The sequence below is a fragment of the Cyprinus carpio genome, chromosome A11 (assembly GCF_018340385.1).
Source record: "Cyprinus carpio isolate SPL01 chromosome A11, ASM1834038v1, whole genome shotgun sequence".
Lineage (NCBI taxonomy): Eukaryota > Metazoa > Chordata > Actinopteri > Cypriniformes > Cyprinidae > Cyprinus > Cyprinus carpio.
The window spans coordinates 16,208,500-16,462,261 of NC_056582.1; the positions used below are offsets into that span (position 1 = coordinate 16,208,500).

Here is a 253,762-nt window from a genome sequence, read left to right on the forward strand (position 1 = left end):
CGAGGCGGTGCCCGATGCCGAGGCGGTGCCCGAGGCGGTGCCCGAGGCTGTGTCCGATGCCGAGGCGGTGCCCGATGCCGAGGCGGTGCCCGAGGCCGAGGCGGTGCCCGATGCGGTGCCCGATGCGGTGCCCGAGGCGGTGGTCGAGGCGGTGGTCGAGGCGGTGCCCGAGGCGGTGCCCGAGGCCGAGGCGGTGCCCGATGCCGTGCCAGAGACGGTGCCAGAGACGGTTCCCGATGTAATGCCCGAGACCGAGGCGGTTCCGGAGGTCGAGGCGGTGCCCGATGTTGTTCCCGATGCTGAGGCGGTGCCCGATGTTGTTTCCGATGCCGAGGCTGTGCCCGAGGCCGAGGCGGTGACCGATGCCGTTCCGGAGGTCGAGGCAGTGACCGATGCTGTTCCGCAGGTCGAGGCGGTGCCCGAGGCGGTGCCCGATGCCGAGGCTGTGCCCGATGCCGAGGCCGTTTCCGAGGCGGCGTGCCCGATGCCGAGCCCGAGGCCGTTCCCGAGGCGGTGCCCGAGGCCGAGCCGAGGCCGTTCCCGAGGCGGTGTCCTTGTCCAATGCCGTTCCTGAGGCCATTCCTGAGGCCGTTCCTGAGACCGTTCCCGAGGCGGTGCCCGATGCCAAGGTCGTTCCCGAGGCGGTGTCCTTGTCCAATGCCGTTCCCGAGGCCGTTCCCGAGGCGGTGCCCGATGCCGAGGCCGTTCCCAAGGCGGTGCCCGATGCCGAGGCCGTTCCCGAGACCGTTCCCGAGGCGGTGCCCGATGCCGAGGTCGTTCCCGAGGCGGTGTCCTTGTCCAAAGCCGTTCCCGAGGCCGTTCCCGAGACCGTTCCCGAGGCGGTGCCCGATGCCGAGGTCGTTCCCGAGGCGGTGTCCTTGTCCGATGCCGTTCCTGAGGCCATTCCCGAGGCGGTGCCCAAAGCTGTTCCGGAGGCCGATGCGGGGCCCGAGATGGTTCCGGAGGCGATACCCGTGTCCAAGGCCGTTCCCGAGGCGGTGCCCGTGTCTGAGGCCGTTCCCGATGCCGTTCCCAATGCCGTGACCTGGCCATCACCACAGCCTGCTCCTTACTGGCTCCCCGATTGGCAGGTTCCGTTCGGGCCACTCAAATGGCGAATTCCTCCCTGGCCGTCTGCACAACGAGAATGGACTGATCCACCGTGGCCACCTGAACGGCCTGGTCCCTCGTGGTCCCCTGAACTTTCGGGTCCACCGTGGCCACCTGAACTGCCTGGTCCCTCGTGGTCCCCTGAACTTTCGGGCCCACCATGGCCCCCTGATCTGACCGAGCCAACTGGGCTACCAGGGGAGCCATCGCTGCCGGTCCCAGTTCCCCTACACGGGCCTGGCCCGCCATCCCTCCCCCTGTTCTGCCTCCACCAGTCCACCTCCCTCCTGGTCTCTTTGTTTTTTTTTGGTTATTTTGTTCTGGGGAGCATCTGGAAGCTGCTCCTTAGAGGGGGGGGGTAGTGTCACGGTGTCTGTTCTGTGTCTCCCTGGGTGGCCACTAGAGGTCCCACTTCCCCCTTATCGTCACCCCACCTTAGAACTGCATTTCCCATAGTCTTGTCTGTTTCATCACTGCTCATTGCACTCAGCTGTCCGTGGTTACTAATCATTGCACTCAGCCAATTCCCCGTTAGCATTGTCATTTCTCTGTGTATAAATACCCCGGTTGTTCTGTCATTGTCACGGAGTCCTTGTTGAATGTCACCCTGTGTTTTCCTGGTTCCCTGGTTTCTCGTGTTCTCTGGATGTTGTCTATGTTTCTTGTTTTGGACGGATTACCTGGATTTTGACCTTTGCCTGGATGTCTTCTGATTTTGGATCACCCCAATAAACATACTGCTTTTGGATCTACCTGTCTGTGTGCGTGTCGTGACACCTCTAAAACAGCACTCTGCATTAATGGTATTTGTATACCAGCTGCAACGGCAATGCTTTTGCAAATTAAACAATCTTTTTTATGGTCACCAAACCAGATGTTGGCCATATCCAGTGTGAATGATGAATCTGAAATCCAGCCACCACTCCACATCTCCCCTCTCACTTAAAAAGCGGTTATGTCTTATTGCTCCCCGTACTCAGGGGAATTACGCTATGCATTATTAATGACTCTCTCTTTGAAAGATTAATTGTCAAGAGCTCAGAATTTTACTATCAATCAGAATGTAGCATGGCTTAGAAAAGCTTCTTGAGTCTGTCAAATGATTTTTGCTCCATGAAGGTGAGTGATTAAATCACAATTCGCTATTGGGTCCATGTGCACATTTTTCTGGCTTTTATTTTAAATTAACAATGTCATGAATATATGCAAGCTTTGCAGTGTGACATCATCAAAGCATTTGTGTCCTCCCTTTACACCAGCTACCTGATTATGCAAAGTGATCTCAGTAGTATTCGTAAGTATTAATTCATTAAGTGATGTTTTTTTGGATAGACACTGATGCATACAACATAAGCATTCTAAAAACATCAATACTTTTATGAATGTACAACTTAAAGCTGGAAAAATGTTTACAAATACACAGAACATTGAATTCATGGGTCGATTTTATTGTAAATTAAGATTTAGAGATTACTTCAAGTTTAATGCTATTAAATTTATTATTTTTAGGTTATTATTTGCATTTACATTTGATTTCAATCTTTTTATTTTATGAACAATTTACTATTAAAAAAATATCACTTGGATACATTTTCTCAATCTCTTACTGATAATTTAAGTACTTTGAAAAAGATTCTGTCAATTTTAATATTGAAATGTATTCAAAGTATTCATAAAGTTTTGTACATAGCTAAATTTTTATTGATAAAAGTGTTTACAATTTAGATGTCAATACACTGATTCTATGTTGTATATTCAAATGCACTAAAATGTATGCACAGGTACCTTTGAATATGAATGTGAAAACCTTCACTTTTGGCACATATTTCATATATGGAGCAGAACAGAAAACAGTTTATTAGCATTAGCTAAACTACTAACTTTACTGGAACTATAACAATGCCACTGTGATCACTTTCCACCAAAGTTGCATACTTACGGGGGTCCTGCACCAGCTAAGCAATTGCCTCCTCGTTTTTTGCATGTTCTGATGTCCTTCTGTATTGTTGCTCTGCTGGGGGTGACACAACTAACGTCCCATGAAGCAATGACCTACAACAAGAATAACACAAGGTCTGAGACACATCAGATCAAATTCAGTTATTAATATGAGGCAAATAAACAGGGCTAAAGTTATCTATTAACAGAGCACAGCTTCAGTTCAGTTAATTACAAGCCTCATTAATCTAGGCAACAAAGTCAATTGGAAGTCTGCTTCTTTTAATAACAGTGTTGAAGGACAGTTTTTCACCTTTTTTCCCTTTACAAAAATAAATAAATAAATAAATAAATAAATAAATAAATAAAAACAAGGATCATGGCCAGTTTCTTCAAAGATTTTCTTCTGATTTTCACTGTATTGCAACAACAGCGGGAATAGAATACATCAAGTCAATAATTAAATGGTGCTTAAGGGTAATTTTAATGGAAAGAAAATACAGGGCTGTGAACCACAGGATAGTCTAACCTTGGCAAGATATAACCTGTATTGAATGCAAGTATATTATCATTTAACATATGAATCATTCAGTATTGATCTCTGTCACCTTTCTGAACAATAAAAATAACTTATTTCATTGCTGCAAAACCCACATCTTTCACTTTCCTCTCTCATACTAAAGGAAAGTGAAAATTCAAAAATGAGAATTCTGTTATCAGTTATTCACTCTAATGTCGTTCTGAATCTGTATGAATGTTTGTTTTTTCATCTCAATAAACATAGCACCGCGCTTTTAAGCTCAAAGACACAAAAGACCATAAAACCATGAAAAATGTACATTTACTGTTCTTTTGATCTGAATGTTCAATGTCAATGCTCTTCAAAAAAAGAGATTCACACAGGGTCGGAGTGACATGAGGATGAGACAGCAGGTTTTCATTTTTAGGTGAACTAAACCTTTAATTAGATCACCAAGAATCAGTGTAAAGTATCTGTCTGTCTCATGCTGCAAAGTGCAGATATCTGATGTACATTTCCTATCATTATGTGAAATCCAACACGGACTGGTAGGATCCAGACGGAAATGTATCTAATGGCCACTTTGCACAATTAAATTTGTTGGTGCAATACGAATAGTCCATCAAGTCTAACTGTTATTGACTACTGGTGAGATGTTTTCCACAGCCTGAGAGATTGCAGATGCAAAGTCCAGACAAATTGTACAGTCTGCGTGGCATGAAGGGGATGAGCGAACGCTGTTGTAGATAGTCAGATTAATGAACTCGATCGCTCCTTTTAATTTAGAGAAGCCATACGTCAGGATCAGTATAACAGCAGGGCACCGCAAGGGGATCAGCATTCTCTATCCATTAAAATATCCTCCAGGGTCACTGTTGATTGAGACTGCATAAGTGTGTGTGTGTGTGTGTGTGTGTGTGTGTGTGTGTGTGTGTGTGTGTGTGTGTGTGTGTGTGTGTGTGTGTGTGTGTGTGTGTTGAGGGACATCAGTATTCATAGGATGTGGCTAGAGCCCGGGTGAGCTCATCATGGGACAGAGTGCATCAGTGGCATGAATCATGCTGTATCTATGCAGGCATGTGGATGGAATTTGGATAAGCTCAAGTCAATTCGATATAAGCCTTTAAATTGGATTAATTTAAAGTGGGCACAGAGAGATGCCAAATTAACACTGGAATGAGAATCCTCCCACCTAGCCCTGCATATTGTTTCTCCTCTGGCCCCTAGTGCACACTTCAGCAAGTAGATAAGCATGTGCAGAAATGTTTGCAAAAGCATTCCTGAGTCATCCATTTTCTCTCCAAAACAATTATTTGCTTGTAGGCAGTGCTTTTGTAGCCTTTAGTTAAGGGCCATTTAAAAGTCATTACCTCTGTTCAAACTATTTTTGAAACTACAATGCCAGACACTATTTGTTTTGTTAGCCACTCTACATTGAGAAAGCCATTTATCTTCAACTGCTTGACCAACAAAGAGATAAACTGTATTGCACAACTTGCCATTAGTCTGTTTCCACATTAAACATATGGTCTATGGTCTGTTTGACTTTTATTAATCTTAAAATATCTTATGCATCCTATAAAATCCTATAAAATATCCTTTCTATTCTTGTGGACAACTGTGGTAAACATACGTATGTACATTAGACTTGATGCATGTCAGTTTGTGTTGAAGAAACTGTCTCTTGCGATTCTATGATTGTATTCCTGAATATCTACGGATCCCCTGTAGGCTCACTATTAAAGTCATGAATCTCTTATGGCTGTTCAACAACCAGAACCAACGATTCCCCAGAAAATAATTATTTGGTTATTCTTTTCAATGAATCAATAAATCACATCTAAACAGTGAAACAGACCTGTAATAAATACTTTCACTGACTGAATATTTGAGCAATAAAGTCGTGTATACATGTATTCTTTCAGCAGTTTAAAATCAGAATGATTTGTAATTTATGAATTATATAATCATTCTTCTGAGACTTTTTTCCATTGAATCTGTCAAACAAGTCAGAAAAACTGCCTGAACTCAAACAGATAAACATTTCCTTCCTTCATTTTCCGTGGGCTGTTTAAAAATTAGAACCTTTCGAAAGAATGAAGCACTCTTTTGAAAAGGTTCTTTTAGAATAAATCAGTTAAATGGGTTATGAAAACTTAACCGGTTCACTATTCCATCTGAATCATTCAGACTTATACTCTGAATCATTTGCGGTGGATTCTTATTCTATAAACATTCAAAGGTAAACAGAACACAAAGAACAAAAGTAAGCTAGATGAACTTTCAATAAATAAAATTCAACCTGCAAATACATCCTATCGCCATTCGGTGATGAAGAAAGCCATTATTGTGTCCAACCCCTGCACTTGTGCTTGTGAACGTCTCTGTACTGAAAGTAACTGCATATCAGAACAAATAGCAAAACACGATCAGTACATGAATGTACTTGAATTTTGTTGTGTTGCACATGTGTGCAGATTGGATTGCCATGTACTGTAAATACCATGGTTCGTGAATATTATACTCATTCAGTACCATGCTTCCAAACTGTGGCCACTGAGGCTTGCCTATGATGGATGTCACATATCTAGACTGACCTTTCCTGCTAGCAGCTGAAATATTTAACAGAGGAATGCTGGGTCATTTATGCAATGGGGGTTTGGGCCTTCAGAGTGATTCTGAGTCTGTCACAGTGGGTTCTCTGAGTGGCAGGGTCACAACTTGTCAAAATTGTTCAACTATGATGTCTTCAAGCTGTTCCGTAAGAATCAATGACAGTAAAACCAATCCATTTTTTGTGCACTTTATCTAGTTTACTCTGAAGGGGAAAACAAACAGTTGTAATAGTATGAAATTAGGTATTTTATGTAACAGAATTTGAAATAATGGCATACTAAAGCTAATGTTTATATTATTTTAATTATTTTGTTTTTTTACAGTATTATCTATTATTTTTATATTATTATTATTATTATTATTATTATTATTATTATTATTATTTGCCTTTTAAACAGGTAACAAATGTGTTTTGGAAAGCTGATATGACATGCTGTAGTCCATTTTAATCTATTTTATTCTACATTTTACTAATTCTTTCATAATGCAAGCAGCTTTCATGTCCTCATATTATTTGAGAGACTTATACAATATTTTTTAACAATAAAAAAATATTAGTCATACATTTCTGAACCAACGCTTTTCTCTTTTTTTTCTCCTTCGCCTTATATGGGACTGCATCTTGTCACATCTTAAGATATTCAATGCAACAGTATTCTTGCTCATGTGATACATATATATATACAGTATATACACACACACACACACGCACACACATATACACACACCTACAGTATATTGGCTTTATATCAAAATATCCATATCAGTTGACCACTAGTTACAGTACATAAAAAGAAACAGACTAATTTGCACTGAGAGATAAGTATACCTTATTGATATTCTGTGCCTGGTTGAGTGCCAGGATGTTACCTTTAAATAATATGTTTGCCATCTAAAGTCAAAGCTCATCTCTGGTGGCCCGATTGTTTAATAGCTGGGACAGAGTTATGTGTACAGAGTAAAGTGGCACATGCCAGGACTCAGAGATCCATGCAGCTTGACGTCGGTAACCTGGGTTTAATGTGATAAGAGCAGTGATCGATGGGTGCAGAAGCCTGCTGCTGCCATGCCCAGAGGAAATGATTAAGTGCCAACTTTAACCCAGGATGCTTTAATATAAAGTTGAAAGGAAAAGAGCCAGCAGGGGTTACTGTGTCTTAAAACTTGCAGAATGAGGCTGCGGAAGTGTCAGTGGCCCTGCTTTGTCCTAGTGTGGGTTAAAAGGCGTTAAGGTCTCCATCTACAGTCACTGTGGAGGCAGGGGTTATTTGCAGACTCCAGTAGCTCATACTAGCCTTAGCATGTGGCCTTTGACATTCACACAAAAGAGAGGCTTTAGTGAGCCGGTTATCTCAGAGGCCAGAGACAGTTCTCGAACAGTTTGTTCCAGGAGGTATAAAGGAGAGAGCACCATGTCCATCTGTTTGCGTACTGTTGCGGCGAGCCAGACTAGATTGAGACATTTCAGGGGGGGGGGGGGGCTTTTCAAGGAGGTCTTCGAATGTACTCTCCACTAAAAGTGAAAATTGGCTTATTTTTTGATCACATCAAACTGTGCATTTGCCTGAAAAGTGTTTACATTTTTACTTATTCCCACTGCAAGTCATTTTTCTGCATGGTAACTACTGACACTCTTGCTTTCCATCACCCTGCCAGATCTCTTTTGTGCTTGCCCTACTCAATCATCACAGACTGAATGCATATCCATGACTGCTTGGCAGTCCTTTTCCTCGTCCTGAACTGACCGCAAGTGGCCACTTCAAGTGACCCCTATGTTATTTCCTCATCTTGCTGTAATTGTAGCAGTACTTAAAGCCCATATTGTCTGGCAAATAGAACATCTGTCAGGATGGGGGGAAAATGGTAATTGCCCCTCAGTAATTTGTCTTAAAAAAGTTCTTGATGTTGCCTTTGAAGTTGCTATTATGATGAGAGAGGCCTACGTTTGCTTTATTAAGAATAGCCGTGGCTGCTACACTTTGCGTGTATTACATCAATCTGTCACGCTACATCAAACAGCTCTTGGCTTTTAAATTATAAAGATAATTAATCAAAAAGTCACTCCAGGCTCCTTGTTTTCTAATGTGAAACATCACGTGACCTTGCATAATGTGATTTTTTTAAGCAGCTGGACTTATTTTTAAGAGACTTATTTTAAAGGTAAGTCAAGTGTTGCAGTATGTACAGACTATATATATTCATTATTCAGATTTTTGTTTGTTTGTTTATTCATTTATTTATTTGTATACGGTAGGTCGGGATTGGATATACTGGATTGGGCAATACTGGATATCAAATTGTACGTGTTCATTTCTGCTATTTTTTTACATCAAGATTAACTTTGCTGTATTTGTATTGCTCACAATAACTTTTTGAGGAAAATTACTTAACTGATACTCAACTGTGAACAATAGCGGCAGAATATTATTAAGTATTAATAATATTATATATATTATTTATCTCAAAAAAAAGTTTTTTTTTTTTGTTTTTTTTTTTTATCAACCAAACGCTGCACATAATCAATACATCAAGCTGATTTTTAGCAAAGACTAATTACCCAAGACGTGTCACTTGTATAGTTTTGAATTGGGAAAAATGCAACGCTCAATATGGCTGCTCTATCGAATGAAGCCCCACCTTCTGAGTAAAAGAGCCAATCAAAGTAAAGTCAGTGCGTCACTGCAGTTTCTGTTAAGCAGGGGACACACTACACGACTAGCTGAAACATTCTAAGACTGACCTCAACACACTTAAAGACTGTTTCCATCAACTGGAGCAGTTTCTAGTCTTTGAGAGTCAGAGACGAGCACAAATAATGACTGAGTCGTTCCACTACACAACACACTTACGACTGGTGTGTCACAAATTCTGCCGAACCTAAATAAAATAAAAAAACAGTTTCCGATTCTACCCGTGCTCCAGCAGTCGCTCCCGTCCCACCAAAAACGACACAGCGGACAACACTGGTGCTCTTAATTACTGATTATAGCTTTCCTGATATGTAGCGGTTGCTAATAATTGCCACAGCAATGTCTTGATTTAATGTTTTATTTTTTGCATTAAGTTCTTTATGTTTCTCTTTCTTTTTTAAATTGTTGCTTGAGCAGACACATTTTGTTATGCCTTTTCAGATACCTATGTTTAATTTCCTTAATTATAACATTTCTAGTGTTATTTTTAAACGTTTAGTCAAGCAATAATATATTCATTATCCAACGTATGTCTGAAAGGGATTAAAAATGAATTGATTCTGATAAAAAAAAAAACAGTAGCCTATTTTTTTCTTACAGTTCCCGAGTTATCACTCAGAACGAAATAAAAAATTACTGCTCCATTTATTCAGAAACAAAAGTCATATAAAATGCTATTAGTGTATTTAAATTTTCAGTCTACAACAAGCGTTAATTCTCCCAATGGCGCTGTCAACACTGCACGCCGACAGCTGGCAGAAGAGCTGCAGAGAAATTAAAGCCCTTGTAATTCCCTTATACATTTGACACAAAACTACTAGGCCCTATATATAATTTTATTTTGTGTCATATTTGTGATTTTTTTTAAGTAAAATTTGTTTTGAACAATAGTTAATTGCAATGTTCATATAAGCTATTCGTTATGAAAAAAATATTAAGAATAGCTTTGTTATGAAGTTGATTTAAAAATTCTTTATAACAAATTTGAAGAAAAAGTTAAAAGTTAAGAAAATAATAAAAAGAGAATAAAAAAGAATTCTTGATAATATCTTTAAAATGAGAGAAACATCACTCACATACTGTATTTAGGCTATTTTACTTTATTCGACTGCAGAAAAAACAAATAGTCTAAAACCATTTAACTTGCAATGTTAACTTATGAAATAAAATAAAGACAATAAAAAAAAAAATCACAACAAGATGCGTAATCAAGTAAAATATTTGACAAAATTACAAAATGAACCTTATACCTATATGTATACACATATAACCTACTGTTACTGGTTTCAGTCGCAAATATTAAAAAATGTTTTTAAAAAAAAATCTTTGCGAAAATGACTGGTAAAATCTGGATTTTGAATTCTAAGATTATAATCTTTAGACACCACACACTATGCAATTTTTCTGGCGACTGCAAACTAAGCCCAATTGGAACAGACTCAGTCCGACTGGGCACGTCATCAAGACCAAATTCCATTCATAAAAGACATGACACTCGTGTAGTTATCTTGGCTTTAGAAGTCCCAGTTTCTATAGAAATTTCAGCGTTCTGAGACATGAGCTCAGGACTGCACTTGCGCACTGGCTGGTCTAGCCTGAAAAATAAGCTTTTTTAATGCTATTGGAGCAAAAGAAACAACATTTATGAGGCAGTTATTGTCAGATTTCATTGGTGATTTCAAATATGAAATTTAATCTTAACCTTGGTGAACAGTTTTGGAGAATTTGATATTTCCCCATTCAAAAAGCTGCACTTGCATGCCTGAGAGGCGTTTCAAAGTCAAGTGAAGTTTTCAAGTGACATGACTTGCCTTAAAGGGATTTTGCCTTTAGCCAAACTAACATTCTGTGGCAGTTAATTCAGTTGAGAACATCATGGACCTCTCTGAGGTTGATGCAATTTTCAAAAATGAAGAGGAGCTGGAGATAATATATCCAGCAGAAGTTAAATCTGACAAAGACAAGAAAAAGATGAAATGAACCTGAGAGAGAAACCAGAGACGAAGCTATCTGGCTACAGTGGACCAGAAGACAACAGAGTACAGTGTAACCTGCTCTTCTTTACTGAACACTCATCAGGCTGGCACACCATTCTCAGCTCTGCCATGCCATGAATGAGAAAAGGAGGCATCAGCAAAGGTAGACAACACAAAGCTGATTGTGAACCTTTATGACAATGGCACAGTTATGGTCCAGGCACCAGAAATCAGCCTTAATGAATTCCAAAGGAACTTTATAAAACTTAAAGGGGAGGTTCAGAAAATTAAGTAAGATCCTGAAGTGAAGAGAAAGGCAGAAGATTCACCAAGCACCACATCAGGTACCATCACTGACCCCATCTCAAGAAGTCCTCTAACACACTGACACACCAGCACTCCTGCATCTCCCAAGATAAAGGTCTTGAGAGATAACATCTCTGAGCTGGAGCAAAACTTCTTGCTATTAAAAGAGTAAACTAGCAACAACATTCATTAGCTCCTGAACCTGACCAGCCACAACAGTATACAACAACTTCAACAGCTCTGCTCTGCCGTCAGACACCTGGAGGAGGCCAGTCAGGAGCTGCTACAGGAGCTGAGGAGGGTGAGAGAGGAACTAGTCCGAAGAGAACAACACAGCCACACACTGAAGAGACTGCTGGAAGTGACCAGAAACCAGCTATACACAATACAACAGCAGCAGTGTGTCAGCACACAAACCCACAGCAGCCCCACTCCTGAATGTTCCACAACATAGGAGATTAGTGAAGAAGTTCTGGTGTGCTACTTCTCACTCTGTTTTAAGACTGCTGCATTGGGTTACCTGTCACACATCGTTATTCACATCAGAACAAACGACTGAAGTAACAGAAGGGTGGACGTCACTAAAGCCCTGTCCAATGTGGTGAAAACAGCTAGCAACGTCTACCCCAGAGCCAAAGTCATCATCAAAACCCTTCTACCTCACAGAGACGTACCACAAAGGATCATCAACACAATCAACGTGGAGATAGCTAATGTCTGTGCTCCAATAACGAATGTTCACATGCCAACCACAAGAATATCACACACAAGCATCTATTCGACCATATCTACATTCACTGAGAGGGCATGAGACTGTTTGCACAAATCATCAAGGCATCGAACCTGAAAAGCCCTCAGAAAACACATCCAGACTGTAACGAGAGGGTTGGGCAGCTTCTCAGCAATCAGACAGACAGCTATACCACTGTAGTGGCACGAAGAAGTAGAACAGATACTAGTGACCTTATCCAAATAAATAACATGCTGAAAATTATGTTACAATCTATTAGCTTAACATCCCGATAGCAATCGTTATGTAAGTGGACTAAATGTATATATATGCATTTATATATTCTGTGGAAGACGTAGGACAAAGAAATGTTTGTCAACATGTTTTTGCATACATCTGCCCACCCGGTTCATGCAGACAGGATACGTCATCAGCGCAATCACGTACAATATGCAGACAGAGTGAGAATGGCAGGCAAACATCAACAACCTTATCTTCCTTCCTGTTATTGGAGTACTTTTATTAACTGTACTATAAAGTTTTCTCACCGGTGAATGACATGTGATGTTTAGTAATGTTGTCTCTGGTTGTCTGATCTGTTCGTGTTCATGCGTTCAGGAGGTGTGGCTTTGGACGGCGATTTGCAGGGAGGGTGGGATGTTTGCTTTCAGTGCTATCAGGCTAAAGTTAGCATTTTCTGAGATCTCATACTGCACCTTTAAGTACACAATGTGTCTATAGTCAAGAATGATCATTATTTCCCAATGACCTGTTATTTGTTGATTTACTTATTTTATTTAATTATTTATTAAAATTTAACATTTGTAAAATTGAACCACTCACTGTATGCAAATAAATTGCTAAAGCTGGTCGGTTTGATGAAAAATGCCAAAGAGTAAGAAAAGAATTACGATCAAATAAAAAAAAATTAGATACCCTGCAAACCAACAAACATGAGCCACATATCAACAAACTATACAAGTCACTGCTAATACCGGAAAAAAAGAAAAATAAATAAATAAAAAAGCTGATCACTTGAAAATAAAGCTCAACAAGATGGAGGCAGTCGATCAAAATTCTTTTTGGGAATTATGGAATAATTTAGATAATTCCAAAGAAGCCAAACACATTCCCATCTATGACCCAAACATCTGGACTGAACATTTTGGAAAACTCTATTCACAAAATTAACCAGCCCTTAATCACCTGAAAAACACCTGACCTCCCAATTACATAGCCTAGAATTCACTACAAAAGACCAACTAAACTATTTAGACTAGCCCATATCATTAAATGAACTATGAAATCTCTAATATATACAATATATATAATATTGGTTGGATGTAATATCTAATTAGATGCTGAAACATAGCAGCCTCAAATTGAATTTTCTGAAATTATTCAATCTCTTATTAAATTCAGGACACTTTCCTGAGAAAAATCTAAAATCGAAAGAAAAATCTGATATCTATCTATCTATATCTATCTATATATATATATAGGTATAACTCCAATTTTTTTAAGAGGTGAAAAGTACGACCCAAACAATTACAGGGACATCACAGTGAGCAGTAACCTCAGAAATATATTGTTATATTGTTAATGATAGATTAATTCAATTCTTTCACGAACACAAGATTGTAAACAACTGTCAAATTGAATTTATGCCTAAACAGAGAATATCAGATCACATTTACACACTCCACACACTCATACAAAAATATGTTCAGCAAACAAAACAAGGAAAAATATTTGGCTGCTTCATTGATTTCAATAAAGCCTTTCAATACAGTGCCTTGGGAAAGTATTCATACACCTTCATTTTTTTCCACATTTTATTATGTTGCTGCCTTATGATAAACTTCTTTAAATTACTTTTATTTTCCCACATCAATCTACACTCCTTACACCATACTGACAAAGCAAAAACAGAATTGTCACAAATTCGGAAATGTATTAAAAATACAAAACTGAAATAAGTACATTGCATAAGTATATACATAACTAAATATTTAGCTGAAGCACCTTTACAGTCTCAAGTCTTTTTTGTTTGATGCGACAAGCTTTGCTCATCAGCATTTGGCAATTATCTTCCATTCTTCTCGTCACCTGTTCACCTCTCATGCTCTGTCAGGTTGGATGGGGGCAGACGCACATTTTGAGGTTTAAAAACAAAAACTTAATTCAACATAACCCCACACACAAAACAACAACAACAACAACAAAACACTCAGTGACCCCCATGCTCTATTTAGTAGAAAAACTTCAACGTAATTCAACAGTTCGCTTCAGACATTCAAAAGTTAAAGAAAGAAAAAATAACCCAAGAAGAATACATCCATTATTGGCAGTACAAAATAACTCAATTAAAGAAATGAACATATTTTCATAGTATAAAGTCTGGTTATAAATTGGCACCATACCTGACCATAATTAGAGACTTTCGTCAGAGAAAGCTGCTGACGAAGTACCACATGAGTGAGCACAGTCTGTGTGTAGAGATTGGCCAATGAAAGCAGACTCATAGAGGACAAGCTGCACTTCCTCACAGAATGCAACAAAATAAAAACATTAGAGACCCCTATTTCCCACAAATAGCTCAAGTTTTTGCCAATCTGGTCAAATACTGTGCTGAAAACAACATTAGCAGCTTTAACATTTCAATGCTGGCAAATGACCATGGTATAAGCGGGATAATGCATGACTAGGTGTACATTAAATGATTTTAATGCACTCTGCTTAATGCACTATATCTATATATATTATATATATATATATATATATACACACACACACACACACACACACCACGCACTCAAACGTTTGCCTTTTTTTATGCTTTTGAAAGAAGTCTCTTAAGGTCACCAAGACTGCGTTTATATATATATATATATATATATATATATATATATATTATATATATATATATATATATATATATATATATATATATATGCAGTAAAAAACGGTAATACTGTGAAAACAGTGAATGCATGATCCTTCAGTGTACTAAGCAAAAAAAAATAAAAAAATTAATAAATAAATAAACCCAGAAATATGCCTAAATTCACTTGTAGCGTTGAAACCAACTGATTTTCAGTGGTTTATCCTTAGTTTTCAGCAGTGTTGAATTATTCTATTATGCCATTACTTGATAACAATTATTGGCTATCAGTATCATACAGCATTTTAACTGTCTTTGCTAAGTTCTACATCATTTGCCCTTTAAGGTGACCATGATGCTGTGGAGGTCTCCATAGGTCCTTGTGAGCATACTGGTTTCCTGTGGTGTTCCGTATCAGAGAGATGATAATGTCAGCCTTGTCAGGATTAATCTGGGACAAGTAAGAGCAGAGATTAAGCCAGATCGTGACAACTGCCAAAACCCACTCATATAGGTCAAGTCTCTAATACCACTAACAATTCAGTCTAGGAGGGCCCTGTATGTAATTTGGAAGTATCACACTTACAGTTAATCCACTACCAGCTGCATCATTTCGGTATGTACAAGATCCGTGGAGATAATGCATGATGCACCCATTACTGTACCCAATTCTGCCTCTTAATGATCACAAATGTACCAGTAATGGAACTGCATACATTAACTGGTAGATTGGAAATCCAGTGCATAAATCATTTTAGCAAAAGTGAAATTTCAAATAATTAGAAGATAGTGGAATCAGCATGAAATTATTCCAGCAGCCCAGTTTTCAAATTGCATGCAATACGAAAAGTCAATTTTCTATTAGTATAAAACACCTAGCAGTATGACTTTTCAAACTGTCAGAAACTGGTTAACATGTATGACATCTTTATACTGTACTTTTCTGAATGCAATATATATATTGCAGGATTTTTCTCATGCACAGTGATGTAATTAACTAGCTAACTAGCCAAACTTCGACCCCCTGGCAAACACACATATTCTCAATTCCCCTCTCTCTTTCTCCTCCCCTTTGTCAGTCTCTATTCAATTTGCTTTCCTTTTCTTCCTGTGTCTGGTGGAGGGAGATAGAGAATCAAGGCAGAGAATTTATCAGGTAATTTTCATTGCTACAACATTTTCTTCCTTCTGGACCAATGTAAACAAATGAGAAATTTTAATGCAAGGCAAAGAGAAACACCAATTATCTAACGCTTATTGAAGAAAACACTGTCTATTTGCAACTCCATTAACTAGACTTGAAACTTAAAACAAAATACATTCTCTTTTATCCAGATTAACCAGTGTACGTAAAATGAGAAGCCACCTGAGATGTATAATTAATGCTGGGAAACGTACGTGTAGTATAACAGTGCTGTACTGTGTAATTGAAAATGTATTGAAATAAAGTTTCACACTAATAGACAAAAGTTGAGGAAGAAACTATTTTCTCTTTCCTATCCTTTGAAACACTGAGACCTTCAAATTGCAGGAACATGTTTGACAGAAGTTTAGTTCAGGAATAATTGGCCACAAAGTTCCAAAGTTCCATGAACTTAATAAGGGGTAAACCATTATTTCTTAGATATGTCTGATCTGGAATGTTTAAATTGCCTGTCAGATTTGTCAGCCATATATACAATAGTGGTCTTGGTGTACCTGTTATTCTGGGAACTTCAGAGTGCTAATTATGGTGAGATCAGGTAGGGTTCTGACTTGACGAAATAAGATTTGAACTCATTAAAAGTTTTAATAATGACACAACTTTGATTAAGATATTCAGAGTGTGTATTTTCATCTTTTTCAAAATGAACAAAGCAAACAGTAGTGGTGTTTCACGGGAGAAAGCAGTATTATGGATATATATGGATATAGAGGACTCATAATTTAGCCAGAAACAATGGTTTGAAGTAAAAAAAAAACTCTTAATGTTGAATTTGATTATTACAAACAGAGCTTTTCACTTCACAAGATATTAATAATGGACTGGAGTGGTGTGGAATACTTGTGGATTATTGTGATGTTTTTATCAGTTGTTTGGTCATTCCGATGGCACCCATTCACTGCAGAGTATCTGTTGGTGAGCAAGTGATGGAATGCTAAAATTCTCTAAATCTGTTCTAGTGAAGAAACCAACTCATCTACAGGCCATGAATGTGAGTAAAAATATTCAGCAAATTTTCATTTTTGGGGTGAACTATTCCTTTTACACAGGCATCCGATACAGTATGTAATTATGGCAGGAAGAGACAGCTGGATCTTACACCAGATGTTGATTCCAGCCATAAAAGATTAGCAACCATGACACTGCTGTTGCTGTATTAATGTTGTAAATGTAAAAAAAAGGGTTTAAATTAGGATTTAATTAAATTTATTATTTAATTATCCATCTAATTGATTATACATTAAATATTTTCATTATATTTGATATAATTGTACTTTTGTAGTTAATTATGTCATTAATCCAACATTGTTTTGTATAGAACACCTGTTAAATTTATCTATGATGTGTTTGCATTAAAAGCTTTGTCATTTAGTAGTGCATAGCCATAGTATCTGACTGTAAAACACCAAAAATTGTGCAGTCACAAACCCAAAAGTGCAGTCTGTTTCAGCTGACAGGGTTAGCAAATTGATTTCTTCTTTTAGTAACCTTTTCTAAGATGTTGTTGTTTTATATCATCAGTACAACTCTTCACAGACATGTTCTGACTGATGACAGAAATAATGCATTCATGTGCACTGCCTGTTGACCAATGAAGACAATGAAGCTTACTGTTTTTGTAGTGGTGTGTAGCACTGGAGCAAACTGAGTGTTTTACTGGCAACCTTTTTTAGGGCATATTGCTAGTAGAAAAATTGATGAATTAAAACAACTTGTATCATCCTGAGCATTCTCTCACTTTGTTTATTTCAAAGGCTGGGAATCAAAGTTCAATTCAGTGTGCTGAGAGAGAGAACTGTTGTATGTTCCTCCCTCGAGTGAAAGACTGCTGGTTGAGAAAAAGTATTTGCGAGATGTTTTTTTTTTTTTTTTTTATCTCTTGCACAAAGGATCTGCCACTTGCACAGAAAGTGTAAGCTTTAGAAAAATAACTAAATAACTTTAGCTTTAGCTTAGTAACTTATACACAGTGGTCCCCAAGAGTATTTCAAAACTTATTCCACACAGGGAAATTATGAAAGTCATTGATATAGATATAGAGAATATCAAACTAAGTGTAATTTATTTTAAAGAAAACTAAACGCTTTAACCTAAACATTTCACATTGCTTAAAATAAACACAATAAATGTACTATCCACAGTGAAGAAGAATAGTATTCTGACACTTTTTATTTGTCAAACTCGACTGGGTCTGAAATATGGTGGTAGAATGGTGTCAATGCACGTACAAATACAATATTTTCATAAAATTGTATCATATAAGTTGCCTTCACCTAAAGGTGCCATTGGTTTTTTAATGGTATCACTGATATGGCATCTCAAAATCTTGTGTGTGGCTTGGTAGTTGGTGGGGCAAATAAAATAGTGTCTGATAAAGCTGTTTTAAATTTAAATTTTGTTATATATATATATATATATATATATATATATATATAGTATATATATATATATATATTATTATTAATTTTTTATATAAATAAATATATATTATAATTAAAAATTTAAAAAAAATTTTTTACAACATGATTCTATCAACAACAATAAAAAAAAAATTAAAAAAAATTACAAAAAAGCATTTTAGTCATAAATATTCATTTGGTTATGTGTAAATTCAAAATTTGTTTTTGGTTTATGGATTTGACATTATGTCTGTTTTCTTAGGAGGCACCTTCATCCACCAAAATCACCTTGGGACCAATTTGTTAAACTTAATTGCAAATGTGGATTCAAAAGTGTGGCTCTGATAACTTTGCCAATGATCAAGGTTTATTTTTATTTTTTTTTGTGCTCAAATATTTTTGGGGGTCAATTTATGACCCAGCCCCTCCACTTTGTCATGGTCCAGCGTCATACAAATGTTACCTCAGGGTCTTCTTTTTGTGATAAAAAGGACACAAGGTTTTTTTTAATCAAAAATGACATTTCAGCTATCTCTGGCATCTGTGGTGAGAGGCTAAGCCTGATGTTTATGTTTCATGTGTTTGAGTCACAGCACATTAAGTCCTATCAGAAAGCAGCATTAGAAAAAAACTTGTTTGTTTCCATGGCACAGCTACCATTAATAAGCCCATACATCACCAATGTTTGTTTTCTTGATGGGAAGCCACACTGAGAGTTTGAACAGCTGTAAAATTTCAATTGAGGTTCAGTATCAGAATACATAAAACTCATCCAATTGAAGATTATAAGTGAGCATCTCAGTCTCTTTGCAGTAGTAATATTTTGATTGTCTTAAATTAGAAGCTAATTTTATCTGTCTATTCCAACTAGTTATCTGGCAGGAACCCACTGAGCTGAGGAGACATTTGGAGAACTGTGTTTCTCACACACATCCAAACAACATCCAAAATTCAGCATTCATGATTTTTTTATTGCAATGTTGTGCCATAGAATGAGGAAAACAGACTTGTATGGCGCTGAGGCAAGAATACAATTAAGTAGACCAATAAATACAGTAGATAAATGACACGTCAGTGTGTAAAACAATGAACAGCAGCTCTGAGGAGGTCATTAGTGATTAATACTGTGAGTTAAGCGCCCTGATTGCACAGCAGCTCTTTGAGGAAAGACACTTGTAGAGTTTTCCAGAGGTAAGACGCTGAAATAACTGATGGGATGGAGAGAAGATTTTATCCGAGAGATCATTTGGTTCATCCTTAGCAAAAGTTTGAGGAAAGAAAATGTACTGAAGGAAGTTTGCATCTTGGATTTTCTGCTGAACACTCTGTTCCTGTTGTGCTAGATTCTATTATTTGAGATACTGGACCAGACAGTTATGGATGTTGTCAAGAAGACTCTCTAATTATGGCTGATTCAGTGGCCACTGTTTAACTCTGAACTTCCTTGCTCTGAGAAAGTAGTCTTTGCTTAGCTTTTTGATTATGTAGACTAGCGTCTAAAAGTTTTGGGGTCAGTAAGATTAATAATAATAATAATAATAATAATAATAATAATAATAATAATAATAATAATAATACCTTTACTTGATCAAAAGTAATACTGAAGTCATTTATAATGTAAAAAAAAAAAAAAAAAAATCAAATTGATGCAGATCTTTCTGATCCTGAAAAAAATGTATCATGGTTTCCACAATTCCTTGAGCATCATTTCAGCATATATATATAGGATCATGTGACACTGTAGACTGGATCATTTCAGCATATTAGAATGATTTCTGAAGGATCATGTGACACTGTAGACTGGAATAATGGCTGCTGAAAATCAAATTAAAACTGAACAGTTATTTTAAATCTTAGTATCACTACTGCAGTTTTACTGTATTTTGATCAAATAAATGCAACCTTCATTCAGAAACCTTATAAATTACAGACCCAAACATTCCTATCCTATCCTATTTGTTGATGTGCATTCCAAATAGTTTGAAGGAGTCTGAATATCAGTCAGTGATAATAAAATACCAGCTCTGTTTTAATGTACAACCCCATAATCATTAGCCTTGCTAGTACCAAATTTTCCCAGTATACTAATTTGTGTCAGTGAACTATAAGGAGTGGAATGAGAGACAGCCATGCATCAGGAATTTTGAGAAGGTTGCATCATAGGTGAAAAGTGAGAGGAGTGGGGAGTAGAGGACAAAACCCTGAGGCTTTCAATGTCATGGTCAGTTTGAAGGATGATTGATTAGCCATCTTGACAGTCTGCAACCTGTTCCACAGGCCACTGGTGCAAGGATGGATGGATGGATGATCATGCAAAAGAGTATGTTAAACAGTCACAGTAGATTGATTGTGTTAAAAGTGGAGCAGAAGTCGAGGAAGATGTTTTGGGCCTCAGGTGACTCCAGGGCTCTGTTCCCAAACCAAGTCTGCTGCCTACAGTTGGCAATATTTTAAGGCATCATAGATGCAATATGAAGGCTTTTCCAAAAAGTACAATATACTTTAAAAGTTTATGCTCCATAAGATTTTGCTTTTATTTTTTTCAATGAAATCTCTTATGTTCACCAAGGCTGCATTTATTTGATCAAACATACATTAAAACAGGAATATTGTAAAATAGTATTGGAAAAATTGACATTTTAAATATGTCTAATTTAATATATTTTAAATGTAATTTATTCCTATGATGGCAAAGTTGGATTTTCAGCATCATTTCTCCAGTCTTCAGTGTCACATGATCCTTCTGAAATCATTCTGATTTGCTGATCAAGAAAAAAAATCTTATTATTATGTTGTGCTGCTTAATATTTTTGTGGAAACTGTTATACATTTCTCAAAAAAATATAGTTTTATTGATAGTGTAGCTAGCATAAACTTTCTATATTCATACCAAAAGAATAAATTCAATATTATAACGTGATTTAATTCTATATGAATCTTTACAAAATATTTATCATAATTTCCATTGCAACCGACCACTATTATTATTATTATTTTTTTTTTAAGGTAATGTATTTGATTACCAAGGACAAAGAGCATGCTGAAATAAGAGAGTTATAGTATGAAGAAAACAAAGAAGAATCACAGGTTCATTGTACATCATTCCACTGAAGTTGTGAAAAAAAAAGTGTGAAATTATTTAATTGGGTGTATTTAGCATTCATAAAATGCTAACAATTAAGGTAACTAAAGCAAAACAAAGTAGTATGCCATTTTATTACAAACAGAAAAGGCAATTTTGACCACATAGTCATTGCTTGAATTGTGGAAATGACATTTGTTCTGAATCTTGAATCTTGTTTAGTAGACAAATTTACAGAATTGCTACTGTGATGCACCTGTAAAACATACATTAAAATGAACAAATTTTATTTACACTTTTAGTTTCTTCTTTCTCAGGCAGAGTAGACAAAAAAAGCAAGGAAGGTTTTCAGTGAGGACTGAAAAGGCAGCTTGAGAAGATCTGTACTCCGTTAAAACATAATTTCATCACGACAACATCATCCTAATAATTTCATCACGAGATCATCATCCCCCACTGTTCAGTATCGTATGGTGTGATCCATAGCCTGGTATATTGACCTTTTGCTCCACCACAGCCTGAGTTAAGGCCCACCTGATCTCACTGGCACAAACCTACACACTTCAGGATAAATACATTATGATCAAAACATAAGAGCTTCTGAGCAGATGGTGCTCTTGTAAGAAGCATGTAAATATATCCTTTAGTTACATCTACTAATTGCACATGAGATATTTTTCCCCTACCCTAAGCAAGTTTAAGGCATAATTTAGATACATAATGCAGTTGAACTTGTTTAGGCTACCTATACTTACAAGCACACGCTGAAGTTTGAAAAAACTGAAGATCTAAAAATAGAAAAGAGGAGAAAAAATACCTTCTGGACAGGTAATATAAAGCGCTCCCTATTTCAAGCAAGAAAAGAGGGCACAGGTTTCCACAGGCAAACAAAGCTATTCGAATCTTTTCTACGCCCTCTGGCCAGAGTTGATGAAGAAATATAGTGTAAACAGCAGGCCGTTAAACCATTTAGTTGTCACAGACTGGCCCTTCAGAATCAGGGCATCATGGAAGGCAGGGCCCAGAAGAATCCTCTTATTATGTGTTCACTTGTTAGGTGGCCCAGGGTTAACCCGGACACTCCTCAATGTTGTTCTGAGCTGACATTTAATCAAAGTTGCTGAGTTAGCAGCAGCTGAGCTAAGACTATGGATGTGCTAGACAATTTGTGGGATAGACTGGAAACTGAGGTATCATTTTATTCTTTGAGTAACTGCATAAGGGTTTCTAAGAGATTATATATATATATATATATATATATATATATATATATATATATATATAAGATATATATATATATATATAAGAATGTTTTACAAGAACATACTATTTACTATTATTTGAATCTAATTGTTTCATTTAGTTTGTTACTTGCTGTTTCTTTGTAATTAACTGTATGATAATGGTTTCTGTTTTATCGTCTAAATAATATTACAGATTATGTGCTAATTACACTGTATGAGTACATTATGTTTCTTGTGTGTTCTCATTGTCTAAATAATATTACAGATTATGCTCTAACGTGTACGTTTGCATATATTTACAGGCAGTTGTTCTTTTGCTGTCACTAACACTAATTAAACAGTGACATTATGTTTATTTGTGTGTTCTCATTGCAAAACAATACAAAAATGCTGCAAATAATAACATCCCAACTTCTGAGAAAAGAAGCCATATATTTGGTCGTTTTAATATATTGCAATATATCATATATATATATATATATATATATGCATCAAGCTTCATGAGACTGTCACAAATGTAATTAGTCCTCAAGTAAATGTTTAATGTCTTCTTTAAAAGCAATCTGACAGATAGTTTTGATGTAAAGACTTGTTATTTGTTTAGTATAGTTTTGAATTTTGTTTGCATGCTTTAACTGTGACAGACATTTAAAATTTAATGAACTTAAATCACCATGGAAATTCCAAGGAAGGAACTAAGGGAATATTTTTCAGATTTTCTGTATTTTTTTTTTTATTAATCAAAATCAAAATCAACTTTTTTCTTCGTTAATTAAATATAAATGACCCTGCAGTGTGACAAATTACATGCAGTTTCTCAATTAATATAAGGCCATAAAACTACATGCATGTTAATTATAAAAGAATTAGCTTAATGCTGTTTTAGATGTATGTTGTTAACCTCTGGCTCTAAAGTATTATTGTGTATGTGTGCATTTTTTGAATTGGCTATGGATACAGCTACAGTAAATCGATGAATGCTGTCTAAATCTGTCATCTATCATCCTGGCAAAACCGCATTTCATCTTTAATATTAATTCTGAACATGAGTAACATTTTGAGGTGTGCTGTTTTGCATGCAGAGCATCCAACTACCAGGATATGAAATCAACAAAGTTCCTTTTCTGTAATCACTGAACATAGCAATACATAATTACTTCATTTACACTTCACGTCCCTCAAGCAAATTAAGAAACAGTTTAGTCTCACGATACACAAAACAGACTTGTGACACTGGAATGATGTTGGCATGTTTTAAAAAATATATTTTGGTTACAAAACAAATATTGCATTGCAGTCTCCAATTTTAATACTATCTTGCTCATTCCTTTCAATTTATGTTTATGTATGAAAATCTCTGGTCGGTCAATCAACCTCTACCATCAAATCTCAGGGTGGCTGGTAATTTCTGCCACCCAATCGCTCATGTGCTAATTTTTGGGTTGCTCAAGGTGGTCTCAGAACAAGTTGAACGTTAATGAAATGAGCAAATCCATCTGGATTCAAACAGATTGCTCTGGATGGCAGTGAAATTCCATTAAATCTTGGCAAAAGAGACTGATATCCTGAGTCTGGCCCAAAGACAAGTGGCGCAGCGGTGGAATGTATCACAAGAAAAAATTACACCCATAACGGTTAACCCAGCAATGAGCTAGTCTCCAGTAATCCACATATTTATGATTGAGAAGAAATGGATTAGTTATGGTTTTCCCTTAGGCAAATAAGCTATCAGTGGTGCAAACCGCATGTACAGTAGGCCTGTCATGTATTCCACTGACTTTTCTCTGCTTCATATCTCCTTTTGAAAACTTACCTCATTATTATTTGTGAAAGCTCGCCTGTTCTTCGAAGTTTCAGCAGATGTGCCGTGTTGACATGCCATTGTCTCTTTGATTGAAACCGGCCCTGAGAGCCTTATTGTTTGGCATTGCGCTGTCCTCTTGACAGACGTGCTGAATAACACCTATCTACGATGGCAGATTTGAAAATATTATTGCACAGTGAAATACTGTTCAGACAGAATTGCCTTTGAGGATTGTAACAAAACTGGAAAGTATAAACTATAGTGCTGTGTTATGATATTTTTGTAGTATTCACACATAAGACCTATTAAAGTGACAGAGCTACTGTGTCCTAAGATAATGTCCGTTTTATATACCAGTGTTGTGTAAGCTTCTCAAACATATAGCTAGCTGGGCAACCAGCTTCTCTACAGAAACCATTAGCTAAGCTTAGCTGAAAGCCATTCTGTAGAGAAACTAACCATTTTCAATGGTTAACTGAAATTTAACCAATTTAACCAAAGTTTTTCAATTAGGGCTCTCATCATAGTGCGTAAAAATTAATTAATTATATACAAAAAAAAAATACAATTTACCCTCCACTTAATGTGTCGTGACAGATTTACACATCATGTTCTCACGCAGTGAAAATATAAATTTAAATATAAATTCAAACAATAAATACCGTTTTGTGGCTCTTTAATGTGTCGTGACAGATTGCTGTATTGCCTCAGTTCAAGCGGCATGTGAACCTCTCATCTTTTCATATTTACTTAAAGCGCAAGATGAACATGAATGAACATCAGAACGTGTTTTATTTTAACTGCGGAAAAAAGCCAATATACACATCTTTTCAAGTTTAAGTCCACTGAAGTTCATCTACTCTCCTAACTGATTTGCTTGTTGGACATAATGGCAGATTTGGCGTTATGATTGGTCAGATCACCTGTCAATCATGCACACGTGACAAACATGATGCAGCACAAAAACTCACTGCGTGATGTTGCCTAAAAATGCAGTTATATGCCCTTAAAATTCAAGATATTGGGGCAAAAAATGACCCCTCTATGAGTTTTTGTCTATATTTACATCATAAGCGACATCACACAAGCAGCAAGAGCAATATCAAATGAGTGGTTGTTTTTGTCCCGAAAAGCACAAGTGCAAGTGTGATTTTATAAAACAGTTCAGTTAATAAGAAGTTAATATTGTGTTATATTTTAGATAGGCTACATTATTGCCTGTTTTTCAGTTTTCCCAACAAAAACATTACCTATAATGCCACAGTTGTGCATCTCCGAGCAACACAACAGTGATACATCTCTAAATGAATCAGCATTTTGAATGAATCGGGGAGCCAATGATTCAATGTCCCATTCATAAATAGAGCCATTTACTTAATTCCTGAATGAATCAGCTGTTTGAATGAATCAGCTGTTTGAATGACTCAATGACTTACTCATAAAGATATTTACTGCCATCTCAGTTAATATTTAACTTAATTATTTTATTGGGATTGGCTCCAAATTATGATTACATTCCAGTAGGTTCCATAGAATTTTTGGAATAGGCCGGGTTAGGAAACAATAGCATTGTCGGAAAGTTTCCATATGTTATGTTTGAGCAAAGCTGTAAGCTTTTGGCTTGTACAGTATGAGGTTGACATATTGACATAATAAGGATGTTGTGAAAGTTTGAACCAATCACAAAGTTTTGAGCTGCTACAAATGCCCAAACCCATTTAGTTAGAATCAATGATGTGGAAATTCCCAAAGAAACACATTAAAACTTGACAGCAAGTATGAAAATAATCAATATCCTAGCTTACACAGGATTCTCCTATTAAAACCTCATATTCCTCCTTTGGTAACATTGCACTTGGATTATAGCAAAAATGGATGGGCAGTTTTGAAAGAAAAAATGTTAAATTATCATTGTAATGAAGCTCATTACTGACATCACTGGACATGTCAGCAGGTTTTTCTTGACGTCTCTGAACATGTCAGCAGGTGTTGCAGGGAGCATCCAGGTAGCAGAGAAACAAGGACATTGGAAACGGTATTAATGATGATTGAAAATGAAGCACTTTTTTGCCTGTAATTAAAACACAGAGGGGTTTGGAATATAATGTGCAACTGCTCATTAGGGTGTTGGCCAGTGACACATTTTATTAATGAACCAGCTCATGTCTCCAGAGATTCCTCGGCAGAAATATCCCTGGTCTCTTCAAATCAAGCTTGGAAAGAAAAATGGCTTTTGGCTCGAGCTCAATAGTTTAGTAATCCTTAGGTGTGTGTAGTCAATGAGGCAGCTAAACAGATGTTGCCGATATGCAAGAAGAGTACAAGGAATTTTGTAACCACTCGAGTTTGTCATCATTGCATAATAAATCTCACGAACAAGAGTCTGTCCCTTGGTGAAGAGGTTCCTGCTGTGTCCTCATTGGTTGAGAGGACCCATGAGAGTACGGAGGCAAATACTGACTCCAAGAGCTTGTTTAAGAAGTTTTAAATTCAGTCGGGCTGAAGTAATGGTTGCTGTGCTGTATTATATATCAGCATTTAATTCTAGTTATTTTAGTTTATTTTTGGCTGTCCTCACACATTAACATTTTATCTATTTACACAGCTGACGAAAAGAAAAGCTGCCCTCATGCCATGTCGGGTCAGACTGTTGATTGATTTTTCTATCTTTGGCAAGCATAGAAGCTTCATAAAAAGGTCTTCTGTCATGTAAAGCCAGACTCTCACCTTATCCTATCAGTTGTGGATCTGGCCAACAGATCAACAGATACTGACCATGAAGAGTTTCTTTTTAGAAACTTATTAGACTACAGGACTCGGATATCTCTTATTTGATGATTTTATTACAAATTAGACAAGTAAATATTGATCAATAATGTTAAGTCAGTAATAAATAAATGAATATCCAAAGTAAATATCTTTTTTTTTAAATTCTAATTTTTTTTTTTTTTAAATCTCAATATTAACACCTGTAACTTGATTATAAGAAAATTAACGAGGAAGTATGCCATAAAAGACATCCGTATGTTTACCTTTCAATGCCTTTTCTATCTCTTAGAAATGAATAGGCAACTATGGTAACAGGATTTGTTATCTCCTGCAGATGAGCTGTTCCTCCTTTTGCAGCAGATTCAACTGGTTCTTGCGTGTTTTGTAATGAATGCATCACACTCTTTGAATATGCGCATGAAAGCTATGATGGAGGGTAAGATTTTCACTGTTTTGCTAATCAGAAAACTAGCTGACCTGAATTGCTCTGGGTTTGAGAATCATTTTGCATTTCTAGTTTTTGATTGGCTGTAAAAGTGTGGGCCGCACCTCTGACTGTCACCTCGTCCAATATAGACACCTTTCTCAGATCACGCATTTCACAGAGATCTGTGAGGTAGTTGGGACATTTATGTGTGGGTTTCCCCCAAAAAAATGTTTGTGTGGCACTTTTCATGGTGGATTGTTTCGTGAGCCTGTAATGCCAGCCATGCAAAGAGACTGTAATTGAATCATGGGACTGTGCCAACTATAGCAAAACCGATACTACTGAGAAATTTCATATGTGAAGAGACCTTCAGCTGTCTCTTAACAGCTTGCTTTGTCATGCATCTGCAAAAAAAAAAAAAAAAAAAAAAAAAAATATTTTATATAGTGTATATTGTATTGTGTCTGAAAAGTAGTCTTCAGAGAAGTCTAAAAAAATTACAATCTGTCATATTATTGTATTGTATTATGGCAACTCTTCTACACCTGATTGTACAGTACCTGAAAACACAAAAATATCCACTTGCCAAAACGATACGAATGTTCTAACATTAACATTTGAAAGACAGTTTAGTAATATCCAGTTTTGGATAAGAAATATCTGTAATTTAGAATGCAAAAATTAGCCAGCATGAGTGCAGGTTATTCAGCTGTACTATAATGGGTTTATTTATGAACAGGAAAATACATGCATTTCAGCTGAGATGACCCATGACGATTATAAAGAGAGCTATAGATATTTGTATAAGCCATGAAATCTTGGCAAATAATATCTATTTTCAGCTTAAACCGTTTGTATGACCTCCATATGTACAATATGACTGCATTCTAATAGTCCGGTGCACACAGGGCAGTGAAAATTAAATGTTTCTGATCACCTTTACATTATTAAATTCCTAAATAAGTTTGACTTCAAGGCCAAACAGAAACCTAAAGGCACAATTTGAAATCTGAACATTGAAGATACTCACAACATTAGCAAAGTGGTTGCCACAATACAATATTTAAATAAATATTTGTGCTATTTATTGAATTAATTTGAAATAGTATATGTACAATATGTAGTTAAATAATGTTAACTAATGAAACTTATTGTAAAGTGATACCATTATTATAATAGTAAGTACATGTAACATGTAACAAGGACACCTTAATAAAGTGTTACCAACAAATGCATTGTACAACATAAAGTACCAACAAAACAGGACTGAATTCTTTATTGGTTGGTCTTGGTCTTTATTGGTTACAGCTGCTTCCCCTACCCTACGGTGCCAATGAATACATAAAACACTTCATCCACTTCATTCTCACTAAAAGCAGACATCTTGTACCAACTCCTTCATGCCGTAAAAGCACTAGTATTATTGTCGATTATATTCTAATCTTAGCCAGGAGGCATTATCTCTGGATGATCTGTATCAGTAATTACATGCCTCGCATCGTTCCCGCAAGAAAGGTACTTTAGCGGTCATGCATGTTAGTCAAAGTGAGAAAACGTTGGTATGCATGTTAGCACCTGTGTGTCATCCTAAATACTGAATCAAAGCTTGTGATGTTGGTCTTCACTCTTCACGTACACAGCAGCGCTAATGGCCCGTTATGGATCATCCCACTTTCTTTTCCAAATAGGCACAGCATTAGCTTTTCAGACCATTGTTAAGGCTGTGAGAGTTTCTTTTGTATTAGCTTTTTTTCTTCTTTCATATCAGCCACGCTTTGAAGTGCACCGTATATTTGAAAACCGTACCACCTGATGGTCAATTATATAACAATTTTTTGTGCTTGAGTAAGTACTTCATTAATGAAGAAGCAATTACAGTTGAAGCGATAATGATGAAAGAAGTCTATTTTAGGATTTCATGAAAAATACAATAGCTTCCCAAAATCGTTTTAAGGTACAAATTAGTCATTAGAATCAATTGAAAGGATGAAAATTGTATGCAATTTTTCCCCCAGTGCTGGCATTCTTTTTTACATGCCACATGTCATCAATGTACCCACCTGGTGGGCTTTCGAGAGGGGGAGAACTGGAAGTGGTGGTGACACACCCTGCGGTTTAATGGCATTTGCCTGCTGACAGCAAAGCAAGTCTGACTGTCATAAGAATAGCTCTATTCACTGTGATGACCTTTACGGTTTTCCACCCCCCACCCCCCTGCTATATTACCATAATATTGATTTCTCTTTCATGACATTGCACAACATATTTTTATAACCCCTGTGAGTTTTGTCAATGACAATGTTACAGCGATTTGAAATCTTTATAGCCAGAATAAACCTTGACTTAATATTCGTTAATAATAATGTCAATAAAATGTCCATGAAGGAACATTTTGTAAGTGTTTTTTGTCAACACTCTGGCAACCTTCCTTATTTTAAATGGGTAATCAACAGAACTGCTTGGAATGATTTGTTTGTTGGAATCAAAGTGACAGCATAAGCATGAATCATAGATACATGGAAGTGAATTCCTAATCTCCTGTTTCCTCCAGTGCTCATGATTTGAAATGATTGACTGGATTATTTTTACCTGTGAAGTTTGCAGTGATAACTTCCATCTGTTTAGAGTAAGCTAATCTAAGACATTCTCTATAATGATTCTTTTTCTAAATATGCCTGACAAGATTTGAATGGCATTCTAGTAGGTGTTTTCTGTAAATCATGGTAAAAATGTATTGTGTGTGTGTGTGTGTGTGTATGTGTGTGTATGTGTGTGTATGTGTGTGTATTCAGGTATATATTGTAGTTTCAAATGTGTACAATGACATGGGTACTACAACGAAAACATGGTTTGTGTGGACACTTCCTGTGTCCCCATAAACCAAATTGCTAAAAACAACAACAACAACAACAACAACAAAAAAACATACTAAACTGTTTTTTTCAAATTCAAAAATTGCCAGTAGTTTTCTGTAAGGGGTGGGGGTGGGGTAGGGTTAGGTTATGGTGATAGAAAATACATATGTACAATACAAAAACCATTACATATAGAGTCCCTGTAAACCACATAATGTGTGTGTATATATGTATGTTTGTGTGTAGAAAGAAATTAATTTAGTTGTTTTGTGTCTGATTTATTTATTTATATATATTTATATAGTAAACTTGAATGCTGCCTTAAAATGTTTTATGCATGTAAACAATGATTAACTGTGAATCCCAGTTATTGAGATGGTCTGTGTGTACACATTCTCAAATTGCTTATGTTCAAAACACAGACTGCCAAAATGAATACTGAACAGCGGATGTAAATGGCACAGAAAATGACAACCTTCTGTAACAGATGGCGGTCTTATTTGTCTACTTGTCTTTTGCTCTCTTCTTTGAATACAGTCATTTGAACAGCTGCTCCGTCAAATTTATTTCTGTTTAATTATGCTGTGTTCATAATGCCGATAATAAGAGAGGATCTGAGGAAATGCAGAAATTGGGATAGCTTGTGCAGGTGGTGATATATTCTTAAAAAGTTTCATCTGGAAAGGTCAGAGCATGAATAAATGTTTCTTTGAAGTAATATTTCAAAGGAACGTAATGACTGTGTTTCTCGTGGTCATTGTTGTGATAAATGCACTATGATAAATAATAAGAAGCTCTGTTAGTAGACATGCCAGTGTCATTTAAATGCTGTATGGAATGAATGGTGCTTAACCACCCAAAAAGAGAATTACATGTTGTGAACACAATGAAAGTGGCCATTCAGATATAAATTTTACCTCTCCAGGAACCTAGAGCACATGCGATGGAAAGCAATGTTCAAATCCAGCTCCACATGAAACTTCTAACCTATTAGATAGCGGATATGACAAGCCAGTCCATTTAAATGAAATTTAAAAAATCCTGTTTTCAAGTAAACATGTGCAAGGCCTCACGTGTTGGCATTTTCTGTCGGTTATGCTTGCATTGGGTGCAGTGAAGTGCAGTTAACAATACTGATGAATGCACAGAACTCTAAGCTTGTTATTTCTTCAAATCTTTGAAAAAATATGATCTATAGATGCACATTCATATTATTCTTAGAAAGATGTAATATGGATGTACATGTATAGCATCACAAGGTTGCGTTATTGGCAACTGCCCTGCTGTTGGATCTCCAGTGTGATGGGTATGCGGAGTAATCCAATTTGCCCTTCCCACCAAATGTGTATTTGAAGGACAGATAAGAGACATAAAGGCCTTGACTGGGGACTCTCTAGTCTCAGGGGTGTCTGACTGTAAATACTTACAATGCTGGTAAAACCGTCTGCTGGAGAAGTTAATGAAACGCTCTGACTGACAAGCCTCCTGGCTGAAATCTGTCCACTGCGAATAACTGTGTCAATTCTCTTTGTTGTTTTTGCTTTTAAATGTTTTGGGAAAGTGACTACCACAGAAGGAGAATACTTATTCTCGAAGAATAAAGAACCACAAATTTGGTCTCTATAGCAGCTCGATAGTTTCTCCTAGACTGCAGTAAGGTGAAATGGAAAGCAAATGGAGACTTTCCTGAGGTTAAAAAAGACCACCAAAAAAAACTTCACCCTCTAACACTAGCACTCTCTTTTCTATTTCTGTTCTACCTACTTGTTTTCTTTTTATTTATAAAAAGCTTTATCTGTACTTTTTCTATTCTATCTACTTGTTTTTTTAATTAATATAAAACATAATAACTTCACCCTCTAACTTGCTTTATTCTGTTTGATCTTTTTATTTTACTTAAAAAATATATATAATTAAAAACCCTTGCTACATGTACTGCATTGGACTAAACGGGATTTGTCATAGCACTTTGTTGCTCTTTTGTTGGTTTGACTGCTTCTATTGTCCTCATTTGTAAGTCGCTTTGTTTAAAAGTGTCTGCTAAATGATTAAATACAAATATAAATGCAGGAAAAATACAATTTTGTTATTTTGTTTTTCAGTAAATAAATAAACTATTTATTTATTTATTTATTTAAGACAAATCATTATAGAATTTAAACACTGGCCTTTTTTCAGATATCATTTTAAAACAACAATAATAATAAAAAGTTATCAGCTTACCCATATATGTGTGAGAATTTCAAGATGATTTGAAACACTTAACATCAAATTCATGACAAAATGATCTGGTCATTCTATTCGCATTCATATTTAGCTCTATACTCCTACTGATTGTCTCATTTGTTTCTATTTGTATTACTCCTGAGGTATTTTTAGGTAAACCAGTAGCAGGAAATGGAAAACCTGGAATATAGCAGAGTCGTTACAGAATGTTGAGTCAAATTAGATTTTTATATAAAACTCCAAGTCTCATGGGCTAGAGCAATCTCTGAGCAATAACGTTCCACTGGCTGTCCACAACAAATGAAGAAATACACACACACACACACACACACACACACACACACACACACACACACACACACACACACACACACACACACACACACACACTATCCTGCTGGAAGTAGCCATCAGAAGATGGGTACACTGTAGTCATAAAGGGATGGACATGGTCAGCAACAATACTCAGGTAGGCTGTGGCATTTAAATGATGCTCAATTGGTACTAAGGGCACAAAGTGTGGCAAGAAAATATCCCCCACACCATTACACCACCACCACCAGCCTGAACCGTTGAGACAAGGAAGGATGGATCAATGCTTTCATGTTCTTTACACCAAATTCTGACCCTACCATCTGAATCTCGCAGCAGAAACCGAGACTCATCAGACCAGGCAACGTTTTTCCAATCTTCTATTGTCCAATTTTGGTGAGCCTGTGCAAATTGTAGCCTCCGTTTCCTGTTCTTAGCTGACAGGAGTGGCACCCGGTGCGGTTTTCTGCTGCTGGAGCCCATCTTCTTCAGAGTTCGACGTGTTGTGTGTTCAGAGATGGCATTCTGCATACTTTGGTTGTAACGAGTGGTTATTCGAGTAACTGCTGCCTTTCTATCATCTCTAACCAGTCTGCCCGTTCTCCTCTGACCTTTGACATCAACAAGGCATTTTGTCCACACAATCCTTACTGGATAGTTTCTCTTTTTAGGACTATTCTCTGTAAACCCAAGAGATGGTTGTTTTTGAAATACTCAGACCAGCCCGTCTGGCACCAACAAACATTCCACGTTTAAAGTCAATTAAATCCCCTTTCTTCCCCATTCTGATGCTTTTATTTATAATTTTTTTATATTTTTTTATTTTTTTATTATTATTATTTTTTTAAGGGACAGTTTAGGTGAACTCGGATATCATACAGAGAGAACAACGTTTTTGATGTACGTCAAAACAAAAATCAGATTTGATGGATGTGAGATGCCTCCATGCCAGTTCCCTAAGTAAGACCCAACTCAATTACTTCCTTGAATTTAAAGATAACGCCATCAAAAAACATTTCTTAAATGCACACACTGTTCATCATGGCTAAAAATGGCCATGTCTCAATAACAACCTCTCAAAGAACAAACACCAAGCAACTAATCAGCAAGTTTCTTTCAGCATCCCCAAATGGGTACATTACGTTACCCCTGGTGAGAGTATAACAAGTTGGTATTGAGAGAATTGATTTTGAGAGTTGGTGCCGGTGAGTCAGACCTTGTGTCATGTTGCTGTTCCCTTTGGAAGCATGCAGTCATTTCAAACCTCTGAATAGTGTATGTAGCTTGTGGCTTCTAATTAACGTCAAACATGATGTGTGTTCTTTTCACAATGTTGCAGTGAGCAAATGAATAAGACATTTTATACCTAAGGGACAAAATGTAATCGACCAAATCACTTTTGTGTGTTACATATATTTTCCTTTCTCCTGCAGTTGGATTTATGAGTATCTAGCGAAAAGTATCTTATTTAAATCTACTACTTGGTGCCAAGTTTTTAACTTCAAGCCCTGTTTACAAGTGAAAACAGTCTAAACAAATGTTTTGGTGGGTTTTGATATGAAAGGACAACAGGGAACTGACTTTTTTATTAGAAGAAGTATTAGTATGGGTTATGGACTATTTTGGAAGGACAGAGAAGGTTTGGAAGTTAAAAAGCCTTTTGGAAGGAAGAGAAGGTTTGAAGTTAAAAGCCTTAATGATGAATTTGTTTATTAAAATGTTAGATGTTAACTGATGCAGTCCATTCACTGCAGAGGATCCACTGGTGAGCAAGTAATGTACAGTAATACTACACTTCTCCAAATGTGTTCCAGCAAAGAAACAAACTCATCTACATATTGGATGGCTTGAGGGTGAGTCAATTTTAAGCAAATTTTCAACAGTTAGTTTTTTTTCCTTTTCTGAACCAAAGTAAAAATTAGTTCAGTGTAAAATTATAAACAGATGATGTTCCTGATGACCATGTACATCAAATGCATGGCTGTCTGTTACTTTTTTTTATATAAAAGAGGGTGGAGAAGAACTGTTTTGATGCAGCGGTTTCACTCAACAATCAGTGACAGCTCATCTTATCAGTCTTCAAAAACGATTAGATTTCTTGTCTTATCAGAACACAAATAAAAGAAAAAAAAAAATTTAATTCAAACCAAACTAATTCAAATAATAACAATTCTGCCCCTTGAAACTCATGTGCACCACTCTTGGTTGGAACTGGGCCTGAACACACTGATGAATCAAAATAAATGAGGCGATAATTCAAGAGCACTATCAACACACTTCTGAGGAGACATGCATATATTGTGGCAAATATTTGCCTAATAGCTTAATGGTACTGTTTAAAGCAAATTTTCATCAAAATTTGCAGGAAATATATTGACAAAAAAAAAAAATTAAAAGTAAAAAAAAAATTGCAAAACCACCTTGGTTGACCAGGTTCAAATTTAAATTGATTGTTTCATTGATATAAATTATGTTCTAAACTGGTATTTTTAGATGAGATGTGCACTTCAAATCGGAGGCTGCTTCCACAACATGACAGTTCCTGTAAGCTCAGCAGTTCTTTGTTCTGTTCTTCTTCAAGCTATTATCTTCTTCCATTCTCAGCTAATATATGGCAGAGTGGACCGTTCATTTCCAGTCACAATAACCCTGCCTTACACACAGGTGCTATTTATCCCACAGGATCTAGTCAAGAACCTGAAGGAGAAATGTTCTGTAAAGTAAAAATGATTTTGTATCAGAGAGAGTGTGTGTGGTCAGTGTGCTCGTGTGTAGTGAATGCAGGCCTTCTTTAATCAAGAGTCATGTTTTTATTGGTCCAACGCCCATTCCTTACTGATGCATGAAATTAGCACTGAAATGCACTTTGATGAGGTTTTACCCAACGTCTGTGGAAAGTTATGCTTGCGTATGATGACAAAAGGTTTCTGCTGGGAATTTTGTATTGAATCTTTGTTGCAACATATATATTATAGTTTGCTTCTTTATCTTTTGCTGGTTTGCATGGCACACACACATTTGTTTAGTAAAGTAAAAAAAAAAGACTGCTTAAAGAGTTATGCGTAGGCTAATGAAAATGTGCACCTTGAATTAATTCAGTCATGTTCAGATGATTACTAAACGTTTGTCATGAAAGCTCTCTACTTGTATGATCAATTTATTTTTAGAAATTAATTTTATACTTTAGAACACTGAATGGGGCAAATAGTTGAAGCACAAATATTTTTCCATACTCTGTTCTATTTTTTTTTTTCCATACTTTTCCAGACCTGCAGAAATAGCTACTTTTTTAAACTGTGCAGGAACCGGTGAGCAAAAGGAAATCATGTTGATTTAAATAAACCTCTAATATTACAACACAGTAGCAAGTGTGTGAAGTAAATGAGTGTAAATTCTATCAATGAAATAAGCGCAAATAAAATAGCAGTGTTGCACTTGCCTTTTTCCATGCATTTCCTGGAAATTACTTAAATCAATTTCCATATTTCTAAACTGCAAAGAAACTTTACTGTTTTAATTAGATGATATTTAAATATTTATCAGATCACCAAAGGTCCCCAAAATGGGACTCGAACTTGAGTTCCCCCAAGCACAACTGCACTAGCCTATATCTCGAAACACTGCCTATGCTACAAGGGTATCGGCTTCAACTGTTAGAAGATATTTAAATAAATGTTATAATCATAAATTTTTTTTTTAGTTAAACACTGCATATTTGTTCAGTGATAAATATGAAAAAAAGAAAGGCTTTTAAACCATAAACATAACAGTCTTAGCAACTATAACTCTACGGAGTTCCAGTTCAAGCTCTACATACTTCTGGTTTAATCCGCATACAGATACAGATAATAATTTTATGATTGTTACAGATACAAATACAGATACAAATACACACCTAGTGAGCACTGTGACACACTTTGTACAAAATGTATGAAAGCCTTTGAATTATTTCTGAAAATATATGGGCAAAAACATTTGGCAATTGGACAAAGAAAAGCAATTTGTAAATACTTTATAAAAATACATTTTCAATGTTTCATTTCTTTTTTATCAATGTATTATTTATTGCTTTTATTACAGTTTTACATTTTAAACATTAATTAAATTAATTGTTTTAAATATGTCTATGTATTTGTCAATTTAAAAAAAATACTTATTAAATTGTTATTAATAAATTAGCTGATTTCTAACATTTATGCCAGTGGTTGCATACTTAACTCTTTCTAAATGTTAATTAGTATTCATTCAATTGCTGTTTATTACAAATCTTGTTTATTGAAAGCCTTGTTGCAGAATCTCTCTCCGTCATTTTTTGAAGATATCCACAACTGTTGTAAAGAGAATATAAAGAAGGCAAAAACTCGAGTCATTAAGCACACAACATCATAAAAATAAAAGTAAGCGAGTCATTAAGGACTGGATGTCAGCACAGTCTAAGTACTTTTGATTAAGTTTGACCACTTTGGTATTTTGCGTGTTTTCAGAGTTCTGTACAACTTCAGACAACAGCCTACAGAGAATAGATGCAGACCTTCAGGCATTTCCTTAACACCCATCCTGCTGTTGTTTTAACCACAGCTCATTGTGAATTCCTTTCTCTTTGTTTTGTATATATTTCAGAGTAGGAGTACTGACAATTTGAAGCTAGAAAATAAGAAAACACAACAGGGACAGTCTGTTGACCCCCTTTTAAACTAGACTTTATTGTATATGGGATTTCCAGTGTAATGTTTTAAAGAGAATCTATACTTAAACTCACAAGCCGTTTTTTTTTTTTTTTATATCCTTATTGAGTAGTTGCAATATTCTCATGGTTCCATGGGTTCCTTTTGAGAGCTTTATTAAATCACAGCTTCTAGTGTTATGAAGAAATACTTGAATGCTTCAGGTGAAAATCTCATTGTCCTGCATTTGTTGAAGCAGGTTGCATTTAAAAAGACATTGAAATGACAATCACAGTACAGTGTCTAATTTGGGAGTCTTTGCAGCTTCAGCTGAGAGCATAGCATTCACAATTGCAATACTGTTTTTGACAGGTATTTTGATTGCAGACAACCCATATAATTCCTTTCTTGTACCTTTCCAGTCATGTCCCCAGATCTCTTTGTTGCCATTGTCAGCTTTTTTTCAACCCAGCCGCAATTTCACAGTCATTTAACCTTAATTGGAACTATGCAAGGACAAATATTGAACATTTAAACATGGAGACAATTGTGTGGAAGATTTTCAAGAGGTTCGAAAGTTTACTTCAAACTTTCGACTGAAGGAAAAATGTCCTTGTTGGGAGATTTGTTGTTTAAAATGAGCCTCCATTGCTGTGTGGTTAATGTAAGACCTTATAGAAGCAATATTTCTGAAGGTCCAGCCTAACGTTACAGTCTTTCAGTGTCTAATGTTTCTTATTGCTTTTGAACTGTTAAACGGTAACAGTTTGGTGCAACTAGGCGAGATGCAACAAAATTGTACTCACAAGCCATTTTTTTTCTTTCTTCAATGAAAGCAACAACAACAACAACAACAAAAAAAAAAAAGCTGTGTGAAGCAGCAAAATGTTTCCATGATGTTGCAGTTGCCAGTATGTTTATGTTTTTTATTTATAAAATATATGTTTGTGTACTGTGAATATTTTTTTATGTATAAATACACAAACATACATGTGATTTGTTTGGGAAGACTGAGACCACTTAGTTCAGTTTGTTATATTGTTGTAGCTGTTTTTGGGGTGTTTGTAATGTAAGTACACATATATTTTGGGCTTAACTTGACTTGAAGTTTGCTAGAAAAAATATCACAACATATATCACACAACATCTCTTAAAATCACACAAAATAAAAAACATTACACCCTCTATATTTCACAGATCATCACTACAACAGTTTCAGATCCAAAATGAAAAAAAAAATGACAAAATGAATGGTTATAATAAAAGATTATAATGTAGTTCTTAATGATGGGGGGGGGGGTCTTGATTTGGTTCTGTGTGTAAATCCATTTAGTATCTCATGCTAAATAATTCATTAGACATCCCCAGCCAAAACAACAGAGGCTCTGTCAGCTCAAAACAGTGCAGACAGTTCACAAACAAGCAAGCGAGCATAAAGAGCACATCAAAACGGGTTTGTGGAGCTTGAGGGTGGAGGTGGGATGATGAAACAACAATAAAACACCTAAGCAACTCATTTATACTGACATATAAAAGGATCTGATTAATACTAATGATGCAGATTTTCCCACAGTGATGGGAAACTTCAAATAAACAGCGGTCAACATTTGCAATCATTATTTATATATTTAGAAAGAAGTTTATTTTTATACAATTGTATTAATGTGAAATTATATATAATAATATGAAAATATATTTTAAAATGTAGCTAAATTTTTAGCAGCCATTACTCCATTCTTTAGTGTCACGTGATTCTTCAAATATCATTCTGATTTGCTTCTCAGTTATAAATAATGGTTCTTCTTATTCTTAATACTTTTTCTGCTGATTGTATTTATTTATTTATTGCTTAAATCGCAATATATATTTCTTAGCATTCTTCAGTGAATAGAAATAAGAGCATTTAATAAATCTTTTGTAACATTACAAATGTATATATTGTTACTTTTGACCCATTAATCAAACAAAAATATATATTAAAATATATTTTATATAAATATAAAAACAGATCTTTTAAATTTAAATTTTATTTCACAATATTTATTTTATGTTGTATTTCTTTTTATCAAATAAATATAGCATTGGTGAACAAAAAAGACTTCTTTGTGAAAACATTAAAAATATATATATATTCCAAACCTCCGTTGTATAAATATATATTAAAATATATATTAAAATAGTAAATATCCTGGCTTTCAGCAAAGTGTGCAATCCATATATCCCATAATTTTTTGTTACAGACTAGTTAGACCTGAAACTAACAACACCAGCAATGACAAAATTGTATGTGATATGATACTGCCAAAAACAACATCTCAGAAATGACATAAGATCAGATATCATTACCACAAAACAAGGCAAAAGGCTAGAAAAGACATAGCTTGAAATACATTTATCAGATAAAGTCTTTCTAAATGGATTTAGAAAAAAAGAAAGAGAGGGAGAAAGAGTGTGTGATGGCTTTTCACCTACATGAAATTGAGATTTTATGCTTCTAACTATCCAATGTGGATAGATGAAAGCACACATACTTGAGAGACATCACTATGACAGGAGTGGATATTACTGCTCGGCAGTAAAAGCAGTCTTGCACCATGGCTGTGAAAAGACACTCCAGTGGTGGACTTTTGAAAGCCTGTCTGCCTCCACATATAATTGGAATCATTATTATATCTAAAAAAAAAAAAAAAAACCTTAAAAAGGAGAAACATCCCTGACTAACAGATATGGATGTCACTACCATTACACATTCTTAAACCTGCCGTTATGCACACACAAACTGACTAAATTGCTATAACCTCTATCTCAGTATGACACCAAAAACTAATATTTACTATGGTGTCATAAAATGACCTTTGAAAATGTCACCTTTGAATTTATATTTTTAGATAGCAGTTTTGAAAAGCATGACAAAATGTTACTTTTTTCCATAAGCCCACCTTAACAAGTTATGAGTTATATTTCAGCTTGCAAGTACACTCATTAGCAGTGATTTTCATTATTAACAGAAGAGCACCTTTGCTGCTTATACTGTTGCACATTGGATGTTAAATATGCTAGTTATTAGCTTCTAGTAGCACCTTGTTCATCCTGCCAAATGAGCTCCATATATTATATACCATACAGTCTGAAGTTGAATATCTATTTAAGCTGTAATTATAGGGTTTTCTAATTTTTTTTCTCCCCAGGAATATTTGATGAATAGAAAGTTAAAAAGAACAGCACTGAAATATACTGTAAATATTTTGGAATATTAGAAATATTTTTACTGTCCCTTTTTAAAATCAATTTAATCAGTTATTTTTGAACAAAGCTTTCAGTTTCTTTAAAACGTCTCACTGACTCCAAACTAATAATTTAATATTAATTAAACTTATTATTAAACATATTAATAACATGTTAAAAATATATTGTTTTATATATATATATATATATATATATATATATATATATATATATATATATATATATATATAGAGAGAGAGAGAGAGAGAGAGAGAGAGGAGAGAGAGAGAGAGAGAGAGAGAGAGAGAAAGAGTTTGAGACTTTAGTCTTTGCAACTTTAGGGATCTTATCTATGTACGAACAGCTTGTAACACTCCAAATTGAAAGGAAACTCGAAATCGCATCATATGACCCCTTTAAATGTATAATAGATATGTATAATAATAATGTATAATACAATTGTAAATAGAAAGCAGCTGCCTAAGTAGGCAGAACAGAGCAAGGTTTTGGATCAGAAGAACAGTGTTACTGTCTTATATGAAATGCATAAATAAAACGTTCTGTCACCAGAGTTTTAACTAGAAAATCATGGCATTCTAAAACCGGTTAGGCTATATAAACCTACTACATCCACTCTGAAAGTATTTCAAATGCCTTTGTTCAAGATAAAATTTTGGATGTATTTGACCTAGAGGTGAGCTACCAGGTTTCCTGGACCAGGACTCGAACTCTATTTTTATTATTTTGCCCCACAAAAACACATGCAAGACACATGTGGTGTAAAAGCCTGAAAGGAAATCAAAACCTTATTAAGGTCTTTTCTTTGATCCACAACCTTGGCCTTTTTTTTTTTTTTTTTTCATATCACCATAGTTTTGTATGCCTGTCTGGACAAAAATGATTTTCTCTGTCTGAGATATTTCTGTATTTACAGGGCTTTCGACTTAAACAAACTGCGACTAAATTTGCGACTAAAAATATTAATTTGCGAGTGAAGTTTTTGCTGAGGTGGCCACTGGCAACAATAGAAATTTACATGTTATGATTTAAAATTTAGCCATTAATAATTTTTTTTTTTTTTCTGATAATTTTTTTCGCACTTGCCGTCCAATAATCACAATAAGCTTTGTGCTTTGTTACATTTTAATAAACATTAACATCTTTAACATCTGAAGAACCTTTCTGTTTGATAAAAGGTTCTTTGTGGCAAAAGAAGGTTCTTCAGATTACAAAAAGGCAAGATAGAGATGGTTCTTTATATATAAATATATATTTTGGTGCCTATTTTTATTTATTTATTTATTTATTTAATAGGAGCCAATGGCTCCCTAATTGATTTTTTTTTTTTCAATTCCAGTTTATTTTTAACACTTTTTAATGTATGTTTACAAAGACAAAAATCTTAATTAGAACTCTGGCTGTTCATCAATACTTAATGAAAATTATTCTCCTCACATCTGTCTGCCATTAGCAGAAGCCGACAAGAGATTCTCAAATGAGGCGCATTTTGTTAAACTATGAAAAATTTACTTTGAAGGAGGTGTTTTTGCAAATATAGTGTTACGCTAGTTTGAGCCTTAAAACTTGAAGCGCCTCATTATTATGCTAATAACACAAAGTGCTTGACTTGGTCACAAGGCTACGGATTATAAATAACTGTATAGAAAGTGTTAAAGTGCTTTTTTCACAAATTTTCATCAAAGGCAAAGGTGAAGAGCAGTTTTCACACACTCTTGTCTTTTCAGACCTTGTTGCTTAATGTTCTCAAAAGCATTTTTTGCGATTTAGTGCTTTTAGCAAACACAGAGAAGTATCAAAATTTGGGTCATCAAGGTAGTCATTGAACAAAACTCTGTGAACTCTTAAAGAGACATTTTATCCAAAAAAATAAAAATAAATAAATAATAATAATAATAATCAAGGTTCAGTCATTATTTACTCAGTCATTCCAAACCTCTTATGGCTTTATTTCTTCTGGAACAAAAACTTGTTATTTAGTAAGTGCATGAGAAAAAGGAAAAGAAAAAAAAAAAACATTCTTCTCTTTTCTGTTCCATAGGGTAAAGAAAGCTAGCCATATGACATGATTGTAAATCTGAGGACAGAATACTTTTCAGTGAAGTTCAATGTATTCAATGTATAAATATTTTTTTTGTAATGCTGGCTGAAAGTCTCTTCACATCCCGATAGCAATCACTAAGTTAAGTGGTCTAAATGTATTTATATCTGAGGTAGGAAGGCGTTTTTCACTTTTTTTTTTTTTTACATTTGTAATAAAATTTTCATCCAATCATATTCCTCCGGCTATACAATAGGATGTCCTTCCTGCCTGTCAATGTATGTATTTGCATATGTCTTTGCACCCACATCAGCACGTTCAAGTGAGAATGGAAGGTGTTCTATAATATTATGTGCTTTGTACTGTAATGTTTTCTCACCGGTGAATGAGGCATTAGCGAATCTGACAGCGTTGCATTCAGCGCTCTACCAACGCCGTCTCTCATTGTGTGACTTGTTAGCCTCTGCTCTGCCTGTGCGTGTTCATGTGTTTTGGAGGAGGCTTGGCTTTGGAGAGTGATTTGCCGGGAGGGTGGAATCTTGCTTCCAAAGCTACCTTGCTATTGCTAACTTCTCCAAAATCGCCTACTCTACCTTTAATAGAATAAATGTATTTAAACATAATGAGAAAATGTAAAACATAGTTGCTGCATATAGGTACAGAAAATTAATCCACAATAAACATTTGAATGCTAGAGGAGCTTGTTTTGAAAGATTTTAGAAAATACTTAAACCACCTTAACTTCTACTTTGTTTTCAAAACACACAGTTTTCAAAAATCCATTTGAATTCTATACGGTGTCCAAACAACAACAGACGTGACCTATAAGGTTGTGAAATGGACACTGCACTCTGGCTGTCAAAAAGTGCAGAGGAAAACATACCGTGATGTATGAGTAATTTGAACAGAAAATCTAAACCCTATCCACATTCCATTCTTGATCTAGCAGCACACAACGCCCATTCCTGTGTGGGTTTTAAAAACCACTGTACTCATAGCCTGTCACAGACATGCTATTCAGATTTGTTCTCTGTGGCCTGTAGCTCAGTCAAGCGTCGTCTCATGTTTACTGGACTGTCACTTGCCCCGGGTTTTGAAATTAAATAATGTCTCATAGTCACGTATTCTGAACGGCATTCATCAAGTCCGTATGTCACAGGGATTTGATAAAGACACACGAATTGGCAATAACTCATGCATTTTTCAAAGGTCAAAAGTTCTAGATAGCTGTAGAGTCTACTGTCTTCCTGACGTTTGCTTGCTTCCTGTTGCTCTTCGCTGTGTTTCTTATTGTTGACACTTATGGCATTGAAATGCATAGGCAACATATTTCTCTCGAGCTCGATGTCGTCACAGCACTCAAATATCCTTTTGATAAGGCTTATGCCAGCTGCATGTTTAATTCTCTATATGATCTTATGACTCCTCACAGACAGGAAGAAAAAAAAAAAAACACCTGATGAATGCATGCTCATCTGATATATTCATTGCCATAAAAGGAAATTCATTCCAGTTTTTCATAACTGTGTTCAACATCTTTAAAATAAATCTTTATTTTAAGATGTGTATTTTTATTTATTGTTGGTAAATTTGTTTCATACTGTGTTTTGCTATATATTATTCTATATGTGCTATATCATACTTTTTACACTATATATTATTCTATACTATACTATATATTATTTCACATGTGTTCTATAAAATATGCTATTTCATATTTTATTATACTAAGGATATAGTATAGAATAATGTACAATATAATTATAGTATAGAATTTAGTACAGAATAATGTTATTTCATTACTATGTGTTAATTTGTACTACAGTATATGCTTTTTTCACACTTTATACTACATATTAATTTATATTATATTCTATTTCACACTGTATTATACAATGTTATTTTATACTATATGCTTTTTCACACTTTATTGTAATGTATATTATATATACTATACACTGTTTTATACTATATACTATTTTATTCTAAACTATATGCTATTGTATGCTATATTTTACTATATACATGGAAATTAATGACATAAGAAATAGAAAGCAATTTTGGATTGAAAGTGTTACTATTATAAAGAACAAATTTGGATTTTTGACATATTATTCTTTTTTTCTTCTTCTTTTTTCTTTTACTCATGGTGAATATGAAAGGTTTTCTTTGTTCTTCTATTTATGGAACCCTCTGCCTCCAAGGTATGATGATCAAAGATGGCTCCTATGAACAATGCTCTGGCAGACCAACCAAGCATTTTCTTATCAGTAAGATCTGCCAAAACTCTGTATCAGATGAAGAGTTGCAACTTATTCATTTCTAACTAAATGTTAAAAGTAATGTCACTATATGTGCAATGTTTTAATGGTCGATAATTTAATTTCTTTTAATGAGAAGTTTTTGGTGATGATACACTGCCATAAATTGCATTTTATTAATTTTTTTACTCTGAAATTATGGTCAAACAAAAACTTAATAAAATCTTAATTAAGTCAATGTTTGAAATTCTATATGTTTATTGCTGAAGAAAACTGTATTACTAATAAGGTGTTTCATTCAAGACTTTCTTTCAGTTGTTCCTATTTTTGGAAGTGATGATATATCCCATGGCTTGGTAGAGTTGGCACTTAGGTTGAGTTGGCTCACCGTGGTGCTTGGCATGCACTCCCCTCAGCATGGCGGCATGGGTATTCCGTTCTCTATACCGACCACTAAAGGACATAGTGTCTCGTTCCCTTCTCAGGTAACGTCTCAGGTTACGTATGTAACCATTGTTCCCTGAGAAGGGAAGGAGACACTGCATCCTCTAGATGTCTTGCCATGCTTCGCACATAAGCTTCAGACGAAGAAGCGGATGACGTGTTCTCCCAGTGACCTTTTACACTGGGGTCATGCCGATAATTACGTCATAGTAGAAGGCTAGTAGAAGTTATGAATGGCCGGTAACTTAGAAATTTAGTAGCCAAATTAGCTGGGGAGTAAAAAAGGTTATTTCAAACCCTGAGTGTGTGTGTTTGTATATATATATATATATATATATATATATACAATATATACACACACACACACACACACACACACACACACACACACACACAGGGGTGCACATAATTTTTTTTTAGCCTGGTTCTTATAAGAGAACCTGGAGATTTGGTTTGGTCCTCACACTGCATAAAAGTGACCCATTAAATCTAACTATATATATATATATATATATATATATATATATATATATATATATATATATATATATATATATATATATATATATAAATATAATAGGTATAATATTATTGCACTTTATATTATTGCAGTTTTATTTTTTTTAATACCAAACTAAAAAAAATAATGTGTGATAATATTATTAAAAATAAAAGGTAGGCCTAGTATTAAATACAAATACAACTATTTAATAGTAAACTTAAAAATAAAATGCTAATATTTACTTCTACTTTCTTTGTTTGCCTCTTTAAAAAGAATTGCTTTATGTATTCCCCAACTGTAAGTCGCTTTGGATAAAGGCGTCTAAAAATAAATAAATAAATGCATTTTCATCATTTTCAAAATTAAAATCAGAAGGCTTTTATTTTGGCGGGTTGCTGGCAAGTAAGTACTGTATACACGCTTCCGGATTAGCGCTGCTGCTGATTAAAGAGCGTCAGTGAATGAATGTCACAATTTTTTTATTGTGCTTTGAATTTTTGTTGTTGTTCTTTGGTAACAATGTAAAAGATGTTCTTGCATGCTGGAACAAACCATTGGGAAACACTGAAATTCTAATAAAAGAATGGTCTTCCTTGTACTTACAGGAAAAGGAACTTGCACAGAGACTGAAATGGCATATAAGGCAGTCTTGACAGATTGTCCACTAAACACCATGACAGCTGCCTCCTCATCCCCTGCTAGCATGCAGACTCATGAGAAACTATTGGCTGTCAATCAAATGGAATTTCTAAATAGACAGGCATAAGGGGAATATATGTGGACTATTGCAATCACTGCAAGTACAGCTGAGCTGCCAAAATGATGGAATCCATATGCACAGAGCATGAAAATCTACTACGATTTGATTCTTATGTGCAAAGAGCAAACTGGGGGATTTTTTGTCACCATGCTAAAGGCACATTGTCTGAACATGCTCAGGTAGTGTGAATGTCCTATACATTTCTGTCAATATTTCAGCAGATACTGACAGTTTTACACAGAGTTCTGTTTACTTCCCCTCACAGCACATCCACGTCTTGTGGATAAATTATGTGGATGTCCAGAAATCTGCAGTGACATGTAAACCACCTGTAGCAAAGCCTATATTTAATGCTGTCACAAACCGAGGGAATGTGGTCTGAAGAAAGATGAGGTGGGCTAACATTTGACTTTAAGGCATCTGAGAAAGTGTGCAATGACCATGACGTCAAACCATTTGTGAATGGGTAGAGACTTTGTGTTTGTTTGCATTTTGCCAAGAACCGGGCCATTGCATTATGCTGTTTTAATAGAGCTAATTAAACTGTCTTTTAATGATCATCAGCTTCTGATTTCTGCCAACAAGTGATATGCAACAGCACCTCTCCAGTCGATATGTCTGTGTGAAGTATAATTGCAAAGTGTTTGTTACACTTGACAGGAGACCCACTTTAGCAATAATCTCAGTCGGTGTTATTGATCTGCACTCGGCAGGGGCTTGTGTTCCATTGCATGAACAGTGTGTGTGGCGGGCCGCTGCCAAAAGAGTGACCCCGTCTATCACTCCAATGAGAGGAAAGCTTAGTTCACACACAACACATCTGGTGCCAACTCATTTGGCTTGTATCCCCCTGAATATGGGAGTATTTCTTCTCATAGTGATGGGTAAATGATACATAGATGGTATTAGAATAATGATGCAGGTTAATATATTACATATTTTATATATATATATATATCATTTATTTATATATATATTAGTTTAAATGTAAAACATTACTAAAAAATATGAAAAATTATATATATATCCTTAAATATAAAAAAAAAAAAGAAAAAAAAAGTCAAATTAAAGTCAAAAATTGTCAAAAATGAAAAATAGAATTTACAAATAACTTTTTTATTAATAATAACAAATAAACTTAACTTAAAATAAATACAAAATAATATTGAAATTCTTTTTTTATTATTATTACTATTAAATGTACTTTACTTTAAATTTAGACTAAATAATATTGAAATTGTTACAGAGAGACTGAGGCGAGAGGTGTGCAGATCCATTTGCAAAGCTTTATTCTTCAACATGGTCAAAACAGGCAAGGGTCAGACAATGGCACACAGGTACATAGGGGACAAGACGAGTAATCCAAAGTGGGCGTGGTCGATCGGCGGCTAACAGTATCCAGAGGGCTTGACAAGAGGGGTAATCTGACAACATGAGCAACAGTCCAGGCGAGGTGCAAACACAGTCCGAAACAGCAATGCAACTGACTAAGAACAAGTCTAAACTAGATTCAGGAATTCAGAATGGCTCCGTAAAGTGCAACGCAAGCAACACTCGGCCCGGATGAGCAAGAGAGTGAGCCTATTGTAGAGCATGTGATTGGATGTGTGTGTAATCAAGTTCAAGTTTAATTTATTTATATAGCACCATTTATATATAGCAGCAGCTGACCAATGTGCTTTACAGCATCAAAATAAAATAAACAGTAAATAGAGCATCAAAAAAATAAATAAATAAATAAATAAATAAATAAATAAATAAATAAAATCACAGCTTAAAACCAAAATTATATCCACATTTAAAATATATAACAAAATATAAGAAATAAAACCAGAATTGTCATCAAAAATCGAGTACAGAGGTGGAACATCAAGGGACATTGTAAGAGATGGAGAAGTAATGTGTTTTGAGTAGAGATTTAAAAACCTGAAAAGTAGCAGGAGATCTAACATGAACTGGTAGGCTATTCCAGAGTTTAGGGCCTACAACAGTGAAGGCACATTCACCCCTTTTCTTTAATTTAACTCTAGGAACAGTGAGCAATCTAAGATTACTAGATCTAAGATCTCAAGAGGCCTTATGAAGGGAAAGCAGTTCAAATAAATATGAGTGAGCTAAGTTGTTTAAAGACTTAAAAACAAAAACAAGGATTTTAAACTCCACTCTAAAACGCACAGGTAACCAATCCAGTGCAGAGAAGCTAAGACAGGAGTGATATGGGTAAATTTTCGTAGGCCCATTAAGAATCTTGCTGATGCATTTTGGACCAACTGGAGACGGGCCAAGGTAGTGGGATTCATTCAACAATACAGGGAGTTACAGTAATCTAAACGTGATGATATAAAAACATGAATTACTTTCTCAAAGTCTTGAAAAGGGAGGAAAGGCTTGATTTTAGAGAGAAGATGGAGATGAAAGAAACAAGATTTTAACACAGAATTTCCTTGACTATCAAGTTTCAGCTCGCTGTCAAGCAAAACACCTAAGTTTTTAACAAGGGTTTTGGCTTGGGATGTAACAAAGTGATTACTGAGATATTTTAAGGGAATGCCACTAGGGGGACCAAAAAGTATTATTTCAGTTTTCTTTTTATTAGGGTTAAGAAAATTTGATTACATCCAGATTTTGATATCCTTCATACAAGCCAACAAAGTGTCAAAGGCATTGCTATCAGAGCGTTTAAGAGGCACATAAATCTGAGTATCATCAGCCTAGAAGTAAAACGAGATTCCATGCTTCCTGAAAATAAAGCCCAAAGGGAGCATGTACAGAGAAAAAAGTGTTGGTGCAAGTATTGATCTCTGTGGGACACCCCATAGGAGGTTAGCAGCTGGTGACATGTGGGTGCCTAGTCGAACTGAGAGCCTCCGGTCCATTAAATAGGAACTAAACCAACTTAAAATGGTTCCAGTCAAACCCACATAGGACTCGAGTCGGGCAATAAGAATATTATGATCTACTGTATCATGTCAAATGCAGCAGTAAGATCTAACAGCACCAATACAATACTATCACCCTGGTCAGTTACCATATAATATCATTTAACACCTTTAATAAAGCCGACTCAGTATTATGAAAAGTTCTGAATCCTGACTGAAATGTTTCGTAGATGGAGTTTTTTTAACAGAAAAGAGTTTAATTGTAGTTGAACGACTTTTTCGAGAATTTTAGAAAGAAAAGGCAAATTAGAGATAGGCCAATAATTAGCAGGATCAACAGGGTCAAGATTTGGCTTCTTTAGAGATGGGACTACTAGTGCATGTTTGAGATCAACTGGTATGGTCCCCAAACTAAGTGATTTGTTGACAATAGCCAGAAGACTGGGTCCCAAGGTCTCAAAGAGTTGTTTAAAAATACGGGAAGGAATTATATCAAATGAGCAAACAGTAGGTTTTGTTGAGAATTTTTTTTTTGTAGAGCAGACAATGAGGAGGGTTCAAAAGCACTCCAAGTGGGAGCATGCAAAGGAGGTTTGATAATGTCACAGTATGTTTTAACAGACTGTGGTCTCTGATCTGCAATCTTTTTAAGAAAAAAGCTAAGAAAATTGTCCAATGTTAAAAAAGAGGAAACTGTATGACAATTTGCATGAGGATTGAGAACCGAGTCAATAATAGAAAAGAGAGCCTTAGGCTTATGACAATTTAGATTTATAATGTCAGAGAAATATTTTATTTTAGCAGCCTTTGCTGCTTTTTGAAAATTAGCCAATGCAGCCTGCAATACTTCATAATCAACTTGAAGCTTGGATTTCTTCCATTTTTGTTCAGCTTGTCTACAACTCCGGTGGAGAGAAAGTGTGTGGCCATTTAACCAGGGCATAGGTTTGGCTTCAATTTGTTTGGATTTCAAAGGGGCAACAGAGTCTAAAATAATGAGACAAGTGGAATTAAGGTGATCATCCATGTCTAAGTTAGTCATGGGGTTCTCTAAAAGATCAACAGCACCAAGAGGTTTATCAAACCAAGCATGGATAGGGACAGTAAAAAGAAAAGTCAAGGTCAAAAGTTAAGAAGTCATTTAGTAAAAAAGTCGATGTGAGAGGTGAGAATCAGTGAGATGCACTGTGTGAACTGTAGTCCAGGGTGATCTGTGACAGTCTGTGTAGTGCAAGAGTCAATGTTAAGCTTTGCATTTGGATCCACATGTTTCCTATTCTGTCAGCTCCGTAACAGAAATATTGAACTTAACTTAAAATATGTATCCGCTTATTGATATCAATCAAAATTTTAATTTAAAAGTTCTTAAGAATTTATTGGTTACCATTAGCCCAGTTAGCCCATGCTGGTAAATGCTGTATTATCTGAATCCTAATCCTGAGAGGTATGTCTCCCCCAGCACCTAATGTTTTCCCTTCTCCAGCCAGGCATGACCCTTGGGTCACCAGATCCTGACAAACCTGAAGGTCTTTTATGTTTGTACAACTTAGATTGTGATATTTCTTTGTTCTAGTCTGTATATACGTGAAATGGCAAGACACACAGTGTGTGTGAGTCTCTGAAGCTCTATACGCTAGAAGTCTCACATGCTGTTGTGCATCTTCCTGCTGTCAGGTATGCATTTCTTTTTGTATTAAAATGTGTAATTGTGTTAAACACATTGTGCTCATAGAACATGCATTATAGTTGTTTGTGCTACGACATGTGCACATAGACAAGTTGAGTTTATTCTTTAAAACACGATTTTTTTACTGTACGAGTTTTATTAAATAAGTACAATTTTGTAGAGGCTATGCATTCTAAGACCATGAGTCTTGTGTAAATTAAGAATAACTGTAAAACTGGAATTGTCCAACAATTTCAAGTTACATGCGTAACTGTGTGTCTTAGTGTGTACATACAATGTGTCCTCCGCCAGCTGATAAACTGCAGGTATTATAATCCTCACTGCATCAGACTCACTGTAAAGACAGATGTGATTTCATGAGACGAATAGGACAAAAGATTGATGAACCAACCATTATTAACTCATGAGTGAAAATCATTGACGTATTATGTAACATACATAGCAAAATGTGAATGACTGACAGGTTGATTGCCAGCATAGGTTTCAGTAATTAGTTCTCAAATGAGAAAATTAAGGATGCATAAAGCGTAAGTCAATCCTATCCCCTTGCGTCCTATCTGCACAATTTAATCTAAATTTAGCATGAATGAACGTGATGGGTAGATATCATGCAAATTAATGCATTTCGAGATGTTGGATAATATATCCCTGTATGTGGTATAATCAGACAGTTTTGTCAGTAAATAGCAAGTTCTACCATGCTGCGTATGAATTAAAAAAAAAAAGAAATACAAAATCAGATGTTGAAGCATTAATTTGGATTGTGGTTTAAATCGAGCGCAGCGTTAGTTCAGTCAGGCCATGTAGGCATATTGCTGCAACCAGCTGATGCGGTCAGCTGTCAAATCGCTCCAATCACTACCATTCTCCTATTAGACACGGGACATATATACGTGGCATTACTGTTTGGTAAGTATGCTCAAACTGCTCGCAACCCTCCCTCCCCATTATAAGCAAGAAGCGCCAACTGGCATGGACCTAAATCCACACAATAACCAATCCACACAACCAAGGCTTTCAAGCGCCAACTGGCATGGACCTCACTGCTGAGAGTCACTCATCCACATAACCAAGCTACAGTATAGACATCCCACTGCCACATCTACACGATAACCACTGTTCACTTTTAAAGACATAACTAAGTGTCTAATTGTCTATCTATGTTTCCCATTAAAAAAAAAAAAAAATGGTTGTTTCCATAGACATACATTACTTTTAGGCTTAAACAAAACACAAAGTCTTTAACAAGACCTTTGTCTCAAAAAAAAATTAATTATAACAGTTCCCATTTGCTACATAAATCTATGCAATTTTTACAATTATTAGACCAACTTGGAGCAGAACTGACTTTGTGTTGCTGCCTGAAATTGCATCAAAAATCAGCAGAATTTCGACATGCATAGTGAAACACGGATGTTTAGGAAGTGCTGTGTAGAGAAAAGAATATAAGTCATGCAGTCAGCACAATGTGATGAATGAATCAAGTACTCATTAGATAAGTTTTTGTCACTGTATGTATTGCTCTCATGATCATACTGAATCAGGCCCTGGGGGATCGAAAAGCTTCAATTCCAATCTGAGAAACATGCTAAACAGTCTATGGAAAGGCTAAATCGAGCCTTCTGATTAAGATTTCCCTTGTATCACATCAGTGATTGCTGATCACTAAGAGAAAACAGCATTCCCCTGATGTGCCTATATTTCCATCTTCAGTAGATGTGCCCTTGGAAACCAAACAGTGATGAGATTTTACAATTGCCATGACTTAATTTTGTCCTCTTCCTTGATGCTGTTAAATCGATCCATTTCGGTTTCAGCTGTATAGGATTTTGTTGTCTCTTCTCTTATCAACATGCACTGATTAGGCAAACCCATCAGGCCAAATGAGGTTTTTAAAGAATCTGCGGCACAAAATTAGTCTTTTCTCCACCAATGCAGATAGTATCAAAAGATGCCAAAGCATAGATGCTCCAACTCTGACTCGTCTGAGCGAAATTACTTTGCTCCATGTTGCAGGAAAGCTGCAAACACAGTCCTGTTGTAGTTAATACAAGTACAAGAAATTACTTTTGTATAAACCATTATATTTACAATTTAGCTGTTTGTCAAAGCTCAAATTTGCAGCTGTTTATTTCAAAGTCTGCAGTCTCTCAAAAGTGCCTTCAGAACCAGCTTATAAAAACACACTTGTAGGTTTTATGACCCCAATTAACTTAACAGATGCAATATTCAGATATCTGATCACCAAAACTGATAAGTGGAAATGCACTCCAAAGTACAGTCTGTTAAATGCTGGAATCTTTGTGCAATCAGGAATAAACACTTTAGCCATTAAACTCGTCATTGTCATCAAAATGATTTGACTTTTTTAAAATGAAGTGCTTGCAACCTAAATATGTTGACAATGTTTTCTATTGTTGTAGAAAGTTTATTCAGAAATAAAGAAAGATTTTGAAGAATTGGATCAGCTTATACACTATATATATATATATATACGTATATATATATATACGTATATATATATATATATATATATATATATATATATATATATATATATATGTATGTATATATATATATATATATATACACATATATATATATATATATATATATATATATATATATATATATATATATACTTATATATATATATATATATATTGACTGGGACTTTATGATTCCCTGAATGAAAAGACCTGGAAAGAATAGATAACCTTTAACTGCTGTTTGAGCATTTGCTTTTTTATCAGCAGTTACAGGTCAAGCATGACCGTTTTATTTGTCCTTTATCAATGTTCCAAATATTAACCCATTGCATGGTTACAGACCAATATAAACCATTCATTTAAGGATTTCAGTTTGCTGGTGATCTAATCGTCCTTCTTTCAGGCCAGCATACTCATCGTTATTCTGATGGGTTTTGTGTTTCGCAACGTAACATTTAACAGCACTATCATGGTTCATTGGATTTGATTCCCTGGGTTTGTCGTTTCGATGTCTTTCAAATGTTAATATGCCTCACTCCATTTAGATCCTCTTAAAAGGAGTCCCAGATTCAGAATTAAATTCAACATCTGCAGTATCTGTGGCTTGCTTGTGGTGGAGGAAGTTCTGAAAATATACAAACATTTCTCAAGTCCTACACTTTGACATATTTAATTTATAATGAGAAGTGTTGCATACTTTAAAAGAAGCATTATTGTAAGAGCCCCATTAATAATACCAAAACAACTTACAAACCCCATTCCAAAAAAATTGGGACACTGTACAAATTGTGAGTAAAAAAGGAATGGAATAATTTACAAATCTCATAAACTTATATTTTATTCACAATAGAATATAGATAACATATCAAATGTTGAAAGTGAGACATTTTGAAATGTCATGCCAAATAGGCTGCATTTACACTGCAGGTCTTGATGCCCAAATCCGATTTTCTGACTATATCCGATTTTTTTGACGACCCGCTTACATCATCTTTTAAAAGTGACCCATATCCGATTTTTTGCATTTACACTATACACTGCTGAAACTACCAAACGTAGACGTTCTGACCAGGAAAAGGAAGTAAAACAGCACGAAATACAATGGATGCAGATACAAATAAAATTATACAGTGTTTTACTTTCCACAATATTTTGAAAAGTCAACAAAAAAATCAGCAAAACATTGGTCTCGTATGGCGGAGAAAAAGCGCTTAAACCGTGCCTCCCCATATCTCGTGAAATGTCTTCAAACACGGATTTATTTCTGCAACAACCCTGCATTTTTGCCTGCACTGTCTCTTTGCCCCAAAGACTTAAAAGACATGAAACCTCCGCATTGCTCCACTGTGTGTATCTTTCGTCTTCCATCGCACCTATAATAAGTCATGTGATCTCAGTTCCACCTGAGTTGACGTCACTTTTTTAAGGCGTACGATTCACATTTACTGGGGAATATCCGATTTGTCTGCTTACATGGCACACGCAAATGCACGTATCCGATTCATATCCGATTTATTACCACATATGAATGAGGCCTGAATCCGATCTGAGAAAATCGGAATCCATGCGGGGTTTTTCCTGCTTACACGTTCACCGGTCATATCCGATCTGTGCCACATGAGAGGAAAAAATCGGAATTGAGTCACTTGAACCATGCAGTGTAAATGGGGCCATATTGGCTCATTTTGGATTTCATGAGAGCTACACATTCCAAAAAAGTTGGGACAGGTAGCAATAAGAGGCCGGAAAAGTTAAATGTACATATAAGGAACAGAAAAAGGACCAATTTGCAACTTATTAGGTCAACTGGCAACATGATTGGGTATAAAAACAGCCTCTCAGAGTGGCAGTGTCTCTCAGAAGTCAAGATGGGCAGAGGATAACCAATTACCCCAATGCTGCGTCGAAAAATAGTGGAGCAATATCAGAAAGGAGTTTCTCAGAGAAAAATTGCAAAGCGTTTGAAGTTATCATCATCTACAGTGCATAATACATCCAAAGATTCAGAGAATCTGGAACAATCTCTGTGTGTAAGGGTCAAGGCCGGAAAACCATACTGGATGCCCGTGATCTTCGGGCCCTTAGACGGCACTGCATCACATACAGGAATGCTACTGTAATAGAAATCACAACATGGGCTCAAGAATACTTCCAGAAAACATTGTTGGTGAACACAATCCACCGTGCCATTCGCCGTTGCTGGCTAAAACTCTATAGGTGAAAAAAGAAGCCATATCTAAACATGATCCAGAAGCCCAGGCGTTTTCTCTGGGCCAAGGCTCATTTAAAATGGACTGTGGCAAAGTGGAAAACTGTTCTGTGGTCAGACGAATCAAAATTTGAAGTTCTTTTTGGAAGACTGGGACGCCATGTCATCCGGACTAAAGAGGACAAGGACAACCCAAGTTGTTATCAGCGCTCAGTTCAGAATCCTGCATCTCTGATGGTATGGGGTTGCATGAGTGCGTGTGGCATGGGCAGCTTACACATCTAGAAAGGTACCATCAATGCTGAAAGGTATATCCAAGTTCTAGAACAACATATGCTCCCATCCAGACATCGTCTCTTTCAGGGAAGACCTTGCATTTTCCAACATGACACATAATACATCAATTACAACATCATGGCTGCGTAGAAGAAGGATCCGGGTACTGAAATGGCCAGCCTGCAGTCCAGATCTTTCACCCATAGAAAACATTTGGTGCATCATAAAGAGTAAGATGTGACAAAGAAGACCTAAGACCGTTGAGCAACTAGAAGCCTGTATTAGACAAGAATGGGACAACATTCCTATTCCTAAACTTGAGCAACTTGTCTCCTCAGTCCCCAGATGTTTGCAGACTGTTATAAAAAGAAGAGGCGATGCCACACAGTGGTAAACATGGCCTTGTCCCAACTTTTTTGAGATCTTATTATTCCATTAAATTTAAAATCAACTTATTTTTCCCTTAAAATTATACATTTTCTCAGTTTAAACATTTGATATGCCATCTATGTTTTATTCTGAATAAAATATTGAAATTTGAAACTTCCACATCATTGCTGTATATACACAATTTGTACAGTGTCCCAACTTTTTTGGAATCGGGTTTGTATATTTTTACAAATGTTCTTTTAAAGCATAATTTTATTTAAGAATAACCGCATCATGTGAAAATGTATGCATTTCTTTTATAGCATTTTTTTATGTAGGTTAATTTCATTTAAATGGTTCATTTTTCATTAATATGAATTTATAAAATTTGAAATGTTGAATATGTAGTAGTATATGTAGATATTAACATTACCCTAACCTCATTGTTAGTTTATGAGAGGAGGCACAGCTTTATGTCTGAGAATGTGTATATTTTTTTTTTTTTTTGTAATTTCAGTTATAATACCATAACGTGAAAGTGCCTCTTTTCTATCGCAAATGTGCCAAATCTGCTGATGTAATTACAACCGCTAAATGAGGGGAGGGGGAGGCCGGGGGAGAGCTGAGCTCTCTGCCTTCATTGGTAAAAAAAAATAAAAAATTTACCCAATCACCACTGAGTGTTCACTTTCAGCACTGAGGAGTGTTGAGAAAAGAAACCTCGCAGGGGAGGCTAGCTTTCCTTCTGGTATATTAACCAATCATCATAGAGACATAAATTATAAGATATTAGTTTGTCTCCCACTGTGCTGATAATGTACCAAGTACTTATGATGAGTAGTGATATTGAATATTTGATCGCCAACAGATTTACCAAGCTGTCATTCAAACAGTATATACTGTATATACAAATTACAAATAAAGGGAGCTAGAACAGGCCTAAGCTGGATATAGGCTACAGCATTTGGCTTAATTAAATGTGCTCTTTTTTTAACACAAGAAGGGATGGATGTTTGCTTCAAGTGATAAGACAGGTAAGTGAAGTTATATTATCTTGCTGTATGTGTGTCGTTTTCTTTACGTTTTCTGACTAAAAGCCACCAAAAAGCCATTTTAAAGTGGTTAAGCAAATAATAATAATAATAATCTGCAGGGATCCCCAGACCAATACAATTAGTGTGCCTCCTCTATTTTAAAACCCATGAGCCATCACTGCATGACACCTAATAAAATACAAATGGCACCTTACTGTAAAGTGTTACTGTGTGTGTTAAAGAGTAGACAGAATTGGAAAGGGTAAAAAATGTCAGCATTTCATTCCACCATCCTTCATTCTGGATTCACTTCCAACTGAATGCGTATTTTTATTATTATTATTTTTTTAATGCTTCTTCACCACACTAATGCAGCTGCCGGTAATTGGTTGTACCAGTTATAAGGCTCTATCACTGGTGTGTGACTCAATTTGTGCCCAAGCTGCGTCCAAAACCTTTACCAGCAGTTTACGGAGGTAGGAAGACATCCTCTCTACAAAGATGCCTTCATCTGGTTTGAAAATAATGTAACACACACAGATGTGACTTATATGTGAACTTTTTTTCTCTCTCTCAACAATGTCATGTTGACCCAGTGCGACTTATAATCAGGAAAATGCAATATCAGTTTTATTGTTCCTCTTTTATGCAAAATACTAAGTAAAATTCCACCTAGGAAATGAAAAAGAACAAAATGGACAGGAAAATAACAAAATGATTGCTCTGGAATTATTTATATCAGGTTAGGTATTAAGTGGAAAAAGGCTACAGTTTCCTTTTTTTTCTTTTTTTCTTTTTTATTCTTCATCATGTATATGGCTACATTTGCTCAGCATAAATTAAAATGATAAAGGGAGAGATTTAAAGGAAATGAATGTAAATTCAGATAAAATTACATTTCAGTTAAATGGCGATCTCACGTACATCATTTTAAATAATTGTGTGTTAAAGTCATCAGGCATAATGGCTTTTTTCTTCTACTTACTGCTGTATTCACAATGTATAGAGACTTTTATTTTTCCTTCTACTTTCTGAGAAGAAATATTTAAAAGACTCTCTCGTCACAATAGCTCTCCAGGTGACTACAGTACAACAGGACATGTTTCATCAAAGGGACAGTTTGTGATGGATGGCACTATTGTGTGTATGGCCGGGGAAGTTTAGAAACTTTACTAGCCAAGTCCCTTTTGAAGCTAAAGAAGAAGTGGGAACATTATTGTCCGTGGCACTGTGAGATGGCTACATCCCTGTAAGGCCATTAGCTGACAGTGATGGCGAGGGAGGTGGTGGGGTGATATCTGTTGGTCTATCACAAGATGAAGTTAGCTGAGCTGACTGGGGCTGCAACACCTACCTCAGCTGTTTAGTCTCCTTTGTCAGTGTCACAGGAGGTTTGTGGACTGTGACAGATGGAAACTTGCTTTTGGGCTTATAATGGTGGTATATTTTAGGTCATATGATTTCTAGAAAATCCAGAGGCTTAGAGTCAGCAGACGCTTTTTAGTCTGCAATGCAGTATATCTAAGGTTGCACTGTTAGATGTCGCTGTAGATTTAGCAGCACAGTACTGTAAAAAACCTACACACACACACACACACACACACACACATACACACATATATATATATATATATATATATGCTCTATATACAAAACCTTCATGCAAATCTTTAGCAGCTAACACACAACGTACCAGTTATGTGATTTATTGGTACTTTTCTTATATTTCACAAGTTGCATGCTCATAGTATCTTTTGCAGTTTAGTGAAATGACATACAGTGTGCCGCCACATTTGCATGTGCAATTGAAGAGTGTGTGCTATGAGCACAGTATAATGTCTGACAGGACAGGATATTTTTTAGATATCAGGCTGCCCACTAATCCGGGTGTGTGTTCACTGCTGTGTGTGCGCACTTTGGATGGGATAAATGCAGAGCACTTTTTCCGAGTATGGGTCACCATACTTGGCCACATGTCACGTCCCGTCACTTATTACTTTACCCACATAACAGTAACAAACGTGCAGTCGCCAGTCCTTTAAAACCTAGTCTCGCATATAGCCAGACCTTCAGACTGACGGCTGAAGGTCTGGAATCCGTGGCAGCTTTCATTGGCCAAGGCCTGCCCATGAGGCCATTTGACCAAAATGTCAAACAACCAGTCAATTTGTTTCATTCAGCATCTGATTTAAAAGTTTTAAAGATTCTATGCCACGGACTTTAAATATTTCACATACTTTTAAAAACCCAGCGTTTAGTTAATCCTGATAAGCGCTTGTCATCACAGTTGTAAACACTACTGCTTTCTTCTTTCGTGAGGGTGTTTGGTGGCACGGCATCTTTGTTTCCAGCCGGAACATTAAAGAATGTGACACACACGTCTCCTGGAAATCCTGTATAATTCAACCAATCCAATGATGACTTTGACACTCCTGAAGTGTTTCCATTTTTGTGTCTCATATGCATCAGACATTTAGCCAACGGTCCATGGGCCTGACATCTGAGACTATTTAAAACCTAAGAGTTTTTGGTCCCCATTTACTTCCATAGTATTTATTTTCATACTATGGAAGTCAGTGAGGACCAGCACCTATTTGTTTACCCACATTCTTCAAATTATGTTGTGCTCAGTATAAGAAAGAAACTCCTACAGGTTTGGGACAACTTGAGGGTGAGTGAATGATAACAGAATTTTTATTTTTGGATGAACTATCCCTTTAATACACCTCAAAGTTGGTGACCCAATTAAAGCAACAAGACAAACCAGTGGCACTTGATAATTTTTTTTTCACCACCGTGTGCCACGGTATTCCTAGCACAAACCGCTCTTTGATAAGATCTCTGAAGAACTAGCTGATGATGTTGGCTCTGGGCGGGCGACCATTTGTGATAATCAAGTATCAGGAAAATGTCTCATCTTCCTAAATAAGATCCTACGGCAAGGTTTGTTCATTAGTAGACTATTGTAAAAACGCTAATCTTCCAGAAAACTTGCTCTAGGTGAATGAAGAATCTAAATGAATGCAAATCATTTGAAAGTTCTGTGGCTATGATTCCATGAGGCGAAGCATGTTCTACCCCATCTGATAATTCTTCTAATGTCATTACCTCTGGCATTACAAGCAATGGAAACTAATTAGTGTCTTAATTTTCAAAGGGGAAGCAAATAGGACCCATGTGGTAAAATACAATAAACAGCAAGGGCGGGCGCGCAAGTCATTAGAGAATGAGAAAGCCAAAGCTAGGCATTAAAAGGCTTTTCATTTCCGATTTAAAGCAAGTTCTTCTGAAACAAAGTTGCTGCCATTTGCAGCGCAATAACTATGGTTTATGTTTAAAAGTGGTGCTGCTACAAAACTGTAAATGTGCATTTAATTGCAGCAGACCCTTCAGTGCCCTTCTCATACAGCATATCTTAACGTTCCTCCTCTTTGGATACGTCTAGCGATTAATTACGCGATACAGCTGCGGTTGCACTTTGCGTCAGGACAGGCTTCTATTTGTCTAATGCTGTCAGTCAGATATACATTGCAAAGCAATTACTATAAGCCATAACAGACCAGTGCCAATCAATCGTTTCCATAATTAACATCAATTCCAAAAGATAAATGTGAAAGGCATAACCTCCATTAAGTCTGCAACTGTTGGGAATTCCAACACAGGCTTTCAAGCCACAGCATATCTCGAAAAACATGAATGTTCCTCATTATGACAAATGACCTTTTAGGCGTATTGCTTCAGCAGTAAAAGCATTGCACTGACACCTGCTGCAATTACAAGTACAGTAATTATCTATACCCTTGGGCGCTTAGTAGACAGAAAGGTCGCAAAGTAGAGGTGTCGTGCTCGGAACGAAGATTGTAGGACATTATCATTCTCAGGGTGACTAAATAATTGAAATTAGATTCTCACCATGTGGGCAGAGAAACAAGACATGGGAATATGTAAAAGGAAGCAGCGGTCTGGGAATATAGCTGTTCAGTTAGCAATGCTAAAGTCTCAAAGACACTTTGTATTTTCGAGCCATGGTTCCCTCTGGAATATCCTATGGGTTTTCTGAAGCTTTTTTCAATATGTGAGTTAAATAAAGTCTCTTGTCAAAGTGTCTTTAGATATTATGAGATTTTATTGTATTTTAACTTAACTTACACAAATGATGTTTTTTTTTTTTTTTTTTTTTTTTTTTTAATAAACCACTGTGTTTTTAAAACGTAAGTTTGTTTTAAAACCAAAGTGAAAAATCTGTCATCATTTATGCACCCTCTTGTCATTTCAAACCTGTATGACTTTCTTCTGTGGAACATAAAAAAGAAGATATTTTGAAGAATGTTTCAACTGTTTTTGTCTTTGCAGTGAAAGTCAGTGGAGTCCAAAGCAACATTGGCCCCCATTAACTTGTATGGACAAAAATGCATGAGCCTGAAAATTCACTTTAAAATAAGAAAATGTATTATAGTTGTTGTTGTTGTTTTACTACCGAGATGGTTTTTTTTTTTTTTTTTTTTCATTATTATTATTGTTATTTTTATATATATATATATTTCAAAGATGAGAATATGTAACCCCTGCAGTTCAACCACAGCCTTTAGCATCAGTCACTAGTGCACCTCTTGAGATCAAGGTAGTGAGGTTTACCTGCACAGCTATTACAAACTGGCCTCCATTACACATAAAGGTTTGTAATGACATGAAGGTGAGTAAATAATGACATTATTTCCATTTCCATTTGAACTGTCACTACACTTGAACTGCTATGTTTAAATCCTCCTGGGAATTCTTTCAGTATTTTTGAGTTTGGAAAATTTTCATTATATCATTTCTGGACAATTTCATATTTCTCTCTTTCACTTCCCAGTGACAGGAAGCATGTGACATACAGTAGTATAGAGCAAAAGATGTACATTAGATGAGTGAGGTTTTTTTTACTAGGGTTTTTTTTTTTTTTTTTTTTTTTATATGCATGCTATCATTTATGTGCTGCCATGGATAATGATGGGAAATGTAGTTTAGTTGCACAATCTCTGTTGTTCATCAGTGGTGCACAAAATGAATTCAAACGAATTGTACTTTCAACATTTGCAATTAAAATATAACCTTCTGGTTTGGTCTACAATATACTGTCACTGCTGCATATATATATATATATATATATATATATATATATATAATATATATATATAAAACTGATTTGTGTCAAGACAGCCAAACACACTTGTTGTAACAGCTGATTTTACAACAAGTGTGTTTGGCTGTCTTGACACAAATCAGTTTAATTTGATTTATTGAACTTCAACATTTAAATTCATGAGGCATTGTCCTTTGGAAATATTAAAGGGTTGCAAGAATGAATTTGTATGTGGCCTCGGCAAATGTCAGTGAACAGAACATCTGTAAATCTCATTTTTAACACTTGTGAATCCATTTGTTTTTAGGCTGCATATTCATTATAGTGTCAAGTGCACTTTTATATTTAATTTCAAGGATGGTTGAAAGAAACAACAACTTATTTTTATTTATTTTTATTTTTCAAAGCTCATACACTGTATATAGAGCCATGAAACATCAGCAGCACAATTGACTATATGGCCAGCATCTATTCTATTTCCCAAGGTCAATATCTGCAGGTGAGGAGCTGCACCCATTGGCTTGGAGCAATGAGAAGGTCAGATCTGAACGGCATGACCTAAGGGACAAGCTAGTAGGTGTTTCGGGTTCCCTTAACCCAGAACATCTCTATCAGCAGTAAACTGACACAGAAGCAGATGCGTGCCATTTGTTTTGCACGATGTGTCTACCAGAAAAGGTCAGAGAGGTGCGGAAACCCATCCTGCTCTGAGCGAGCCAAACACCATTAAAGGGGTCATCAGATGCTACATGCACCTTTACAAGTTGTTGGAACTAAAATGTGTGTTGGCAGCGTGTGTATACAACCACTGTATAATGATAAAAATCCACCCAGTGTTTTTTTTTTTTTTTTTAATCTAGTAAGATCTTTACCCCTTTCTCAAATCAAGCCAATCTCAGATACCTGTCTTTGTGACATCACAAAAACAGGCCCGTCCCACGATAGTTTGATTGACAGTTGCGTTTAAGCACAGACTAGACTGGCGTCTTACCTTAGACCGGCCCTGAGTGAGCTGTCATCAGTCCGCCATTGTTTCGATGCCGGAGCAGGTGTAGACAAAAATGGCTTCTAAGCAATTGGTGTGTTCTGTTGTTGGATGTAAAACTGAACATAGCAGCCATCACGACATCTGAGTACTAAGCCACTGAAGACGCAGTGGATTACATTTGTTTCTGAAGGGAATGTGCCCCCGATCTGCCTAAATGCATCTATGTTCGCGCAAATCATTCATGGTCCAGCTTCACCTACAGAAAAAAGTCAGTATAAGGTTTTTTAAGGAATCATTGCAAATCGCCTTTCCTAATAATGTCTTAATTAGCAAGTTTCATGACGAATGCGGCTAAAGTAAACAGTCTCTCTGAGAGTGGCTCGGAATAAAGGGGTGGGGTCAGCAGAGCTCATAAACATTTAAAGGAAAATGCTACCAAACGGCTTGCTCTGAAAAGAGCTGTTTTTGACAGGGTAAAAAATGTGTTTTTTACACTAACATTGAGAAATTTTAACCAAACTATGTAACCAAGTCTATGTAGACTTTTCATTAAGACCCTAAAGAATCATATCAACTTGTGGAAAATGGGCATCCAATGACCCCTTTAAGTCCTGATGGCTGGAAAATAATCACTACCTGCTGGAGGCAATGTGTCACAGTCTCCACATCCCCGAAACACATCAATGTCCAGCTCAGATATAGATAAGTGTTACATAATGTGACACTGCAGTCCATCCTGACTGGGGATTTTAATGAGTTTCTACATTCACCCTAGGGAGGAAAAGACTAATCAACAGGGTTTAATGAGAGGTTTAAAAAAGTAAGTCATGTATGGTAAACTAATGAGGTGGAGAGGAAGGCGTCTCTGCATTGTAACACTGACACGTATTGTGGTGCACACTTCACAAGGGCAGAGGGAGCACAATAACATCACTTGTATTTCAGCCGATGTCTGTTCATTATGGTTTGCATTTATTGTATCTGAGGGAAATTCTAGTGACAGTCTCAGACTTCTTTTCAAATGTAACAATTGCTTGTTTTAATAAGAGTAATATTTCTAAAGCTTTGTTTTCCCAGATTCCTTATTTTGAGGTGGTTTAGAGGGAAAATTGGGTTTAGAGTTGACATGCGCTGTTTATTTAGGCTGGGCAACTAACATGAATTTATGTGATGTTTAGTAGTGGGTAACAGACCAACATGCTGTGCAGGGTGGATTTAGTGAATTAGGGGGCCCAGGCAAAATATAGGAAAGGGGCCCAACACATTTGAACATATTTACCTAAATCACCCTTGAGGTTCCTTTTTTCTTGTGATGCTTGCTGCTGGACAATGATGCCCTCATAGTGTCCAATGGTTCTACATTTTTCATGAACATTTTATGATGGCTTTCTTTCATGTTGTAGACCACAAAATAGCAATTGATTTACAGTTGGGATACAGGTTTTCATAAAAACAAAATAAATTATAAAATGATAAACCTCACAATTGAGCCTTTAAACCATTTTTTTTTTAAAGATAAGAAATGAGTCAGAATTATAAATTATTATATTAATTTAAAACTGGGTTATGTGGGTGGATTTTCACATTGTCACATTCTTTATAAAAGTTAACACTCATCCACGCCCCCCTAAAACGACTCGTTCTTACACGCCCCCACATCTCTACGTCAGTATGTGTGAAGAATTGCATAATGCCGCCCAGATGTTCATGCAAAGAAAGAAGGCATACCTTTTATTCTCGTTGTAGTATTGTTGTTGCCGCTGCCGCAATGTCGTATAGACGCTGTGTGTTTGACTGTGAAAATGACTTTCTTTGGCCTTCCAAAAGAGGACGATATCCACTTAGTCATGCCTGGAGCTGATCCGTGCTGGTCACTGAGGAAATACCTCAACTTTGCACTGTGGTTTGCAGAATCGGCTTTCACCCTGGACGAAGCGGCGTCCAGCCCGGGGTCGTCACATGTGGTTGCTGCAAGACCAAGGTACGCTCCTTCATAGAATCTGCCTGCCGCACCGTTCTCAAGCCGCCCGCCTCATTCAAGCTTGCCGCGGCTTATGGTTTCATGCATATGTTAATAGTGTCCTATGTGAACATGTTCTGGATTTATTTTCCCCAGGTTTTAGTGTTTTTTTTGTTTTTTCTTGAAAATCATATTTGAATGTGCAGCAACAATAGTTGGCGGTGGGCAAATATGTTGTATGCACCCCTTCAATGTCAAATTTGAATAGGAGGAGAGAATTTGGCATCTAACTCAAAATAACTGCTTTCAACAGATCAATCTTTATTCATAAACAATTTATTATGCATAAATTCGAAGAACATTTGATGCAACCCCCCCCCAAAAATAGCATCTAGCTTATAATCTCTTGAATATGAAAACACAACAAATCCATTTGTCTTAAAGTGTTGGAACATCCTGCAGAACAAAGTGAAGCCATTAAGTTGACCCAACAGGGAATTGTTTATCAATAAGTTAGATGAAAATAAATAAATAAAAATAAATAGAATTAAGTAAATGTTACATCTATATAATAAAAAGTGTATACCTGAAAGAAAATTATGCATTTAACTGTTTGGTTACCAACATTCTGCAAAATATCATCTTTTGTGCTCAACAGAACAAAGAATCTCATAGTTTTGCAACTTGAAGATGACACAATGACACAGTTTCCATTTTTTGGGTGAACTTTCCCTTATGTAAGCAATTTTAGTATAAGTAGCCTACAGGGAGTACTGCAGTGAAGGTGCAAGTAGTTTTATAAATTTACATAAACATATCTGCATACTATACTTTGTGATGTAAAATATCACATATTTTATGAATAGGCACATATTGATTAGGTCAAATGGATTAACCCTGACAAAAGTCCTTGATATTGATAAAATTAATTATATTATTTTTAAAATATATGATTATTTAAATAATTATCATGTGTAGGCTACACCCATAATTGTTTGTTTACCAAATTATGGTCTACTGTACAGTAGAGATGTCAGTTAAAGGGTTAAGTTATGTTTAAGGTGGGATATTATGAAAGCAAAAAGCAGAAAACAAGACCAATAACCAAGACCAATAGATTTATTAACCTATTAACACAGTATACCCCATTTCCCCATTATATGTACTTACAAGTCATTTGCCCACCAGCAACTATAGTTGCTGCTTGGACTTTTGACTAAGTATACAAAAAACTATAGATCTCCTGGAATATTTGATTCTAGAGACCTTCATGATTATGTAGGGAATATATATGTCAATCAAAAATATTTATTAGTAACATGAAAATTACATTTCTTTGGGAGGGTTTGCCTTCAATGCTTCCCGGAAGTAGGGGTAGGAACTTGACAGCCTCATGTAATTGAAAGGAAGTGAATTTTTTTTTTTTTCTTGAAATCCTTTATTTGGTTGTTTGCTTGCATGTCACTGAGAAATAAAACATGGATAACATTTAGAAAATACTTACAAAAGGAAAATGACAAGTATTAACTACGGCAACTTGTCGGTGGGCTTAAATGGGTTAATTGGTTAGTACACAGTGGCAGCCCTCATGTGAAAATCGACAATGTAAAGATCAGCCACTCTATCTGTGCGACTCCACTGAGCAAGGACACCGACAAGGCACTTGAGTATTGCTTTTCTCCCCCTTTCCTTACTTTTGTACAGCTTGTTCTCATATACTTGTTTCAGTCAATTGTACTCACTATGTGCTTTCAAATCTCTACTATTAGTGAAAGTGAAAGTGAAAGTGAAAGTGACATACAGGCAAGTATGCTTCCATAGGACCCATACTCGGAATTCGTGTTCTGCATTTATAAACAAAACAGACTTTATTTCATCCATTGCTACTCATTCACGTCTCAATCTCATGGCCCTCACTGAGAATTGGATCAAACCAACTCTCTTTGTTTCTAGCACAGAACAACCTTCTGGACAACAACCAGTCTGGCTTCAAAAGTGGCCACTCAACTAAGACTTCCGTGCTCTTGGTTACTGAAGCCCTGAGACTGGCAAGAGCAGCTTCCAAATCCGCAGTACTCATCATGTACAATAGGATTTTGACAAAGTTAAACACCAGATCCTACTGGCCACCCTCATGAAGATGGGGATCTCAGGAACTGCACTTCAGTGGTTTAAGTCTTATCTCTCAGATAGGTCCTTTAGGGTGTCTTGTAGGGGTGAGGTTTCTAAGTCACAAGTACTGGGGTTCTTAGGGCTCGGTGCTTGGACCACTTCTCTTCTCCATCAACATGTCATCATTAAGGATCTGTCATTCAGAAACATGACTTTTGCTATCACTGCTATACTGATGACACTCAACTCTACTTCTCATTCCAACCAGATGATCCAATGGTAGTTGTTCACATTGCAAAGAACATCACCTTCAACTCAACCTTGCTAAGACAGAACTGCTTGTGGTCTCAATCAACACAGCACTTCATCACAACTTCGAGATATGGTTTGTCAACCATAACTCCTACCAGGGCATCCAGGAACCTTGTAGTTTGCGATTGATGAAAAGTTAAGCTTCACAGACCATATTGCTACAACGGCCCAGTCCTGCAGTTTTGCCATACAGAACATAAGGAAAATTAGACCCTTTCTATCAGAGCAGGCCACACAAGTCCTTACCCAAGCTCTTATTCTCTCCAGACTGAAATATTTTAATGCTCGCTTGATGGGCAATTCAGCATGCACTATCAAGCCTCTGCAACTGATCCAGAACGAAGCAGCAAGAGTGGTCTTCAACAAGCTGAGGAAAGCCCACGTCACAACTCTCTTCATCAGCTTGCACTGGCTGCCACTAGCCCCTCACATCAAATTCAAAGTGCTGATGTTTGCCTACAAGACAACTACTGGCTCTTCTCCAATACTTAACTCATTAGTTCAATGTTTGCACCCTCCAGAAGCTTGCATTCTGCTAGTGAATGACGCCTTATGGTGCCATCCCAAAGACACACAAAATCATTCTCAATCTTTTCCTGGACTGTTTCCAGCTGGTGGAGTGACTCGCCTATTTCAGTTTGAGCACCTGAGTGTTAAGCCATTTCATTATCTAAAGGCATTTTTTGTCATCTTTTTCTAATTTAAAATAAAAATATAAATGCTATGTGTACCTTGCTAGACTGAGACTTGTCACATCACTTGTATACTGTTGCTCTCTTGTTGGTCTGATAGCTTCTATTCTTCTTCTCATTTGTAAGTTGTTTTGGATAAAAGCGGAAGTTAAATTATTAAAGGGGTCATGATACAAATCTATTGTTTATTTTATTATGTTTCCTGAGGTGTAATTATAATATTACGTTTTTATAAGTTTTTTGTTGTTGTTGTTGTTTTTTTTTTTTTTTTTTTTTTTTGGACAAAAAAATATTCAAATTTGTGTGATTTATGACCTTTTTCCACCCTGTTTCTCATCCTCTGACTGAAACAGTCGGTTTTGAGGTGTTTTCCCTTTAAGAGCTCAGTGTTCCCACCCACTTTTATGATTGGCTAACATACATTACCGTCATTACCGTTTAAAAAATAGTTTTTACATGAAATTGTTGCTTGCAGTTTGCTGCGTTATTGGTGGGTCCAGAACAGTTGGCACGGCTTGATCTTTGAGCAAAAGAATACTGCGATTTTTTTTCTCAAAACAGTCAATGGAAAAATAGAGCACAGTCGTTTGGAAATGTACTGAACACACTGGTCGTTTGCATATGACTGCCTCCTAGAGCACAGTCGTTTGCATATGACTGCCTCCAAAGCAAGACAACTATGCCTATTTTTGTATCATTGCATCGTTGTCACGCCCACATATGTTCAGTCGACATGCAGCGAGTGGGTCTGAAGGAGTAGTTTTTTACAATAAGACTGCGATGCCAGGCAGACGATGTGCCATTCCTGGTTGTGGAAAAACAACATGTTTGTAGACACTGCTGAAAAATCCGGATGTCAGAGAAAAATGGATTCAGGCAGATGATGCAAATGGAAAATGTATTTAGGCGGACGATGCAATGATGAAAAAGTAGGCATAGTTGTCTCGCTATGAAGGCAGTTATATGCTAACGATTGTGCCCAGGTGACGTCTCCTTGTCCCTCTGATCCAAAACAAGCCATTTTCTGGGTTATTACATAAATTCTTTTTTATTGATGACGAGAACATTTTTAAATTATGAAACTTGCAGGATATTTTAAGCATACAAAGACCTCTTCTATGTCAAAAGATCAAGGGAAATTTGGTTTCTCATGTCATGACCCCTTTAAATGTGAATGTAAAAAAGTAACACCATTTGTGTCCTCTCCGCTACTTGGGTCCTTCTCATAAATAGTAAGTGACATTTAAAACAATAAACATAATAAGCACTGTTGTAAATATTTAATTATAGCTTCAGATGCATGATATTTTCATTTGCTACAAGTAGGATACACAAGAAGCACGTTCAACTCAGACACGCAGACATGGTAATAACACTGTAAACAGCAACCGTTTGCGTGTCAGCACTTAATGCACATCTTAGCATTTTAGGGGCCCTTGGCTTTTGGGGGGCCCACAGCGGTCACCTAACTTTGCCTAATGAGTAAGTCTGTTCCTGATGCTGTGCAAAAATAAAGTGATAGTTTAGTGCAGTGGTTCTCAACCACATTCCTGGAGGACCCCCATCACTGCATATTTTGCATATCTCCTTAATCCAACACACCTGATTCAGGTCACCAGCTCATTAGTAGAGACTCACAAATGGGTGTGTCAGACAAAGGAGACATGCAAAATGTTCAGTGTTGTTGGTCCTCCAGGAATGTGGTTGAGAACCACTGGTTTAGTGAACATGCTGAAATATCATTTACTAGAAATTATCTTCTTCAAACTGAATTCTTTAAGGGATAGTTAATCTAAAAATGTACATTCTTTCATCATTTACTCACCCAGAGTCAAGATGAACTAGAGAGTTAGATTTAAAAATCAATTGCGCCCCATTCACATGGGGCATCGGCATCAATGCCTCTTGTTTACTTTGACGTCAAGCGTTGCCGAACTGAATTGTGGGTCCATTGCATCGCGTTGGATCCATTGTGTTTTCTACATTTCAAGTGCCAACACAGGCGTCAGCCAATCAGATGGCCTTATGCAAATAACCTGGTGCAGACGCTAGCCAATCGCCGTTGACGGTCGCGTCATCACAAAACATCTGAATGTACCAAGCTTCAGAAATGCCCTCCATCAAGCATTGACGCTGACACCATATGTGAATGTACCGTTAGAATTATTTTGTAAATCCAGAGTGAACAATGCCTCTAGTTTCTCACACAAAGCTATCGAATGACTACAGAAGACAGTCAATACATTTTTAATACATATTTTTTAAGGTTGTTCTTTGGAAAACTTCTTGAAATAATGTACTGTAAAATATATTGAATTGAGTGTGCAAACACTGAAATGTCTGTGGGGGTGGGGGAGTTATTTGATACTGTATGTCTGAAACGTCATGAAGGGACAGCTTTTAACCAGGAATGGATGAAGGATATGGATGTTAAAATGAGAGATGAAATAACTGAGAACTTCATCTTATTACAATATTTCTAAGGTGCTTATGAAGTTATTCTAAGACTATAGGCAGTCATTCACTATCAGAAAAGATTGGCCAGCATATATTTCAAAAATTAAGGTCACTAATCTTGCAAACTACAATGAGTTATATTTGCTTATTGTAACGGCATAGAACTTTGTAAATAAATGTAATAGGTTTTATTTAAGACTGGTCTGTATACAAAGCAAGAGATACAAGGCCTAAGAACATGCTGTTTACCAGTCTCCCGACATAAATACTAGATGATAGATTTAAGAAAAAATATGTTAAGAAGCAGGAATCTGTGCAATGTGAGCAGTCTTATCCTTGCTAGCCTTATTGCAGCCCTTAATGATAATAATAAATTCCTTTCAAGCCTTATGAATGTCCTGATGCATAAAATGAAGCATGCTTCAGTTGCACAAGAAATTTGGAAAATACTTGAACAGTAATGTGAGCAGATATGAAACTAATCAATGTAATGGTTACTTCTTGAGTTTACAGCCTGAGGAAAAAAATAAATAAAATTTGTTGTGATTGGAAAATGCAGTGTTATTCATCTGTGAACTGATTAACTAATGCAAATATTTATATGCATTTCCTTCACGAGATTGCAATTACACCTAATTTTCTGAAAAGTTCAAATACCATTTTCCCCAAAAATGTAGAATGCTTGTAAATATTTTCTTTTAGCTGTTCAATCAAATATTACAACATAAATGAGGATCATCTCCTATTTCAGGCCAAATTAATTAATTAATCAAAGGATTCACAAACTTTCTCTCACTAAATTAGTTGTTGAGTCGCTTTGAAATTAATGTAGTTTATGCAAATTGACTTCTTGCTGTAAACAAAAATACACCAAAGACACAAACAACTAATTAATGAGTCTAATGTATAAAAGGAATTTGATAATTATGGTGCATTATGATCAAACAGCTTATGTTTTACACAAAATTAGATCAGTGGCATACACAGAACCTGCCTCACTGCTTTTATACTGAAGGGAGATGAATACAGCTGAATTACTTTAAATGTTCTCCAAATGTTTCGTAGTAGCTAATCAAACAACTGTATGTATTTTTCAATAATGAAGCTTTTCAATCAAAATAATCATAGTAAGGATTTTTGACAATGATGGGAATCAAACCAACAATAGAACAAATTGTCATGAGGAAATATTCTTCAAATATTCTTTATTTTAAAATTACAACCCTTCACAGTTTGCAGTCAATCCAGTGTAGGCCCAATGTAAACAGTCTTCTCAGAAATCAGACTTTTAGAAGTATAGTGTTTGAGCTGCCAGATTGAATTTCTCCCATTGTTTGCTCTAGAATAATAGAGGATACAAACATGAAATACTTCAAGCACAACTGTACGAGGCCAAGGATCATGACTCCAAATAAAGAAGAAATCTTTTTATCCAGCAAAACACACTGAACTCCAAATCTGAGAACTAAATTACAATAAAAATAATAAACAAAACCTTGAAAAACAAATAAAAGAAATATGTTTATCTGTTCTTTGAAATATGACTAAGTTATATTCGGTACTGGTACCTAATGGTACCTTTTCGGTACTTTACTATCTGTGTAATAACAAAAACATTTATTTCAGTGAAAAAAATAAGTCCAAAAGTCTTTTTTCTCGTTTTTTATTTTATTTTATTTTATTTTTTTAAGAAATCTTGTTTTAACCTGTTAGCCTGCAGTCCTCAGATCCCCTTGTTTGCACGTGTCAATATTTACGAATAGATTAAATGAAACGGGACAAATTTAATCTTGACAAACTATATATCATTATAAAGACCTAAGCCTCAAGCATCGACGACAGATCGCTGTTTTTCAATGGAAAGCTTATAAAGAATGTATTTGCTAGATTTGTGTAAGCAGTACACATCAAAACATGAAGAATGAAAACGCAGTACATACCAGATTCGTAGTAATAACGAGTAACAAACACATCCACAGCTGTAAATCCCGGTTTAGTTAGAAAGGTAAGGGTCCACTGAACGACATCTCATGGAGCACATTTAGTCCAATGAATCAATAACGTTGTAATATGGATGATAATTCCTTTGTTTACATTTCAGTTCTTCAGGGACAGAATTGTTTGTGTCCGTTATGGAATAACTCACGCTCAGAAACTGCATCTTGGTAGTAAAAAAACGGCATGGTTTTGTAGCATACAGTGTCACAAACAGAATGAGACGATCCACAAAAAAAAAATTAAAAAAGTGAAAGATAGGCGGAAGATTGTTTATTTAAATTCTGGCACTCTCTCGTGACGGCTCGTGACGCGCGCTCTGACGCACCTGTCATCTGATGGAGGCGGAACTTAGCGATCGCCTTTTTCTTTCTTTATTATTTTATTTTATTTTTTTCAACATTTTTTATATATGTGAGCGCAAATCAGCTCGCTATTACTGTGCAATCACAGCTATCAATGTGAACGCCATCTATATGAATATGAATGGCGATTTATTGACTTTATGATGCATTTATATGATTACCATCTCTAACTGGCCATCAGCACGTATTTGCATTGTAATTCATTGTAAATGCTGCATTTCTAGCAATCTCAGGATGTACTGTTATTTGCATACAAAGTTAAATCTTTTTTTATTTTTCTTACTCAAATTATTCTTATTGTATTTTTCTAGTGCTCAAATAAATCACTTATTTGATGTCTAAGTTTCTGTCTAGTGTTTTATAATTGAAAAAATATGCAGTGGTATGTTTAATGACTAAAATAGTTTGTAGAACCCTTCAATACAGTTAAAGGTAAAGGTAAATATTTTTTCTTATATTTGTGGTGGTGGTGGGGGGTTGGTGGGCTAGACATAGTCTCAGAAAAATGGTTGCAGGAATCTCATTTTTCATGGTATCTCCTTCAGATTTGAATTAGAAACTCATGAGACATTTGACTTTCAACCCATTACTTTTTTAGATTGCTCCAGGACTGATTTCATGTATTTTTATATCAAATAAAATAAAATATTTTCAGTGTGGTAAAAAAAAAATCAGGGAACTTCAGTGTCTATAACTTTTAATATTTTTGAGCATTATCAACTCTGGTTGAACAAAAGTACAGCCCAAATGGTCTTCTTTCCAAAGACACCAAAATTATGTGTAACACACTGAAGTAAGGAACTGTTACAATTTTAAGCTAAGTAGGGCACTTTCAGCTGTGAGTCCCATAATGGGGGGTGCTGGCTAACAGGTTAATTTTTTCTGATAATCAAATGAAGGCAATAAATTAAACCCTTTTATTTTTTGGCAAACAAAACTGAGGTTTACTGTTGAAATTAATACATGGAAGAAAAATTGTGTGAATATTCCTTTAAAACATTTTATTAATAAGCTAATAATTTTATTTTTTCTACAATAAAGTGATTAATCTGGTTGTAATATTTATTTTTATCTTTTAATTGTTTTATTTAAATTTGATAGAAAAAATGAATTTTTAAAGATGTAAATTATACTGTACAAAAGTAATGCAAGAGTAATATTTCTGTTACATGTTAAACCGTACTTTTATTTTGAGAGGTTGCCATGAAGTTTCTTTGCGTATACAGTATGATGATGCTAGTTTCTCAAATGAAATGGTAAAATTCTATTTACTCTAGTACTCTGGAGATTAAGTTTTTGTGTTCATGCTGTCATATAGTGAGACGCAGAGGCCGGAAATCACTGCGAACGTCACACATGCTTCAGTATTTGTGTAGTAAACATAACCGCGTTTCCGCCATTCATACATACAGATGCAAGTGGAACATGCAGGATTCATATTTAAACTGACTTTTGCATTTTAATATTCACAGACACTAGTTCATATGGCGATTCGAATTTAGTGACAGACCTACTTTTGATTTATTCATCCAAAAATGTATGAATTCCATGGCATTCTGCGCTATAGAGTAAATTATGTTTTTTTTTAAAATGCCCTTCATTTGATTTTCAGAAAAATTAAAACAAATATTTCTGAAAAAAAAAGACTTTTGGACTTATTTTTTCACTGAAATAAATGTTTTTGTTATTACACAGAGAGTAATTTACCGAAAAAGGTTATGTTGGGTACCGGTACTGAATTTCAGGTACTGGTACCAGTTAAAAAGTGAACAGTACCCAACCCTACTTAGTCATAATTCAAAGAACAGATAAACATGTTTCTTGTATCTGGTTAAATTGGCGCAATCAGATTTTATATCTTAGTCTAAATGACATTTAGTTCTCAGATTTGGAGTTCAGTGTGTTTTGCTGGATAAAAAGATTTCTTCTTTATTTGGAGTCATGATCCTTGGCCTCGTACAGTTGTGCCTTAAGTATTTCATGTTTGTATCCCTATTATTCTAGAGCAAACAATGGGGGAAATTCGATCTGGCAGCTCAAACACTATACTTCTAAAAGTCTGAGAAGATTGTTTACATTGGGCCTACACTGGATTGACTGCAAACTGTGAAGGGTTGTAATTTTAAAATGAAGAATATTTGAAGAATATTTCCTCATGACAATTTGTTCTATTGTTTGTTTGATTCCCATCATAGTCAACAAATCCTTACTATGATTCTTTTGAACGAAAAACTTCATTATTGAAAGATACGTCCAGTTGTTTGATTACTGTTTAACTACTACAAAACATTTGGAGAACATCTAAAGTAATTCAGCTGTATTCATCTCCCTTTAGTTTAAAAGCAGTGAGGCAGGTTCTGTGTATTTTCGCAGGAATCATATGGGCCTAGAAATGTAACCATACTTTAGAACATTTCGGCTTGCCGTGTGTGTTGTTTGACCCAAAGCCAAAGAGGATTTTGTTCTTTTCCTGAAAATGCTAGTTATTGTTATCTAAAACTTACTGACTTTGTTCCTAACTCCTGCCCCTTGTAAAATCCATATAATACCTAAGTTAATACTGAATACTTAAGTTATTAATGACCAAAAAATAAATAAATAAAAAAAAAGATTATTGAGAGTGTGCAGTTGAGAATAATTACAAGCGTGATCATTATGAAATATAATTTACATGAGAAGGGGTATCACATTTATATCCAAATAATGATTAATCAATGTGGAATAGAAACCAAACCCCAAAGTATAGCTATAACCTGCTTACAGTCGAGTCCCAGGGAACACATGTTAAGTAAAAAGTGTTAGCCTAAATGCACTGTAAGTCGCTTTGGATAAAAGTGTCTGCTAAATGCATTAATGTAATGTTTCTTCATCAAAACAGATTTTGAGATATTTAGCATTAAATAATTTGCTCATTCCTCTGCAGTGAATTGGTGCCATCAGAATGAGTTATCCAGTTATCCACAAGGATCCAGTCCATCATTGAATGACTTTTGAAGTCAAAAGGTTTATGGTTAGTACTAAACAAATCTATCATCAATACGTTATTTTTCTGAATTGCTAAAACACTAAACTCCAATCTCTGAACCAAATTCTCACTAGCTTAAACCAATTTGTCAATTAAAGCACTCGTTTTGCTAAACCTTAAACACGTTCAGGCAGTTAGGCTCTAGTTGCAAATCTCATGCACTCTTTCTGCAAAACTCTAAATACATTCCCATTCACTTAAACACTTATCACACTGTGATGCATTTGTACTGCAAAATGCTAAACACAAGCGGCAAAAGTTAAACACAACTAAAGCACAGTTGATATCATTTACACACAACGATTCAAAATTGTTCACACTTGTTTCTGATGATGTGATCAAACCAACTGTACAAAATATGAGCTAGTTCAGAGTGCACAACTGGCACAGGTGATTGAATGAATTGTTTTAGCAATTCAGAAAAACTGTAACTTAAAACTTTTGGGTGAACTATTTCTCAAAACCTTAAACACAAATACTCAAACTAAATCAACAAAAAATAAAGAAAACACTACAGAGCATTCATCAGACACTACAGAGAAAAATGGACAACACAGCATCAAACGGTGCTCTCAGATCACCAGAGCCGGCCAAGACACTAAGCGACCTTTGCAATTGCAAAGGGCCCCGTGGCCAGCAGAGGGCCCCCTAGAAGTCACTGATAGCTAGTGGGTGAAAAAAATCATACATCAAAAGTAACATAAAATACATAAATAAAAAGAAATGGGCCTACAGTGCTCTTTATCAGGCATCATGATAAGCACAGTTGTTATTTATTTAGTTATTTATAATGGCGAATTCCCGCGAATCTTGACCCTGACTGACCCCTATGATGTCACTCGTCACACTGGTCAGTGTCTGGTCAGTCAGTTAGTCCGACGTCGACGATGTCTGACAAGAACGAAAAATATCTTTCTGGCCATGAAAAACGACAAAAGAAGAAACGAAGCAAGAAGATAAAGGTACGTAAATCTGTAGGCTTAATTTTCCGATACCTGTATGGATAATCTGCAGTCTAAAAGTCTTATATTGGGATGCAAACACTTACGGGGGGACGGTGTTGTGAGGTTTTGCGTTTGTGTTCTCCGACTTCGCGTGCAGCCGTGCACGAGCGCAAAACCTCACAACACCCTCCTCTGTCGGTGATTGGTTGGAACAATATTTGTTTTGGTTTTGAGTGGTTGGTGAATCTCAGAGCCTAGGCTGCCTACAGAGACGCATTTTTTTGACGGCCTGCTTATGGGGCAGGCAACTAGCGGATCATTAGGAAAGATTAGATGAATGTGATCATTTATGGTTGGGCCTGAAACTGATACAACCTTTAAATCAATTGTTTGTTTTTTTTAACAAATTACTTTTTTTTCCAAGGAGACCATGTATGCATGTGCGCGCACACAAATACACACAGTTTGGATTTTAATAGTTCTATGAAAATGTTACCTAATTATATTATTGTTACTATTAATCTTGTTTGTGGTGTTTTAGATGTTATTGTTAATTTTGTTGATTTGAAAAATTCAAATATTTTAAATGTTCTATTTATTATTTATTTTATATTTTATTTAAATGTTATTCTATTTGCTCTTTTCATTTAAATTATATATAGGCTGTTGTTTGTGCCTCTTAAACTCTGGTGTCAATTAAAAAATGTTTCTTTGATGGTCAGTGAAAATCACTTTAATCAGTCTTTTTATTCAGCAAGTCCATCATGTGTGTTCGTTGCACTGCTCTGCCCATCAGCTCAGTGGTATCATAATTTTTCTGTTATCAAACATGGAACTCAACTCAAGAACTCAAGGTCTTTTATTGTCATTCTGTACTTTGCCACATAAGAACGAAATACTTACTCGGGCCCAGCAGCGTAAAAAAGATAATTAACATACAGCATACATAGAATAATTAAAACACAGACTAAAAAATTAAAAAATAACAGTAGATATAATATGTACAGTATAGTTATAAGGTAGTCATTGCTTTCTTTAGGCCTTACTTAAAACGGTCAAAGGGGCCTCCAACACAAATTTTGCTTAGGGCCACAAAGGTCTAGGGCCGGCTCTGCAGATCACACACACACACACGCAACTCAATAAAGAAAACACTACAGAGCATTCATTAGACACTACAGAGAAAAATGGACAACACAGCATCCAGAACATTACAGGAAAAAAAGTGTATTGTATTGAGTTAACAATTTTGCAATTCTTTAAAAAAGTATAGTAATTGCAACTGAGTAAGGTGAATATATTGTATAGGCCTACTGTATGTACTGCAAGAATACTATTGAGCTGAATATTGAATAGCACTGAATGTTTGTATGTATTCAGCAGATACTGCAAAATTACTGCAGTCCAACTGCAAAGACCAAAAAAGTAATATAAAACTCTAAATGAATAGCATGTTACAGTACACTCAAAAAGTGTAAGTTGTGCAATTGTAAAATCAGGGTCAATGAGAGATTCATTCTGTCTCAGCATCATGTCTTTGTGCTTGAGTCTGGCCTGAGGACTTTGTCCACATCACAAGTAATGTAGTATCTTTTGCTAGACAAAGAGAGAAAAAAAAAAAAAAAAAAAACTCTGGTCTGACAGATCCAGCCTTGAAAGCGTTCTCTAAACCTTACTCTTTCCTTGCTCATCCTTTTCCTCCTCCTCCTCCTCCACTTCTTACATATACTCTTCCTCTTCTCCCTCTCAGATTGTTTCCAGCTATTGTTTGTATACTCTTTCAGTCACCTGTGTAACTTGTGTACTCTGAACTAGCTCGTATTTTGTACAGATGGTTTAATCACATCATAAGTAACAAGGGTGAACAATTTTTAATTGTTCTGTGTAGTGCATGAGATTTGCAAATAGAGCCTGACTGCCTGAACGTGTTTAAGGTTTAGCAGAAAGAGTGTTTTATTCGACAAATTGGTTTCAGCTAGTGAGAACTTGGTTCAGAGATTGGGTTTAGTGTTTTAGCAATTCAGAAAAACTGTAAATACTGTACATGTATAAATGGCTACGTTTACATGCGCAATTTTTGGTTGATGATGAAACTGATTGAAGTGTTTACATGAACACTAAATAAAGTGATCAGGATGATGTACGCATTTATATGTCACAAGCTTCAAATCAAATTTTTTTTTTTTTTTTTTTTTTTTTTTTACGTGCACACTGCACAAATATAGAGTTTCTCACTGTTCGCATACAATAACCACTCTCCTACATGGTTTCTTTATTTGTTTTTAACAACAGAATTAATATTTATCCATTTATGAATAAATATACATAAAAACCACTGTGCTGTGCTGCTAATATTTATCACACACACACAAAAAAACCCTCCCCGCGCCCAAAACGGGTTGCCTGTGGATGAGAATCCAAAACAAGGACGGGTGGGAGGTTGTCCTGTTCCACTTCATAGTTGCCGAGTGAAAGAAGAGTTTTATAATGACAGGAAGAGCCATTCGTTCCAGGTGTCATATGTCATTGTGTTATTTCTGGATCATTGCACATGCGCAGTTCTTTCAGTTTCGTGGTTCAATCAGATCGAGTGTTTACATGCACTCTCAATTGTATTAGAAGAGGAATAAACCACCACCTTCAATCCAATCAAATTTTCATTTCGATTGAGCTCAATCGGATCGATTAAGGTGTTTACATGAAGGCTTTTCAGTCCGATTGAGCAGATTACGAACGGATTATTTGGTTGCATGTAAACATTGTTTATAACAGATTTACCACAGGCTTATATACAAGTATTAAATATTGTTTATTTATCTGTATAATACTATCTATGTTTGTGCATTGTAAATAACATTTTGTATGTTTATTATTGTAAATTTAACAGTAAAAGCTAATATGGGGACAGATAAGTACAGTATGTGCTGCTTTGATTCGATTCGATTCGATTCGATTCGATTCGAGAAGAGAAGAGAAGAGAAGAGAAGAGAAGAGAAGAGAAGAGAAGAGAAGAGAAGAGAAGAGAAGAGAAGAGATTTTCTCAGCATGCCTTGAATTATTCTGACACCCCAGTTCAGAAGATTAAGTGATACTTCTACAGAAAAGTCCACAATTGTGTGTATATTGTCACCAATTTCTAGAACTATTCAGGCTTCTATATGTTTCTGAATTGACCATTTGCTGGCAATACATTTTCTGGCTTGTAGTTAAAGAAATTTGAGAGCACTTATAGCAGTTTCTTTGTGTCTAGGTCATGTTCCCAGACAGAACTCAACATGCAAGTTTCCTTTTTGTTTTGTTTTTTACATGTGATTCCTGTGCTTCAATTGCATCATTGTAATTTCTTTTTAAATATTAGTTCGACATAATAAATATTAAATATTATTTTGTTAAAATTGTATAGAGAGAGAGAGAGAGAGAGAGAGAGAGAGAGAGAGAGAGAACTGTTCAGAAGTCTTAGACACATTAGTATTTTCACCAAAAAAAATAAATAATAATAATAATAATAATAATAAATCATCCAGTCCACCTGTAATGAATGGCAAAAAAAAAAAAAAAAAACTAAAAAAAAAAACCCTGAGAGAGACTAAATCCAGAAGAAATGTGACAACATCTCCAAGATGCTTGAGGAAATCTTCCTACAAAGCTACCTGAAAAACTATGCGCAAGTGTACCTAAGACAAACGCTGTTTTAAACGATTTTGGGAAACAACCTGTAATCCTTAGATGATTCATACAGTTGTTTCTACAAATCACTTGGGTTTATATTGCTTTTGCAAACGAGGCTTAGGATGGCATTGGCTGTCTGCAAGCGCAGTTTTGGAAACTCCGAAAAGAAACAAATGTGCATGGTGCAAATTCTACTAAACGCGGAACACTTGTTTACATCAGAATGTCACATTAAAAAAGCATGAGATGGAAAAGAAGCCCTTAATTACTAGGACTTAAGATTAGCTTGTGCAAGTTAGAATACCCATCCATCTGTGTAATTACATATTAAACTTTCCTCAGAGCTGTCAATCGCTACTGCCTGCAGGCCTTCACCAAAATAATACATTAGGCCCATCAGACTCTCCATTCGCACCCCATGCATATTGGATATGCTGATGGATGCAACACATACTCTGTCACTTCATGGAAAACATATTACAAGGAATAAGCCATCACTCAAAAGTCAGCACCTTTTTTATCAACATCTCCAGCTAGTCATACAACCTCTAACAAATGTTATGGATTCCAAAAGTCATTATGAATAATGACAAGGATTCCAGAAGATTCCCTTTATCTCCCTGTCCTTTGGGATGTGAGGCTAAGCTGATTAATGGAGAATCAGTTTAACTTAAATATGACAAGGGAATGGCAGGTCATTTAGATGTGAAAATGGCTGCTAGGATTTCTCTATGAGTGCCACCCAGCTGAGATAATGCTGTTTTGAGATAATGGCTGACAGGATGCCTATTTTCCGGGATCTGTGATCTTTGGATTCGACATGTCAATGCCAAGTTCGAGAGCGCAGGCCTGTCAAATGGACTATTCCACCAATTTTGTTAAAAGCTATTCTTGCAATCATAAAGAATGTCCTGCACTGTATTTCTTACACCTCTTTTTAGCCTTGAATAAGTGCTTGGAAATCACTGCTAACAGTTAAGTCGGGACACTTTCATCTGTAAATGTCTCCACCACAGTTATCTTGACATTAATCTATGTCTCAATTATGTCCGGGGCATGTGCTTGTGAGAATGAGCAGCTGATTTTCAGCTTTTCTTATAAAGGCTATTTATTACATTATCACAGGCTTCATGAGGGGCATTCGTAGTTCAGCCCACTGTTAAGACTTACGGAGCACAATGCAACCACCCCTGGGTTTGAAAGCGTGTATAAATCAGAGGAGAAAAAAAAGGTCAAGCAGGCTTGTACTTCTTTTTATTGATGGCTTTAAGTTTGCTCTTTGGATTCGACAGGGCATTTATCAGCTACCAATTACAGCTCTTCAGTGGCAAATAACTGGATAACAATCTCAAGTAAGCAAATCCTGTGTGTTCAAAACAAATGTGAAGTCAGTTCTTCCAGCAAATTTCCTTGAAATGGAAATTGCGTTCATGAAGTTATGGGGTTATTCGTCACTAATAATTAAGAATTTAATTTCCATAGCTGTGTCTCTGAAGGGAGTGTACTTTCTGTGAGAATGTGGCATGATGGAAAGGTCACAGAATGGTTTATTCAAAATTCACAGGCTTTAAAATAGCTACTGAATGAGATGGAAATGTAGCAGGAGCGCACAAGAAAAAGTTGGATGTTCTCCGCCTGCACAGTGCTGCAATTCAGACCGATCTGTCTGTCTGTCTGTCTGTCTGTCTGAATTGAAGAATTGGTTCCACTTTAATTTATGAATGTGCATTTGAATTGAATCTATCTGATATATTAGAACAAGTCTTTCTTTATTTCCATCTGTTCATCCATTCCGGTTAGTGTTACAGAGTTAAAGCAACATCTATAAACTTTCAGATATCAAGGCTTTTTAATTTTTTTTATTTATTTTTTTATTTTTTTACTCAAAAATACATTTTCTCAAGCCAACTTTCAATGTTAGTCTGGATAAACTTTGCTTTTGTAGTTTGCAACTTTAAATTAATTTTAATTGAGTTTCTTTATATTGAAATCTGAAATGCAATTACGCATCCAATTTACATCATTAATCTTAATTTCCTACTTGAAATTCAGAAGTTGAAGTCATTCTAATTCAGTTCTGAATTCTGCTTAAGCCTGCAGACCAAACTATAATATTTTTCCCTATGTGTTTTACTCTATTTAACAGCTATGATATGGGATTCCATTATACGATGAATAAATGTGCACAATAATAGGCAAACAGTTTACTTCGAGCATAGGTGCACCTCATATTTGGGGCAGTTTTATCAGATTGTGCCCGTTCCCCGTTCCACTCATGCCTCTCATTGAAAATGAATTGTGAATCTCCCTATGTTTTGCTTTTTCGCCTCTCTCTCTTTGGCTGCTGCCTGTCCACTCTCCATAGAAATAGGATAATCATAAACAAATGTCTTTACCTGCTAAATGTGCGGGGAGGGATAAGAATATTGCTGTACAGGTCAAGTTAATCAAAGCAGAAAATAAAATACTAAATATACACTGGCATACAGTTGCTATTTTACTAAGTTTCTTAACGCAAAAAAAATAAAATAATAAAAAAAACTCCTTTGGAATTTGAAATCTTTATCCCTCATTAAGAATGTAGAACTGTACCAACTAGCAGCTGTGTAACAAATTTTCTGCTTCTAGTTTAATTTAAGAAGATTTCTGTGTCTTTGATTCTCAGTTTTCATAGATATAGCATTTACATATACATATTTATTTTTTAACATTTGATACTATATGTGTTGGGGGTTATACAATTTTATAAAATATAAAATTTCAAAATTTATTTTAAATTGCCACATACTGTATATACTTAGACCCCCTTCGGGGATTTTTATATATTCTGGATGATTTTATGTATTTTTAAAACCCTGTCTGTAATTAGAATCCTTTGCTATGAATGAAGCATAATGTTGTATTCTATATCTGTAGTAAATGTATAATAATGTCCTCCTATTAGCTTGACTCAGCGGCTGGTCTTCTAGATATTAGCTCTTTCTGTTTGTGACGCTTCACCCAAGTTGATAAAATTATGGTGAAATTGGATGTGGTCACTGAGGGACAAGCAGACTGAGAAATCTGAATTAGGGACTTATTTGTATGCAATTTAAATTCATTTCGGCCTGTCTTTGAAATGGCTAGTTTTTGGACTCCATAAGAGGATTAAAAGCAAATAAATTTGTGTCAAACTAGGAGCTCGGTTGATGCCCATTCAGTTACATGCCAGATTTAAGTCTAGGGCTCTGGACTTCTGTCTGCATTGGGCGCAGGCTTAGCGTGGGATATAAGTCTCTTTTGCTGCAACTTACCACTGTCCTAATACAGAATCACTTTAAAGCTGACATTATGTGAGAACTGTGGATGAAAACATATCCATATAGGCTGTTCAGGACTGGAAAGCACTTCAGTGCACGTACTTGATTGATACACCTTTTCTGTACATGCTTTTAAAGGGGTCATATGATGTTGATAAAAAGAACATTATTTTGTGTATTTGGTGTAATTAAATGTGTTTATGTGGTTTAAGGTTCAGAAAACACATTATTTTCCACATACTGTACATTATTGTTTCTCCTCTATGCCCCGCCTTTCTGAAACATTTCATTTATTACAAAGCTCATCAGTCTGAAAAGCGAGGTGTGCTCTGATTGGCCAGCTATCCAGTGCTTTGTGATTGGCCGAATGCCTCAAGCGTGTTACGGAAATGTTACACCCCTTTTCATGTGATGTGATGCGGGTCAGAACACTGGCGAGACAAGACAAAAACAATAAAACCCATTAGAAATGACCCATTTGTTGCATCCAGTGGGGACAAAATTATGGATTATAATGAATCATACTGTGTTTTTACACATTGCGTATCATCATGCCACATAAACATAAAACCATGTCTGCATTTGTGATCGGAGAAACGACAAACAACAAGCTTTACTATACACCAGCGGTTCTCAATTCCAGTCCTCGCGCCCCCCAGCTTTGCATATTTTGCATGTATCTCTGTTAACACACCTGATTCAGATAACCAGCTTGTTAGAAGTTAGCTCCGTGCATGAACTGTGTTCCCATTGACATGGTCCCTACACAGTGTTCATTGCTCTCTACTCCCTGAGCAGGGAAAAGCTGTTGAAGTTTAACTCACTTCGGAACAATCCTTCACAGATTTACGCTGCCCGGCGTCTTCACACACAGACAAGTTTGACATCATATACCTCTGTAAATTAATACAATTTGAATTCATGTCTCGCACACTTCAATGCACTTTGAATGAAACATATTGTTCGCTTCAAAATGGAATCATGGCGGAATATCCTGTGATGTTCTCTTCGCAGGGCACTTACGTTCGAATAGAACAAACCTCTGAAGCGATAAGAGAAACATACAAAATGTGCAAAGCAGGGGGCACAAGGACTGGAATTGAGAACCGTTGCTCTACACTGCTCAAAACTCGCGTTTGAATCATAAGTGGCAAATCCTTTACATATGTAAACATACTTACAGACTGTGAGTCAGAACAGCCAGCACTGTAGTCTTCTCTCCAAGGATCAGGAAACAGTCCTCCATAAAATGTGCTGCACACTAAATATTTGGGTTGATCTGTTCTGGAACAGTGTTGTAAATACAACTTAACCACTGATTTCTAGTTGTGTCCTCTTTTGGAAAGCCAAATAAAGTATTTTCGCTTTCACAACGAAACAGTCTCCACAACATGGTGCCGGCGGCAACAGCAAAAATGTATGCCTTCTTTCTTTGCATGAACATTTGGGCAGTGCTATGCAAATATTCCCACATTGTGATGTAGACATGTGGGGGCATCTTAGAATGAGACATTTTAGGTGGGTGGGGTTGACTCTTAACTTTTATAAAGAATATCTCTTTGGGTTTTAATAACTCTTGCAACTTTACAGATCTTTATGCACAAAGAGCTTGTAACACTCCAAAGAGAAAATAGGATGAATGTTTTATATAAAGTTTTATATATGTATACTTTAAATGTACCATTTATGAAAGTCTACATATAGTATCTTTATCTTTTTCATGTTGCAGTTAAAACTGCCATGACATCAGTTTCATCTTTGTTTTCAGTTCCTACTTTCCTTTAAAAAAAATAATGTCACTAATACATTAACTAACTAACATTTTCAAATGATATTGATATACACTTTGTTGATATTAAGTAAGACTGACATGGTAAAAGCATTAGAAAATGAAGATTATCATGAATTATTTTTTCAAATGAAAGTCTTAAGACTTTATTTTATCTTTTATTTTTTTATTTTTAAATTAAAATATAATTAGTTTTGCTCTCAAACAGAACACATTAAAAAAGACATGGCTAGGCTGATTGTTTTGTAATGGATTTTTTTTTTTTTTTTACTGGAAGTTTTAGAAAAAATATAGTTAATATTGTAAAATAACAAACTCAGATCACTATTTAATGTCTATTATTTCTGTTATCACCCTGTCTTGTGTTTGTTAGTAAACCTGATGCATGCATAATGCATAATGCCACCTTGTGTTTTCGATTGATGATCACATTTCTTAAGGATTTTGCCCATTATGCATTGAATACAAAATTCATTCCATGTCCATATTGTCTCTAATAAATTATATATTATACCGTACACAACACTTTTGCACAAAATGTGAATAAAACCTTAATGAAGACTGGTAACCCCAGAGTGGCCTCAATGGGCCACAGGCATGGTCCTTTTATTTAAAAAGGTCATAGTATTTAATGATTTTCTGACATATGAGAAATGTGCCTTAGAGAGATATATGTGGTTCCATTCACAAGGATCAATAAATATACCAACTTAGCACATTTACAAGGTTTTCAGATTCTACAGAAGACCCCGTGGAGATTATTTTTTCAAGCTGTATTTTAACTATCAACCTTGTTAAAAGGAAACACTTCTTCAAATGCTCTGCTGCAGAGTGTGAGAGTATGCATTGCATTTGAAATGCCAACGTACCTCACTGTCTTTTATCACACTACTGCACATTACTAACTGTGGGCGAACAGAGAGAGGGTTGAGAATAACAAACAAAGTGTCTGTGCTCCTCATGCGTTTCGGGAATGCTGGGGGTTGTGCTTTAGTGACAGAACCAGCAAACATGAAAGAGACGAAATTAAGACACATCAGGCAAGTTTGCTAAGAATTAGCAGTTCAAAGGAGAAAGGCAGGTGAAGTTGTTAGACTCATTTCCACTCTGCATGTGGATTCAACATAACGAACAAAGAACTGATATTGGAGTGTGGTAGAAGATGTTTTTGTAAATGCTGTGTAATGATGAATGAGGTGTTAAAGGAAATTATCATCTAAAAATTAAAATGTTCTCATTTAGGCTTTCAAGCTTTAAAAAAGGGACCAAAAAGCACCATAGAATTAACATAAAGATGAATCATACTTGCATGTGTTATATTCCAAGTCTTCTGAAGTCACACTCTCAGAAAAAAAAAAAAAAAGTAGTAGAAAAGCTGTCTCTGTGGTGGTACCATTTCAAAAGGTATACTTTTGTACCTTATATAAACCAAAATAATAAGAGTACATATTAGTAAAATAAATAACTAAAGAAAAAAAAACAAACAACCAACAAACAAACAGAATCATTCATCCCTGTCGATACTTCACTCGTACTGCATCTTGTTAAAGATGCTTATGGGGAAACTCCTTTTTCTCCGATGACTGAGCTTTCTCCTGAGCCAGATGACTGAAGCCATTATTTTTCAGTAACCACGCAGGTTTCAGACATATTAGTACTAAAAAAACTGCAGAGTTTGCCATTGGTTTATGCATTATAATTAGTGAATATAGATACACAAAAACCAATGGCGCGGCAGCGGAGCTGTATGAGAATGGATGATGGTCGCGCATACTGGCTATAACACTAAGTGGCACATTGTCATAGGAATATTTTGAATGAAAAGGAAAAATGACTCAGATTTCATTCTCCTTCAGCAATGACGCGTCACCATGGAAACCATAAAGTGACACATACGGTCGCTTAAAAAACTCGCCCTGGGAGAGCTTCTCTCCATGACCTCACGACAGAGAAAGCCTTCAACAGTGCCGTGATCAAGCCTTGCAGCGGATACGAAAAAGAGCACCTCTTCCTGCTGTGGCCATTCTTGCAGCTTCACGCCGCCCCGCTGTTAAACCTTTGCGCTATGCAGCAGCAAAGATTGGTATAAATATGTTTAATTCTTATTAGTCCGGTGTCCACCTGGAGCTGCGCTCACCGAGACGTAATGCCCTCACATCAAATCAAATGCCGCGTCATTTCTGTCACTCGTGCAGAGCTGCGCTCACCGAGACGTAATGCCCTCAGCATTGCCCATTTCTGTCACTCATCAACCGAGACGTAATGCCCTCATTGTGAGGATATGAGTCTCGCCTCTCTCGAAGTGAATGTTCCGAAGTGAGGACATGAATCGCGCCTTTTCAAAAAGCGACTCCGCCCCTCGTGCCCTCCCGCTTTCTTCCTTCCAGGAGCCTGTGAGGAAAAAGCAGCGGGGCAGAGGAACTCAGCGAGGATGCACACATCCTATGCACCGAAGTGATGAATTTGCTGGCAAAAGGAGCCGTAGAAATGGTTCCCCTAGCCGAGAGCAAGTCAGGCATTTACAGCTGTTACTTCCTCATCCCCGAGAAGGATGGTGGCCTAAGGCCCATCCTCGACCTCAGACACTTGAATTGGGCCCTCATGAGATAGCCATTCATAATTGAAACAGATCCTCTCGGAAGTATGCCCAGGGAACTGGTTCTTTTCTCTGGACCTGAAAGTTGCTTACTTTCACATCCAGATAGCCCCCCGTCACAGGCAATTCTTGAGATTCGCCTTCAAGGGAGTGGTTTATCAATACATGGTCCTTCCCTTTGGGCTGTCCCTAGCTAATCACCCCAATAAAAAGCTCATTCATGCGGCTCTTTCCCCGCTGAGACAGATGGGAATCGGCATTCTGAATTACCTCAACGACTGGCTCATTCTGGCCCAGTCGGAGGAGGAGCTACTATCTCACAGATCCCTCCTCCTCAGCCATCTGGAGTGCCTGAGACTCAGGGTCAATTTTGCCAAGAGCGTGCTGTCTCCCTGCCAATGGATATCGTTCCTGGGAACAGTTTTGGATTCTGCCCAAATGGGGGCAATAGCGAAACCACAAGTTCCATCCCACACCTGGTGTCTTGGACGCTTTTGTGTCAGGGTAGACCAGGCCTGTATAGCAGCCCTGGCATCTTGGAAAGATCCTCAGTGGATGGAATGGGGCGTGCCTCTGGAAATGGTCTGCAGAAGGAAGGTGGTCCTCACAGATGCCTCCAACATGGGTTGGGAAGCGCTGTGCGATGGCAAACCAGCTTTTGGCCATTGGTCAAAAGCGGAAGGCCAGCTTTACATCAACTGCCTGGAAATGTTGGCAGTATGTTCAAACCTTTCTGCCAGACCTGAAAGGTCACCATGTCCTGGTCCATTCGGACAGCATGACGGTGGTGTCCTATATAAATCGCCATGGCGGTCTCTCCTCGAAGCGCCTCTTCACACTAGTGGAGCGCCTCTTGGTATGGGCTCAACTCATCTTGTGCTCGCTGAGAGCAGCGCATATACCGGGCAGGTTGAACCTAGGGTTTCAATTAATCAATTGATGCAGTTCACAAAACTGGTCTGATTGATTCTAAAGTCAGCATGAGGGTAAGTAAATAATGACAGTATTTTCATTTTTGGGTGAACTATCCCTTTAATCTCTATGAAAGATATAAGGAATAGAAAATGTAATTTCTAAAGTGTGCTTTAATTTAATATAAAATCCAGTATTTTATAATAGATATCAAAATTTTGTTATTCAGTCAAGGCAATTTTTTTTTTTTTTACAGTCTGTCTTAGACTCTCAGATCATTAGTATTTTAGTGGTCTGTGTTTAGATACATAATTTCAAACTGACGCAGAGATCAATACATAACCTGCACTTAATCTAAACCTCTTTTTCACCGGCCTTCATATCTGTCGAAGCAGACACAGCTTAACATTCCCAATTTTCTCTTCACTATTATAGATCTCCACGTGAGCATGAAAAACAAATGCCATCCAGCATTTTCACTGACTCATGATGAGTTGTGTGGGACAAACAATATCAGCAAAATACACCAAACACAGCCAGACAGAATATCTGTAGAGAGAATTTCCATATTTCAAGTTCTGGATGTATTCCACAGCAATCATATCTGCATCAAAAAATGAGTCATTTTTTCTCAGCATAAGCACATTTATGTCAGCTTGCAGCAGTATGGTGATTGTGTCAGTCTGTCTTGGATAAAATTTTATTTGAACCAACACATTCTCTCATCCATACTGTCAGCTTAAGAAATGTATAATTGACCACACACATTTATTGACAAAGCCCAGTGGATTTGGAATAGTTTAAGTTATGCGGTTGGTGTAATTGGGTGCTTAAAAAGTTAATAACTTATGAATTAAAGCACTTGTCAGCTTTTCAGTGTTGTGTACATAATCTGTGGCCAGTGCCTAGTGAGCATGAATGTTAATTACAACTATGGGGACTTAATTAAATGATTTTCATCCTTTAGAGTGGTTTGAGTTTCAGCTGGAATGGCAACAACATTTCCAAGTTAACTTGGGAATAATTAAAATTATGCCTTTAAATACAAGCAGATTCAGTAAAGATGCCTGTTGGTTTGTCATTAAAACAGATGCCTGTGGTGTGCTTAAATTTGTTATTATAATTATAATATTTTTTTTAATGCAAACACTTCTTTGTAATGCATATTGCACGCACAGGCAAAATTGGGAACAAGAGGGAATAAATGTCTAAGTAACCACTACCCTTAGGCCAAAATGACATCTCCAATTTTCACTTGCTGGTCCTAAAAGCATTTGCGATAGAAAATGTCAAGCTCTTGGAAAAAAGAAAAAGAAAAAAAGTTTGACATCAAAATGTCTTTTGTCCAAGTTTTACCTCTCAGGCAATAAGCATTACAAGATGTGTTAGGGCGAATCCGTCTCTGGATAGAGACGATTTGCCTTCAAATGATACAAAAATTTGACAGCATGTTCATCATTTTTAATATTAACCATGCCAGTCTGGCACTTATTGGTTTGGTTCAGGCAAATAGCTTTTGAAATAAATAAATTATAGAGGCTTTATATTGCATTTGGCATCACTCAAGGCCAAACAGACAGTGGTTGGCAGGAAACAAGCACATCTGAAACCATTATTTGCCATTCTCTCTTGTGGCCACCCAAAAACAAACTACAAAGAAAAGCTCTGCATCCCGACAGGGTGCTGAATAGATTATTCTCTCCCTTGGCACCTCATGAACCTTCCACTAACACCCTGGTAAACAATCCTACAACAGCGATTGTATTCTTCCATCAACAGCATAACAAGTAATAATGATGGTAATGATGTCTATTCACTGGAGCCAAGATGGCGCCAGTGGTATGGAGTATTTGTAAATCAGAAGTGGACCTCCCTGAGCTTCACATGGGCTGGGTAGGGAGCGTGGCTGCTGAGACCATGATAAGCCCTCTACCATGGCACCATTCTGGACAGTAAAATCCCTTTGCCCTGGGTATTGCCAGTCTGTGATAAGATAGTATGAAGCATCAAAAAACAGCCCAGGTATTAACCTGCCCATCTGTTTTTCAAAAGAATGCTGGGAAGCCCCAGGAGGGCAGCAGTGATGGACTGAATCGGAGGCCAAGCTCATTTTCTGGGCCGTATGATAACTGTGGCCCATATAGAGGCAGAAAGATGGGCCCATGCTGAGGACTGGAGGATCTTGTGAAGAAGAGCTCACAATGTGGGCACAGCAGTGATGCGTGACCTACAAGCCAAACAGTAGGAAACAGCACTAGGCCTGGATTGTGTTCCTAGACCCGTGTGTATAGTAGAGAAAAGCTTCATTTAAAATGTGCGACCTGAAACATGCCCTCAGAAGGCATGAATTATAATTCAAGATGTCATATTAAAGGTTTGATCTGAGGTTGAACAATGAACTTTACTCCAAGAATGAATAAACAAATTCCAAATGAAAGATCACAAGCGCCAGTGTTCAATGACCACAGTCTGGAAATGGTAAACAAGAGCTGACCATTGATAACTGAAGTGTTCTTAATGTGATGTCTGGATCGGCATTGTGCACATTTGCATGTATGTGTGTGTGTGTGTGTGTGTGAGAGAGAGAGACGGTGTTCATCAGGGTTGAGTGTGTGTAATCATGCATGGAGAGATTCACTGTTCATTGTTATTTTGTTTGACACTCACCAATGCTATCTCCAACTAGATGAGAGATAAAAGCAGGAAGGAAGGAAAGAAACAAACACATTAAATATATGACTCAGAGAGATGCAAATAGAAAAGAGGAGATAGCCAGTGTGTTAGATTGGCCGTGGAGACATGGATACACCAGGGGCCTCTCTAGCATAACAAAATGAGCAGTCACAAGCACATAGCTAGATTGGGCTTTGCAAAATAAACATAAATGTGATGGATCACCTAATCACACTTAATGTGAACAAATATTAGCTTTTTTTTACTTACGGTTTTAATGTCTTTCAGATAATGTTTAACCCTAGATCCAAACTTACTATCTTTCATTATAAAAATATTAAATGTTATGCTTAAAACTATGTTAATCAAACCACAACAAGCAAGTTTTCTCCAATAAGTGACGTGACATACATCCAAGTATGGTGAACCATACTCAGAATTCGTGCTCTGCATTTAACCCATCCAAAGTGCACACACACAGCAGTGAACACACACACACACACCCGGAGCAGTGGGCAGCCATTTATTATTATTGCCGGCCCAAGACTCAAACCCAAGGGGATTAAATAAAGTGAGAAAAATTCATCATCATTTACTCACACTCATGTCGTTTCAAACCTGTATCACTTACTTTATTTTATGGAACATTAAAAGAAAATATTGAAGAATGTTGGTAATGTTTCTTTGTTTATGTTTCATAGTTTACATTAGGCCGCTGTAGCCTAAACGTTTATGTGTAATACATTTTATGTTGTATCAAATAAAATATTTCCTTCTAAAGCTACGTATTATCTGTTGGTAATAAAGTAGATTCTACTTAATTAAGCAGATTAATTAATCGCCACTATTAATTAAATAATAATAAAAATGTAATATATATATATATATATATATATATATATATATATATACTGTATAGCAAAAAAAAAAGAAATCAAATAATATATAAATGCAATGCAAGAACCATCTTGCAAGTGATCTGTTATAAAAATATCATATTAGCAAGCATTCTATATTCCAGTACTGACATGTTGCATATTGTACAGTATATTGCACTTTTTTTTTAAAGGAGACATAAAATACAGTTTACCCAATCTTATGTTGATCTTGAGTACCTATAGAGTAGTATAGCATCATTCATAGCTCCAAAGAGTCTTTAGTTTTATCATATTTATAAAAGAAAAATACAGCTTTCCGGTTCTCTCCAAAAACAGCCGAGCTCTTGGAGGGATGCAGAGGGTGGAGCTAAAGAGTGACAAGCACTTGCCTTATTGCCAAAATGCCAACAAAACACAGACATTTAATGCCGTTTCACTTAGCCTACTGTCTGCAGTTCTGAATCATGGCCGGGATCTTTTATAGCTATGACTGCTCCATCTTCCAGTATCAAATGATGTGCAAATCCAGCGCCAAACTGGGCCTTGTTTATAAAACGTTCACCAACAAACACACTCGCAAAACTCTGTTGCTGAAAACAAACTACAGTACATCCACTGTTCACATAACGCTGTTTTCTTTGGTAAACTGAACAAGGTTATCTTTCCCTTACAGCCAAAAACACACTTCTTTGGAGACATTCTTTAGCGAGTTCCATTCAGTGCAGCTGAATAAAGCACATTGATGAGCACGCTCTTGCTCTCGCTTTGGGATGTATTTCCCAAAAGCAATTATGGTCATAAGTTCCATCGTTACCAATAGATCTCAGTGGAACTACTCCATACCATAGATAGCTAACGATGTGCCCATACACAGAGTTCCACCCTTCATTACGTCACCAAGAACAAATGCACATAAAAAAACTTAAACACTACATTACACAAAGAAAAGAACAGTTCTACATTGACAAAAAAACAAAAAACATTAAATATTACACATAAAAAATAAATACTACATTCAAAAAGGAGTATATTTGACACAGAAATACTCCGTTCTACATTGATATTGTTTTTTGAAACTTTGGCCATGTTTAGCATGAGAATCCAACTCTTTAACAGTGTAAATAACTCAACATGCATGAAATAGCATATGACCTCCCCTTTAAATTCTGCAATGTAGTTTCTCCTTTTCTCTCATAATTGGCCATGAAAAAGTGCAAATACCATATGTATTTTATATTTATCCATGACAGCAATGAGGAAAAAAGACATCACAGAAAAGCGATTAAAGTATGTAACTCAATGTACTGTAGACTTTCCCACACACTACAGTTTGAAAGTCCTAAATTACTTCATGCTAGATAACACAAATGAATTCTACTTTGGATTGACAGCCCACCAGAAGTTACTTTTTGTTTAAGTAAACTATGGTACAAGATTAATCTACAAGCCAGACATTTAAAGAACATTTAAAGTCATTGGGACAGACGGCATGCAGATTAGAGGGCGCTTCAGTTACCAGAGTGTTTTCAGGGTGACCACTCAAAGTCCTTAGCTGACACACATCTGACAGCCAAGGGCAACATCTCATTGAACAAACAGTAATGAAAGGGAAAAGTGTCCTCCCCTGAAGCAGCAGACTCCCCAGCCATTACTGTCAGGGGCTGGCGATTGTTCTCTCTTCGTAATACGGTGAACCAGTCAGTCTACATTCTTATTAGATGTGTTACTTTTCTAGGTGGCTGGAGCTAGGTTGTTGCCAGTGATGGTGTCTCTCTGTGAATTGAAAAACAAGACCTATGTTAAATGCCCTAAAAGAATAGTTTACCCAAAAAAGAAAATATATTTACTCACACTTATCTCATTTTAAACCTGTAACATGCTGTATTGTTTTTGTAGTACACAGAAGGAAAATCATGGTACTTATTTCTGTGCATATAGCTTATAGCATATTTTAATTTAATCTAACAATAAATAAATAAATAAAGTTTTGCAGTTTCCAGTATTGTGCTCCTAACAGAACTCAGAACCTGTCAAGAGGAACATACAAACTAAGATAATATACAGTATCATGTATATTTACGTTTTCAAATGTCTATATTAATGTTTCAGACCTTCCTAGCTAATTAAACCATGGCATTTTTGTGTCTCAGGCAGTTGTATTTTGTTAATGAATGAATCGGTGTAGAACAAATCTTTTAAATGAACAAATTGTGAACAAAACTGAAAGAGAAATGTTTGATCTGTTTTGCTGTCATTTGCAGGATGCTTAAACGCTCTTTCTGGGGGTTGTTATTAAATTTGTACAAATAACAAATTTATTAAAGAATATGCTCACTTGTTTTTTGCTTTTTTCAATTACAGAAACAGTAATAGATAAATTTGCCACTCATACACCATATTTACTTTTATGACAGGAATAAAAATGAGGCTGTGAGGGAGAAAAGTACACTGCATTCAGTTGATTGTACGGTAGTTTAATAACATACCAACCGCCTTTACCAATGTCCTGCTGAAAAATCTTTTAGTACACAAATATGCAATAATACAGTTTTGAAAGTTGTGAGTTCTTAAAATCACATGATCTAGGACTTTTATACAGTGTGTGCCTTTGTAAAGACTGCAAGTCTATCCCTCAGAACCTTGTTCTCATCCGTCTTAAATTTAATATGGCATTTAACCTGATTAAGGTCTATAGATACATGTAACAGCTTCACTACTATTAGCTACTACAATGCACTGTATGTGCAGTGTTCCGTAGTGAGTTGTGTATTTGTCTGTCTTCACTCTCATTCATCAGTCTTGCAAGGGAAGAGCCATTTTGTGGTGCGGTCCGGAGCTGTACCACAAAGCCATTTATTTACAGCCTACTTGTGCTAGTGTAAATATTCTTCATGAGAGTAGACGCTGTCACCAAAGCACAGCAGTTCATCAAAAACAACCCTTTCCTGTCAAGGTCTAATGTGTCGGCGTATATCACAACAATGAAAACTGGGCTCGCCAAGGGACCAGATGTCCTCTTCAAAACCTTCTTCAAGTCATTTAAGTTTGTAAAGCAGGGGGAAAAAAATAATAATAAAATATGAAAACAGATAATGGAATGTCATTGCTGTTGATTTCACTTCTCAACTAAATGCTGAAACTTGGAGTGAACTACTACACTCTTCAGATCTCCGTCTAATCAAATAATCCCATTGTCTCCTATTATCTGTCTTGCATTCTCTCTGTCAGTGCCATGACTCATAAAGAGCTGTTATGAATCATTTGTGGTTGCATATTTAGCTGCCAGTCAGATATGGATAGTGCTACCGGAGACAGTGGAATCCTATCTGATGCCATTATATTACTACTGAGCTGTAATGAAGACTTTTTAAAATTGTAAATGCAGTTATGAATGGATCGAGAGTGGATTTTAAAGCCTGTATTGATGGTGAGTGCTATAAATGTGAGGTCATGAGCCTTACAATACATTGTAAACCTTAACCTAACGAGCAGAATGAGAATGTATAATACACCCATCTGACAGAGAATTCTGGAGGTTTTATTTGATCTGAAATATTCATTAGTCGTTTGCAGCAAATGCAAGATGAGAAAAAGAGGGCGGTGAAAGCAGGAAGGATGAAACGCATTCTCTTCTGACCTATGCCCCTTTCACACAGCAATAGTTAGAAAGTAAGTAAACTGCTTTAATGAATTGTGGTTCTTTTGCATTTTGATCTGCAAGAAATTGAATATTTCAAATGTACTCGGTTATTCTCTCATGCCTATTGTGCTCTTTGCCTTTTTATCGACAAAAACAACTCTTTTTGTTTTCCTCAGGTCATTTAGAAGAATAAACACACCCCCTCAAGGGGTGGTGGGGGGGGTATTCTATTGAACAAGTGTGACTTTAGCCCCAGAGATCTCATGAAAAGTGGTATTATTTGGAAGGCAATGAAATTTGAAAACATTTTCTTCCCTAGCATGGCCAAGAAATGCATTAAAATGGAAGGAAAAAGCACCAATAATGAGAAGACATCAAACACTTCAAGTAAGTATGGAAATGCTGGGCATATTTAGTTGGTGGTAATTAGCTTAGCATTTAATTTCACTGTTTTTAAAGATAATGAACAGCATATGCCAAAACATTAAATTGATTTGATTATCTCTGATGATCGTGAAAAAATTTAGTACAAGAGAAAAACAGCACAAGAAATATTTCTTATTGCTCTCTTGTCGGGAGAGTGAAGAACACTTGCTTGACACATGATTATTTAGAGATATATTACTTCTCTTACTGCTGGATATTACCCCAATGCTTTAATTTACACACTAGCACCACTCTCACAAGTCCACCTCAAAAACAGAAGATAGAGTTGTAACCAGTTTGCTTAAGCAGATGCAATAAGACCGGTAAGGTTCCTAGTGAGTTGATCTTGACTGAAAAGGCTCGTCTGTGAGGTTAACCTGCATAGCTGTCTCCTTTTAGCAATGAATCACAGACTTTTTGTAATAGCTTTCCTCTGTCACAGAGCGCTTGTACCTTTCAAAGCATTTAAATTGCAACACATTTCAGAGGGGAGTTGTAGGACCAACCCTGCCATGCTCTTCCGATGAAAAGACCCTTGAGCAGTGTTGCAGTTTATTCCAAAAAAATAGGCCAAAGATGAATCCCATATCCCTGCTGACATAGAGAACATATAATTAAGGATTAGCAACAATGATGAGATCTAATGCATCCATTATGTCATATAAATGGTATTCTTCCCAACATGCATGTAAAATGTTCTGTGCACAGGTAGTTTGATTGCATAATGTGCACAGTAATGCAATTGTTTAAAAACTTGAGTGCTCGGGTTAGGAGATCATTCCTACTATGAAGTATATTTCCACATCATACAGTCCACATAACTTATTATATTGGACAAAATATTCGCAAAAAATAATAATAAATAATAAATTAAAAAAAATAAGTTTGGACATTTGGACATATTCAGCAGCCATATCACCCTGCAGCCCAAGACTGGTTGCCCACTGAAGCTAAGCAGGGCTGAGCCTGGTCAGTACCTGGATGGGAGACTTCCTGGGAAAACTAGGTTGCTGCTGGAAGAGGTATTAGTGAGGCCAGCAGGGGGTGCTCACCCTGTGGTCTGTGTGGGTCCTAACGCCCCAGTGTAGTGATGAGACGTTAAACTGAGGTCCTGACTCTCTGTGGTCAGTAAAAATCCCAGATTTGCCCATTGGCCTCTGACCACCGTGGCCTCCTAACCATCCACATATCTACTGATTGGCTTCATCACTCTGTCTCCTCTCCACCAATAAGCTGGATTATGAAGGTTACAAATATGGCTGCCGTCGCATCATCCAGGTGGATGCTGCAACAATTAATTAAGGAATATTCCCAATGGAAAGTTTGTTGAATTCCACTAATATTTTGTGGTATTACTTGTTTGACTTTCTTTAAAATATTCCATTCTGTTAGATAAACTGACAGAAATCAGTATGATAATAATAACAAATAGCAAATAATATGCTTGTCATTGTCAATAATACTTGTATTTAAAGTTTAAGTATCTGAGCGTGACCGGAGCAAAGTCATGTATATCCTTTTATAAAAATATTTCCTACAAATTAAAAAAAAAAAAAAAAAAACAAGCAAAAGTTGCTGAGTTCAAAACTACTGCATAAGTGGACTGACCCAGGACTGTTATTTGCTAGACATTAACTTTGTGTGTGGTTTGTGATGCGATATGATTCAACATCATGTGATCTCATAAAAGCAAGTTTATATGTTCCCTCTCCCACCTTCCATTGGGTTGTGACAGGCCTTCGCTTCATTTATGTATTTATCTGTCTCAAAGCCCCCGTCACCCTTGCAGTTAATGGATTCCTGTGAGAACATGACTGTTCATAAATCAGTAAGTCAGGCTGTGTCTCTGTTATAAATGGAGTGATCCAGCTCGCTCACATCACTCATGAATCTTCAGGGTCAGGGAGGAGCAAAAAAAAAAAAAAAAAAAAAAAAATACCCACAAAAGATGGAGACACGGCAGGGCTATTCATCTGGAATCTGAGCTGAAATCAACTCCATTTGGCACAGAAAGGCAAATTGAAAAGCAAGTTGTTGGGTCATTGAGATGACAAGCCTAGGTCTTTCATCTTCAGATGCTACTCAGAGTAAAGAAGTGCTATAAGTTGTTCTCTTTCTAATGAGGTACTTTGTTCTATCTTAAGCTATTTTAAGCCTTTTCTGGGCAGCATCAATTCGAGAGCAGTAACTTTATTCTCTTAGAGCTGAAGTGTAGAATTTCAATGTTAACATCCCAGAGAAAACTATGAGTAAGGAAGGTTGATTTCTTCTAAAGACATGCTAGTGTGATAATATTACAGTTCAATGAACAAGAAGATAATATTGTGTAACTTACATTTCTAGGTAGTTACTACAGGCATTGCTTTTCTGAGCAACATAAGTTGCATCTCTGAAAGAATCAGTGTTTTCAGAATCAGTGAGTCATTTGAGTGAATAATTCAGTGGATTGCCCATTAAGACACTTGTTTCAGTCCTGAATGAATCTGTGTTTATGAACAAACGGTTTCAGGGAATGCCTATTTGATTTATTCAGTCACTTTTTCATTCCTGAATGAATCATATTTTGAACAAATTGACTGAACAATGTGAATCACCCATACAGTCAGTCGTGTGTTTTGTCGGGGGTTTATTTAATCACGTAAAAAAAAAAAAAAAACAGTCACTAGTATCGGTCCTGAATGAATCAGTGTTTCTGAATGAGCTGCTTCAGTGAATGATTCTTTGATTTTATTCATAAAGTAAGTCATTTGTTGCCAACTACAGATGTAATTACATAACTTGCAGAAATAAAATAACTCATACTGTTATGATTTGTCAATTTTTTGACCAGTTACTGTATGTCAAGCAGTTATTGAAATTGTAATGATTTTTTTTTTCTTTTTCTTCAATCTGACCAAATATTGTTCTGTAAAGTCAAATTATTCAGAATTAACCTTCACTCATTAGTAAAAATTCAGCAGAAATTGTGTAGTCGGTTTTCATAGCACATAAATAATCATGTGTAGTTGTGCTTCTTGCTGAAAGTAGAAAAAAACAGTGTTGGGCTTGTGTTTGCATTTCCCTTTTCTCACTGTCCTGGATCTCTCACCAGTATGCTGGGCACCTTAGGCATTATTTCCCAGGATAATGTCCAAATTTATTATTCATCAAGGATTTCTGTCATAATCAATTCATTTCCAAGGGGGCTACATTCACTGATGTGTTTCTAATCTCCCCCTCCAGGAACGCTGAACTTTGTCATATCCAATTATACACCGTGAGTCAGTCGTGGTTAGATGTAGTTTCCTTTGCCCTGTTACACACGTGTTTACCTGTGCCGACCCTTTGATATCCATACTTTATGTATAAGCATGTTCTGCCAGAGACACTGAGGTAATGTTTTCAGACAAAAGAATGATGAAATCATCATGGTTTCAGACAGTAGACAATTCACATCTGTCCTTCAGGGCTTAAAAACTGTGTGTGTGTGTGTGTGTGTGTGTGTGTGTGTGTGTGTGTGTGTTTGTGTATGTGTGTGTGAGTGTGTGTGTTTGTGTGTGTGTGTTTGTGTGTGTGTGTTTGTTAGTGTGAGTGTGTGTGTGTGTGTGTACATGATATATATAAATAAACATATACCCATGTAAAATATACACATACTAAAGCAAGTCAGAGCAGATATGTTTTATATCAGGGTTGTCAGATGTATTTGTCAGTGTCCACTCAGTGACTGTCAGAAGCTCAGCTGAACAGACAGGATTCTTCCTGTCAGACAGCAGTAGTAAGCCTTACATTCCTCATACGGCAGTGTGAATTGATCACCTCTAAACCACACAGAAGCCAGCAGGAAATCTGTGCCAGCAGAACAACATGGGAAAAATGTTTTTAAATGTTAATTCCATATGGTTTTTCTGCTCATTTTACATAAAACATCCCACAATTACCAGTTTTTTCTATTTTGAGCTGAATGCAGTGCATACAAAATACACATACAAATAAAAATGATCTTAATCTGTATCTTTGTTTATAAATAAATCTGAATAGAAGTGACTTCTACCAGATATAACAAAGTGGCCTTTATATGGTCTATCAAATTGCTAATATCCATCCTGTACACTGCACTCACTGAGCGCTTTCTTCTACCTATCATTAGACACACCTCTTACTGCTGATTGGCTGCGAGTGTGTTCTGGGACTCGGCCGGACACTGTGGTCAAAAGCATTGTTCAAATATTGCTTAGTGCACCTTTAAGGCCTTGACCTGAACAGTCACTTTTTTTGCTGAGCACTTTCCAATAAATGTTTTTACCTTTATGGATTTAATTAATTCTCACTTTTGGGTACCAAACACTCGAGTGTTTTCTTTAAGTTATGCTTGTAATCCAAAGGGTTCTTGTGAAGCAACCAATTTGATTTAGGTATGCCATTTCTTCTATTTTTGTTCAATACAAGGACAACATTCAGAATATTTTGTCATGTCATTTTACTTGATGTGAGAATTTTCTTTTAGTGACTTTTTAGCATTAGAAAAACAACTTTTCTCATGTGGTTTTCTCAAGGGTATATTAACCATATGGGCATTTTGGCATGTGCCTGGGTGCATAATGTCCAAGGACGGCACCATGCAGGGCCATAAAAATGTCTGCTTTACCTGAATTCCTCACAACAGTTTTATTTCAGATTTTCAATTGTTGATTTTAACAGTTACGACTGAAGCGAGGAGTCGGAGCTGATTGTTTCGTGACTGTTTCATGAATGTTCTCTTGCCATTTGTAGAGGACCAAAGAAAGGTTACCACACTCTATATTCTCTTTACATAGCCTGCTGTCCACTGTAGGTCAGTCTAAGGAACTGTTTGAATTCTGTAGCCTTAAAAAAAAACTCTGGTTAATGCGACCACAGCATCTTTCATAACTGCACAACAATTATTTTCATAAGTTATATTTTGGAAGTTATATTTATTATGTTACTTGACCCTGTTTTCTTAATAGGTTGTACGTATCCAATGAAATTTGTAATGAGTGATAAAAACGATCACCATTGTCCTGTTAACAGAAAGCCCTGTTTTAACAAGGGTGATGAATTTTAACACTGTCATGCTCCTCGGAGGCTAGGAAAGAGTTTGTCAGAGTTCTGAGAGGGCTTTCGGTAACATGAATAATGTACTTCCAGCTACAGGCCTGCTGGATGTGACTACGTAAAATTCACGAAGAGCAATGATAAAAAAGGCAGTGTTTTGACACTTTTCCCACCAGTGCCAGAAAGCTGGTGAAAAGGTGTCTAAGGAGAACAAGATCAGAGCAGATCCACTGAGTATCAAAGTCAGTCTAATCAACTGCTCCAATTATGCAGCTAATGAAATGTCAAACACTGAAACTCTTCACCTTAAACATGTCATCAAAATGACAATTAGGTCAGAAAATAAGCTTGATATGCCTGAGAGGCGGTTTGAGACAGTATTGCCTAATTAACCTTCAATGATTGATTTGTGAGGGGAAGCTATAGTCACTATAAGAGTGCTTCTGGGAATGAATGGGTCATATGGCAGATCTGTCATTTCATAGTTACAAAAAAAAATATAATCTAACAAAATTAGCTGTCCACCAAGGACATTTTGATCTGGAGAGGAGAGTTTCCTGCTTTCGTGTTCTCTTTCTCTGTCCACAGTTTGAAGCGTGATGATTCAGCACCAAGAGATGTTGGCTGTGTTATTTTCCTTTGATTTGGATTCTCTGTGGGAAAAGCGAGTACACCCATCTGTTCCTCTACCTCGTCATTTTCCTCTCCTGCCATCTTCCTCCCAACAGACTGCTCTCTTATTCTCTTTTTAAATATCAAATCAAGCTAGTACACAGGAGTAAAACTGGTCCAAAGTGATCCGGTTGGGAATCACAGACCATTTGTGACCCAAGTCATTTTTGCATATAACACATTTAATAGACTGAATAAAAACGTTAATAATAACAACACAATTATGTTTCTACAAACTGTTGTAGCAATATAATCATTTAAATAGTGGCTGTGAAAAATCTGAAAAAATGGCCTTTAAAGATTCTAAACAAGGTTTTGACATTATTTCGATTTATGCATTCATTACACAATCATAAGATATCAAAGACCTGCATTTAACATATAGTGTATAAATTTAATGTTATATATATGTTTTATGCATTTCTCTAAAGTTTCTCTAACAAATGAGCTATGGATATTTAATTACTTTCTTGAGAGAGTAAATGTCACAGGACACATGTTCATACGCTGCAATAAATTATTTTCTTAATATTTTTGTCTTTTTTTTCTCAATACAATCTGAGCATCAAGATACATTTATTGAGAAGCATAATTAAGATAATTATGTCTTTTTTTTTTTGAACAAAAAAAAAAGTTCATGCTTAAAACAAGAAAAATATTTATCAGTGGGGTAAGAAATCACTTAATTCGAAGGAAAAATTAGATTCTTACCTCATTGACATGTTTTTTCATGTTTTCCTGTCACTTTTTAGTTAGTTTTAGCTTTATAAATTGTCTATAATATATATGTTTTAAGTTTTAGATTTAGTTTATTCAGTATGTTACTTATTACTTCAATTTAAACTTCAATTTTTGCATTTATCCACAAACATCTAACTGTAACTGTGCAGCACATCACATAGACCTTAGTCAAGGTTAACTGAATTTAACGTGGTTGAAAATGAGGCTGTGAGGGACAGACTTACAGTCTTTAAAATAAGATGCACTGAAAGTTTTTTGGAAAGATGTTTCAACTTTCAACACTTTCCGAGCATTTTCATTTTATGTATTTTTTTTTTTTTTTTTTTTGAGTTTATGTCTACTGAAAGTTTTTTGGAAAGATGTTTCATTGCCTGAACAACTGGCATGCTGTACAATGCTCTACTGAACATAATGTACCTTCACAGACTCTTTTTCATTTCTGTCAAAAAATAAATATGGTACTTCCCTGACTAAGGTCTATAGTCTTCAGTGATAGTATATTTATTCATATACATGGCCTAGTTCTCCCATGTTCAAAATCCCAACTTAAGCCCTGCTAGCACTGTACAATATTTATATCAAAGAAGCACCTAGCACCTCATAACCTAGTCATATCAATCATAATGATGTAGATCATTTTCTGTGTACACTTGCATGCTTCAATACGAGTAAAAAAAAATGGACAGGGGATAATTAACAGACTCCTTGGCTCCTCTTGATGAGCTCTTTTCATTAAAAGCTGGAAACAAATGATCTGCCTTCCGCATTAGCATACGGTGCAATTCACTTCCGTGACGGTAAACAAACCATTTGCCATTTAATAGTCCTAAAGAGCAATGCGACTGTTGTGTGCTCACTCGATATGTGCAGCTGAATTAATTAAACAAATCAATTAAATAGCAAAAGGTGACGCTGATTATTAATGAAGTCTTCCCATGGTCCCCTGCATTCCCTTCTCTCTCTGGCCCATGATTCTGTTGTGCATTCATCTGATAATGACAGAGCTGCACTGATACCCTCAATAGGATTTGGCTCATTATTTGCGAGCTTGTGTTGTGAACACTCTGTAATAGTAGGAATGCCTTGTAATGACCTTTCTGAGCCTGGCATTCCATTTTATATTTCTAATTAGTACTGTTGTGGCTCATTTGTACTGTGTGATTAAGCACACCCTTGTAGGTCTTTGGATAAGCAGGATGGAAAAACACAAAAACGGAAGTTTCAAGTCATGTTAGGTTTCATCAAAGAATATAGAATACCCAAGACATGTCACTTGTATAGTTTTGAATGGGTAAAATGCAACGCTTAATATGGCCTCTCAATCGCAGGAAGCTCCGCCTTCTGAATGAAAGACCCAATCGCTAATCGGTAAAGTCAGCGTGTCACTGCAGCTGCTATTAGAAGTGTCCTGGTTGCTATAGAAACAGTCAGCATTCTGAGACGTGCGCTTAGGACTGCGCATGTGCACTGGCTGATCTAACCTGAAAAAATAAGCTTTTGTAACGCTATTTGAGCAAAAGAAACTACATTTAGGACACAGTTGTTGCCAGATTTCATTGGTGATTTCAAATATGAAATTGAATCTTAAGCTTAGTGAACAGTTTGGGATAATTTAATAATTAAGTTTCCCCATACAAAGTGATTGGAGCTGCACTTGCATGCCCGAGAAGCATTTCAAAGATGGCCGCCGAGTGACATGACTTGCCTTGCCTGAAGGGACTTTGGTTTTATACAGTGGTTTTCACATCGCAAATTAACGTTTTATTTTCTTATAATTGCATTTCTCCACAAAAAACTAATTGGAACTGCCGAGCACATAACATATAGACCTATGGGTAGACGCCATACTAAAGTCACATGCAATTTGCAAAAATCACAACTTTCAAAACCTTTCAAAAGTTTTTTTTTTATTATTATTATTGTTATTATTATTTATTATTATTGATTTTTTTTTTTTAATGGAGTTTTGTATACTTAAAGCTTTTGTTCATTTGTTTTTTGGAAAAGATGTTTGTTGTACAGTACAATCCATTGAACATGCTGTTCTTCTGTCCTTCACAGCCTTGTTTTTTATTCCTGTTAAAAATTAAATAAAGAGCTGCCCTGACTAAAGTCTATATCTGTCGGACAGTATATTTATTCATATACATATCCTAGTATTTCCATGTTCAAAATCCTAATTCAGTAAAACAAAAATGTGAGGTTTCATGCAGTGGTTTTCATTAATTTTGCTTAAGGTTCCAGGTTTTACATTGGACATCAAGGTTTCACTGGTCAGCATGGTCCCATTAGCTTCCGCTGGTACTACAACAAAACAAGTGCTTTTATCTCCCCATTAAATTAATTTTGCTATCCTTACTATGCACAATTAAATAGCGGCATTTTATTGCATTTAGCATTGCTTTTCTACCCTATCAGAACAGATCTATGATCCATTTTTTTTTTTCAATTAATTCAGATTTAATTGATCTTTAATACATCACATTTCAAATGCATTTCACATATGCAAATGAAATAGAAAGTGGGATTTCAGACTATGCCATCTGTGGTTTATAAGCCTCTGCACAGTCCCTTGATAATCACCTAGTCTGGAATCAATTGTGATCAATTTAGTTGATTGATTTTGAGGTTGAACTGGGAGCAGCTATTACTGTATATGAGATAGTGGTCCTTTTCTTTTCCTGTCAGAAGGGCATTATATTATTATCCAAAATATAGATAATATGGATAGTTCATAATTCACAATGTCACATACTCAATTAAGATAATAATGATATACTTGCTTCGTTTTAAAAAGTATCAAGGACCATACAGGCAAGAAATGAGAAATGTTAATATATAATTTTATGTAATAGTATCATTCATATTCTAAATTACTTGAATGTACCCAAGAATGTCATAAATATGTGTATGAAAATATATGACTCAAGTTTTATGACATTTCCATCTGTATAGTAATGTACATTAAGATTTATGAAACATTATGTAATGTATAATGTTTTTTTAATGTTGTTATTATTATGAAGTATAACCACTAATGCCAACTCTTACTGGGCTCTGATAAAAGTTAAAAGGCATGACAGTGAAATTCATTTTCTCAAAAAATCTGAACCGCAAAAGTCTTTTTAATGACCAAAGCTAATGTGTCTTGCTTTCCTGTCCATTTCTCCTAAAGTTTTCCACACTGATGAAGACATATATGCTTGTCAGTCAAAGGTCACGACTAAAGGTTTCAACTAAACCATTTCTGACTAAATAATTCATACATTTTTTAAAGAAATCGCAAATATATCAGAAGCAACTGTCATTTTAATGAATGGGAATACTAACGGATAGCTCTCTCCAGGTATTATAGATCTCCTCGTCATCATTTCAGGCAGAAATTACCTTTCATTGCCACCAGAGTGCTTATAATTACCACTAGCAGCAAGCGGTTTATTTTATTAGACACAGCTACATTTCACTTTGATACTATGCTACATCCTGCCTAGCTGATAATTCAGTAAAATATCTTATGTGAGATATAATTTATCCATTAACAAATGCCCCAGGTATCTGTAGAGAATTTAAGAGAATTTCCATACTGAAGTGGCCAGTGATTGAACTGAATAGGCTACAATGTAAAAGAAAAATGAAACTCCTGGAAGCAATTTCTTCAGCGTTTTATAGACACGATACGCAAATGAGGATGTGATTGATGTAAAATGTAATGATAGGATGTTATACATCAGGATGTGGACATATGGTGTTTAATTTGAAGTCATGGGCTGTTGATTGTTGAACAGCCTTCATATAAGCTTTGGCATAAGAGCTGTCAAAATCTATGTAACTCCAAACCTTATTCAAAAAGTTTTATTAAGAAAGCCAAGCTCCTTTATCCAGATTGTCATTTTTTCTATGGTTACAGAATAAAACTCTCTGCAGCCTTCTGAAATACTTTTTCCAAGTGAAAATATTCCAAAAAAGTTTACAAAGAAAAGTCTCTAAATCAAAGCTTTATGTGTGTGATTTCACTCTGGTTACTGCTAGATATCTCAGCACTGATTTATTATTATTTTTTTTTCTATTGTGTGGCTGCAAATTAATAATGCATGCGGTTTGCACGATCAATATAATGTCATAGTGGAGGGAGAGGTAAAACCTTTCACCCCTAAAGCGACTGATTGTTATAATTATCTGCCCCTTGCGAGTGTTGGAAGTATTATCTTGTAAAAAGATAGCAGAGCATTGGTAACACAAAGGAAGCGACAAGAATAAAAAGCAATAAAACACAATCCTTTATCAAACACGATAACATAGTCTAGTATTTGTCACAGTATGCCACCGCAGCACTGAGCTGTTATGAACTGCTTTAACCACTTAGTGAATAGAACCTAGTTGTTTCAGACAACAAAGGCACAAAAAGTAGAACTAAGCAAATATAGAAGAAGCAACAAAGGAAAACTTCAGCAATAAATGAAAGTTCTGCCATTAGTTGTTCCTCATGTTGTTCCAGACATATTCAAGAAGACACAGAATCACCATAAAAGTGGTCTACAATTTGTGCAATATACAGTCTTCTGAAGTCATGCAACTGCTTGTTTTTCTGTGATAATGTCCCTCCTGAGTGAGCTGTTACCCTCTGTGACCAGATAATTGAATCAGTGTGTTGAACCGAATCAGTCAATTTGTGACTGAATCTTTCAGTCCGGTTTTGAGGATTAAATGTGTTCTTGAATCTGACTAGTTCTCTCAAATGTGCCAAAGGATAGCTAAGATGAATGTCATGATTTACCATAAATAATGACTTTCAGATTGTTTCAGAGTTGTCAGATGGCTTCAGCAAAATAATTTGGATTGGTTTGAAACACACTCTTAGAAATAAAGTTTCTTTATTGGCATTTATGGTTCCATGAAGAACCTTTAAAATCCATGGAAACTTCCCATTGCACAAAAAGGCTATTTTTTGTGGAATGTTCTTCAGACTACAAAAAAAAAAAAAAAAAAAAAAAACACTGAAAGGTTCTTTGGAGAACCCAAAATGGTTCTCCAATTGCATTGCTGTGGAAACCCCCTTTTGGAACCTTTATTTTAAAGATTCCACACCTGCTCTTTTTTTTAAGAACAGCTTTATTGAGGTTATACTGTAAGTCACAACATAAATTCAGACAGTGGTAAATAACAATAAAAGCAAGTGAAACAATAGTCATTGTATAGTAAGACAAAACTGGCACTAAACCTTTTGGACTATACAGTTGACACATACACAAGATACAATATTACAGTGAAATATAAATGTACAACCAACTATGAATATCGAGTAATCAAATAAAAATAGGGCAGATTTTACCCCTGCACACTTTTGCGAACTTTGTGAAGCTAGAAAGTTTCACTCTCCATTTATTGTAAACGAACTGAAAAGAGGAAGCAGTAAAAATTTTCTAATTTTCTTGTTTGGTCTTCCACAGATGGAAGAAACTCATACAGGTTTCAGAAAGAAGAAAGTGTTGAGCAAATCATGACAAAATTTCTTTTTTGAGTGAACTATCCTGTTAAGTCAGTGCAGTGCTAAACATAAAGCAATAGACTCTCGTCCATGACTCCATACCTCTCTGCCCAGGGAAACATTTGCATTCTGTGCCTTTCTGGAACTAACAGCTGTCAGTTTGGCTTAATCGCATTCACTGTATATTTCCTTTTCTCTGCCTCTCTCTCTCTCTCTCTCTCTCTCTCTCTCTCTCTCTCTCTCTCATTTTCTCTCTTACACCTTCTCTATAACTTCTTTGCCCGTTTCTCTCACCAGAGAGCTGATGAAGCACAGTGCACATGTAATCAGGGATTACGCACTTAGTGTTACTTCTACCCTTATATGCCGCACTGCACTTGCTAGAATAATCCCTGAGGCTCTGCTCTCCAGAGATGCACATATTTATTCATGTGAGTGCACAATAGGCAAAAAGTCAATGTGTCGTCTGTCTATCTATCAGAAATAACATTTTTTTTTTTTTTTTTTTTTTGCAAAAATCTAGTTAGGTTTATGATAATAACAATAAAAACTGTGCCAGTGGGGTACAAAAATGCTTTTTCAATGCTTTGAGTGTAGAATAATCTAAATTTATGACAGTTGAATTCAATTTGCAGTTTAGCAGATTAAAATGCATCAAGAGACTCGTTTATATCAGAGTAGCTGCATATTTTATTGAAATGTTATTGAAGCTAAACACTACAGCTAAAGTCAGGGCCCAACAGGTCTGTATTTGTCCTCAATTAATGAATACATTTCCATTTTCACATTGACAAAAACATATTAGCACAGTATTGCCTCTATGACATTATATTCCTCATTAAGCATTCATAACCCAAACACGTGGCATTTTTATAATAATTATTTTTTTTTTGGATGTTAATATTTTTATGTTCAGAGTTATTACAACATCATTTTTACCCAGGGGTTGGCCCTTCGTACAAGCAACCCAAAGCAACGTGCCTAATTACATGTAATTAAGCCCCAGATTTTTGGAGAGCAATCGCATATTCGCTTTATTGTATTACAAATGGGACCATTACCTCTTAACAAGGAAGGCTCATCTCTGCAAATCAGGTTAGAGAGATCCTTTCCAATTCACAGCCCTCTTGTTAAATGTGTCTAAAATGTCATTAGGACTCTTCAATCTCATCTGTGTTTGTTTTAGAACACCATATGATTATAGAAAATCCTCTTCTGCAATTGACTGCCGCTGCCATTTCACAGTGTGTGGCTGGATTTTCAAAGAGGATAATATGTTATTTTTAAAATGATTTGATGCAAACCAAGACGTCCTAAATTTCAAACGAGCGGAGAGACTGCAAGCATTCTTTGTGGCTACCTGCTGGAGCATCTGCTTTGCGTCTCTCCAGTATTAACAAATTAGAAATTAGAAAATGCAAGCAAGGCCATAATTATTTGAAGTGAAAATAATCGGATAAACAAATGCAGTGGGAAATAAGGTCAGTGAATAAATTTGCTAAAGTTGGCAATAAACACAAATGAGGTGAGGAGACAAGTGCTCTCCCACTCAACATATTTTGGTTCATTAGGGAGTTGAAAAGTAGCTGAGAACATACAGCATATATGTAATTATATAACCACCATAACCTCTGTGCTTTAATAGTTAGTCAAGCAATAGCACATTTGTTAATTTCTTCATATGGGCGTGACACACTTCCTACCTCATTAATTGTTTGTAATCTAAATAAAGCTGAGAGTAAAGTTAAAACTTACTAGTCATTTGCTGCACATTAGACTTCTTATAGGACTACACTACTGTTAAAATTGTTGATTTGTTTGCTTTGCACATAAAAAGTATTCTCGTATTCTTCCTGGAATATTTTAACGACTCCTTACCTTTCTGGGCCTTGAATGTGGTAGTTGTGTTGCAGGGTCAGAAAGCTCTTGGATTTCATCCAACATATCTTAATTTGTGTCCCGAAGATTAACGAAGGTCTTACAGGTTTGGAACAACATGAGGGTGAGTAACAGAATTTTAATTTTTGGGTGAACTATCCCTTTAAAGAAATGTACATGTTTCCAATAACAAGATGAGGCTTAAGCAACAAGCATGTGTCCAATACAACCAAATAACATTTAGCAACAGCTTTCAGAACAAGAATCTTGCTGATTCTTGAGATAAACTTACCACAGCATGTCACATTATGGATGGATAGAAGGCGAATTGGGATGCAGCAAGTGATTCATGAAGCGTCGTCTGCCTATAGACTTTCTTTTTCATCTGCTTTTGGGTTTATGGTGGATTACAATCATGATTTTTCAGTGCTTACAGTGTGTTTAAAGTGAGCACATGACAGTAATGGGTCCAATTTAAATATGTACATGCATTTCAGGTTGTGGTGCGTCCTTGGTAATAATCACTTTGGATCTAAAATAAACTGCTTTCAAAATATGGCTTTCCAAAAAAAAAAAAAAAAAAAAAAGTGGTCTTTTGGCTCAACTTGCCCGCAGTGAGGGGTAAGTTGAGCCCAGGGAGAAGGTAAGTTGAGCCACATGGAGTTAAATTGACATTGATTATGCTGAAGTAAAACTGAACATTTTCACCTCGTGCTATATCAAAAGAAGGGAAATTCGATTAAAATTACTTATTAAAATCTGTGTGTGAGCCTTGTGATGGAGTGGCCATCCATACAGGGATTTTCCTCGTGTGTGGCTCAAGACGCTGGGTTAGGCTCCAGCTCCCCACAACTCTAACAAGGACAAAAAAGTTTGGATAACAGAATGGATGGACGGATGACTTCTGAAAAGTTCTATTTAGAGATACAGTTCACAATTCTGAAGGCATTTTTAAAACTATTTAAAAATTTCAGAACAAAATAAACTTCAAATTGAAGAATTTAAAAAAAAAGAAAAGAAAAGGAAAAAAATGTCTGCAGTTGACCTTACAGAACTGGGCTATTACTCAACATCCCACTTATAAATGTTGCAGGAAATACAGTTGCATAAAAAAAATGCATTTAAAAATTTCACAACCAAATCAAGTTCAAAACAAAGAACAAAATCAAAAATGTTTTGTCTAAAATTAATCAGTTAATTAATAATCTAGAATTACAGTAAAACAATAATAAAAAATCATGAACAACTGGCTAAACACAGCCCAAAACTATCCCACTAATAACTACCCAAATCACACCACTCCTACAATCTTGTATCATCCAGCAGTTTAGAACTAACATCATGCTAACATTATAGCTTCATATGATAACTTCCTAAAGCACAAACACATGTGATTTTTTTTCCAGATCTGTCTGCTATTGTTCAGACTCAAGAAGCATGAGTCCTTGAATATGAAAAAAAATCAGTTTGAATAGCAAAAAAAAAAAAATAAATAAAATAACAAATAGTTATTAAACTTACAAAAAAAAAAATACCTAAATGTAGTTACAAATTATTCCATTGGCCTCTTTGCATCACAGGGTTAGTAAAGTGGTTAACTCTTTAAATATGTGCGGTCATATCACCCAATTTGTTGAAGGCTGTCTAGAAAAATGGGGTGGCTCAACTTCCCCACAGACTCAAATCACCCTGCTCTCCCCTAATCAGCTAGTGAAGTGGATTTACGTACTGTACAGTTAAGAATGTCATAACAAATGTCAGTAGACCGGGAACATTTTAAAATGTGTGGTTCATAAATTTGTACATTATGTGACCTGCCAGAATTAAAGCTACGCTTAATTTATTCATGATAGAATTGAATGCATCCTTTTAGAATAAAAGTATTAATAAAAAAAAAAAAACACTTACAGACCCCAAACTATAATGACACATTAATAATATGTATTTCTTACAAAACTGAACATATAATGATCTATAATGCAATGTACTAAAATTTAAAAAAGTTCAAATTTACTGGTCATTTGCTGTACATTTTGCATCATACCTGTAGCAGTTGAATATGTTATCAGATTTCTGTGGTCATAAGGACAGCTTTTATGACAAAACAATGAATAAAGATGATCCATATTGGTGAAGCCACAACATCATTGATTGTGAACGTGTAGCTTCTGACTGGAGCAATTACGTGGCACTGTTGGTTTGTTGTTACAGTGTCAGACCTTTGGTTTGGAGCTAAACTGCTATGACCCAGAGGTGAGAATCAATATGATGTATAGATTTCACTCACTCACTTAGTAAGGGTGAAACACATGTTTGTGTCGGTCAAGGCCAGTCATGCTCATCTAGATCCGTTGTGTTGCCGTCACCTCATTAAAGATGAGACAGTGCAAAGGTGTATTGAGTTTCCAGACTACTACAAAACAATTACAATTACTCATCCATTAAGTCCTCTAGAAAACAAGGACTCACATTTCACAGGTGTCTGGTGTATGATGTCAATGAATGTAATTTATCTGTGTGGTGTGAGTTGCTGCCTATTGTATCTTCAAGCGTAGAGGGAAGTGGAGTAAGATATGTCAGATATTTCATCTACTATTCTAATAAAAACTAGGCCATTTTTGTTATATAAATTTAGAAAGAGTCACTGAAAAGTGATGATCATTTTCTTAATGCATAAAACTGTTTTATGCAAAAGTAAATTTTCTACATGACAAGCAAAATGATTTTTATGTCAAAAGCAAATGTATACAGATCTAAAAAAAATATTTGCATGTTGGTGAACTGCCAATGTATAATTATGTGGCTAAAGATTAGCATGAATTATTAAATGAAGCATTTTCCCCCAAGCTGTGGGAAAAAGTGTGCCAGATGCCCAAGGGCTCAACAAATAGTGAAAAGCGTTGAATCCGAATGTAGGAACTACTTTTTGTTGAAAAACTTGAAGTGGGGGCCAAATTTCTTCAAAGGATCTGAAAAGCGCTGGCAAAGAAAATGCCACTATTGAAAAAAAAATTGTAAAGGATATTTTTGTATCTTTTTTTTTATTTTTTTTTTTTATGAAACTACTGCATATACCAAGAAGCTACCGCAAACTGGGGAACTGCATGGAGGGAGCAATTTCATATTTCTCTGCAACCTTGATGAATGGAATGTAGAATAACAATATTTTAATTTGTTCAGTGCAACAAAAATATTTTTTAAGTTAACTTTTCAAACTTGGTTTTCTATCAAGAATTCATCTTTCTATAAAAAAAAAAAAAAAAATTGTTTCACTACACATTCTAATATGACACCTTTTCCTGTTTGGTTAATTAATGTAAATAAGTATGAATAATGTAAATTAAAACAAAACTCTGGAATAGGATAATGCATTATTAAATAGTTATTTGTAAAAAAATAAATAAATAAAAATGTTCATATTTTGACATACACATCTTACCCTTACGGTTGTATTATTGAATAGTTTTTTTTTTTTTTTTTTTTTTAATAATAAAAACACATAACAATAACACCATTATGATAAAGATATTTTAGCATTTCAGTTGAAATTCATGAATATAATTGTCATATTAGTTGTCTCTCTTTTCCCTTATCTATATGGGCAACATGATTAAAAACTAGCATAGCTTATGCTAATCTCTCTTGGATATCCAATGCAAAAATAACAAAAAATGTGATCCTCATTGCTCCTTTTTTAGCCTTAATGTATAACCTAGGCCTGTTTCTCCAAAATGTACTGATTATTCCATTGGCTGCTTTAAATGGGAATGATGGCTTCAATGAAATGGCTGCCATGACAGCATAAAAGCATTTTTTAAAAGAGAAGACAGTGCTTTAAACCAGGGAAGGGCATGTTTAACATGAGGGGCTGTTGTCTGATCAAAACCCCCTTGTGCTCTCTGTGAAAGGCATGCCTTTAAAAGCACCCAGCAGGGGACTGCATAGCCAGACTGAAAATCAAGGGCTTGTCATTTGGTCACAAGGCAAAAACATGTTACTTTGACACTGGAGGCACATTTGTGACTGCTTAGCAATTACTACTGTATTATCTGCTTACTTAAAGATTTCTGACTAATGTCTTGTCAGTTATGATTGATGGGCTTATGTACTTCATTAGCAGCACTTTTGGAAGATATCCATAGAAACCTTGGTCTGTCACATTAACAGACATTTTCCCATTTCACCAGATTTTCACATTTCCTCGATTTAGCTTCAATACTGGGTAGAACATTTCCACTGAAAGCCCAATTAGAAGTCATGTTTTCTGACAGATTGATAGTTCATTTAGATGATCCAGAAATAGCGTTTGTGCTCCCTCTGAAGCTAAAATGTGAAATTCACACACTGCTTTTCATCATCTTTTCTCATCTTTTTTGTCATAGAGGATTTAGGGGTTTATGTCCCATCTGTCATAGCACATTTGCTGGGCTGTATTACAAACAAAATTACCTAGAGTGAACAGTGGACCTGATCCTGAAACTTAGACGAGAGTCACGTTTCAAGTTAACAAAACAGGTGATTTTCTTAAATTATATAGATAATTTAAACCCTATTTATTTTCACTCTTAACTAACCTCTTAGGAATCCCTGGTAGGACAGAATGACTCAGCCCTCTTTGATTATAACGCATCTGTTTATGTGACAAGAAAACAAGATGGTATCATGTTGCGTAATGAGGGTTATTGATGATCCAGGATAAAATTAGACACAGCCTGTGCACTACTTTTAAAGTCCACCTGCACTCAAGCAGTTGCAATAGCGCTGCTAGATATTTTGCTGCTTAATAAAATTACAGATTTAATTCAGCTCTTATTTCCTTTCTTGTTTTTAAAACCTTAAGCTTATTCACATACAAACATGATCACCATGTCTTTTATTTCTGTTGCACTGTGCAGTAACTTTGTATATTTCCATATAAAATACATACTTTTGTACATATATGGGGTCAATGTAATTACGAACTTTCTATTCAATTTTTGTTGATATAATACAGTGACTTCCATGATCACCATGTCTTTTATTTCTGAATTAAGACTCATTTGATGATTTCAGGGAGTGTAAAATCAAAAAAAGTCAGTGGGATGCAACTCTCATGAGCCTCTGGATGTATTTTTGTTGATATAGTATTTATTTCTCATATTGTTAATTTCTAGAACTCGTTTTATTTACCACTACAGACAATGTCGTCCCTAAACATGCAGAAAACCATCTCACTGGTTTGTACACAGTAAAATATTGATAGGAGAATTGGGAATTGCTCCCCTAACTGTGTGCCAGCTCGTATCCCTGGTGACAGCTGCTTCCCCCTCAGGCAAACACTTTTGTTTTCTTGCTTAAGAAAACAACTGTCGGTACGAGAGCGCAGGGGCTTACTTAGCACACTGGGATGTCCTCAGGATATTGCTAGCAAATGCAAAGCAAACAAGCTGCAATTCTTTCAAGCATTCCTCATTTATGTCATTACCCACCTATTCCTCCTCTGGCTTGACTACATTACTACATGACTACATGACAAGGAGATCAGGCCATTAGTTGTGATAATGTATGGTACATTATCCCATTTATTAAAAGGCCATATACCAAAAAAATATAAAAAGTTCCATTTGAATTTTCTTTTTATTCTTTTTTTTTTTTTTTTTTCTTGAGAATGGAGACGTTGTGGAGAGATGTTTAACCTTGTAGGAGCTTGGTCACAATGACAGCACTATTGTGTGATATTTATTTTATACCAGGAAGCTAATACTGAGTAACTTTCAGTACATTTTAGATGCCAGTTACTTTGTCTGTTTTTTGCTATGCCAATAAAAAATTGGTTCCAACACAGACACCAAGAAACACACAATAACTATTTTCTTGAATGAATCAATGTTTTTTAAAAAAAAACAAATCTGCTGATTAAATGATTCAGTGAATCACTGATACACACATTTGCCTGATCCGTGTTTTCAGAAAAAATCAGCTGGGTGAATGATTCACTGATTTATGCATATTCAAATGCATATTCAGATTTTCCCAAAAGATTTTCTTAATGAATCAATGTTTTTAAAACAAATAAAAGATTTAGTGAATGGATTTGTTTTGTTTTTTTGCACTAATTGGTTCTGTGAATGATTCAATGACGTGCGTGTAAAAATGCTAGCTTGTGTTGTTCCTGAATCAGTGTTGTTGAACAAATCGTTTGAATTAATGATTCAGTGATTCAGTTCACACAACTGAAGGCACATTCACTTGCTGCAACCTACTGGTGTATTGATCTAACCCACAGAAAGAATTTGACAAAAAAAAAAAAAAAAAAAAAAAAATCAACACACCACTAATGCACAGTAAGGGAAAGTCTAATCTTTTATTAGAAATTTCTTATAGGTGAACTATTCCAATAACCCCATATTGTCATACTGCAAGACAAAAAAGCTTTGCCCTCTTAAATGTCTCCATTCCAACAGATTTAGCTCTCATCTTTTACCACGGGGAGACCTTTTTCAGGAAGACCTCGAATAAGTGCTTCTGAATGATTAGGCTGTGCTTTACATGTAAGCAAGCTTTCACGGTGGGAAGAACAGGCCAGGTGAAAAAGAGCTCTTCCATTCACATTCATTCTCAGGCATCTTTGCTCTGAGCGCATCTGTCACACAAGAGTTAGTTGAAAACAAATGGCATGGGAATGCCATCTACTTGTCAGCTATGAGCGATGCGGTGCCTGATTCGGATAAAGCCACAGCACATCGAGAACTACAGCCTCTCAGAATGAATACCAGGGGAAATGGTAAAGATTGCTTTGGCCCCTCGGTTATTGTTTTACAGGATGCGTCATTTTTTGTTGTCCTGCAGAATCTGTTTAGACTTATGTCGGATAAGACGATTATTACTCGGCCACAGATTGAATCCAAATACCACTGGTAAGGAAGCACAAGGAAAGACTGAAGGTCTTAAATGTTACATTTTTACTGGCTTGCAAAACACTGGCTAACAAAACAAACATTAATCTACTTGAAGCAGGTCTACTTGAGGTAGCTGAAGATTTGAGGTGAAGGCCTACACATTTTTGAGCAGTAAACCATTTTGAAAGTGAGGTGCTGAGTTTTTGTTTTTTAAGGAATGATACACAGTGGTACTACAGGTATTTGGATTTTTAAGACACTTCAATTGTTGCATTACAACACAAAATATCAAACTTTTTAAAAATATAATTTTAATGAAAAGTAGCATAAGCACAATTTTCAAGAAGCTTTTTAGATTTTAAATGATAAAAGAAGAGACATATTGTTTAAAATAGAAACAAAAAGTATTTAGACACACCAGTTGTCAAATGTTAGTGGAACAGAGTTAAATGTTTATGACGAGTAAAGTTAGTTCACAGAAAAGTTTTCATTTGTTTGCAGATTCCACTAGGTTTGATATTTTAAATCTAATAGAATGAAATTCAAACGTTTCACACAAGCAGTCCCACTACTTTTTGGAGCCATTGTATTATACATATGATGGATATGTAACAAAGTCTCCTTCTGGTGGGTATATAACACAGTGTGGGATGATCAAATTTTCATTAATTTTGTAAATATTTCTTTGGTTCCAAATAAAACATTTTATTTATTTTTTTACTCAACCATTGGAGCGATGGTCAGTGAGTCCAAAAGAGAGAAATGAACAATTGATAGACCTGTGAATTAGAAAACGCCATTCAAATGCAGGGCCGTGTTTTCTTTCAAGCTGTCAGTTATCAATTCATGCTCAGAGCTGTCATTCTTCAATACAACGCATAACATTTCGCTTTCACACAGGTCTGATTGGCGTCAACAGTATTTCATACTTTTCATCCAAACATCACAAATACTAAACGTCTTGGTCACAAGCCACAGGCCTCTTTAACACGTCTTAATGGAAAAAGACAGTTAGGGGCAGCAGAGAAGTTGTCTTTTGCATTCTCTGCACGAATCATTAACTCCGACGTACTTTGTTAACAGCAACTGTGACTTTTATTAAAAATAAAACAAGGTTTCAGCAGCAGAATATTCATCTGCATGTAAATAATTCCTAAGGCTGGAGAAGGAGCGTGCGGTTTGCTCACAGCTGTTTTGCATGATAGTCGAATCTCTCAGGGCAGGGTTAATTGACACATTTAGTGCCACAAAACGCACATGAATCTGCTGTTTGCGCTCTGTCAGCCAAAATGCTTGCACTGCAACCTGGCTCTCTTTGTTGACTCCAAGACGAAAGTGTGGCTGGTAAACGGGCCGTTCAGCACTGCTGTACAATCGCCGGCTTATGTTGGGCGAATGAAGTGCTCGCACCCATCCTGTGTTACAGACTGACTCAGCATGTGGCATCGTGTGATCTCAGTTTGTCTGTGCTGTGACTGTCCCCCTAGAATATTTTACAAGGGTTCACAGGAAATGAGCAAATGACTTATGCAAATCGAAAAGCAATTGAAATAACCACTGCTGTGACTCGCTTTTTCTGCTAAGATGAATGTTTTTGTAATGATATGTGGCAAATTTCTAAAACTGCAGGTCACGCTTGGCCATTTCAGCAACTTGGACAGGCTTAAAACTGACAAGGTCAATGCCAAGTTATGTTCTGAAATAGAATTGTCTCATGATTATATTAGCAAACTTTATTATGAAAATGAATGACTCCAAAATGCTTTAGTTTTCTCAAAGTTGCCTAAAATGCTGCAAGAGATTTTTAGAACCCTAATCACACAACACTAAGTGCAAATAACATTGACCTTAAAAGTAAATATGCATATTTTCTCCTCAGTAAATAACATGCCTGGGTGATTTTCTCGTCTAACGAACAAAACTTCTCGGGGAAACAGGATGTAAGTACAGCTGTTTCACAGAACTGCAATCTCCAATCAATTTTATCATAAATCACATTGTGCTCAGCACAATGCAAACACCCATCATGCTGTAAACTGCACTAACGTGGGTTTAAGTGGGCTCTCAGCCGTGTATCTGCCTAAGGCCAGCGTTCTGAAGCCAGCAGGACAAGGATGAAGAGATTGAGCAGGAGATTTGGTATGTTCTCACAACCCAGAACCTCCATTCCACATGTACCATCTGAATACACCCAAGAGTCCTTGGGTAATAAGTTCCTCTTTTTCCACCAAAATGGTGTTGGTGCTTGACAAGTGAACTTCGGTCATTTCCTCTGACTTGACAGCCGAACTGTGACATAATTGACCACAAACAAACATAGCACAGTCTTACGTATGTTCATAATACACTCTCAGAAGAAAAAAAAAAAAGTTACTAGGCTGTCACTGGAGCAGTACCTAAAGTACAAAAGTTAAAGTTACATCTTTGTATATTATTTACCCCTAAATGTTACATATTAGTACCTTAAAGGTACATCTTAAATAGTTTAAAAGTACACATTACTACCCAAAGTGTAGATATTATACCTTTTTCATGAGTGTTGCTTGCATAAAATAAAACTCTTACTATTAACGCAGTTTGCAAATTAGAACACTATGAATTATTCAAATCTAGAACAAACTGCATTAAAGCGCAGAGGTGGCTGAACTCTGTTGCACAAAAGTGATCATTTTGAAATCTAAGATGTTCTGGCAGTGGCAATGGTCGAATTTGTCACCATCCCAGCATGCATACATTTATTCAGATCTGACCTTTTGGTACAGCTTATGGGTTTTTCCAGTGTGGCATGTCATTTAATGCACCCTACTTATCCACCATCTCGGTGTAATTCGTCTGTAATCACAAGGATTTTTGCTTTTGTGAAGGTCAACAAGAGATGGAAAAAAAGCACAGCCCTGCATACATTTGTCATTTTAGCAGCAGCAAAGAGTTTTCTGTGTTTACTATCTTATTTTATACAGTTCCTTCAGACTAATACATACACTCATAACAGCACTGCTGTTTATAAGAATCAAACGCAGAGGTGGATTTTATTGTTTTTATTCTATTAACAGTGAATTGACAAACATGAGACTACATTTTATTAGCATAAAAAATACTAAAAATTCAGTGCATTTGGGGCACAAATGGAAACTTCAAGTGGTTAGTTTATATGGATGGATAATGCACAATTTGTATTATTCATGCTAAATTTAATTCACTTTTACTTACAAATTTCATATCCAAACAATGAATGACTATTGTAGCACTACAGTTATTATGGCCTTCATAAATGTTTTATGTTATAATGCCAATGGAAAACAATTTAAGTTTAACATATTTAAAAACCATTTGCAGTACCAGGACATATACGTTTCGTATATATTCACAAAGTTGCATGGTATGAAAAATGCATGAGGATAAATTGGTGAGGGGTGGAAAAAAATAAAAAATTAACTATATTATTCAGCAGCTATTTCTGAGGAATTTTATTTAGTACAGTGTGTTTGCTGTCTTCAAAAAAAAGATTAACCCCGACTAGGGTGGTTTGCTGGTCTATGCTGGCTCAGCAGGGCTTCAAGCTTGGCCAAGCTGGTGTTTAAACAGAGCTTTTTAGAGTTTTTTTAATGAATTTATTATTTATTTACTTGTTCATTTTTACCAAAAACAACCTCAATCTATTCCCTTTAACACAATATAATGTGCGTCTTTCACATTTCCTAATGGGAGACTAGAAGACAACTGAATGTGTTAAATGTGGATCAAACAAGAACAAAGAATGAGGGTAACCACCTGTAGCTTGCAGATGGAACTGCAATATTACACAAAATATCAGTGGTGAATACCCTTCAACAAGATCAATAAACATCAAAAGCTTCACAAGATCCACAACTTTCCTGCAATTAGCGGTGCTTGTATCTTTCTACAACCAGCTGGTAATGAACTTGCTTGTTAAGTAATGGTGATTTAAGCAGACGTTTCAAAAGACTGCCATATGCTGAAAATGTTTTCAGGTTGTGTACATAAGAAAAAATGTGTCCACAAAAAAAGGAAAAAAAAGAATTGCAATTAAGCTTTACCATTTAAAACATAAAACAAAAATGTAAACTGTCAAGAAATCCAAAATCAACATTCAACTTAGCACTGACCTGCCCAGACTTGTCTTCGACAGAGAATCATGTGTTCACATTATCAAGAGTCAAAGGGTGAGAGTATTCTTAGCGTGACTGCACAAAAACATGGAAACCCCTTTCATTTTGCTTTCACTTTCCATTGATAAGATTTCTTCAGACACCAGGGAATAATACCAAAAAAAAAAAAAACTCAGCAGCTCTGTGCCATGGTAAATTCATGATTCACTAAGGTTGACTAGACTGAAGCCTCAAGGAAATGTTCCATTTGAATAGCTTAGGTCCTGTCCTGGAATATTCTCATTGGAGGACCTGGATTTCTCGGGATCTCAAGGAGAAATCACATTTTATACCACACTTGCCCAGTGAAAACGGATAGTTCACTCTAAAATGAAAATTCTGTAATTCACTTTTCATCATGTCATTCCAAACCCATATTACTTTGTTTCTTTCAAATATCCTGGTCACCGTTTTTCTGTATAATAAAATTAACTGAAGACAGGAGTTGTCAATAATGACAAAAAAAGCGCCATAAAAGTGGTGCACTGATAGCTTTGTGTGAAGAAAAATATAAAAAATTATATAATTATTCACTGTTATAACCCTAGTGATGTCTGGTTTGTAAATGACTTATTCTTTTGAGTCAGATCTTTTCAACTAATCAGGTGAAAAAAAAATGGTCTGGATGATTCGTTCACAGATCGGTTCTCAAGTTCAACTCATTGACTGAAGAGGAAAGTTATTAGTGAATTAACCCTTTAAACTTTAAATGGACTGTTCGTCGCACAAAACTTTTGTACGACTTAGAAAACTTGGGAGGATGAGTCATATGGCCAGTTTTGTGATATTTTTGTATCCTTTTTGAAGCTTTCATTCATTGTAACTGCACTGAAAAGAGTGACCAGTACATTACTGTAATTCAAAAGAAAGCCATTCAGGTGTGGAATGACATATGATTAAGTAAATTGTTAAAATTTTAATTCTACTCCTTAAACACAATTTCAGATCAAACTGTGAGAGGAAGCTGCCAGATCATAAGTGTGCTTTCTGCGGTGGTTGCCACTGAACCCTCCCTCAGTCGATGGAAGCCCTTTCCACCCGAGATGACTGCTACCGAGGAAACCCTGTCCCTCCTCACCCCCTCCCTCTCACAGGATCGACCCCGGACCCACATGTCTGGGTCATCACTGAGTTCATATATAGAGCCATCTTCCATGCTGTGTTCCAAAGATTCTAACGACGAATCCGAGGCTTCTTCTGCTCTCATGGTTAACGGTCGCCCGGGCAAACCTGAGGTTGAGCGGAGGCGGTACTGTAGCAAGACGCCCCGTCCCTTTCCTTTGCCATCTACCTGGCCGGAAATACTGGCCTGCTGGAGAGATTCCTGAGAGGAAGAGTCGCTACGGTCATCCACTCCACAGGCCGAATCATGCCCTTCCACCACAGAATCCCGCTTCAGTAGATCAGGAGACAAAGTGCTGGAAAGGGCCACTAAGAAATCCACAGGCCCGCAGTGTGCATTAAGAGACATCATCCCTTTACCTGTGCCACAATGAAACAGAATTCAGATTGCTTTAATCAGTAAAAAGCAGCAATGCCAGAGGGTCAGAGAAACCTTAAAATGTGATAACTGATTTCCATTATTACACATTTAAATGAATATTACTAACTGAAATGACTTTGAATTAAAGGAATAGTTTAGAAAATTGGTCCATTATTTTGTCATCATCCTCTGTTGTTCCAGTATTTTTTTTTTCCATAAAAAGAAAAGCTCCAGCTCAGGGGGAAAACCCCATTAAAAGGTGGTTCATATGACTTTAAAATTACATTGCCCCTTAAAAAAAGCAATACTTTTATTCAGCAAGTACATGTTCTTTTCAACTTTCTCTTTATCAAAAAAATCTTGAAAATAAAAATGCATCATGGTTTCCACAAAAATATTGCAACACAATTTTTTCCAACATTGAAAATATTAAGAAATGTTTATTTGATTAGATATAATATTATTTATAATATTTTACAATTACTGTTTTTACTGTATTTTTCATCAAATAAATGCTGTCTGGTTGAGAACAAGATAATGTTTATTCAAAAACATTAAAATCGTAATAAAAAAATCTAACCAACCCCAAAATGTTAAATGTTTGCTCCAAGTTTTCTGAACCCATTGACTAACTATGCATGACCAAAATCAAATAAATTATGTATGACCTTGATATGTGTGTCATGTAAGGTTGGATATCAAATATTTGGCTACAAGACATGTTAAACACCTTTATGGCCCTTTTATGATGAAAATTTGGCATGTTGAAAAAAATACATAAAACTAAATTTAATCTTTGAAGTCTGCAAACCATTGAAGTCCATTTAATGGAGAAACATCCTGGAATGTTTTCCTCAAAAACCTTAATTTCTTTGCGACTGAAGAAAGAAAGACATGAAGATCTTGGATAACACGGGGTGAATATTTTATTTTGGAATTTAACTAATAATTTAAAAAAAGCTTACAAAAAATCATTATGTAATTGTCCTATCATTGTAGAATAGACTATCAAAAAGGACTAAAGGCACATATGTATCATGGAGAGCCATCCTCTGATCTGTGTACCTGTAATTTTGGGGATGCCCTCCAGCTTGGGCACAGGCAGGGTGATGATAATGCCCTGGGCAGTTCCCACCCACAGCAGCCCCTGGCAAATCAGCAGGCTGGTAACTCTCACACTCTTTTGACCTAAAAAAAAAAAAAAAAAAAAACCCTTCAACACTGAGTTACCTGTTTTTATCTATGCAGTATGATATTATTTTGCTCTATACTTTGAAAGGACAAACTATGCCATAGAACTAAATAATCCATTCTCCTGCTTGTATAACAACAATTATTGTTTCTGTGGAGACTCCGATTAAAACCCAGCACACTGCTGATTGCACAGCTCACAGCTGTGGTTCTCTCATCAGCTTTATTTAACTGGTTAATTATAGCAGTGTGCAGGTATGACAACATTTAAATCGCTGTTTAGAAAAAAAAAGTAACATGGAACATTTAAATGACTTTATTCACAGTGCCCAAATCCCTGAGCCTGGGTCTTTAGACATCAGAAAGCCACCACAGTATAAGGAAATCAAAGAACAACAGCAGAGAGTTCAGCAATTATGGCTGGTGGCCGCATGCTCGTATTATAAAGCTCGCTTTGCATAGTTAAGTGATAGGTAAGTGGGTATTGGCTAATTGATTCGTTTTCACGGCATGCTGTCTTTAGGATGCTACAGTACTTGGGGAGACTTTTGCTAATGTGCAAATGAAGCATTTTTAGTATGGTAGTTAGTCACCATGAAATCAGTGAAGGTCATGAAAAAACATGATCAAATTCTGCATTAGGCAGAATTCCTTCTTAGAAATGTCAGCTGTCCAGCTCTGCAGAGCATTCACCTATTATACATTCTTTTTCTGTGTGAGAGGGATCACCTTAATAATAGATTGTCAAATAAATCTGCAGTTCTGCAGTAATGCATAGGTTTGGGGGGGAAATGCATCTTGCATATTTTATTAGATCTCCTTGTAGTTGACACACAATGTGTACTTGGATTATTTCTACATTATAACTATCAAGATTAAAGTTAAAAAGTAATGAGTATTAGTATATATGCTTCAGTCTGTTAGTTCAAGAGCTAATATGAAATACCAGTAAAGAATACATTCACATCATTTTTTCTACATATGTTCATACATTTTAACACAAAGTTGTATAAATGAATACTAGTGGTGTATTATAAACAAACAATATTTTAAAATTAACATTAACAATTAAATGAATGCATTAAATAATGTTAAAAAGCTGAACCTTGTGTTCAAAGTGTTACCATATAAATAAAGGAAAGTGTGTGTCTTAGGTCCTGTAACTGGTAATAACAGTTCTTTTCAATGCGTTTGATTTCTTTTCCGTTTTCTCTTTCACTCTTAAAATGATTAAAATAATTTCATGTAGTCTTTCAATTAATAAGAGGCAATAAAAACTGTATGCTTAATAATATAGGAAACGCAGTTTAAAATAATTTTAAATGGTCACACCGCAGGTCATTCAAATTGATTACTATTACACAAAATTACTTCATTTCAGCTAATTACTATATGACATTAAGGGCAGGAGTTTAATAAAATAGAATATAATCAATATAATAATATGTTTCAAAGATTCTCTTTGATGTAATATCAACTTCCCCTATGGATCTGATGTCTGGCTTGCTTATCTTGTCTGAAGGTTCTAGTTACTTTAATACAATAATTAATTCATCACCCATCACTTGGATGCAAACCTGTGGGATTAGCAGACCACTGATCTGTAATAACTATATCAGTCCTCCTATGTGTGATGTGTACAGATTAGCATATAGGCTTTGGCAGATGGGGAAGAAGGCATCTGCAAAACTTATTTTCACTTTTGTGCTCCGTTGACTGTAAACCCCCAACATAACATGAAATTGCAGTGTTACCTCACCCAACTACATATTTAAACACATCTAGCTGCGTAAATTCGACAACAGCCTCGGGGTCGCAGGACCTTCGCAGACATCTTCACCACAATACTCTCCTTTTCTCCTTCACGTCTTGTGAAATACAGCTGTAACTTTGATCCAAAGGTTTGATGTTCTCGCTGTTTGACAAAAAAAAAAAACCTAAGGTATATCTTTCTTCTCTTTGGTTTTAATGAGAGACAGTTGTAGCAACAGGCCAGTTGACATTAACTTGCTCTGGCCAGTTCCTGAAGTCTGCTACACCAGTTTGGGTTTATTTTTCTCCTTCTGCTTTCTTTTCCACTTGATTGCAATTGTCTGTGACAACTGGAGAATCATAGGGGGTTTTTTTAGCTAAAAGAACACTATTAGACAGTCTGAAAAGAGTGATTCTGCAAGCTACTGGAGCGATGCCACCAAGATTTTTTCTTTATATGGTCTGATGTGTGGAGCTGTAATTTCTGTAAATTTCAGAACTTTTCAGCTGAATTGCCTCATGAAGCGACACTATTTGCTATGTGGCTACTTGAAGGGGTCATGATCCCTGAGAAATCATAAAACGCTGCTTTGATCTTTTTTTAGTTTGCAAAACTCTGGGGTAAGAGGTTCAATGTACTATAAAAACAGACTTTTAGGCATGTAAATTCAGAACTGTAAAACTAAAAACATTATCATTAGTCTAAGGCTATGTTTACACTAGTGGTGTTTTGTGGATTTTTGTTTCTGAAACGCATAACTTTTTCTCTACGGTTACACCGAAAGCGCACTGTCGTATAAACTCTCCCCTCGACAGAACGGAGCCTTTATGAAAACGCTGCAGACTCTATTTTAGTTTGAAAACTTCCATGGGGTTGCGTTTGCAGTGATAAAGATGGATCAGGAGCTGTGTAAATCTTCGTATCCTTGACAGCTGTGTAAATAAAGAGTCTGCGGATGAACTTTATCCTTCAGACAGCTGTGTGATCATTTTTAATTTTTAACCCGTTGATTCATTTACAAACAAAGCATTATCAATGCTCATGTGCCCTGATTACCTGCATCTGAGTAATGGTCATGTGACATACACTTTTTTGGTTGTTTCATTGTGGATTGAGATCATTTCTGAATGACTTGACTGTCTGTCTTGAAGTCGTTGTGGTGTTCACACTATGCAAAACTACGGAAATGATCGATGTGCTGTTCAGACTACATGACTTGACTGTCTGTCTTGAAGTCGTTGTGGTGTTCACACTATGCAAAACTACGTAAATGATCCACAACAGGGAGTCACATACGTTATGTCACGAAAACACATGCGAGAACTTGAACAGGAATGACACGAAACAAGTGAAACAGGATTTGGTTATTTTAAAATGAACATTCCAAACTTTTCTTAAAGCCGTGTTCCTGCTGCTGTTGAAAAAAAAAAAAGCGCTCCCTGCTTCTTTTCTTCTTTTCGTCCAAACACATTTTTGCTCTTAAAGCTGTGTGATTTCTGCTGCTGCTAGATTTATTGTTTTTGTCTTTCCGCTGTCGGTCAACACATGCCTTGCTCTCTCTTGGCTGTAGCTCATCACGGTACCCCATTCATAGACACCACGTGATGTTGACGTGCAAATCTGGCTTAAAAAAAAAAAACCCCACCTAACATAAAAAAAAAAAAAAAAAAAAAAAATAAATAAACCCCATAAATAATTTATTTTATTATATTTCCTTCCCTTCCTTGCTTATATGTTGAATGTTTACACACGCTCCCTTCTGCAAAAAGGTAGTGAAAACCATGGCATGGCTTATATTTATTTCATCTAAATGGAGTGATATATCACAAAGAATTTGACAAATCTGATATTTAAGAGGACCCATGGGAAAATGAAGATGGCTAAAGGTGAGTTCAGAGAGAAAAAAAAAAAAGACACACCAGATTAATTAAAGACCAGCTGCACTAAGAAAAGGCACAATGGCAAAACGTTGGCACATTACCAACATGCCACGGCTGCTGAAGTCATGACAAGAGTGTTGCCATGGCAACATTTCGAATGGAAAGCTTTGTCCGTGCCATTGTGCCTTTTCCTGTCTGTAACCCAGCAACTCCATTACTGCTCTGCGGGGTCTTAAGTTAGCTACTTATTCACGGTCGGTCCCTGGAGAGCCAGCCTACAGGAACCATTCCAACAAGAACTTCTCCGTCATTACCTTTTTATCATGAGAAGTGCAGTTCAAAGAAATGACGGAAACAAGCGCTGATCAAGCACTTGTGAAGGCATAAAGAATTTTGGTATTCAAATGGCTCCTTTCACAGGGTCAAAGGAGAGATACTCACTGGGGTTGTAAAATGACGAGGGTGTAGATATGTTGATCTCCTGCAGGTGCTCCAGTGTTTCCGTATGGAACAAGCGTATAGAGGAACCTTCTGAAAAGGCCATCCATACACCCCCACCAGCTCGCACCATGTGGGCCACGCTCACCAGCGGGTCCTGATGGACCTCAAATCTCTAAGACATAACAGAGGACAATAGGATTACATTAGAGAGATAGGAGTTAACTAGCTTCATATCAATACAGGTCAAGTGGGACATTCTCTGATAGTTTGAAATTGAGTTTTTAAGATATGTTGCCAAATTTCTCACATAAAACCATGTCAAATTGCTGAAGATCTCCACTATAAAACCCATAAAAAATCTACCAAAACTGCAAGACATTTATAAAAAAAAAATAAAAAATAAAAAATAAATTTTTTTTTTTTAAGATTACGGGTCTTTAAGATTACTTTTTGTTGCTCAGAAAAAAAATCATACTGGTTTGGAACAACATGCGGCTGAGTAAATAACAGAAATTTAATTTTTGAGAATAAACTCGAGTGTCCCATTTTACTAGCTGATTTAGACAAAGACATAATTGTGATAATGGAAAACCTGATAAGATGCCAAATGGTGCAGCATTTTAAGATTCTTAAAAACTGAACATAAGTCACTGAAATTGCATGTTTACATATAAAACGATCATTATTTTGATCATCCAAAGTGTCTAAAACACATTTTTATGCATTTTATGCAAGTTATAATTTTGCTAAATTGTACTTGTGCACAACCGGCACATTTTGAATTCTGAAGACCCATAATGCATTTGAGTTACATTTATTCAGCAGGAATCCTGCTAATTCTCATTCCAAAGGGATGTTGCATGCCATATTATCTTCAACATAAAATTCACACTAAAACAGCATCAAATTCTGTGCACAGCAAGAAGAAACTATAGTAATGCTGTGTAACAGAAAGGTGTAATCTAAGTTGCATTTGAAATGTATGACCTACATCTTTAACTGGGAAGTGGAATGTTAAGTAGAAACAGCATGACATTAACATGCCCTTCATGATGATGCTAATTCATTTCAGTCGCATAGCTTTACTAATGGGTAAAAAGGTGGACTGGAAAACCAGAGACCAATGAGAATAAACAAGCCGAAAAGATTGGAACACATTCTGGACTGGTACAGAACTCAATAAGGCATGACAAAAGCAAGCAGTTACAAAACTCCATCTCCTTGTTCCTCTCATTTGCTTTCTCTTCTCCATTAGCTCACAATCGGAATATTGAACTATAATGACAACATGTCCATCACAAATGTATGTAGCTTTTATTTTCCCCTCTTTTATTCTTGGTGCAGTTCATGCAAGGACTCTCAAAAGCAACTACTGAGATGGAAGAGGGAATTCATATCTTCATATTTCTTTTTTCTTTGGTTGCTGCAAAACACCACAGGGCTCCATTAAAGACAAAACCTGAGTATTTGGATAGCTCTGCTCCTGGGAAACCATGGATTTTATCCTGTGGCAAAAAAAAAAAGATAAGAAGCAGATAATATTCTGGTCACCTTCTATCAAAAGATCTCCAGCTGAACTTCAGATACATCATCCAAAGATTAAGCTGGAGGTGCATTTCTATTTCTATCTATTTGTCACTAAATCAGAAGGATAAGATATAGATAGTTCACCCGAATACTAACATGCTGTCATTATTTACACACCCATAAGTTTCTTCAAACCTTTTTTTTTTTTTTTTTTTTTTTTTTTTTTTTTTTGACATCCAATGTTGTTTTAGTTGAAACATTCTTCAAACTATACACTTTTACATCAGTCGGTCCAAAAAGACCACATCAATTTTATTTCACACACAAAAATTATGAACTACAAAGTCAAATTAAGAGATATAATGAATTTTGTTATATAAAATAACAAATAACATTTTAAAGTCACAACTTTGAGTTACAAAAGTCAAAATTATGACAAATTCAAAATCTGAGATATAACAAAGATGAAACAGGCTTCCATAGTGTCAGTGGCAGACTACAGAGACTGTACACAGTACTGATCTGTGTCATCTCCAATAAAAAAAAAGTTCTTGCTAGATTAACATTTTTTTCCAACACAGCACCATGGGTGCTAATTAACACCTCAAAGAGAACATGCATTACGGCCTTATTGGCTTCTTACTACTTTAGAATTTTCCCGCAAAATGCCATAATCCTTCACGGGGATTATTCTAAATAGTATCCTAACACTGGGATACTTGTTTTATGGGGATCCAGCATTCAGTATCATTGGTTTTCAAGCAGAAGTGCCTTCCAGAAGATCTAATACTGTAGCAACCATTACACCATATCTAAATACATATTTTAGCTTAGTATTAAGCAAATTTAAATTGTGATATTGAACTTGTATACTACTTTGCACACTTGTTTCCGCTAAAGTACAAGATGCTCTATGGATTGTTCTCAGATCAAACTGGGGAAAATTGTCAGGTTTTACACACAAAAATTACAAAATGCAAAAAAGCATTCTCACTGGTGGATTTACTCATAATCTTCACTTTGAATATGCTTATAATCTGCATTTCTGCTTACCATTTTATTTGTTATAAAAGGATATTCAGTTGTACAAACACAAAAGCAAAAACCAATGCAAATGAACACCTTCCTTCCTTTATCTATTCCTGCAATGCACAGCATTATTGTGCCTTCAAAATCATCATCTGAACAGTGGGTTCAAGGGCCACACATCATGAAGGTTTCAATGACTCAGGATCCAGTTTCTTTGATTTCAAAGTGATTCACAGCGGCGCAATGCTCTACTGTCTCAGAAAACAATACACCCCCTCCCAAACACCTTTTTAAAAGTCCACAGGGAAAGAGGAGCCATTTCATGCCTGATCCTCTAATGAGGCATGAGGGAGCCGCGCTCCTTATCGAGGGTTTGCACGCAGCCCCCTGAGGTCTGTGGTGCTACCGAGGAGCCCTGAGAACTCTTACAAACAGCTAGTTCTCCAGTCTGGGGTTGAGGCAGATTAGTTGGAGGGAGTAAGGTGGGTGAGAGAGACGGTTCTCTCCTCTGCACACTAGCGGACAGGGATTAGCACCTGTTTGCGTACCCTTGCCAAAGGGAGCTTCTTTTGTTTGAGAGCAAGGGAGAATGCTGAAACTGCCTTTGATGTGTTCTCGCTTTTAATTGACTTGTCGGGGGTGCTTGCCTTTGCTCTCGTTCTCTCAATGTTTTCGTTTTATTTCACTTGGACTATTTCTTCAGAGACAAGACACCAGACGAATACTTCTATCAACTATATGGCAAACATATCATATTACGATTTCTTTTTTTCAGAAAAACAGCCCAACTAATTTTCCTATTTAACAAAATAAAAAATGACAGACATTTAGGCCAAAGTGGGCAAAGATAAAAATCTATATCATTATTTTAACTTTGTTATTAAAAAAATAAAACCAAAGATACGCATTCCAAAAACATATAATATACAAATAAAACAAAGAATGCTTTGTTTTTCAAGTACAGTAGGTGTATTAAACAGTAGCATTCAAGAAATTGAATTACCAAATATAAAAATAAAAACTATATACAGTACACTTTACTTCATAAATTATATATATATATATATATATATATATATTATATATATATATATATATATATATATATATATATATATATATATATATATATATATATATAACATTAAAGGAATATTTCACCCAAAATGTAAATTCTATTTTCATTCACTCACTCTGAAGTCAAAACTTGAATGAGTTTCTTTCTTCTGTTGAACATACAGTGAAAGTTATTTTGAAGAATGTGTGTAAACAAACAGTTGCTGGTCACCAGTGACTTCCATAGTATTTTTTCCTACTCTCAAATTCAGTGGGGACCAGCAATTGTTTGGTTACCCACATCAAATGCAAAAGATGATTTAGTCCAGTATTCAGGCTCTGTTTTACATCCTTTTTAGCATGCGCACTTCAGGTGTATGTGCTCAGAAAAAGCACATGTCAGAATGAAATGTTTAACCGGCAAGGGTTTAAAGCACATGCAAATAATGCACTTTTGTGTGGTGTCCCGTGAGTGTAACTCTCCCACTGAGTTAGCATTTGATGTGATGTGCTGTAGCACGATAATACGATATTTATTCAAAAGCAGATTGTGGACACATTTTAATCGTCAACCCTACATCACTATCACAGCAGGAGAGCACTGTTCTTCCCTACCAGCGGACAAAACACAGCACGCCTCCACCTACCATCTAAACCCTCATTAGTCTACTATAATACTAGGTGACAGTGCTTACAAGAGCAACATGTTTAAACAACCACTCATTTAAGGAAGCGTGGGACTTCACTCTCCAGGTTTTACTGTTCTGAATGGATTTCTACAGCCCTGTTACCACCTGGTATTAAGAGTTTATATTATAAATTTTCAGTGATCTTTTCACAAGAGATCAGATGAGATGCATTTCCATTTACTCCTGGTTTTAACATACATTTCATATTCATCTCCTGTGACCACTTGTGTTCAGATTTCATCTGGATCCTCCTCTCTTATTTTGTAAAAATATACATCACTTTCTAAGGGAGTGCAATGTGTGGCCCACAAGTTTTCTGGCACAACATAATGAAGTTTGAATCAATATTTTCATGCACTTTCTCAAAACACATCCCATAACACTCACATGTTAGGTCAAGATTTTAGATTGATCGATCATAAGGCCATTGCATGGCAAGCCAGAGGTCGGCCAACCTTGGGTGGTCTTTGAGCATCTGTCAGCTCAGTTTTTGCAGTGTGCACCATCCACACTAGTTGGCTCCAGTTGGCTGTTTGGCCGACTGAGCATGTTGAATTGGTGTTGGTCAGTCAGTTCTACAGTGCCTTGCGAATGTATTCATACCCCTTTTTGCTGCCTTATGTTAAACTGCTTTTAATAATTTTTCCCCACAATAATTTATGCTCCATACAACATAATTGTAAAGCATAAAAAGAGGTTTTAAACATCTTTGCAAATTTATAAAAACTAAAAACTAAAATGATTCCATTGCATAAGTATCCATAACCCTTATCTGGGACAGTTGAAATTTAGTTCAGGAGCATACATTTTGCTTGTAGATGTTATTACATTTCAAGTGAAGTTAACAGCTGATAATGCATGTCAGAGCAAAAACCAAGCACTGAAATCAAAATAACTGCCTGTAGAGCTCAGAAACAGGTTTGTGTCAAGCCACACATCTTTTAAATAATTCACAAAAAAAGTTCTGCTCAACCAGGACTCTTTCTATAACTGACAAACTCTCCAAAACTAGAAAATTATTCAAAAATCAACCAGGACTCTTTCTAGAGCTGGCCTCCTGGCCAAACTGAGCAACTGATGGAGAAATGCTTTGGCACTAGATTAGTTTTCCATTTCTGAATGATAATAATAATAATTATAATAATAATAAACTTTATTTTATAAAGCGCCTTTAAAAGCAGCTTCTCAAAGTGCCGGACACAATATAATCAATATAATAAAAAACAATACAAAATCAACAAGCAAATGCAAGTTTAAAAAATATGTCTTAAGTTGAACCTTAAAAACATCATAAGTCTGAGCCTCCCTAAGTTCGAGAGGCAGTGAATTCCAAAGGACAGGAGCATAGAAAGAGAAAGCCTTATAACACATAGATCTTAAGACATGTTTGAGGAACAACCAACAAGTTTGACTGAGAGGAATGCAATCTACGACTAGAAGTGTATGGATGTAATAATTCTGTAAGGTAATGTGGTGCCAGTCCATGACATGCTTTAAAAGTAAACATCATAATTTTGAAATCCACTCTAAACCTGACCAGGAGCTAGTGCAAAGATTTTTACATATGACTGCCAATCCTAGTCCCATTTACAATCCTGACGGCTGAATTTTGTTCATATTGTCACATGTTTTGTGATGAATATAGAATACTGCCAACTGCTGATTTTCTCATGCAGGTGCAGAATGTACATGCTAGTTGGCCGTTTGTTGTAGTCTTAGCGGTGTAATAAAGTGCAACTTTTTTTCATGCACATTAATGCGAGGTGACAATACAGCTGTCTTTCATTACAGCTTGTTCTTAGATGTCAGTTTGGCGTGTCACAGCCTTTACTACCAAGTGTAAAGATGGCCTACATAATAATGAGCCAAACTTGGAAATTAAGTTGGTTGCGAACCCACATTTTTTTGCAAGGTTTTATTATTATTAAGTGTTTTCTCTGCATAGTGCTTCCACGCCCGACCATCACTGTTTGTTTTCTCTGCAGTACTGGAGTTAAAATGCTTTCAGCATTCTACTTCAATAGTAATCCATCGTCCTCTGTCGTTGCGGGTCATTGGAACAAGGTGGCACGCTGCAGAGTGTGGAATTCTTACATAAAACCGGTGACGAGAGATACAAATTCGCACAGGCTCTGTTGCTTATCCCACCGACACACCTCATCGTATGCCACTTTGCCATGAGTCCCAAGGAGGCAGATATACAGCTGTATAGGAGATGCTTCCCCCTTCAGCTGCTGGGCCTGCATGGCTCCGCAGGGAAAGGGATACAATGTAATCAGTCGAACAAAACAGAGCACTGGCCTGAACCGTGGAGGATCAACCGAAAAGCAGCAGGGGCCCACTCACCTACCAGTAGCTCAAATCTCCTCTCTGATGGGCGCATCCAGAGAAATCACAAAAGGATAAAAGAGATGTTTGATTCCAGAGATAAAACCCAAGAAGGCAGAACTAAAGGAAGGGCTCAGGGTCAGTGGCGGCGTTTCACAAAACCATAGGGTATGGCGGGTGTGGGGTTGTGGGGGGGGGTGCAGAAAGGTGGAAAAACATTTCAGTAATTAAACACTGCATTATCAGTGTTGGTATTGTATTAGATAGCCTACTTGCACTTAACATTACATTACAATCAAACTCAAATGGAGTTTTTGACCAGCGAATGACGGAGATTTTGTCTGGTGTTTTGTCTGTCAGAATGACCGCATCTGAGGCTGAGGCAGCATGTGCATCGCATAATACGTTTTCATCAACTTTTACAGGTTATATAACTTTTATTGTAGTTATATGGCCACTTAGTTTTTCTTGTTGTTTAATACACTTGGCCAAAATCTCATGATATTGTAACAGAAAGGATGAAGAGCTATATGCACATGATATTTAAAACATGCAAAATTATAATGGCCACAACTAGACGGCAAATAACATACTTCTTCGGTCTTCAAACAGAGAAAAAATATTAGCCTTTACATATATAATTTTTGAAAAGGAAACACTGTACTTATTCAAACATCAGTTATTTATTTACAATTCAATTGCGAACAAGGGGAGATCTGTCTCCTCCGGGCTGTGTGCAGCGCGTCAATCTGAATGGAGGCAGGGTGAAGTTACGAGGTTTCGCTGTGAGCTTGAGGATACAGTGGCGTTACTAAGTTTTGCTGACAAGCCCTTTTTAATGCTTATCATGGGATAAATATTTGTAAATTTGTAAAATAATAATAACGAAATATAATAGAGATATGAAGTTTGAATAATTTTCCACGGCACACCTGACTGGGCTAGGGTATGGCAACTGCCATACGGAAATGCCGCCCCTGCTCAGGGTTATGGAGGCCCATGGAGTAGATCCCCAGTGTACAGCTTCTCCATATTTGAGACCAGAATAGATTATGAGCACGTCAGAACTATTTACTCATCCTGGTAGGTTTAAAAGTAAGAGGGGGAAAAAAGACCCCAGAGGAGACAACCTGGCCATATGTATTGCTACTCCTCTGTAGGATTATTGATCTTCACACACAAGCTAATTTGTCAGTCAGTGTTGGCCAAGTGCCTGTGAAACTCTTTCATTTGCTAAAGTTTGGTGTGAAAGCATATCAGCATGAGCAGAGGTTTGGAATGATGAGTCTACCTGAGTGCACAAACTGAAGCCGTCAAGTACAGTTACTGTGTTTGCACAGCTAGCCCAGACCAAGCCTTCCAAGGCAAGAAGTGTCCTGATGGGATCTGAACCAACTGTTACTTTTCTACAGGTGTCTTGGTTCCACAGTTCCCCTACAAGACAGAAACACAAAAACACACAGTAAGTTCACTGTAAAGGGCCGTACACACCGGGACGAATATCGGCGCGCGTTATTCGCCAGCGTTTTTCAACGCGTTTTTTGTGTTCACACCCAAGCGATTTTCGCTGACGATGAGCCGAGTGAACATGCAATTTCATTCCCTGACATTAGATGGCACTTAATGAAAAACAGAAATACTAGAAATACTTTGTAATCGCTGTCGCGTTTGTCATATAGTTCTTTGTGTTCCGACACCAACGAGACCAGCAACTCTACATTCATCTTGCCTTGCATCTTCTTCGTCTTATTTCTTCCCGGCAGTGTAGACGCTACTTGGCGTATATCTTCTTCGCCGTTACGTATGTGTGCTCAGCAAGACAGTTTTGTGTTTGAGCGCCCCCAAGTTGTGTTTTACTGTAACTTCAGAAGCTCCAGACACGTGTGCAAAAGCGCCATTCTCATTGGTCGTATAGTTTTTGACACGGTGCGTCAAACCAAAAAAACGAACCCGAGGCGTTTTTTAAAAAATGACGCTTTTACGCGTGGCGTTTTTCGCGTCGGTGTGCACACTCACATTGGCGCCCTTTGTTTAGTCACGAGGCGTTAAACGTCGGCGAATATTGCGCGCGAAATTCGTCCCGGTGTGAACAGGCCTTTAGAAGACTATCAAGATTCTTGTACTCCCACTATGGGTAGGTTCTTAAAGCAAACTTTTTATCCTTTTTACACAGGAATTGGGTAATTTTTTTAGTAGAGCAGAAACTATTAGTCAACATTATCAACAACATTGGCAAAAAAAAAAAAAAGTCTACAAATATTTTTGTTGTCAAATACTCATTTGATCTCATATTACCTATTGTAAGGGCCTGCAATAACGCGGTTTGACTAGTGTGGCACTGTAGAGCAAGACTTTGTAACAAGGATTTTATGTTGCCTAAATATACACATGAAATTACAGCTTGATTGGACAAAAATATTCATGTAATATTCAAAGATTCAAATGTAATGTCCCCCCCCCCATTGCATTTCATAATCCATTTCAAGCTGACACTGCTGTGTCCTTTTAAAGAACTCTTTTTTATTATTATTAATAATAATAATAATAATTCTCACACAATAAATATAAAATGTACACGCGTAGTGAATACAATGAGGTCTGTGAAATACCTTGCTTGAAGGCAAATCTTTAATCCTATCTGGTGGAACACTTCAAATATGACCATAAGATATTCAAAGCTAGTAAATTCATATGTTATTTCCCTTATTAAAGAATGCTTCAAATAGCAGAGCTACAAAAATGTGCTGCATGCTAATTCCCTGCTTTGCCCTGAGCAAGTCACTTAAAGTAAATTGGTTTCATTAATACTCAAGAGTAAATCCTTGTGTTTGCAAGACAAATATGTATAACTGGTGGTGGAACTGTATAATTTCTGTCTACGTCTCAAAAACATACAGCTAGAGCAAGCACTGCAAAGCGTGTTTGTGGACTGCATATCTCCCTCAATAAAACTGGTGCTTTCTATGCTAATGCACTAACCGTGCCATGTTAATAACTGCGGCGTGTTGTGTAATCCAATTTATACATTTCTCTCCAGTGTGTTCAGAACATGCCAGACTTTTTTCTTGAGTTCTAATCACAGGGCTTGCACTGTAGCCACCATGGACACCATTATTGGATGCATTACATAAGCTTTTTTCCTCGTCTTTTTCGCCCCCATCACAGTGTGTTAATGAAGCAAAATTAGAGAGGGAACCGCAGCGAGCCATTTAATTAACATTTTGAGTTGTTTATTTCTGCCTTTGAAACCAGAATAGCTTTACAATGACTTCCGACTTCCTCAGGTTAATTGCATGGCATATTCAAAATGTCAATCTTCCCACTTTTTTCCGTGTATATGCTTTGAAAACATCCCCTTAGCCACTCGGTACCCCCCTTCCTCAAACTAAGGCAGCCTCAGATTTGCCTCTTTTGAAGCCGAGGACCTTCAGGGCCAGATAGGACTTATCTGGACACTCAAAGCATCTACAGCTGCAGTCTTTATTGCTCCAAAAGTAATAAAGTGGAAGGAGGAGAGATGCCGTTTCACTCAGATGGGCGCTTATTGCTTCTGGGTGTAATATATTTACGTATTTTCTTCAGAAAGGTAGACATCTCATTATTATCCTTATAAATTCTGCATACTGTTGATTAAACACAACAAAATGATCCTGCCCTCTTAATGTACCTAGGAAAATAAAAGGGGAAAAAAAACACAAAATCTCCCCCCTAGGCAATTTCGGCTTGCTCATACATTTCAAAAAGCTTTCTGATTAATCTCATGTGAGACCCTAGTGTTTATTACTATATTTATTACTATATTACTATGTTTTGATGGCAACATATTGCTCCACAGAATAATTTACATGTTTACACCCACAAAAAATAAATAAATAAACAAAAAAGTAAAATAAATACATTTTAAACAATCCAGCCTGTACTTCCCAGGGAATATATCCAGGGGCGTAGTGACGGTGGGGAGACACGTCCCCCGCATTTTTAGAAACAGGTGATTCTGACCCCTGTTATTTTTTTTTTATTTATTTATTTTTTTTCGGCAGTGTTCTCTGATTTGTTACTTAGATTTAAGTGAACTAACATTCAGCCAATCACAGAACGAATTGTCTCCTGAGCTTCAAATCTCTTGTTGCTGTTGTGAATTTTCGTTCGTTCATTCACTTTGCTATTAGGCCATCTGGGATAAAATGCACCCCAGAATAAAGCAAACGATTACGTCCTTTTATAAAACACACACTGTAAGTATTTTACAGTATGTCGCGATGACACGAATCACGCGAGAAAGTTTTCATGTTATGATTTAACCTGCTGTAACGTCAAAAGACAACAGAACCCGTATGGACCTCGTCACGTCGCGCCGGATTCAGTGTGTTAAATGCTCTCCTACTTGTCGCTTTGGATAAAAGCGTCTGCTAAATGAGACGTAACAAATTATTGGGTTCTGCTGTCTTTTGTTGCCTACGTGCCGCTCGCGGAGTAGAATTATACTTTCACAATAAATCAAATTTGTTTTGCACCGAATATCTTAAAATACTTTATCAAATTGTATTCTTTTAATTCATTACTGCTACTTTATGTCCTAATTGGTCTGTAGTATACAAAAGTTTTTGAACAGTAAGCTTGTTAATGTTTTTCAAATAGGTCTCTTCTGTTCTCCAAGCCTGCAATTATTTGATCCAAAGTACAGCAAAACAGTACAATTTTGAAATATTTTTACTAACCTATTTAAAATAAAATCTTTCTATTTTAATACATCACAAAATTTAATTTATTTAGAATCAAAAGCTGAATTTATAGCATCATTACTCCAGTCACACAATCCTTCAGAAATCATTCTGATATTCTGGTTTGCTGCTCAAAAAACACTTATTATGATGATTATGGAAACAGCTGAGTAGATTTTTTTCAGGTTTCTTTGATGAATAGAAAGTTCAGAAGAATACCATTTATTTGAAATAGAAATCTTTTGTGAAATTATGTCTTTATCATCACTTTTGATCAATTTAAAGCATTCTCGCTAAATAAAAGTATTAATTTCTATAATTTATTTTCCAAAAAATAAAAATTATACTGACTCTAAGCTTTTGAATGATATAGTGTACAAAGTTGCAAAAGCTTTTTATTTCACATAAATGCTTATCTTTGGATCTTTCTATTCATCGAAGAATACTGAAAAAAAATGTACTCATCTGGTTTAAATATTGATAATCAGCAAACCAGCATATTAGAATGATTTCTGAAGGACGTGACACTGAAGACTGGAGTAATGATGCTGAAAATTCACCTTTGATCACAGGAATAAACTTCAGTTTAAAATATATTCAAATAGAAAACAGTTATTTTAAATAGTAAAAATATTTCACAACATTACTGTTTTTGCTGTACTTTGGATCAAATAAATGCAGGCTTGGTGAGCAGTAGACACTTCTTTAAAAACATAAAAAATCTGACTGTTCAAATCTGTTGACTGGTAGGCTATATAGATTACAGAAATGTTATATTGTAATGTTTTATATATATATATATATATATATATATATATATATATATATATATATATATATATATATATATATATATATATATATATATATATATATTTAGAAAATTTCTGTCCCCCTCACTTCTGAAAAGACGGCTATGCCCCTGAATATATCTGTTTGTAATTTCTTTCTTTACACTATATGAATAGTTATATTCAATCACCACACTGCACATCAGCATAATTAATCTTACTTTCCACTTCACTGGAGGTAATTCCTTGTTGACAGCCAGGTAAGTAATGCATTGTGATAAACCCATTGTGCCAGGGTTGTCTGCCTTGCACCATCCCCAACATACACGTACACACACAGAGCGCAATCCCTCGCCATCTACTGTATCATGTCTTTGAATGCAAGTGTTCTGCATGCCCGCCCATCTTCTGTTGTCATTAGCCCACACTTACATACTGCAAATGAATAATGTACAGGCAGAGGACAGACTTGTGAAATCATAAATCGTTTTCAAGGTAATCCTGAATCCATTGGCTTTCTATCCAACTAAAACATACCTAGAACAATCTTATCACCCCTGTCTCATCTCAGAATGCATACAGAACTATTATCTTTACTCAAGGCATTCAGTTAACAGAGGAGGGACCGAAAAACATCCTTAAATGTTTGAACGGAAGGTTGATGAAAGAGCAAATTGAACACGGGGACAATAAGATTCACCTGTACTATTAATTTGATTTGATTACCCTTTTATTCTACTGAGTCCCTTTCATTTGGGGACATGCTAATAATTACCCTTCTTAATTATCCCACCCATTTAGTGTTTAATCCCATTACTGAGAAAAAGGAAAGAGAAAACATACTGAACATAACTGTCCATTTCTGTGCTAATGTGATGAAGAGAAAAAACAAGCCTAATAGGATTGAAATAACGTTTAAATCCTAAGTGATTATCCACAATCCTAAACAAATGCAGGCAACGTATGCAGAATAAATAAGCTTTGTTTTGCATAATGCATAAAAGCAAAAGAGAAACAACTATATACAGCCTGGTACAAATTATGAGGCCTTGAATTAAATGCAGAAATATCACAAATTATGAGTCTTGATCACATAAAAGACAAAACAAGTGAAAACAACTTTAAAGGGGATCCATTTTAATATTTTTGATTTGGCTACTTCCGAATTACATTTTTAATTTGAATGCATGACAGCTGGAAACTAAATTAGAAATAAGAGCTTCCCAGGTGTACTTGCAGGGAGCATGAGTGTACAGTATAATGAAACATCAAGAGTTATCAAACTCGTACCTCCGGGATGTCTCTCGTACACCATCAGCGTTCCGTCCCGAAGGCCAGCGAACAGGAAGTTCCCAGAATGTTTGAGACACAGAACTGGACAGCCCTCTGGGTTACGGAGAGTCACAAGGCATTGGGCGGCCGTGTCCATACTGCCGTAGACCAGAATGCTTTGGGTGAAAAACATTGAAGGATATATAAGGACATCTATGTGGGAAGAAGCAGTTGCCTTGATATTGTGAAATCATATTTTAAAAGGAAAAAAAAAAATCTGTTCTCTGTAGCTAATCAGTCCCTTTCATTTGCATAAAGAATATCTCAGAATACCTATTGTTCTTCTCAGCCTTCATAAATGATTTAACTTTATCACGACTGCACCTCAAAAACTTCTCCACAAAGCACCACGAAAACTACCCAAAAGTTTTTTAACAAGGTAGTAAACTTTGGCTGTTTTAACACTACAAAGACTGCATCTGAAGTTGCATATATAGCACAAAAAGGTGCATTTACACTGACTGTTGTACACAGATGGCATAAATGCAATTGCACATATGCAAAGGTAAGTCTTTAATCCTTTTTAATAATGAAAATGTTAAGATAAAGTGTTTGGTAACACTTTACAATAAGGTTCATTAGTTAACATTAGTTAACTACATTAGTTAACATGAACTAAGCACAATACTTATCAACAATACTTCATCAGCATTTATTAATCTTAGTAAATGTTAATCTTATCATTTACTAATGTAATATTAAAATCAAAAGTTGTGATTGTTAACAATAGTTAATGCACTGTGAAATAACATGAACTAACAATGAACAACTGTATTTTCAGTAACTTCCATTGACAAAGATGAATAAATATTGTAATAAATGTATTGTTCATCATTTGTTCATATTAGTTAATACATTAACTAGCATTAACTAATAGAACCTCATTGTAAAGTGTTACCCAAATATTTTGTTTCTTCATTAACAATAAATGACTTTGGAATCGCTAAAACTCATCCAAAACTCTTTTTAGCCTACTGAAGTAGTCGCCACCTGTTTCTTATCACCGCAATGTCTGTAATGGCAGCTTAAATCTGATTAAAAGGCTTTTACCTTTCCTGATTTCCCTATTGCTAGACATCAAAACAAACAGCTATTAGGCTATTAGACTTGGCTACAACTTGGTTCTCACAGCCAAGTGAGCTGACAGGAAAATAAAGGAAGCATTGATGAGGCACTTCATTTACATAGAACCAAAGCAGCATCAATATCTTTGATAATGGAGTCTAGTTTTTTTCCTTAGAGCAACCTTAACTTGGCTGTGTAGATGCCTTTAGATATTTAACAGGTACTTTAATATTTTTAATTGAAGAACACAATACATATTTTTTTATATTTACATATTATATATTACCAGCCATCATCAAGTCCCACACAGATAGTATTTCCAACTCCCGTGGAGTTGTGAGGGCCGGTTTCAGCATTCTCTGAAGGGGTGGGCTCAGGCACATACTCCAAACACCTCACTCGAGCTCCCATCTGGAGGGATTTTACAGGCCGAGGTGTGGATCTATTCAAGGAGAAGATGTCCACCTGGCCTTGAGTGGAATCGCCTCCACCGGCTACCTGCAAAAACAGAGCAAGGACACTGCTATTACAGGTAGTCATTCAACCAAAACCACTCTCACATCCATGACTGTACAGGCAGAGAAAGAAAATAATAAAGGAAGGGAACAGCTTTCGGTTTTTCTGCCACTTTCAACCACTCCCTCGCCATTGTGCTTTCACTTCCAGTGCCGAGAACCACATGGAGAAAATTTCAAACGGCAGAAAATGCTTTCACTTCCTGTGTATTTTAATGCTTTCCAGCCCTGTTATGTTATTCCTGTCAATTTCACGGTAACAGCAAAGTTAAAATAACATATCTCATATAAAATCTAACCTATAGTCATTGGCTTGATAAAGTCTCTAAAATTCATACTCTATCACCCTTAATGCATTCCCAGCAGCAGCTCTAGAACTTCAAACATCTTTTTTGGAACTCCAGGGATCTTTTCATCACTGAACCAGAGAAAAAGGTAGGGTGGAGAGATGTCTTTTGAAAGCCGCTGAACTGTTTGACAATGATCGCCTTCTTAAGACAGAGACTGAGATGACAAACTCGATCGTTGGTGCAATTACATATAGTTGACAGAATAAGTCTTCTGCACACTGCTGCTCATAAATCCATCCTCTGGTGCCTTGCCTCAACAACTGATCTAAGTTCAGTAACACATTTGGATTGCATTGCATCATAAATTAATAATCCCCCAGTTTGTGAAAAATAGTGTTCGTCTTTGCACCCTGCACAGCCGCTCTCATGGTTACTCTGTTACTCTTCAAGCATAATGCAATGGAAGCAACATGCTCGCTATTAGAAATTAAACGAACTGATCAGCATCCCATCATGCCCACCACACAAATTGGCTCATCTCTCCTTGTGCGGCACTAAACTACTCCAATTACAAAATACATTATAATACATAAAAAAGGGGGAGATAAAGGGGAAGAGTATTACAGAGAGTCTTCTGGCCTCAATATAAACAGCACTTGTTTAGGGGCCATCATTTATGATTACCTCAGGATACTGAGCGATTGGGCTTGGTTGAGTGGAGTGTAATATTAGCCAAAGAATAGAAAAACAATGGCAGAGTGGGAGGGATGCTGCCAGACAACAGAGATTAATTCTCATTCTGAGTCATGTTATGCGAGCAAAATGGCCAGGCTAAATATTGTCTTTAGTCTTACAGTTCCCCTCTAATTTGCATCATTTGTCTGATTTGTATCACAGCATAGAATCTGGATGGCCAAGGTCTCATGGGCTAGGAAGAGCAAGTCAGAGCAAATAATCGCCTGTTGCGGCAGCACAGTGGGATATAGAGAGGGCTTATTGTTGTGCAAGAAGCTCGGAAAATAACTGAATCTCTCTGCGTTTTTGCTACTCAGCCGCAACCTCCAGCTGGCCCTCGTTCTCCCGCTTTCTCACACAGGTGCAAATCCATGTGCGTGAACTCGACGATGATCTACCCCTTCCACTTTCGATTCAATTCCTCCACAGACTAGGTGGAATTACAGTTCCCTGACAAACTCATTAGTACTTGTTTGGAGGAGTGGATATCTGGAATCAAGCCCTGGATACATCTCTGTTTTTTTTGGCCAGAAAGCCGTGAAAACTAGCCTTAGAGCCAAAGCTCTGGGCAACCAAGCATTAATTAGGCTAAAATTGACTAAAACCTAAAAGGGAGCAAAGGTAGTCTGGGGAGAAAGACTTCATCTGTCTATTTGTAAACCCTAGACACATTCAAACATTTGTCTCTGACAAAAGTTTTAGATTTGTTTGGATTTGTAGCTGACAAATAGAGAATAGCAAATAGGGAAAAAATAATGCTCTATCTATCTATCTATCTATCTATCTATCTATCTATCTATCTATCTATCTATCTATCTATCTATCTATCTATCTATCTATCTATCTATCTATCTATCAGAGGTGGAAAGTAACTAATTGCATTTACTCGCGTTACTGTAATTGAGTAGCTTTTTTGTGTACTTCTAGTTTTTAAAGTAATTTTTAAAATGTGTAATTTTACTTTTACTTCAGTATATTTTGTTTGAAGTATTGTACTTCGCTACATTTTAAAACACATTAATTACTGAGTAAAAAAAAAAAAATATCGCTCCCTGGAAACTACTTCAGTAAATAATGGGCAGGAGGGCAAACTGGCGCTAAAAATCACAAGAAAGATGCAGATGGACAAAACAGGTGTTATTGGTGCAGACACCGCTGAAAACGAAACCCCGTCATATTCTGTAGTTGAACTCGAAGAAAATGAAGTGAACCCCTGGCCATATTTATGTTTTATTATGCAGTGTAAGATGTGCTTACCTAGGGAGACCAAACTAGCAGCTTATAAAAATCACGACAAGACATCAACCCTTCGCAAGCATGTAGAGGTAAGCTAAATAATTGCATCGTAGCATTGGTGGTTAAAATAAGGCTTTGACATTTTAGCAAGAGGTTTTGCACAAATTAGCCAAAAAGACAGTGTGTGATATGTATCGTCTGCGATAATATCATAATTGTTGTTTTAATCATGTGCGCGCGGATTTATAGTGCGTTCTTTCACTGTGTGATTCAGTCTTGTAAAATGCATTTAGAATGATCACAAAATTGAAGATATAGGGGCAGAAAATTTACATATTTATATAGTTTCATATAGTAAATCAAAATCACACAAAGAATGCCGCCTTTTCCTCCAAAAATCATCATGATTACACACACACACATATATATATATATATATATATATATTTTTTTTTTTTTTTTTTTTTTTTTTTTTTTTTACAACAGGTCAGTAAACAAGTTAATTAAGAGACTTGCATTTTAGACACCATATTGCCTGTTTTTGCTCTATTTCTACAACAAAAAATAATTCCAAACACAGCCACCAAAGCACAGTTTTGCGTCTCTGAGCAACATGACAGTGTTTCGTTCCTGAATGAATCAACCATTTAAATGATTCGTTTCAATCGCAATTAATCACTTATTAACAGTAACTTGCTGACACATACTGGCCATTTTAATTTCACATTTAAAGTATCTTTTGATTTTTTTTAAATAATTAATTTCTCATAATTTCAAATGAGTATTCAACATTTTATGTCTTGTATATCAAAACATTATTCATGCATTTGTAACTGCAGGTTAAATGCATTCTTGTCCTGCACTAAACAGTGTGTAAATACATCTGAATGCCACTTCCGATGAAGCTTCTGCATTTCCTCTGCATTGAAAGGATGAGTTTGTTGATATGGATTTGCCTGGTAACAGCCCAAATGTCTTATTATTCTAAATAACTGATTCCTTTAATTAAAAACAACTAGTTTGAGATTAATAGGTCTATCCCAGGGGTGTCAAACTCAGTTACTGGAGGGCCGTAGCCCTGCAGAGTTTAGTTCTAACCCTGCTCCAGCACACATATCATGTAGTTTTCAAATAAGCCTAAATGATTAGATTGGCTGGATCAGGTATGTTTAATTAGGGTTATATCTAAACTGTGCAGGACTGTGGCCCTCCAGGAACTGAGTTTGACACCCTTGGCCTGTCCTATTTTTGCCTCCCTCCCACTGTTAAAATGTAACCAAGTCATTTTGTAAATGAGCTACTTTTTACTTTTACTTGAACTTAAGTTAAATTTCATTAATGTAATGGTACTTTTACTTTATCTATCTATCTATCAGTGTATTTATTTTGGTAATTCCTCTGTCCTTAGCAGCACCTCAGTCTCTACCCCTGTAAACAGCATTTTACAGGAAATCCTTCCCCATAATTGTGGCATTGGCAAGCAAGCAAGCAAGCAATCAAAAAAAAAAAAAAAAAAAAAAAAAAAAAAAAAAAAAAACTCCCACATGTATATGTATATATATATATATATATATATATATATATAATATATATATATATATATATATATATATATATATATATATATATATATATATATATAATTGAGCCTCAGCCTTAGAGGTGAAGAGGCTAAGATGAGTGAATTTGGCGAATGACTGGATGGCTTACTGTTTTGGACTGATTAGAAACAATGTCATTATTTTGATCAAAGCCATGACAAAAAAAAAATCCCAGCAGCCCATCTTGGACTGATCTGATTACTGTCACTGCTTATTTGGAATGCTAGCATTGAAAACTGCCTGTTGTGATAAGATGATGTGCTATCACTGACTGATAAGTTGGGAAGTAGCAATCAACTGAATCATTTCCCCTCTTCTCACATCTCTCAGTCCAGCTGAGTTCACCGAGAAAATGAGACCTACTATAAGTGGAAGATGTGTTGATTGTTTTAGGGGTTTCTTTGACCCTGCTATAGTTTGTAAAACCAGACCTTTGGCTAGCAGGATAAAGTTTGGTCCACATAGCATCTTATTATTGTCAAGATACTGCAACTTAAACAATCTAAAACTGTCTTCAACTTGGGTTCATCTGAAATAGCTGCAAACACAATAACAGACCTGTGTGGAGAAAATAAGACTAAGGAAAAAAAGGAATAAATAAGTGATAACGTAATAAATAATGATTTCTTTCTTTTGGAAATACTAGCTTACTTGTTACTAAGTGCCTTAATCTTAGGATGTAGCAGACCAAGCCAATATGCCTAACAAGCCTACACAGCTCTAAAGAACAGAAAATAAGTTTACAAATGCTGCATAATAGCACATTTTAACACATTTAATGAGAAACACTGGCAGCCCCACTGAGACTAAATGGACGCACTGAGATATATTAAAAAAAGTGACCCCTATGATTTAAGCTGCAGAGTGAGATTTAGATTTAGAATCAGATGTCAGTGAAATTATATTTTGGATATGCAGTACTAAGGATTTTTGGCACCAGAAAGAGGTTCTAATCCAGCCAGATATAATTTCCCACTGAATGTCTCCTTGTATCTTTTAAATCCACCCAAGTCCAACCTCAATGCTCTTTAGAATACCCACAAAAACAATTAACTCAAAGACACAGGGAAGGGCGTCCTTTTGTGTCCAACCAAGGCTCGAATTGGATTTATCCCCCTGCTTTGGGGGATTACGTGATAAATTGCCCACTGCTCCAGAGGAGGGAGGAGAGCAAGACTACTGTGTGAAACTTTTAAAGGTGATTTCACAGGGCTTGTTATGAAAACCCATTTTATTTTGCAGAGAAAAGTTCTTTGCAGAATGCAGGATATGTCCACTGTAACTTAAGTTACTGTTTGTTGGCTTTAAGCAACGTCCAGAATTTACCCCCTGCAGGGGTCTGAGGGGGTTTTGGGGCAGTGTACTTGCCTTGACATTTGTGCTTTTTTTTTCAGTATCTTAAAAACATGTTAATGGCTAAACTCTAATTACACCATATTCAGCACAAACTGTGCTACAATAATATGTAATCAGCTTGTATGTACATGTTGGTGTTTTTGACCTGTATTGCATAAATGTGATTAAATGGTGAGGACTAATAAATATAGACTCTTTGATCTCTGACGCCACCATTGTGTATGATAATATGTATATTTTATGTGCTTCTGTTTCTACTTACCCAGAGGTAGCCTTGAGGAAACGAAGTGCTCGCGGCTGAGAAACCAAGTAAAGCACATTGAACATGATTATGAAGAGCAGCCTCCAGCTATGGAAAAATAAAAGAAAACATTTAAAATTTCACCTAATGAATAGACCTGAGAATTAAACATTTAAATTTAATGCAATTATTAATATTATATATATATATATATATATATATATATATATATATATATATATATATATGTATATATATAATAAACAGAGTCAGCAGTTTTAAGACAATTCAGCAGTTTAAACTTTTTATCATTCAAGTGTTGCTACAGCTCAGACATGATTCAAATAACACCAAGGTTATAGGATTCGACTTCACAGGAAATTCATAAACTGAAACATTGTTTAGCTTGAATGCAGTGTAAGTCACATTGGATGTGTAAATGTAAAGACATAAATGTAAACCTTGAAAAAATAAAATGTAATACTTACTTTAGGGCTGTTTAGTTATTTTTACAGGAAAACGAGACAAAAATACTGACTAAGAATATTATTTTCTGATTACAATGAAGCAATGTGGCTCACTTCAAGTGGTGGGTGGCATATTTACAGTGACCATAATGTCAACACAGCCGCTGTTTGGGAATGTTTATATTTAATGTGAGAATGAAAGCTGGGAGAGATGGCAGAAAGCACATCTACTTTAATTAGGACTGAATATCTTTCATGTTGCTCCCAGTAGAAACTGGCCATCAATCGCTAACTATTTCCAGCAGTCATTTACCATTTTCCCCGCTTTCTCAAAGTGCGAACATAAACAGGTCCATATTAATACTGGAGAAATTATTATTTCAATCAGCCATGAACTCTGCCTCTCCCTTCTCCGAACACTTCTTTTTTTCATAAGCATACAGAGTTTTCTTTCCTCTTGCATATCTACAACTTATTCCATGTTTATATCATTCATCCATCTGCAGTGACAAAAAATGTCTAATTTGTAATTAAATGCCAGTCATGGCAGGATCACATATGGCAGCCTGCGGGCAGCAGAGCTTGGCCGATGGAGGGAAGGGACAGACTGTGGCTCTCTGAGTCACATGACAACACTGTTGCTCAGTGAGGAGCACAGGCAATCTTCACAGGTGGAGATTGCTTTGTTTTTGTCCAATCTCCGATGAATAGCAAGTGCATTTGCCTGAATATCTGCTTCAGCTGCAGTCTCTCGGGGTCTAAGACACATGCTACATGATTCCCCAGCAACACATTTATTCTGGGTTCTCAAATGGAACCTTGCAGACTCCTGTCTGACTGCAGAGGTAATATACCACTGCTGAAAACTGACTCAATCTGGCCCATCCTGAATGCTTCTTTTAATGTATGGAGTTTCAGAAGTGCTTTGTGACCTGCAGCACCTCATAATTACCTGTCAGAGTGAAGGGTTACTTTAATACCTATGCTTATTATACAAGTATGGGTGAAATCAAATGAATAAGATGCTAAGAGTATATTTAACTACTGGTTTTTACTTTAAAACACTCTAAAACATAAAATTACTGGTATAAGGTATCGTCAACATTAACTTTAGATTGTGCAACCCATTAAAGAGATTAACAAACATTTCATGTTTGTCTTCACCTCATGTTAAAATAAAATATTTGAAGTAATACAGTCTGATTCTTTTAGCAATTCTAAAGAACGAACCGTTAAATAAAGTTCAATAAATACATTTGAATAAATGAATTATATAATTTACATAATTACATAAACATATAATTATATAAATAATTATATGTGTTAAAAAGTATTATAATATTTACATACAGATACACATACATACACACACACACACACACATATATGTATATAGGAAAGTTAAAGGAATAGTTTACCCAAAAGCTGTATTAAAAAAAAAAAAAAAAAAAAAAAAAAGTATAATTTACTTGTTGTTCCAAAACTGTGTGATTACACCAAAATAATTTGGTTACCAACGATCTTTAAACTATCTTCTTTTATGTTCCACATGAAACAACAGGAAGGTGAATGGATGATGACAGAATTTAAAATTTCGGGTGAACTATCCCTTTAAGAGTTCAGGGTAAGTTTTTTTTATTATTCATAATATTGTCCATCATTCAAACTCATTTCACATTATCAGTGGTTCATAGTCAACAGCTCAGCTCAAAACGACTAAATAACCTGAAAGTCCATTTAATTAGCATCATGGTGCTTTATTCCACTAAGCCTGTTTCTGTTGCAATTGCAATGCAAGAGATCCCAATGGGGGAAGGAGAGCAATCACAGAGAGATTTGATGGAAGACTTGTGTTTGGTTGCTCGTCTGGGGAAAGGGCACTAGGTGAGCTAATTAAAGAGAGATTTGTTGATGAAGAAAGAGGGCGACCACACAGCTGCTGGCCCCAATGACCCACTGCTCTACATGGTCTCAACCCCGCCCTTCTGGGTGCCGGGCTTTATGCCAGCTCCAGGTGGTGAGTATCCTTTCCATAGGCCATGAACTCATCTGGAGGAAACCCATATAAGCTTCCCTTCCCCATCCTGCCTGCAATATGTCTGAATTTAATCCTGTTATCAAATTGCACAAGGATAGTCTATCACAGCATCTAGACAAACATAAGAATGTTTTTATAAGGCAGACATATGATGTAAACAACAGAGATTTTGACTAAGTTTTCAATGTTTTCAACCAAAAAGTTAGACTAAAGACTTGTTCACTCGCCTTGATGTGGAATATTAAAAGAAACCACATCATCCACTCAATTATTATGAGTCATCAGGCTTGAGGAGGTTTGGGGACAGAATGCTTAGAGCAAAACAAATGGCACTTTGAGGTGCTTAAATGCTTTGAGGTTATTTTCTGTGACAGCAATCAAATCTCTATTCTACCTGTGCTTTGTTCAATGCATTTTAGATGTGATGAATGCTATGCAAAAGAACATGCGTCCTCCCTTTCAGACTTAATAAGTAAGTATGCAAAATTTGGTCTTCCTTTATGACTCACATCTCAAATGAGAAAGAAAAAAGTTGTATAGATGGTTAAATTAAATATTGTTTCTTAGTATGATGTCTGAACACATAAAACATTTAGCTTTGAAATCGCTACATTTTTTTAATCGTTTTTAAAAGTGGTATCTTTTCCTTATCAAGGCATAATTTATTTGATCAAAAATACAGTAAAAGCAGTAATACTGTATATTAATAATAATTAATAAATATTACTACAATTTAAAATGACTAGTTTCTACGTAATCATTTTCGGTAAACAGTTATAATGCTTAATATTTTTATGGAAACCATGACACATACAGTATTTTCAGGATTCTTTGATGAACAGAAATGCCAAAAGAACAGCATTTTAAAATTTGAATTTAATGCATCTTTGCTGAACAAAAGTATTAATTGTATTTTCAAAAAAAAAAAAAAAAAAAATCCTAATAACCCTAATGTGTATATACATTTCTAAAGACATATTTTATTATATAATCAAATAACTACATAACTAACAAGCAAAATATTTATATTCTAAAACAATTGTTTTTTTACAGACATTTGTTAACAATTCATATTAATAGATTCATTGTGTATGTAATTAGGTTGCATGCATTGTATGTAACTAAGCTGCATCCTCTGAATTCAAAGCTCATCATGTTTTTGCTAATCCAGTACATAGTAAATCTGGGACTCCACCACACATATTGCAACACTTGGCTGAGCTGGGACTCTACAACACTATTAAATAAACTGTGGTTAGCATTTAATCCACATAGCTTGGTTAACATGAAGCGTAGCAAACCGAATAAAAAGTCTAGTCTGAGTCACTACAGCAAAGCGATGAAAAAAAAACTCCAGACAACAGCATCACAGTCAGCTCCCACAGTAATAGAACTCTTCTGCCGGTTATTAACTGATAATTGCAAGGCTTCAAAGCCCTCTTTACCACTTCTTCTTCACTTTTAGCCTCAAGGTAGAGGAAGTGAGGCAGGGAGAGCCAAGATAGCACAATAACAAAGTGCCAATGCAAACCTGATCACAGCTTGAGAAGCAAACTGCATTTGTATTTGTTCAACACAGGCTAAATCAGTGCTAGTCCAGGGCTCTTGCTGTATCATAGCATTTTTCGCTAATCCTTGTGGTGTGGAGGAGAGTTGCAGATACCGGGATCCCAGAGAAAAGCTGCATAATGCAAGGCTGAAATGACTACGTTTAGCATTCTGCTACATCGCAGGATTAAGAAGAGGGAAATGGGAGTGGATTAGCCTATAGGAATTCAATACACATGGGGAAAAGGACAGGTGACGGTGGTAGGATTGAATCGCTAGAGAGGTTGTGGCAGTTTAGTCCTCAATGTGACTAAATTAGTATAAATCGCCCAAGTCCCTTCCCTTTGAAACAATTGTGCCGTCTCAAAGGCAATGACATGCCCCTGTTTGCTACTTGTTTTCCAATATCCCTTGGTGACTCTAATGCAGATGAACGGCAGGATCAAAGCTGAAATAGGCTGCAAGTGTTACGATTTCATGAGCTGGATGAAATCCAATCATTTAAATTTCACGGACCAAGATAAGCAAAGATCAAAGTGTCAACCTGCTGTGCTATCTGTTATGCATTTTGCATATAATATTTAGAGTAATGTGAGCAGAAGTATAAGTTTTCAGTTGGACCTCTCAAATTTTAGCCCTCCAGTGACTTGGTGTTAGGTTCATGAGCTGGATTATGGCCTGTGGTCGAACATATGGCTGAGGTGTTGAGTAACATATGCAAATTGCAAGGAATAGTTCACCTTGGAAAGAAAATGCTGTTATCATTTTCTCTCCCGTGTGTCATTCCAATCTGTATTTTTTCCCCTCCATCAACATAAAAGGTGATTTTATTTTTTATGAATAATCAGGACACTATTTTTCACATTAAGGACTTGGACGGTCAAGCTCCAAAAATGACAAAAGCACTATCATTTTATCACAAAAGTGATAAACGCTTGCAGCATTTTGCAAATCTTTTCAAATCAGAAATTAGGTTTGTGTGAAAAAGACTGAAATTTGAGTCAAAATTCCCTCAAAATCTTCACATCTGTCCTAACTCACATTGGCACAAGTAGCGATGTCTAATAAATCAGCTGAATCAGGTCTTTTCAATGACAAAACTGGTCTGAATAATGCTGGGAAGAATAATGCCCTAAGATTCAGTTGCTACAATATCATATGATTTCAGAAGACTACAGAAGATAATATGACTATATAGTGCTTATTAGTTGTTTTGGAGCTTGACAGCCCCAGTTTTCAAACAACATTCATATTCATGTGGGCACTAATATTTCCCTCCTTATGTCCGGCTGAGTCACTCTGTACTTTGTGATGCATAATGCGATGCGAATCCAACACGTCTCTTCATCCCCCCTGGCACAACTTCTGTGACACAGCACGACAATCCCAGATCGGTTGAGATGAAAGCGATGGACTGTCCTGCAAATAATGGGTTTGAAAATACTAGAAGAACCCAAGAGTTGTCTGGAGAATATAAAGTCTCTGAATCTCTCTGTCTTCATGTCTTTCTCTCCTTGTCTCTGCCTTTCTCTCTCTACCAAGTGGAACGTGTGCACGGGGAAAAGTGGTGAGCCATCACGATCTCCGCCAGCCCTCGGGATCTAATTGGAGGATGCCATTGCAAGGGGCCACAGAGGGGTGTGACGGTAGGGTATCTTTAATCCCCTTGATCAGATGACGTGGAACACGGAACAAAAGGTCCTCAAATCTCTACTGCGCTGAGCGGCAGGCACTGTCATCAAGCTGCCATGCTGGCTCAAGGAATGTATCCAAGGCTTTAAGCTCCACTTTGAAACACCCCTTTATCCAGCACAGCTGTGCCCCTGGAAAAAAAACTGCTTAAAATTCTCAGAATGATCGTAATAATTACAAGAAACAGCTCCTAATCAGGTGCTGACAAGGGAGTGGTAATGTTAGATTACCAAATCTCCTGCTTCACTTTCAGTTCCAGTACACTTCGTCTTATCAGCCTTGGGGGACAGGTAAGGAGGAGAAGAATCCACATTAATGGCGATGGAATGCTAATGAACTACATTTAAGCAGAAGACACAATGATTCAGGTTGCATCGGGTTCCCCGCGGAGGCCAAGTTTACACTGTGGCAAGCATGCAAAGCACTTTAATGTTGATGTGCGACCGCTGTTTAATTTGCAACGGCCCATGTGGGGTGATTGGTTGAAGAAGATTGACAGCATAATTAGCTGTAAAAAAGACAAACCAAGGCAATTCAACAAAATATGATAACCAGATTAACTCCAAGTTTGATTGAGGCTGTTTTGCTTCCTCTCATTTAACTAGTACTCTCAAATGTTCCTATACTCCACTGAAAGTATATCAAAGGAAGTGTTGATGTTTAAATTAGCACATTTTGTGCCCACTAAGCTTTGCTTCTTTGTGGTTATATAAGTCCTTGCCCTTTTTTTTTTTTTTTTTTCATGAAAACAGAGGGAGCATTAGGAAAAGAGGTGGAGGACAAGACAGTGACTGCTTGTTTTCAAGGCTCTGTTAGAGCACTGATGATTTCCAATAATTAGCACATAACTGTCAAAGCTACAGATCAACCCCTTTGCAGATGACCTCGCTCTCAGACTGTGCTGCAGTGCCACCTCCAGCACGAGAAGAACAGATCCACACTGCCCTCTGCTGCTGGATAAAGTCAACAATACGGATGCCAAGTCAAACCTATGTGCTGCAAAACAGGAAAATCTGACAAATGGCTAAGGGAACATCTCATCCATCTGAGAGGGACTGCTATTATTACTCAGCTGAGAATTAAAGGTATAGCTACTGAAAAAATTGCCTTTATGTTGTTCCAGACCTGTAGATTTTAAAGAATGTCTCCACTATTATCCATTCAATGAAAGGCAGTGGGGTCCAAAAGAACACTGGGTGCTCTCATTGTATGGACAAAAAATAAAGGACAAGTAAAAATGACAATTTTCATTTCATTTTGGGAGGTTAGCTATCCCTTTAAGAAGATAAAAGGAGCATTTTCTGTCTGTTTTGTAATACCCTTCATAAATTATAGAGATAATTGTACCGTCAATGCTTACAAAAAATATATATATATATATTCGGTGTCACTTACTACACCACGTTTCTTTATCTCCTAATAAGCACTAAGCCCTCTATTTACACCATTTCTGATGGCCTTCCGATATCTCAAGTTCACCTGATATATCATTGCAATCTAATATGGCTCTCATGACTGGAAGGGAGAACAAATGGGCTATAGCACAAAGCCAGAAAGGCATCCGGGCTTATTACCAAATTGGCCTTTCGTAGAACAAGATCTCCACACAGATGCTATGATAGCCTTGCTACCATGGGCTATTCACATAGCATAATGTGGTAAATCCTGGTCACAACCCTGAGGCAAGCCCATAACAGATATGTCACTGTGCTAGTGGGCTGTTACTGCAGTGCACTGCAAAACCCTGGCCTGCTCGCAAGAGTCTCTGAGCTGAACTGGATGGTTATGACTATAGGAAATATTGATAAGGTAAGGGGAAATTTATGGCCAGGGAGTCAAGGAGCTTCTGGCGATGGTACCTATGAACTGCCTGACGGACACAAGAATAGACTCAAGGTGGTATATGAAACATTAAAGGGACTGTTCATCTAAAATCATCATTTACTCACTCTCATGTTGTTCTTGAACTATATGACTTTTGTGGAACACAAAAGGTTAACTTAAATGAACTGTGTTCTTATCAAACACGGAACCATTATGAACACTGCAGTCACTGGCTCTTGCATGTCTCGTAACCAAACAGATACAATATAATGACATCACATTTCATTTGAATATTAAAAATGACAATTAAATCATTAAAAAAATGAATAAATAACATATAAAGTATATATAATAAGCAAATAATGAGGTGTTGTTCCAGAATAGTTTGACTTTCTTTTGTGAAACATAAAAGAAGATATTTTGAAAAATGTTTCTGTGTTTTTGTTCATACAGTTTGGTCCAGTGTTGTTTTGGACGCCACTGACTTTCATTGTTCAAAATATTATTTAATAATTTTGTGGAAACATACAGGTTTGAACATGAAAGTTGAGTGAATGACAATTTTAATTTTGGGGTGAATTATCTCTTTAAATTTATGTTATTTCTGTTAGAAATATTCTACTGTAAGTACCACTGCTGTCAAGAGCAACACTCGTTTCTTTTCAAAGCTGCACTGTTCAACACCAGACATGACCAAAGTCACCCTCAGAACAAAAGATTTTGAGACTTTTTTGTTGTGTCCTGTCACCAAACTTCACAACGGACAGTGACAAGCTCCTGTCATTGTTGGGAGCTTCCGCTGAGTGCAGTGATTCGCAGCCTTGACCGAGACGGCAACTTTATATCATCATTGGCGACAGGCTCTCTGTGATCTTGACAGAGAAAAGGAAAATCACATTTTACACTTTCTGTCCAACATAATCCAAATGTGTTGAGGGCCCAATGCGCTTGGCCTGCTTGAACTCTGCAGATGAACAAGTGACAGATTAGGGCAAAGCTATTTGGGGGGGTGGGGGTGGAAACAAAAGGGCTCTTAATTAATTACACTGATCCTTGGTGATGAAGGGGCAGATGAAGAGGAGGTTAAGCTATCAGCAATTAATAGCAAAGCCTCAATGAAGCCTCCTGGATTTAGTTGTAAGTCGGGTTGGGGGGTTTTAAAATGCAGCTCAACGTACTGTATACGTGTTTGTATTTGCTTGCAGGATATACTGCAGCATAGGAGAGAAAGTGTCACAGCAGTCCAGCGGAGATGTGAAGGGAAAAGCTTTTAATCCATGCTGTGACGTCTGTTCTTCACAGACGAGGAGGAAGATGAAATGCAGAACTCACAGAGTGATCGAAAGGAAGTAGAGAGGGAAAAAATGCAAGCCTCATATATACACAGAAAAGATTGCAGAAGGCATAACCTCATCTTATTTATGGGGGGGAACCCATGCTAACAAAAAAAAAAAACAAAGGAAAAAAAGGGTAGAATCAACAGAGGGCTTCCATGTAAGGGGAAGGGCACCTTTCTCCAAGACATTTCTGATCTATATTTCATGTACTTTCTGTCTTTGTCTCATGTGTTGAGCATCAGCTTGAGAGGTAAGTTTTATCTTTTTTTTCCTTCCTCTTCCTGCTGTGACAGCTTCAAGTCATTGGTGTCATATATCAGTCCCTCTCCAAAGGGTGCTATAAATAGACTCCATCCACACATTCACTATTGCAAGATATGTCATGGTGCCATCTCATCAGCAGTCAACAGTCAATCATTGAGTTCAGCAGCCATCCTATTAGTTATGGACTACAAACGGTTCACTCTCAAGCAACAGCACACTAGCAGTACTGACTGAAAGTAGACAAGAAACTAAACATTCAGACCATGTCAGAACTTACAGTAAAACAAGCAAAACTCTATATATAGGATATCAACCCTCATCCGTGGGAAATTCAGTTTTTGACCACCAACCACAGTGGAAGCTGAAAGACCAATTTTACCAGCCATACTTACATACAGTACATACATAAAAACATAAATTAGAACAAAAAAAAAAAAACACAATAATTAATAATTAAATTATAATTAATTACATTTATTATTTAAATTATACTACTATAATGTAATACATTTTCATTTTTTAAATGAATTTATAATGGATATATTATGTATTATATACAGCTTGTAGTCTAGGCCTATAATAAACATAATATAAATAATAATACATTTATGAATTTCAAAAACATCCTGGTTGCTGGTTAGAAGTCATTTTCTGTCCTCTTTTGACCCCCTCAACGTTTGAATAAGTGTGGCAGATTGTAGACACGGAAGTAAATGCACACTGCTATGATTGGATAACAGTTGTGTACGTTTGACAGACAACATCCTTCACGGACACTGCTGTGATATAGGTTAAAAAAACATATAAATACTCAGTACATATCAAACGATCTGTAGTAACAGACACAGCACACCACACTTGGCTAATAAAAGCTCATTCTGATTTTAAAATTGTGTGTTCCTTGGAGACGCACAACAGTTCTGCTGTGGCTTTAATAGGTAATATTTGCATTAACTGCATTAAAAAAAAATTTTTTTTCATAACTAATTAATTGGATTAACATGTTAAACTCACAGCCCTTTGCAGTACACGGCATAAATGAATAAAGATGTAGTTTCTTAATGATCACTAATACAACTGATGGAAAGATTGCAATATTGACATGTACTAAACACTTCTCACTGTGCTCCTCCTTTAGCAACACCATAACATTTGGGTTGCTGTTGGATGCGAAATGATTGACTTGGTCTCATGAGAGCAGAGTATGGAATACCGAAAGTCTATATTTTGTACATTTTGACCTTGGAAAAGGCTAAAGGAGTTTATTGTGCTTCGCCTACAGTAGGTAGTTCCAGTGCGGGCTACAACCATGCATGTCACTTCTGCAGGCTGTATCTTACACTGTGATATAAACAGTCCCAAATCTCATACCTTTTTTCCGACAATCTGACAAACACCTGCCACACCTACATACCTACCTACCTCCCATTAAAAGAACAAAATACAACAACTAAAAAACGAAAAACAAGGTAAGTCTTTTGGAAGTTCTCTCCCAAGCGGTTCCATTGTAGTCAGCATTAAGTCTTAAAATGATTCTGTTGGCTTTAAAACACGTTTAATTTTCAAGAAATGGCTCCCTTTTAATGTTTTGATTCAACATTCTTACCTGTTGATCAAAATTTGCCTTAAACTTACACAAGAATTTTTTTATTTAGTACGTTTCAGAAGGGTGTACTCATTTTTGCAAAACATTTTATCACTTGACAAGAAATCTATTGATAAGAAATCTAATTTTCCTGAATAATTTTGACATGCATCTTTGGTAATTGATCAAGCAGACTTGCTGGAACATCATATAACATTGTGTTACATTGGGGAAGTTGTGGCCTAGTGGTTAGAGAGTTTGACTCCTAACCCTAAGGTTGTGGGTTCGAGTTTCAGGCCAGCATTACCACGACTGAGGTGCCCTTGAGCAAGGCACCGAACCCCCAACTGCTCCCCGGGCGCCGCAGCATAAATGGCTGCCCACTGCTCCAGGTGTGTGTTCGTGGTGTGTGTGTGTGTTCACTGCTGTGTGTGTGCACTTTGGATGGGTTAAATGCAGAGCACGAATTCTGAGTATGGGTCACCATACTTGGGTGTATGTAACGTCACTTTTTCTTTTTTTTTGTAAGAACATTAACATGTCTTCTAAGTAAAGATTAATTGCTTAATTTGTTAAGTTTCAGAGGGGGTATACTAATTTATGCTGTGCACTGTGTGTGTGTAATTATATATATGGACAGAACCACGACATAAGATTAAGTACTATAAAAGAGATTTAGAAAACATTTCTCCTCCATTTTTCCCCCTTGTGTTAATCCCAAAAAAAGAAAACAGCCAAACCTGATACAAACCTTTTTCCAGCTTGTCTTCCCACACTTCAAAGCACCTGGTATGGAATCTCTATGGTATTAAAAAAACACTCAAATAAGAGCCATCTTCTCTCCATCCTAATGCTTCATCGGGAAAAATTATTTGTTTCTTTTCCTTCCCATGAGACATCTTTATACTTTTCAGCACTTCTAGCGTACAGCTTTTCCAGCTGAAGTAGATTTTTAGTGGAGGGTTTTTAGCGTGTTAAGGCTTCTTTAACGCAATTAAACCAAACTCCAAATCACCCGGAACACACAATCTTGCAAATTACACATTGCAAAGCAAAAAAAATCTACTTTACAGTTAGAGCACATGCAAACCCACTTGCAAGTTCGAATCTGGCTTGTGTTGTTTGCCAGTCCCATTACCCCCTTTTCTTTACCTCAATATCTCTCAACTACCCGCAAGGAAATTTTTTTAAAAAGTCTAAAAAGTCAACAAAACGAAGAGCTGAAGGATACAAACATGAAGATGGATATATAATCTGACTGGCACAATTTGTTCAAACTATGAAAGTTCAACATTATAATACAGCTTAGGTTAAGTATATGCATTTGAACAGCACTCGTCTTGACTCAGTGTTGCATTTAAGGAACAATGAGTGCCTGTTTGTGCGGTATACAGGTTTTTTTGCAAGGCTTACAAGTGGGTCAGATATTGCCTGGTGGACTGGTTACGGGTGGGGATAGAAACCCTACTGATCCGCATCAGAGGTGAAAGACCTGATAACAGCTATCTCCTCCGCCTAACAAGTCCACCCACCAGGCATTTACAAAAATGGCAGAACTGTGTTTGCAGATCAGTTGTTCATGGTGCGATGCTACAGCACTTCTATTTTATTACTGGAGACGAGCAAGTCCCCCAAAGGCTGTTCTCTTTTGATCTTGGTCTTCAAGTGCCCCCCATTCCAATCCCTGCACCAATAAATGTTCTCCCAAGCGAATCAGCTGCCAAAACCTAAAAGTAAGATGTTTTGGAGGTCTTGGCACTGGGCAGCATGTGTTGGTCAGTGCCAAAGCCTCCAAAACATCTTACTTTTAGGTTTTGGCAGCTGATGCGCTTGGGAGAACATTTATTGGTGCAGGGATTGGAACGGAATGGGGTTGTGGCAGTCGAGGAGCAAGCCTGGATATATGCTGACAGTAAAACAGAAGATGTCTCCTTAAACCCATCTCACCTCTACAAGAAACTGCTGCTTTTTAACAAGACAGATACAAAAGCCATTTCTAAAGACACCCATGCATAACTAGACCAAATTCATACTACCATTAGATGCCATTCTGATCTGATGATGTCACAAAAAGTGTTTATATGTAAAAAAAAAAAAACTAAGCAGAACTAGAAAAGAAAAAAATATACTGACTATAGAAAATCCCATTACTTTTCCCAGCCCACTTTCAAAATCTAATGCATTTCAGAAAAGATAGATAGATAGATAGATAGATAGATAGATAGATAGATAGATAGATAGATAGATAGATAGATAGAGAAATAGATAGAAAATGGAAAATATTAAAATAAAAAATATATTATATATATATATATATATATATTCCAGCTGTGGAAAGCAATGATGTGGAAAAAGTATACCGTCGATCTGTTTGTCAGAGTTCCAAGCTGTTGCAGAAAATGATCAAGCCATTTCACCAACAGCCTTGACTTCCCATCTATTGGGTTGCAATAAGCTTAATTTAATGCAGCCTTATTGATTTATTCTCAGGTGTCCCACAGTCATTAACGTAATTGGATGATCACTTTATAACACCCTCACATGGTGACTGTGGTAATTTGGCACCTAGATTCACCATTCAGGGGTATTTCACCTAACTTCGTTAGGTCTTAAAATCTAGCCCGAAATATCATCTTCCAGACAGTAAAATTGATTTCATTCGTTTTTGACTGACTCTGAAGCCATTTTAGTCTGTCTCTTACCCGAGTTCACCATTTGATATATGAGGAGCTTGCCGTTCTTAACAGCTCCTATTGATCCACAACCTCCCTCTCCTACTAGTGTGACTGGAAAGCTTCCATGTCACCTTGTAATTCCCACAATCCTGGCAATGCTCCTGTAAGATCATCCCATGGTCAGACTCTGTCTGTGGAGGTTGCTTCTGGGAGACTTTAATTTCCTAGCTAAAAAAAAAAGCATGGTATACAACAGTTTCTAAAAGTACTTTGTCTTCAAGAAAAAAAAAAAACTTTTTTTTTTTCTGATAAAGGGAAGTTTCTGATTAGCCTTTCATCCTAAAAGCAAAAAAAATATGCTTTTTGTAACTGAAAGTCTCTCACCTTCCATTCCTGGGCTTTGGAGGTAAAGACAGGCATGCGGCAGGCCAGCAGTGGACACCAAAACGGAGCTTTTGTCTTCCCATCATCCTCTGCAGAGAACCAACCCGGTGTGTTTTCGTCTCCTGCAAGAGATTAGGTTATATTTGGCTTAGTTTATTGTTCATTCTTCTACCCTATCAGATCATGCGGAGTGACATCACATCTCATATGTGTATCTAATTATACAAACTGATGTGTGTCTGTAGTTAAGGTGTTTGAGGCTCCTGGTGTGCACTCTCTGAAGATATTTTCAGTATAGCAGACTAATGAGCCTTCAAAAGTCTCATTGCTGCAGCAGGTGTCCGTCTCAGCATGTGAAGTAGCAACCTGCAGGTTTCAATTAATGAAGTCTAAATTCTGGAGGCGTGAGCCACCTAGGTCTTCCCACGCAGCCACTTTGACAGGTGTTTACAATCGCCAAGCACAATACTTGCCTGCCAGCAACCGTTCTCTATTAAAGCAATTCAGTAATTACCTATCATGGCCATCTTATGCTTGCATAAAAATGTCGTGTTTTTCTGGTCTGGTCCCCTGCATCTTTGCAAGCACATCAACTCAAAATTAGCCCCAGAAACCACAAAAACAGGCTACAAACAAATGCAGTCAGATTGGACCCGGCTCATTTGTTTTCACAGTGTGAAAGGTACGTGGCGCGGTTTGACGGCCGATGTACCATAGCTGTATCAACGTGCAAGTCAGAGCGGGAGACTTAAGGGCCAATTAGCTTGAGTTTAGTCTCAGTGTTTCTCAAGGGCTCCAGGAGGATTTCTTTCAGATTTCATTGAAGTCGTGCAAATGGCCAGAGTGCGACATCTCTGTATATCAGCGCTTTGTGGTCAACACCCTCTTAAGAGGTGTTAATGCTTTGATTTTTGCTTCCATTCTCTATCCACTTACCATGGAGCCGACTCTCTAAAATCAATGCAATCAATGGTGTACTTCAAAAGGTCAGATTTCTAAAACTTCTACTAAACTTCTCAATGGTACTTCTTTGCTTGTAAGTACAGTAAGACTGTGGATAAGACTGCACAAATTCTTAAGATAATTGCACACAATTTGCAATAATCCCCTTTCAATACTTTAAGTCCAGATATGAGAATTCTTAATCTAATCGTTTTATACAAAGTTGATCCTAATTCTATGGCAAATCTATGCATTATTTATAAAAGTATTAAAAAGTAATTACATTTTTTGAAGGACAATGGGAAAACAGAAGTTCATCAACTTTTGAAAAGAAAAGAGGATGAACTTTGCCGGTGAGAAATAGGATTTCCTCCTGCTCCCACAACACAGTGGTCACACTATAAAGATCAATTCTAAGGGAATATTTCTGCGTATCTGTCAACATATTTGACTGATGTACTGTAGATAATAAAGTTCAGTATCACAGTCAATGGATTTGACTATGAGAGAGCTTTGGACAATAGTTACATACAGTTTATTACTATTATTATTGATAATCCACAGAATAATTTTAGAAATACAAATACTTCAGGGAGGGAGGGAGGGAGGGAGGGATGGATGTGGTACACACAAACAACACTTCTGATTTTGCTACTTTTTATGAACCAATGATCATGAAGAAACTGAAAATAAAGATTAAGCCAACTAGTTTTTGCATTCTGCTAACATGCAACCTTCTGTGTGTAATAGGGTGCTAAAAAAATCGCAATCACCACTCGTTCTGACGGAATGTTTCTACACACAAGCATGTTCTCATTTATAATCAGTATGTTAAGTTAAAGCTTAATAAATCACACATACTGCGAGGAAAAACACTGTATAAAACACTGTATCAAGAAGGTTTGTCAGATTATATTTAAAACGCAGACAGCACCCAAGACAGACTCAACCAAGTCTGGCCTTAGAGGACATTATGTTCTCATTGTTCACCTTTATTTCTGCTTCAATAAACTACACAGACTAGCAGGTCAAGGTTTGACTGGGTACCTTTAGCAGTTAATCCCACTGGACCATGCAATAACTGCACCAAGCTCTTTATCATTATTTTTAAATATCACGTAAAACATCAGCCAAAGAGCACACTATGTTTTTTGCATAAAAGTAAATGCTATCATGTAGGCACCTTTCTCTGCATCCCGCAAATAAAACCCTGACCCTGTAGACTGTCAGACAGATATAATAAAAGCAAGGCCTTGATGTCTTTCTTTAGGCATTTAGAAGCAGAGCCTTGACTGATATTACCTGTTCCTCTTTCTCTCTCTCTCTCTCTCTCTCTCTCTCTCTCTCTCGGTGTGGCTGTTTATTTTTTTTTACAGCACAGTGAAGCATGAAAGTGAATTTTACTGACTTACAAAAGCATCTAATCCTTCCACCCATCACGTCTCCTTTAGATTTGCAATCAGGACTGAATTCTCTATATCTTCTCATTAAACAAAAGAGTTCTGCTATGATCTCACAAGTTTGCCCTTTGGAGAGATGATCATGGAGCATAGTTCTCTTCTAAATCACTGTAATTGAATTCTAGCTGTCAGTCAGCCCTACTTATGGGTCATCGGGTTCACTGTTTACCTGCCTTGCACTCTGGCACTTAAGCTAGCTATTAAATTAGCTAATAATTCTGCACGAAATGTGCTTTATGCTGATTTTTTGTCAGAAAAGGTCATCATCCCCATTTTGAACACTTTTAGACATTAGTAAATACCTGAGTTTGTCCAAACATACATGCTCAAACTCTCAGGAGAAGAGTTAGTAGCTTTCGCTGGCTCACTAAGAGGCACGGTACCATTGACATTCAGGCCTTTGAAATATATTAACAATGTACAATAATTGATGTTTCGCTCTCAATAAATGCTGCGGTGGCAAGTGAGATGAGGCATTAGCGTTGTCTAGGCTTGTTTTATGCCCCTGCATAGCAAGGGCTAGCGCTGCTAATGACTTAGGTATAATGCATTCAGTCCACATAAGCTCCCAATACCCTGGCTAACACAATGCGAGGAACATGGCAAAACTCAGCGGCCAAACACTCTCTGCTCACTCCCTCATTAACAATGCAGCAACCATCGTTCTATTCATGCTGTGTCCAAAAACTCAAGCCGCTTAGCAAAGGATAAGCAAACAAGTGTGCACCTCATCAGGGAGGCTGGGGTTTAACCAGGGGTTGCTCATTGATAGCTGCTGTCAGAGTGTGAGAGAAAAATAGACAATGGAGAAGCAGAAAGTGAGAATGAAGGTGGGAGAATGATGGACAGGACAGAGGATTTAGGCTCAAGGTTAAACAGGTATCTCTACCAGACAGACACTGGATGAGAAACTGGGATAAAATAAAAGTTAAATATATTTGCAATTCATCTGCATATAGGCAAAAAGCTGTCAATTTATTTCAGATAAACTGTATTAGAACTATTCTACACTTTGGAAATGTTCTGGGTTCAACTAAAGTGAAGCTTGGTTGACAGCATTTGTTGACAGGTTGACAGAGTAATGTCAGTTACCACAGAAAATAATTTAGTTCTGGCTATTTGATTTTAGAGAATTTATAGAAAGGCATTTGCAATGGATTGTTGTGTCTGTAAGGTTTAGAGGATGAAAAATGAAGTTTACATTTTTGTTAAAGCACTTATTTGAAAAAATAATAAAAAGCATTTAATTTTCTGTAAAAAGAAAGTCTGTTAATTGAATTAAGTTGTATAAAAGCATGGGTTTTTAAACTAGGGCACCCTGAAAGGGTACAGGATCATTCAATAATTTATATATTTAATAACTCATAATTTGAGAAAAATCTTTACATTTTAAAAACAACATATATTTTATAACATTTGATCATTATAATATCATGCTTATACTCACAAAGTATGGGTCTTTATATATGGAAATATACAGCTGCCTTTTTATTTTACCCTCGCAAGGGGATGATCATATTTGGGGTTCCTTAATATCAAAAAGTTTGAATACCCCTAGTTCATTTATTTACACTCTTCTTTTTATATGTATTCTGCATGGTGTTTGCTTCAAAATAAGAGACAAAAAGAGGCCTAAATTATTTTCTGCAGTAATCAATATATTCACCAATTCATGCCCCAATGTATACTTGTCCATACCCCAAAACATTCTTTCAGCAGAATAAAGCTTTTGAAGTATTTTTGCATACCAATCCCTCCCCACTAAAGATATGTTGAGTATCTCTAAGTATTTTGCTCCACAACTTCAAAATATATTATGCTATTCTTAAAGGGGTCAAGGATGCTACATGCACTTTTACAAGTTGTTTGAACTGAAATGTGTGTTGGCAGTGTGTGTACACAACCAGCCTATAATCATAAAAATCCACCCAGTGTTTTTTTTTATTATTATTATTTAATTTTATTTACTAAAATCTTTACCCCTTTCTCAAATCGAGCCATTCTCAGATGATGTCTGCGTGATGACGCCCCTCCCATGATAGTTTGATTGACAGTAGTGTTTCAGCACAGACTGGACTGGCGTCTTAATTTAGACCCGCCCTGAGTGAGCTGTCATCAGTCTGCCATTGTTTCGACGCCGGAGCAGATGTAGACAAGAATGTCTCCTAAGCGATTGAAGTGTTTTGTTGTTGGATGTAATAATGAACTTAGCAGTCGTCATTTACTCCTGATATCTGAGCCACTGAAGACGCAGTGGATAACATTTGTTTCCGAAGGGAATGAGCCCCCGATCTGTCTAAATGTGTCTATATTCATGCGCATCATTCATGATCCAGCCTCATCTATAGAAGAAGGGAGTATAATGTTTTGTAAGGAATCTTTGCAAATCGCCTTTCCTAATAATGTGCTAATTAGCGAGTTTCACGATGAATGCAGCTAAAGCTGGCTGCACACTAGACGATTTTCAAATTTTAAAACCATGGGAGACCACAGACAAGAAGACAGTTCAACTGATTTTTAGCCCTATAATCCTCTGAACGCACACACGAGATGATTCGACCAGACTGAGAGACCACACACTTGATGACTGTAAGAACGATTTCACAGTGACACTTGATCTCATGGAGACTTGTGAGATCAAATGTGACTAGAGAGGAAAAACAAACAGAGGACAATCAACGTTGTCAGCTGGCTCTCCTGGCACGCGTTCTGTTTCATAGTGAAAAACAAAGTATAAAAAAAGAATATGGGTGATGTTCTCTGCTTTCATGGCATGTTTGTGGTTGCCAAGTTTCAGCTATAGAAGCATGCAACATCCGGTGACGCTTGCTCGACACTCCGTCTCGATCGGGAGCAGATAAATCATCATAATGACACCACACAATAGAGGATTTTTTTGGACAAAAAAGCATTTGCGACAAGCCGTGAATCAGGCCACAGCCCCCGATGGTTCAGGGATGCAAATCGGGTTTAAAATAAGCCTTAAAATCATCTAGTGTGCGGCCAGCCTAAAGTAAACAGTCCCTCAGAGAGCAGCTCGGAACATAGGGGCGGGGTCAGCAGAGCTCTTTAACATTTAAAGGAAAATGCTATAAAAATGGCTTGAATTTAAAAGAGCTGTTGACAGGGTTAAAAAATAAAGAGATTTTAACCAAACTATGTTACAGACTTTTCATTAAGACCCTAAAGAATCATATCAACTTGTGGAAAATGGGCATCCTATGACCCCTTTAAGTTCCACACGACCACCTAATTGTAGAACTCCCACACTATTAGTGCTCTTGTATTGCTTTTTCCTCAAACATTCAAATTCCCATCTGAATGCAAATTGGAAAACATTCATCAGAACAGGCCAGAAAACTGCCACACAGTGAGGCTGTGAATAGCTGAACCACAGCCTTTCTGAGTACTATACTCAGATGCTTTCATCAGTGGTTTGCTGCCTTGACTCTGTGAAAGAAGCACAAGCCGTGAAAGCAAATGCAGGCACATCTATTTAGAAAAAAATGTGCATACACCATTTTTAATTAACAACTATGTACTCCAAAACAATACACTGAACTTTAGTGAACTTGTTTGTCATTCACAATAATAGCTAATAACCACTTGTGGAACTAACGATTTTTCCCAGAAGGTGCTTAGCAAATATACAGAAGCATCACATAATAGGGATTTAATTTTAATTATGCTTTGGCATTATTAACGAACAGCGGTGGGCTTTAAATCTTCTGTGATGATTAATTACAAAGAAGGCCAATCTATAACCACTTTGACAAAATCAGCAAAGCTACAGGCGAATCAAAAGAGTCCACAGGATGTTGCTCAACACTGAGCAGCACAACTGTTTATTGAATTTCTATTAATATTTATAAATCATAAAAAAATGCACACTTATTTTTGGTGTTGTGAATTATAACAGCATGGATTAATGCCATTAATATAACATAAAATAACATAACATAACATAACATAACATAACATATGCTATATGATTTCTATATGCTGTTGCTTGGGTTTTGAATATAGTTTCAGTAGATGAAATCATACTGACAAATCAAAAGTTGATTCAAACTTGTAATACACAAAGGAAGAAAAGTCACAATCCATTAATAAATCAGTCATTAGGAAGCATAAGGCTCAATGTAGTGTATAGTTACTTCAAAAAATTATTTGTATGAATTAAAAGCTTTAGGATACGCAATGAGTAAACAATGGCTTTCATAGCCTTTCTTTCAATTAAGCATGAGCATTTTCCAATTTTTTTTTTTCCTTGAAAGCATCAATGGGTTTCAAAAAGTGTTTTGATGGAGGAAAGCTCAGTAACTCGGTCACATTTGAATGTTGGAGAAAAAGTGTGGGTGGGTGGGGGGTCACAATTGCTATGACATCCGTAGATGCTATTCCTGCTTGCTAAGTTGCTAAGCCATACAGTGAATGAAGAGACAGGTTTAGGCCACTAGCACTTCACAGAATTGTTCTAAAAGTCCTCTTTTCTCTCATTATGTAGCCATGCCAGTCAGACCACAGAAGTGATCACTGATCAGGAGCGAGAGAAGACGGAGTGTGTGTCACTCAGGTGGAGTGAGGTAAACTACCTCTTGCTTTCCTTCCAGGTGACAAACAGTGTTTATCAACAACCTGAACCATCTCAGCAATAGGTTTACAAATGATCCGGCACTATTCGGCCCTGCACCTAATTTACAATGCTTTACTATCAGTTGCTTCCTCTACCACAAAGAACATTGAGTAGATACACACAAAAAGAATCTGAGATCTCTGTATCCCTCCCGCCATGCTGAAAACTTTTCATTTCCAAGCTTTTTCCTATCAACTCTGACTAATGTGCCTTTGCATTTGTACATGTATGTGCATATATTTACTGACAATATAAACATACCACAAGCCCAGTGCTGAGGAAGCTACTTCGAACTTAGTTTACCAAGCTACAAACTAGTTATAATTTAGTAGTTAGCTAGTCAACAACCTAGTTTACCAAGCTACAAAATAGTCATACTTTAGTAGTTAGCTAGACTACAAGCAAAAAAAGGACAATGACAATGACCTGCACTGCTTCTACATAAGAATGTGAAAGATTTTAATTATTATTATTAATCAAAGAATCCTGAAAAAAGTATCACAAGTTCCAAAAAAAAAGTAATAATAATAATAACAATAATAATAATAATAAATAATGGTAGTGATGGTATTTAAAGATAATTTACATAAGAAAAATACAGCAGTGCACATCAGAATTTAACTATTCTGCTTTTAAAAAATAAAATAAGTCCTAAAATGCTTGAATATATGAATCAATTTTGAATCAGTTTGCTTTCATGAACTGTCATAACAGAACTGATTCACTAGAATTGGGCATTTCTGTCAGGAACCCTTGAAGCCTGCAGGTCAAACATATGAATTAAAAGTGCACCTGTGAACATGCATCAAGGGAGCATTTGGAAAAAGAATTAGGCCTTTTCTCTGCACCACATGTTGTGGTGGCAATCTGCATGATTAATGGAACCCTCAGGACACACTCATCCACAGTCATGTTAAAGCTCTCGATCTCATGCCCCATAAGTTCCCAGCATGCTGCCACAATATCACAAACACTGTTTTCTGACAGCCTGTATTATATAGATTCAAGCATATGTTACTCATCGCAAAACCCTGTTAATGGCTCTCATAAGAGACAAAACAGCTTCTGTGCATTTTATATTAGACAAAATTTAAAGCTAAAAGCAGGGCGTATTGCAGAAATCTGTTAATCAGGATCAATACATGTCAAAGAGGACATATAGGATTGAGGAATATAGGGATCGATAACACAAGGAAGTGGCTTGTGTTGTAATGCACTGCCAGACAGGAGGTGAAGGGTCCTAAATGACTACAATCAAAGGTTTTTTTCTGCCCACATTAGACCGACATGTCCTCAAAGGACATATGAGAGCTCAACAACAACAGGCCACCCATGAAATTGCACCAGCATTTCTGTTATTGTAATTTCATTTGGCTAAATGAGTACGCAATGTGGGGGTGTAATGAAATTAGGGTGTAACTAACATCTTCAGCAGGTTGGATAACGATTGTCTCGTCTGCACAAAAACTTGGAATGTTTTAATGTACAGAAATGATGTGTATTTCAGAATCACATTCCAAATGAGACGTTACGACTCTGCAAAGTGAAGTGTGAAAGTTACACTGCGAGTTGCGAATTTAAGCTCATTCTGGTCGACAAGTTTGGCTGAGATGGAACAAAGTCTGAGAGACAAGAAAAAGCAGGAAAGCAAATGGGGAAATGTAGATAAAGCCAAATGGCTTCTTGTAAAAAATGCCCAGAAAGAGAGAAAGGAAAGGTGGGGAGTGAGTTTTTTTTTTTTGTTTGTTTTTTTTTTTGTGAAAAGGGCTCTCAGGAATGCTTGGCATTCTCTACTGTCCTTATCTAGCTGTTTTCATTTATTTATTTATTTTTTGGAGGGATGCTGCCACTTAGTGTCAACCAAGATTGCTATTTGCCTTTTGCTGTAAAACTCTTTTCAACAACAGCTCACAAATAGCCACAGGCAGCATACATAAGACCATTATTGTTGTGAAAACAAGATAATTTACCAAAAGGCGGGGGGATAAATAAATAAAACTGGAAAAGCTTGGACACCTTAGAATGATTGGAAATCTGATATAAGAGGTAAAAACAGGTTCCAGTAAAGACTCTTGCAGCTCTTGGCTCCTAGACGTAGTCCCAGTTCACCCTATTTCTGCTTATTTCTCCGTGTGCCCATCAAGTAGAATGGTATAATCTTTGATCATGCCCCTCATCAAGTCAAACTACTTCTTTTGTTTTTGTTAAGCTTTAGCTGGTGTGGAAAAAGCTGCTGAAGCATGGCACTGAGAAGTCAGAGTCCATCAGTCTCTAGTAGTTTTGATGATTTGCAGACTGACAGAGGCATTGTATTTTAAAGGGATACTCCACCCCAAAATGAAAATTTTGTCATTAATCACTTTCCCCATGTCGTTCCAAACACATAAAAGCTCCGTTCATCTTCAGAACATAATTTAAGATATTTTGGATGAAAACTGGGAGGCCTGTGACTGTCCCATAGACTGCCAAGTAAATAACAGTGTCAAGGTCCATAAAAGGTATGAAAGTCATCGCAAAAATAAACCAACAGCAACAATACGTGCAATCTGGGTTATATGAAGCGACGGGAACACTTTTTGTAGGCGAAGAAAACAAAAATAACGACTTTATTCAACAATTCCTTGGTCAACGGTCTCCTCTGTGTCTCTCCATATCACCGTATGCTGCGAATGCTCTTCTGTATCATCCGCGCCACAAGGATGCGCTGTTTTATTTCAAATCAAAGCTAAATACACGTAGAAACAGTGCATCTTTGTGGCACGGATGATACAGAAGAGTAGTATACTGAATTTTAGTAAACTGAATCATGCAGTGAAAGAATGTGCACTGGTCTAACCTAGACTTCCTATTGCCTTAGCTAAACTTTAGCTAACTTACATGGTAGCTCTCATGAGTCATGGATGTCAGTGAGACAAATTAACTATATTTGCCTTTTGTCTTTTGGATAATTAGCTGTAAATTCGAGGCACAGCACAGGTAGCTTAGTCTTTTGCTCATCACCACTCACCTCCACACCAAGACAACGCAGTGGAAAGGGAGGGAGGGCTTCACTTCTGCGGCTCTCTGCCTGTTTGTGATGCACGTGCGCCGATCAATGTGGGGAAATCAGGTCAGGTTGGGAAATGCTGAGACTTTCTCCCCTCCACGCAGGCGCAGCACAGCACAGCAGTGTAGCACGTCTCAACAGTTCCCAACCCGACCTGATAGTTTGATTTTTTTTTTTTTTTTTTTTTTTTTGACAGGGAAAGCTGTGCGCAAACAGAAACACAAACACACACACACACATATATAGGTGCTTAAGCCCCCTTTGATGTCTATGTGTGCACATGCCTGATTTCTGGCATTTCTCTTAGAATGAACTCTGAATAAAAACAAAACACCCTGGTTCTAAAATAATCTTTCTTAATTATTTAAATAATAATAGTACATTTCAATATGTTTAAATAATAATGATGATTATGATTGTAATTGTTATTGTTATATCTTAACATTTTCTGTCATTTCTCTTAGAATGAACTCTGAATAAACACCCATCTGGTTCTAAAATAATCTTTCTAAATATTTGAATATGAATAATAATACATTAGTAGTAGTAGTAATTTTAATACTTTTTTATTATTATTTTATTTATTTATTATTTTTTGTTTAGATCATAACAATCATAATTAAGGATTTGGATCAATAGACCTCCAGTCATGAGTTAGTGGAGGATAAAATTCAAACTCACTCAGTGCTATTTTTGCTAAGTGGAACCTGTTGACCCAGGAGATCTTGCTGACGGGGCTTGGAGTGTTGAAGACAACCGTGAAGCTCACAGGACGACCAGACCTAAAAAACATGAGAAAAACATTGGACAGGTGGTGAGATACACTGATCTAACCAACATGGGAGCACTGCCACGGCCCTTTGAGTTAGGTAATCTTGTCAAATTTCTATAAAAACACATCACAACATGGTGGTCCATTAATTATCAGTATTAATAATACAGTGAAATAGTTTTGCTGCAGTGCACCAAGGAGCCCTGGGAAGAGCAGCTGCCACTCTCCCCAATACAGCTTGATCTCAAGCTGAGTCTGAATCTGTGTGCTGAGTCTTATTTTTCATGAAGTCTGTGCTTATAGGAGGAAAACGCAGAAAGCAGAGATGAAGATGGTATGGAGATACATAACTTTTGTCTTCCTTAATTTAATCAAAGAGACAGTATGAAGGTCAAGAAGACCATAAGCTCCGTGGATGTGGTGGCATGTGGGGTTATGTGGAGAAGGAAGGAGAGGGTCAGGCCACAAGATGAGGTGAGCACGCTGAACTGATCTGAATTCTAAGCCAAGATGTTTAGCCAGGTTAATGGACCAGAATTTTTCAGCAATGCCTTCTTCAAGGGGGGAATGAGTGAGCATGACTAAGCACTGTGTGCTTCTGGATGGGATGAGGTTTTTAATACGAGTTATTAAAGGAGATTGGCCACAAGAAACCCACCAGGATTTGACTTTGGAGAATGACAGATTAAAACTATATGGTAGGAACACACACACACATACTTAGTAGTGCCCTGAAGAAGCTGCATAACCGAAACAAATATAACACACACAAAAAAAATGTGTTCCCAAAAGAACCTTTCATTGAAAAGTTCCTACATAAAAAAACTAGAAAATTAGATACCCTTGGGTCTAGAGTATTTGTGTTTTCATGGCAGTGTCATAGAAACTGTGTTCCCAAAAGAACCTTTCATTGAAAAGTTCCTAAAAGAACCACTTCAAAAGAACCTTTCAACCAAAATTTCCTAAAAGAACCACTTTCATTCCAAAAATATAATACCAATTTAACAATGAATATAATTAATCCAAAAAATATTTTACTGCAGTGGATAATTTGGATGTCCGGTAAAAGATTTTTCATAGAAGAATCTTAGATGCCAACAAAAGCATCTACGTGAGATAAAATGCTCTTTGAATATAATTTATGCACATACATTAAATGTTGTAACACACTTAACTAACTTTTTAAGGGAAGAACTAACTTATAAATCAGATTTAATGTTTATGATTCCCCTTTAATAAATTTAATTCCCCTTTAATATATAATAAAAAAAAAAATGTAAAATGCAGTTCCTGTAAGTAGTACGCAAACTTATGAGCTGAACAGCAGCTCTGCACTCTCCTTAACACAGCTGTCCAGGTCTTCAATGAGTCAGGAACCCATTCTACACTTGTAAAAAAAATTATTTGACTTAATTTCTAACACTGTGCCTGGGAAAGAGAGTCTTTCAGCAAAGGCTCAGGGACACAGAAAGCAATTCACATTCAGACATCATTAGAAGGTAACTGACTGGAGAATACGATGACGCCAGCCTTGGCTACTGTCATACCAGCAGCCTCTGCCTGCTCGGCATTCATTTCTAGCCCAGGAGACACAGAACGAGTCAGAGAGAGAGTAAGAGAAAGGAAGGAAGAAAAGCACGAAGTGCAAATACACAGATTCAGAAGAATGAACTAAAACCTTCGAAGACACTCCAAGATAAAGAAAGCGAATTCCAAATGAAATTCAGGTGATGCTTGGCTCCTTCCCAGAATGGCAAATGCAAACAACAACTCACAGATTTCTTTTACTTCACGGGGGAATATAAGCAAAAAAAGGTGGGATAGGGGGAGGGCTGGTTGTTCGGAGCGAAGTAAGTGGGCTCCATGCTTAATTTGATTCTTGGGATAAAGCTGGGCACCCACGTCAGTCTAAACATGATAAACAGAATGGCCCTGGGTTCCTCCCGCTGGCTGATTGAAAATCTGGGTGGTTGTTATAAGATGTGTGAGTTAGTTTGTCTCTCTCCGTCCTGAATGAATAAAAAAACAGCAGAAGAGGCAGACTCCCAGGCAGAAAGGGCAGAATGGAGAGCAGAAAACAGACTGATTTATGGCTGCAGGTCAGTGCTGTGGCATGTGTGTGACACTAATGCAGAATGACAGGACAGATGGCGGAATGGAAGCAAGACACTCAGCTCTTCTCTGTGCCGATTAGAGGAGACTGTAAATCACACAGGAAGTGGCTTTGGAGAAAGCACTCTATGCCTATAAGCTCTATAAACCCTACGCCTATTAGTGCCAGATCAATTGACCTGTCAAATTCACATTTAACCCTGGGTTAACATCTTTTTAAAACCAAGTTAAGGCATCTTTTTAACTCTGGGTCTCACAAATGGGTTAGCAATGATTTCAAGTTGTTTAGCCACAGACAACCAATCATAAACCCAGGACCAGTAAAAGGACACAGCCCCTGAGTCCTGTGTCCTGAGTCCCCTGCTCTACTGTCTCTACACACATGACTGTGTGTCTTCCCACAGCTCCACACCTATTATCAAATTTGCTGATGATACTGTGGTTCTGGGCCTCATTTCCAACAATAATGAAGCCCCATACTTGGATGAGGTAGAGAAACTCACATCATGGTGCCAGGACAATTGTCTCACTATGAATTTGAGTAAAACTAAAGAGCTGATTGTGGACTTCAGGAAGAGACAGCACCGGCCCTATACTCCTCTTATGATCAGCGGGACCCCTGTGGAGAGGGTGAGCAGCTTAAAGTACCATGGTGTAAACATCTCAGAGGACCTTCACACATCCAAACTCAAGTTAATAAAGCCAGGCAAAGACTATATCATCTGCAACAGCTGAGGAAATTCAGGGTTTCACCAGCAATCCTGAAAACTTTCTATTCAGGTGACCATAGAAAGTTTATTGACTCATTGTATATCAGTGTGGTATGGGAACAGCTCCAGGCAAGACTGCAAAGCCCTGCAGAGAGTTGTGCGCTTAGCTGAGCGCATTTCAGGGTCTGCTCTCCCCTTGCTGCAGGACATCTACCTCAAACACTGCAAAAGCAGAGCTGTTAAAATCATTAAGGACTCTAACCACCCTGGTAAATGTCTTTTCATTTTACTGCCATCTGGTAAGTGCTTCCGTAGCCTGATGGCAATAACTGTGAGACTTAGGAGGAGCTTCTTCCCCCAGGCCATCAGGCTCCTAAACTCAAACTCAGTCTCTTAACTTCTACATGACTTAACTTCTTCACTTAATTAAGTCAAGTCAAGTCACTTTTATTTTCACATCACCACAGCACATGTGCCTTGGTGAGTGAAATTCTTGGGAGCGTGCTCCAGAAATTGCAGAAACAATTTACATATAACCATACAGACTTCAACAGATGAAAATGTGCAATATGCACATACATATAATCAGTACACACAGTGTACTATTAGACATACTTACAGTTAGCACTACACATTATACGCAATACTTACATACATACAGTTAGCACTACATATTATATGCAATACTTACAAACATACAGTTAGCACTACACATTATACACTATACACATTATGTACACATTCCATATTATGTAGACATATATACGCATAAAAATATGCTAAGGTGCAACAGATTGTACATGAACTGGATACAGAAAATGTCATGGATGTGCATTGGATGGTATCTAGTAGTAGCAGATAGATTATTGTATTAAATGCAGTGTGTATGTATAGTCCAGTGCTGAACTGTTGAAGTTAAAGTGCAGTGTATGGCATACCATATTGTGGGAGTATGCTGTAGGGTGTATAAGTTTTGACTGTTTATTAGTCTGATAGCCTGAGGGAAAAAACTATCCCTCAGTCGGCTAGTGCAGGATCAGATGCTGCGGAGACATCTTCCTGAGGGCAGCAGAGAGAGCAGTCTGTGGGACGGGTGGCTGGAGTCACTGATGATCCTTCAGGATTTCCTTACACACCGCCTGGTGTAGATGTCCTGGAGGGAGGGAAACTCACCTCCAACAATGTGGCTGACAGTTCGCGCGACCCTCTTCAGAGCTTTGTGGTTGCTAGCGGTGCTGTTTCCAAACCAGGCAGTGATGCAGCCCATCAGGATGCTCTCTATAGTGCGAGTGTAGAATGATCTGAGGATGCTGGGGCTCATTCCAAACTTCCTTAGCCGTCTCAGGAAGAAGAGGCGTTGAAGTGCCTTCTCCAGCACTGCATCAGTGTGTGTAGACCAGGTGAGATCCTCACTGATGTTAACACCAATGCCATCAGGAACCACAGCTTTGCGGATATTGACCCATCGGAAGGATCGGGTTACATCCGTGACAGAGACGAAGATTGCACTCACCTCTTCTGCAGCAGCTGCGGGAGTGCTCTCTGTGTAGGCGGTATTGTGAGCTTCGAAACGAACATAAAAGTTATTAAGCTCATCCGGTAGAGAGGCGGCAATGTTCACAGTAGCTGGTTTACTCTCTTTAAAATCTTTATGTTATCGATGCCCTGCCCCATGCTTCTTGCATCGTTGGTGTTGAATTGTTCTTCAACTTTGTTTTTATATTGTCTTTTTGTGGCTTTAACTGGCTTGTTTGCGATCATCAGTGTTTCCAGATTTAAAAGCGGATGTCCGCACTGACAAGGCTGGTCAATCCTGCTTAATCCATGGTTTTTGGTTGGGGTAGATGCGGATTGTTTTTGTCCCCACTACATCTTCTACACACTTCCCGATGAAACACGTTACAGTTTCTGAGTATGCCTCTATGTTGTCATCAGACACTGCCCGGAACATATCCCAGTCCACGTGAGCAAAACAGTCCTGTAGTATAGCATCTGATTGGTCCGACCAGCATTGAATCGTCCTAAGGGCGGGTGCTTCCCGTTTCAATTTCTGCCTATAAGCAAGCAGAATGGAAGAGTGATCTGATTTGCCGAAAGGTGGGTGGGGGAGAGATTTGTAGGCATCCCGGAAAGGAGAGTAGCAGTGGTCCAGTGCACGATAACCACGCGTGTTGATGGTGATGTGTTGAAAATATTTTGGAGCTATTGTTCTGAAGTTGGCTTTGTTAAAGTCCCCCGTAACAATAAACGCCGCATCTGGGTACGCAGTTTCCTGCTCACTTATATTCCCATACAGTTCCTTGAGTGCCTGGTCTGTGTTGGCTTGAGGGGGAATGTAAACAGCTGTGATTATGACCACTGTAAATTCCCTCGGTAGCCAGAATGGTTGACACAGAAGCATATGAAATTCCAGATCAGGGGAGCAGAAGGATTTAATAGAGTGTAGGTTCCTTTCATCACACCATGAGTTGTTGATAAAGAAACAAACGCCCCGACCTCTGCTTTTCCCTGTGAGCTCTTTCGTTCTGTCCAAGCAGTGCATGGAGAACCCCATAAGCTCGATGGCTGAGTCTGGAACCACTGCAGACATCCAGGTTTCTGTGAGGCAAATAATGCAGCAGTCCCTTGTTTCTCATTGTTATGAGATACATGCTCGCAGTTCACAGAGATTGTTGTCCAGTGACGGAACATTAGCCAGCAAAATGGTTGGGAGAGGAGGTCAGAGGGGATGACGCCTGATTCTGACAAGGACGCCGGTTCTCTTCCCTCTTTTCCATTGGCCTTTCCTCGGTCGCGACCGTGCGGCCCAGACGAAGGACTCTGATGTGGTGTTTTGTAAACAAAGCGCCAGCATTCAAGAACTCAAAGTCCGGTTTTCGTTTCGCGACATAGGAACCTATGTTTAAAAGCGTGTGTCTGTTGTAGACAGTTATACAAACAACATCCAACACGTAGGACAACAAAATAACAAACAAAACAAACAAAAAACTGTAGAGTTTACTCGGAGCACGCAACATGGGCGCCATGCTCGGCGCCATCTTGGATTCATCCAAATATCCATATATTATACTTAATATACTTATAATATATTATATAATATATTATCAGTAAGATACTTAATATACTGACATTATTACTAGCACACAGCATTTTCTATATTTTTTATTTATTTACTTTTTTTACTACCTCTATTGCTGCTATGTAAATACCCTGTACAAACTGTTTGCACATTCTTCTCTTGTACATTCCTGCTCATCTTAATATTTATCAAGTCTACAGTATAGCCTACTGTCCTGCACATTTTATTTTATTCTTTTTTTACCTTACTTTTTCCATACCATCTTTATATATAATTTTCTTGTGTTTGTATTCTTTAATAATTGCACTGTCCATGGAGCGGACCTGACATACATTTCACTGCGGGTCATATGCTCTCCATATAACCATGTATGTGACAAATAAAAATCTTGAATCTTGAATAGACTGCCTCAGTTCTTACCTTATTAAATATTGATATGCTTTCATGCTGTTTAATTTCGGTATGCAAGCGAAACAATGAAAGCAAATGAATTAACTTGAGTGATTATTGTTTTTGTTATTTTTTTAGAGATATTTCTAGCGTTTCAAAAAACAATCTATGTGCCCAATCTGTATTTGTCCAATCAATGTTACTAACCTCATAAATATGCAAATTCCTGAAGCTCAAACAGGCAGTAGCACCATCATGTTCATGGGAATTATTTCCAGGCAATGTATGAAATTATAAAATGTGATGCGATGCAAGTCACTTTGAACAAAAGCATCATGCAAAATGCATAAAAATGTAAAATCTAAATGTAAATAAGAACATTAAGCCAGGGTTTACAAATATGCAGTGTGAAATTTTGAAACCTGGAAACCTAGGATTATTTACTAACCCAGGACATGGTATGAATGATCTTGGATTAACAATTTCAGATGTGAAAAGCCACTAGGCACAACAGAAAATGTCTCTAAAAAGCTGATTTAAATACAGTGCATGAACAGATCTCAGCAGACCTAGAAGAAAAACAACATTCTAGTATGAAAAACTTGGAGACTTGCCACTGTTTCAGCCATCTGTCAGTATACTATATTAATATTTTGTTCTCAATCAACCCGCCGTGTTTTTGTGTAACAGGAAGAATACATAGGCACATACACAGACTTGCAGCAAGTTGAATGGGTGATGTTAATTATCCTGTTTCCTAAATGTGCATCAGCCTCCGTGGCTCCAACGCTTTGAAATTCCATGTGTCATCGTCCCCTTTAGCTGCATGCTAAGAGGAGTTATCTGATGAAGGCTCCTAGACTAACAGCAGGTGAAAAAAAGAACAATGGATGCATGCTGCCTCTCTCCCCAGGTCTGTATGTGTGTGTTTTATAAAGAGAAGGGTAGGTGAAGAGAGAGATGATTTGTGTATGTGTACCAAAGAGAGAAAGAGATGGCTTTAAATTTGTTTGTTTTTTGTTTTTTTTGTTTTTCTGTATTCAAAGCTTTATTCCCTTTTCTTCTCTGCCTCGCTGCGATAATGTTCTTCTTTTCTCCTTAACAGAATTTTTTTGGCCTGGTTGCCACCTTTTATTTATAGACCAGTGGAGAGAGGAAAGGAAATGATTGGGAAAGAAGGCAAAACCAAATCAGGAAATGTTGTGAGCCGGATTCAATTAGCATCAGCCACATGAGCACTATACCTCTGACAGTTCTACTGGGCTCTATTCTATTTACTTCTGTTCTATTTTAAATATATCTTGTGTATTCTTATATTTCTTCAATGCTGCTGGTCTCTGAGAGCTACTGAACAAATTTTGTTACATTATTGTAATGAAAATAAAGTTCCTTATCTTAAGTTTCTTATCTTATTCCATTCTCATTCATTAACGGTTTAATTAAGGATATTTTAGAACTTTTGAGGAATATATGTTTGCAAAAGAATTAACAGTTAAAAATTAAATTCTTAGTATAGTATTGAATGCCCTCAGAAGTTTGTTGCCGACTGTAGAGATCACTAGTTGCACTGTACGTTTTTAATTCACAGACTAGTAAGAACACATGAAGACAACACTGTATAATTTCTATTCACTAAAAATAAAAATTCTTATTTCAGGGATCAGGTAATGTCAATTACAAATAGGTGAATTTGGTGTTAAAAGCTCAGCCAAGTATTGAGAAGCCAGACCATGCAGTACCTTGTATATTAACATAAGGAATGTAAAATCAACACAGAAACTTACTAGGAGCCAATGCAACGATGCTAAAACAGGGGTTATATGGTCAACAACCCTAACCCCTGACAAAATTCTAGCTGCCGAAATTTGCAAGTACTGAAGTTTGTTGATACAGGATTTAGACACTCCAGTGAGAAGGGCATTACAATAGTCTAAACGTGAGAAGACGAAAGAGTTAATCATGCTTTCAGCAATGGAAAAAGACAGCATAGTTCACAGGTGTGCAATATTTCTGAGATGGAAGAATGAGGTCTTAACAGTGCTCTGCACAAAAGGTTCTAACAACAAAAGTGACTCCAAGATTTTTTTAATTTACTTTTTAGCTCCAGCCCAACAGCATCAGACAGAGCTAAAGAACCAGCTTTGCACAGCTGATGGGGAGAGCCGAGAAGCATGACTTCAGTTTTAGAACAATTCAAACACAGAAAATTGTTAGACATCCATGTCTCAATCTCCGAAAATACAATCTAAAAGATGGAATAAGTACACATCTTGACCCAATTTTGAAAGGATAAAAATCTGGGTGTCATCAGCATAAAAATGGTAGTTAAGGTCAAGAGATCTTATAGTTGACTGAATGGAAAAATATAGAGGACCAAGAGTTGAGCCCTGGGGGTCACCAGTACTATCTGGACCAACCTCTGATCTGTGGCCATCCATAAAAACAAAATGACTGTGATCAGAAAAATAAGATCTGAACCAATCCAAGGCAGTCTCCATAACACCAAAAACAGATTCAAGTAGTATTCAAGTCATATCACTGAATATTCTTAAGTCACTAAAAGTATGGCTATAAAAGGTATTAGTTAAGGAATTTGGTTGTTTGGAAATCAAATTACACTGGTCATGGTGTATGTTTTTAATTCACTAAAAATAACCATCTCTTAAAAATCATTCATTGATGATTACAATAACACTGGCCGGGTGTTATGTTTTTGGTTCAGTGAAAAGAATCTGATAATTCATTCAGGATTAAAAATGACAATGGTCATGTTGTATGTTTTGAGTCACTAAAAAAATTTGGTTCATAATTTGGAATTCAGACTATTTTGTAAATTCTTGAAGGACCATCTATGGAGGTTAATAAAAAATATATATTATTTTGGCGATTGGAAAACACTGGCTTTGCTGTATTTTTAATTCACTAAAAAGAGCTGGCTAATAAGAATCGTATGTTTGGGAATAAGTCTACATTTCACACTGGAGATTCATGAAAACATTAATGGAATGGTTAATAGATTTTGCTATTCTGAAAAAATAAACTGGTTCTGAATACGAAAAGAATCTCAGTTCCCTGTATTAATGACATCAGTGCATTATGACATCAAAGCAGGCTGACGAAGGCAATGGAAAATTCAGGTAGTATGCCTGTTCTGGAAGCTGGGCAGGGGTTCTGGTGAATATTTGACTGAGCAGATTGCTCTTTTGGGTTCTGCAGAATGTAAGCCAACAGAGCAGGCCTGAAGAGCAGGGGTCTGACAGATATTGGGAGGACTACAGGGTACTGAGCTGCTCTGGGCTGGTTGGGCTGTCACATTAGGTTGAGAAAGCACACAGAGATTAAACGTTCTGCTGAGTCTCTTCCATGTGCAAAGGCAGAAAATCAGTCCCATGTACCTTCACTCTGCTTGCAGCTATATTTATCTTTCTATTCATGTAGTGAGGATCAAATGAAATATATTTTTGTGTTGAACCTTCACGTGAACACATGAGTTGGCTTTAACCCTCATCAAACCAGAACCATTTATTAAAGGGATAATCATTTATTCACCCTTATGTCACTCCAGACCTGCTCTATGCTTTACAGTTTATCTTCTTTTCTCTCTGCTTCCCTTCTCTCATGTTTTCCCCATCTCCTCAGCTCTTTTCTTAGTTGAATCCTCAACTAATCTGTCTTCATTTCTCTTCCTTCCATGGCCGATTCTATGAGTGAAGTTTCCGCTCTCACACTGCACCATCAAGATAAGCACATTCAGGTGCAGCGCACTGTGAAAAATGTGCAGCCTCCGCCTCAACACATTTACATTCACTGACTCTTAATGTGACATAATAAGAGTACATTAAAGCCCCTGTCTACGCATCAAAGAGAAATAACACTACTGCTCCAAATGGGAAACAGCAGCTCCCAGACTAAGTTAAATGAATTGAATAAGCTCCGTGACTAGCCATAATTTAGCACTTTCCATGCTGAAAGGGGCTATGTAACCTTACCTCCAGCATTCCTTGATCTCCCGAATCTGAAAACTATCACTTAATGATTTCCCATCATGCTATTAGGCTTGTAATTTGCTGCTTGGCTTCATTAAAGGTGACAAGGGGCAGGTTTTTAACGCATGCCACAAATAAAGCCGAGTAATGTGCTTTCAATAGGGGAAATTAACATGGCACCAGGCTTCTTCATCATCCTAACTTTGTTGCAGATGAACATTAACATGTTTGTCATCAGCCATTATGTTTCAGTGCCGCTTGGGATCACCTGCTCCAGAAAAATGTATAAGACTGCCGGCCTGAAATCAAGCTGTGGTGTAATCGAGATGAAATGTTTTTTTCTTGTTTAGATCCCAAAAGCCATTTAGCATCATATCTTACTACTAACTTTCTTGAGGCAAATGTAATTTATCAGTAGAACAAGGAAATGAGGAAAATGTTTTTTGAATTAGATATGGCTTTAACAAATATCTGAACACATCAAAATGTGCGTTCACTTTGTCGAGGATGCTGAGGAAAAATGACCAACTTTGTCAAAATGCAAAGAAGATTTTGCCCCGTTTACTCACTTGTCTGGTCTGCCAGGGACTTGCAATCGTAAACGGCACTTGTTAGCACTCTGAATTTGGTCCTCCTTGATGCGGATCAGCCTTTGCAGAGCCAAACACCAGTCCTGTGCTACAGTGGTGTTCAGATTCTATAAACACAGCAAAGAAAGACAATTGTGATCTTAGTAAACACCAAAAATGACAGTAAATCTTTTATATAGTGTAAGTTGTATTTTATTATATGCATTTACTAAGCTGAAAAAAAAAATAAAATATCACCTCACATAAGGGGAAAACCAGTGCATCATATCACATTAACTTAATATTTTATGTTTCGTTGTTATGCTAACTATGTTCATTGAAATAATAAAGGTTTCCCTCTCATAAACAAAATTATTCTCACCTCCCAAAAGCCAAATCCAATTGAAATACATCTCCAAAATCAATGAGGTCTGCAGAAGTTCACTCATTCTCTATTTGCTGCACATTTATATTCTGATTAGTTTGTGGGTAGGAATTAGTCACTTGGAGAGAGGCCAAAGGCATGGTTGTGGTCAGAAAACCATGCAAAACAAAGCTCTGTTACTGTTTTGACACAACGCTCAGAGGTAAAAAAAAAAAAATACAAATCTAGCTGTTTTTGTACTGGCTTACTGGCTGTCTATCAGGGGAGCTGTCCTGATTTGAGAGAAGCCTTATGCTTTGTAGACACGCCATTCATAGCTATCTCCCATCTGAACATTAACTCCGGATCAGATTGTGAAGGTTTCCCCGTGTTGTCTTCCAACTATCAATAGCATGCCATGCTAATCAATTGATGATCCGTGTCTTTGGTTGCCTAACTTTGATCACAATTTAATTACGCTGAAAACGCTGTTACACCAGATGGTTGTAGCATATGTGACAAATACAGCTTTTGATTTGCCGTTTAATAAATTCTACCTTGATCTTTCCCTGGAGTTTGTTCTTTTTTATTAATTTTGGACACTTAGGTTTTTTCATAATGAAAATTCAGTTTATTCAAAAACACCACTTATCTTATTCTTTAAAGTTGATGTGCAAGTAACTATACACATTAACTTACAATACTGTTCAAAAGCTTGGGGTCAGTAAGATGGGTCAGTTTTTGTTTTTTAAGAAATTGTTACTTTTATTCAGCAAGAACACATTAAATGGATGACAGTAAAGATACTTATAATGCTACAAATACTACTATTTAAAATAAATGCTTTTCTTTTGAATTTTATATTTATCAGTGGGTCCTGGGGGAAAAAAAAACTGTTAAAAGAAATGAAGAAAATTAAGCAGCACAAATGTTTCTGAAGCACCAAATTAACATACTAAAATGACTTCTGAAGGACTGATTGACCTGTACTATACACCAATGTGGAAATTTTCCTTTGGCTTCTCATAAAAACACAAAACTTACACTCCTGCGCAATTAAAACGCAAACAATAATCATATTCATACAACAACATGCTTCAGCTTTGCACAAGATGGCAAAATTCAGCTTTGCCATTGTAGAAAAAAAATACACTTTATAATAAAATAGAAAATGGATATTTTTAATTTAACATTTCACAATATTACTGTATTATTACTAATAAATGCATACTTTTAAAAACATTTAAAAATTCCACCGACCCCAAACTTTTAAAGGTATTGCACATGTTAATTGCAAATACATGCAAATGTAGGCTGTTTATACATTATATATATATATATTTAAAATGTATATGTTTTTATTTATTCATTTATTCGTTCATTGCAAACTTTAGCTTATGAGACATTTTTACAATTACTTTTAACTTACTTTCTTAACTAAATCAACCAATAGTGATTTTCAATGTGTAACATCATTTCCATCAGGTTCCCACTGAAGGGTCTAAATACATCATGGGCCCACTGTACATGCGGCAATGAGCTGTATTTACCTGGTACGTTCCCTGTAAAGTCCCCACGAGCAGAGTGACCTGCTCTACCACTGAGAGGTCATGATGCAACTCCTGCAGTTCCTGATACAGACGGGGCGGGCCCAGAATGATACTTCCTGTCAATCAAAAATAACCAGCTTTACTTATCCACTACTTAAACTGCACACCATGCTTTATCAGCACATGAATCCCAGAGTGAGAAAAGCACCTGCACTCCAGGGTTCTCAATAGCTGAGATGATATTTCTGTGGATATGGGTTCCCGTAAGGTGCTAAATTATTTGAATATGTAATCAAGTCTGGATATCTTGGTTAAACTGTGAGCTATGCTCAAATAAAATAAATAATCAAAAATCAAATAATTGATCTGCAACCTGCACAGCTTTCTAATGACATAAAAGATGAATTTCAGAACCTTAGGAAGACAGAGTGATTGTGTTCTAAGCTTTCACTTGAAAACTTGGCCAAATGCAAATCTAAACAAAATCAAAGGCCTTAACTTTTAAAGACTTTGGGTCTATGACAAAACTTTCATTTGTCAATACTTTCCAGTAGCACCACTAACAAAGAGAATCGATAGCGAGGATAGATCGATCTCCCATTGTTTGTGTAGCCACACAGGCTAAATGCTATAGGGAAAAGGAGCAGAGTACAAAATGAAGCCATTAAGAAATATGAAGCCCTTTAAAGGTGATGAAATGAACACAGGTGTCTCATTAGACGTGAAATGTACCATCGATAAGAATCCCCATTCGCTTTTTGCGGTTTCTGGTCTCTGCCTGCAGAATCAATAGCTGGGGTGAATCTGCTCTACACGTCCGACCAATAGCCCAGGGATGAGGAGTGTAATTAAATCCCAGAGCTGGATACGAAGACCGCAGGCTGTCTGGCCTTTCAGCACCTCCACATAATCAGGTGACCTGTGGGCAATTGTTGGCCCCTAGCTCAACCTAATTCTCGAAGTACTGCTGCAAGGTCTGTCAGAGATCTCTCTCTGTCTCTGACAGACCATTTCTCTCTCTCGGCTCTCTCTCTCCTGTCTTTGTGTCTTTCACTGTCTGTCTAGGTTTGCATCCACTTCTCTCTACACCTCTACATCTTTCTCTCACTGTTTTGTCTGTCTCTCTCTAACCTTTAGAAATGTAATAGGGTCTTCAACTCACACAGTCACAGAGACATCTGTCACTGGCACAGCTTGATCAATAGTAGGCACATTTGAATAAAAAAAAAGGCACAGTGAGCCCCTACAGCGCAAGCTGGCAGAGTCGACGTGCTCTTCTGGTTGCTGTGGCAAGGCCTTAGGCAGGCCTACAGGTTTGTGGGCTCATGGCCCACCTTGGCCTCAGGTGAAGGTGCTGACTTGTAATCCAGTCTAATCCAGTTGGTGTGCCGGGATCTGGTTTTTCACACAATGGCATGGTATTCTACCATTTACACCAGTCTATCTCTCTCAAACACATTGTCATATATAAGCTGACACACTATTGGGCGGACGCCAGCAGAGGCCTATGCAGGCACAATACAGAAGTCCAAAACCTAAAGTCAACAAAGGTGTTGCCAGAGTGCTTTTACACATACAATTTTAGCAAGGATCTGTCTGGCACGTTTAAACAAATCTAAAAATGATGTGCATGGTCGCTGAGGAAACATTTGTGTGATAATTTCCAGGAACCAAAGTGTGATGCCAAATTAAAACTGCAACATAATTATCTAAATATACATGTAGATATTACGTTTATATATTATGTAAATTATATAATATGCACAATTCACATAAAAAATAAGTAAAAAAAATTATATTAATAATAAAGGTATTCATAATATTATGTTTAAAGTATAATTTAAAAATAATAATAATAATAATAATAATAATAGGGCTTACTGTAGTCCATTATATTTACTTTGTCTAAATGCATATTATGTTGATCATAATATACACAATTCACATAAAAAAGTAAAAAATAATATTAATAACGAGGTATTCATAATATTATGTTAAAAGTATGATTTAATATAATAATAATAATAAATAATAATAATAATAATAATAGGACTTGCTGTAGTACATTATTTTTACTTTGTCTAAATGGCAGAAGTCTAAAATAGATATATTATATACATTTCAAATTAAAAACAGAATTTAAGACAGAAGTAAAAATCATTAATATATATGAACTTGTTATATATTAATTATATTAATTATATAATTTGTAATAATAATAAGAATAATAAAAACGAAATAATAGAAGTAGTCATAGTATATTTGTTAATATTAGATTCAATAATAATAATAATAATAATAATGATAATAACAACAAAAATTATACTACTATTAGTAGTAGTAGTAGTAGTAGTAGTAGTATGTAAGAGTGTGAAATTGTCCAAATAAATAACATCACTGTATAGTACAGTATGTCCATTAGGAATACATTCTCACCCCCCAATAAAAATGCTTGTGTATAGCTCCCCCATCTGTGGACAGGTCCCATCTCATGATTCACAGGGGCCTTTCAGATATGAAGTATGCTACTGTTTTGTGCTGCTTTACAGTGGCAGCAGCAGAGGGCCCGGCTCTTCCTGGAATGGTGGCCTATTCCATCAATAAATTAGGGCACTGGGGCCTGCAGAAGATGAAAAATTAGTCTATTTTGAGGTACGCTGGGGGAGCATGGGATCTGGTTTGGGCAAGGAGCCCCATGAAGTGATATCACAAGGGAGGAGAGATGTGACACGGACTGGGAAAAACAGGGTTGTATGCCTATGTGCTGCTATAAATAACTGAAGATGGACACATTCAGAGACCGTGAACCAGACTAAGACAAAAGGGTTTGGAAAATAGTGATTAAAGTGGCGGCTTCTTGTTACATAACCAGAAGTGTATGATAACAGTGCAAAGAGGTCATTGAATAGTGTAAGAGAGGAGAGGAACACTGCCTTTTATCTCTACTCAGTAAAATACTGAAACAGATCCTCACTGAATACAGGCTCCGTGATCAGTCTAAATATAGAAAAAGAAAAAGGTTTTGAAAAGAAGTTCTGCGGCACACTATCAGACTGGTGAGACTTTATCCTTCATTGTGATCATTTCATCATCACATTTGACCTGCACATCCTCAGAAAACAGTCTATATTTTCTATGTAACTGTATTTTAATATCTTTTTAATTTTTTTATTTTATTATACATTGATATGATTATTTGTACTAGCCTTACTTCACCTTGTTTTTAAATAAACGTAAATAAAATACATTCAAAATACTATTAAAGATACTATACTTTTCAAATATTTGGGGTCAGTATGATTTTTGCATATTTTTGAAAGTCTCACCAAGGCTGCATTTATTTCATCAAAAATACAATAAAAATACTAATATTACTAATATTATAACCACTAATATTAAAATAGCTGATTTCTATTTTAATATGTCAAAATTAGTCATGTGATGATAAAGCTGAATTTTCAGCAGCCATTACTCCAGTCTTCAGTGTCATATATCCATCTCTTCAGAAATCATTCTAATAAGCCAAGTTGGTGCTCAAGAAATATTTCTTATTATTATTAATGCTGAAATCCGTTGTGCTGCTTAATATTTTTGTGTAAGCAGTGATGCGGTTTTTGATGAATGGAAATTCTTTGATGAATGGAAGGTTAAAAAAACTGAATTTACTTAAAATAGAAAACTTTTTTTATATTAGAAATGTTTTTACAATTATTTTGACAGTTTAATGCATCTTTGCTGAATAAAAGTGTTAAAGTTCTTTAAAAAAAATGACTGGCCCCCATTTTTTATTTTATTTTATGTATGTATTTATTTATTTTTCATTTTTGGTAGTTTATATAAAAATATAGGCTGTAAATTAATAATAATAATAATAATAATAATAATAATAATATATACACACACACATATTATTTTTATTATTATTTATTTATTTATTATTTTTCCTGTCACTATTTTGATTTCCTGTATTGATTATTTGGCAATATTTCAAGTGAAATAATCATGCCAGCACTTTAAATTAAACTGAGGGATATGGAAAGATGGCGAAAATTAGAAATATGAAGCAGATGTGAGGCTACTGCTGAGTTATAAAACAGCAGGGAAAGATCGAAGGCAGATAAATTGGGCAGAACGCTGTTTTATAATGATTTCCAAGAGAAATAAGGTATAGGGGGCACAAGAGGTCTTCTAAAGACTCCTGCCCGCGAGCTGTCTGCTAGGCCCCGGCATTAAACATCTTCTGTCATCTAATTTCCTGGCTCCCCTGAGTGCACAATCCAACATAGGTGTTCCACAGACAACACCATTAATATTTCAGCTCGGAAAGTAAAAGGCTTAAACAGCCAGAACCTCTACATCCTGATAATACTTTGTTCCTGGTGCTCTGTCAGCATATTTATCTTAGTGCCCCACAATTGCTCTTTTCCTCCTCCTCGTCTTCCAATACAAAACACAATAATGTTTTGTAAGAGTGTTCAGCCCTGATTCCAATCTCCTGAACTTGCTCTCTCTGATTGGGAGTGGAGGTGGAAATAATGTGCCAAAACTGATGACAGCATGCTGAATATGTTTGTGGTCTATCAGACAGTGAAATAAGATTGCTTATACTGTGCCTCTGTTGTTCTTATCTACCTCGCCTGAGATACACTCATCTGCGGAGGCCATAAAAAGGTGCATTGCTCACAAGAAATGGTCAATTAATTCGAAATGTCTAAGAGACTCACATCAAGGCTGCATGTTATCTGATTGTTTAGAAAGTAGCAGCACCAACAGCGTTGCCATTACCCAATCTCGAAGAGCTACCCGGACGCTTGATGCCTCCAAGCTGATAAAGAGTGTCCTTAGTCTGGGCGCCCTCTTGACCCACTTCAACTACATGAACCTGCTGCAAGGGGGCGCTCCACTTCAGGGTGTACTTGGGACCTACTGGAACCAGACTGCTGATGTCAGGGGGACCCCTGGTGGTGACAAGAGGTTCAAGGTGTAGAAATGGTTTGCAGAATTATTAAAAAGAAGGAACCTGACTGATAACAGAAGAAAAAAAAAAAAGGGTTAAGGATTTACTTTGAATCAATTTTGACTCAGAAATTGCTAGTGAAATTCAAAAATACAAAATAATTCCAAAGAAATAGCAAGTTAACACACTGAATTATACTGAGTAAAACAGTATTTTTATGTAAAACATTCCAATATTCTTAATGTTACTTATGAAGTATATAAAGAATCTCAGCAGATAATGTGTGTGTTCAACAAAGCAACAAAGCCTGTGCTGTTTTATTTTATTCTTTTTTTTCCTTTTTTATTATTTATAATCATTTAATTATAATCATTTATCATTTAATCATAATCATTTATTCATTTTTATTATATAACTTATTTTTATTGCTCTTGTTGTTTAATATTATAATAGTACAGTTTCAAGGGATATTTATTTTCCAAAGATAATGTCTCCATTAGCAGTAGTTTTCCATTGCTTTTGTTAGAATAACAATTGTTGGATTTATAATGAAGTACAGGATGAAGTCCAGACCGGATGACATCCAACCAAAGTAGGGATAAAGTCAGAACATCAAAACGTACTGAACCAAGATTATTCAATAAACCTTGCTAATTTTTTAGAATCATCACTTTGTCTCCTGCTTTCTGCTCTTCACTGGCTTCCTCCATCAATCTCTTAGGCTGACAGAAGACTGTTAATACTAATAGAGCTTTGTTTACTGATTTTGAATATCAGGCAAGACTTGTTGTTAAAGGAATAGTTCGACCAAAAATAAAAATTTGCTGAAAACCGTAAAAAGCAATATTGGAAGCTTTTAACTGGAAGCTACTTGCTTCACAAGATGTTAATTGATGGACTGGAGTCATGTGAATTACTTGCAGATTATTCTGATGTTTTTATCAGCTGTTTGGACTCTCATTCTGACGGCACCCATTCTATGATCTTCTAAAAGTGGTGAGCTAAATTTCCCCAAATCGGTTTTGATTTTTTACAGATCGGCTATGAGTGCATTGTGGAGGGCTGGACCTCCAGCAAGTTTGAGGATTTGTTATTATTCATGTACCTTGTTATGATCTTCTAAAAGGGCATGTCAAGTCGCACTTTAGAAGAACAAAGACGTACCGTGCTGCAGTAGAAGGACTAGCATAAAAGCTTTGTGATTCAGCATCAGTGCAAGCTTTTTCACTTAGCTGTTTACCTTTTGCACTTCTGAGATGTGATCAATGGTGCTGTCATAGATAATCTATTTGAGTGGAAATAAGGAGCGCTTTTATGCCTGTGATCTATGGGGATAATCTGTGTCACTGTAGCTAAACACCCTGCTATTTGTACCCAGATAATGAAAGCCCATTTGACTCTGCCCAATTCTGTCCTGTGCCTTAGCCATTAGCCTCTAACCCCCTCACATTGACTGCAGCATATTGGGGAACGTCACTATAATGCTTCAGGAGACTCAGGAGTCTGTATTTAGATCGGCTGATGAGAATCAATCCATCAGCGTGGCCTTAGAGGCGGAGGAAAAAAGAGGAAGTCAATCGACCTTGTCCAGGACACGTACTTGACATTGATGTTGGCACAGATGAGCATGTCACCAAAGAGAAAGACTTTTCGCTCCTTAGACTTGAGGACCTGTCCTCGTTCGCCGTACACTGTCTCAATCAGCGTCTCACAAAGGATCAAAGAGCTCTGCTCGGAGTTCAGCAGCTGAAGAAAAGAGGAGACATGGATTACACGCAAGTCTTACAAAACAGAGGGGACCGATTACGTGGCTACACACTTAGAGGCCACAGCATGTCATATAAGACACTTGAAGGTTCACAGACAGGCAGCACAGAAGATTGGAAAGACAGCGGTATATTTGTAGCAGAAAGGTTGTGGATATAAAACCCATCTTATAGATACTCCTTTCAAATAGGATTGAGAAGTATAGACTCACATCTACCAACTATATCAATTTGGATGTGTACTATAAAAAAGGAGGGTTCCTAGTGGTTCTTTAATTATATAAATAGATCATTTTAGAACCATCACGCCTGATGTACATACTACACTCATTTATTTATGCACTGTAGTCATTCTAATTTTATCCAGAATCCATAACAACACAGGGAAAAACATATTATTTGTATTGTGTTAGGAGACATTGCCAGAGTCCATCCTCATTCCATCAGCAATAATACACAAGCAGCATCACAGCAGCGAAACCCAATGTCCAGCGGCTCAAATAAATATTGCGTGCTGGTGTTTGATCAGTCAGGAGAGTAGTTTTATAAATAATGCATCTGCTTCTGTAGCCCGCATCACATAAAATGAGTCGCCGGATCCAGAGGGAATTGGCAACGCTGCTCGGCCTTTGTTGAAATGCATTGAGAAATTAGACCTTCAGTCAGTCAGAAGGCATGCTCCAGGCTCTTTGTTTTTATAGTAAGAGTGCCACCCAAAGGATGAAAAGGCAAACAGAATGTTGTGGGGGAAGGCCAGATATCCTTTTCAGGGACTTGAGAGTGTGACTGAAATGGTTTGTAAGTTTGGATGGATGTTTGTGTGTGTGTGTGTGTGTGTGTGTGAGTGTGAGAGTGAGAGAGAGTGAGAGAGAGAGAGAGAGAAAGTGACAGAGGTGTATGTGATGTGCTTGCTGAAGAGAGACAGGGAGACGCTGCAGTCTTAGCCTGTGCAGAATACTATATCTGCTGGCCTACTAACTCAGATAGTCTGAGACAGACGATGAATATTTCATTGCGTGTATATGGGGTAATGGAACTGACTGTTTCACATTGGAATGCAGCTTAAATCCCTGAAAAATAAATGGTAAGGTTGAAGCCACTGCTCAGTGGATAGAGCACAACACACATGCTCACAGCACATACAGTAAGAGTAGTTGTACACACAGGGATACAGGTTCAAAACCTCCCCATCTCTCCCACCACTTTCACAATACTCTTGACTGTACTGTATGTTGAAAGGGCCATAAAAATAAAATCAAACAAACCACATACTGTAGGCATCTAATTTCTAGCAATAAAAAATAAATAAAAAAAAACAACATAATAATTATAAAGTTAAAAAAAAAATACCCAATTTCAATTGTTCAAATTCATTTAAACGATTTTAAAAATCAATAAATAAAAAAAATGATTGAAAAAACAATTATGTGTGTGTATATATACACACACAGACACAATATATTCCAGTATCCAATATATACCATACTCCTATTTATGTTTTATATTATATATTAATTTATGTGTTGTATATATATATATAAACAATATATTCCAGTATCCACCATTTTTCTTAAAAATATAAATATATCCCTATACGTATTTATACATACAGCACACACAAATATGTAACTTTTGTTGCAATTACTCGATTTGACAGCCCTATACATTTGAACACTCTTCATTTTGAGAGTGCACCTCTGTATAATGTACTGTATAATGCCTTAAAATGCTGCCTATGCAGGTAGCTTTGCAGCAGACCTAAAGAGAAAGAGTCCAAAATCAGAATTAAGAGAAAGTGAGAGAGATGCAGACTAAAGAAGAGCAGAAGCAAGCAAACCAAACAAAAGATACTGAAAGCAACTTAGACTTTCCAATTAAGTGTCTCATTTATTCTCTGATTCCTCTTATTCAGAAATGCATTTGTTCGGATTTGCAGCAGCTGGCCTGTGATATGAGTATGGTAATGGAATAGAAACACTCCTGCCATGTATTCAAGCACTGCTATAGCGCATTAATGGACCATCATTGCTCTCTGATGACTCCATGAAAAAAAAAAAGAAAAATGCAGGCCAGGGATAACGGGAGATGGGTTGGTTATTTTCAGGGTCAGCTGTAATGTCCAGGTACTTGGCAGGATGTTTAAAGGCTGTTTGTCAGGTGATGGAGACCTACAGTGGCCTTGTGAGCATACAGCAAGTTGAGTGTGAGCATTGAAACATTATTAAATTGCATAGAATTGCATTGCTTAGATTATTAGTTAAGCCAGGTGTACAATTGCCTTTACGATTTGTGACCCCGGTGAGACTGAGTTTAAAAGTCAAGGCAGACTGTGCAACATCAATGGTTTATTATGCCAAACTGTACAATAAGGGCTTAGATCACAGCTGAAAAAAAATGCCTGGTTGTTCTGCATCATTAATCATATCACGTTCTGACATCCAGGTGGACAGAAAATCCCAGCAGGCTGTCATGGCTGGACAAAAATGGGAATTTGTGGACCTTCTTTGAAAAAATGCTAGTATCCGAACAGTTCATGGGCACCATTGACTTTCATGTTTTTTGGGGGGTTTTTTTCCTACTATGGAAGTCAATGGTGCCCATGAAATGTTCAGATACTAACTTTTTTCAAAATATCTTCTTTTGTGTTCAAGGAAAAGAAAGAAACTCATACAGGTTTGGAACAAGTGGAGGGTGAGTAGATGACAGAATTTTTATTCTGAAAGTGAACTACTCCTTTAATTGTGGTAATGCAGTTCATTGGCAATTAGTAAACATGGCAAATTTTGCACTGCAATGAAATAAATCTTTTATGATTTACAAAATTTGTCTTATACAGATTTAGCTTTACACACATAGCTTTGCACACATACATTACTGTTCCAAAGTTTGGAGTTTATATTTGCAAAAAATAAATATGAAAACAGATGTGCTGCTTCATATTTTTGTGAAAACCATGATACTTTTTTTCAGAATTCTTTGATGAATAGAAAGAACAGCATTTATTTGAGTCTTTATTCTTTAATGTCATTTTGATCAATTTAATGCATCCTTGCTGAATGAAAATATTAATTTCATTCAGAATAATTTTTTTTTACTCACCCCAAACTTTTTAGTGTTAATGTACAATTTAAAATTTAAAGTAAAAAAAAAAAAAAAGCATCATTTCACAAAATATATATATTTTTTAGGTTTCAAATAATAAAATAGTATCTATACTGTTCACATTAAGACAAAAGGCATTGTGACACATTCTGGTTGTCAAATGCAAGTGGAACATGAACATGATGAACTTGAGACCAGTTAACTGCAAAAGTACCTGCAAAAAATGTTTAAGAAACGGGAAGTCAGAATGATACCATGAAATGGTTTTGTGAATAGGAATGACACTGTTGTGATTACATCAAAGCAACAGCATCCTGCTGTCACAGCTTAGTACCTGTGCGCACATATGTGTTTTTCTCACCTTGCTGAGAGAGCGGTCACTGACACAGCGAGCCAGCTGCTGTGTCTCAGTGACCTGATCAGCCACCCTTTTCTGCTCATTGAGTTTCTCAGCAAGGGTCTCCAATTCAGTCAGAGCCAGTTGCAAGGGCAGCCTGTCCACATGGCCAGTGGGGGTGTTCTTCAGCATGTCCTAAAGACAGAGAGAGAAAACAAGTCAAACAGCAATAAGAGAGTGAGGATAAAAGAAAGACACCAAGTGAAAGAGTAAAAGGGAAGGAAGCTAATGGAAGAATGTAATGCCTGCACCTCTAACGCACAGACAACACATTAGCCATTGTGACGTACTATAACTAGAGTTCAATCAAATGATCGGTTTTGTCGATTAATAGGCACCGATAGTTGATTGCCGATAGTTTTTAAAGTCTGTATGCTTCATTTAGTGACCCAATTCCCATGTTTTCCTCCCATGTGGCACAGTCCCTGCTCTTGATATACAATCACTAATGAACACATTTGGTTTAAATGAGGAAAACTATACGAAGGTGGATTAGAACCCAGACCCGCTAACTTGGCACAAGTTCTGCCGCTAGACCATTAGAGCATTAGTACTCGCGGATGTGTAAAGCAGACCTGTGTATATAATTACTATCGTGAAGAATCTGTACTAATTAATGATTATGATGTAAGGATGAAACTAGCTTATCACATAAAAAAAAAATTATCTATGAGTTCTGTCAATAAGTTCAACTCTGTGTTCATATTCTAGACTTATCTGCTTTTCTATACAAAGTATGCTTTATTAATAGTGTGTGCAGAGTTTGGTCTTTTAATATCACTGTCGAATGCATAGAGCCACGTCAAGTTAAGCCTGTGTAAATGCAGATATCAGAATACAGGTCACAAGAAGGTGTAAGCGGGATGTCAAAAAAAATCTTCTATTCAAAAAATCCGATTTGGGCATCCAGATCTGCAGTGTAAATGCCGCCTTTGAGAGCTATAATTTATATTGCGCTTTCTATTTCTGTTTGCTCTTACTGAACTTCATACTCATCTAAACCAAATTAAAAATATAAAAAATAAACTTTTTGCCCTTTCGGTTAATAAATAAACTGTTTTAGACCGCTGCTTGAATTGAATGCGACACATCCCGTTTGTCTTCAAGTCGTCCTAGATGCAGCACACACTTTTGCCTGGTGTGTGAATAACAAATACATACATACATAATTATTTATATATATATATATATATATATTATATATATATATATATATATAGATATATAATCATCATGCTATGGCCATTGTGTAGATACATAAATGTATCTTTAAACATGACTGTTGAAATGAACACTTTACACTAAGAGTCCAGATGTAACATTAAGATAAATGAAAGGTGTAGAAGTATTGTTCCTTGTTAGAGTGTTAATTTCAAAATGTACTAATACCTTTTAAAATTTTAAAGTTGCTTCTGTTAATGGAAATGAAATGAACAATGAACTAACTTTAATGATAAATATACAATTAATATTAATATTTTTATTCATTAAAGTATGGTTCAGCACTGATTGTTTGTGTTATACATATAAAAAAAAAAAAATTATATATATATATATATATATATATATATATAATATATATATATATATATATATATATATATATATAGAGTAAAGCACTATTTTAATTTTCATTCATTATCCATTTTAAAAAAAAATGAGAGCTGTTGCAAAACAGAGGATTAACAGTAAATTTTATTACACTTTTATGCCATTTATTTTGGATAATTTTTTGGAAGAGAACAACTTAGACCACAGTTATCCAAACTCAGTTCTGGAGGGTTCACTGTCCTGCAGAGTATAGCTCCAACTTGACTCAACACACCTGCCTGGATGTTCCTAGTATGCCTAGTAAGACCCTGATTAGCTGGTTCAGGTGTGTTTAATTGGGGTTGGTGCAAAACTGTACAGGACAGTGGCCCTCCAGAAGCAGGACTAGACACCCCTGGCATATTCTGCCTTACACCACTTTGTATGTTTTTAATAAGCGATGTCAGTTTGTGGTTGATTTAGGCCACTAAAAAGGAGGAAGCAGATAAAGGTCTAAATAAAGGTAATGCCTGTGATCAGTTCTTGTTCTGTTTAATGTGTGATTTAACACAGGCTAATCTCGAGTCAGAGCATTAAAAAAAAAAAAAAAAATCTTATTCACATTCCTATCTTATCTATCAAAATTCATGGGTTATCGATGCCTACTGAGGTATGAAATTAAGTGCCACGGCACTCTTACTGCATGGGAAAGTAGAGTAGTGAATTCTTTGCTTGTTCCTCATCCATAAAAATGAACAAAACTGAAGGAAGGACCCAAGAGAGCACAAGGCGATGGTACAAACAGCTTGCCAATATAAATTTGGTGAATTCATGACATCATTGTGACCCACTGGCTAAAGATGTCAATTTGATATTTCTAAAGTAGATTTTGATAATGCTCTGTCATTCTGGCTTGTGACTTGTTTGTGTGACAGAATGGACATTTGAAATGTTTATTTATTTAAATAAACAGTTCACCCAAAGATCATGAGCCATGAGCCAAGGGAAGAGCAAACTTGTGAGCCAATAGGCTGCGAGAAGACGTGGCATGCTCTTAGCCAGTCATTGAGTTTCTAATAAACTTGCTTGGCAACTAATTTCTAGTTTTTTAAAGGAGCGTGACCCCTCCAGCACTGTGCTAATAGTTTATGGATAAATACTGACCTGCAGGAGGAGTATGAATTGAGGAAAACGCTGAATAGGCTTCACCATCAGACCATAGAGAGTAATGCGGTCAGCGCTGGATGCTTGCTTCTTCTGTCAATGTAAAGAGATGCAACCAGATATTGAGAGAAAGGCAAAGAAAAGGGTAGACAGAGTCATTCCCACATACAGAGCAGAAGAATCTTGACACTCAAGGGAGTCTGAGAGATGGGTGGAGGTTAACATTACACTATTGATTATTTCATGCCTGCCAGCAGACTCTGGCAATAATTAGACTGCGCACTGTCAGATAGTAGGTCTACTTAAAAGGCCTCCAGCAGGTTTCAAAGCAAGGATATTAGATGGTCAACTATGCATTTGTGGAGTTCAGTCGCTTTTACAGATGTTAAAGATTCAAGTCACCGTGAAAATGTGTTGCCATGATAACACTACACACTTATTTTGTGCTTTATGCAACTTTAAAGAAAACATAACCACAGTCTCACATTTACAAGGTGAAATATTTTGAATAAAATAAAAAATAAAAGCAACACTTATAATCCATTCAGCATATCAGAAGCTTGCCTGAAATGCTCCAAGTGAAAGATCTTCTCGCTCTCAGACTAACCTCAACGCTATTAAAATGAATCTCCAATGACTTCTTTTGTTTTTAATTAGTCTTTCTGGCTCATCTTTCAGTTAAAATATCGAAAAATCCTTGAAAGAATGTAAAATTACTTGAGAACTAGCATTATGTTAGATATTGGGATTTTTTGGAGAATGTATATATATTTTTTTATTTACATGCTTTTAACTTATTTAATACATTTGTTTATAGAATACATTTATATTAAATATACATTTTCTAAAATCAAAAAAAGAAGGTAATTTTAAAGTCAGTGCGACCCAAACAACATTGGACTCCACTGACTTTTTGTATGGACATTTTTTGTAATATCTTCTCTTATGTTTCACAAAAGAAAAAAGTTATAGGTTTGAAGGATATGAGAGAGAGAGTAAATTTCAGATTTGTCTTTTGTTTTCTGAAAAAAAAAAAAAAAAAAAAAAAAAAAAAAAAGCATACTCAATAGGATTTTATACTTTTTTTTTTTTCCTTTCAAACAACAGCACAGCAGTAGAAAGAGGTGATTTAGGGTGACACTTGTTTCTTCAAGAGGCTACTGACAGCTAATATCAGCTCTTACCTTGAGAAACTCCAGAAATGCTGGTTTAGACATGCAGGCTTTCTTAATTAGGGCCATGGCATTGGTGAAGTTATTGACATAATCACTATATACGTCCAGCACCATGGATTTTGAGAACTAAGAGGAATACAAAGAGATGATGTTAAGACAAACAAATGCTTAGAGAAGTCATATTTAATTTGGTTTTATGTTCATTTTCTGCTTTGTTTAATGCATCGGTTAACATGTACAGTTTCTCCTTCGGAGCGGAGACTGCTCTTGAATTTTGCTGTCGTGGTGGGCAGGCCACTCTAAAGGTGATTACAGGGCAAAGAGATGGAAGTAAACAGTAATTTTAGTGTGGTATTTATGGAGCAAAGCACCACTGTTTGCCATCCCAAGGACCTAAACATCTTTGACAGTCCATTACTGCCGGGTGTTTTAGAGTATAGGCAAAATGGCAGCCATCCATTCGCTCTGCTCTGATTGAAGCTGAACAGACCTGCTGACAGCAGCAGTGCTCGCAGGACCTGGAGAGAACATTAACGAGCCACAAATAGATGTCAAACCCTGTCAAACTGTACCTCCCCTTTGGGACCGCCAAGTATGGCAGGAAATGATACACGCACAAAAAGATGTTATTATCAACAAACACACATACAGGGCAAATTTACGAAACAGTTGCAGCACTTTGCAGCTTTCAGTATTTCAGTGCAAAAACTATCAGGATTGTGCTATGAACTGCTAATAATTTGCAGTTCATAACTATTTTATATTTTTGCGAATTAGTGGCTAATTTGTATGAAATCATACAATCTGATTCTCATTTGTATAGCACTTTTCACAATACACATGGTTTCAAAGAAGATTGTAATGTTTTCATGCCTTATAGTCACAAGATAACAGCTGGGTGATAATATACAGTAGTTAACAATTTGACAAATGACAAAAAAAAAAAGTATCTCTTTATGTGAGTATACTGTATGCACTTACAGTATATATCCAACTATTTTATTAATAACATTAATAACAGATGTTTGTGTATATTTTGATCATGGCAAAATAATTAATCAAATGATGATCCAATAGTAGACAAGAACATCATAACCAAGCATATATCCACATGCAGAGTGTAGATGAACACAAGTTCACTATTTTAAAAAGCCAGTTTAAGTATGTTTGTGACATTATATGATTTCCATAATCAAGCTGGTGCTAAAACAACAGACACAATGCTTTCTTCGTCTGCAGTTCAACCATAGCAAATTTGCCCCACAGTGTGTACATATGCACTCAATAACAGAAAAAATGTTTAAACCAGTGCAATATGATGTGTGTTATGTGGGTATTTGGTCTATTTTCTGCTTTCCAATGCACAGCAGTGCAACTTCAGCTCTAAGAGTTCTCTCTGTGGTACTTCTCTGTGCTCGAGGGACTTTATAAAGACCAATAGTGCTATGGAATAAAAGCAGGTCAGACAGGCCAAACGCTCTTTAAACAGAAGAATAATGAGAACAGCTTATGGATGCTGCCTACGAGGAGGGTCACTCCCGAAATCTCATTCATTAGTCGCCCTGCAGCCCAATGGTACCAACATGCTTACTTTGGTAAAAGACAGCCATGCTCACTCACAGTAATTGTCTATGCTTTTGAAGTAAACTGGAGCAGAGTACAGCTAGTACCTGAAACAGTGTCCAAGTCATTTTCAAGAATTTTCCTACTCACTGAAGCTACAAACAGGTCCCCAATCTTTTCACAAGAGTCCCATTCGGCCACCCGAGATGCCAGGGCAATCTGGAACATGGAGTGGCATTGCATGATCTCCCGCAGACGGAAAAAAATTGGCCGGATTTTCCTGACACTGAGGATCCGAGGCTCAGCCTCCATCAGAGGTCGCTGGTATTCCTAAAAGACCATGGAAAACGGAGATATATCTTTTGTATGCTATTACTTAAATATTTTTATAGGAGGAATAATTTACAGCTCTGACTTGCCTCACCTTGACAAGAGTGTCAGATTAAATGTGCAGAATTAATCTTAACAGCAAGGTGAAAAAAGTCTCACTACGCATTATCCATTTCATTCATTTGAATACACAATTCAAAGTCTGCAATTTACATACATGAATACATCTTTGGAATAATGCATGTGTTTGGACAAAAGTAAATGCATATCCTGTATATCACCTCTTTCACAGTTTCCTGATTCAGTTAGTCTTTGTTATTTTGTATGAATTCCACTTTGTTTCAAGATAGGATGTCAGATTTATTCAGTCTGTTTGAATTTATTCACTATTGGTCATTTTAAAGTTTTCGATAGAAATCTCTAACCAAAACGACATTTATTTAATCAAAAATACAGTAAAAACAGTAATAATAATAAGAAGAAGAAGAAGAAGAAGAAGAAGAAATATTATTACAGTTTGAATTAAATGTTTTCTATTGTAATATACGTATATTAAAATGTTCGATAAGACTTGTGCGAAAAAGAGTTAATGTAAATAATGGGGGATGGAAACACATTTTGTGAATAAATTCCTCCATGCGCATCAAAAAGTCATGTGACTGTGCTATAGGATGGCATTACCTGACTAACCAGCGGACAGATTTCAGTGAACAACATCTCAAATGTGGTTACGGTCATTCTTAAATACCCAAGCAAAGTCTGTCAAAGTATTTCTGTATAACTGTCTCCGTCTTGCATGACTGTGTTCCCAAACAGCAGGCATCCACCTCCTAAAGCAATGACCACATTTATTGTGTTTTGTCTGCTCGCTCGAGGCACAGAAAATGTATTATATATGAAAATTATTATATTCAGTGAATTCTCCTACTTTTCTTAGTGATATTTAGTGTCAGTTTATCAGGAAGTGACGAAAAAAAAAAATCAACTCTTTTATACTACAATAAAATGAAAAGGGATTATTATGATCAAAAATGGCTTAAAAAAAAAAAAAAAAAAAAACTAAAGCATCTTCCAGGTGGCTAAAGAATAACAACATTTGGATGAACTATTCATTTGTTAATATAAATTCTGCCTCTGATATTGGCTTTGACTGTTTTGCAACATTGTCAAATTGTGCTTAGCTAAATGTTTGTTTAAGCTTGATTTCCTTAAATTGCAAAACAAGCTAGTAATGTTCATAGATAAACTACAAGAGCTAATCTTTAAAAGCAAAGAGACTTTGCTGGTTAGACTGTGGATACAATAGATTTTTCATGGCTGCTTTCTTACCCTGTAGTCTCCAGCACTAATGAATTATCGACAGAGAAAATAAGACAAAGGATGAGGCAATGGGACTATATCTTTTTCTAAAGATGCATCTGCCCACAATGGCACTACTAAACTTAATTACACAGACCCCCATTCCCCTGCTTTGAGGCCACTTTACCTGATCTAAACACCCTAGACCATGTCTAGCACGCTATAAAGAGAGCAGGAATTGTAAAGTACACCCGACAGAGCTTTGATTCGACAACAAAGCTTGGAGACAGATCCTGAATGACTAGATTTCATAGTGCGTAAAGCTGTCATTGATCTGTGATTCAATTTTAGACAGTGCCTGTGCCTTCAAAGGAGTGTGATAACAAATGCTTTTCTTTCCACCGCTAGCTGAGATCAGAATTATGTCTAATGAAAATCCACACTACGAAACCCACCAAACATGCATGTTTCCATTTAAAGGAATGTGGATGTGAAAGCAAATTCAGTATTAAAGAAAACTGATATCTTTTGTATTGAATAGCTGGCTTTTTTCACATTTGAAAGACTCTTGACATTATTTGTAACCCTTCCAAAACTTTTGTTTTGTAATCATAAGAATGATTTAACCATTTCAAGACAAAAATAGTGACATTTTGACTATCGATTTAATGTACATAAAACAAACATTCCCAGAAAAATTAAAGGTAGCAATGATATTTGACTTTACCATTTCAGCTACACTTTTGAATTTAAGTATGCATTTATTTTGAAGTAAAAGCATTGAGTTTCAGATTTATCTTGAAGAAAAGACACTTACCAAAAGTTTTAAACTTTGTCAAAATATTTGGTCATTGCAAATTCACCCTACTAAATTCTATCAGTTTTTTTTTTCCTTTCACCAACACAGCTATTTCAGGGACAGATGCAACAGTATCTTACCTGTAGAATCCGTTTTAGAGAGTCCAGGTAACTCCTCTCACTCTGCACAATGGAGCTCAAAATATGGCGTCGGACAATCTGTGGTTGAGATGAAAGACATTTATACATTCATAGTAAGCAGGACACAAGAGACATAAAATATTATTTCTACTTGAAATAGATTTTTTTACATTACAAAAAAAAAAAATTCTGTCTGTCTAATACATAATTAGTGAATAAAAGTATTTCTCTGAACAGCAGTGTATATCTATTGTAAATTTGTTATATATACACACACTCTCTCTCATACACACACACAAACACTTATACATGTATGTCAGCCATTCCATTCCAGTGTCTGTTGGAATTCCAACACAGGCACACCTCATTCTGCTTCATGACATACTGATCAGGTGATCACCTGAACCAAATCTTATTTAAAGAGGAAACCGGCAGAGGGCTAAAACAACTCTCTGCTGACCAGGATGACCACCAACTCATTCAGATGTCACCAAACAACATGAAAGATGACATCAAAGTGACGCACAAAAAGAAAGGCAAACGGCAGCTTGGGTGAAGTGCATGGCAAGGACGGTTCGAAAGAGGAGAGGCCTACAAGCCACAGTGTCACGCACCCACTGTGAAATTTGATGGAGGATCGGTGATGATTCACTTTAGTTGGGACAATATTGATGCAAATGTCACTACCAAATTGATGGCTTTGCTCAAATGTGATGCATGGATTGAGTACACATTCAATTAAAAATACCAATAATAAATACTTATACACACACCTGTTGGCTGCTAAGCCCTTCTGGCATTGGTCCCAGTTGTGCAGGTGGATGTTTTGCCTCTGATACCATAACATCCAGATACCCTGTATCATCCTCAGTGTCATCTGTCAGGATACAAAAAAAAAAAAAAAAAAAAAAAATTCAAACATTTTATATACTCCTGCAAAGCTAAAAAAAAAAAAAAAGCTCAAACAGAAAAAAAAAAAAAAAAAGTACATCCAAACTCATTACAGAGCAGGCTGTTCTAAGGCCCAACCAAACACACTTTCAATCCACACGGCTACAAAGGAAAACCATCCGACATACAATTTTGCACCTTTTCCCAAAGGCTTAAAATCTTCACACAAGTTTTTGCAGGCTCTTGAAATAATAAAAGAAATAACAGAACCTCCGAAGCAAAATGTTTTGCACTATATGCAGTGTGGTACATGATTTAGAGCGCAGTTTCAATAGGCAACACGCCAGTCTCTACTTCCAAATGGTAATCTAGCCAATCTCAGCCAATTTTCCTGTGCATCAAATGTCCTCATCAGCTCTTCTCCCTACCTTTTATTTTAAAGACCCAATCTGATGTATAATGCTTTTCTGCTTCCCAAATATTTCACATCATGTTTTTTTCAGCCTCCGACCTCCAGGAGTTCATTTTTTTTTAAAGCAGAATACAAGAAAGTGGTACTGGACTCCATCAGCCTTTTTCTATAGTTTTTGACTCTGTGACTGTCAGATCATCTGCTATCTATAAAGAGGTCTAGCTTAATTTAATGAGCAGCCCTGTCCATCTGAGAGAAAAAGCATTAGAAATGTATAATTGCTTCTTTCCTGAATGGGATTTTTTTTTTTTCTATCAAAGGAAAAGTAGTGAGGATGAATGCTTGAAAGAAGATAAATTCTCAAATGAAATCATTCTTAGATTACCTGAGTGCTCCTTTTTATGTAGGAATGAAACTCTCCTCATCACAGCGATTTTGGTCTTCTCCAGGCCATCTTTCGTTCCGCTGCGTGCCGCCCGCATCAGCTGATGGACCTGCAAAAGTTACCAGAGGGGAAGAGAAAATCATGGGCAGCCGAGCTGGAGTTCCTCCATAACCAGAGAAGTGGTAAACCCTTATGGAAATGGGTCGACCATCTCAAGCCCTTGAGCGTAAACAGCCATGCTCTGGTTCGCCTGCCATTTGTGAGACATCAGTTCAGTGCGTCAGGGTGTCAGATGGGTGTGTGCTCAACAGGGTCTGTTTCAATGGCCACGAGCCACAAGATCCTAAGCGTGTGAGAGAACATCGAGTAACAGTGATATTTTTGTATTTAAAAAAAAGGAGGGGGCAGCTCATCTCTGCGAAAGCAGGTCATTAATAGAGTGCATGTGGAAATGTCTTGCTTGAACCACATGAGAGCTCTTTACTTTATATATACACAAGTGTGCCCATAACCCACCCTCATACAAATCAAATTAGAGATTAGGGAAGCTGAAGCAAAATGGAGTATTTTAGTTGAATACTGATAGTTGAAATGGTCTGAAAGGTTTGTTTACAACAGAGAAAGAGAACGTGAGATACAGAGAGGTACTTTCAACAAGAGAAAAAGGAGAGACGGAGGGTATGTTCCAATCTACAATAAGTGCTCTGCAAAGTGAACCTCAAATAGCAAGATTTAAGTGCGATTTCAAATCGTAGGGAACATATAGCGTATAAAAAAAAATCAATATATCAATTTAGAGGAAATGAACAAGGAAACTTACTTTGATTAAATAGAGATTCGAGCAAATTTGATGAACAATTAAAAATATATTTATTTTGTAACAATATAAATGTCTTTACTGTCACTTTACACCAGTTTATTGCATCCTTGCTGAGAAAAAAAAAAAAAAAGTATAAACAAACCTACCTAAAAAAAAATGAACAATAGCAAAACTATAACAAATAAAAATAACTCTAATTGTATTTTATATTTTAATAATAATAAATTACATTAAAAAGTATAGTATTTCATAAATTGTATTGTATTATACAGTACAGTATATACAGACAATCTGCATGTTTTATTTGTTGTCTGTGTTTGATGACATGAAATTCAAATGAACTTCTACAGTTATCTCTTCTGCTCTGTTTGTAGGGAGCAGCAAACACTCTATGGGCCCTGAAATTCAGAACAAAAAAAAAAATGGGAAATAAAAAAAAGAAAAACACAGAAAAAAAGAAAGTAAATAAATTACAAGACAAAAATAGAGAAAGTGAAAACTCAAATGAAAAAGATTTGCGCTGCTGAAAATGACTAACAAATGCTGTGCTTTGAATGTTGGTCCCAAACATTGGATGCTGGGATGTCAGTGTGTTACCAGGCTTCTTTACTGCATTTCAGTTTGACTGGCTACAGCATGTCTATGCTGGTCAGCAACAACAGACCAGCATAAGCCAGCATGGAAATTCACACTGGTCCTTTCAGCAGGGAAAAGTGAAAAAGAGAATGAGTGTAACCTTGTACCCAGGTGACTGTGATTGCGCCAATTGACAGCTCTGAGCTAGTTCACCCCGGCTGAAGCCCATTCTTCCCCATATGTGCATGAGTGTACCTGATGTCTGCCCCCCAGTCTCATGGCTAGCTCCTGTTTGGTCCTGGTGTAACCTTCTCTCAGTCGTCGCACATCAGTGGAGAGCTACGGGTATCATCACAGCAACAACGCAGGCCATGGGTGAGAGTGCAAAAACGAAGGGGTAAGCATAAAAGTGAGGGAAACGAAGGCATGAGAGCAAGGCAAAAATCAAGATCAACCACAAAAGCATATGCAAGAGAGATGACTGGAACCAGGGGCATGGCTTAATTTTTAAGTCAAAGCAGGGTGGGATAGACAGAGGAAGATAAGTTTATGACAGAACGTGCACTCTCGCTAATGCGAATCTCAGACAAGGACCTCTGAATTTTCCAAAACAGACCTAGGAAGGCATCAAGTCCACATCCAACATGCGTGAAACTTGCTGTCGAATAATATGCCTTCATCTGAACTGTTTTCAAGTCTTCACTCTTAATTTTGCTTAATTAAATGCATCTTTGCTAAATAAAAGCATTAATTTCTTTATTTAAAAAAAATCTTGCCTTCCCTAAAATTTTGGATTGTAGTGTATATTCATAAATACTTCTACCATTTCTACAGTAAAACAGACATTGCAGTCATTAAATATTTCAGTTACTATTATATTTTCATAATTAAACAGTTTCTTACACAGTTTAAAATACCAAAGCTTAATTACTCAATATTGTAGTGAAGTCAACTGTTGCTTGTTTGTCTTGTGAGTTCATTTTAATCTTAACAAGTCCATTATAGGAACATTTGAAAGAAAATAATTCCTTTCCAATTATACATGCACTAAAAAAGCTGGAGGAATAACAGTTAAACTGAGCTCAAATCACTGTAGTATTAGATTCAGCAATCTAATTCTTGCTTATCACGAGTCGTCTGGCAGTAGGAATCTTATGGAGCCCAGTGGAGGTAAAGGTGAGTCTGGCCATGGGAAATTGGTTTCCGAGGGAGTGCTGCCTGGGCAAAGTGTTTTCCATACCAGTGTGACCTCATGAACGTGTAAGGGCAGATAACACAGTGCACACTGAATTTAAATTTGAAGCAATACAGAGCAGTGGAAAAGTGTGTCAGTTATGCCCGGCATTAGTAGTGATTAGGCAAGTGCTTGCCAACACTGCACTCTTGTGGCAGCAAAGCACACAGCAACCCTTCATAGACCATTAAAGTATGCAAGAACCCGCATCTAAAATAAATCATCGAACCACGTACCAATCAATCAGCCTGCAACCTTGGAAGGTTTAAATCTTTAGATGAACATTTGTAGTTTATCATTATGAGGCATGTCGAAATGTGTAGGAAGATAAATCAGATGCTTGTCAGGATGCAATTATTGCAGTCGTGGGGAGACTTAAATTAACACACACACGCACCTTGCTGCGGGTTGGAGCCCTCTCAGAGTCGGACTGCTCATCATAGCTTTCAAACTCACTTGAGCTTGAGCCATTATTGGGCCCTTGCAAGCCCTCCTCTTTCTGAATGTCCTCATAGATCAAGTCAGCTGACACACAAAGCAATGCAGGTTTCAGTACAGTCTTGTAAACACTGAAGGACTTCCGACAATGACATGGTGAAAAGAAATATCTATAAGACATAGATGGGTGTTCCTTCAACTATAGACACTTTTAGCCCTTGTGAAATATGTGATTTTCACCACATAAAAAAAAAATGGGATTTCCATCTTCATCTCAAATGAACAATTGTGTTTACATTTTGCGGTGAAAATGACATGAGCTAAGATTTTCTAGTCAGCACAAAGAACTGTCGCTGCCACCATTTTATGCAAGAGGGTCTGGCTGCAGATTGCACTTGCACTCTCAGACTTGCATTCTCAGACTTGCACTCTCAGACACTTGCGCTTCCGCTAGTGACATCACTTGCAGTCTTTATTTTATATTTTGTTCTATTTAATTATTATTTTTTGTTTGAATCTCCCAGCATTTTACAACAGTAGCCAGGTGTTGAAGACAAGAAAAAATAAACTAAATTACAAAGTCGCTTGCAATCGCTACTTGCACTCTCCGCTACCTGCGACGTCACTTGCAGTCGACACAAATCATGCGTGTTGCCAATGGAGTCAACACCTGGCTACTGTTGTAAAATGTTGAGCAATTCAAACAAAAAGTAAGCAACAAACAGAACAAAATAAAAAAAGACTGTTAGTGATGTCACTAGCGGAAGCGCAAGTGTCTGAGAGTGCAAGTCTGAGAATGCAAGTGCAAGTCTGCAGCCAGACCCTTCTCATTTTATGTGGCAGTAAATATCTTATTTTCAACATTGCAAGCAGCCTAATAAAACATGCGTGACACTAGATAAATTTATAATCAATATGTTAATAATTAAATAGTTTATAGTTTCATTAATTCTATTTAAAAAAAAATATTTTCAGTATTTTTAACATTTCATTTTGTATAAATTACACTATCTACATAAAATTCACTGTCTACATTTCTACATTGAAATTAAAAAAAAAGAAATAATTTATTGTGAAAATGGTTTATAATAAAATGCCACTGCAATGTCTACTAAATCATACAGGCAGGTGCGTAGGAAATAAAAAAACAAATCTAACAAAAATAGATAAATCATACACACTGCTAAATTGTGGTGCCTGATGAAGGTTGCATGACCGACTGGTTGCATGAAAAATTTCAATCTTTGTTTAAATTATCATCATTAGTTAAATGTACCAATTAATATTTTATGGTGAATTTTTATATTTTAAGATTGAACATCTTGATCTGAAATATGAGTTATATATATAAAATATATCCAGAAAGTAGAAATATTATAAGAGTATAGTAAATAGTTTCCAAAAGTTTTAATATGACCTATAACAAAGGGGAGAAATCTGAATATTTTATACCCCTGCTACATAAAAGTGCTTGTACTGTAGAAGAAACACCCAGATACATGCAACAATCAAACAGTCTTGGAGATTTATACTGTATGCTAAAATGACAAACTATGACTGACCTTCTCCTGAAGACAGATCTTCACAGGGTACGTCATCATAGATCACCTCCAGACCAGCCGTCTGTTGTTCTGACTCAGCAGAGGCCTCACCTGGAAAAAAAGGGGAATTTTGCCATTTTGTAAAGACTTCTAAAACTGAGATTGTGGTTTCATGCTGCAATAGAAGGAATGTCTTCATACGATATTTATCTTATAATACACTTTTTCATTGCTGGTCTTTAAACCCAAGGATAATACTCTCCAATAAATAGTAAAGGCAAATCTGTGTATGTTCACATTGGTTTAAGTCATGTCCTTGTCAAGTTAAAAAATAAATAACTAATGATAAGAGTGCTGAAGGATTAAAGTTGAGCACTTGCTTTTTGTTGAATCCATACACTGGTGCAAACTCAGTGCATTCTTGTTTTTACAAATAATGAAGAAACAAACAAATGAAGCCAACAGTGTCACTCTTTTTTAAATATTCAAGTATTACTTTAAAAAGGTAAACACTATAGCTGTGATGCATTTGTTGTTTTATCTCTTACCTTCAGCATTTTCTGCTGGGATGTGTCTGATATCTTCTGGTCCTGCGTTTGTTTTAATAGTCCACGTTTCAATCTCGCTCTTCACCTCGGTGCAAGTCTGGTCTTCCTTTTCATTTAAGTTCTCTGGTGCAGCAGAGTCTGTGGAAGCTTGGTCTCTGGAACATTCCCCAAAAATAGAGTCATGTTATTGCTGACCTCTCAAGGGTATAACCGTACTGAGATCAGCTCAAGCCTAAGACTGGATGGTGGGTGGTAGGAGAGAAGTGGAGGAATTCAAATGCCATCAGCCCCACATAATGAGTATCACAAAAAGCACTTTTGTTTCGTTCTGAGTATGACAGTGTTTTGCGTAGAGGACTTAAGCTTGTGAAAATGGAAATGAGATGGTAATGGATTAGAGTATTCACGGTAGCGAATCAAATAACCAACGCAATATGACTTATTTTATCTTCATATCATTACATTAAATTGAAATTAATGTTTATATTATGTTATATAAAAGCTAGTATAGCATGCCAGTCAACCCAGTGGTGCTTGTTATGTCAGCTTCATTTAACTACAATAAATTCAAATATCTATGAGCTGTGGTACACGAAAAGGGTTAATTGCCAGGAAATAATAATAGATTATCTATTCATGGAATGATGTTGTTATGCTTAAAAATGTTTCAGCATTTCTGTTCATTGGAATGCATTTCAGCATTCAATCCCAACCGTCTACTCCAGGTTTTAATAGTGCTTTTAAGGGTCATCATCTATTGCCTCCATGGCAAATCATCACACATGCTTATCAATTCACACTACCTTTTACTTAACATTTCAAGAGCAGTAAAGCAAACATGCCAAGTACAAAATATAAATGATCTCTGTAACTTGGAAAGCATGACATATATCCTTTCAACTGCAGTAACTCCATGTAAAAGTGTGTGGAATGGCATTATAAAAGCTAGCTGTCAGAGCTAATCTCACAAGCTCCCAGATGCTAAGGGAAAGATCATGTGTTTTGCAGTAATACAAACATAAGACAGCTGTGAGCTACAGTATGTGTGTCTCTTCTCACTACAGATGTACCAAGTCAAGTGTTTTTGCTTTACCACTCCCACTAAACACACTTCTCCCCAGGTTAGCAGGGGAAAAGATGTTGCATGGGTAATATTTACCTGCCTCTGCTTTGTGAACATATTGCAAACAGGGTTACAGATCCTTTTGCTCTGCAGAAAAAAAAAAACTCAGAAGTTTGTACTTGCAACATTTTCCCCACAAGGCCCCTAAACAGGATCTTTCCCTCTTCTTGAGTGCAAAGTTAACTATTATACTTTGCTTATATATATAATTTAATTGAAACATTGTGAGTAAAAAGATGTCAAAGGGGTCATGAACTGTCTTTTTTATTATTTTGTGCTTTTCTCTGAGGTCCACTTATAATGTTATCAATGTTTTTACATCAAAAAGCATATTATTTGAGCAGTAATAGCTGAGATTAGGATTGTCTGAGATGTGCCTCGCCTCGCCTGAAATGTAGGTGAGAATAGGCGGCTACAGTGAGGGGAGGAGTGAAGTAAGCACAGGCAAGACAGACAGTTCTGAGCACTCGAAGTGGAGCAGATACCAACGAGATCAAAGGCAGATATCGCGTTATTCTCACTCACATGCTGTATTGCTAAAAAACATGATATAATTTCAGTTCTGTTTATTTAATATGAAAATAAATGATGAATAAGACACTTAAAGTGCTTATTTAATTCCATACGAAAGGTGTATTTATCATCCATTTTTACTTTAATACAAACATGTATTTTACATTTTTATAGAAATATGACAACAATCACATATCTCACACAGAGATCGCATTGTCATAGTGTTTGGGAACATGCATAATGTAAATACATAATCACATGAAATCAGATTAAATAAAATATTTTAGAAGAGAACGCAGCATCACAGTTGTCTGAACCAATGAGCATTAAGCGGTGTTGTCAGTCAGACGTTTCCCATCATGCCTTTGATCAGCGCAGTTGAATCCCACCAGTCGCAAAAAGTCAGTGACTTCTCCTATAAAACAGCATTTTTTTGGTGTGTGTGTGTGTAAAATCTAAAAAAAGTTCAAACCAAAAGTATTGCTTAGTATAAAACATGTTGGAGATTATCTGATAAGCTGTCGATTAATTAAATTATAAGCGGTCTCCTCTAAAAAGCTATTTATTCAGCATAGTGAAGCCTCTCCTCCATTGACATCCATTCAAAAAAAAAAAATTATAAATAAATAACGGCCTCTGATCTCCTTTCCCATGTACTGGCAAAACAAAAGTGTTAGCATTAGCCATTACGCTTTTTTGGCTTAAGGTTGTAGGCTTGCCTTTTAGTGGCTTTGGTAATACTTTATTTTCTGTCCTGTTTTGACAGCCTCTCATCAGAATGCTCTGTTTGAATAGTTGTGACAGATTGTAGATTCAGAAGTAAACGCACACTGCTATGATTGGCTAACAGTATGTTTGACAGACAGCTACATCCTTCACAGATGGACGCTGCTGTGATTTAGGTTAAAAGCGCATAAATAGGGGTTATGCGCGACAGACTTACAAATTCTGTTAACCGGGTCTTGTCGCTTCCGGTTCAAGTGTTTTGCATATGCTTCATTAAATATGAAGCAGTTTTACTCAAGATGCCTTCAAATTAGATACCAAAGATTATCATAACCAATGTCCATCGCATTTGCGGACTGACATCTAAAAGTTTTATTTTTATTCTTTTCACTAACATTTAGATATAAAAATTGAATAAAACATCAACAATAAGAATAGCTAGCTAGTTTAAATAGTTATCTTAAGAGTCAATCGATTATCGCTTTTATTTAACACGGCTGTTAACACTTTCCCCGACAAGCGTAAGCGATGAGACCTGGGCTGCGTTCAGCCCTGACAAAACGGTGCAAAAAATGTTTTTTTAATGGAAACAGGTGGTGCATTGAACACCCTGTTCTAATGATGCAAGAGTTGCAACTATGACAGCTGAGAAGGCCATTCTTTGTGTTTTTTTTTTTTTGAAGAATTTCCAGAGCCTGGTGAAATTGGTATAAATACGTGTTTAATACTGCAAAATACGCTCAATGTTACAGTCACAGCCATCCAGAATAAAAGAGAACATCCTAATCGAGTGAAGGGATTTGTGGAAACTGTGGTTCCTAATTATTGTGATCCAACATTTGCCTCACATTTCAGGATGAAAAGACAAACATTTCAGGGGAACGATAATCCACTTCTTACCTCTGAGACTATTATGATCTATGACCTTATTATTTTTATTGTGAGTATTGGGCTTATAATTATTGCTGATCACTGCTGTTGTGCTATGTTATTGTAATATTTACCATTATATATTCAGAGGAGTATAGAAAAGATAATGAAAGTGTCCCTCCACAATACAATAGCAAAATATATAAATGTATAGTATTTTTATGTTAAATTATTAATCAGCGTCTAGCACACCTTCCTAAGGAAAGGATATGGACCAGCAGATGTTGCAATTACTAAATTATATTTTGACAGACTTAAAGAACTTCCAGATCTATACCTGTGCTCTAATTATTTAAAGTTATTTTGCCTTTAATGTAAATAAACATGTGCAAACAATATTTGCTCTTGTGATTTTATTTTGATGTTAATTACATTGTGCGAGCTGTCTTTTAAATACATGTTGCTGCTGATTTGGCTGACATTTTTGACACACCCACCAAACTAGAGAAAACACCTGCGTCCCAATGTGCATACTATCCATCCTAAATTCTAGTTGATATTAGTAATTTTCAATACTATTTAGGGCAGATAGGGTGGATAGTATGCACATTGTAACGCAGGGAACGTATCTCAAACCTTGTTGCACACCATTTCCAGGAAGCATGTCGTTCAAACCAGAAACCGTAGCAAAACGTTGCTCAGCAGTTTGAGCTTAAACCTGCCTCTGTTTTCCGGGTTTGGTCAGGTGACGTTCAACTAAGCAATGGTGATCATATATGCGTTCGACTTGAAGCACGGCTACAGATGGTAGTCAACGAGAGTAGCCGCTTTCAGTCGGGTGCGGAGTTGAAAACAGACGTCAAGACGGACACTTTCTGCTCCTGTTAGTGACACTCAGGCAGTGTTTGCATACTTTATCACAGATGGAGTAAATTAAATGCAATATGTCAAATACACAGACATTTTAGAGACATTTTCATGAGCAACAGAAACAGTTTTTACATACTGCTTAATACAGCACCATATTTTCAAGAATAAAGTTCAACATAGTCATATACTATTTAAATACTAATAAAGTGGGGGTATGTGTGCTTTTATCAGTGTTGTATGATAAACGTGACTCAATATATCAGTGCGACTACAGTAAAAAAAAAAAAAAAAAAAAAAAAAAAAAGCTTTTACCATTCTAAAAACACATTTGTGGCCATTATTGAAAATGAGAAACAAACGTGATCGTTGTCATGTGGTGAATCTGGCCAATCGTGAAATAGCTCTGTCGTCATCAGCGCTCCTGCAGTCGCTCTGTTGCCTGAGTCAGCCGGCTGCTCTCGAAATGCTCTTGCGGTACTTTGATGCCACACGTGTATGGAATGATTTTTGTGTCTTTATTATTCAATCAAACATTCTGTGTTTGAAAGTAAAACTAATTATTTTGTAATTAAAAAATAAAAGATTGCAAAAAAAATTCCTCTTAAGGCTCAAAAATAAAGAAATTCATAACAAAATTATTTGCAGCGTATATAAATCTTTGAAAATCTTTATTTTTCTTCATGCACTCCAATATTTTTTATAGCGAAACCACAAATGTTGCTCTTTTCTGCCGTCTTTTTTTTTTTTGCGGGTCTAAAACTTTTTTTTGCGAGTTGAAAAGTTTTGCTTGCGAGTTAAGCTGTCTCTCAGTGGGCAGTCTCTACCCACCAGCATGAAAGGCCTTTTCCTATTGGTCACTCTCGATTGAAGTCACAGGTTGACCACGCCCACTCAGTTTCCCCGGAATCCGCTGCACTGCCGCCGCAGTCTGACAGAAGAGCGAGCGAGGGTGCATCATGACGAGCAACAGGTCGTGTACTGGGTAAGATAACTAACTTAACATCTTTAAACTCAGTGACAAGTCAACTTAATTATCTCCTCTCATGCTCTCCCATCTAAATACGTAAGATTTGATTAGCCAACAGTATAGCTAGCTGCCAGAGCCCCCAACAGTACAGCGTCAGGCCAATATTTTCAGAGATTATAGATTATTGTAGCTCCAGTGAAGTAAGGTAAGTAACGCACATCAAATAACTAGCTCATTTGGCGGGTTATGATTCATCAATTATGACCGTATACACACACAATACAAAACTCTGCACCCCACATCTTAATAACAGGTTTGTTATTTTCTAAAATACAACGATTTGGGACTGATGTCTGTACATTCTGACTTCACCCTAGTCTACAGAACTGTGTATTGTGCATTTTAATAACAGGTTTGTTTTGTACTATCTTTAAGACCTGTGCAATGACCTGTTGGGGGTGAGTGAATGAACAGCGCTCTCGTCCATCCTCAATACCCATGGCTGAAGTACCCTTGAGCAAGGCACTGAACCCCCAGTTGCTCCCCGGGCGCTGGATATAGCTGCCCACTGCTCCGGGTGTGTGTTCACCTCTCACTGCTGTGTGTGTGCACTTGGATGGGTTAAATGCAGAGCACTAATTCCGAGTATGGGTTACCATACTTGGCAAATGTCACAACTTTCACTTTCATGACAATTGCCAAACTTATTACTTCAATAGCAAGGACTGATATTCAGGACTTGTCAGCCAGTACCACTGTAGCCTTGCAAAGACTTTGCTTTGAAGACCTTTTAATGAACTAACTTCCACATTTCAATATGCCCCTGACTTCTAATGGGTGTTTATATTTGTCACTACTCCAAAAAGCCTAGAATTCTATCAGTAGAACATCACATTATTCTTTTCTGTTTGCAGGAAGATTTGGTGTTGATGGAGGAAGCAACATCTTCAAGGCAAAACCTAAGACCTGATGCAAAAACATCCAGTGTCAAAATCACCCTTTAGGAGGTACACAAGCAAAAGCTAAATTGAACATCGCCAATTATCAATTCCTATTTTACAAAATTTGTCCTGCATACATTTTTATCTTTAATGTGTAGGCACTTGAAGACCAGTGCCCAATATGTACAGGAACATTTCCAGTGTCAGAAGTAGACCTGCCATGCCAACTTTTGTGGAGACAGGTAATGGTAATAGTGACTCTCATTGAAGCTTAAAAACACCTTTCCAAAAAAAAAAAAAAAAAAAAAAAAAAAAACTTACAAAACAAAATCTAAAAGGGACACTTAGGACTGGAGTAATGGAGCTGTACATTTTGCTTTATTGTTTTTAGCTTTATATACATATAATTTTATTTATTTATTTTTACAGGCTCTCCAAGGAAGGTGATTTTCAGGGGATTGACTGGAATTCCTGGTTTTTTGTTTCAACAACTTCAGACGTGTTATCTCGTGACAGACTTCAGATGTCTTTGTGGTGTTTATCTGTGCTGCTGCATGACGAATCACATCCTCCTCACTGTAAAAATAAATAAAATCATATACATGTATATAAAAACAATAAAGCTAAATTTTCAGCATCATTACTCCAGTCTTAAGTGTCACAATATGCTTTTTTTTTTTTTGATCAACAAACATTATTATTGATGTTGAAAACAGTTGTGTACAATTTGTTTCAGGATTCTTTGATGAATAGAAAGTTCAAACGAGCATCATTTATCTGAAATAATATGCACTACTGTTCAAATGTTTGGGGTAGGTTAAAGACATTTATAATCTTATAAACAGTTTTTACTTCAGATAAATTTCTATTCATCAAAGAATCCCCCCCAAAAAAAGTCAACATTGATGTGATGGAGAGACTTTGAAAATATCTACCATCACGAGTTTCACTGGTAATGTTAGTGCAAATGTGTTGGTTTATTCGTTCTCTTTTTAATTGTATTTATGTATTTACTTAAACTTGTCTCTAAATCATGCATATAATGAGAGTTGAAAGGCAAGAGATTTTTTATTTATAAAATGGTATGTTCCAATTTGGGAAGAGCGGGAAAAAAGGTGTATTTAAGATGGCCGCCACTAGAAGTTGGGGGTGAACAGATAGAGAGCTTGGACATGATTGTTGTGCTGCGAAGCAAAGGAAACTCCAGCCTCAATGTTGTAGAGGGAAGTTGGTACTGTTTTTAGTACTTGCAGTTCTAGTTTTAGACTGTTTTTATTACAATCTTTGTTTTAAGCTCTTATACCTATTTATTTGCATATTTTGCACACCTGCTTAAATAAATAACCCTTTGGACCCCAGCTTCACTAGTGATCCTCCTTGTGACTGCTTGGGTCGTTATCACAATTGACAATAATAAATATTTTTTGAGCAACAAATCAGCATATTAGAATGCTTTCTGAATGATCATGTGACATTGAAGACTGGAGTAATGATGCTGAAAATTCAGCTTTGATCACAGGAATAAGTTACATTTTTTAACATGTATTCAAATAGAAAACAGTTATGGTAACAATATTTCACAATAATACTGTTTTACTGTATATTTGATCAAATTAATGCAGCTTTGATAAGCAGAAAACATTGTCAAAAAACATTACAAACGTAATGTTTCCAAACAACTGTGTGTGTTTGTGTATATATATATATATATATAAAATATATACACACACACACATACATACAACATACACACAAACTCTACAATGCTACAGTCTTACAGGCTGACAAGTCCTGAATATCAGTCCTTGCTATTGAAGTAATAAGTTTGGCAATTGTCGTGAAAGTTGTGACATTTGCCAAGTATGGTAACCCATACTCTGAATTAGTGCTCTGCATTTAACCCATCCAAGTGCACACACACAGCAGTGAGAGGTGAACACACACCCGGAGCAGTGGGCAGCTATATCCAGCGCCCGGGGAGCAACTGGGGGTTCAGTGCCTTGCTCAAGGGTACTTCAGCCATGGGTATTGAGGATGGACGAGAGCGCTGTTCATTCACTCACCCCCAACAGGTCATTGCACAGGTCTTAAAGATAGTACAAAACAAAACCTGTTATTAAAATGCACAATACACAGTTCTGTAGACTAGGGTGAAGTCAGAATGTACAGACATCAGTCCCAAATCGTTGTATTTTAGAAAACTGAATGGCAGACTACAGCTGTGGGGTGCCGCGAATAGACTTGAGTGTGTATACGGTCATAATTGATGAATCATAACCCGCCAAATGAGCTAGTTATTTGATGTGCGTTACTTACCTTACTTCACTGGAGCTACAATAATCTATAATCTCTGAAAATATTGGCCTGACGCTGTACTGTTGGGGGCTCTGGCAGCTAGCTATACTGTTGGCTAATCAAATCTTACGTATTTAGATGGGAGAGCATGAGAGGAGATAATAATTAAGTTGACTTGTCACTGAGTTTAAGATGTTAAGTTAGTTATCTTACCCTGTACACGACCTGTTGTTCGTCATGATGCACCCGCGCTCGCTCTTCTGTCAGACTGCGGCGGCAGTGCAGCGGATTCCGGGTAAACTGAGTGGGCGTGGTCAACCTGTGACTTCAATCGAGAGTGACCAATAGGAAAAGGCCTTTCATCCTGGTGGGTAGAGACTGCCCACTGACACACAGCTTAACTCGCAAGCAAAACTTTTCAACTCGCAAAAAAAAGTTTTAGACCCGCAAAAAAAAGACGGCAGAAAAGAGCAACATTTGTGGTTTCCCTATAAAAAAAAATATTGGAGTGCATAAAGAAAAAAAGATTTTCAAAGATTTATATGCGCTGCAAATAATTTTGTTATGAATTTCTTTATTTTTGAGCCTTAAGGACTTTTTTTTGCAATCTTTTATTTTTTAATTACAAAATAATTAGTTTTACTTTCAAACACAGAATGTTTGATTGAATAATAAAGACACAAAAATCATTCCATACACGTGACAGTCATGTGGCATTGGCGCCGTCTCAAGTCGGAGAAAATTTCTAACCGGCATGCACCGCTTCAAGTCAGATTGCGATCGGTTTGCGCGGCGCTGCATAAAGTCAAAAGCACCGTTTGAAACAAAAACAGTCACTTACACTTGTGTGGTTCGACATTTATGTCGGATCCAATATAGTCAGCACAGAATCGTCTTTTAATTTCAGTCTTTCAGAAAAACTGTCGTCAAATTGTGCCTTGTTTGTAAACGAATCTGCAGTGAAATGAAGTGAACAAACCACCATCCTTTTACTTGTGTGGTCTATAACTTCATTAAAAATAAAGCTAAATCCACTCTTTATAACACTAACTGATGCGGCTTATGTTTTGTTTTATTTATTTTTTCCTTTTTATTCGAAAACACCTTTATAGATCGTTATTTGATCAATAAATGGTAATGGGCAAAGTAGATTAATCGTGTAATCTACATAAAACCCTGACTTTTTACTTAAAGGGATAGTTCATCGAGTGAACTCGAGAACGAGTCAATGTTTCGTTCGTTATCTGGCTCGGTTCAGTCAGTGTACTGTTTGAGTAAATGAATTACTCCGGGATATTGGTTTATTTGAACTCAGAGGGAGTGTCAGCCATGTTAAAAAAAAAAGTTAACAGCTTAAGTCATTTGTGGATTAATGCTTATTGTTGACGCGAACAGTTTCAAACGATTCGGTGAACTGGTTCAAGAAGATCCAGTTACATCGAGTGATTCGTTCGCGAACCGGATGTGCTGTGAACGCGCTCATAACAGACCCGGGAGAGAAGTCAATGCTGAATAAAGACGTAGTTTTTGATATTTTTTTGGACCAAAATGTATTTTCGATGCTTCAAAAAATTCTAACAGACCCTCTGATGTCACATGGACTACTTTGAAGATGTTTTTATTACCTTTCTGGACGTGGACAGTATACCGTACATACATTCTCAATGGAGGGAACAGAAAGCTCTCGGACTAAATCTAAAATATCTTATACTGTGTTCCGAAGATGAACGGAGGTCTCACGGGTTTGGAACGACATGAGGGTGAGTCATTAATGACATAATTTTGATTTTTGGGTGAACTATCCCTTTAAGGACCAGATATGGGTATTACGTCAAAATAATTTTAATACAACTGACTTTGCATTAGATGTGAATTTAATAACAATATTGTACGTTACTTATTATAACGGTTTCATTTTACAGAGAGTAGGCTAAAGAAAATATACATTATTAAATAACATTTGCATTCAATATAGCCAGAGTTCAGCCACTCTCAAAAACTCCCATTATAATCACTGAAGCCGTTTACACTGAAATCAATCTCTTACTTGCATTCTACACACATCTGCATTTTGTTGTCAGCGAGCGAGTGAACAAAACACCGCATTACAACGATGACCCATCGGAACGTCTCTGATTGGCCATTGTATTCATAAACTCAACAGAATTGTGTGTGATTGGTTGTAATCAAAGTCCTTTTAAGGGTATTCTATAGTCTTTGGGTAGCTATAATACAGCATGTACAAACGTGTCTGTCTCAACGCCAGCCAAAGCAGATTTGAATTTACCAGGTAATGCACCAAACGATCTAATATACCTGTGTGATTGTATCAAATATAAAAATATATTTTTGCAAAAAAAAAAAAAAAAAAAAAAAAAAAAAAAAAAAAAAAATTTGCTGCATTCAAAATCCACCTGGCTCAGAAGTCTGAAATTTGAATGGACATGGCGCCTGTGAATTGAATTTCAGAATTGAAAGCAAATCTGCAAAGGCTATTGTTTGCTAGCGATGAAGATCTTTATTAGATGAACACGGCGTGTGCTGTCTACGGTTCAACGGGTAGCCTATAACTTAGGCTACACTCGAATACAGTATACCACTATGATATTAGTTTGTTGTACGTGTAACTTATAACAGAGGGGAGCCAAGTTGAATGCAGCTTCCAAAAGACGACAAAAAAAAAAAATTTAATATTTTCTATATTTGATACAAATCACACTGGCTTGAGAACGTTCATCGAGTCATAAATCATCAGCAGTTAAATTCAGATCCGCATTCGCTGGCTGGCCCTGCCAGATGCGTTTTTACAGCACTGCACATTATAACCAATCACACAAGCTTCTGTTGAGCTTATGAATGCAGTGGCCAATCAAAGGTGTTCCAATGAGTCACCGCTTAAATGTTGGCGCTTCCTTGACTCGCTCACTGACTGAATACCTCTTTCTGGGGGGGTTTTGCCAAGTAAGACATGTTCCTGGATGAACATTTTTTGATGGTCCTGGATCAACATTATTGTCCAAAAATATAGACATCACCTAGTCTCTACCCCTAAACCAACCCATAATTTATTCCTAAAATCAGTGGAAAATGATAGCTGATTAACAAGGGTGTGTAGCACCTAACCCTGAGCCTAAAACATATTTCCTAAAAAGTTATGTCAGTTCTGATTGGTTGTCTAGCTACGTCACAATAGAAATAGTGGAGAGACAGCTACACCACCCTAGGACTTGCACCCAAATACCACGAACCCTCAGGTGCTACTCAAGGAAACACTGGTTCGATACTACTAAAAGAGCAAGAGACATGACTTACTACAAAAAAAAAAAAAAAAAAAAAAAAAAAACCCCACCCACACAGAAGTCATTAATCCTAAAACAAAGAATGGTCTCATCAACAGTTTACCAATTAAATAACCACAGTTACAAAGAGACCATTTAAAAAAAAATAATAATAATAAAAAAAAAAAAAAAAAAAAAAAAACCTAACCCCACACACACAAAACTTACTTTAACAGAAGGGACAAGCCGCACAGCAAATCAGTGCATACAAATTCAGAAAGCAAGTGACAAACCAAAAAGAAACTACAGCAAAAGAAACAAATACACTCTCCCCTTCTGTTAAGCTTCAGTATCACAGCTCAAACATTCACCTGTGGCTATAAGTGCACAGAACACTCAGAGGAACAGCAATCCAGCACCGTTATGGCCACACAGTCAGCTGCATTCACAGGACATTGAAACTGTAGGATCAGACAATATACAAAAACAGCCATAGATGAAGCCAGTGTACGAAACAGCCATAGGTACAGGATTAGAAAACAACAGCTGGCGCTCTCAGGCCACACCTAAAATACAAATAGAAGTCCACTTCAAACAATCACTCCCCCCCCCCAAAAAAGAAGGGAAACCCACAATAAGAAACTTCTTACCTCAATCTTAGACAACAGTAAGCTTTATGCTAACTGTGCTTGTCACTTTAGGCACACACACCTAACAAACACATAGTTAAAAATATAAAACTGCTACTCTAAGGAGAAGCAAACCAGGTGACTCACCAGGTAAAAGTGACTAAACATATAAACCCCCGGACCTTTATGGCCCACAAAACAGGAACACAAAGCAGATTGACCATGCCACATTTAGACTTGCTTCTTATAAAGCCACTAGGTATCCACAAGAAGGCAACCTCAACGATTGAGCAGTCAGGTGCCATCAATGACAAGACGCCACTCCACACCAGAGGGCGTGTCTTCCCATTTGAAATTTGCAAAGATTGAAATGGAAACTGATTCTAATGAATCCACAAACCATAATAAAGCTCATCCGGTCACAGTTGATTGGAATGTTGTTCCAGGATCAACAAGGATGTTGATCCAGAAACATGTTGTACTTGGTGAAATCACGATCACCGTGCAGAACGATCGATGAATGTATTCGCGGTACTTTGATGTCTTACATCGATCGTTCTGGCAGCGCCCATCCATCTCGAACAAGCCTATACTATGACACTTGAAACTAATAATAAGCCATTAATGGTTGCCATGACAACTGATTGATCTGAGATAATAATCTAGTAAACTGTGATTGTTGAGCGGTAGAGGCAGGCACTATAAAAAGACAGTTCAGGGTTTAATAACAAATCTCCATGGTTGGGTAAAAGATTTTTATTTTTCTACTTGTAGTTGTTGTGCTGAGAGAAGTTGATGTTAGTTTTGGCTTCATATGGATACTACTATGATGAGATTTTTAAGGTATGTTAGGTTTATGAGTTTGCTAGTTAATTTTTTGAAGATGTACTAAAACCAGTTTATTAAAGTTTTTTTATTTTTTTTATTTTTTTATTTTTTTTTTTTTAAAGATGGATTTTCAAGTTACTAAAATTTAGTGTCTTACAGTTTTCCTTTGGCAGTATTTTTAAGCCTTGGTGTTTATGACAGCATTGGGACTGGTAAGTTTATTTACTCAAATTAAGTAATTGAACTTTGTCAACATTGTCTTTGTGATGCCTCCTGTCTTTTTGTTGCAGTTGATGATTATAGCTCTGTCATCAGTGGAGGTAATCCTGGATGTTGTAATCCTGATATTCCAAAAGATGCTCGACCCATGCAGGACGATGTTAAACCACAAAGTGTTTACACCTGGTATGGCCCAGGAGATGTTGCTGGACCAATCAGGCCTCGGAGTTCTAGGAATATAATTTATCGTGCTGCAGTTAAGGGAGGCTATGGTTCTGAAAGCTACAATTCTCAGACTAGCTCTTCAGGTGGTACAGTGACAAGTGGAAGTTCTAGTTCAGACCCTAGAAGCCAGCTTCAGGGCTCTCAACCTGCTTCAGTTGGAAGTGGTAGTCTTGTGGGTAGTGCAGCAAGTATGGGCATTTCAGGGTATGGTTCGAGTCGGTCAGTTAGTGTTCAAGACTCTGACACTATTGGTTCTTCCATGGTCTTGATGCCGTTGCAGCAAAGTAGTAATTCTGTTTTTAGGCCAAAGCAGCTTACTGGCCAAATTCCTCTGCAGACCAGCAATGAGCCCGGCAGTCAACAGGTAGTGCAGACAATCTCCCAGTCCAGTGGTCAGCAACCAGCACAAGCCAGCTCTGGAACCATGGCCCAGTCTAGCACCCTGCAGTTAACCCAGACTAGTGGCCAACAGTTAGCACAGGCCAGCTCCCAGTTTGCAAGGCAGTCAAATAGAGGGCCTCTTAAGCCTCCGAGAGATCAACTTTGGCAAACTGGTTCTAAGCTTTTTTCAGGTTCCAGACCAGTTCAGGATCCAAGCTTTGGGTTTTTCAAGCCTTTGCCCCCCAAAAATGAATCCATGCCACTGCCTAACTACCAAATAGTGCAACAAAGCAGTGAGTTGAACAGCCCTCAGCTAGCTCAGGTTAGCTATGCACTTATGAGTCAGTCATCCAGCCAGCAATTAGCCCAATCCAGTAGCCAGCAACCAGTACAAACTAGCTATGAAACTGTAGCCCAACCAAGCAGCCAACAACTAGCACAGGTCATCCAGCCTAGCAATGAACCAGCACAAACCAGCTTTCAGTCTGTGGCCCATGCCAGTAGCCAGCAACTTCCACAAGCTACTAACCTGCCTTTGGTTCTGTCCGGCAGCCAACAATTAGAACAGGCCAGCTCTCAGTTTGTGGCCCAGCCCAGCAGCCATCTAGCACAAGCCAGCTACCAGTCGGTGGCCCAGCCAGCTGTCCAACAACCAACACAAGCCAGCTACCCATCTTTGGCTCAGCCCACTGTCCAACCAGCACAAGCCACTGACCTGCCTGTGGTTCAGCTCGGCAGCCAACAAGTTCAGGCCAGCCAGTCTGTTGCCCATTCCAGTGGACAGCAACCAGCACAGGGCAGCTTCATGTCTGCGGCACAGCCCAGTATCCAACTAGCACAAGCCAACTTCCTATCTGTGGCCCAGGTCAGCAGCCAGCAATTCCCACAGGCCACTGACCTGTCTGTGGTTCAGCCCAGTAGCCAGCAACTAGTTCAGGCCAGCCAGTCTGTTGCCCATTCCAGTGGACAGCAACCAGCAGAGGGCAACTGTATGTTTGTGGCACAGCCTAGTAACCGGACTCTTTTCAAGCCCCAAAAAGGTAGGCTTCAATTTGTTTCGAAGCTCTTTTCTGGTACCAGGCCACTCCAGAATCCAAGTCATAGCTCTGTAGTTCAGTCAAGTAGCCAACAAGCCAGCTACCAGTCTGCTGCCCAGCCTGCTCTCCAAGAACCAGCACAAGCTACTGACCTGCCTGTGGTTCAGCCCAACAGCCAACAATTAGAACAGGCCGGCTCTCAGTTTGTGGCCCAGCCCAGCAGCCATTTAGCACAAGCCAGCTACCAGTCGGTGCCCCAGCCTGCTGTCCAAGAACCAGCACAAGCCAGCTACCCACCTGTGGCTCAGCCCAGTGTCCAACCAGCACAAGCCACTGACCTGCCTGTGGTTCAGCTCAGTTTCCAACAACCAGTGCAAGGCAGTGGCCAGTCTGTAGCCCAAACCTCCAGCCAGCAACTAGTTCAGGCCAGCCAATCTTTTGACCAGTCCAGTGGACAGCAACTAGCACAGGGTAGCTTTATGTCTGTGGCACAGCCCAGTAGCCTGACTCTTTTCAAGCCCCAAAAAGGTAGGCTTCAATTTGTTTCTAGGCTCTTTTCTGGTACCAGGCCACTCCAGAATCCAAGTCATAGCTCTGTAGTTCAGTCAAGTAGCCAACAAACTGCTCAAGCCAGCTACCAGTCAGTGGTCCAGCCTGCTGTCCAACAACCAGCACAAGCCAGCTACCCACCTGTGGCTCAGCCTAGTGTCCAACAAGCACAAGCCACTGACCAGCCTGTGGATCAACTCAGCGCCCAACAAGTTCAGGCCAGCCAATCTGTTGCCAAGTCCAGTGAACAACCAGCACAGGGTAGCTATATGTCTGTGGCACAGCCCAGTACCCAACAAGCCAACTTCCAATCTGTGGCCCAATCCAGCAGCCAGCAATTCCCACAGGCCATTGACTTGTCTGTAGTTCAGCCCAGCAGCCAACAACTAGGTCAAGCCAGTTCTCAGCCTGTGTTGCAGCCCAGTGGACTACAAGGAGTACATGCCAGCTATCTATCTGTGGCTAAGCTCAGCAGCCAGCAACTCCCTCAGGCTGTTGACTTGTCAGTAACCCAGCCCAGCAGCCAACAATCAGTGCAAGGCAGTGGCCAGTCTGTAGCCCAAACCTCCACCCAGCAACTAGTTCAGGCAAGCCAATCTTTTGACCAGTCCAGTGGACAGCAGGGTAGCTTTATGTCTGTGGCACAGCCCAGTAGCCTGACTCTTTTCAAGCCCCAAAAAGGTAGGCTTCAATTTGTTTCTAGGCTCTTTTCTGGTACCAGGCCACTCCAGAATCCAAGTAATAGCTCTGTAGTTCAGTCAAGTAGCCAACAAACTGCACAAGCCAGATACCAGTCAGTGGTCCAGCCTGCTGTCCAACAACCATCACAAGCTACTGATCTGCCTGTGGTTCAGCCCAGCAGCCAACTACTAGAACAGCCAAGCAGCCAGCATCTAGAACGGGCCAGCTCTCAGTCTGTTGCCCAGCCCAGCAGCCAGCATCTAGAACAGGCCAGCAGCCAACTAGCACAAGCCATCTATCAATCTGTGGCTCAAGCTGGCAGCCAGCAACTCCCTCAGGCCGTTGACTTGTCAGTTACCCAGCCCAGCAGCCAACAACCAGTGCAAGGCAGTGGCCAGTCTGTAGCCCAAACCTCCAGCCAGCAACTAGTTCAGGCCAGCCAATCTTTTGCCCAGTCCAGTGGACCGCAACCAGCACAGGATAGCTATATGTCTGTAGCACAACCCAGTAGCCTGACTCATTTTAAGCCCCAAAAAGGTGGGCTTCAATTTGGTTCTAAGCTCTTTTCTGGTAACCGGCCACTCCAGAAACCAAATTATAGCTCTGTAGTTCACTCCAGTAGCCAACGACCAGCACAAGCCAGCTATCAGTCAGTGGCCCAGTCTGCTGTTCTACTACCAGCACACGCCAACTGCCAGTCTGGGTCCCAGTCCAGTGGCTTGCGAACAACACAGGCCAGCTTCCAGTCTGTGGCTCAGCCAAATGTCTTAAAACCAGGGCAAGCCAGCTATCTGTCTGTGTCCCAAACGGTTAGGCCACAAGTTTCACAAGTCGGCAGCCAACAGTCACCACAAGCCAGTTACTCTGTGACTCAGCCAAGCAGCCTGCAAACAGCACTATCCCACTACCAGTCTGTAGTCCAGCACAATGAACAAACTGATTTAAAACCACTGCAAGTCCAAGGGGGACTACTTTATCAGGTTGGCTCCAAACTTTATTCATGCCAGGAGTATGTATTGCAGCCCAGTCGCCAGCTTTCAGCCCAACCAGGATGGACTGAATATCAGCCTCCATCCAAACCAGCATCTCCATTCTTAGCTCAGCACATCAAACCTGTTGTACAACCTAGTTCCCAGGCCCCAGTGAAGCCTGGGCAGGACACCCATGTGTCTGTGATGTCACCCAACAGCCATGTCCCTCCTGGACCACTGCAATCAACACTCCAGTCCACTTTCAGACTAGCACAACTGCCTGAACAGCCTAGCTACCAGTCTCCAGTTCTTCCAAACCAACAACCTCTTGCTAAGCACAGACTGCCTAGTTATAGTTCTGTAACACAGCTCAGTGGGCCGCAGTCTGGACCTTTGAGGCAACTGCCTGGCTACCAGCCTCTGGCCAAACCAAGGAAAGATATGTATCCGCCCCTAGTTAAGCCTGTGCAATCCAGCTACAAACCCTCAAGCAATCTAGAACCATCCATCTACCAGCCTCAAATGTTGCCTAGCCACCAGACACTAGCTCAGTCTGGCTACTCTTCCCCAGTTAAGCCAGCACAATCCCAATACCAGGCACAGTCAAGTTCTGAGACCATCTCTCAGTCTGGGTACCTGATCTCTATGGCAGGGCAGTCCGGTTCCCAGCCTCAAATGCTGCCTAGTCACCAGTCACTAGCTCAGCCAAGCTACTTATCCCCATCCATTCCAGTGCAGTCTCCGTACAAGCCCCAGGTACAGTCAAGTTATGAGACCATATCGCAGCCTGGGTTCCAAACATCTATACCTGGGCAGTCAAGTTACCAATCTGTCTCCAGATCAAGTTCCCAAGCCCTGGAGCAGCCCAGTAGTCACTTTTTCAAGCTATGAGTCAATGTCTGTCAGTGCAACCTGGATTTCAGTATCCAGCACTGAATTATCACCCTGTCACAAACCAGAATGCTCCTGGACTAGCTCAAAGTAGCCAGCATTCGTCCCAAAGCAGATTTGGGTTGTTCCAACAAGTGAAGTCATAGCTGTTTACTTGTGTTTGCATTTTTCTGGTTTTGGATAATGTTTGTTTTGAAAATATCAATAAAATGCCATTAGCAAGAGTTTGTGTGGGCTTTTTAGTGAAGAGTAACTCTTACCTTTTGTTGGTGGTTGATGAATCTGTAAAGGAATTGGGTGGAAAAATGTGAGGAGTTTGCACATCTAGTAGTTGAGTTTAAGTTGGCTGATATAACTATTCCATTGAACATAATTTAAATCCCTGGTTTCACAGAAAAGGCTTAAGCCTAGTCCCAGACTAAAATGTGTGCCTGAGCTGTACTGACAGAAAAACTTGCATTGATGTATCTTGGTGTCAGTGCTATGGTTTTGCCTAAAGATGTGTTTTTTTTTTTTTTTTTTTTTTTTTTTTTTTAATATAAAGGCACATCCATTGAAATTGGGTCAAATGTCTTAATTGAACTGTCACCTAGTTCTGGTTTAATCTAATACCTGTCTGTGAAACCTGGCCTTTTAAGCTGGTATATGCCAAAATGGTAAACTCTCTAAGTATAGTAAGAGCTTGCCTTGAAATGGTAAAAGTTCCTCAACATGTAGTTCAGAAATTCCCAATACCAAATGATTTCCCAGATGAACAAGAGGTGTGAAAATTACTGAAATTGAAACTTACTAGTGTTATGACTGGTACACTCCTGACCAGCAGGGGAAACTGTAGTGATTGCTTGGGATAAATTATCTGAATGTTTTTCCTGAGTCATTTCCAATTCACTTAAATGTGTTTGAGGCTCACTGCATTTTGCAGTCTCCTCTCCAAAGGTAGCCTTGCCCTTTTGTTTGCTAATCTCATGTTTGAATTTAAAATTTTCTCTCTGCTCTTCTTCCTCCACATCTTTCTCCAGGTACTGGTGAGATGAAGCTGTGGACATAGGCTCTGTTAAAAAAAAAAAAAAAGTCAAACGTTACTCTGTACATGTTACACTGTGTGTAAGTCTTTTACATGCGCTTCTATGTTTAATATGTTAATACTATGTTTAATATATAAGGCATGCATTTTTTTTATGACATTTACACCACATACTCTGTTTACACATTGAATATATATATAAAATTTGTTAATTAGATTATTGTATGAAATGCAAGTTTGTATATCACTGGGACATAATATTTTGGACCAAAACGCTATAAGAAAATATGAAAATGATGTCATCACATTGCAATTACAGGCATGCCTGCCTGTGAATTTAGTGATTTAGCATTTGGGAGGATTTCCTCCCCCTCCTAAAGCACCATACACCGTTTATTAAACATTCCTTCGTTATCACGTCTATGTAACTGTCAAAAAAGAGCTTCATTTAATGAGTTGCAGCATTAATTAAAGACAAAATACTCCCTCATCCCACATGCAGTTTAATGACCTCACAACAGTTTCTCCAGCCAACCCACTTCATGTTACACCACACACAATGGCACTCTTGTGATAAGACCTTTGAACAAACTCACAAAGCATTGTTTCTGCATTCATCATGAGGAATGCCTGGCTGTTTGTTAGATCACAAATCAAAAGGTCAGTGGTATGTGAAGTGAGAAATGGTGGGACCAAGCACTGCTGAAGTGAAAGGATCATCTGTCTGCAACATTTCATCCATTTTTGATAGCAATGTATGGCATAACAGTCTTAACCAAGGAGAACCACAGGAAACTGACATGCTGATTGGCTGATGGCACAGTATGTGCACAGTCTCCCTCCGCTTAGATTTTTTATAAAAGCAGAAAGTAAACTGATTTGCTCGTGGAGTAATGCAGCATTATGACTGACATTAAAAGTATTGATGCAGACTGGTATTGACTGTGCATTAGTTAAGTGCATTAGCCAGTCTGCATCAATATTCAAAGCACATAGCATGGGTATTCAAAACTACTGTCAATTATCAAAATATCAAAAGAGATTAGGATTAAATTAATAACAAGACTCATCACATTAATTATATAGGTTTATTCTATTACTGTATTTTAGGAGAAACATCTGAGACAAAATTAATATTGAAACACACCTGAGAACTCCATGACGTCTACTGAAATATATAAGAGAAACCAATCTTTTATTGATTTTATTTATTTCTAAATAAATAATAAATATAATTGACAACACAGGACCCTACCCTCTGTTTGCATCTGCCTAACTTGCCTATCTTAAACTGCAGTAAGTGACAGATTTTTTTTTTCATGTAATCCCAATAAAATAAAAAGTCTTTTCTCCTCCTTTTTTAACCATATAATGCTAAATGTACTGTATCATATTGGATACATTACTTTTTAAGGCCTCCACATCAACACAATCAATACCTTCCTGAAAAACAACTATATTCTGCCCCCTAGTGGATTATTCACTGTCTTCAGGAAGTAGACAGACTTTTAGTGCCATTTTGATAACAGCATTTACATTGTTATTGATTGATATAAGAATATTTTGTACATTATTATATTATATATTTGCTTTAGTACTGTTTTCCTGCTACCCAGTTTTGAGTTTTGAGTCCTTTTCAGCTCCCAAGAGTCTGTCACGTGAGAGTTATCATTTTTCTCACAGAAAAGAGGTGCAGGATGTATGTACAACAACACCAGTGTCTGACTTAATGGCAGGTTCCATGGATTCTGCACCTTACCCTTCTATTTAAACAGCAGGATGACTGTGTACACACCTCTACATGTCCTCTATTGTCACAACTGCACATACACAAAATGCGCCAGCTCAGCAGTAGGGGATTCTGCAGACCACAGACATGCAAGGATGCATTATTCATCTTTGGTGTTGTCTATAATGCACTTTTAAATTAATAGTATGTTAAATTCAGCATGAAATGAAAATTCACTACTTTATACAATACAGATTGTTTAAAAGCAGCTTCACATTAATAAACAGAAAAATAACAGTGATAATGTTGTAAAAATTGATCAATTATGAAAAAATAAATTTGAGCTGTAAAGCAGCTCTTCAGAAGATAATAGTGTCATTATTTGGCTTGATTTAGTTCAGTGTTGTTCCAATTCAGTTCAATAATTGTCAATGATGCAAAGTTCATCAATTTTGACAAGTTCAATTTAGCCGTAAGCAGCTTTGCTATTTTTCAGCTCAAGTCAATCTTGGTTCAATTCATAAAACAATACAGAAAAAAAAAGAAAAAAAAAAAAACACGTCTGTTTCTAATTCTGTTTCATTGCGACTTTAAAATAAAATAAGTCACCATGTGTAAATGACTGAAGCAAGGAATTCCATTGGCCACCTGATAATAGTGAAGCCAAAACACAATATAACCATAAAACACACAACAAAGAGAGTCATGTAACATGTTATTGTTCATTCAGATTGTTCATTCACATACTCAAACCTTCAAAGTATGTGGTTTGGTGTGCACAGATTCAAAAGATCTGTTCAATTCTGCCTTTACGTCTATAGAAAAAAACACATAAAAAGCACAAGTTCCTCTTTCACCTTCTGAACATATAGTGTTTCATTTTTCTCATGCTGTTGTGTAATGTGTTCTCAAACAGGGCAGAGGGCTTCATACAACACCTTTCACTTTCTGAAGACATTGTCACACACCTCAGACGGGGAACCTTCAAATTCTAAATTCTCGCTTACATGTGGACGGCGCTCCCTCCACCCAGTATTCAGTATCACTTCTGCTAGGAGGCCCCTGCGATTGTACACATGCCTCTGTCATCCCAAAACCCCCTTTGGTTTGGAGAGACCACTGACAGGGTGCATTTGTACTCCAGCTCTCTCTCGGACTTGCATGGACTGCTAATGATGCTGAACTGTCTTAGAGAAAAACGGAGGGAAACTTTTTTTTAAACTCCTTTTTTAAACTATCTGATTCTGCAAATGTAAGAGGAAGTCAGTGAAAGTTGAGTGGCAGATAGATGCAGATTAGGAGTGCTAGGGATGTGAGGCCCCTCAGTACTATACAAAGTCTGTGATTATGAATCTTATGTTTAAATTAGTCCATAAAAAGCTGCTCTAATTTTCTCTTAATCAAATATATGGATGTACTGTACATGGCGTTTAAAAATATTTGACAATTCCCAGTTAGTGTTTGCATCTCAGAGTTGCATCTGTCAGAAGTTCTGCTGGTTAGAGTTCTTGCTGGAGTTAAAGGGATAGTTCACCCCAAAATTCATGGAATCACCCTCATATTGTTTCCAACCTGTATTACTTTCATTTGTCTGAACCAGAGAAAAAGTGATAATGAAAAATGCCTCAGTATGAGACTTCCATTGTATAGACAAAACCATTTCAAATGTATCAAAATATCATCTTTTGTGTTCCACTGAAAGTCATACAAATGTCTGGAATGACATTGAGGGCGAGTAGAAATGACAGATTTTTATTTTTGGGGGTGAACTATTATTGGGGGGGGGGGTTAACTGCCTTTGAGAGTGTTTCTTTGGGGTTTAGTAAGATCCCACTGTTTCCCAATGAGCCACTGAAAATAGGGAGAATGCACAGCCTCCTCTTCTGTCTTCTTTTCTCCTACCCCCACTCTAGAGAAAAGATCCCTTTTCATGGTGCCCCTGCCTTTGTTGCATGAACCGGAAGCAAACTTGGAGTATTAGTGTGCAAGAAAAAAGGGAAATTGATAAACCAATAAACAGCACAACTCACCTTTTTGTCTTCAGTAGTACTTCCACAGGAAAGCTTTAGCACCTCCCAAGAGGGACTTTAATCCCAAAACCTCCCATGCACTTCCTGCTATGAAATCAGCTGCCTCCTTGAACACATCCTCATCCTCCATTTATCTACTGCTGCTGGACTGAGGCCTCTGAGACGGCAGCAAAACCCTGTGCAGTTTACTTTCCTGCAGGCAGCACGTTCCCTACTCCATGCACTAATGGCTCCACTCCTCCTTGCTCACAGCTGAATGAGCCCCCCTCTTCCCCGGCTTCTGTCACTCCCTTCTTTTCTCTTGTTCTTTCCCTCCCCTGCTGTAGGACAGTTACAGCCCTTCTGAACAAGCATAATGGCTGTTAAGCTCCACCAATGGCTGAGCAGCTGGCAGACTTGTTGTCCAATTAAAGTCAAGTTAGATGACCAAGAGGCAGGGTCTAGAAGGCTAAAAGGGAAAAACAGAGAATGGCAAGCATGGAGAAGAAAGGAGGGAGGGAGAGAGAGAGAAAGACAGAAAGAGCAACAGGGATTACAGCATCTCCAAGCTGGCCAAAAGTAGAACAAAGAGTATTAGCTAAGTGGGTGACCATTCAGCATTGTGCAAACTCTGCAATACACAATAGAATTAGATATATCACAATATATAAAATATTCATATATACTACATAACTACATTAAAAAAAAAATGATCATTGTTTGAAAAACATTTTTAAATAATACAATTTTGAAATATTTCAATTTGCCATTTTTATCACATGATTCTGTAAACATATGAGTTGTGAATTATGTACGTATAGATTTATTAAACATTTACACAGAAATGTAAATATGAATGTGGCCCATTAAGCAAAAACACTTATAGTGTTTTTATTGTTTGTTAAATAATTATAGTTTCAAAAATGCTGGAACAAGAATTTCTAGAATTGTGGGAATTAATATTCATAAGGGGTGCTGCACCTGAATGGTCGTCTTTATCGTGAATATTAATTTCCTCCCCCTACATCAGCGAAGGACCACCTACTTACCTGTTAATCATCCCCTGATCTAAAGAAAGCTTATAAAGTTTGCATATTACTTGCAGCTTTAAACAATAATCCTCCAATCGAAATATTTGGAAATGGACATTTACATGCACATGCACAAGAAGGTTTGATTAATATTAAAGTACACTTAGAAGAACTGTTATCCTCAAACAGTAACACAGTGATGTGAATGATATATGTGCTCATATATATAACAAAATCAGACACTTCACTAGAAACCTGAAAAACAAGAGATCATGAGAGACACATTTGAGATGCATGTTAACACATGACAACTGGTGATTGTTTCCCCCTATCAGAAACAGATCTTAATACTAGGGTTTAAACAGGGCCTATATAATATTATCCTTACAAGAAACCCAACTCAATATTCTGTAAAATTTAAGGTGTGCAATTGATGTTGTTGTTTTATCTTCATTGTTTGTAGTTCTCATGACTCAGGAATGAAACGGTAGTTGTCATGATCAGAGCTGTAACACCTGGACCAAATAACTGCATATTACACGTTTCCATGACAACTGATTATCAGAAACCAGCAGGTAAATGAAAGTTCCATACATTATAAACTAACATAACAGGAACTGGTGTATTTCTAGCTGGATATGGAGGACACCACTATACGATTCTTAAGGTATGATGTTAAATCGCAAAGGAATAAAAAAAACTGGTGTATTTTAAGCAAACTAGCCGGGTATAGACAAAGGAGACACCACTATACGATTCTTAAGGTATGATGTTAAATTAAAGTATTTGTTTTATTTTTATCTGGTTCTTTTTCTATCAAATACTAAAATCAAATCTTTTGTTTTACAGTATTTCTTTGGCCCCTCTCAGTCTCTGTGTCTCTGGTCGAATTGGAAGTGGTAAGTTTTTATTCCGTCAAGTTCTGTAATCCAGGTTCATCAACATGTCTATTTTTTCGTACTTAAATTTTTCGACGTTTATTACGGTGTTTTTTTTTTTTTTTATCCCTTACATTTGCAGGATGTTGTGAAAACACAAAACTCCATATTTTATGGCGAATTAGACCTATCGGACACCATAAAACATCCAAGATACAATAATATCCCTTACAGTGCTGCAGTTAGTGGTGTATATGGCAGTGTAAGCTAAAACACTCACACACAACAAACAACAAAAAACATCACATACAGCTGCATTCAGTTATTTATATATAAGTCAAAGCAATATACATCAAACAAACACTGCCTGCACTCATGTTGCTTAGTGGTTGTATAATGGCAGTGCCATTCGTAATTAATGTGTAAGCTATCCAACCTGCCCTCAAACAGTGTGGCTCTTTTGGCTCTGTCCAACACATGATTCCTTTATATCTTGACATCATTAGCAGGTATGGAACAGACCAGATTGCAGTGATGACAACAATTTTTTAATATAATTATAAACCTGCAGGCGACAGTGGCTACCCCCTGGAACCGTGGCTCCTCACCCCCTTTTTAAACCCCGCATATTAAAAAACAGAAACCATTATAATTGTTTTTATATAATTATAACCTGCAGGCACAGTGGTGACCCCCTTGGCGCCTCACCCCATTTTTAACCCGCAGAGCATAAGTTTGCCGCGCATCCTGGCTTTTATACCATTCCAGCAAAAGGGTGGCAAGATTTGTCAGGGGCGTGACAATATAGCACCAATGCTAGAAATATCAACGACTTCATGGTCCTGGTTCTCAAGGTTCATGATATCTTTTAGATTGTGCATGGGCATCCTTCTCGCATCTGCCGTAGTCTCGTTTGACAGCGGTTTATGGTGTGAACAGTGAGTCTGTACCCCAGCCAGTTCAGCCAAACTCTCAAACACACTAGCAGACAATCAGTAATTACTAATAGACAAGAAACTACACCTTGTTCAGACTAAAACTCTTGAGTCTGCAGACAATGAATAGAATCCCAACAAACTATGCCACCAGCAAATTATAGCCGCCGATGCAAGCCAGCCCCCACCAGTACCAGTCTGGGCGGTGGGCGGTACAGTGCCCAACAGCCATTTATCAAAACCATGTCAAATACACTCAGAAAGGTAGACTGTAAGATGTTGGAAGTTGGTTTTTTCCTGCAAGCTCTTTGGTAGCAGGCCAGGCCACACAAAACCAAAATACCAACCTTAATCTTCAATCCTCTACATCAACACAATCTATCTTCACTACATCCATACCACACATTACAAATCCACAGTTCAGCAAACCAAATCGCAACCCACAAAGCCAATCAACAAACATTGCAGGGCATATGAGCTTGTGCCAGGGCAGCATTGACTTTTATTGTGGGTCTTTCACGTACGCACATTGCTTTCCAGAGTGTGGCGTATGAATCCAGAGTTCAGTCCAGCAGTGCGCAACCCACACAGGCAAGCTACCAACCTATGGCCCAGTCCAGTGGCCAGCAGTCTGCACAAGCCAGCCACCAGTCTATGCAACAACCTAGTGGCCAAAAACCAGGACTGACCCGATACCAGCCTGTCTCTCAGCCCAGTGGCCTGCCTAGTTTGGCTTCTAACTCCAATGCAGCTCGTACAAGTTGGCAATCTCATTTCTGGCCCAACTGCTTGGGGTCCAAGTGTGAACCAGTTTCAGCTTGGCTCACGGTGCAGACCTGGTGGCCCAAAAACCAGGACAGCCATTTATCCCTACAGAAAGGTAGACAGCCTGTCTATCAGCCCAGTCCAGTTCAAGGGCTTTTAGTTTTCAATTCCGGTGCAGTCCGAGCACAACCTGGTTACCAGTTAGGCAGGGGCAGCACATACCCAGGCTGTGCCCCACAAACCTAGGCCCATGTCCATGCAGCAGTCAGCACAAAGCCACGCTACCAGTTTGTGCCGCGGCCTAGTCCTTCTCCGCCGCGAGTGGGCCTGCAAAAACCACTAGGTTGCTCACTGACCCAATACCAGCCTGTCTAGCCTGTCTGCAGTGCTGCAGCCTAGGCTGGCCCAACCTAGTTTCAAGTCGGCCCAACAACGTCAGCTCAAACCAGGCTGCAGATGCCAAACCGCTACCATTTGGGCCGCGCCTCGTGGCCCTGTCTCTCAGCCCAGTGGCAACCTAGTGGCCAAAAACCAGGACTGACCCGATACCAGCCTGTCTCTCAGCCCAGTGGCCTGCAGTCAGCACAAACCAGTCTGCCCAAACGCGCTACCAGTTTGTGCCACCACGCTCAGCCTGTTGGCCAAAAACCCAGGACCAATCCAATTCCAGCCTGTCTATCAGCCTGGTGGGCTGCAGTCAGCACAAGCCAGCTACCAGGCTGTGCCCCAACCTAGTTGCCTGCAGTCGGCCCAAACACGCTACCAGTTTGTGCCGCGGCCTAGTGGCCAAAACTAGGACTGACCGGATAACCAGCCTGTCTCTCAGCCTAGTGGCCTGCAGTCAGCTCAAACAGCTACCAGTTTGTGCCACGGCCTAGTGGCCAAAAACCAGGACTGACCCTACCAGCCTGTCTCTCAGCCCAGTGGCTTGCAGTCCGCACAAACCGGCTACCAGTCTGTGCCCCAACCTATTGGCCTGCAGTCAGCACAAACCGGCTACCAGTCTGTGCCCCAACCTATTGGCCCAGCAGAAGCTCTCAGCAGAAGCTCCGTCTAGTCTGTGCCCCAACCTATTGGCCTGCAGTCAGCACAAACCACCATACAATCAGCCCAAACCGCTACCAGCTTGTGCCGCGGCCTAGTGGCCAAAAACTAGGACTGACCCAATACCAGCCTGTCTCTCAGCCTAGTGGCCTGCAGTCAGCACAAACCAGCTACCAGTCTATGCAACCGCCTAGTGGCCAAAAACCAGGGCTGACCGGATACCAGCCTGTCTCTCAGCCTAGTGGCCTGCATTCAGCTCAAACCAGCTACCAGTCTATGCACGCCGCCTAGTGGCCAAAACCAGACTGACCGGATACCAGCCTGTCTCTCAGCCTAGTGGCCTGCAGTCAGCACAAACCAGCTACCAGTCTGTGCAACAGCCTAGTGGCCAAAAAAACCAGGACTGTCCCGATACCAGCCTGTCTCTCAGCAGGATGGCCTGCAGTCAGCACAAACCGGCTACCAGTCTGTGCCCCAACCTATTGGCCTGCAGTCAGCACAAACCAGCTACCAATCAGCCCAAACACGCTACCAGTTTGTGCCGCGGCCTAGTGGTCAAAAACTAGGACTGACCCAATACCAGCCTGTCTCTCAGCCTCAGTGAGCCTGCAGTCAGCACAAATACCAGCTACCAATCTGCCCCCAAACGTGCTACCAGTTTGTGGCTCAGCCTGGTGGCCAAAAACCAGGACCAATCCAATTCCAGCCTGTCTCTCAGCCCAGTGGCCTGCAGTCAGCACAAACCAGCTACCAATCTGTGCCTCAACCTAGTGGCCTGCAGTCAGCACAAACCAGCTACCAATCTGCCCAAACGCGCTACCAGTTTGTGCCACGGCCTAGTGGCCAAAAACCAGGACTGACCCGATACCAGCCTGTCTCTCAGCCCAGTGGCCTGCAGTCAGCACAAACCAGCTACCAATCTGCCCAAACGCGCTACCAGTTTGTGGTCAGCTGGTGCCAAAAACCAGGACCAATCCAATTCCAGCCTGTCTATCAGCCTGGTGGGCTGCAGTGGTCGCACAAGCCAGCTACCAGGCTGTGCCCCAAACCTAGTTGCCTGCAGTCGGCCCAAACACGCTACCAGTTTGTGCCGCTGGCCTAGTGGCCAAAAACTAGGAATGACCGGATACCAGCCTGTCTCTCAGTCTAGTGGCCTGCAGTCAGCTCAAACCAGCTACCTGTCTATGCAACAGCCTAGTGGCCAAAAACCAGGACTGACCGGATACCAGCCTGTCTCTCAGCCTAGTGGCCTGCAGTCAGCACAAACCAGCTACCAGTCTGTGCCTCAACCTAGTGCACAAAACCAGGACTGACCCAATACCAGCCTGTTCTCAGCCTAGTGGCCTGCAGTCAGCACAAACCAGCTACCAGTCTGTGCCTCAACCTAGTGGCCTGCAGTCAGCACAAGCCAGCTACCAGTCAGCCCAAACACGCTACCAGTTTGTGCCGCGGCCTAGTGGTCAAAAACTAGGACTGACCCAATACCAGCCTGTCTCTCAGCCTAGTGGCCTGCAGTCAGCACAAACCAACCTAGTGGCCTGCAGCAACCACGCTACCAGTTTGTGCCGCGGCCTAGTGGTCAAAAATCTAGGACTGACCCAATAACCAGCCTGTCTACTCAGCCTAGTGGCGCTGCAGGTGCCGCACAAACCCAGGTACCAATCAGCCCAAACACGCTACCAGCAGTCTCTCAGCCTAGCGGCCTGCAGTGGCACAAAAAACTACCAGTCCTGACCCTCATACTAGTGGCCTGTCTCTCAGCACTAAGCCAGGCCCAGTGCAGTCAGCACAAACCAGCTACCAGTCTGTGTCCCAGCCCAGTGGCCAATCTGTGTATCTTCAGCCTGGATTCCAGCTCCCTTCTATGCCCGATCAGTCAAGTTATGCATCTCTTTCCAGTTTTGGTTCCCAACCCCTAGAGCAACCCGCTAATGTACAACTTGCTTCAAGCTATGAGTCTGTGTCGCAGCAGCCTGACCTTCAGGATATAGCACCACTGCACCCCCAGACTACTCAAAACGAGCGCTTATCACCAGGCATGTTGAGGCAGTTGCAACAAGTGAAGTCATAGCTGCATAGTTGATCTAACTTCAAATAAATATCACAAACTTAACTTTTTTTTCTTTTGTTTGTCTAAATCAGCAATGGTTTTAAAAATATCACAAACTTAACTTGTTTTTCTTTTGGTTGTCTAAATCAGCAATGGTTTTAATGTGGTCTACTGACACAGTAATATTTACCTCATCTGTGGGTTTTTTTTTTTGTTGTTCTCTCTGGTTTTGTAATCAGTTTCAAAGTTTAAATTATTTAAGAGCTCTCATTTTGTATGGACTTCAACTGCTTGGCTAAAGGTGTGATTGCAGGCTGGTTATGCAAAAATCATGGGTAAGTAGTTTCTGTGTCCTCTACAGGTTGTTTTGACATCACTAGTGGGTGTTTCTCCAGTTGCTTGTTGTAGTGTGCATATGAAGTCCCCACTTTCAACTGCTTTTATTTCCATCAAATATCTTGACAGGTAAATGGGTTTTTTCAAAGTTAAACAGAAGTTTTAATTACTTTTAAACAAATGGAATAGGTCCCTGAACAGAGAGGGGGGTCAATTTCAAAAGTTACAGTCAGTATCTTGTGTAGCCACTGGCTGTTTCAAGCACTACAGTGCATCACATCCTCATGGAAATGGAGATTTGACAGTTCTCACTGTGAGATATTACCCCACTTTTCCACCAAAGCACTTGCAAGTTCTCAAATGCATCTGGGGGGGACACATGGTTTGCAATTGCAGGAATGATCAGCTGTCCTTGTCTCCCCATAGCACTTATAGGCCTCTTACAGTACTGTACATTACGGACATTGCAGTTTATTGCTCTGGCCACATAAGCAGTCCTCATGTCTCCTTGGAGCAGGACTATGGTATGTTCAACCAGATGATCAGGGACCCTGGACATCTTCTGATATCTATCTTTTATTATTAATTTATTATTTTTGGAGTCAGTAGAAAGGTCTCTTTACTGTCCTAAATTAATATAATCTGCCGCCTGTAAACCAGGAGTGTCTCAAAAACTGTTCCACAGGTTTATGTGCTATAATTATTTATGGTTAATTGAAAAAGTATGAAAAAATAATATTGTTTAAATGCTTTTCAATAAAGATATGTGAAGCCCAAGTGTGGAAAGTATTTGAGACTCAATGTAGGCTTTATATAATAAATCTGATTTCTCTCCTTGCTCTTCTTCTCCACACCTTGCCCTTGGGATGAAGTTTTTGTACTTTTTGTAATGCCCACACAAAAAAAATTCTAAATGAAATCTACGGAGGTGACATGTTCGGTTCACTTAGTTTTGTCAAGGGTGAGGGAACGACATCCATTTCTCGTGGTCACGACTTCTTATGTTGAGGGAACGACATCTGGTTCTCGTAGCCACGAGTTTAATGCGAAGAAGGCAAGCCTGCAACCATTAGCCGAAGCTAAAGCTAACACTTCCGGTCTGGCAGTACATGGGAAAGGAGACCAGAGGCCATTTTTTAAATGGATGCCAATGAAGGAGAGGCTTCACCACACTGAATAAACAGTTTTTTAGAGGAAACGGTTTATTATGTAATAAATCGACAGCCTATCTGCTAATGTTCAATATGTTTTACACAAAACAATAGTTTTGGATTGAACTATTTTTTAGAGTTTGCCATGAAAAAAAAAAATCCATCTTATAAGAGAGGTCACTGTTCATACCGCATTGTTCATACCATCCATCCTAAATAGTATGTGAGATTAGAATAAGTGTGTCCCAAAGCATAGTATGATGAAAAGAGTATGCCAAAAGTCCCGGATGTTCTAATATTTCAGGTCAGTTTTTTTGAGTGTGGATCCGTGCACACTCTAATGGCTAAAACTGCCCATAATCCATTGCGCTTTGGCGAAGGATTCGGTCCAGAACTACAAACAAGAATAAAACATGTTAGAAAAACTACAAACGTGGAGGACACGCGCGATCGACGGTTAGGTAGAGAGGTTTAGAAAAAGGGGTTTGAGTTACTAATAATCAACATTTAACCTGGTTAATATATATATATATATATATATATATATATATATATATATATATATATATATATATATATATATATATATACTGTCCAACTCTTAAGGTTTAATTTTACTTTGTTGTCTCTGTCCTTTGTTTTTTCCATAAATCAAAGTGTGTTTAACAAGGTGGGAGGGGGGGGCACATTGTAGAGGATTTATTAAAACACATTAAACAATACACTGAGTATAAAGTGAAATGATGGTAGTTCACTTGTCTGTTTTCCTACGTTCTTATCTCTGCAAAATAACCGTTTACTGTTTTTCATAGCTGTTTAAAAACCAGAACAAAGATCCCTCTGGTCCTAAGTAATCTGAAGACATCTTGCATGTTGTGTTCATTGCAACAAAGTTGTCTTAACCAGGGTCTTTTGGAAGCTTTTGAAGCCTAGTTTGTACTTGAATGAAAAGACTTCTAATATTAGACTGAAGCTTTTTAAATACTAAATACATTCCGTTTGGCTTCAGTTTGATTGCATTTAAATTGAGCTTAATATCAATCTTGTATTAAGTACAAATGATAAAAAGTACAAATGAAATGGTGTAAACTCATCACACAGGATTAAAACAAAACTTCATTTCACAACACATTTTATGCTGCTGGCTTTCTTTATAACCTTGGGTTTAAGGTCCCTTGACTCTTGAGGCTGTCTTTGTGTTTCATTGAAGTCAGTTGAGGTTTCTCTATAGCGCAAGTGTGCGTGTGAACATTTAACTGCATTTTTTCCCCCACATTCGAAGTTTACACAAAAATGGTCATTTTGAACCCCTCAGGTTAAAACTACTGCAAAAGAAGCTACAATCACGTTTACAGTCAGCCATGACACTTAAGTGCCATTTACATTGCTGCTGAGATGCAGAAAACAAACAAAATACTTAATTTACATTAATAAACATGACTAATACCACAGACTGAAACTGAGTATACAAGTTATTGAAAGAGGTTTCTACTGCGTTTGAAATGGCCCATAGGAGATGCTCTCTCTATGGTAACATCAGGTCTCCATTTAAAGTGCGCTGCTTAAAAACAGTTACACAAGGCATATCATTTCAAATTGAAACAAAAACAATCCATATCCACAAAACTTATGGCACCCGAACAATCATGTCAATACTATCCATAAGCTCGGCTTAGTAAAACTGATGCACTTAGGGTCCAAGTTTTCAGCAGTTCACAAAATGTCAATCAAAATGCATCTGACAATAAAAGGATGTGATAATAATAATACAAAATGTGGAGAATTAAGTTTACAAATTGAAAGCATCTGAATGTGAGGAACATGGTAAAAACAATGCACAAATATCCCTGTGGAGCAGAATTTACTTTGTTCCAGAAATTATAAACAGAAATATTCCAGACATGCTGTTGATAGCATGAATATAAACTAATAATAGTATATAATAATATATAATTTTGGGTTGTCCCTCATTTTGTAAAATCAAACATAAATGCATTGTACCAGAAATGTGAAACTTATATTGTGTTGAAGCACCTACAGGCCATATTCAGGAAAATTGAAACATTTAAAACTGTAATTTAATTTAAATCGAATTTACATAAAACAACTGAATATATATATATTGTGAGACTGCTTTATATGTTACCAAAATTTTCCAGACGTAAGAAATTGTGGACAGGGTTTGCTCCGTTCATTTCCTTTCCAAATTAATTACTATGAATAAATTTTGTTCTGTTTTTTACAAATCAAGGGATATTTAATCTTTCATCTTTTACCAAGTTCATTTGTATTCAACAGCTTGTCAGATGATGTGAATAGAGTTCACGTTGCATTTAAAATGAAACATTACAAGATTTTCAAAGTATTAGCTCATGAAACATTCCATTTGCCATTGATTTAATACTGCTCTGTCCTTTAAAGGTGCAATCTGTCATTTTTGTTTAGTTAGTATTATTTAGTACGTAATGTGATCTAACAAGAAGTAGCCCAACTCTATGTAAATAAGCTTTTTCTTAGGCTACTACCAATTTTAACTGTTTTATATGTCTCAGAACTTTAAAAAAACACCTTTAAACCTTCATGGAGAACACTCTTTTTCTTTTTAAAGAGGAATGTAAACTAAAAACAATCCAGTACAATTCAAATATCAAATATTAGTGCTGACAAACTGTAAAATTATCTGAAGTTTTCCAGAGAAAATGACAGTCATTGCACTACTCTGTGTTTAGGTGCACTACACAGCAATAACCTGCAGGGGTAGCAACAATACACAATCCATGAGTAGAGCCGGGAGCAAAGCACAGGCTGCAGAGGTGCAACATCCGGTGCTTGAACTGGCCAGGAACTAATTGCAACTCCAGATGGCTCAACGTTAGCAGAGATGAAAATGTTCTTCATGGCCATCAAGAAAAACAAGCCATGATGTAAAAATAATAATTCTAATTAAAACCAAAAGCTAAGCTCAGAGGACTGTCAGAACAGTGGTGCCCTCGTCATAAGCGTCCTTAGTCTTTCCTTGATTGATCAAGACAATCGTATCGCAGAAGTTAAAAAAGAATAAAAGAGAAACTGAACTCTACCGAATAAAACTTACAGGCGCGTACATGTACAGATTCTGAAAGACAAAAGTGCAACTGATAAGGTTTGCTGTTTAATATTCATCATTTGGAGTTCTCCACGGTTTTGTCTGTAGGTATTGTATAGAAAGAGGATGGAACAGCTGCGGGCTAGTCCTCAATGCATATAACATCGCTAGGTTTGCCTGATTTCAGATCAGGGGTGGCCACATCTCGCAGAGCATCACTGGACTTCTTCTCAAGGTGGCTGGTGAGGGCCGGAGGTCCGTTTGAGGACACTAAAAAGAAGCATTATAGAACAGCAGCATTATATTTCCATATATGAAAACTATTTAATTACTTTCACAGTGGATAAGTCTTGTTCTCACACTGCTTTCCCTAGACTGAACACAAGCAAGATTGCTTGTGTTATTTTAGTATTAGTTATATACTGTATATGTACTATTACAGAATTTATTATATTTTGAATTAGCTTTATTACCCTCATATTTTGGTTTACCTTTTAGTGATTTTGTTATGTGCTTGTAATTTTTATTTCTATATAGCTTTCATTTTTATTTCAGTTTTGGTACCTTAAGTATTTCAACTTATTTCAATTAGTAATTTTATTTTATTTTTTCAGTAGTTTTCATTTTAGTGTACAATAACTAAACTAAAAAAAAAAAAAAAAAAAAAAAAAAAACTATTCACTGAATTCGCCTGAATTGGTAGTAAACTAGATATTAATGTTGCTATTTATGCACTAGTCAAACTTTGGCTGGTTGATTTAAATGTTGTTCAGGTGGACTCTTCCTTTCTAAGTGGGCAGTTCTTGGACAGAAGTTGATGCAATAGGAATTTATTATGTGCTCTTCATTTCGAGGCTAATGTAGGCCACTAACCGCTGACGTATGGCCCCAGGGGCATCTGGCTGTAGTTCACCATCGCTGTGCCTCCAGGTCCACGGAAACCTCCGGCAAAACTGCTATTATACATCTGAGAACAGCCGAAAGAGCCCTGAGGGAAAGGCTGAGAGGAGATGAAACAAAACATTCTTACATGAAGGTTCATCCACATGAGGCTCATCTATTATTCATCTTATATGGATACACATATGGCAAAAGACATGTCATGCTGACCTGCTGAGGTGGCGGCTCGTTGCCCCGGGTGGTGAGCCTGCTAAGGATGCCCCGCTCTGACATCTGGAGCCGGGCAGAGACCGGTGGGACCCTCGAAAGCATGGAGGGCAACCGCGTCACGTCAGCCTTCATATCGCTTAACAGCTCCTCCAGCTGATTCAACACTAAAACAATACCAGTGACCATAAAAACTGATAGTTTAAACATGCCCAATTAAATGTTTGGCGTCAGTAAGTTTTTTGTTGTTTTGTTTTTGAAAGAAATTAATACTTCTATTCAGCAAGGATACATGAAGAGATCAAAGGTGACAAAATGACATTTATGTTATAAAATATTTCTCAAATAAAAGCTTTTTTTTTTTCAATTAGAGAATGCTACAAAAAAAAAAAAACAGCACAACTGTTTTCAACACTGATAATAAGAAATGTTTCTTCAGCAGCAAATCAGCATATTAGAATGATTACTGAAGGATCTTGTAAGTAATGGCTGCTGAAAATTCAGTTTTGCCATCACAGGAAAATAAATAACATTTTAAAATAGAAAACAGTTATTATATTCTGTAATATTTTGCAGTATTATTGTTTTTACTGTAGTTCAAATAAATGCAGCCTAAGGTAAGCATAAGACAGTTCTCTCAAAAACATTAACAAATCTTACCAACCCCAAACTTTTGAACAGTAATATACATTTAGTTTATGTTTGGTTTATAAAGCTGCTGTGGTTAACAGCAAGAAACATGGGGCAGTTCCAAGCATCAGGGTGTTTATGTTTTTAGAAAATCACCTTTGTGCAGCACAGCATTGGCTGGCTTGTTACCAGCAAGTGACTCTTTGGAGAGGTGCTGATGGGACTCAGCCAGGCACTCCACCTCTGCGAAACGTGTGTTGAGGGCCATGGCAGGGTGACTGGCATCCTGAGTCATATTCAGGTATGCGGCGCGCCGTAGCTGCTCCTCAATTACCAAAGCCTGTTCCAGGAGCTAAAATGTGAATGAAGAATGTGTGAATATAAAAGATCACTTTAATTAATTAAAATAAAACACATAACTTGTACCTTAAAACGTCTGGCGAGAAATTTATTCTTCATTTCTAAGTAGTTCCCTTTGTGCATTTCAGTCTTGAAAGGCTCATTGAGGATGGCATACCGTGGGTCATTCTGAATGTCCTGCCACCGGGCATAGCCATGTCTGTGAGTAGCTGGTTAAGGTTTCACTTCATATACTGAAAAGGTTTTACTAGGGTTGGATATTGTTTGAATTTTATCAGTTCCAATTCCGATTTCGACTTACCGATTCCCAGTTTTGTTACCCATGTGGTAAAAAAAAAATGAAGTCAAACATTTAAATATCAAACAATTTATTCTGTGTCCTTTTGCAAAACATATAGTTGCAGCTAGATACCATGAACAAAAATTAAGAGCTGTTTGTGTGCAAAATAGAGGTGCATGATTCTGGATAAATTGAGATGCACGGGAAAGGCCGGTGACGCAGCTTCTCGTTCCCTATTCAGGGAACCAGCCTAGACGTTCCCTTTCATAGGTTCATTTACGCTGTGAAGCCATCGCTATGGGAATGATATTCCATGAGGCCTTCACGTACCTTACCAGGTAGCCAGCGCAATCGCGCCAATTGCGGCTGACTGTCGGCTCATTCAGCTGTGTTCTGGGAGTGGCACCAAAAGTGAGCTAGCTCTGGCCCAGTAATGGTTGCCAGATTTGGCTAGGCTTTGGATGTGCAGATCTGGCCTGAGACATGGCACATTTAGCCACATTTGGTAACTGTGTTTGACACCACTGGCCAATAGTATTGCGACTGGCCTTTTTTTTTTTTTTTATCAAAGAAATGCAAGTACCAGTGCATCAAATGGAGAAATTTAAAAGTTCATCAAAAGATGGCTGCTGCTTACTTTGGACAGAGATGGGGGAAGAAAAGAGCGGGCCAGAATGCAAACAAATTCTTCCAAAGGTATGTTCCAAATATTAACATTTACCAGAGTTACCATTCATGTTATCAGTCTGAGATTGTCTGAATTATCATACGTGTCATTGTCTGTTCCCCTTATTGTATCACATATTTTAGAAGTTGTAATTCTGTATAAGTGTAAGTATATATACAGTACTGTGCAAAAGTCTTAGGCCATTAGTATTTTCACCAACAAAAAAACACACAAACACCCAACTTGTTTAAACCTGTTATTTATATCTTTTGCTGTAGTGTGTCAGTAGAAAATAGCATTCCTTTTGCCATTAATTGTAATAATCCAGTGAAATTTTTGTATGCACAAGGACTCTGTCAACAGCCAGTGCTCCACACAGAGGTCTGATCTCACCATCATCCAGTCTGTCTGGAATAACATGAAGAAACAAAACAAACTGAGACAGACAAAATCCAGAAGAACTGTGGCAACATCTCCAAGAAACTTCAAGAAACTGACCTGCAAAGATACCTGAAAAACTATGTGCAACTGTACCTAAGACAAAAGCTGTTTTAAACAAAAAGGGTGGTCGCACCAACTGTTGATTTGATTTAGTTAATTGAAGTTAACTGATAAATCAAATCTATTTATCACATTATTTTTGAAAGCATCCTCATATTACAGCATTTTTACACAAGTGCCTAAAACTTTTCATAGTACTGTAGCTTTGCCGGTAGGTTTCTTCAAGCATCTTGGAGACATTGCCACATTTCTTCTGGATTTAGTCGCTCTCAGTTTGTTCTGTTTCTTCATGTCATTCCAGACAGACTGGATGATGGTGAGATCAAACCTCTGCGTGGAGCACTGGCTGCTGTCAGACTTCTTGTGCATAGAAAAAAACAAAACGTATTACAATTAATGGCAAAATGAATGTTTGAAATTGTAAACTATTTCCTACTAACACACTACAGCAAAAGATATAAATAACTGGCCAAACACCGTTTTTTGGGGTGAAAATACTAACGTGCCTAAGACTTTTGCACAGTAGATATATATATATATATATAGTTAGATAAAATTAGATAAAATATATATATATATATATATATATATATATATATATATATAAATATATATATATATATACGCCTTTGAAGTTGTCCAAATGAATTCTTAACAATGCATATTTACGGTAGGAAATTTACAAAATATCTTCCATGGAGCATGATCTTTACTTAATATCCTAATGATTTTAGGCATAAAAGAAAAATCGATAATTCTGACCCATACAATGTTTTTTTGGCTATTGCTAAAAAAAAAACCCATCTACTTAACACTCATTAAATACTCCATTTTAACACACATAAAAAACTAAATCACACCAACCAAAATGGTACACTTAGCCAGTACTGGCCCCAGTCTGGGTATTGAAACTGAGCTGACACCATCAGCATTGGGCCACAATCACACCAACCAATATGGTACTCTTAGCCAGTTCTGGCCAGAGTCTGGGTACTGAAACTGAGCTGACACCAACGGCATTGGGCCAAAATCACACAGACGAGTGGCCCAATGCCGGTGGTGTTGGCCCAGTTTCAGTACCTAGACTCGGGCCAGTACTGGCTAAGTTTTTCATTTCTCGTCGGTTTGATTGTGGCCCAATGCTGGTGGTGTTGGCCCAGTTTCAGTACCCAGATGGCTGCTCCCATAAGTCTGCTGCATTAACCCATGTGGACTAGAAGCTCTGAACTGACTCAGACAGGTCTGTAATGACTGAACATGTGCAGGAGACAGATGTGCCCGCATTGTGCAAGAATCCAAGTCCACACCTAGAAAAGTTGTTTGCTGACGTGGCAGCAACACACTCTACTGTAGGTATACTTGTAATCCTAGGCACCTCAAATGACCGAGTACCAAGGCTCGATGAGCTATCACTTAATTCTAGGGTGGCCATATGCGCCGTTCATATGGGACACGTCCTGGCCAGGATTTTAATATTGCCTAAAACATCCAAAGCAGTTTGACCAATAACATGTGGGTATTGTACATAATCGACCAATCCTGGGGCTGCACGTGAGAAGGTGAGATCTACAGGGAACGATCAAAACGATGCAAATATGCTCACGTGTTTTATTTGTTCATTTGACTTGAAGCATCGCTGCGCACCGATTAAAAAAGAAACCAAAGTAGGTGCGACAGTGATTCGAAAGCATAAGGAACCGTCTGCTCTGCTCTCTATAGCTCTCGTGAATGAGCGACCTGCACAGTGCAAACAGCCAAAACCTGGATATTTTAGGCAATAGTAAAATCCTGGCCGGGACATGTCCCGTATGAACGGCGCATATGGCCACCCTACCTAATACTGTGATTGAGCTAATATCAGCCAATCATACACGTAATTCAAAATCCAGATGCCCTGGTGCCGCAAAGGAGGCCTTTTCTCTAGGAGTGCAAAATCTCTTGACTCAAAGCCGGGACCTCCCAAGGATGCACCGTCGTGGGAAGAATCTCGCTGAAAGAAGGCGATCCTTTCCCGAAGTGGATAGAGTTACAGCTCTGAAAAGTAGCAAAGAATATGACAAAAACTCTTTCCTATAGGCAACAGATAATCTGCTTCCTGAAGGAAAAGAAATCTGATGAAATCGCGCATAGCACGCTTATATGAGCATACAAGACGTATTTCTTGGGGTGGTGCTAAGCACTACTGGCCAATAAAATGGCATGATGGTATAAGAGCTTCACAGAAGGTTTTCCCATAGCGACGATCTCGCAGTGTAGAGAGAACCTATGAAAGGGAACAGCACTTTAAAGAATAAGTTGGGTGAACTATTTAAAAAAAACACACACATCGAAAAAGGAAGTAACACACTAGTGTTTAAATGTTTTGGGTCAGTATTTTTTTGATTATTAAAAATTAATACTTTTTCAGCAACGATGCATTAACTTGATCAAAAAGTAAAGACATTTATAATGTTACAAATTATTTATATTTCAAATAATTGCTGTTCTTTTAAATAAAAACTGAACATTCTATTCATCAAAGAATCACTGTTTCCACAAAAATGGTAGGCAGAATATTGATAATATTTAATTATTCTTTATTATTATTTAATATTTAATTACAGAATATTGATGTTAAGAAAAGTTTTTGAGCACCAAAATATTACAATGAAATCTGAAGGATCATGTGACAATGAAAACTGGAATAATGGCTACTGAAAATTTAGTTTTGTCATTATAGGAATAAATTCCATTTTAAAATACATTAACATAGAAAACGGTTCTTTCAAATTGTAATAATATTTCATAATATTACTTTTTTCTTTTCTTTTTTTTTTTTTTTTTTTTGATCAAATAAATGCAGCCTTGGAGCATAAAAGACTTCTTTTAAAAATATAAAAAAAATCTTACCTACCTCAAACTTTTGAACGGTATTGTAACTTATATGAATGAAATAAAATGATGCAGTTCTAATTCCCAATTCCATTTATTCAAACTTGCACATCACACTCATATATATTCACAACTACATGAAGGTCTGAAAGAAAAACTAAATCAAAAGGAAAGAAAAGAAAGAACAAAACCAACAGAAAAAGAAAAATGATAAGATCTATTATTAAAGGAATAATAAAACAGCTCAAATGTGCCATAGAAAGAACAGTGAGGATACGTTACAATGCCAGCCAGCAGCCAGTAGTCATGGCGACGGTGCCAGATGTCGTACATTTTCCCAGATGATACAGCTGCACGTTCCTCGTTTTGCCACAGCGTGTGTAATTCTGAACACACATAAACACTCGGTATCTCTGCTATCATTCACACTGAATTTTGAGTCTGCAGTCCATGATACAGTAAGTGTCCATGCGTTGATGCACACTGAAGCGAGACAGCAAATCAGAACGTCGTCAATAAGACTACAACTCACCTGTGAATCCACCATCTGCGATGTTAAACATGAACCGAGTCTTGATGCTGTTCTTGTCATCTCTGTGGAACTCGTCCGTGTTGTCCCTTGCGTCTTTCTCTCCATTCAGTTTGTTCTCAGGGGGGTCTTCAGATTTTAAATCATCAGGAATGGCTGCAGAAACTACATAGTTTGACAAAGGCAGAGTATAAGGGTGTTCAGTTCATTTTTTAAACCTTATGCATCAAATCATTTTTTGTGAGAATTACTAAACTGACCGAAATCTCATTCCAATTTTTACAAAAATGTTAGTGTTGACTGCATGTCAAGCTCAAACATTTCATCTAAAGATCATCTATATA

General features: G+C 37.1%; 4 protein-coding genes and 1 long non-coding RNA gene across 13 annotated transcripts in view; 1 reads left to right on the forward strand and 4 right to left on the reverse strand.

Annotated features, from left to right (window-relative positions):
• The window catches only part of LOC109098546 (immunoglobulin superfamily member 21-like), a 203,797-nt gene extending 200,656 nt beyond the window's left edge, over positions 1 to 3,141 (reverse strand). Inside the window, exon 1 of the mRNA XM_042766509.1 lies at positions 3,050 to 3,141. The gene's annotated coding sequence lies outside the window, so the exon portion shown is untranslated. The remainder of the gene's footprint in view (positions 1 to 3,049) is intronic.
• A 119,474-nt stretch (positions 3,142 to 122,615) lies between these two features.
• Positions 122,616 to 235,548, reverse strand: arhgef10la (Rho guanine nucleotide exchange factor (GEF) 10-like a). 4 transcript variants are annotated; one of them, XM_042766511.1, is made up of 27 exons: positions 235,228 to 235,548; positions 231,227 to 231,491; positions 230,697 to 230,718; positions 212,443 to 212,597; positions 211,916 to 212,005; positions 210,313 to 210,440; positions 208,937 to 209,020; positions 207,286 to 207,394; positions 206,371 to 206,474; positions 205,598 to 205,675; positions 203,180 to 203,359; positions 201,476 to 201,592; positions 200,292 to 200,384; positions 197,562 to 197,732; positions 193,933 to 194,078; positions 192,161 to 192,333; positions 187,376 to 187,491; positions 185,462 to 185,589; positions 174,525 to 174,625; positions 163,760 to 163,881; positions 149,967 to 150,053; positions 144,258 to 144,469; positions 142,865 to 143,022; positions 137,354 to 137,496; positions 129,434 to 129,605; positions 125,234 to 125,356; positions 122,616 to 124,167 (listed from the first exon to the last, which is right to left on the reverse strand). In XM_042766511.1, exons 2-27 carry the CDS (start codon positions 231,480 to 231,482, stop codon positions 123,632 to 123,634), a joined length of 3,804 nt encoding a protein of 1,267 aa, XP_042622445.1. In that variant the 5' UTR covers positions 231,483 to 231,491; positions 235,228 to 235,548; the 3' UTR covers positions 122,616 to 123,631. The 4 variants fall into 4 exon arrangements, with proteins under 4 accessions (XP_042622445.1, XP_042622444.1, XP_042622447.1 ...); XM_042766510.1 differs by having other exon boundaries at positions 231,227 to 231,487; positions 235,220 to 235,547; XM_042766513.1 differs by lacking the exon at positions 208,937 to 209,020 and having other exon boundaries at positions 231,227 to 231,487; positions 235,220 to 235,548.
• LOC122146614 lies at positions 224,212 to 225,018 on the reverse strand. Its single transcript, XR_006161139.1, has 3 exons — positions 224,802 to 225,018; positions 224,676 to 224,736; positions 224,212 to 224,486 (listed from the first exon to the last, which is right to left on the reverse strand). It is a non-coding gene; the product is annotated as an uncharacterized LOC122146614 (long non-coding RNA).
• LOC109098566 (probable serine/threonine-protein kinase samkC) lies at positions 225,341 to 241,942 on the forward strand. Of its 3 annotated transcripts, XM_042766516.1 has the most exons (7): positions 238,598 to 238,758; positions 239,780 to 239,827; positions 240,287 to 240,449; positions 240,573 to 240,769; positions 241,032 to 241,140; positions 241,187 to 241,361; positions 241,630 to 241,942. In XM_042766516.1, exons 1-7 carry the CDS (start codon positions 238,649 to 238,651, stop codon positions 241,920 to 241,922), a joined length of 1,095 nt encoding a protein of 364 aa, XP_042622450.1. In that variant the 5' UTR covers positions 238,598 to 238,648; the 3' UTR covers positions 241,923 to 241,942. The 3 variants fall into 3 exon arrangements, with proteins under 3 accessions (XP_042622449.1, XP_042622450.1, XP_042622452.1); XM_042766518.1 differs by lacking the exon at positions 241,187 to 241,361 and having other exon boundaries at positions 241,032 to 241,143; positions 241,671 to 241,942; XM_042766515.1 differs by lacking the exons at positions 238,598 to 238,758; positions 239,780 to 239,827; positions 240,287 to 240,449; ... (1 more) ...; positions 241,032 to 241,140; positions 241,187 to 241,361 and adding exons at positions 225,341 to 225,497; positions 225,642 to 225,694; positions 225,773 to 226,932; positions 239,845 to 239,858 and having other exon boundaries at positions 241,649 to 241,942.
• A 3,733-nt stretch (positions 241,943 to 245,675) lies between these two features.
• Positions 245,676 to 253,762, reverse strand: part of LOC109087256 (chromodomain-helicase-DNA-binding protein 5-like) — a 32,887-nt gene continuing 24,800 nt past the window's right edge. For all 4 annotated transcript variants that reach the window (XM_042766521.1, XM_042766520.1, XM_042766523.1 and 1 more), the window contains exons 34-40: positions 253,422 to 253,583; positions 253,167 to 253,275; positions 248,637 to 248,769; positions 248,367 to 248,562; positions 247,584 to 247,747; positions 247,347 to 247,473; positions 245,676 to 246,743 (exon numbers count right to left, since the gene is read on the reverse strand). In XM_042766521.1, the coding sequence (XP_042622455.1) occupies positions 246,616 to 246,743; positions 247,347 to 247,473; positions 247,584 to 247,747; positions 248,367 to 248,562; positions 248,637 to 248,769; positions 253,167 to 253,275; positions 253,422 to 253,583 (1,019 nt within the window). In that variant the 3' untranslated portion in view covers positions 245,676 to 246,615. The remainder of the gene's footprint in view (positions 246,744 to 247,346; positions 247,474 to 247,583; positions 247,748 to 248,366; positions 248,563 to 248,636; positions 248,770 to 253,166; positions 253,276 to 253,421; positions 253,584 to 253,762) is intronic.

Bases quoted from the DNA above. Each gene is read 5' to 3' on its own strand.
- LOC109098566 (XM_042766515.1), top strand. From the start codon at position 225,469: ATGGATACTACTATGATGAGATTTTTAAG. The intron at 225,498-225,641 runs GTATGTTAGGTT...AGTGTCTTACAG, and splicing joins ACTATGATGAGATTTTTAAG to TTTTCCTTTGGCAGTATTTT. The intron at 225,695-225,772 runs GTAAGTTTATTT...TTTTTGTTGCAG, and splicing joins TTATGACAGCATTGGGACTG to TTGATGATTATAGCTCTGTC.
- arhgef10la (XM_042766511.1), bottom strand. From the start codon at position 231,482: ATGTCCACAGCTTCATCTCACCAGTACCTGGAGAAAGATGTGGAGGAA. The intron at 210,441-211,915 runs GTCAGTCATAGT...TTTGTGTGTCAG, and splicing joins AGATCTGTCTTCAGGAGAAG to CTGACTTGATCTATGAGGAC. The intron at 201,593-203,179 runs GTGAGTAGGAAA...TATTCCTCTTAG, and splicing joins GGGACCTGTTTGTAGCTTCA to TTCTCAAAATCCATGGTGCT.